This window comes from Leopardus geoffroyi, chromosome X (genome assembly GCF_018350155.1).
Source record: "Leopardus geoffroyi isolate Oge1 chromosome X, O.geoffroyi_Oge1_pat1.0, whole genome shotgun sequence".
NCBI lineage: Eukaryota > Metazoa > Chordata > Mammalia > Carnivora > Felidae > Leopardus > Leopardus geoffroyi.
Genome location: NC_059343.1, coordinates 37,827,755 through 38,116,112, shown reverse-complemented (window position 1 = coordinate 38,116,112; position 288,358 = coordinate 37,827,755). Strand labels below are relative to the sequence as shown.

The following is a 288,358-nucleotide window of genomic DNA, read 5'->3' as shown; positions in this document are numbered from 1 at the left end:
TCGCATTCTACTGAGCACATTGCAAATGTTTATGAATATTCAACAAAATTAGAGGTTATTGGAGCCTTAAGATTTGAATTAGCATGGAAATGTAGCTTTTTGTAGTCCCTGGATACTAAAAAAGCTACTGTTTTGGTGTCTGCTGAGATAAGGTCAGGACAATTTCTCCGCCAGGGGGTGTAAATTCTCGTTTCTATGGAAGTGGCCAAAAAAAAAAAAAAAAAAAAATCAAAAGGTCTGAAAATGCTGTCATATGGGGCAGGGGTGAGGACATTGGGCAGGTTTCCCTGCAAGGCCTGAGGTCAAGTTGATAGTGTTCTTCAAATGTTTCAAGGAGGGGTGTGGAAGAGGGAAGGTGCTTCCTCTGTGTGTGCTCAGAAAACAGAACCAGGACCAAGGGAGTAAAGATACCATATTTCAGTTCTAATTGTGTTAAACCAGAACTGTCTACAAAGAAGCTCTTCAGAAGTTAGGTGTTCTCCATGACAAGAAGTGTTCAGGTAGAAATGGGATGGCCATGTATATAATGGATGAAGTAGACAGAATCCCTTCGATAGTTGGGAGGTAGGGTTGGGTCACTTATAATCTCTTTCCTACTTTGTTCTTTGGTTCATTTACTGATTTCATTTTGTGTTTTAGTTCTAACGTCATAACCATCCCCATAGGAGGGTGAGAAATGGTAGCCGAAATTGTGATCCAATGTGGTAATGCTGCTTCACTGTTGTAAACAGAGTGGCTTGTAATAGCTGGTAATTATCTTTAGGATCCAATTTCTACAGACCATTTTAATACACTAAGCTATTAGTTTCTTGGAGTTCAGACTTCTCTTTAACAAAAAGATGGTTGCAAAATTAATTACAAAAAATAATATTCTTACCTACAAAAAAAAATAGAATATATAAGGGAAGATTCCATATATGAGAACAAAACAACAATTGTATTAACTAAGAATAAGCCAAACCAGAAAGAAAAAAAAAATGTATAAGACCTGTATAAAGAAAATTTGGAGGGCCTCCTGGCTGGCTCAGGCGGTGGAGGTCTTGATCTCAGGGTTGTGAGTTCGAGCCCCACGTTGGGTGTAGTGATTACTTAAAAATTAAATCTTCACAATAATTATTTTATTGTATTACTTATTTACTTATTTAGTTTTATTTTAGAGAGAGAGAGCATGCTAGCAGGGAAGAGGGCCAGAGTGAGAGAGAAGGAGAAAGAATCTTAAGCAGGATCCACAGTCAGCATGGAGCCCATTGTAGGGCTTGCTCCCACGACCCCTTAGATCATGACTGGAGCTTAAATCAAGAATCGGATGTTTACCCGACTGAGCCACACAGGCTCCCTTGTGTGCATAAAATTTTTAAAATTAAAGCACTAGAAGAAAATATAAATGATTTGGAGAATACTCTTTTGAGCATGACATCCCCCCTCTGCACACCACACACACACTAAAGACAAAGTAAAGACTACATAAAAATACTTTGCTTTGGAAATTAAAGTCAAACGAAATTAAAGCAAATAATTATTGAATCTTCAAGAATGTACCTTTTTTTAGTGCCTTCGTAGAATTATCTGTGTGGATATGCCAGAATTATGGCACTCATCTGCTTGTGGTTTTTTAATATGGTCTTATTTCAAAATTACTGTCTTTCTGCCTAAATAAATAAATATGACTGTCTTTCTGCATGAATCTTTATTAGCATTTCTGATTGTTTTGTTGCAATAAATTGGCTAATCAGTGTATGAAAAGATGCTTAATCTTACCCCGTATTAAAAAAAAACGAAACAGGGGCACCTGTGTGGCCCAGTTGGTTACATGCCAGACTTAAAAAAAAAAAATTTTTTTTTTAATGTTTATGTATTTGAGAGAGAGAGAGAGAGAGAGACAGAGCATGAGCGGGGGAGGGGGCAGAGAGAGAGTGAGACACAGAATCTGAACCAGGCTCCAGGCTCTGAGCTGTCAGCACAGAGCCCAGCGTGGGGCTTCAACCCGGGAGCTCTGGAGATCATGACCTGACCTGAAGTCTGGCGTTTAACCGCTTAACCGACTGAGTCACCCAGGCACCCCCTGTTTTGTTTTGTTTTTTTTCTAGAAGAGTTTATTGAAGACCAGTTGTGAGCTAAAAGTATTCTATGCTAAATGCTACAAGATACAGTGGTGAAGGAGTTGGCCAAGTCCCAGCCTTCAAGGCATGAGCAAGAGAAACACAAAACAGGACCACAATTAAGATCATTTGGGATAGTATGAAGTTCCTTAACAAGCTTAAAACAAAGTGATTGGATAGACAGTGATGGGTTAAGGCTTGAGGGAATATAAATTTCAATTTTTACTTTCAGAACATTGCGTATTATTTGAGTTGCTGTTGCTAACTGTCAAATTTTCCTTTTAATTATGAAAAAAAAAAAACCAGAATAAAAATCTGTTTTGAATGATGATAGAAGAGGTAATTTCCCCCCCCTCCCCGTAGCTGAGACAAAATATGAAGTAAAAACGTATCTAGGTGAAAATGTCTAACTCTAGAAATAAATATGATGTTTTTACTTTTGTTTCCTGTTTCTTTTTGTTTTATAAGAAATTTACCATTAACTCTGGCAGTTTTCATGTGCCTTGTGGGAATCCGGGGAAATGTAGTTGAGAGGATCCCTTAAGTGACTTAAATTATGAGAGTCAGTTTCTAGCTCTCCTGGTAGTGTTTAGAAAAGCTCCTTGAACCTTTATAGCACCCCTGTGACAAAAGAATCCCTTTCATCATTTAAAAATATTGTGCAATATAACAGAGAGAAAATTGCATAAAACCTAAATATATGGTTTAACAACGAGCTGTAAAACAAACATTGTGTAACACTCCACAGATCAAAAAGTAGAAACTTCCCAGAAGCTTCTAGTGTGCTGCTTCTAGAGCGTAATCCCATCGTACCTTCCCACGCCCCACTCCTACACACAGGTAGACTAATCTTCTGTCTCTGTTAGTGTTTTCCTCGTCCCTTCCCTCATAGTTTTTTTAATGTTTACTTACTTTTGAGAGAGAGAGAGAGAGAGAGAGAGTCAGAGACAGAGCACACATGGGGGAGGGGCAGAGAGAGAGGGAGACACAGAATCCAAAGCAGGCTCCAGGCTCCAGGCTGTCAGCACAGAGCCCAAGGATGTAGGGCTCGAACCCACGAACTGCGAGATCATGACCTGAGCTGAAGTTGGAAGCTTAACTGACTGCACCCCCCAGGCGCCCTGGTTTCTTCATGGTTTTATCCCCCATATATTGTTTTCCTTTGTTTAAAAAAGTAGATCTCTCCTTTAGTTTGCCTATGTTTTGAATTTTCTACTAGTAGAATTACATGTATTTTTTTCTTTTTTGAGTTTGATGTTCCGCATGACAATTTGTCAATGTCCTCCATATTGTTGCAGTTTGCCAGTCATGTGCTGGAGCTGACTGTACGTAGCTCTTCTCAGCCCCGTGTTCAGCGACATTACATTGGGAAACTTGAATTTGGCTGAGGTAGGAGCGTTTATACCATGACAATTAGCAAATAAATGCACCAAATCAGAGCTCTTTCTTGGAGAGAGCCAGCTGTTAAATATGAACTAACACACCAGTGTATTTAGCTTTCGTGAAATCATTTTAATTGCTGTACATTTTTTAATTGTAGGACTCTGCCGCAGTGTATTTATCCATTATTCTGTCAATGGAAAGTAGTTGCCAGTGTTCTGCCATCATAAACAGGTCACTTACTAACTTTCTGGGATGTGTGTTCTTGTGCACATAAGGACACATCTATGTAGGTATGCACCTATAGCGAAACCTTTGGGGCACAGTTCAAGTTCACCTCTGATTCTTACTCCTGTCCTAGTTCTTGGTTTAGTAACTCCTTGTTATCTTGCTAGTCATTTTATGCTTCTTCAGTGATATTTGTAGTCTGCTTGTATTGGGGACAAAAAGTTGCCCTCTTCCTTTCAAGTTTCTTCTGGCTGGTCTAAGAATTAAATTGACTTGAGACGGATTGACAAGAGAAAATCAAATGTGATTACAAACGTACAGGGAATCGACATAAATGAGAGATTCTAAACACAGGCAAGATGAGGTATATATGTCATTCTGGACTCAGGAGAAGTGAGCAGGGGTCTGTACCTTCAAAAAGAAGGAAGGCAATTCACAGGAAGAATGGAAAGAGTAAATGGTAAACAAATGTTTGCTGGGCCATCCAGGAACAGGGGGACATAGAGACAACTTTGATCAAACAGACCTTGCTAGGTTCCTCTGTGTCTACCACCCCTCATTCACATTATATTGTAGTTATCTATTGTGATATCATCTTGCCCGGAGCAGGTCCTATCTCTAATTATGTTTTTAAATGTTTATTTATTTTGAGAGAGAGAGAGCACCAGTGGAAAAGGGACAGACAGAGGGAGAAGGAGAGAGAGAATCTCAAGCAGGCTTTGCACTGGCCACGAGACCATGACCCGAGCTGAAATAAAAAATTGGGCACCTAACCGATTAAACCATCCAGGCGCCCCTAAATTCTGGTAGGTGGTTACACAGAAAACAAAAAGAAAAACCTTTTGAGTCTTCTGTTTCTTTTTTTTTTTTTTTAATGTGTATTTATTTTTGAGACAGAGAGAGACAGAGCATGAATGGGGGAGGGTCAGAGAAAGAGGGAGACACAGAATCCGAAGCAGGCTCCAGGCTCCGAGCTGTCAGCACAGAGCCCGACGCGGGGCTCGAACTCACGGACCGTGAAATCATGACCTGAGCTGAAGTCAGACGCTTAACTGACTGAGCCACCCAGGCGCCGAGAGTCTTCTGTTTCTTAATGCAATCAGCCAATCCACATGCTGGAGACACATTTTGGGGTGTCAAATTTTGCTTCCTTCAGTCCCACCTTTGAAATTTTTCCAAGATGTTTCATTGTCCAGAAGTTGAATTGGTAGAATTTTTCATATCACTGAATCCATGTCTTAGTGCTGACAATAGGTCAGTTTATGGAAACTCACTTCAGGAGACCCTGATGCATTTATGTTCACAACCTTAGGCCCATGTTATGCAAGCGATCAGATATTTAATAAGGCATTTTTATGGACACAAAAGAAAAACAATGGTTAATGATTGGAGCAAATTATAAAGCGTTTTCTGAGTCTAGGGGTAGCCAGTCAAGAGAAGAGAAAATGTCTAAATGCATCTTTTGTAGTTTGAATGCTTCTTATGATGTCATGAGGTGGTCTGAATGGCCCGTAGAGCAACAGGCACAAAGGTTGCCTCTACATGAGTTATTATTGCAATTTCTCTGAAATTGAAATCAAATCATTCATATTCAGTTTGCAGGACTTCAGGGAAAAGGTCAGTTTTAGTTCTTGATTCTAAATTGGAAGGTGGGAGAAAAACTGAAAATGTTCATTCGTAGAGCTGTAGCCAGGCATCTGGGGGAAACAGAAGAATTCAGGATCCAGTCCCGTTTACAGTAAATGGTATTCGAATCTAATATTCAAACAGGTGTGCCCTTCAAACATAATTTCTCCCTCTCCAATCACCCTCATTTCTACCAAAGATAGACAAATTAATACTAATTTTATTGAAAAAATAGTTTACTTTCAATAAACTTGACCTGATCATTTGCATAAGTGCAGCAAGAATAGTGATTGGTCATATAGACTCTTAACTCTTCCTTGCTGGACCTTTTCATGAAGAATCTCAGTTTGAACTTTTAAAAGCCTCTTGAGGCAAGAAGCCCAGCCAAATACTCACCATCATACTTTTCCTGCAATGCCTATAGATGTGGGTTAATTCCTCTCTTCTAGAGGTACCTGAAATATCCTAAAGTTCCTGTACCTTCCAGGATGGATGGAACCTTCCATACTGACCTGGCAATACTGATGGGAATCCTGTAAGCAAGATACCAGGCTTATATTTCCAAGGGGTTTTATTGGCTCCATTATGTCAACCTTAGTTCCTTAAAGCTATCTGGTCATATGTGAGTCTATGCATGTTTCTCTCAAACGTGACTTTCCAGTCAAAGCCTTGGTAATATGACCAATGTTTCCAATTGTGTCCTGTTGTGGGAGAACAGATACTTATTGATCTTATGCAAAAACTGACTTTCCATAAAATAAGAATACTTACTTCATTTTTGAATTTTGGAGGGATCAGATAAGGAGAAAAAAGATAAATGTTTCCATTCTACATACAAAGATATAATTTCCCAAATTGCTTCAGGTCAGAGTTAGCTTATTCTTCAGGTTTCCTGGGGCACGTACATGGCTTAGTCTGACTTCGGCTCAGGTTATGATCTCATGGTTTGTGAGTTCAAGCTCTACATCGGGATCTTTGCCGATAGCACAGAGCTTCCCTCGGATCCTCTGTCTCCCTCTCTCTGCCCCTCCACTGCTCATGCTCTCTCTCTCTCTCTCTCTCTTAAAAATAAATAAGCATTAAAAAAAGAAAGGTTTCCTTATATCTGGAACACAAAAGATGAAAGAACCAGCAGTATGTCAAAGAAAATGTCCTAAAAATTAGAAACATCTTTATGAGTTCTCTTAGTCCAATGTAATTAATTCTTGCTCTGCTTGATTCCAGTTTTTCCACTAGTTCTGGAACTTTTTACAGTCTACTATGTTAAAGTTGTCAGAACCTGTATTGTAGAGTGTTTTTCCTGTCCTTGAAGATGAAGCATTTTTGTAGGCATATTTTTGTAAAAGCAGTCTGAGTAAAAGTATAGCTGTAAATGATAGAAAACTTTAAAAATGGCCATGGTTAAAGGTCTGATTGGGTTCATTGCAATGCAGTTAACCAAGAAATTTGTGTAACAAACAACATTTTAAGATAGTAACTAAAATTATGGCTGATTACATTATACCCAGATGCAATCAGAATTTTAGGAATTTTATGCAATTTCTAGAACATTTCTATTAATAGTATTTACCCATGCAATCTAATATAAGAAGGTTCATTGTCACTTTTTTGACAATGCTTCACATGTAATTTAACATATCAAATAAGCCCAATTAGTTTAATATCTAAGGATAGAGAAAAAGTCTTTTGCAGTTTTCCAGGGACCTTCTGAAAAATCCCAGTTATTTTGACGTTAAAAAGACTTTATTTAAGATTTTATTTGGTGGAGATTTGTAAGAAGTATCAAAAAAGTTGAAAACACTTGATCAAACAGGGTCACTGTCACCGAAACGGCGCTTTTAGTGATTGATTTAAGCAACATGATAAAGACTTTGCAGGCAAATATAGAAAGTTAAATAATTGTGAAAAGCCTTATCTCTTTTAATATTGAGAAGACTGGATTTTTGTCTTCTAAGTAATCAAAGAAATCACAGATCTGATAACGACAAACAAAATGTTTGTTTCTTAGGCATATTACATTAAAGGGAAAGAAAAAACCATTTTTACAATTTATTATGAAGAGCAGACTAGTAATGTAAGAAAAGTTTGTCTTTTTTTTTTTTTTTTTTACATTTATTTATTTTTGAGACACAGAGACAGAGCATCAGTGGGGGAGGGACAGAGAGAGAATGAGACACAGAATCCGAAGCAGGCTCCAGGCTCTGAGCTGTCAGCACAGAGCCCAATGCGGGGCTCGAACTCACAAACCGTGAGATCATGACCTGAGCCGAAGTTGAACGCTTAACCGACTGAGCCACCCAGGCTCCCGAGAAACGTTTGTCTTGTTAACAGAGAAAAAAACTAAATTAAAATTTTGCACCAGTGTATTTCTGACATGAAGCCTCATATTTAAATAAATGTATTTATTCTTAGCCACCTTGACCACACATTGAGATTCCTTTTCAAAGATTCCTTTAGCACAAATTTTCTACAACTTTCTTTTTCAACATTCAGATGTTGTCCTTTCTTCTGTCTAAATAAACAGGCTCACTTTAGAACGAAAATTATCTTTTTTTTTTTAAAGTAGGGCCCACACCCAACATAGGGCTTGAACTCATGACCCCTAGACCAAGGGTAGTGTGTTCTACTTACTGAGCCAACCAGGTGTCTCCAAATTACGTTTTTTAAATAAAAATGTCTTGAATAAGTTTTTTTTAAATTTATTAAGTCCTTATTTTAATTCCAGTATACTTAACATACAGTGTATATATAGTTAACATGCAGGTGTGCAATATAGTGATTTAACACTTCCATACGTCACCCGGTGCGCCTGAGGACAAGTGCACTCCTTAATCCCCATCACCTGTTTCACCCATCCACCCACCCACCTCCTTTCTGGTAACCATCATTTTCTTCTCTCTAATCAAGAGTCTGTTTCTTGATTTGTCCCTCTTCTCTTTTTTTCCCTTTGCTCATTTGTTTTGTTTCCTAAATCCCACACATGCGTGAAATCATATGGTAGTTGTCTCTCTGTCTTATTTTGCTTACATTATACTCTCTAGATCCATCCATGTTGTTGGAAATGGCAAGATTTCATTCTTTTTATAGCTGAATAACATTCCATACGTATATACACACACACAAACGCAAACAGACACACACACACACACACGCACGCACGCACATCTTTTTTATCATTTCATCAACTGACAGACACTTGGGCTGAGTCCATAATTTGGCCATTTCAGGTAATGCTGCCTTAAACATTGGGGTGCATGTATCCCTTTGAATTAGTGTTTATGTATTCTTTGGATAAAGACCCAGCAGTGTGGTTGCTCGGCTGTAGGGTAGTTTTATTTTTAATATTTTGGACACTAATACTTTGTCAAATATGTCATTTGCAAATATCTTCTCCCATTCTGTAGGTTGCCTTTTAGTTTTGTTGATTGTTTCCTTCACTGTGCAGAAACTTTTTATTTTGATGTAGTCCCAATAGTTTATTTTTGCTTTTACTTCCCTTGCCTCAGGAGACATATCTAGAAAGATGTTGCTCTGGCCATTATCAGACAAATTACCGCCTGTACTCTCTTGTAGGATTTTTATGGTTTCAAGTCTCACATTTAGGGCCTTAATCCATTTGAAGTTTGTTTGTGTATATGGTGTGAGAAAGTGGTCCAATTTTATTCTTTTGCATGTAGCTGTCCAGTTTTCCCAGCACCATTTGTTTAAGAGACTTTTTTTCCCATTGCATATTCTTTCCTGCTTTGTCCAAGTTCAACTGACCATATAATTATGGGTTTATGTCAGGTTTTTTTTCTTTATCATTCCATTGATCTATGCATCTATTTTAGGACACCATTACTTTTAACAAAAATGCATTCCTGGGGCACCTGGGTGGCTCAGCTCAGTTGGTTAAGCATCTGATTCTGGAGTTTGGCTTAAGTCATGATCTCATGGTTCGTGAGATTAACTCATGGTTCGTGAGATTAAGCTTCGCATTGGGCTCTGTGCTGACAGTGTGGGTCCTGCCTGGGATTCTCTCTCCCTCTCTCTCTACCCCTCCCCTGCTCACTCTCTCTTTTTCAAGATAAATAAACATTTTTTAAAAACGCATTTCCATGCCTCATACCTTCTTTTACCAAAAGCACACATGCTACTTTTCTTGCATTTGGAGATGTTTCCCTTGTTATTTCTAGAAGCTTTAAGCACATATATTAAGTAGAATTCTTAACCCTTAAAAACCAGTTTCTAGTGTAAACTAAGCAGTAAGTAATTGTGAACTGTCCATTACACCTGTATTCTTTAAATCGGCAAATTTATGAATACAGTTAATAATTTCTAGAAACATGTGCTTCTTCTTCATACTCCGATTGTTTTTAATGTTTACTCATTTTTGAGAGAGACAGAGAGAGAAAGAGAGAGAGAGTAAATGGGGGAGGAGCAGAGAGAGAGGGAGACAGATTCCAGAGCAGGCTCCAGGTCTGAGCTGTCAGTACAGAGCCCCATGTGGGGCTGGAACTCATAAACGGTGAAATCATGACCTGAGCCTAAGTCGGGCGCTTAACTGACTGAGCCACCCAGGTGCCCCTTCATAGTACAATTTTTAAATGAAGCACAAAACATTTTTCCTAACAGACCCAAATTTATCTTTAGTTCCTCAGTAATAAGGAAGCCAAAAGTATTTAATTTTTCATTATTTTATCTTATTCGGAAGTGATCTAGTCAGTGAATTTCCATCATTTCAGATAACTTAGCAAAATTCTAAAATTTCAGGTTGCCAAAAACGTTTTGGAAACTATCTTTTTTGATGATTTATTTTTTTAAAAAAATTTTATTTAATTTAGTTTTTTAATTTACATCCAGCTTAATTAGCATATAGTGAGTGCAACAATGATTTCAGGAGTAGATTCCTTAATGCCGCTTACCCATTCAGTCCATCCCCCTTCCCATAACCTCTCCAGGAACCCTCTGTTTGTTCTCCATATTTAAGAGTCTTTTATGTTTTGTCCCCTTCCCTGTTTTTATATTATTTTTGCTTCTCTTCCCTTATGTTCATCTGTTTTGTCTCTTCAAGTTCTCATATGAGTGAAGTCATATGATATTTGTCTTTTTCTGACTAATTTTGCTTACCATGATAGCCTCCAGTTCCATCCACATAGTTGCAAATGGCAAGATTTCATTCTTTCTCATTGCCGAGTAATACTCCATTGGATTTATATATACCACATCTTTATCCACTCGTCTGTCGATGGGCATTGGGGCTCTTTCCATACTTCGGCTATTGTTGATCGTGCTGCTATAAACATTGGGGTGCATGTGCCCCTTTGAAACAGCACACCCGTATCCCTTGGATAAATACCTAGTAGTGCAATTGCTGGGTCGTAGGGTACTTCTGTTCTTAACTTTTTGAGGAACCTCCATACTGTTTTCCAGAGTGGCTGCACCAGTTTGCATCCCCTCCCCTCCCCGGCAGTGCAAAAGAGATCCTCTTTCTCTGCATCCTCACCAACCTCTGATGTTGCCTGAACTGTTAACGTTAGCCATTCTGACAGCTGTGAGGTGGTATCTCATTGTGGCTTTGATTTGTATCTCCCTGATGATGAGTGATGTTGAGCATTTTTTCATGTGTCGGTTGGCCATGTGGAAGTCTTCTTTCTAAAACTTCTGGTTACCAAAAACATTTTGGAAACTATTTTTAAGTACACATACCAAAACACATAACTTTTGCTGAAAAGATTACCTAAAAACTCTAATCTTACTTACATCTATCTAAATTTTTTGCTCCCAGCAAAAACAGTTTGATTAACCCGTGAAAACTACATGAGACATTAGCCATCATCAGCCATCAGCCATCATTCTTTATTTTTTTGCTGACCAATGCTGTAACAGATTTAAAATTGAAGTATGTGGCCAAGAAAAGCAGGTAAAATAGAGACTTGTGTGTCTGCGTTATATTCGGTGTTGATAAGTCTGAGACGTGTGTATTCATTCAACCAACAAACTTAAACCAGCTTTTATTTACCAAAAATTATCCTTGATCGTATGATTCATTTGGGCCCATTTTTATTATATTTCTCAGGTGTAGAAATTCTTAATTTATAAGATTTCTTTTTAATCCAATTAAGTAGAGCTCTCTACAAATTAATTTGGTAGTACTGTCCAGAAGTACAAAGTGCCACATTCTATCATATAAACATATAGAGGACTTACTGTTTTAAAATTATAATACATATTTGTAAATAACAGTTGGAATAATTTAAGTTTACTTGCTCAGATTGCTAAAGTCTTTTACCGTTGCTATTTTCTATTTTACTACTACTATTTACTATTTATTTAGAGGAAAACTTTTAAGATTTTTATTTATCCTTGAAAATAATTTCGAGGAGGCCATAGTCTAGGATTCAAGCTAGAGACCCCTTCTTTGCTTTTGGTATTTTGTTAAAGGTATCTTTTTTTTTTTTCTTCCTAGTCTCAGTTGAGTGTGGGCACTGTTTTATAAACCAACCCCCTGGGGTGTTTACATTTCAAAAACATAGTAAGATTTATATCTTCAAGGCATAAAGAAAGAATGCAAGTTCCTTCAGAAAAGACTTTGGTTTCCTAAAGCCAATAATTTACTAGCACTTTGTGATAAATAAGGAACATTTTAGGACTGGTAAAAAAGAACAGATGGCCTTTGGATTGCCTATACAGCCTCATTTTTTTCATTTTTCAAACACATGTAAGGTAAGGAGAGTTACTTTCAAATTTTTTTTAGGTGCAGAACATTTTGTTTTTCCAATGTTCTAATTCTTGTTCTTTTGCAATACCTGCAAATAATCTGAAGGTAAATAGTAAAGGATCTGAGCATACTTTGATTTTTGTTCAAAGTCTAATTTCTCTTTTTCCATTTTATTAAGGGAGCCTGTTTGGCTAATAAGACAATTAAGAGCTCTCTAAAAAGATTTACTTTTTCTTTCAAATATCGCCAGTTTAAACCATCCACTGTCTGGCTATTGATGAGTAGGCTGTATTAATCTCAACGGCTACTCAAACTAATAACATTTTTATGGCTTAACCATGGATGTTAAGAGGCATCCCAATGGAGAGTACACAAATGTAGGCCTCACAAGATCCAAGAAGTTCACCTCTCAAAGTTAACCTAAGAAAGTAAAAGCCTTTGTTGTGCAGATGGTAAGGATTTTCCAGTGAAAACAGTATTTCTGGCCTCCCACAAAAATGCAAGATACCTCCAATCACAGACCCACTTATCTGTGATACTTGACAGGAGCTACTGGAATGGGATTTTTCCAGCAACAAATGTTGAGGAGAAAGAGCCTCTTTTTTTTTTAATTTTGTATTTTTAATTTTTTAAATTTAAATTAATTAATTAATTCATTTATTATTTAAACCCATGTTAGTTAACATGTAGTATAATAATGATTTCAAGAATAGAGTTTAGTAATTCATCACTTACATGTAACACCCAGTGCTCATCCCAACAAGTGCCCTCCTTAATGCCCCTTGCCCATTTAGCCCATACCCCTACCCAATACCCACTCAGTTTGTTCTCTTTATTTAAGGGTCTCTTATGGTTTGTCTCCTTCTCTGTCTTTACACTATTTTTGTTTCCCTTCCTTTATGTTCATTTGTTTTGTTTCTTAAATTCCACATATGAGTAAAATATTTGTCTTTCTCTGACTTTTTTCACTTAGCATAATACACTTTAGTTCCATCCATGTTGTTGCAAATGGCAAGATTTCATTCTTTTACTGGCCAAGTAATATTCCATTGTACATTTGTAGCACATCTTCTTTGTCCATTCATCAGTCTATGGACATTTGGGCTCTTTCCATACTTTGGCTATTGTTGATAGTGCTGCTATAAGCCTTGGTGTACATGTGCCCCTTTCCTACTAATCTAAATTTAGAAAGAGAGAAAGGAGACCCTTACCACTAATATTTCCATTAGACCCTGCAGGCAGATATCTGGAAGACTGACATGGTAAGAACTGTTATGCTATGCCACTTTTTGTTTGGTGTCCCAGACTCCCTCAGTGCAATAGTCCCTGGGCAAGTAGTATTTAAGCCAGTTAAAGTTTATCCTGATGAGTATGCCTCCTGTTGGGGAGGAAACATTTATTCTGTCGTTCAAGGTTCTTCTGGCTGGTCTAAGAATTAAATTGATATGAGGCAGATTGACAGGAGATAATTAAATGGAATTACTTACATTCAGGGAATCCACATAAACAAGAGAGATTCCAGAAACAGACAAAATGACTAAGGAGAATGGGGTAGGGTTCTCGGGCTTCAAAGGTTAAGAAGGCAATTCACAGGAAGAATGGAAAGAGTAAATGTTGGGTAAACCAATGTTTTCTGGGCCATCCAGAGACAATGAGACAGAGAAATTTGATCAAACAGGTATTTCTAGGTTCTCACCTGTCTGTCATATGTAGTTTATAGTATACTACATTATCTATGATGATAGCTCCCTTGCCGGAGCAGGTCCTCTATTTAATTCTTTCAGGCAACTAAGGGGAGAGATAAGAAGAAAATCTTTTTGAGTCTTCTGTTTATTAAAAACAATCAGCTGAAAACAATTTACATGCCACACTTCATTTTAGCCAAATGAGTGAGAAACGATAACAATTTACATGCCAAAAGATACATTTTGTGGTGGCCAATATTGCCTTCTTCATATTTACATTTTGTCTAGGGTTTTTGTTTTGTTTTGTTTTTAGTATTTTTTAGTAAGTGGTTTGGTCTAATTTATCCAGACATCTATGATGAAAAGCTCTCCTTTCACTGTTCCCTCGTAGCCCGGTAACACCTTGCCACTCTTCCCATTTCCGCTGCCTCTCCAATTACACCATCATACAAATAGCTCAAATCCGAGACAGGGCTTTTTCACAGGCAACATTTAATGGATACAAGGAATCATCTGTTCTGTAAGGAGAACTGATATCAGAAAAGAATAAATGCCCTACAGCTTAGAATAGAGCAAGATCCCTACATCCTATACGTTCGTTGGCTTCGAGCATAACAGTCTGTTCACAGGGAACATCGATTCTACCACTGGTGTCTGCTTTACTCTGCTGTGGCCCTAAGAATGTTCAGGGGGCGAGATTTCAATGAGTATATTTGATTCTTTCCTTTGGCCTTTATTCAAGTCGCTTTTCTGCTTGACGGAATTACGGAAGTTAGAGAACAATAAGGAGCAGAGGTAGGATGAAAAATGCCATATCCTATCCCTCTACTTCGAGAAACATTCTATTCTCTTCTTGATAACTAGTGTAGTAAGTGCTACCCAGGGAGTTTCCACTTGATCTCCTTGTACCCTAGATTTCTTCCAACCCCTCCCCTGCCATATACCAATTTTAATACTCCCAAGGATCTGTTTGTTTGGCTTTCTGCTTAATAAAAACTACTTAATGTCATCAGTGTATTTCCCTTCCCAAGATATGAATATGTTAGTGATATTTTCGTCCCATGTTTTAACTTCAGTTATTACTCCTTATCCAAATAAGTTTTAGGGGTGTATCTGAGGGCAAATACTGTATATCATGGACCAACCTTGTCTTATCATTTTGTATCATCTTCAAAAGATGCCATGACAGTGCTAAGGATCTAGAAAGCCCTATATCAAGATCTCTCCCACTGGAATAGAACACGATAGTGTACAAAATCATAACTTCCTGATCTTACGATACAGGTGAACGTCTTAAGGCAGCAATGTAAAACGAATTCCAAAGGATAACAGGCCCCCAACAAGGAAAGAGATACAGCCTGTTTCCCCCCCCCCCCCACTGCAGAGCATATGAAGGGGTATCTTACCTAAAATCACGTGAGAAGAGAGCTAAAATATTAGAAATTCCTAAAGACCAAGGAGGGGATAGCATGACAGTGTGTTCTGCATCAGAGCCCCATTCCTTCCTGAGCTCTTTTCCTTGGTTCTCTGCCAGGTATTCATATGAAAGATTGGAAGGAAGGAAGGAGACCTGAGAGCAAGGGCATGAGTCACCACCCAATTCTTACACCTTTTTCTCATATGAAGCAAAAACCTTAAGCCAGTGGTGGAGGACCAGGAAATTCTCCTTTACTCAGGTCTAGGTAAGGACCCATTGCTTCTGACCACCTGACACCATGGAAATGGTAGATATTCTCCTGTGATCCAGGCATAGATTCATTGCTTTGGGAGTAAGAGTAGCAGCAAAAGCCATTTGTCCCCAGGAAAGAAGTGGGAAACCCTCCTTCCTCACCTCAAGTCACACGCAAAAGTAAACTGCCATTATGGGATGTACAGGACATCTGCTTATAACCACACCATGAGCCTTGCACTAAGTATCGAGAAATGGCTATTTACCAATTGTGGAATGTACTGGAAACCATGTCACCACTTTTCTCAAGAAAAAATATGCTGCTTTTGAGGGAAGAATAAAATCAAAAGCCTTCTACCCCTTGAAAGAGGGGCAGGACACCCTCTCCAATCCAGATCCTCTATAGATAGAAGAAAGAGTTTCGTTGGCATAATAGTAGGGAGGGCAGGAATGCTGAGAATTCCTCACTCCATATTTCCAGGTATACATAGCTCAAGACTGAGGCTGACTGTGGACAACCCAAGTGAGGGTAGCTGAAAAACATTTCAGACAAAAAGAAAGAAAATCTAATGCTAGCAGACCTGGTCTGCAATAAACAAAAGAGTAAATTTTGCAGGAAAAAAGGTACTAGATGCCAGAGGGAAATTTGGCTGTCCTTAAGAAATAGAGTGCTAGAAATAGTAAACAGGAAGGTAAGTGTAAAAGCCTCATTTTCATATTTTTAGTGTGTTTAAAGAAATCAGGAATGTTAGTGTTTTTTAGGGATTTCTAATATATGTGGATGTGACAGTCGTTTTAGAAATAAAAAGTATGGTGACAGTAGTACAAAGGATAGGTGGTAGAAATTGGAAGTGTACTGTTACAAGGGTCTTATACTACATACAATGCGTAATATTATTTCAAGGTATAATGTGAAAAATTCAATGTGTGTATTATAAACACTAAAGCTACCGCTAAGTAAAATTTGACTAATAAGTAATGTAGGTAGAATAAAAGCAAACGCATTCAATTAATGTAAAAGTAGGGATAAAAAGAGGGGAAAAAGGACTAAAAATATAGAAGTAATAGAAAAAGAGAAATATTATAGCAGCCATATAAGTAAGTATAAAAAATTGAAGTATCCTAAACATACTATTTAAGACAGAGGTTTTCAGGTTGGTTTAAAAACTGACAATCCAGCTCTATGCTAGCTACCAGAAACCTTCCTCAAATATGAAGACATTGGTAAGTAAGAAAACGGGAATAGAAAAACATATACCAGGAGAACAGTAATCAAAAGAAACCTGGGTTGGTTGTAATAATATCACAAAAAGTAGGTTTCATAATAAAACGTGTTGATAGAGATAAAGAGGTATACTATCTAATGATGAAGGGGTCGTGATTTAAGACATCATGGCAATCCCAAATGTGTATGCAGCAAACTACAAGGCATCACATATTGAAAGCAAAAACTAATACCACGGACATAAGATTCAGATACAGGACAATTTTAGTTTCAGTTTTCAACACTTATCTTTCATTAATGGGTAGAACAAACAGGTAAAAAAATCAGCAACAACAGTGCAGAAGACCTGAACAACACTATAAAATCCACTTGATCTAATTCATATTTATAGAACACTTCACCCAACAACATAATACACATTCTTTTCAAGAGTACATGGAGGGGGCTCCTGGGTGGCTCAGTCGGTTAAGTGTTCGACTTCGGCTCAGGTCATGATCTCATGGTCCGTGGGTTAGAGTCCCGCGTCGGGCTCTGTGCTGACAGCTCAGAGCCTGGAGCCTGCTTCAGATTCTGTCTCCCTCTCTGCCCTTTCCAACTCGTGCTATGTCTCTCTCTCTCTCTCAAAAATAAATAAACATTAAAAAAATTAAAAAAAAAAAGTACCTGGAACATTCCCCAAGTTAGATCATATTCTGGGCCATAAAATAGATTTCACCAATTTAAAATTATCTAAAGCATTAAAAAATGTTTTGTTTCCGCATGGAATTAAACTGAAAATCAAGAGCAAGCTAAGAGACAGGTACATGGAAAATTCCTAAAATATTTGGAACTTAAATAATTCATGCATGAAAGAAGACATCACAAGGAAAATTCAGTGACTATTTTTAATTCAAAGAATTAAAATAATGTATCAAAAATTTTGGTTTATAGCTAAAGGCATGTCTATTTCCAGTTTAAAAAATTGAAGAGGAAGAACACATTAAGCCCAAAACAGAGGGAAGGAAATAATAAGAGGAGACATTAATGAAATAGAAGGCAACAAAAAATCCCCCCAGAAATCAGTGAAACCAAAACTTTGTACTTCGAAAATGTCAACAGAATTGATAAATATTTAGACAGATTTATCAGGAAGAAAGTACACAAGTTACTAATACCAGGAAAAACAAGAGACATCACTATAGGTCATGTGGATATTAGATAAATATTCCCTTATTGGGAATATTATTGATAATTTTATGCCAATGAATTTGATGATGTAGAAGAAATGAGCAAATTCCTTGAAAGGCACATAATACCGAAGCTAATTTAGGAAGAAATAGGTAACCAGATTAACTCTGTCTGTATAAAGGAGATTTAATTTGTAGTGAAATACCTTCTCCAAAATGAAAGAAAGAAAAAGGTAGTAAGAAGTTTTTTTAAAAAGCCAGCCCTGTATGGACTCACTTTTGAATTCTGTCACATGTTCAAAGATGAAATAGTACCATTTTGTATATAAGCTTGTATTGAAAATAGAAGTGGAGGAAATATTTCTCAGATTATTGTATAATTTTGGCATTATTCTGATACCAAATGTGCACAAAGATATGACAAGAAAATCAAACTAGAGATGAATTTCCTTCATAAATACAGAAGAAAATTTTTTTACAGAAGTATTAGAAGATCAAATCAGTAAAATTTTAAAAAGACAATCATAACCAACTGGGTCATACCCTAGCAATACAAATTTGTTGACATTCAAAATGAATGCAATTCATCATATTAACAGTATAAAAAGAAAAATGCATGTGTTTATCTTAATAGATGCAAACGATTGTTTGGCAAAAATTTAACATCCATTCATGGTAAAAATCTTAGCAAACTGGGAATTTCCCCCAACCTGATAAAGAGCATCGTTAATACACAGCTAACATCATAATTATTGTTGAATGACTAAGTATAGCAAGTGAGGCAAGTATATCAGGTTTCCATTTATTCAATATTGTGCGAAGAGTCCAGCTAATACAATAAGGCAGAAAAAAGAAATGAAATGTGCACAGGTTGGAAAGGAAGAAACAAAATTCTTTTTGTTCTTATATGACCCATCTAACAAAGAAAATACTGAATTATCTACCAAAAAATGCACTAGAATTAATGAACAAGTTTAACGAGTTTAAGGCCGGTGTTCAAACTCAATTATATTTCCATGTACTAAGAAAGGATGATCATAAAATGACATTTTAAAATGAATTTGTAGGGGCGCTTGGGTGGCTCAGTCAGTGAAACGTTCAACTCTTGATTTCAGCTCAGGTCATGATCTCGTGGTTCATGGGATGCAGCCCTGTGTGAGGTTCTGCACCGACAGCACAGAACTTGCTTGGGACCCTCTCTGTCTCTTTCTCTCTCTCTCAAAATAAATAAATAAACTTTAAAATGAATCTATAATAGCATCAAAGATAAATACTTAGGAATAATTTCAACAAAGTATATTCAAGTAGTGTGTTCTGTCTAGAAAACATTACTGAGAGAAATTTAAAAAGACAAATAACTAGAGACATGTACTGTGTTCAGGGATTAGAAGAATCAATATAGGTAATATTTGAATTGTCCATGATATTTTCTTGTATACTAGATAGATGTCTTTCTCATGTTAGGGAATCACCTGTATTTAAAATTAATTTTTTAAAATTTTGTTTTATAATGTTTATTTTTTGTTGAAGGAGAGAGAGAGACAAAGCGTGAGCAGGGGAGGGGCAGAGAGAGAGGGAGACACAGAATCTGAAGCAGGCTCCAAGCTCTGAGCTGTCAGCACAGAGCCTGTCGAGGGGCTCGAACTCATCAGCCTGAGCTGAAGCCGGACGCTTAACCGACTGAGCCACCCAGGTGCCCCAGGAACCACTTGTATTTAAACCTTATATCACATGGGCACTTACATCACATGGGATTACGTGGGTCTGTTGCCCTTGGGCTCCTTCTCTACACTTCTTGAAGGCTAGTGGTTAGTAAATTATTGTTGAACAAAAAAATGGGTATGAGTTCTGTTTGTCCTGAGGTTTTCTTCTAACCATTTTTACAAGAAATATGTTAGCACTGTAAATGTAAAGATAAATTTGGCACATTCTACTCTAACAGTGAGTGAGAAATTCCCGATCTGTGGAAAATCAGGAAGAGAATTTAACCTGAAAAAACATTTTTATTCAGGGAAGGGAAAAATAACCTTTTTCTTTCTCCTGTACTGTCATCAAAATTGTATTTCTCTTGGTGGATTTCTACTGACTATTTTTTAATGATTTCTTGGTTAAATCCCCTAACTTTGAATGTTAGTTTTTGTTAGTTATTTTCTTTCCAAAATGAAAATCTTTATCTGCCTTTATCTTTGGAGTATCATAGTCATTGAATTCAAAAAATACTATGCAAGGAAATCCTTTTACTTTTGCAGATTTATGTAGAGAGTGTTTTAAAATATGTACGGCTGCTCTGCTCATGTATTATTTTAACTGCCTTCTCTGACATCTCTAATATTTCAACATTTCCATATGTTGCCAAAGACGGGTCCTCTAGGTTTAAAGGATATATATACATATATATACAGCAGAACGTACTCTGAGGCCCCATGAATTTCTTCCTGGGATCTCAATTTGCATAGAGATTAGTGTTTAATTCAATAAAGGAAGGACAAAAAAAGAGTAGATTAAAATCTTTAAAAAGCGATTACCCCTTTTAACACTTACTTGAAACACACAAGGGTTAAATTTACCTTATTTCTATTAGAGAGGTATTGGTTTCTTCTCAGGGGGTGAGGGTTTTAAGGACAAAGAGTATTTTCCTATTGTGCATGATGCATTTTCAAGTATAAAAATCCCAGCTATGCCATTATTGTTAGAAATCAATCTTGAGGCCTCTGGTGTTTCCACTGGGGACACGGAGCCATCCTCCCAGGATAAAGGTTATTAAAAAGTACCAGTGTGAATCACGTCCGTTTATGAGCAGTGTGTGCCTCATGGACAGTCTCCTTTAAAGCTTCCGTTACGAAAGGTTTGGGGCTGCAAAAGAACAATGTATCTGAACTTCACAGGACGTCAACAATAAAAAAGTCCCAAGGCCCTTCGTATATGTAAAGACAGTCTTTTGATCATAAATATATTCCAGCCAAGTTAGTAGAAGGGTATCATTATTGTTGTTAAGGGTTTGGAGAATTGAAAAAACTTGCAGGAGCTTGACAAGTCTAGGAGTCCCATGCCAAAATATTACATAATAATAAAAGATCATTCTTTCATTATCTCTTGTGTGACTCCAGATTACACAAGTTTCCATCATTTCCCGAATCCACACCATTTACATCTGTCCATTTCTTTCTTTTTAAAAATTTTGTTTAATGTTTATTATTTTTGAAAGAGAGAGAGAGAGGCAGAGCGTGAGCGGGAGAGGGGCAGAGAGAGAGGGAGACATAGCATCCGAAGCAGGCTCCAGTCTCTGAGCTGTTAGCACAGAGCCCGATGCAGGGCTCGAACTCATAAGCCACGAGATCATGACCTGAGCTGAAGTCAGAGGCTCAACTGACTGAGCTACCCAGGCGCCCCATACATCTGTCCATTTCTGCTCATGCAGTGCCCTTTGGAACCCTACCAGAAATAATATTCTCCCTCTCTTTCTGCTCACGTATGTCACCCATATTCCTTGACTCTTTGGCAGCATTAAGTTTTTGCTGACTGCTCATTTATAGTGATTTTTTTGCCCTTCTCTGATGTCTTGTGACACTAATCTACAATATTCATTTACCTTAAATCACATGTCTCTTGTAATGTGCATTGAAATTAAATATTAAATTAAATATTTATCTTTCCAATTAGATTATTCACTTCCCCATTTCAAGAATGAAATAACTATTCGGGTCCTCTAAGGCAGTGTTTTTCAATTAGTGGGATGTGCCCCATGAGTGGATTATAAAAAACCTTAATGGATCACGACGAGTAATTTTAAGAACCGTAATGACCCTACCCACTATGGCTATGATACAGAATTTGAGAAGAATGTAAGAAACAAAATTCACCCAACATCCCAGAGTCAAAAATTTTCATAATTAATGTTAAATAAGTGCTAGGAAGTCATCAAAACCTCACTATGTAAAGATGGAAAGTCAAATGGTGGGTGAGCAGGAATCATTTTATAAAAAAGGAGATTATTCTACAAAGTACTGTTTCTCACTAAAATTGTTTCAGGTAATTAACTGCCACCAAGTCTATAAACGAGGCTTAGTCAGTAGGGAATCTTGACCTTTGTGATCACTTTGGACCTCATTTGATTTAATATCGTTGGCAAGGAAACAATACGCCCAAAGTGGAGCCATCTGCCCCCCCATGACAGCAAATCAAGACTTACTTACAGTTTCACCCTCTCTCAGGACTGTGACTTGAAACAGTCAGTGGTGGGGGTGTCTGGGTGGCTCAGTAGGTGAAGCATATGACTCTTGATTTCAGCTCAGGTCGTTATCTTACAGTTGGTGAGTTCGAGCTCCAGGTCAGGCTCTGTGCCGACATTGCAGAGACTACTTGGAATGCTCACTCCTCTCTCTCTCTGTCCCTTCTCTCTCTCTCTCTCTCTCTCTCTCTCTCTCTCTCTCTCTCTGTCTCAAAATAAATAAACTTAAAAAAAAATAGTCAATGTGAAATTTCCTGATTTGCAGTGGTGAAGTAGTTTGTGTGATAAAAATCCTGTAGTTCCTTTCTCACCGAAAGATGACCTGGCCTGAAACAGTCTTTTCTCTTGAGTATTTAAAATAGATCTATACTGAGGGACACCTGGGTCGCTCAGTCGGTTTAAGCGTCCTACTCTTGGTTTCGGGTCAGGTCATGATCTCACCACGGTTCTTGAGTTCAAGCCCTGAGTCGGCCTCTGTGCTGACAGCTCGGAGCCTGCTTAGGAATCTCTCTCACTCTCTGCTTGCTCTTCCCCCACTCGCATGGTCTCTCTCTCTCTCTCAAAATGAATAAACATTGCAGAAAGAAGATCTCCAATAAAACATTTCACACCTACATAAGAGTAGATAGACTAACACAATAAGTCCCTGTACTCAGTTCACTTAGATTAAGCAGTTACCAAGATTTTGCCATACTTTATCTTACTGTTTCTTGTTTGCTTTTGCCTTTCCTGCAGTGGTTTAAAACAAACCTGAGACACACATCTCTAAAATTCGGGGACATTTCCTTAAATAACACAATACCATTATCATACCTACAACATGCGCTAACAGTATGCATTTTTCTGATAACTGCCTTAGCCAGGAATATGCTTGCCCCAACTACAACTACAGCATATCCATTGCCAAGGCTGGGTCTTGCTGTTATTTAAAACTTTGATATTTTGTTCATCATGGTTTTTTTTTTTTTTTTTCAATATTTCTGATGTTTAAAAAATACTGCATTAAAGGGCACCTGGGTAACTCAATCTGTTGAGCATCGGACTTCGGCTTCGGTCACGATCCCACGGTTCATGGGATTGAGCCCCACATCGGGCTCTGCACTGAGCATGGAGCCTGCTTGGGATTCTCTCTGTCTCTCCCCAACTTGGGCACAAGGGCATGCTCGCTCTCTCTCAAAAAATAAATAAACATTAAAAAAATTACAAAATAGACTGCATTAAAATGTTTGTCTTGATTAATGCATTTTAGGGGGCCTCTTTAGTTTTGTGCTTAAGGTGAGTGCCTCACTTTTCTTCTGCTAGTCTGAGCCCTGAGTTGGACCTCAGAGATCACTTCCCTTGATAGCACTGATGAGTATGAGCGTCACCCAGAACTCCAAGTTGAGTGAGTCCCCTTCAGCTGCAGCAGAGAAGCTGACAGAACTTCCGCACTCGCTGAGCTGGGGAAGGTACACAGTTGGGGCTGGGGGCTTTCCATGGGAGCAGCCACAGGGAAGAACCACGGACTCCCACAGGTCTTTCCTGAAGTTTAGCAGTTTTTCCAGCATATGTTGGGGAGGTTCAATTTTCCTTTACCCCTCAAGGTTATTTGGGGCATTGTAAATATTAAATTGACATGAGACAAATTAACAAAAGAAAATCAAATTTAATTATGTACATATGGAGGCTCCATAAGAATTTGACGCCTGAAGGGGCGCCTGGGTGGCTCCGTCGGTTAAGCGTCCGACTCTTGATTTCTGCTCAGGTCATGATCTCACAAGAGCCCCTTGTCGGGCTCTGCACTGACAGCAAGGAGCCTGCTTCTCTCTTTCCTCTCTCTCTCTCTCCCTCTGCCCCTCACTCTGCTCATTTGTGCTCCCAGACACATGATCGCTCTCTCAAAATAAATAAACGTTTAAGAAAAAAAAGAAATTGTTAGGCCTGAAGGCAGTTAGGCAGCTGAGGCTTATATGCCATCTAAAGCTAAGAAGACAGGAAGCAGGGGTTTGGGACTTGAAAGGGAAGGAAAACATCTTTTTTTTTTTTTTTTAATTTTTTTAATTTGTTTCTGAGACAGAGAGAGACAGAGCATGAGCAGGGGAGGGGCAGAGAGAGAGAGAGACACAGAATGTGAAGCAGGCTCCAGGCTCTGAGTTGTTGGCACCGAGGCTGACGCGGGGCTCGAACTCATGAGCTGTGAGATCATGACCTGAGCTGAAGTCGGACGCCCAACCGACTGAGCCACCCAGGCGCCCCAGGGAAGGAAAACATCTTATAGGAAGATGGAAAAGAGTATGTTTGGTAAACAACTGTTTCCTGGGATGCACATAGACAGTGGGACACAGAATAATTTTAACAGACTTTGCGACCTGTTTCTCCCTGTCTACCACACCGAGTTCATATTATATTGTAGTTATATATGGTGATAGCTAGCTAGCTAAATGGTAGATCCCTTCTTGGAGCAGGTCCCCTATCTAAATTCTTTTAGGCAGGTAGGGGAAAAGTCAAAGATTTTTCCTGGGCCTTATGTTTCTTAGAAAATAATCCACATGTCAAAGTGGATTATTTTGGGGAGAGGATTTGCTTATGCCATCACTTGGCCAAGTCAGAAGTCGGCCTCAGTTAGCATTTTTATTATTTTTAGGTCAATAATTAAAGGATTTTAAAGAGGTAAAGGAAATTCATAGCCAGTAAAAACAAGTCGGATCTGCAGGCTATTTGCAATATTTTCAAAAGGCCTAGCCAAAATAACATATTAATTTCAATAAAAATGTCCAGAATAATTAAAAAGATGCCTTATCTTGCTTCTGTTGTAATCACATCATTTCAAGGTAGGATCACAGTTACTTACTGCTGTTCAGAAGCTGTGTTTGGTAGTTATAGATGTTTCTGATTAATTAGAAACAGAAAAGCAAATTATAACTTAATAAATGGTTTGTTTTCTAGTCACTGTCTTTCAAATTTTTTTTAAGGTTTTCACTTATTTTTGAGAGAGAGCGAGAGAGACAGAGAACAAACGGGGTAGGGGCAGAGAGAGAGGGAGACATAGAATCTGAAGCTGGCTCCCAGCTCTGGGCTGTCCACACAGAGCCTAAAGCAGGGCTTGAACTCGTAAACCGCGAGATCATGACCTGAGCCAAAGTCAGAGGCTCAGCCCACTGAGCCACCCAGGCGCCCCTGGACACTGTCTTTCAGAACATGAACTCCACTGGGGAAGGAAGTAATAAATAAGTGGTGTTTGGTGGTTGAAAGGTTGAATCAGTACTTTCAAGAAAATTTAGAGCAGCCATTTCTCTTAAGCCCAGAGAATCTTTAAAGATGGAAGTGAGATAAACATTTGCTTCAAAAGCTTCCTAGGAGTGGTCTCAGGATTAGGAACATGACTCTCTTTTGGTAAAAGAAATAAATATACACATGAAAATACTTTCTGTACTTCTTCTTTGAAAATGGCAACAAAATCCACAATTCCAACTGTGACGTAATATTTTATATGTATGTTTAAAAACAAGGCACCCCTGTTCAAAAACGTCTACTCCAGTGCTGTCTTTTAACCCAAACCTACAGACTTCTAACATTAAGACTTCACCTCTGATGGTGGACAGTTTTTGAAATGCAAATACCACTGGCTGAAGTCTCAATCTCAGCTACAGATAGTTGTTACAGGTAGTTGTCAATTAGAGAATTCTCTGAGCAAATATGTGGAGCGAGCAAGAAAAAGAAGAATGAGGCATAGCAATGCTTGATAGGACATCCAAAGGGGATTGTTCTTTGTCCAAAATGTTCTCAGGTACAAGTCCTAAAAACCATGCTATCCTGTTATATGGAGAATGGGTCTTGTTAACTCGGCTCCTTTTGTTTCTCTGAGGTCTGTGAATGATAGGTCTGAATAGTTGAAATTTACAAATCAAGTTAACCAATTTTTTAACCTACAATAAACATTGACACGAGCTATCCTTTAATCATACACCTTCATAATAACACAATTTACAACTTTATGTTTAGGGTCATCTGGGTGGCTCAGTTGGTTAAGCATCCGACTTCAGTTCAGGTCGTGATCTCATGGTTTGTGAGTTCAAGCCCTGCTTCCGATCCAGTGATTCCCGCTCTCTCTGCCCCTCCCCGCTTGCACTCTGTCTGTTTGTCTCTCTCTCAAAAAGAAATAAACACTAAATTGTTTTTAAAAACTGTATATGTTTAAAAGCTAAACTACTAAAATTAATTATTATTTCGCATATCTGGTTCTTTTGATGGGTTAGTGATTTTTAGGTAAATAATAACATAAGGGAAATATAACATTAATGATTACATTTTTATGTCATGAAATTTTTTTATTTCTTCATTTTGGCAAAATCCCTGATTAGTATAGTCAATATTTTCATGTACTTTCTGAACATTAGTTACATTGCTTACACTAATCTGACCCAACATTATTAAGATTAAAAGCCAAATACAAAATTATAATTAATAAATATTTCTTAGTAAAACGTTTTTAAATTAAAGACGAAAAATTTTTAATTTGTGAAAAGGTAATAAAATCTTACTAAATATTTTCCTTGAAATTAAAACTAAGAAGAATTTTGGCATTCCATGTTATTTTCGTTGACAATGGAAAGAACTGGGGCCACACTGCAAACAGCATGTCTAGGCCTATATATAATCAAATGTAAGAGTTATATAAATGGTTTAGTTTTGCAGAATATCCTTCAGATGCCATGCTGCAAACACCATGCTTATTTGTAATGATTTCCAAAGAAAGGCAAGAAAATGGACCATCAGTATTATTGGGAAATATGCAGAAATCTACGGTGCTCCTGATTATCTGAGAAGGATTTGAAAAGTGAACCTTTTTCTCTTACTTTATGTACCTCTGCCATTCTTTTTGTCTTCAGTTTTCTTTGTTTTTTATTATTTTTTTTAAATATTTGACAGAGAGAGAGAGAGAGAGAGAGAGATACAGAGACAGATCATGAGCAGGGGAGGGGCAGAGAGATGGAGAAAGAATCTGAAACAGGCTCCAGGCTCCGAGCTGTCAGCACAGAGCCTGATGGGGGCTCAGACTCCCGGGCAGTGGGATCAAGATCTGAGCTGAAGTCGACGCTTAACCTCCTGAGCCACCCGGGCACCCCTGTACTTCTGCCATTCTAATTCTCTTAGAACTCAAAAGAAGATTCTGTTTCTAATAGCATGGCAATAGCATATATCGCAAGCCTTCTGAGCACTGAAATGTGATTGCTTTTAGCTTTGTGCACTTCCTTCCTCCGGGGGGCAAAGTGGCTTCGGGCTAGAAGCAGATGCTGAGGAGAGTGGGTTGTGTTGTGTTAGCACTGAGCACCAGGGCTTGAGTTCAAGAGGTGACCATCTGTTCTTCCGTGTGTTTTTATGTATGTATATTTGTGGTATTGGGGTCCTCTAAAACATGAGCCCTGGGGGCAGGTGTTTTTACCCAGGTCTGAGTATGGTAGTAACAAAAATAGGCACTAAGTGGGGGAAACACCAAAGAGAGAAACTCCAGGGAGAGACTTTGCAAAATCAAAATTTCTTTTGTGCGTGTGAAGTTTGCTGGGGGATAAGTGATGTAAACACCCAAATCTACCTTCTTTTAAAATTACCTAGTTAACTCCAGCGGTGCCCAGATGGCTCAGTCGGTTAAGCATCGGACTCTTGATGTCAGTTCAGGTCATGTTCCGAGGGTTTGTGATTTAAAACTCTTCGTCGGGCTCTGCGCTAACAATGCAGAGCTTCCTTGGGATTCTCTTTCTCTCCCTTTCTCTGCCCCTCCTCCACTCGCGCGTGCACTCTCTCTCTTTCTCAAAATAAGTAAATAAATAAAAACTTGGGAAAAGAAGGTGCTGCAGTTGAAATAAACCAGCACCATTTTATAAAAAAAAAAAAAAAAATCCAGGTAACTCCACATTGTTTTTTTTTTTTTTTTTTTTTTAAATTTTTTTTTTTCAACGTTTATTTATTTTTGGGACAGAGAGAGACAGAGCATGAACGGGGGAGGGGCAGAGAGAGAGGGAGACAAAGAATCTGAAACAGGCTCCAGGCTCTGAGCCATCAGCCCAGAGCCCGACGCGGGGCTCGAACTCACGGACCGCGAGATCGTGACCTGGCTGAAGTCGGACGCTTAACCGACTGCGCCACCCAGGCGCCCCTCCACATTGCTTTTGAATAATTCTGCAAATTGATTTTTTCCCCTCCAGTCAATATTGTCTTTTATAATTCATCCAGGTTGATTAGCCCAAGGTCATTCATTTTAATGATATATATAGTATTCTGTGGTGTGAGTATACTACCATTTATTTACCTATTCTTGTGTTGATGGTCATTTATGATATTTCCAGTGTTACAGGATTACAAGTGAATGCCGACAAATATTCATATATGCCTCTTTGTGCAAATGTGTGTTTCTCTAAGATATAGCCCAAAAGGAATGTTTAGGTTAAAGGGTATGCATGTCATCTACTTCCTAGGTATTGACAGATGGCACCAATTTACATTCTACCACCAGCGTGAGAGTCCTCATTTCTCTACGCTATAGCCAGATCTAGGTACTTTCAAACCAGTGATAGGTATCAAACTGTGTTTTATTATTATTTCATTTAGTACTTCCCTGATTACTCGGGAGAATTTATGTTTTTCAAATGTTTATTGACTTTTCTTTTTCTTTTTTAAAGTTTATTTATTTATTTTGAGAGAGACAGAGACAGCCCGAGTGGGGCAGGGGCAGAGAGAGAGGGAGAGAAAGAATCCCAAGCAGGGTCCGCGCTGTCCTAGGCATAGCCCCATGTGGGGCTCGAACTAAGGAACCTTGAGATCATGTCATGACCTGATCCAAGATGAAGAGTCAGATGCTTAACTGACTAAGCCACTCAGGAACCCCATGAAATCGTTAATCTTATTGAAGAATAAAATAAATAGACTACTCAGGTTAAGAAATGATCACTGCAACAACTTTAGAATTTTCCTCTTTGTTCTTCCTCGATTGACTGCATCTTTCTCCACATCCCTGGGGATAACCACTATCATGGCTTTGCTTTTCCTTATAGTTTCCCTCATTTATGTCTTTATTCTACCTTCACATTTTATTGATAGTTTGGTTGAGTATGGGATTCAAAATACCATTCTAGATTTCAGTGTTGCTAATGAAACAGTACTGCTAAGTCAATATCTGTTGTTAACATTGATACTTTTTCATGACTGTCCATTGTTATCTGCACTGCCGCCCCCCCTGCCCCTGGAAGCTTAAAGAATCTTTCCATCCCCACATTTCTTTTTTTAAAGTTTATTTATTTACTTTGAGAGAGGGAGAGAGAGAGAGTGGGGGAGGGGCAGGGAGAGAGAGAATTCCAAGTATACTCCACATTGTCAGCATGGAGCCTGATATGAGGCTCAAACTCACAAACTGTGAGCCGAAATCAAGAGAAAGACTCTTAACCAACTCAGCCACGCAGGTGCCCCCCCATCCCCAAAATTCTTAAATGTCACAATAATGAATCCATACTAAGGTATAGGTTCACCTATTGTGATGGACACTTGGTGGCCTTTTTCAATATGGAAATTTATTTTCGTCAGGTTGATCCAGTTTGTTGAATTATTTCATGGATGATTTCCTCCCTTCCATTTTTCTCTCTACTATCTTTTCTTGACTCCTATCGTTTAGCTTTTGTAATTTTGGATCGTTTGCCCAACTGTTTCTTTTTCACTTCAGTTTTCATTTTTATCCTTTTAATTTCTGGAAGATTACCTCAAGAGATTTGAGTTCTGGACCCAATATTCAAATTATTACCTTGGTCTCTTCCTAAATCCCAGTTTTGTCATATTTAGAAGGAACTAGCAAAATCATAAAATGTTTAATTGGCCTTCCAGCTCTAATTTGCTATGATTTTCACATTGAACCATCAGGTAAGCAGGCAGTTGTTTCTATTCCCTTTGTGGATAGATGGAGGAATTAAGTCTCAGAGAGTTTAAGATCAGAATTAGAACATATCCTTCTGCTTCCTGATCTAGTTTACCTCCCATTAGGCTATATCACATGACACAATAATCATAATGGTTATGAACAGAAAGTAGTTTGACTAAAATAATAAGTTGATTTTTAAGTAATCTTTGGGGTGCCTGGGCAGCTCAGTCAGTTGACTCTTGATTTTGGCTCAGGTCATGATCTCAGCATCATGGGATCAAGCCCCACGTAGGGCTCTATGCTGAGCATGGGGCTTTGTGCTCTGCGTGGAGCCTACTTAAGATTCTCTCTCTCTCTCTCTCTCTCTCTCTCTCGCTCTTTCTGTGTCCTTTGCCCTTGCTCATGCTCTTTCTCTCCCTACCATAAAAAAACTGAAGTAGTCTTTCTGTACTATACACACGTGTTGAAAATCTCTAATTGTATCTTTCTCTCTACCTCTATGTCTACCTCCATTCTAAATTTATCTATGATGATAATTCCTAGTCAATAAGATATTCACAGCAGTAGGTATAATAAACTGCTAACAAACGATAATTAGTTTTCACACTAACAAATTAAATTGACACTTTTAACACTCAACTTTCTCCTTGAATAAAATACATTTGAAGCTTTGGAGGAATTGGGCTCTTAAATTTAGCATTAATGCTGTGGTCCTGAATCTAAAGTATATCTTTCTCTTAGTTATATAATATAGATCTTTGTTCAGATGTCTATCATCATTATTATTTTCCATTACGTAAGTGCTGATCTTCACGTGTTTATTTTCCTCCATATTTAAATGATAAAACATGTCATACATACAAGACAAGAAATATATTTAGAGTTAAAACGATAATACTGAAATTCCCACGTGCCCATCATCCACATTAAAATATAGAACCTTATCATTACCTTAGAAGATGATGTATGGTCCTCCCTGATTGCACCCTTCTGCCCACCCTCAGATTCATCCATAATCCTGACCATACTGGTCACCTTGGGCTGCCATAACAGAATGCCAGAGACTGGGTGACTTAAACAAGAGAAATTCATTCTCTGCTAGTTCTGGAGGCCTAGAAGTGCAAGATCAAGGTGGCAGGTTTGATTTCATTCATAGACCTTGCTTCTTGGCTAGCAGACAGTCACTTTCTCACTATGCATTCACATAGTCATCTGTCTGTCTTTCTCTGTGTCCTAATCTTATACGGACACCAGTCAGCTTGGATTAAGTCCCACCCTAATGATCCCATTTCATTTAATTACCACTTTGATGTCCCTATCTCCAAATACAGTCACATTCTGAGTTACTGAGGGTTAGAGCTTCAACAGATGAATTTTGAGTGGACCCAATCCAGCCCTACCATAATGCTGACTTTTGTGTCAATTATACTTTTTCTGGTGTGAATATTTGTGTTCCTCCCTCAATTCATATGTTGAAACGTAATCTCTAAGGTGATGGTATGAGGAGGTCGGACCTCTGAGAGGTGATTAGCAAGTGGGGACTCGGCCGTTATAAACGTGGCTCGAGAAAGCTTCCTGGACCCCTTTTACCACGTGAGGACACATTGAAAAGCTGCTGCATGTAAACCAGGGGGGCAGGCCTTCACCAGTCGTGTGATTTGCCAGTGCCGTGATTGGGCCTTCCATCTTCTAAAACCGTGAGAAATTAATTTCTGTTGTTTATAAGCCTCCCAGTCGGGTATTTTGTTATAGCAGCTCAAACAGATGAGCCCCGTTGGGCTCCTCATTGCCTGTGAATCAACAGGCAAAGATTGGTCCTGACTATCAAGGGGAAAATTGGACTCCTGTTCCACAGAGATGGAAAGGAAGAGCATGTCTAAAATAAAGGCGGGCTTCTTTGGTGGCTCAGTCGGTGAAGCCTCCGACTTCAGATCAGATCATGATCTCTTGGTTCATGAGTTCCAGCCCCACGTCAGGCTCTGTACTGACAGCTCAGAGCCTGGAGCTTGCTTCAGATTCTGTGTGTGTGTGTCTCTCTCTCCCTCTCCTGCTCACACTCTGTCCCTCTCTCTCTCAAAAATAAATAAAAAACATTAAAAAATATATAAAAATATAAAATACAGGCAGTCCCCTAGGACATCTCTTAGCATTACCATGTCTTGTGATTAAGCCCATGGAAAGCTATCAACAGCCCAACCCAGGGAGGACCACCAATGGCCTAGTCCCTTCAGGAACAAAGGTTTAGGTCATCCCACCAAGTAAAGCAGCATGGACAGCTGAGGTTTGTGCTGAAGACAAAAGGAATGGGTAGTGGAAGAAAATAGTTATAAATACCAGCTAAGACCACATGGTCATGTACAGAAACAAGGATTATAATTGTTATGAGTATTTCCATTTTGTTATGGACACGTAGGTGTATATATATTCGTGTATTAAACGAGTATCTTTGTTTTCTTTACTCTCTTATTCCCTTATCATATAACATAAGATGTATTGACGCTATATCAGTATTTAACTATTGTTAATTTTACCTCATAGTATTTAAGTTATGGGATAGCAGGAGAAGAGTAAGCATCGTTCAAGAAGTTTACCTCCTGGGAGCGCCTGGGTGTCTCAGTCGGTTAAGTGTCACACTCTTGATTTCGGTTCAGGTCGTGATTCCATGGTTCCTGAGATTGAGCCCCACGTGGGCTTCTGTGCTCAGAGCGGGAGGCCTGCTTGGGATACTCTGTCTCTCTCTCTGCCCCTCCCCCTTTCTGTCTCTCTCTGTAAAAAATAAATAAACTTAAAAAAAAATAAGTTTACTTCCTGCAATGAGGAAAGGATTCGTGTATTTTTGGTTGTACCCAGGATAGTTGTATTGTGTTGGGGAGAATTTTAACCTGTTTGTTGTCTTTATTTTGAGATTAAGCATGGTTTAAGGAGATGTGTATAGATGTTAAATTGACAGGGGATGGAATTGTGATGGTTCATTTTCTGTGTCCATTTTACTGGGCTACGGGATGCTCGGATAACTGGTAAAACATATTTTCTAAGTGTATCTTTAAGGGCATTTCTTGAAACGTTTGCATTTGAATTGGTGACCTGTCTGAGCAAAGCAGATGAGCACCCCCACCCCGCCAATATGAATGGGCACCATGTATTCTGTTAAGGGCCTGAAGAGAACAAATAGGTGGAGAAAGGGCGAATTCACTCTCTTCGTCTGCTGGCATTGACGCCTCCTGTAGACTGCGGGACTTCTCAGCTTACATAACCTGTGAGCCAATTCTTGTAATACATTTCCCTTCGTATAGCTATGTAGATCCTATTGGTCCTATTTCTCCGGAGAACCCAGACTAATGCAATACCTTTGTTTTACTATATATATATTTATCACTTGTCTTCTTTTAGGCTGCTATAACAAAATCCCATCAACTGAGTGGCTTATAGCCAGCAGAAACTTATTTCTCACAAGTCCTGGAGGCTGGAAGTCTGAGATCAGCATCCTGACATGGCTGGGTTCTGCTAAGAGTTCTCTTCTGGCTTCTAGACTGCCGATTTCTTATGGCATCTTCACATGGTGGAGGGCGGAGCAAAGGAAATCCGAGTCGTGAGGGCTCCACCCTTATAGCTTCATCTAATCCTGCTTATCTCCCAAAGACTCCACTTCCTAATACCATCACATTGGGGGGTAGGGTATCAGCATATGAATTTTGCGGGGACAGAAACATTCAGTGTATAGAACCGTTTGTGTATATACACATAAAGAGTACTTGGTTTTGCCAAGTTTTGAACTTTATGTCAGTGGAACTATTACTATTCCACTAGGATTTGCTTTTATTATTCCTTTGAGATAACATGATTGATTTCTACTACAGTTTTGGATTTTACTACATGAATATACCATGATTTATTCATTCATTCTACTATTACTGACGTCGGGTTGTTTCTGGTGGTTTCTTTTTTTGATATTATGAACATCACTAGTATGAACGTTTTTGTACACGCTTTCTGATGTATATTTGCAAAACTTTTCTAAGCTTTTAGGGGCACCTGGGTGGCTTAGTTGGTTAAGCGTCAGACTCTTGGTTTCAGCTCAGGTCATGATCTTGCAGTTTTGCGAGTTCGAGCCCCACATCGGGCTTTGTGATGGCGGCACAGAGCCTGCTTGGGGTTCTCTTTCTGCCCCTCCCCAACTCACGTTGTCTCTGTCTCTCTCAAAATAAATAAATTTAATAAAGCAATTTAAAAAAAGAATTTTTTCTAAGCTTTTTTAGGGTAGTAGAACTTCCAGCTCATGGGATTTGTGTACAGTCAGTTTTACTCAAGGTGCCTTTTATTTCTAGGTCCCCTTCTAGTTTTATTTTTCACTCAATGACAGAAGTTTCCAGTTGCTCACCAATTGACATTTCCCCTTTCTTCCTTTAGCAGAACCCTCATTTTTAGCTGAGTATATTACCACTAAGTACAGATAATTTATTCTAACCCCCCTTGTTAAGAAAGCATAAATGTTGGCTGGGAATTTCTGGAAGGCTGCTTCAAGAAAGCTGATGGCTGGCAAGTTGCCCTTTGCACTTCCTGCTACTTGGAATGCAAGTTAGATAGTGGAAATCCAGCAGCCATCTTAACCTTTAAGAATGGAAACCATGTCATTGGATAATGGAGCAGAAATAAGGGATTCTGGTTTCCTGGAGACACCATGGATATCCATACCAGCTCTGGACTTCCACACTGCAGACTTCTTTAATTTGAGAAGATATATCTTGGTGCATTTAAATCACTGATTTTCATTCCGGGTACTTGCAGCTAAATACAATTCCTAATGAACACACTTTCCAATTTGATGCTCTGCTTCTGATATTTCAGCATACAAAAAAATGTTGAATTTTTAGTCTGTTATTTCTCAAGTTGGATGATTTTGTGATAACTCTTAGAGAAATGTCTTAATGTCAAAACATCAGTTATTCCCCCAAGGAATAGGAGATCTTTGATAGGAACACTTATTGGTCCCTAGGAAGCCATCCGAGTTTTCATTTTAACAGGGAGCCTCTGCCTTAAACAAGCGTTTCCATGCAAGGAAGAATTACAGAAGATGATATAATTATTACCTAAGAAGTTATGATTAATCTCACTGTACACTTTTTCTCATCTACCTCTATGTACCTCCCAGTTTTACACCCACCCCCTTTCATAATTAACCACTAGCATTAAAAAAATCATTTTATGGTTCTGAGATATGATTCATAAGCAATATATTACTAGATGTACTTGTTTTGAGTCTATAAAATGGTAGTTTACTATATTTTGTCTTCTGGGATCTGCTTTTTTTCTCTCAAAATGAGGTTTCCAAGATTCATCCATGATTTAATGATTCACTAAAAGCATGATTTAAGGTATAATTAGCTGTCATAATAGACATACCCTGAAATCTCAATATTACAACACAATAGAAGTTCATTTCTCTCCTGCATAATGTCTAAAAAACACATGCTTCAATAGGGATGGCTCTCATCCAGATTGTGAATCAGGGGCTTAGAATTTCTCCATCTTGTCCTGTGTTCTCCGCCACATATGGCTTCCTGGGTTGCCATCCTTATCTTCCCCCAAACTGTTGAGGGAGGAAAAACACGTAGGATGTTTTTATAGATTATGTCCGGAAATGACACACATCACTTCTCCTCATCTTACATTCGTGAAAGCTCCGTCATATGGTGTGGCAGCCGTGGAGATGTGCTTCTCGTATCTCCCTCTAACACAGAAGCTGCTGGAAGGAGTTCAATGAGCGGGTGTCCTCCAGCTGCAGCACCTTTATGATCTATCACAACACCTGAGCTAAGACTAGTCTTCTCAGGTAATGCCCAGCCAGTGACCCAACACGGCAAGTGTGCGAGGACCTGGACATTGCTGCCCAGTGGAGAATTTATCTATGGGCAGTCCTAGTGGCTGGAACATCACATTGAGCTGCTCAAAACTTTTTCAAAGCTGCACTGCAGTCTCATGTGCTTCTTACTCAAAATCCCTTCTTCCCCTCTCCTTTCTCATTGGTCCGATCTGCATCATGGTTTGAAGGCTGTCTCTGTCTACTCTTCGTCCCTCTATCACTTGTTCACAGGGCTCACCCTCAATAAAACTCTTGTAGGCTTAATTCCATCACTGGGTTGCCTTCCCTGAGGATTCCAAATGACATGTGTGATCACACATAAACACAAGAGTAGCTAGAAAATGTAGTTTAGCTGTAGGCCCAGATAGAAAAGCAAATAGGTGTAGTGATCAGCTAATCAGTATCTGCCATAACTTAGTTCACTCATTTTTTGACAGATGATATGCCTTTTGTACATATATCACAATCTATTATATTCATTTTCATATAAATGGACAATTGGGTTGTTCTGAGTTTTGGTGTCTTTATCTGTTTTTTACCATTACAAATATTGCTGCCATGAAGTATATTTCATGTATTTTAAGCATAATTTTGAGAGTTTCCTTTCCCCGTAGGTACTTACATGTGCGATTGTCAAACTAAGATGTACCCATGTTCAACTTTGTAAGATTATGCCCAATTATTTTCCAAGAAGTTGTATCAATTTATATGAATGGTAGCAACGTATAGGTGTTCCCTTTGATCCACCTTCCCTCCTTCAGTTGTTTGTTATGTTGTTAATTTGTGCCGTTATTGTAACAGATAAGGTAATATTGGAATTATATAATAGTTTTCCTCTGTCTTCCATAGATTCTAGGATCTGGTATCGAAGGGTTATAAACATTTGTCCTACTATAGCTAACCCCCCTCTCTATAGCTCATTCTTACCATTCAGCCCACTTAGGTCTGTCTGTGTTTCGTTTTTTCTCCGTTGCTACTATTCATTATATTTTGCTTCCACATCAAAAGTTCTTTGCTTCGTCTTTCTCTTTTAATACCTCTAATTCTTTCATTATTAAAAACAAGATTTTGTCTGATATTTTCTTTTGATTAAGATTAATCTCAGAACTCTCTTAAAGAAAATTAACATCACATTAAATAAATAGAGGGAGCTGGAAAAAAGGGAGCCACAAAATGCACATAAACCAGCAAAATTCCATAGTTCTCCCATTCTCATACTCAACTCACTGAATATACACATATATAAGTATACACACAGATGTGTGTATATGATGCATGTGTCTATATATGATTGGGTGAATATGTACATATGTGTGTATATACTTGCATATGCCATAAACACAATACTATGACATAGATAACATATATGCCTTAAATATTTGTGTATTATGTTTATGTATGTTACATTTTATATGTGAGATAGGTAGACAGATAGATTGATTGCTTCAAGGTACTTAACACAATGAAAAGTTACATACCAACATGTTGGACAACCTAGAAGAAATGGATTAATTCCCAGAAACCTAACAATCTTCTAGTACTGAATCATGAAGAAATAGAAAATCTGAACAAACCAATTACTTGTAAGCAGATTGAATCAGTAATCAAAAACTTCACAGGAAAGTAAAGTCCAGGATCTGATGACTTTGGTGGTGAATTCTACCAACTTTTTAGAGAAGAATTAATACCACTTCTTATCAAACATTTTCTAAAAATGAAAGAGAAGGGATCAATCCATAATGATTTTATGAGGCCACTATCAGTTTGATGCCAGAGAATGACAAAGATACTACTAGAAAAAGAAATTACAGGCTGATAACTGTTGTAGATGTTAAATCTAAAGTTCTCTTTTGTCCAGCAAAAGAGCAGGACACAGGATTAAAGTGAGAGATGGCTAATGTCTGGGAAAAGACAAGGGCCCTGAATAAGGGTCCCTGCCCTGTATTTATTAATATCAGAAGGCTTATAAACGTGATGGGCATGTAGAAAGAGATGAACTGTGAGCATTAGTTGGGCACGTGAGGGAAAAGGGGGATTTTGAAGGTATTCAGTGTTTGGGTTTTGGGTCAATATAAAACAAAATCCTGGAGCCAGGCAGATGGGCAGGTGGTTGTTAATGGCAGACAGGAGGCGCTCTGTCTTTTTATCTTAGCCAGCTTAGGGGATGAGACAGATTGGGGGAATAACCTCAGGGTTAACAAGGCACCTTTTCTTTTGTTAACCATCTCTGCTCTGGGCTGCTTCACCTGCAGCACAGAGGTCTATAGCTCAATTTACCTGTTTACCTAACTTGGCCCTTTCCTCCTGTGAAAGCAGCTTTCTGCTATAGTACTAAATTGGGGGGCATATTTGTCTTGCATGCCTGATCTTGTTTACTTCATATACCTTTGTATTGGGAGCCTTTGTGCCTCTTCTTATTTGGGGGCTTTTGCCCCTCCCTCTTTATTTTGCAGTGCTTTTGCACCCCCTCTATTTTGGAGCGCCTTTGCACCCCTTTCTATTTTTGGGCTGCCTTTGGACCTCCCTCTTCTTGGGGTGCCAATCTGGTATACCCAAACATGGGTGTGAGCATTCTATGGCTTTGTATTTCTTTATGCCTTGTTAACCTATCGGTGTAAGCCCGAGGGGATTCCTAAGCCTATCTTCCACAGTAACTGTGATGAACATAGATGCAAAAATCCTCTACAAAATATTAGCAACCTGAATTCAACACTACATGAAAAGGATCATACACCATGATCAAGTGGAATTTATTCCAGATTCCAGGGATGCAAGGTTCGTTCAATATACACAAATCTATAAGTCTGATGCATTACATTAACAAAAGGAAGGATAAAAATCATATAATTATTTCAGTTGATACAGAAAAGGCATTTGACAAAATTCAACATCCTTTCATGATGAAAACCCTGAACAAAGTGTCTGTAGAAGGAGTACACTTCCACAAAATAAAGGCCATATATGAAAAGGTAATGGCTAACTTCATACTCAATGGTGAAAATCTGTAAACTTTTCCTTTAATATCAGGATGCTGACAAGGATGCTCACTCTTGACACTTTTATTCAGCATAGCATTGGAAGTCCTAGCAAGAGCAGTATGCAAGAAGAAGAAATTAAATGCATCCAAATCAAAAAGGAAGATGTGAAATTGTCTCCATTTGCAGATGACATGATATTTTATACAAACAACTGTGAACATTATACCAAAAATCTGTTAGAGCTAATAAATTCAGTAAAGTTGTAGGATACAATATCAATCTACAAAAATCAGTTGCATTTCTATACACTAATAAGAAACTGTTGGAAAGAGAAATTAAGAAAACAATTCCATTTACAAAGCACCAAAAAGAATAAAATTCTTAGGGACAAATTTGACCAAGGAGGTGAAAGATCTGTACACTGGAAAGTAAAATAATGATGAAAGAAATTAAAAAAGACATAAATAAGTGGAAAGATATTCCGTGCTCATGGGTTGGAATAATTAATACTGTTAAAATGACTATCTGTACTACCCAAAGCAATCTATAGTCCAGTCCCTGTCAAATTCCAATGACAGGGAGCCCGGGTGGCTCAGTCGGTGAAGCATCTGACTCATGATATCAGCTCAGATCATGATCTTGTAGTTGTTGGATGGATCCTGCTTTGGATTCTCTGTCTCTCTTTGCCTCTCTTGTGCCCATTTTCTCTCTCTCTCTCTCTCTCTCTCTCTCTGTGAATAAAATAAGCTTTAAAAAATTCCAATTGCGTTTTTCACAGAAATAGAAAAAAAAATCATATATTCAGATGGAACTAGAAGAGTCCCCAGGGCGCCAGAGCAATGCTGAGAAAGAACAAATCAAAAGGAGGCATCACACTTCCTGACTTCAGTCTACATTACATAGTTTTAGTAATCAAAATAGTATCCTATTGGAATAGAAACTGCCACATAGTTAAAGAGAACAGAATAGTGCTGTGTATGTGTGGTTAATTAATTTTTGACAAAGTTGCTAAATATACAACTGAGAAAGTATAGTGTCTTCAACGAATGCTATTTGGAAAACTGAACACCTATATACAAAAGAATGAAACTGGACTCCTATCTTACACTATCCAGAGAAATCCACTTAAAGTGAATTAAAGACCTGAATGTAAGATGTGAAACCTTAAACCTTCTAGAAAAAAATATAAGAAGTAAGCTCCGTGATATTGGTCTTGTCAAGGACTTTTTCTCTTGCCTTTACACAAAAAACAAAGGTAACAAAAGCAGAAAAAATAAATAAATGGAACTATATCAAAGTAAGAAGCTTGTGCACAGCACAATAAACCAACTATCAACAAAATGAAAAAAACAGTGTATGGAATGGGAGAAAATATATGCAAACCACATATCTGAAAAAGTGTTAATATCCAAAAAAATACAAGGAACTCCTATAACTCAAAAGCAAAAAAGCCCCACACATATCCCAATGAAAAAATGGGCGAAGTATTGAAATCAATATTTTTCCAAGCAATAGCTACAAATGGCCAGCAGGTAAAGGTGCAGGGAAGGTGCACTCATCAGCAGGGAAATGCAAATCAAAATCACAATGTCTGTTAGAATGTCTATCAAAAAAGTAAGAGATAACAAGTATTGGTGAGGATGTGGAGAAAGGGGCCCTTATATACTGCTGGTGGGAATATAAACTGGTTCCGCCCCTCTGGAAAACAGTATGGATGTTCCTCAAGAAAATAAAAACAGAACTACCACAGGATCCAACAATCCCACTACTGGGTATATATCCAAAAGAAACAACTCATTATCTCAAAGAGATATCTGTATCCACATGATTATAGTAGCATTATTCACTATAGCCAAAAGGTGGAAGCAATCCAGTGATGGATGAATTGGACAAAGTAAATGTGCTGTATCTATGACAGAATGTGATTTAGCCTTAAAAAAGAAAGAAAACCTGCTGTTTGCAACAACATGGATGAACATGGAGGACAATACATGCTAAGTGAAATAAACCAGAGAAAGACAAACATTGCATGGAATCACTTAAACGCAGAATCTTAAAAAAATGTTTAATCTGTAGAACAGAGCAGAATGATGTTTGTCTGGTACGACTGCAAAGGGAGAGTGAGTGAAATCTGGTGAGGCTGATAATAGGGTATATATATACTTTCGCTTATAAGGTGAAGAAGGTCTGGGAATCTGGTATATACCATGGTGACTGTAGTTCAAAATATTGTAGTTTATAATTGAAATTTGCCAGGAGAGTAGAACTTAACTGTTCTTACCCCCCAAAAGAGTGAGGTGATAGGTATGTTAAGTAAGTCGATGGTGGGGATCCTTTCACAACACATCCACATAGCAAATCTTCACATTGGACATTTTCTGTTTGTTTTTTTTTTTTTAATTTTCATCTATATCTGAGTGAGAGAGACAGAGAGTGAGCAGGGGAGCGGCAGAGAGAGACAGAGACACAGAATATGAAGCAGGCTCCAGGCTCTGTGCTGCCAACACAGAGCCCGACGCGGGGCTCGAACTCACAAGCCAGGACATCATGACCTGAGCCGAAGTCGGACACTCAACCTAGTGAGCCACTCAGGCGCCACTGGATGTTTTCTTTTTTTAAACACATTGTACATTTTCAGTATTACAATTTTGTCTGTTACACACTGATAGATTTGAAGAAAATGAAACTGCAGGCAAAAAAGATACCTGTTTGGTGTTTCTCTCTCCATGATTTTAGACCCTTCACTAAATATTACAAATATGTGTGTGAGGTTAGTACACTGGTTCTTTGTTAACTTGCCAGATTAAGGCATTTAATATATCCGTGGATCCAAGTTTCTTCAACTATAAACCTCGTCAGTTCATTCATCCAATAAATATTAAAAAAAAATTACTTTAACGTTTAATTTTGCCAGAGGGACAGAGTGCGAGTGGGGAGGAGTCAGAGAGAGGGAGACACAGAATCTGAAGCAGGCTCCAGGCTCTGAGCTGTCAGCACAGGGCCCGACGTGGGGCTCAAACTCAGGAACTGTGAGATCATGACCTGAGCCAAAGTCAGACACTTAACTGACTGAGCCACCCCGGCACCCCTTATCCAATCAATATTTATTGAGTGCCTTTTTTATGCCAACCATTCTTTTAAGCAGTAGAAGCACATTATAGTTATTGTAAAAGAGATTTAAAAACAATTTATGTTTTTATTTTATTTTGAGAGACAGAGTGTGAGCGGGGAAGGCGGGCAGAGAGAGAGGGAGACACAGAATCCCAAGCAGGCTTCAGGCTCTGAGCTGTCAGCACAGAGCCTGACGTGGGCCTCGAACTCATGGACTACGATATCATGACCTGAGCCGAAGCCGGATGCCCAACCAACTGAGCCACTGAGGTGCCCCTAATAGAGATTTTTTCTAATATACGGTGACTCTCTTGACATTCATTCATCGCACCTTTCTAATGAAAAGACAAGCCATTCTGTGCAAGTCATTGTCAGGACTCATGAGTCATCCCTGCCTGCAGGGAGGACAGCTGAAGGTAAATATCAGGAGAAGTTTCAAAACTGGTTCTCACAACGGAGTCAAGTCCCTATTTGCTAGATTTAGAAGAGAGAAAGGGTGGGGGTTTCTTACTGATGTGGGACTATGATTCTGTGTATTGCGTGTGTTGGGGCAGAGACGGTTAATGGTGGGTACACAGGCCCCATTGGTAGGCTGCGACAAGGTTAGCTCAGTCAAGAAGATGATCATATTGGAGGCTATTGTGACAAAAGAACCATGGAAGGCACTAAGAAGCTAATATCCGGTTGAGAAGGAGAAATGGTCCTCCAAGGGCAATTGCAGCACCCAGTTCTAGAAGGTTCTGAGTTTGCCAAGATTCGGAGATAAAGCTATCCATGGAGGTCCTTCCTTTGGGTTGTCAGGACTCCCACTTTCCTTTGTCCATCCTTAAAGTGGCAGATGTCTGGGAATAGCACTGCCAGTTAATACAACGTCAGGAAACACAAACTATTCACTTTGCTGGACAAGCTCAGAAATAAACAGATTTTTTCTTTTTTCTTTTTTTTTGCCTTTCGGCGCAAAATACAATGGTTGAAACTCAGTCATTTGACATCATTTTGTGTTTAAAGGAAACGAGAGATGGACGTGGGAGGTAAAAATGACTTTCCTGGTCCCAGGGAAACCTTATAGGAAAACAGTGTTCTGCAGGCACCCAGCTGATCTGGGGAATTGGTGTGAAATCTGGCAAAATAGTGGGCTTGCCCTAGCTAATGGGCTGCCCCATTTCTGGAACCATGAAGGGAGGGCAGAGTCCATTCAGCTACTTGCAAGAGCATCCAATTTTGACAATTTAGGTTTACAGCGTAACCCTGATTACTATTTAATCAGCAACCTAGCCTCACTTCTCAGGAGGTAAAGCTATAGAACTCACCACTTGGGCCTGGAGACTCACTCACATGGACAAAATGAGATCTTTCTTTAAAAAAAATTTTTTTTAATGTTTGTTTATTTTTGAGAGAGAGAGAGAGAGAGAGAGAGAGAACACAAGCAGGGGAGGGGCAGAGAGAGGAGGACAGAATCCGAAGCAGGCTCCAGGCTCTGAGCTGTCGGGGCAGAGCAGAATGTGGGGCTCAAACTCACCAACCTTGAGGTCATGATCTGAGCCGAAGTTGGCAGCACAAACGACTGAACCACCCAGGTGTCCCACATTCTCCATCTTTGGCCCAATACCTGTAGATGTGACCTAGCCTGCTCAGGCTGCCGTAACAGAATACCATATACTGAGTGGCTTAAAACAACAGAAATTTCTTTTTTTTTTTTTTTTTTTTTTTTTACAGTTCTGAAGACTGCTAGTCCAAGATCAGGCTGCCAACATGGTCAGGTTCTAGTGAGAGTTCTCCTTCTGGCCTGTGGATAGCCATCATGTCCGTGTGCTCTCTTTACCTCTTTTTTGAGGGCCCTGTTCTTATGACCTTGTCTGACCTAAATCACCTCTCAAAGGCCCCATGTTCAAATACCATCACACTGGGGGTATAGGGCTTCAATATATGAATTTAGGGGGACACGATTCACTTCAGACTAGGGTGTACTTGCTTCTTGTCAACTTTACCTACAGATAAATTGACAGGGGTGTGGGATTTTTTTTTATCTGCCTTGGTCCTCTTTTTTAAACTTTTGTTTTTTTAAATAATCTCTACCTCCTATGTAGGGCTCGAAGTCACAACCTGGAAATCAAGAGTCACATGCTCCACTCACTGACCCAGCGAGGCACCCCTCCCTTGGTCTTTATTAAAGAATAGAGATTTCTAGAAAGTCCAGAAATACATAATGCTATGCATAACCTGCTTATGCTTAAGGCTTAGCGTCAGGAAGGCTTAGCGTCAGGAACCACCTTACTTTCATTCTTTTACATCTGAAATCAGTTACAATTACCGATTTGTTACCAACTTCAAGACCTAATATCCTAAGTCAGGAAGGAAAAAGCAGCCTGTTACCTCCAGAACTGATTTGATGTTCACAGCTAGACCTTAATACCATATAGGAGTTGTCTGATGCTGGGCTATTTTGTTCTTCTCTTGGACACAATCTTATAGAATACCAGATATTGACAAGATTACTCCAAGAGTTTGATGAGATGAAAGAAAACAACGTCATTTCATAATTTTGTCTAAACACAGAGAATCAGGGTTACTGTGCCTCCCACAAAACACCCAATCATAGAATTCCACCCACTGTCCTCAACATCCAATTTAAAGTGAATTCCTGCTGGGGCACCTGGGTGGTTCAGTCGGTTACACCTTCAACTCTTGATTTTGGCTCAGGTCATGATCTTACGGTTCGCGGGATTGAGCCCCGCGTCGGGGTCTGCACTGACAGCACAGAGCTTGCTTGGGATTCTCTCTCTCCCTCTCTCCCTCTCTCCCTCTCTCTCTCTCTCTCTCTCTCTGCCCTGCCCACGCTTGTGCTCTTTCTCTCTCAGTCTTTCAAAGATCAAAAAAAAAAAAGCGAATCCTTGCTTCTTCAGTCCCTCCCTCAAATAACTCAGGGGAAACCCCAATTGTGTAATAAGTTCTATCACCGTCTTACTGAGCCTATGATTCCCCATGATGTATATTCTCTTTCACCACAAGGAGTAATAAATCCAACTTGTTCAACCACCGATGTGTTCCTGGTGGGTGTTTGTCTGAAGGGCATTGACATGAAGGTACAGTTGCCTCTTGAACAACATGGGCTTGAACTGCATGGGTCCACTTATACGCAATACAGTATGGGGACTGTATCTTCTCCTTCTTATGATTTTCTTAATAAAATTTTCTTTTCTTTGGCTTACAGAATATGTGTTAGTTGACTATGTTATCGGTAAGGCTTTCAGTCCACAGTAAGCTAGTTAATATTAATAGTTAAATTTTGGGGGAGTCAAAAGTTAGACAGGGATCTTCTTATAGGTCTATTTTTGTTTTAGTAATAATCTCTATACCCCATGTGGGGCTCAAACTCACGACTCTGAGATCAAGAGTCACATGCTCTCCCGACCGAGCCCGCCAATTGCCCCCTCATCAGGTATTTTCAACTGTGTATGGATCATCCCTCCTAACTCTCACCTCGTTCAAGCGTCAGCTGTATTTCTGGCCTCAGATAGAACGTGGAATAGAAGTCCCACCTTCAACTGACAGCAGTTGTATGTACTAAGAAGTGCTATTCTTCCAGCCCTCCTCTGCAGATGCTCTTTCTGCTGGCTGGATCACTACTGGTGCGTTCAGGTGCTAAGTCCTGGCTTTATCTATTCATCCTGGTCTCCATTTCATGCTCCATGTGGGCCCTGTGCTGTCTTCTGCCAACTCTGTAGAGTTCCTTGCCTAATATGCATGCTCCAGGGGTGGTACTTGACAGGTAGGAACCTGGTCTAGTTCCTTGAAGTCTAGGCAATGTAGGTGCCCCATTGGGTTATTCACCACCATCCCTAAGAGTGAAAGCATTTTACTTGCAAAGAAGACTGCCTTTATCCCCTTCTGTTCTCCCTGATATGTGCTAGAGTCACATCAAAAGAAACGGAAATGTAGTTGCTCATTTAGTCAAGCAAATTTGAATTAAGTGCCTAGGGTGGGTAGAGCGTTGTGTAAGGTTTATTTAGAGCCACAGCCAACAATATGAAACAATTTTTCTGTCCAAGAAGCTATTAGGAAAGATATACACCATCCTATCAAGAAGTAGAATTAAATGCTATGATACAGGAAAAGGAAAAGTGCAGATAATTTCAGTATAATTTTAAGGAGAATTGGTCCAAACATTTCCTGACTTCGTTGGAATTTTATCCTCCCAGATAAGTGGAAAATTATATTTAGTTCTGCTTGTTTCTCTTACTGTTTCAATAAACAGAATATTATGGAAATATGGGGTAAAATTGATTTCCATAATGTGGAAGAAGCTTCAAAATGTGAGTGTATGATTTCTCAGGATCTGCAATTGTATCTTAATAAGTACTATAACCTAGTGATTCTTTGGGACACACTGATTTCTCAGTATTTTTCTTAATGTTTTAGAGTAGACTGTAAAAGAGATTTGAATTAAAAAAATTAAAACCCAGGTTTGGGTTAACAGTAGTTGTTTCTGAACTTTATTTTTCCAAGTGTGATAGCGTGGTGAGAGAAGATTCTGGAGCTACGTTGCCTGGATTTGAATTCAGATCCCACTCTTTAGTAGCAGTATGACCTTGAGAAATGATTTAATTTATCTCAGCTTCATCCATAAGATAGGGATAATAATAGTACCTACTTGATAAGATTGTTGTAAGGATTAAATGGATTCATTTTATAATGTATTTAGACCAGTGAAAGCCCTGTATCCATTTGACTGTAACTATTATTAAAAGCTTAAGGTAATAATACATGGTGGTTATCACCAACATTCTGTTCCAAATAAAATGAAGTTTGATGCACATAAAATGAGATCTAACAATAATGGTGGAGTCATTCCATTTCCCTTTTAATTTGATTTTTCATTTCTCTGGATCCTGATAAATGCCTTATCATGGACCAGCGTTTAGACACTTGAGAGACATTGACTTGCAAAAATAATGACCTGTAATAATAATGAAAAAATAAAAAGCCTAACTTCTATTTAAAGTGGGAAAACACAGAGATTTTGTCAAGCCAGTTATGAATAGGAAAGCCCAAAACAGAAACCGTACTTCCCAATTACTAGCCAGTACTGTTGGTATTAACTCTCTGTGTTTACCAGTGCAGTCCAAGTTCTGATCACCACTCGCCCTGTTACCAAATACTTCCAGTTCTCCTGGGCATATTGCAGAATCAAATTTCCCTGACCCTTTGGAGTTAGGGGGAGACGTACGATCTGCCCTGCCCAGCGAAATGTGAGCGGAAGGAATGCCTGTCGCTTCTGGGTAGAAGCTTCGAGAGACAGCGCGTGATCCACTGCCCTTTGGTTTGCCTCAGCAACTGTGTAGGTACAGAGCTGGCGTCCCCCTCAGCCTGGGTTACAGAGAACAACAGAGATCAGAAGCCGATGCTGATCTACACTGAACACCCCCTTGTGAAGAAGAGCCTTTGGTGTTTGTTGTTTGAAGCCATTGAGATTTGAGGGCTATTACCATGGCATAAGGTAGCCGCTTCTCTCTGATATGCGTGTGGTTGTGTTTCTAGCCGTATGCATATCCTCCCCCTGTGAGACAGACAGACAGACAGACACGACCGAGGAGAGTTGGCTTTCACATGAAATGCTAACTACTCAAATGAAGTCGCACTGTCTGGGTGGCCCTTCACGCTTCTATTGCTCCTTGCAGAGCAAAGTAACACGCCCCTCTAATTCAAGCACAGAATTTGCTTGCCCAGTGATGATCAGCTTGGCATCATTCCTAATATATTACCTCCTCATAAGTGTGTTCTTTGTATATGTATAGCTCCCTTGGTGCCCCCAAAAGCCCAGGAGAGAGGAAAATGGAAAGATCGTCTGCTGAAGAACAGCCTTTTCTTCCAGTTAGAAACTGGTCTTGGAAAAGCCAGGCTCTGCGTAATCGGCTAGAGTTAAATTAGCGGTGGATGTTCTGGCTTTGATGAGGCTGAGATTGGAAGTCACGTGGTCACCATATCAACATGACAGCCTCTCATGCACAGCATGCAAATTTACAGTGAGAGGCTTCTATAGTAGGACCTCAGTCCCCCATCCCTCTTACTGTGTTCTGAATAATTGTATTCTATTTATTTTGAGTTGGTCAAATGGTGACCCTTATTGTCCATCCTGACTGACTGTTGGAATCATCTTGTAAGTTTTAAAATTTTACATGCCTAGGCCGTGCCCTCAGATATCCTGGTTTAATTGGTCTGGTGGGTGTCATGGACCCAAGCATTTTGTCTGTGTCCGTTTAGAGGATTTTATTTATTTATTTTTTTAACTTTTTTTTTTTAACTGTTTTTATTTATTTTTGAGAGAGACAGAGAGAGAGAGAGAGAGAGAGCACTAGCGGGGGAGGGGCAGAGAAAGTGGGAGGCACAGAAGCAGGCTCCAGGCTCTGAGCTGTCTACAAAGAGCCCGACACGGGGCTCGAACTCCCAAACTGTGAGATCATGACCTGAGCTGAGCTGAAGTCACACGCTGAATCGACAGCCACCCAGGCACCCCTAGATGATTTTAATATATAGATGGTTTTGAGACGATTGTGTGGATTTTCCAGGAGACAGACTGTCTCTGTCTCTCTCTCTCTCTCACAAATAAATAAACATTAAAAAAAGACCTTTGTGACTCATTTCATAGAGTTTCCTCATCTATGAAATCAGAGTAACAGTAACTAATTTACAAAGTTGTCATAAGGACTAAATTAATTAATTTAGGTTGTTTTGGTGGTTTGAGAGTGCTTGGCACATAGTTCCCAGGAGGTGTTAGCAGAGCAGAGAGGTGGATGGTTAGGGAGGACCTTGTTGAGAAGGTGACATTTGATCACCTTCTCATTATTCAAACTGAATGATGAGATTGAGACAGCTCTGAAAATGTCACAGAATGTCACAACAACAGATAAACAGGAAAGTAACTAAGAGGCTCTGAGTGAGGAAAGACCTTGGCTTGTTACAGGAAAAGAAAGAAAGCCAGTGTGTTGAGAGTGTAAAATTTGAAGGAGGTAGGTTTAAAGGCTGGGAGGTAGGTGTGGCATAATCAATGTATATTTGGTTTTTGTTTCCAGTTCCTGACACAGAGCTCTACAATCTTGGGAATTTCCCGAGGTGTGATTCACATGTCTTCTGTTACTCCTAAAAGCCTCTTCTAACCATACTTGAGTTTATGCTAATGAGGTTACTCTTGGCAGGCCTCTAGAGAGCTTCAAGATGGGAGCTGGTTGCCAGAGGAACTAGCCATGTGATTAGAGGGTCACAACTTTCAGACCCACCCCTGGGTCAGACCAACATTGCCTGTCGCCCGACCTTGCTTCCTTCTTATCTTTCACAGGGGCTGATCCTCAAATTAGTCTATTAAAGTTACTGATGACAGTCCTCATCTCAGAGCCTCCGTTTTGGGGACCACAGCTTGCAGTAAGTACCTTGCTTTCCACATCTTCTTAGATCTACTGCTGTTCACATATCCCAGAATATCAACAAATATTTGTCAAATTAATAGATGCATGATGGCAAAGGGTAGTGGTGAATATCAGGACAGGTTGGGCAGCTGTGTTGGTGGTTGAGCTGAGTGATGGAAAGGAAAGATAATGGAGTATCATAAAAGGAGGCACAAACCCAGAAGAGAGAAGAAACCTTCCAGGCTTCCTTTAAAAATTTTTTTTTAACATTTATTTACTTTTGAGAGAGAGATAGAGACAGACAGACAGAATATGAGCAGGGGAGGGGCAGAGAGAGGGAGACACTGTATCCAAAGCAGACTCCAGGCTCTGAGCTGTCAGCACAGAGCCCGACACGGGGCTCGAACCCACAGACCACAAGATCATGGCCCGAGCCAAAGTCAGACAGCCAACGGACTGAGTTACCCAGGCGTCCAGAAACCTTCCAGTCTTCTTTCTGAGAAGTTCGGCACAGGACTTAAGACAGTGCGTATTTATTTGAGCTCCCAGTGTGGCAGAGCTTCAAGGGATGAATATAAACTTGTATCACCAGCAAAACCTCAACCATTAATGTTTTGGGGCTCTTTCACCTACCTTCCCCTAAACTAAGAAGCAGAATGTGCTTATTTTATTGATTATGTGACCTCCTTCTCCTCGGCTCATCTAGCAAACCCCAAATCCTGAGATACGTGAGTAAGAAGGCCAGCAGAGGAGTGGTAGTGAATTTCAACAAGCTTGAAGAGCACACGGTAATGCACAGTGCTTCCTGGTGCGTGTAAAGGTGACAGTGATAAAGAGAGGGGGCACAGCGTGACCACAAAAACCGTATCAATTCGCCCTGGTGGTCAGTCAACTTAGAGCCTTATCTGGTTAAAGGTGGAATGTGGGGGCTCCCTAACAGGTGTTGACGGTAGTGACAGCTCAAAGGGTAGCATCAGACGGTTAATCCACGCTCCCGTGACAGCCTTGGGTGACTGAGGGAAACAAAACGACATGCTTCCTATCATTACTTTGACAGTCACAGTGGACAAAGCCAGATAATACCTGGGATTATGTGTATTTCCCGGAGTGAGGTTCGGCACAAGTGGAGACTAGTTGGACAAGAGTGGACAAAACCGACTACTAGTGGTCTGCTCTGCCCTCCCAGATGCCTTCCCAGCTCTTCTGCCTTTCTTTCCCGTCAGGAACTGCTTCCATGTACTTCCACTCCCTATTGTGATTTCCTGCTAGGGAAGGTGTGTGTGTGTGTGTCTGTGTGTGTGTCTGTGTGTGTATTAAAACATAGTGGGGCACCTGCCTGGCTCAGTCGGTGGAGCGTGCGACTCTTGATCTTGGGGTTGTGAGCTCAAGCCCAACGTAGGGTGGAGAGGTTACTTAAAAATACAATCTTTTTTGGGGCGCCTGGGTGGCGCAGTCGGTTAAGCGTCCGACTTCAGCCAGGTCACGATCTCGCGGTCCGTGAGTTCGAGCCCCGCATCAGGCTCTGGGCTGATGGCTCAGAGCCTGGAGCCTGTTTCCGATTCTGTGTCTCCCTCTCTCTCTGCCCCTCCCCCGTTCATGCTCTGTCTCTCTCTGTCCCCAAAATAAATAAACGTTGAAAAAAAAAAATTAAAAAAAAAAAATACAATCTTTTTTTCACATTTGTTTATTTTTGAGACGGAGAGAGAGCATGAGCAGGGGAGGGGGCAGAGAAAGAGGGAGACACAGACTCCAAAGCAGACTCCAGGCTCTGAGCTGTCAGCACAGAGCCTGATGAAGGGCTCGAACTCAGGCACCACGAGATCATCACCTGAACTGATATCGGACGCTTAACCGACTGAGCCACTAAGGTGCCCCTGAAAAATACAGTCTTAAGAAAAGTAACCGCATAAAGTAATGTGCATAAATCTTAAATGTACGGCTCAATGAAATCTTACATGTGTGTGCACGTGTAGAACATTTCCAACTTCCCGGAGAGCTCTGTCATGTCCTTTCCCAACTATTATCCTGCAAAGGTGACCATTATTTTGACTTCTGGTATTGTTATTGTTGACTATCTTGCCGGCTTTTGAAGTTCTCATAAGTGGAATTATGCAGCATGTACTATTTTGCGACTAACTTCTGTTGTTTGATAATTCGACCGAGACATCTGTGTAGGTGCTGTTGGCCGAGGTTTTGAGCATTTTCATTGTTGTTGAGTAGTGAGTTTATGTATACATATCAATTTAGTTCTCAGTTCTACTCGATTGACATCTGAGTTTTTTCCTATTTATGTTTACGTCTTACAAATAACCCTGCATTGAACGTTCTTAAGCATGTCTTTTGGTGAACATAAACACTCATTTCTCTTGGGGATATAGTCAGTTGTAGAGAACTGTTCATGTAAAAGGTATAAGATGTTTTTAGCTCTACGAGAAACTACCAAACAGCTTGCAAAGTGGTTGTACAAATTTACACTCCCATCATCAATGTATGAGATTTCTCATCACTCTGTATTCTCACCAAGTTCGGTATTGCTAGTCCTTTTAAGTTTGAACATTCTGGTCAGGGCATCTGGGCAGTAGTTTATGATCTAGACTCTTATCTCCCTTTGCAAGTCCAAATTTTCCCACCTTGTTTTTTTCAAGTGTATTTTATTTATTTATTTTGAGGAGAGAGAGAGAGAGAGAGAACAGGGAGGGGCAGGAGAGACAGGGAGGGAGAGAATCCCAAGCAGATTCTGCATTGTCGGTGGAGAGCCCGAAGCAGGGCTCAGACTCACAAACCATGAGATCATGACCTGAGCCGAAATTAAGAGTCAGACGCTTAACCGACTGAGCCACTCAGGCACCCCTGCCCACCCCATTTTTTAGCAAAATACCAATTATAGAGAACAAACTGATGGTTACCAGAAGGGAGGTAGGTGGGGGGAATGGGTGAATAGGTGATAGGGATTAAGGAGTGCACTTGTGATGAGCACCAGGTGTTGTATGTAAGTGTTGAATGACTAAATTGTACACATGAAACTAATATTACACTGTATGTTAACTAACTGGAAGTTAAACAAAAGATTAAACAACGAACAACAACAACAACAAATAGACAAAAATAATAAATGAGTAAAGAAGCAAGATGCAGCCACTCTGGAAAACAGTGTGGAGGTTCCTCAAAAAATTAAAAATAGACCTACCCTATGACCCAGCAATAGCACTGCTAGGAATTTACCCAAGGGATATAGGAGTACTGATGCATAGGGGCACTTGTACCCCAATGTTTATAGCAGAGCTTTCAACAATAGCCAAATTATGGAAAGAGCCCAAATGTCCATCAACTGATGAATGGATAAAGAAGATGTGGTTTATATACACAATGGAATACTACTTGACAATGAGGAAGAATGAAATCTGGCCATTTGCAGCAACGTGGATGGAAGTGGAGCGTATTCTGCTAAGTGAAATAAGTCAGTCAGAGAAAAACAGATATCATATGTTTTCACTCATATGTGGATCTTGAGAAACTTAACAGAAGACCATGAGGGAGGGAAATGGGAAAAAAAAAGTTACAGAGAGGGAGGGAGGCAAACCATAAGAGACTTTTAGGTACCGAGATCAAACTGAGGGTTGATGGGGGCTGGGGGAGAGGGGAACGTGGCTGATGGGCATTGATGAGGGTACCTGTTGGGATGAGCACTGGGTGTTGTATAGAAACCAATTTGAGAATACATTGTATTTAAAAAAATTGAGGAAGAAAGAAATAGTATGTAGGATATGAACACTGACTACATATATGTAATAAACGTTAGTCAATAGATATCATTCAAACCTGATAAAATAAATCCTAGAAGCCTATGTAAAGTAAATTGGGACTAACAGCAATATCAAAGGAAATAATAGAATGAAAACCAATGGAACCAAAAAATACAAATTCCATATATATCAAAATAATTTTAAAAATAATACAAGGAAACAGACCATGCAGAGAAACATGGTAAATATAGGATAATACCACCAGAAAAATAAAATTACAGAGTTGAGATCACCTATATTAGTCTTGTCAATAAATGTAAATGAGCTTATGTCACCTTTTAAAAGAAAGGAATTTTCCAGTTGATTCTCAAATTTATTTTGCTTGGGGCACCTGGGTGGCTCAGTCGATTAAGCATCCAACTTCGGCTCAGGTCATGATCTCGCGGTTGGTGAGTTCAAGCTTCATGTTGGGCTCTGTGCTGACAGCTCAGAGCCTGGAGCCTGCTTCATATTCTGTGTCTTCCTCTCTCTTTGCCCCTCTCCTGCTCATACTGTGTCTCTCTCTTTCAAAAATTAATAAATATTAAACTAATAAAAATTATTTTGCTTGTGCTACATACATGTAATAAAGTGATTCATAAAGAGTCAAACACATAAAGGTATAGCAAATATGTACAAACAAAACAGAAAAACAGGTGTTTCAAATCTCATAGTAGACACAGTATGCAAGAAAAAATAGAAACACAATAATAATAGATAAATTTAACACACCAATTGCAGCCCAAGACAACTCATATGAACAAGCAAATTGTTAAAGATTTGGAATGTCCATAAAATATCATTAAGTTAGGTCATGTGGACTTACTTTGAATTTTTTGCTCAAATGTTAGAGAATGTGCATTTTTCAAGCACACATAAAAATTCATAAAAATAAGCCATATATTATGTCACAAAATCCTTCAATAGGCTTCATAAAGTAGAAAGAATATCACAAAATTTTCACAGTGCAATAACAAAATCAGATAACAAAAAGACCCTTTCACTTGAGAATTTTAAAACTATACATCACTCTATTGTAAAATAAGAAATATAAATCAAAACTGCAGAATTTCTTTAATGTAATAATAATAAAAACATATATTAGAATATATGAGCAACAAAATAGTGATCGGTTCAAAGAATATATTGTCTTAAATCTGAGCAATAAAAATACAAGTGCATATAAATGAACTCAACTCTCTGAAACCGACAGCATCATAATTCAGAAGAAATCAGACACAGAATCAATAGACATAATAAGTGGTATGCATGAGGCAAAAAAAAAACCCCAGAAAAACAGTAGGAATAATAAATAAAATGTCACCCTGAAAAAGTCAACAAAAATAGACAAACCACTACCCAACCCAATTAAGAACAAAAGGAAAAATCACAAATATGCAAGATAAAAATTGACAAGGAAGAAGTAAACATTGGGATAGAAGGAGTTTTTAACCATGAGACTGCTGCTTCTTTTCGATGTTTTATTTTTATTTCTGAAAAAGGGAGAGAGAGAGAAAGACAAAGCATGATCAGGGCAGGGGCAGAGAAAGAGGGAGACAGAGAATCCGAAGCAGGCTCCAGGCTCCAAGCTGTCAGCACAGAGCCTGATGCAGGGCTCGAATTCACGCATTGCGAGATGTTGAGGCGAGCTGACGTGGGACGCTCAACCAACTGAGCCACCGAGGCGCCCCAAGAGATTGCTGTTTCTGCTGCTGCCTAACCCTAGATGCTGCAGCCTGAATAGCTACTATGTCGGAGGCTTGACTGAAGTAGATACTGCTCACAGCACCAAGGATACTTCTGTAGCAGGAGCTCAGCTCTCCTGCTACTTTCTCCCTTGACACCCAGATGCTTCTGCGGCCACCCTACCCTGGAAAGTGGATTAAGCGTGGAAGCTGCTCACTACCAAATCAAGCTTCAGCACGGGTATATTGAAGTTGCAAGATTGTGCCCTAGCTGAAAGGAACCTGTGGAGGGGCATCGCCTGGGTTCTACCTTAGGGAGATGAGATCCGAACTCTCCAGACGTGTCAAAGGTGTTCGAAAAGTTCTGGGCCACCCTGTCAAATAGTAACTTCAAATGTTCTGCTTCTTGCCTGCTTCGTGCAGAATTCCCGAGTCGTTTATATTTGTAAATCATTAGAAGCAACCTAAATACCCATCCTTAGAGAGATGCTTAATTAAATTATTAAACATTCTTACTTCGGGGGCTCTTGGGGGACTCAGTTGGTTAAGTGTCCAACCCTTGATTTCGGGTTCGGTCATGATCCCAGGGTTGTGGGATGGAGACCCATGTTGGGCTCCATGCCGAGCTTGGAGCTTGCTTAAGATTCTCTCTCTCTCTTTCTCTCTCCCTCCGCCCCTCTCTCCAGCTTGCATGCATGCACTCTCTCTTTAAAAAAAAAAAGTCTTAATTTTGGGATGCAATTTAAAAATAAAAGGATTGAGAAAGTTCTGTGTGTGTTGTCAAGGAATAGTATCTTGTAAGGTTTAAGACGTTATGTAAACAAGTTCAAGATATGGAAGTATGTGTACCTATCTGCACACACGTGTTTTTTGAACATGAATAGGATTCTCCTATTCATACTCATAAATGTATGCTTCTAATTCTATGTAAACATATAGAAAAAAGACTGAACAGATATACATGCAGATGTTAAGTTTGATTACTTTTAGGTGGGAGAGACTATGTCGCGTGTTAGAGGCACAGTAAATGGAACATTCATATTTTAATTCTTTGGTTTTTTTTAAAGATTAAAAAAAATTTTTTTTAACGTTTATTTTTGAGACAGAGAGAGACAGAGTATGAACGGGGGAGGGTCAGAGAGAGAAGGAGACACAGAATCTGAAACAGGCTGCAGGCTCTGAGCGGTCAGCACCGAGCCTGACGTGTGACTTGAACTCACGAACTGCGAGATCATGACCTGAGCCGAAGTCGGACGCTCAACCGACTGAGACACCCAGGCGCCCCCATTCATATTTAATTCTGTACAAGTCTCGCTGTATGAAGTTATCATCATAAGACCATGTTGTGTTTGGCTAGTGAGTATCTAAAACATTAAATTGATGGGGAGGATAAAGATTTAGAATATAATATGTAGTCCAGGGGAGCCTGGGTGGCTCAGTCGGTTAAGCGTCCGACTTCAGCTCAGGTCATGATCTCACGGTTTGTGAGTTCGAGCCCCGCGTCGGGCTCTGTGCTGACAGCTCGGAGCCTGGAGCCTCCTTCCGATTCTGTGTCTCTTCTCTCTCTGTCCCTACCCTACTTGTGCTCTGTCATTTTCTTTCTCAAAAATAAATAAATAAATAATAATAAAAAAAGTAGTCCATATGATCTACACATTCGGCTCTAAGGTTCTTTTTTTTTTTTTTTTTTTTAATTTCTTTTCAGATTAGTTAACATATAGTGTAGTCTTGGTTTCAAGAGTAGAACCCAGTGATATATGTCTTACATATGACACCCAGTGCTCATCCTGAACAGTGCCCTCCTCAATGCCCATCACCAGTTTAACCCATTCCCCAAGTGCCCCTCCAACAAACTGAGCAGCCCTCAGTTTCTTCTCTATATTTAAGAGTCTCTTCTGGTTTGCCTCCCTTTTTGTTTGTATCTTAATGTTTCCTTCCCTTCCCCTATGTTCATCTGTTGAATTTCTGAAATTTCACATATGAGTGAAGTCATATGATATTTGTCTTTGACTGACTTATTTCACTTAGCATAGTACCCTTCAGTTCCTTCCATGTTGTTGCAATGGCAAGATTTCATTCTTTTTTATTAACCGAGTAATATTCCACTCCATTGTGTGTGTGTGCGTGCGTGCGTGCGTGTGTGTGCCTGTACATATATACCTACACCACATTTTCTTTATCCGCTCATCAGTCAATGAACATTTGGGCACTTTCCATACTTTGGCTATTGTTGATAGTGCTGCTATAAACATGGGGGTGCATGTGCCCCTTCGAATCAGCATTTTTGTATCCTTTGGATAAATTCCTAGCAGTAGTGCCATTGCTGGGTCCTAGGGTAGTTCTATATTTAATTTTTTGAGGGGCCTCCATACTGTTTCCCAGAGTGGCTGCACCAGTTTGCATTGCCACCAGCAGTGCAAAAGGGTCGGCTTTTCTCTGCATCCTCACCAACATCTATTGTTGCCTGAGTTGTTCATTTTTGACTCTAAGATTCTTAATGGCCAAGGCTCAAAATGGCAACATCCTCAGTTGCTGAAATTTCCTTGTTCACAGGAGGGGAGAAATTTCAGCTACCCTGGCACCTCAACATTTTACCTGATATGAAGGCATTGTGGCATAATACAAAATAAATATGTGGTCTTTGTCCCTGTTTCCTGGCACAGAGCTCCTTGGATTCGTCTGAGTGATAAGAGCATCTTATTCGTGCTAAGGGGGTGGCTGGGGGCCCCCTAGACTGCTTCAGAGGCCTGGTCACCAGAAAGACCAAGCCATGATGAGAGGGTTGGAACGTTCAGCCTCCTCACTTCCCACCTCCAGGTAAGGGAGAGGGCCAGGAGATTGAATTCAATCACTGATGGCCAATGATTCGGTCAACCATGTCTACATAATGAAACCTCCAGAAGAACTGTAAACAACAGGGTCCATGGAGTTCCCAGGTTGGTGAGCACATTGATGAGTCCTGGAGGTGGCTCACCCAGAGAGTGTATGGAAGCTGCACCACTCATGCCCCCCAATACCTTGCCGTATCCATTTGGCCATTCTGAGTATCCTTTATAACAAACCAGTAATAGTAAGTAAAGTACGTTCCTGAGTTTTGGGTCATTCTAGCATATTCTTGAACCTGAATTTGGCTATCAGATTTGTAGCCAGCCAGTGAGAGGTATGGGTGGCAATCTGGAACTTGAGATTGGCGACTGAATTCGGGGCAATCTTGTGAGACTGAGCCCTTAACCTACAGGGTCTGTGCTAACTCTGGGGAGTTTCTATCAGAATTAGGTTGAGTTGTTGGCTATCCAGCGGGTTTTAAGAGAATCGGAGAAATGGTGTTGGAAAAGACACTTGCATATTTGGTGTCAAGAAAAGCAAACTTCAGGCATGGGTAACTTTTTCACATGTGTGTCTAAGTAGGAGTATTGAGCAACGTAGGTGACAATTTTCTGCAGATCACATCTATATATATATTTAATTTTTTAATGTTTTTTAAATTATTTATTTTTGGGAGAGAGAGACAGAGTGTGAGTGGGGAAGGGGCAGGGAGAGAGGGAGACACAGAATCCAAAGCAGGTTCCAGGCTCCGAGTTGTCAGCACCGAGCCCCACACGGGGTTCGAACCCACAAACCGTGAGATCATGACCGGAGCCCAAGTCGGACGCTTATCCGACTAAGGCACCCAGGCTCCCCTCACACATACATTAAATGCAATAGTGGGAAGGTTCCATGCAAACTTTTCAGTCCTGCAAGGACCACAGTTCCTCTATTTAATACCTTCCTATTTCTAAATCGCATCATTGGCCACCAGGGAAAGGAGAAAGAAAGGAAGGACAGTCATCATTGGTAAGGATAAACCACTGGTCAGATAACCTCTAGCAGCTTCTTTAAACATTAATGCTTTGTAATAAGACCAGGGCTCACTTAGTAACCACGAGCTTCTTGCCGGTCAGGTTTAATGATTTGAAATCCATATTCATGTTCCTCCCTCTCGTTGCCCCATAACTTCTACTAAGCGCTCTTGAGATGGAGAACCGAGTATGGAGCTGACACTGTTGACATCCTGTCCCATATTTCTTTGGCCTGCCAGAGTTCACCTGCAGCTGCAAATAAAGACCGTTCTCAGTACCTCTTAGCTTCCCAATATAAGCACCTGTATCTGTCTTCTTTCCTGGCTGAGGGCTTTCTCTGGCCTGGAAGCCTTGTGCCACACACAGGCGTTGCATGGAAGTATGGGTGGGGGGGGGTGTTCATGCCCCCTGAGACAAACTTAACCAATGGGGGAGGCGACCTGTGAAGAAATACTCCGTCTTCTCTCCTCTCTCCAACCCTAGTCCATTCCATGTGGGTTTTCAGAGGATCCCAGCAAGTTTAAGGTCCAGTTACCCGCAGTGGTAACCTGCTTGTGAACACACACTGTATTAGCTTTCCTCTCCTTTATTACTTCTTCACGTCTGTTCCCCGCGCTCACCTCCGAGATGAAGCATTTGCATCCACATCCTCACCTCAGAGTCTGCTTTTCAAGGGGGCCAACGTTAAGGCCAAGCATATTTACGACATACGTGGATTTCCGCATTCTCATTTGAAATAAGTTAGAATAAGGTAAAAGAACTTAGGTCAAGTTTGTAGGCAGAAACTATGAGCCCTCTAAGGGTTGAGAAATATTTTTTAAAGGTTTCTTTAAAAGCTTATCAATCAATATCCAGAATGGTAAAGAACACACAAAAATCCCTTTTCTAGTGACTACTGTTATAACCTGACCATGAAGGATCAGTTTTCCCTGTTAACATTTCTCAAATCCAAGTTCAAGACTGAACCCTTTGGAGACCCTTCTATTGAATGAATAAAGAGTCTGTTTCCATCATTTCCTTCAATGTATCTTCCTGTCGAAGATGTGATAATCTTGCAAAAGCACAAAGCAATGCAAAATGATTTATTTAAACATGCCTACCAGGTGATTGCCTGCCTTAGTTGTCTTTTCAGACACAGTAGCAGCCCAGAGGGTTTTCTGTGCTCTAAGCCTGAAATAAGTTCCGGAGAATAAAGAGAAATTTGCTGTTTTTGGTTATGCGATCTCGAGTACTGTGTGGGCGCAGGGCCACTCTCCTAATCTGGGGAAACTTCTGAGAAAAATAGACACCGTTATTATAAAATCTGTGTTTACTGAGGTAAGGGAGGTTCAGAGAAGAAAATCAAATGAAAAAATAATGGCCCACATTTGCAAATGTTTTGCAGTCGATGTGATGAAATTATGAAAGCTCTTTGACCCTGTTCTGCAAGTCTACCATATGCAGAGCCTGATACTTGTTTCTAAACGAGGAGTTTATCTCCAAGGGTCAGAAATAGTTCGTTTCACATATGGGTATAAGGTTTTAAATTCTGACCGATTCGTTTGCATCCCCTAAGTTGCTTTTCGTTTTCAGAATGTCTTTCACATCGAATGCTTTCCAATCTGCTCTATTCAACACACGAGCTAGGTATTGCTGTTTGTGGACAGAATATGTGTTTTGAAGTAAATGCCAAGTTTGATCAAGATCTATTGCAATTGGTTTCTCAGAGCTGTTTTGAGATTTCTTTCTGGGAAGGGAAGATTGCATTCAGGAATCATGCAAACCTTACTTCAAAGACCGTTATCATATTCTGGGGCTCGCCCTTCCCTGAAACCAACTACTGTCCTGAAGCTACTGTTGCTTTATTCTATCAGAATCTTAAATGTCTTCAAGACTAGAAATTTGGATATTGTTATTAGATTCAGATCTGATAATGGTTCACTGTCTTATTAGAGGTAGAATTTCTTATTTGCTCTGAATCTTTTGTCACGGCCATAAAAGGGGGATAAAATGTTTTTACCTCTTCGGTTATATAAAGTCATCCTTATTATCATCCATCTAAAGAATTTATTAAGTATTGATTTATGAATGGAGCCACGCTTGGCAGGCATAGGCAGATCGTAACTTTCTCTGGAATATGGCTAATTTCCTTCAATGCACCACCATGATGGACCAAATATATTTATGACACACAGATAATTGAACAATAAACATCTGAATGAATAAGCATAACGTTCAGGTGTTTGCAATATGTAGAAGTAAAAGAGTTTCTGAATTTAGGTGGGAACTTGTGAGTGGAGAGTCGAGGTATATTTTATGTTGAACATGATAATGGGAAACTTGTTCACTCAGGCAATTAATCCGTGAGGGTTTTCTTAAGTAATTGGGGTTTTATTTTATTTTTTAAAAATTATTAATTTTTACTTATTTTTGAGAGAGAGAGAGAAACAGAGTGCAGGTAGGGGAGGGGCAGAGAGAGAAGGAGACGCAGAATCTGAAGCAGGCGGCAGGCTCCATGCCCTGAGCTTTCCGCACAGAGTCCAACACGGGGATTTGAACTCACGAACCGTGAGATCATGACCTGAGCCGAAGTGGGACGCTCAACCTACTGAGCCACTCAGGCGCCCCTTGTATTTGGGGTTTTAAAAACAGTAATGACATATGGTGCTGATAGGACGAGGTAAAATGGCACTTAAAAGAAGAGGGAGGGAGGGGCAGACAGAAGAGGAGGGAGAGAATCTTAAGCAGGCTCCACACTCAGTGTGGAGCCCAATGTGGGGCTTGATCTCAGGACCCTGCGTCCTGCCAAGAGTCAAGAGTCAGAAGTCTTGACTGCCAAGAGTCAAGAGTCTGCCAAGAGTCAGAAAAAAAAAATCAAGAGTCAGTTGGATGCTCAATAAAGTGTTCCTTAGGGTCCACTGCATGGCAGGTATGCAAGAAACGGAGCAAATTATTCCAGAGATACTCCTCTTGCAAGGTTGAAGTGGGTAGAAGACTGAGAAGAAGGAGAAGCTTTAATTCTGATGTTGTTTTGAACAAATTGTTCTGCTCCTGGTAATACTCCCAAATCCTTGACTATTCCTGCTGTGCAGATTTATTTCAAAATGAATACATAACATCCAACCACCTATAACAAGCAAATGGCTTGGAAATAAGGAGGAAACAATGACACTGCTGTTTTAATGAAATTAACTTAAATTGCAGGTAAAAAAAAGGTCTCATTTTGTTTATGGATTCAAACTCTTTAGGAAAAAGAGATGTGTGGGTTGGTTTTTTTTTTTTTTTCCGGCTGTCTTAAAATATGACTTTAAGTCACTACTTGTGACAATAAGATTTTTCTAATAGTAAAGCTTCTCTAGTTACAAACCTTCTGTGAAATTCGAGAGACATAAAATTTCATTTAAAGAAGGCAAACTGCTTACGTGAGAGGGAAACTAAGAAGCAGTCAATGGAAACGTACAATTTTCAGATAAGAAGAAAAAGTCATGAAAAATGGGGCTTGTGTTGTGTAAAAGGACTATCATATAATTTTGTTTGCATATCATGTGTAAAGAAAGGAACCAGAACCTGAGTCATCTGAAGGATTGAGTAAAGTTGCTGGAAAGGGCTATTGATTATCAGAAGTTTCCTGTCAGTTCCTTTTTGCTCCCCTCTACCCTTTTGGCATACATTTGTCATAGATTCGTGTATCTACCACCCCAATCAGGATATAGAACAGTTCTGTGAGCCCACCAAAATGACCTCATGTTATCCTTTAAAATTTTTTTTAATGTTTAATTATTTTTCAGAGATACAGAGCACGAGCGGGGTAGGGCAGAGAGAGAGGGAGACACAGAATCTGAAACAGGCTCCAGGTTCTGAGCTATTAGCACAGAGCCCAAAGCGGGGCTCGAACTCACAGACGGTGAGATCAAGATCTGAGCCAAAGTCGAATGCATAACCAGCTGAGCCAGCCAGGTGCCCCTGTGTTATCCTTTTATAGTCATACTCTCCTCCCCCTCCCAACCTCTGACATCCACTGAACTTTTTTGTCTTTCCAGAAAGTCTTTTTTTTTTTTTTATTGTTTATTTTTGAGAGAGAGAAAGAGAGAGTGAGCACAAGTTGGGGAGGGGCAGAGAAAGAGAGAGACAGACAGAATCCAAAGCAGGCTCCAGGTACTGAGCTGTCAGCGCAGAGCCCGATGTAGGGTCAAAGTCACAAACTGTGAGATCGTGACCTGAGCCGAAGTTGGACACTTAACCAACTGAGCCACCCAGGCACCCTAATTCCAGAATGTTTTAAACTTGGAATCGATGCAGTAGTAACCTTTACAGACTTGCTTTATTCAGTTGGCATAATGCCTTTGAGACTGATTAATCTTGCGTTTATCAATAGTTGTTCCTTTTCATGGCCGAGTAGTATTCCGTTGTATAGGTGTACTAGTTTTGTTTATGCATTCACCATTTGTTGTTGTTGGTTTAATGTTTCTTTGTCTATGTCTCTTGAGGGTGGGCAGGGGCAGAGAAAATCCCAAGCAGGCTCTGCACTGACAGCATGGAGCTCGATGCAGGGCTTCATCCCACGAAGTGAGAGATCACGACCTGAGCTGAAATCAAGAGTCCAACGCTTAACTGACCGAGCCACCCAGGAGCCCCTCCATTCACCATTTGAAGAACACATGCGTTGTTTACAAATAGAGCTGCCACATGCACTCATATACCGGCTTTGGTATAAACAAGTTTTCATTTCTCTAGGGTAAATATCGAGGAGTAAGAGAGCTGGGTTACTTGAGAAGTGTATGTTGAACTTTAAATGAAACTGCCAAACCATCTTCCAGAGTGGCTGTACAATTTTGTATCCCCACTAACAATGTATGAGAGTTCCTGTTGCTCCACACCTTTGCCAGCAACTGATAGCGTCGATATTTTTTAATGTAATGATATCTCCTCAGGGATTTAGTTAGCATTTCCCTAATGGTTAAAAATGTTATGCATCCTTCCACATATTTGACATCTTACTTGCTCTTTGGTGAAGTGTACGTTCCAGTACTTTGCAAAATGTTTTCGGAATTTTTATTGAAATAATTCACATGCAGCTGGTTGTGTTAGTTCACATGCAGCTGGTTGTGTAAAAAATTTTTTAATGTTTGTGTTTGAGAGAGAGAGACAGAGCATGAGCATGGGAGAGGCAGAGAGAGAGAGACAGGAGACCCAAAGCAGGCTCCAGGCTCTGAGTCGTCAGCACAGAGCCCAACTTGGGGTTTGAACTCATGAACTGCGAGATCATGAGCTGAGCCGAAGTTGGACCCTTAACTGACTGAGCCCCCCAGGCGCCCCAGTTCACATGCAGGTGTAAGAAATAATGTAGAGAGATCCTTTTCTCCTTTTTTTTTAATACCCTAAACGTTTTATAGTTTCACATTTAAGTCCATTATCTACTTTAAGTAAATAGTGCATGAAGTGTGAGGTCTAGGATAAGGTTCATTGTTGTTTATGGAGGGCTAATTGCTCCCACATTTCTTTTTCATTTTCTTTTTATTTATTCACTTATTTCTCATTTTTTAAAAAGTAAAGTCTAAGCCCAGGTGCCTGGGTGGCTCCGATGATTAAGCGTCTGACTCTTGGTTTCAGCTCAGCTAATGATCTCCCTGTTCGTGAGTTCAAGCCCCAGCTCTGCCACTGACCTGCTTCCTCTCTCTCTCTCTCTCTCTCTCTCTCTCTCTCTCTCTCTCTCAAAATAAATAAACTTAAAAGAATTGCATGCTTTCTACCCACTTATCCAGCCAGGTGCCTGCTCCCACATTTCCTGAAAAGACTCTTCTTCCTCTATTAAACTGCATCTGTATCTTTGTCAAAAATTAGTTGGTTGTACTTGTGTTGGAGCTGTGTCTGTGTTCTCTATTATGACCCAGTGATCTAAGTAGCTACCTCTCCACCAATACCAGACTATCTTGATGACTGGAACTATAGAGTAAGCCTTAATATTTGCTAGAGTGAATCTTCCCACTTTATTCTTTTTTATCAAGATTATTTCGACTATTCTTGGGACTGTGCTTTTCCCTATGAATTTTAGAATAAGCTTGTCTATTTCTATAAAAAACACTTCCACAGATTCTGGTAGGAATTTTCTTACCCCAGTATATCAATTAAGAGAGAATTAATGTTTTACAATTTTGAGCCTTCAAATTCATGAGCCTTCAAAAACATGGTATGTCTTTCTATGTATCAGGTCTTCTTTAATTACTTTCATCAGTGTTTAAAATTTTCCAACATATAGATCGAATACATGTTTTGTTAAATGTATACTTAACTCTTTCATTGCTCTTTAGCAATTTTATTATTTTTTGAAGATGTTTATTTATTTTGAGAAAGAGAGAGAGAGAGAGAGAGAGAGAGAGAGCATGCACAGACACTAGAGCAGGAGAGGGGCAGAAAGAGGAGGAGAGAGAATCCCAAGCAACCTCCAGCTGTCATGATCTCATGAACTGTGAGAGCTGAAATCAAAGACTCAGATGCTTAACCGGCTGAGCCAGTAAATTACTAAAATTTTTGCTATTTTAGTAATATGCCATTTTAACATTTGGTTTCTGCACATTCCTGTTACTGTATAGATATATAATTTAATTTTGTGTGTTCATCTTATTATCCTGTGACTTTAAAGAACTCACTTATTAGTTCTAGGAGGTTTTTTCTTTTCTTGTTTTTTTTCTTTCTTCTTAGACCTACATGATTTTTATTTCTTTATCTTGCCTTATTGAATTGGCTAAAACTTCCATCACTGTATTGGGTAATATCAGTAAGGCAGACATCCTTGTTTTATTTCTGATCACATGAAAAAAAATATTCATTCTTCCATCATTAAGGATAATAGTAACCATCAAATTTTTGTAGATGGTGTTTATCAAGTTAACAAAGTTGTTCTGTTTCTAGTTTCCTGTGAGTTTTATAATAAATAGGTTTTGAAATTCATCAAATACTTTTTCTGCATCAACTGGTAAGATCATGTGATTTTTTTTTCCCTTTAGACTTAATATGGCTGAACAATGTTGGGTTTTTTGGTTTTTTTAACTATCGAACCAAATTTGCATCCCTGGAATTGTCTTCCGTTGGTCATGTCTGTCATTCTTTTTACACATTGTTAGATTTAATTTTTAATATTTTGTTGAGGGTTTTTGAATCAAAGCTCATTGATTGATCGTTTTATTTTTTTCCTACATTCTTTGTCTAGTTTTGATATTAAAGTCCTAATAGCTTCATATAATGAATTGGGAAGTGCTCCCACCTCTTCTATTTTCTGTAACAGATTGTATAAAATTGGTGTTAATTCTTTTTAGACATAGGGGAGAATTTTCCAGTGAAACCATCTGGATCTAGATATTTTATTTTGAGAGTTTCAAAAATTCCAAATTCAATTTCCTTTAATAGTTATAGGGCAATTCAAATTAAGTGTTTAATATTAGAGGAGCTCAGATAGTTTGCACTTTTCTAAGAACTGGTCCATTTCATGTAAGTTGTCAAATTCATGTGTGTAGAGTTGTTTCAAGTATGTCATTATTATCATTTTGTTGTCTGCAGGGTCTGTAATGATATTCCCTCTTTCACTCCTAATCAGGTTATTTATGTCTTCTCTTATTTTTGCATGGCCAGGTCTTGCTTGTGGGTTGTCAATTGTATTGATCTTTTAAAAGTACCAGCTCTGTGATTCATTAATTTTTCTTTATTGTTATTCTGTTTTCAATTTCATTGATTTTTGCTGTGATCTTTCTTAGTTCCTTCCTTGTGTTCATTTTGGCTTTATTTTTCTCTACTTTTCTTAGGTTCTTGAGGTAGGATGTTAGATTATTGATTGGAGACTTTTCCTCTTTTCTGATGTACACATTTAAATTTAAATTTACCTCCTAGCACTGCTTTTGCTATGTCCTACAAATTTTAATATGTTGTATTTTCATTTTTATTCAGTATGAAGCATTTTTAATTTTTTTTTTACTGTTTAATTTATTTGAGAGAGAGAGAGAGAGAGAGAGAGACAGAGTGTGAGTGGGGGAGGGGCAGAGAGAGAGGGAGACACAGAATCCAAAGCAGGTTCCAGGCTCCGAGCTGTCAGCACAGAGCCCAATTCGGGGCTCAAACTCGGGAGCCGAGAGATCATGACCTGAGCCGAAATCAGACACCCAACTGAGTGAACCACCCAGGTGCTGCAGTTCAATGTATTTTTTAAATTTCCCTTGATGCTTATCATTGAGCAATAAATCATTTAGGAGTGCGGTTTTTAGCTTCGCAGTGTTTGGAAGTTTTCTGTTATCTTTCTGTTGTTGATTTGCAGTTATTTCCTTGTGGTCAGAGAACAGACTGTATGATTTGAAGATTTTAAAATTTGAACAGTGCCCTATCTTGTTTTGTGTGCCTCTGGTACTTGAAAAGTATGCGGATTCTGCTCTTGCTGGGTGGAGTTTTCAATAGTAATTAGATCTTTTAGTTGTTGGTGCTTTTGAGTTTTTCAATGCCCTTGCTGATTTTCTGTCTAATTGCTCTAATGGGTGTTGAGAGAAGGATGCTGAAGTCTCCAACCTTAATTGTGCCTATACTGCTTTCAGTTCTATCAATTTTTGTCTGCAGCTTTCTGTTTCTGGTAAGTTTCTTTGCTTTGAAGTGCGCTTTATCTGAAATTAATGTAGCCAATTCCACTTTCTTTTGGTGTATGTTACCATGATATATCCATCTGTTTCTATCATATTTGAAGAGTGTTTTGTAGAGAGCATGTAGGTAGGTCATGTTTTAAAATCTTTTCTGCTCATTTTTTTTCTTTAAGTATTACTTTTAGAGTATTTACATTTAATGCAATTATTGAGATATTAAGGTTCAAGTCTGCTGTTTTAGTTTTTTCTGTTTGTTCTCTTTGTCTTTTATTTCTGTGTTCATTCTCCTGCCTTCTTGTGGATTACTTGAACCTATCCATTTTGATTTGTTTATAGTGGTTTTGAATGCCTTTTTTTTGCACAGCATTGTTAATTTTTGCTCTGTGTATCGTATTATAAATACATAACTTATCACAGTCTACCGACGTTGACATTTTACTGATTTGACGGAAGTGAAGAAAGCTTACCTTCCTTAACCCTTTTAAATATGATTATCTTACATGTTTCCTACACAGACATTTAGAGTCACATCAGGCATTGTTATCATTTTTCTTTCAGTCATCAAACATAATCTAGAATGCTCAAGAGAAGTAGTAAATGCATTTACGTATATTTTCTGATCCTGTGTTCTTTCTTCCTTCGTGGTGACCCAAGATTCCTTCTTTAATCATTTCCTTTCTATTAATAAAACTTCCTTTAGCCATTTTTTTTTAGGGTAGGTGTGCTAGTGACAAATTCTTAGTTGTCCTTCACCTGAGAATGTCATTATTTCCCTTTTAATCCTGAAGGATATTTTCACTGGATGTAGGATTGTGGGTTTACAGTTTTCTTTTAGCACCAAAGAAATGTTGTACAACTTTGTTCTGGCCAACATATTTTTTGGTGAGAAATCCTTTGTCATTGGAATTATTCTCTCACTGTTGGGTAGTGGTTTCTCTATCAGTGATTTCAAGATTGTTTCTTTGTCTTTGGTTTTCAGAAGTTTGTCTTGTGCCTTTATGTGGATTTCTTTGTGGTTCACTCGGTGTCCTGAATCGGAAGGTTTTTACCTTTTGCCAAATTTGGGAAGTATTCAGCAGTTACCTCATCAAGTAGTTTTTTAGCCTCACCCTATTTCTCCTCTCTTTCTGAGACTTCCATGACATAAATGTTAGACCTTTTTTTCCTCTGAGAATCTGTTCATCGTGTTTCAGTCTGTTCTCGTTGAGTCTAAAGACTGTATACAACTTCTTTCGTTCTCTTGTCAAATTCAGTAATTCTTCTCTACTTGCCTTCCATTTCGCTCTCGATCCCATCCTTTGATTTTTTTGCATTTATAACTTCTAAAATTTACATTTGGTTCTTGGTTTTTTATTTTATTTTATTTATTTTGAGAGAAACAGAGACAGTGCAAGTGGGGGAGGTGCAGAGAGAGAGAGAGAGAGAGAGAGAGAGAGAGAGAATCCCACGCAGGCTCCAAACTGCCGGGGCAGAGCTGAAACTCAAGAAACCACAAGATCGTGACCTGAGCCGAAATCAAGAGTCGGATGCCACCCAGATGCCTCTGGTTTTTCTTTATAGCTTCTATTTCTTTGCTATGATTTTCAGTTCCTTTGCTGAGGCTTTAGTAGTGTTGATTTCAAGTGTGTTCATGAGTGTGTTTCAAGTGTATTTATAATTTCTTATTCAAGCAATTTTATGATGCCTGCTGTAAAATCTTTGGCAGATAATTCTAACACATCTGCCATCTAGGGAATCGTATTGCATATGTTTTTTCATTCAGTTTGAGATCTCCCTGGTTCTTGGTATAAGTGGCTTTTTTTTTTCTATCCTAACCTGGACGTTTTGCATATTGCCTGAGACTCTGGACTGTATATAGACCTTTTGTTTTAATGAGTTTCCTCGAACACTGCAGAGTGGAAAGGGTGACACTGCCTCATTACTGCTAGTTGCAAACAGCAGTCTGATTTCTCCACTTAGTTTCCCTTGACACTGAAATGGAGGGAACTCATTATTACTCCTGAGCAAGGATGGGAGTTTTGCCTTCCCACTACACCTCCACTGATATCTCCCTGGCTGTCATTGGTAGGAGTGCCTCATGAGTACTCCCAACATGATCTCCAGTGGCACCATGGTGTAGGCATCTTCCTTACCATTGGGCAGTATTGTAAATCTCAACTCTCCACTTGGGCCCCTGGGTACCTCCTCAGTGCATGAGAACGAGGGGTGTTTCATTACTACCGGGTGATGGAGGAAGTCCAGGCCCCCCGCATGTTTTCTACTGACTCTATGATTTGGGGTGGGGGCGTGGCGCTTTGTACTGCTTGGCGTGAATGAAAGTACCACCTTCTTTCTTGAACCTTCTCTGATACAACACTTGCACGCAGGTTGGAGTGCCTCAGAACCTGATGAAGTTGAGAGTCCAGGCTTCCTACTTAGCCATTCCTGGTATGGGTAGAGGTCAGGCCACAGGAGGTCAGGCCGCAGGTTTTTCCCAGTGATGTGTGGCTGTATTACAAAAGTTATTTTCTAAAAGTTTCATCTCTTGCTAGGCTGCCTCTTCCCTAACCCTTAGGCTAGAGAGAGTATGCTTTATTGTTTTCTCTTTTTTTCGTTTTAAAGTTTATTTATTTATTTTGAGAGAGACAGAGAAAGCGTGAGCAAGGGAGGGACAGAGGAGGGGGAGAGAGAATCCGAAGCAGGCTCCACATAGTTAGCACAGAGCCTGATGTGGAGCTTGAACTCGGAAAACGTGAGATCATGACCTGAGTTGAAACCAAGAGCCACTCAGGCACCCCTTGCTTTCTATTTTAACTGTGCCCATTGGCATTTCCAGGTTGCTTCTCCAGCACCCATTCTGAGACATATCGGGCAAAAACGACACTCCAGTAAATTATCAATGTGTCTCTCTTTGGATCCTAAGGTTTTTAGCTGATCTCCATTTTTCTCTCCACCTTTCAGAATCTTATGTTTGTGACATACATAGTATCCAGGGTTTTTAGGTGTACTTTGTGGGAAGAATAGGAAAAAGCATGTCAACTCCATGTTCCCCCACGTGCGTCTAATTTTGAACTCTATTCTGTAACATTGCTCTATGTGTCTGTCTGTATGACAATGCTACACCTTCTTAATTACTATAACTGTGTAATAAGCCTTAAAATCAGGTGGTGTAGGGGCACCTGGGTGGTTCAGTCAGTTAAGCATCAGGTCATGATCTTACAGTTCCTGAGTTTGAGTCCTGCATCGGGCTCTGTGCTGACAGCTCAGAGCTTGGAGCCTGCTTCGGATTCTGTGTCTCCCTCTCTCTCTGCCCCTCCCCTGCTCATTCTCTGTCTCTCAAAAATAAATAAATGTTAAATTTTTTTTTTAAAAAATCAGGTGGTGTAATTCATCTCATATTATTCATCTTTTTCCAAATTGTTTCTTATTCTAGTTGTTTTTTTCTTTCTTTGCCCTTCCATATGAATTTTAGAGCTAATGTCTGTATCTATAAAAACATTTTGGGATTTTGATTGGAATTGCATTAAATTAGTAGAACAGTTCAGGGAGAATTGATATCTTTACTATGTTGAGTCTTCCAACCCATGAATATAGACTATCATTCCTTTTATGTAGGTCTCCTTGAATGTCTTTCATTGGTATTTGGTAGTTTTCAACATATAGATGGCAGACTTTTTAGATTTATACCTAATTATTTCATTTTTTGCAATTATAAAAAGTTATATTGTTGAAAACTTTTCTATTTCCAATTGTACATTGCTACTATATGTAAATGTGATTGATTTTTGTGTGTTAACCTTGTATCTTGCAATCTGGTAAATAACTTATTAGTTCTAGTGGCATATTTTTGTAGATTCTTAGGTTATATAGGTAGACAATCATGTTGTTTGCGAGTAAGGGCCGTTTTATTTCTAACTACCCAATTTGTGGGCCTTTGCTATCTTTTTACTTTTGTACACTGGCTAACAACTCAGGTATGATTTTGAATAGTAACAGTTACAGGGCCATCATTGCCTTGTTCTGATCTTAAGTGAAAGTACTTTCATGAGTAAGTACGGTATTGTCCGTATGTTTTTTGTACGTACCATTAATCACGTTGCAGAAGTTCCCTTCTGTTACCAGTTTGTTGAGATTTTTTTGTCATGAATGGGTTTTACACTTTTTCCCAGTGCTCTTCTGTATCAGCTGATATGATTGTGTGATTTTCTTTTCTTTTTTTTTAAATTTTTTTTAATGTTTATATATGTTTGAGACAGAGAGAGAAAGAGCATGAGCAGGGTAGGGGCAGACAGAGAGGGAGACACAGAATCTGAAACAGGCTCCAGGCTCCGAGCTGCCAGCACAGAGCCCAAGGTGGGGCTCGAACCTACAAACTATGAGATCATGACCTGGGCCAAAGTCGGGCGCTTAGCCGACTGAGCCACCCAGGCAACCCCTGATTGTGTGATTTTCAACTTTAAACCGTACACATGGTGGATTTTATTCATTTATTTATTTATTTTTGAGAAAGAAAAAGAGAGCATGAGTGGGGGAGGGAGAAAGGGAGAGAAGGAGCGAGAGAATATTAAGCAGGCTCCATGCTCAACATGGAGCCTGACAGGGGACTCAATCTAATGACCATGAGATCCCGACCGGAGCCAAAATCAAGAGTCAGATGCTTAACCGACTGAGCCACCTAACAGTTGAGCCACCCAGGCATCCCTAATTCGTTATTTTTTAATTTTTTTTGAGAGAAAGTGTTTTATTTTTGAATATTGAACTAGGCATGCATTTTGAGGATGGATTTCACTTGATCATAGTATATTATACTTTGTATATATTGCTGAACTCAAATTTGCCAATTTTCTGAAGATTTTTATACCTATGTTCATTAGGTACATTGGAGTATAGTTTTCTTTTTACTATCCTTACCTGGTTTTGGTTTCAGAGTAATGCAGCTATCATAAAATTTATTATGAGATGTTTCCTTTGTTCCTGTTTCTTGAAATATGTTTTGTTGAATTGGTGTTACTTTTTTTTTTTTTTTTTTTAAGTTTTGGCAGAACGCACCAATGAAACCACATAGACCTGGAGTTTTCATGTTTGGGAGATTTCACCTAGTGATTAAATCTGTTTAATAGTTACACAACAGTTCAGGATATAGTTAATCTTTTTAAATTTTTTTTTTTTCAACGTTTATTTATTTTTGGGACAGAGAGAGACAGAGCATGAACGGGGGAGGGGCAGAGAGAGGGAGACACAGAATCGGAAACAGGCTCCAGGCTCTGAGCCATCAGCCCAGAGCCCGACGCGGGGCTCGAACTCACGGACCGCGAGATCGTGACCTGGCTGAAGTCGGACGCTTAACCGACTGCGCCACCCAGGCGCCCCTAGGATATAGTTAATCTTGAGTGAGTTTTAGTACTCTGGTTTTCAAGAAATTGATCCATTTAATTTAAATTTTCAAAATGATATGAATAGAGTTGATTGAAGTATTCCCTATTATCCTTTTAATACCTGTATTATCTTTAGCTATATATCTTCTTTCATTCTTGATATTGGCAATTTGTATTTTCTGTCTTTTTTTCTCTTAAGTTTTACTAGAAGTTTATCAATTTGTAATAAATCTTTTCAAGAGCCAACTCTGTGGTCCATTGTTTTCCCCTATTTTTTCTTCTGTTTCAATTTCGATTTCTTTGACTTCTCTTTATTATTCCTTTCCTTCTTCTTACTTTAGGTTTATTTTGCTTTTTTTCCCCTAGTTTCTTGAACTAGGAACTTGGATTATTGATTTCAGACTTTACTTAATTCTAATGTAAGCACATATTACTATAAAATCTCTTTTTTTTTAAATTTTTTTAACATTTATTTATTTTTGAGACAGAGAGAGACAGAGCATGAACGGGGGAGGGTCAGAGAGAGAGGGAGACACAGAATCCGAAACAGGCTCCAGGCTCTGAGCCGTCAGCACAGAGCCCAACGCGGGGCTTGAACTCACTGACCGCGAGATCATGACCTGAGCTGATGTCGGACGCTTAACCGACTGAGCCACCCAGGCACCCCATTACTATAAAATTTCTAAACTTTCTCTAGCTGTATTCCACAAATTTCTATATGTTGTATTATCATTCAGTTGAAAATATTTTTTGACCTTTCTCTTTGACCCATGAATTATTTTGAAGTGTTTTGCTTAATTTGTAGGTGTTTAATGTTTATTTATTTTTGAGAGAGAGAGAGAGACAGAATGCAGATGGGGGAGGAGCAGAGAGAGAGGGAGACACAGAATCCAAAGCAAGCTCCAGGTTCCAGCTGTTTGCACAGAACCTGATGTGGGGCTCGAACTCATGAACCTTGAGATCATGACCTGAACCTAAGTCAGATGCTTAGCTGACTGAGCCACCCAGGCACCCTAATTTGTAGGTGTTTAAAGATTTTACTATTATCTCTTCCTTACTGATTTCCACCTTAATTCCATTATATTCTTTGAATATGTCAATTCTTTTGAGCTTGTTAAGGTTTGTTTTAGGACCCACCATCTGGTCTATCTTAGGGAATATTCATCTATACTTTTTCCACATGAATTATTAAAGAAAAGGAGATAGTTAACAATTTGTGAGAAAGTAACCAGATCATACTCTAGATGTATACTAATAAAATTTATTTTAAAACATTTTCCAATGCTAATGATGTTTATATTCATTTGGCTACTTCGAAGAACTTCTGCTTAGAAACCAAAGACTAGAACATTTCTAGTTAAATGATAGGGGCAAGATAGTGAGGTCCAGGATCTCTCTACATAACATGCCTGTAGCCTATGCTTCTAACCGGGACCCCGGACCATAGAATATCACTTATCACCTGGGTACAAATACTGTTTAAAACCGTAAAGTGGAAAGAATATGGTTGTAAACATCACTATTCTACCTTTTTATTTTTACGTGTATTTATTTTGAGAGACGGAGAAAGAGCGAGTAGGAGCAGGGGGAACAGAGGGAGAGAGAGAATCCCAGGCAGGCTCCACACTTAGCATGGAGCCCAACGCAGGGCTCGAACTCATGAACTGTGAGATCGTGACCTGAGCAGAAACCAAGAGTCGAATGCTTAACTGACTGAGCCACCCAGGCGCCCCGCTATTCTACCATTCTTAAATATCCTTTTCTGAAAGGAACTCAATTTTATATACTATATTTATGTTGTATAATTAAAGAGGATACTTAAAACATTTTTATGGGCTCCAATATGTTTCACAAAATTGTATATTTGCCAGAGTAATTATTGTTATTATGTTATTATTGACAATTATGCCAATAAATTGTGAAATGATTTTTAGTAAATTGTTAGTAAGCAATTTATAAATAATTGTTACTAAACAATTTTTAGCAAATTGCAGCAAAACATTGTTTAATGGCCTTCATCTAAGTACAGTTAAGCATCCTTCTTGTTTGTTTTAGGAGTGACAAGACTTCATTGCCATTTTGGCATTGAATGGTGACTCACAACATTCAAGCTATCTTGGTTTCTATGTTTTAAAAACACACATGGGGGGCGCCTGGGTGGCTCAGTCGGTTAAGCGTCCGACTTCGGCTCAGGTCATGATCTCGTGGTTCGTGAGTTCAAGCCCCGCGTCGGGCTCTGTGCTGACGGCTCAGAGCCTGGAGCCTGTTTCGGATTCTGTGTCTCCCTCTCTCTCTGACCCTCCCCCATTCATGCTCTGTCTCTCTCTGTCTCAAAAATAAAGGTAAAAAAAAACCAAACAAAAACACACACACACACACACACACACGGGTCTCTAATTACATCACAGTTGTTTCCTATCCAGAAGGCTATCTGTTACGTCTCCCTCCTTATATAAGTGTCTTGTTATTTTGCCCATCAGAAGTGAATTCTTTCAGGGGGCCTGGGTGGCTCAGTCAGTTGAGCGTCTGTCTGACTTTGGCTCAGGTCATGATCTCACAGTTCCTGAGTTCAAGCCCCGCATCTGGCTCTGTGCTGTCAGTGTAGAGCCCGCTTTGGATACTCTGTCCCCCTCTCTCTGTGCCCCCTCCCTGGCTCGCACTCTCTGTTTCTCCAAAATAAATAAAAATTAAAAAAAAAAAAGAGAGATGAATTCTTTCATGACAGAAGGCAGCATCAGCCACAGCCTATCCTGAAGACAGCTACTGTCAAGAGGAAGAGGAATACAAAGAAAAAGATACTGTAGAGGCCTTGAGAAGCAGCCCGATTTTCAATATGTACCTTTTATGGGTTGAAATGTGTCTCCTCAAATTCAAATGTTGAAGTCTTAACCCCCAGTACCTCAGAATGTGACTTCACTTGGCAATAGAGTCTTTACAGAGCTAATCAATTTAAAATGATGTCATTAGTGTGGGCCCCAATCCATGATAACTAGTGTGCTTATCAAAAAAAGAGATTTGGACAGAGAGAGACACACATAGAAGGGATGTGGTGTGAAGGCCCAGGGAGAAGATGGCCATCTTACAAGCCAAGAGAGGAGCCTGGGACAGATTCTGCCTCACAGCCCTCAGAAAGAACCAACTCTGGCCAACACCTTGATTTGGTACTTTGAGCTTCCAGATCTGTGAGACAATACATTCCTGTGGTAGAAGCCACGTAACTTGTGGCTCTTTGTTCCAGCCGCCCTGGCAAGTTAATCCGGTGCCAAAAAGAACAAAAGTCACCACAAGAGGTTTCCAGCCAAATTGCCTTTATGGGAGTGTAGTTCAGCACATTTTGTTTTCCTGTGGTCGGTCACGTGAGGAAGCAAAAAACAAAAACAAACAAAAAAAAAACCACAGAGAAGCTGCTGGAAAGGTTTCTCTATAATTTTTCCCTTTCAGAGTTGGATGAGACTATGAACTGAATAACTACTGAATAACTACTTACCCATCTGCAGCCGGATACCCTGCAGCTCTCTTCCAATGGCAACTGAGAATCCCTTTGGTTTATGGCTCCCAGGTCTTTTCTTTTATTCTGACCTCTTCTACCTATTCAATAAATTGATCAGTTAAAGTTCAAAGAGTTTCTCAACTTGAAGACCCTCAACGCAAAGAAAGGCAATAAAGCTCAGGCAACTTTTGTGAGACTTGACATGTGTCCTTCAGGAAACCTTGCATGACACAAGAATATTTGTTGCCTTAAAGAATAGTGATAGAAGGAAGAAACCTATGCACTGAGGACCTGTATTTAGCTTCTTTCTCTGCGTGAGGATAGATTTAACTTGCACCTGGATTGGGCTAGCTCTATGCTCCTCTCCAGGGATGCCTGAAAGTCTGGTACTGACCCTTGGCTAAGATAAGGGTGAAAGGTGCTAGTTAATGGTTTATAATATGCTATTTAAAGCTCAAAATTCCCTCAGAGGCATCATACCCTGACTTTTCTACATTGGTTAGGGGTCTATAGATGATGATTTCCACCTGGTTTCACAGTTGACAGTGGTTTTAGTTGTGACCAGTGGAGTATTAAAGGCCCCTCGGCAAACTTGTGTCTCAGGTTCTTTCAAACCGAGGTGCCTTGAACATATCTTAGTAGCCCATAATCTGACTATAGAGCACACCCTCTGCAGTGGAAAAAGGACGCTGTTAGGGACTCCTGGATATGTCAAAACCCTCCATGATTGATTGCTTTTCTTCTTTTGCTGTACTTCCCTCGATTAAAGCCTTATGTGTGAAAGGTTGTAAGTCCTTTCAACTTTTTGATCTTGTATGATCGTTACACCCACAAACCCTAGATTCAAGGCTGAGACCTTGAGCTCTTCCTAAAATTTACCTTAAAGGGTAAAGCAAACACACGTTCTAGAGACCACAGATTGAAAAGAAAATGGGAAAGCAGTAGGGACCCCAATCTTTGTTGGGTTTTAAGGCAGACTCAAGGCCTGGATAAGAGGTCGTAAAGATGTCTGGGATGCCGGATCTCAGTTCTAAGTGTAAATGGAGGGAAACTCAGGAGCCCCATAGGCATAGAATAGACACTCCTGGGCCATCAGATCCCAGTTTCCCTACCTCTATCAAGAGTATAACTCTGGTTGGAGGGTGAAGGTAATTGAGACAGCAGGTAAAATTAAAATGGGTCTTGACAGTTATTTCTTCCAGTTCACATGACTTCTGTGCTTCTAGAGACTACTTCTGGGGCCAAAAACATTACAGAATATAAGAGAGCAAAAGCTACAGCATAATGAAAATTGGACAATTAAATCAAGGTCATCTGCCAAAGGCACACATTCTAAATAACTATTAAATTCACTGCTTTCCATAAACTATTTGTTTTGAGTGTTGGATTAAATTGGTCCAAGACAGTTTTATATTCTGGGCCCTCCAGAGGCTCTAAATGGGATATCTCTTGTAAAGCATGTGCGAATAAAGGAGTTATGAAGTACAAGAGAACAGCAGAAACATTTATGCACAGAAAATGCCTTGTAACCTTAATCAGGATAAAGAAAGGAGTAAGCACTAGAAGAACGTCTACCATTAGAGAGGTGGTTAAACAAAGTATAGCACATCGAAATGATGGAATATTATGCAGACATTAAAATGATAATTAAGATTATGGAGAAACATAAACAAGATGTCTGATATGATGTTATGTAAAACCAGAAGAACACAAAGTGGCATATAAAAATATGAGAGCATATAATTACATATGCAAGTTGAAGGCAATATATTAAAACATTGAATTATAAATTGGAGTGGGCCATTGATTTTTTATTTTAACTTGTTTAATGTTTTTATTTACTTTTGAGAGCGAGAGAGAGACAGACCCTGAGTAGGGGAGGGTTAGAGAGGGAGACAGAATCCGAAGCAGGCTCCAGTCTCCGAGCCATCAACACAGAGCCTGATGTGGGGCTTGAACTCAAGAGCTGTGAGATCATGACCTGAGCCAAAGTCAGACGCTTAACCGACTGAGCCACCCAGGCTCCCCAGGGCCATTGGTTTTTCATTGAAATGTATACTGTTCTATGGACTTTGTGTATGTATGTACATGTATGTATATCTTCTGTATGTGTATATTTCTATATAAACATAAGACATTTAGTGGTGGACGCATTAGTATGGATTTTTTGGAGATACCTCTTGCTGTTTAGAGCAGCACTTTCCAGTGGCACTTGCTGCAATGATACAAATGGTCTGGAAGTCTGTGCTGTCCAGTATGGTACATACTAGCCATATGTGTCTATCATGCACTTGAAATGTGGCTAGTGTCGCTGAGCAATCAAATTGTTTTTTCAACTTTAACTAGTTAAAATTTAAATTCAAGTAGCCACACATGGCTAGGGGATACCATATTGTTCTCTAAAGTGTACCAATGTGTAGCTAGAAGATAGATAATGTTCAGTAGCGCGTTCGTTAGTCTGGATTTTTGTCTGTTGCCCTTCATATTTTTTTCTATAATTGATTGGAACCTGTGTAAGTACTCTGCCATTTACTTCTCCCATTGGAGCAAGAGCTGAGGAAAAAGGTGCTCTGTGCTGAACCATAAAAGTTAAAAGAGCTCCGCTTACTCTCCACTTCAGTGGAATTTTAGTGCATCAATTTTGGCATATCAAAAAATCTTTACTGTAATCACAAGTATACCAGAGTCCCACAGTTCCCCTAACAGCTGCCTCTTTCTGGGACAAAAACATAAGACCAGAAAACCACCAGGTTGTATGCTTCCTGGCTTACCCTGGCCTAGAAGGTACATGAACAAAGGGCTCCTGCACAGTCAATAACCAAGTCAATATGAATGGGAGAGAAAAGAGCATTGGTTAGTTCTCCCATTTGAGAAAATGTGGAGGCTCCATCTGACTGTGTGTTTTTGGAATCCTGTTCTCATGTGTCCCTACTAAGCGATGCCCACCTGATTTAGATAGATCTCATCCTGACTTCTGTGTTACCACACTGGTCCCTTCTTCAACATCTTTGCATATCCACCGTCTCAATCACATCTTTACATTCTTATCCCACATCTACACCCTGGAATCCCATTTTCTTCTCCGGAGGAACTGTTGAGTTGGTTCTTGATGGATGGGAGAATCGGGATTAGAGAGGAGTAAGGGAGAACAACTGACTCAAACCTGGTGTGATGTAATTCCCAGACTCTTTTAGACAACTGATGATTATTACTGATATATGGTAACATGCTGGGGGACTGTTCTGATAGACCTAAATGAAATTTCTTAGACTGGAGGTGTTATTTACTAACCTCCTATCCATCTACCTATCCCATAGTAGTCTAAATATCTTTAAACAGTCTTTCATCTTGTATCTGGTCCAACAATGATTTCCTAATCAGTCTTTTTCCTGTGTCTTTACCAAGAGTAAAATCTTTTACTTGGCACATATAGAGGCTTAGTCTCTTGAATGAAACTTAAATAAAACTTTGACATAATGAATTTGTCAAATTTGTTTTTCTTAAGACTTTGGAGGTCCTGCCAAGATGACTCAACTCATGAAAACCTACCAGAATGAAGGGAGAACAGTCCTGAGTTGAGTAATACCTCACTAAGAATGATATTGAAAACTTGGAGAGGGAGTTTGGAGCCAGAGTGTTGGATGTCTCCGTGGTTTGGGCAGTTACAGTGAATGTCACCATCCTCGTTCCTCCTGTACGTTCCTGGAAAAGTCATTTGGTGCTGGAAAGAAGTCATAGGACTGGAGGAGAGGTGAGTTGAGTATTACATTATGCTACTAAGGGATGACAAAATCCTCTAGCAAAGATAGGGTGTGAAAGTACTCATTTATTAAATTAGTTGCAGAAAGTTATTTTGTATTTCACTGGCAAGGGCTTCATGTCTTATTTTCATTTTTCTTTTAGCTTAAGTTGTATAATTAGCCTGGCAACTTTTTACATGTTTGTGTATGTCTTTAAATAGTCATTTATAATTCTTTGTGTTCATGATCAGAGAGATTCTAGATAGAGAGCTGCCTGTTTCCTTAAAATACCTTTGAAAAGTTATAGGTAATTGATTAAAGGAAGTGGTCGTTTGTATGCACCATGAGAACATCTAGTCCAAACAGAGAGATTCATCTTGAGCTGGAGAAGGAACAGAAAATCCTTTCAGCTAATATCACAAAAATATACTATCTTATTCTGTGATGTTAAAGAAGAAGACAGTTTCTTGTGTTGGGCATAGTGACTTGAGGGATTGGCTGGAATGGACTAAGAGCTGGAACTTTCTCTGTAAATATAAATAGTATTATTAAATGCAAAGTATCTACCTACCTACTTACTGTCGCAAGTTGGGTTCTCCTGGAAGTAGATCCAGAGGTAGAGTTTAGCAGGGAGGTATGAGGAGATCAACACATATGTGCAGAAGGAGAAGTCCAAACTAATGCCGGCCCTACATATGCCCTGGCAACCCCGTGGGGGCACTCTGGAGTTAAAATTACCCTTCCGAGTTGTTTCCTGTTAGGTCAAGATGGCCACACATTAAATCACCACTTGGATCAGGATAGTGCTAACTTTGTGGCTCCCTGCAGCCAAGGTAGCAGTGACAACTGAAGGCTTTCTGTTTACATCACTCCTAGCAGCTGGGGCATGTCTTTCAATGAGAAGGGATCCCGGTGGAGCATAAAGGGGTCCACCTCCTTAGTCATGTAGTTTTTTGAAACCAAATTACCTAATCTAGAGGGAAATTAGCAAGCTTGTCAAATTTATCATATTTAATGGAGCACATATTTAATTAGTCTAGGGACTTAGCTTATGTACATTTAGAATAAATGGTCTCAAGAACTCATACACCCAAAAAGAGAAATAAAAACAAAAAAATGTGCTCAAAAGGGAACAATTAAATTTTAGGTAATGGCTGACCTTTAGGTAACTAAGAAACAAAGGAATGAGCATTGTTGTCAAAGCTAATTTTAAGAAAATGTTCTAAATGAAGACTTGAGCAAAATTAGAATAGTTTTAATATTACATAACAAATAGGGGCTCATGGGTGGCTCAGTAGGTTAAGTGTCCAGCTTCGGCTCAAGTCATGATCTCATGGTTCATGGGTTTGAGCCCTGCATCAGGCTCTGCACTGACTGCTCAGAACCTGGAGCCTACTTCATATTCTGTGTCTCTCTCTCTGCCCCTTCCAACTTGTGCGTGCACACACACACACACTCTCTCTCTCTCTCTCTCCCTCTCTCTCAAAAATAAACAAACATTATAAAAAATATTGTGTAACAAGTAAATATTAGAGAATTATAAACGTTAGTACTCTTAGTTATCGTAAATCATATACAAATTAAACTATTTTGTTAAATTGTTTTTAAAGATAGTGATAGCATCCTAAATTTTCTAGAGAATATCTACAAAAATAACTGCAACTAACATCATACTTAATGGTGAGACACTTGAATTTTTCCAACTAAGATCATGTTCCCTGTCACTACTCTTTTTCCAAATCATAGTGAAAGTTTTAGCTAATGCAATCAAACAAGAAAAGGAAATAAAATATATGCAGTTTGGGAAGTAAGAAATAAAGCTGTCTTTGTATATGATATGATTTTCTCTGTAGAAAATTCAGAAGAATTCACAGACAAAACTCCTGGAACTAATAAGTGACTTTGGCAAGGTTTCAGGAGACAATGTCATTATACAAAATTCAATCATTTTTCTATATACCAGCAATAAACAAGTGGAATTTGAAATGAAAAACACAATACCATTTAGATTGGCAATTACCAAAATGAAATACTTAAGTACAAATCTTACAATATATGCACAAGATCTATATGAGGAAAACTACAAAACTCTGGTGAATAAATAAAAAAACTAAATAAATGGAGAGATATTCCATGTTCATGGATAGGAAGACTCAATGTTTTTAAGCTGTCAGCTCTTCCCAACTTGATGTATAGATTCAATGTAATCTCAATCAAAATCTCAGCAATTTATTTTGTGGATATTGACAAACTGATTCTAATGTTTATATAGAGAGGCAAAAGACCCAAAATAGCCAACATAATATTGAAGAACAATGTTGGAGAACTGACACCACCTCACTTCAAGACTTACTATAAAGCTACAGGAATCAAGACATTGTGGTATTGGTGAATGACAAATAGATCAATGGAATAGAACAGAAAACTCATAAATAGACCCATATAAATATAGTCAACCCATCTTTGACATAAGAAGCAAAGGCAATACAATGGAGTAAAGATAGCTTGTCTATAAATGGTGCTGGAACAACTGGACATCTGCATGCAAAGAAATGAAATTTGATATACACCTTGCACCCTTCACAAAAATTAACTCAAAATGCATCACAGACCCAAATGTAAAACACAAAACTATAAAATTCATAGAAGATAACTTAGAAATTCTAGATTACCTTGGGTATGGCAGTGACTTTTTAGATACAATACCAAAGGCACAGTGCATGAAAGAAATAATTAATATGCTATACTTTATTCAGATTAAAATCTTCTGCTTTTTTAAAGACAATGTCAAGAGAATGAGAAGACAGACGAGAGACTGGGAGAAAGTATTTGCAAAAGACACATCTGATAAAAAAGACTGTTATCCAAAACAACATTATTAATCATTAGGGAAATGCAAATCAAAACCACAATGAGATATCACCTCACATCTGTTAGAATGGCTTCATTAAAAAAAAGCAAGAAATAAGTGTTGGCAAGGAAGTAGAGAAAAGGAAACCCTTGTGCACTGTTGATGGAAATGTAAATTGGTTCAACCACTATGGAGAACAGTATGGACATACTTCAGAAAAATTATAAATAGAACTACCTTGTGATTTAGCAATTCCACTTCTGGGTATTTATCTGAAGGAAACCTAAACATTAATTTGAAAAGATACATGCACCCCCTTGTTCATTGCAACATTATTTATAATAGCCAACACATGGCAACAGCCTAAGTGTCCATCAGTGGATGAATGGGGAAAGAAGATATGGTACACAACACACACACATGCACGCGTGCGCGCACACACACACACTGGAATGCTATTCAGCCATTAAAAAGAATGAAATCTTGCTGTTTTCAACAGCATGGATGAACCTTGAGAGCATTATTCTAAGTGAAATAAGCCAGACAGAGAGAGGAAAATACTGTATGATCTCTTATACGTGGAACCTTAACAGCAACAGAAACATGCTCACAGATGCAGAGAGCAGATTGGTGGTTGCAAGAGGCAGGGGGTGGAGGAAAGAGGAGTTGCTAAGCTTTTTAAAAAAAATTAAATAAATTGAGTAAGATTTTAACTATATATAAACTAGACACACACACAGAATTGTTAAAACTCAACAATAAGGAAACAACCTCATTAAACAAAGATCTGCACAGACACTTCATCAAAGCTATATAGATGGCAAATAACCATACGAAACTATGCTCTGCATCATGTGTCATCAGAGAAATGCCAATTAGAAGAATAATGGCATAGCACTACCCACCCGTTAGAAAGGCCAATTCCTGGACACTGAGAACACTGAATGCCAGGGGAGCAATAGGAATTCTCGTTTATTGCTGGTGGGAATCGAAATGGTACAGCCACATTGGAAGACAGGTTGGAGGTTTCCTAAAAAGCTAACCATACTCTAACATAGGATCCTACAGTTGTGCTCCTTGGTATTTACCCACAGGAATAAGAAACTTGTGTCCACACAAAACTTGTACATGGATGTTTATCGCAACTTTATTCATAATTGTCAAAACTAGGAAGCAGCCAAAATGCTCTTCAGTAGGTGAAGGGATAAACTGTGGCTCAGCCAGAGGATGGAATCTTATTTTGCACTAGAAAGGAATGAGCTATCAAGCCATGAAAAGACACGGAGATTACATAAATGGGTATTACCAAGTCGAGGAAGATGGTCTTAAAAGCTACATATTGTATGATTCCAACTGTATGACATTCTGGAATAGGCAAAACTATGGGCAGAATAAAAGGATCAGTGGTTGCCAGAGGTTGCAGAGAGGATAAATAGGCAAAGCACAGAAGACTTTTAGGGCAATGGAAATACTCTTGGGGATACGATAATGATGGATATACATCACACGTTTGTCCAAACCCATAGAATGTACAAGATTGAACTAGAATGTAAATTATGGACTTTGTGTGATTATGATGTGCCAATTTAGGTTCACTAGTTGTAATTAATATACCAATTTGGTGGGAGTGTTGATGATGGGGAGTGCTATACATTTGTGGGGGCAGGGAAATCTCAATATTTACCCCTCCATTTTGCTGTGAACCTTAAATTGCTCTAAAAAAGGTCCTAATGTAAAATAATTAATTAATTAGGAAAAGATAGATGTATTCGTCCTGTATAAAGTATATACAGTACTTGATTTTATTTTCTTACAAAATAATCTAAGTAATTGAGTCTCTCTAATACCTGCCTTATGTGTCAGGAAAGTGATGATTCCTGACACACAAATTTTAGGAAAATGTAAATTTAAACATAGATGCTCAACTAAATTGATCTATAATAACTAATACCTTTCTGAATTTTTTGTCCGTGTGAAAGCCAACGAATATTTCAAAATTCATAAACACTAGTTACTCCACTTATACCCTGTGAGTAAAATCTCACTATGTTATAATTTTTTGAGAACTTACGCTTTTAATATCCACTTAATTAGTTTACTTAATTAATTTACAACTTATTGTTACTTAATTAATTTACAACTTATTCAGAATCTTTCATTGTTACTTAATTAATTTACAACTTATTCAGAATCTTTCGATTATAATTTATGTTCTATAAGATATAAGTGTAATTGATTAATACTCTTAGGTTACCTGGAAAATTTTTAAAGAGATCAAAGTGAATAGAGAAGGAGAAAAGCAAAAGTAGTTGATCACTAGATAATAGCTTTAATTTATATATTCTTAGCTATATGTGAACATATCTGTCGATGTAGAAAAAGTACTTATATGTTTATAAGGTACTTATAAGTTAAAAGTACATATAAGTACTTATATGTTAAAAGCTGAAGTTTAAATTTTCAAATAATGTTGTAATCTTTCATTTTTTTTAGCGTGGTCATACATGTATATGTTTATTTTATTTACTTATTTATTAAGAAATTTTATGCTTTTTTGAATTTATTTAAATGTTTTTCTTTTTGAGACAGAGAGAGACAGAGCATGAGCGGGGAGAGGGGCAGACAGAGAGGGAGACACAAAATCCTTAGCAGACTCCAGGCTGAGTTGTCAGTACAGAACCCAATGTGGGCCTCAAACCCCCGGACTGTGAGAAGATCATGACCTGATCATGACCTGAGCCAAAGTCGGCCGCTTAACCACCTGAGCCACCTAGGCGCCCCAAGAAATTTTATGTTTAAGTGGGAGAAAATACTGGTAGCTCAGAAGACAAAATGTCTTCAGAGTATTGTCTGCTTTGAATGTGAGACAATAAAAAGTTATTCTTTGTTTTTCCAGTATATTCTACCTAGATGACAGATGATTTTTGCCTCATACATCCTGACTGTGCATTCTCAAGAAAGTCTGTTAATTTTTATGCTATTTTATGCTTTGGGGAATTCCATAACTATAGACAGCTATAAAACACTGACATAAAGAACTGAATTTTTAATGTTTATTATAGAATCATTCTGTTATAGTTGTTATGTGGTATTGCTCCTGTCTGGATCTTTCTTGTTCCCAAACAGTTGTATTCTTGTTGGAAAACTCTTATGATGTTGCTTTCCTCTGAGCTCAAACCTCAAAATCAGAGTAATACAAATGAAAAGAATTTATTGGCACCCTAACCATATTCATTGCTCCCAAGACAGCTGCTACATAGCACCAAAGGATTTTTCCTCATCTTCTAACTGATAAATTGGCACTCTTGAGCAAGAAAGAATGTTAGAAATAATTAGCTTTGCTTGGTATGCTCATTATCTTCTTAATTGGCTCAACAGAATGGTAAGGTTGTTCTTTATTAGGGTAAAAAATCTGAAGACAACTGTCAAATTAAAGAAGAAACTTAATCTCCCCCAGGTTAGTCTTGTGAAGGACCAGTGCTACAGTACAAAGGTATTTGTAATAGTGGTTAATCTTCATAATATGTGTAGATTCCTACTTTTATTTCTATGCGCGGGATGACACATTATCAATAGGCTGATTTCTCAAAAATGGCTATAAAAATGTCTTATGAGATATTACTGATCATGACATACATTTTATAGGAGAGACCCTAAGGTGCTTTCGATTCACCAATTCCTCTGCTGATCGTGGTATATTTTAACCCTTATAATAATCAATTAAGTTGGGACAAAATGTTATCGGGAGGTGTACATGCTTCGGAACCGTATCTCAATGAGAGATTTCATTCTTTTTCACTCTGATGTGATGGAGTGTTGCTGGAATAAAGGGATAGACTTCTCCTCAATCAGAGATTTCTGTTCTCATGTTACATTTATCTAATAGCAAAGCCATAAGTTACAGATTGGCAAATGTCTCTGAGGGAGCTATTAAAGATAACCTAAGAGATTTGGGAAAACAGCCTTTAGCAGAGACTCTGGACTATTTTAATGTAGTTGGGTTTGAGAGAATGAGCTTATGGATGTATGCTGATGTTACCACTGTAGTCTGACACTGGGGAGACTCAGCCTATGGGGAACTTAAGATGCATAATTTCCAGGACTGTTTTTTTCTAGAAGTAGATAACTCTATGAAGCTAGACTGTTGAACAATATCATTGGAACAAGATTTAATTATGTGGAATTGAGTAAAACCTTTGACAAAAATCTAATAGTGATTATTTTCTTGGAACATTGTGGTATTGTTTTTAATAATCTACTTTTATTAGGTATATAATGAAATTCTTTTCTGCCTTCCCCCCCCCCCCCCATCTCTAAATTTCAGTTTAACAGGCTTTCATTGTTGAAACCCTAGTTTAACCTGTAATTTAATATTCGGGATTAAATGCCTACTGAACTGGACCCGCCTGATAATATTTTTAATCATAGAGTGATTGGCACACTGTGTAAACCGACCTGGAAAAAATTATGAAAATAAGGTGTTCTTCTTCTAGCCAAATTGGAGTATTAAGGGCCAGATTCATCCTCCTGTAAGAAACAACCAAAAAATGGACCAAATATAGTGGAACTGCAGTTGCCAGACTATGATGAAGAATCTGAGCATCCCTGCTGGGCGGTATCAGAAAAGACTAAATTGAGAGTCAGTACTCTCCTCTCCACAGGGTAATAATGAGGTTCCCCAATACATCCTTCGTCCACCACATGACATGAGTAGAAACCACATAGAAAACTTAGATTTCTACTTCCACCTTGTGGTAACAAACCACCCTACTCCCTTGTTCTTGGGATGGTATGAGGGAGAATCAGAACTCTCACCACCCTCTGTGGTGTCATTGTAGGCCATGTGAAAAGGCCATGTGAAAAGCCTGCATCTCTCTCCACCTGGAAGTAACTAGACATCTCCTACCCCTCCTACTGGCATGGTGCCAGAGGAGGCCTAGTGGAGAGTCGTGATTTTTACCACCACTTAGTGGTAACAAGGTAAATCTCTCATGGTGTCAGTGAAGGAAAAGTGGTGAACAGTAATTAGGTGCGCCTCCCCTTACTAGCCATGGTGGTATCAGTGAAGCCAAGATGGGAAGCCTGAATTCCTATCTCTGCCCAGTAGTAAAAAGAGCCCTCTTCCCCAGGTGTGAGCAGAGTCTGAATAGAGAATCTGGCGTAACAAGATGGTACTTACCTCACTCACCTAAGCAGTGTCACAAGAAGCCTGGTAAAACACAAGATTTTAAAGAGATCCAGAATCATATAATACCCAAATATCCAGGCTTCAACTGAAAATCACTTGTCAAGCAAACAACCAAGATATCAAACCGAACAAGAAAAGATAATCAACATATACTAACATTGAGATGACATAGATCATAGAATTATCTGACAAGAATATTTAAGCAGCCATCATTAAAGTATTTGAATGAGCAATCACACACTCCAAACAGATGAAAACTAGAAGACCTTACCAAAAAATAGGAAATCTTCATAATGAAATAAAAGATATAAAGAGGAACCCACGAGAAATTTTGGAACTAAAATGTACAATAACCAAAATATAAAACTCAATGGATGCCCTCAACAGCAGAATGGAGAGGACATAGGAATTCCCCATAAGAAAGAAGCAGCAAACTTCAAGATAAAACAATGAAATTACAAAATTTTAACAACAGAGAGAAAGTTGAATAAAAAATATAAAGAAATCCTAAGAGACAGGTGGCACTGTAGAAAATGATGTAACATTCATGTTTCTGGAATCCCAGCAATAAAGGAGAAATAGAGTGAGATTGAAAAGATATTCAAAGGAATGGTGGCTGATAATTCCTTGATGCAAAAGATGTAAACAAATGGATTCAAGAAGCTGAATGAAACCCTGAGAAATCTGCATAAAGACACATAATAGTCAAACTTTTGAAAACTGAAGACAAAGAAAGACCTGTTGGAATCTGTGACAGAAACAATACCTTCCCAATTCAAATGAAAGCAGATTTTTCATCAAAGACCACGGAAGCCAGAAGAAGTGGAGCAACACTTTTCTAGTGTTGAAATAAAATAGTTGTCAGCCCAGAATCCTGTATCTATTGAAAATAACCTTCAGAATTAAGAGGAAATTAAGACATTCTCAGATGAAGGAAAATTAAGAAAATTTGTCAACAATGGACCTACCCCAAAAGAATGGATAAAGAATTTTTTCTAAACAGAAAGGAAAGAATCTTGGAATCTTACCAAGGAAGAAATAACTCAGAAAGAGTAAAAATGTGGGTGAATAACACATCACTTGAATATATATAATGTGATAATCTGCAGCAACCACTAAGTAAGCTATACAAAGAGATACACTAAAAAATATTGTAGATGAATCAAAATGAATTTTAAAAAACGTTCAAGTAACCCACACAAAGCCAGGAAAAAAAAAACAGGGAGAGAAGAAGGGCAGAGCAAACAAAAATTAAAATAATAAAATGTCAAATTCAAGCCTTAATTTATCCATAATTACATTAAATGCTAAGGTCTAATACACCAATTAAAAGAGACTGGCAGAACGAATTAAAAAATGTGACTCCTCCCAAAATCAATTAAATCAAAAGAAAGTTGGAAAAGGAAGAGAGACCAGATGGGGCCAATAGAAATGAAATAACCAGATGTTAGATTTAAACCTACATATCACTAATCACATTAAATGTTAATAATCTAAATATCTTAATTAAAAGGCAGAGATTGCCAAATTGTATAAAAATGCAAGATCTAGGTATATGCTGCCTATGAGAAATTGCCAGAATAAATAAAAATATAAGACCCAAGTACATGCTGTCTATAAGTAAGTTTAAAGTAAGAACATAGAAAAAAAAGGCGTAGTCAAAAAACAAAAGCCAATGAACCTGTATTAATATCAGATAAAGCAGATTTCACAGCAAATAATATTAACAGTAACAGATATCATATTATAATGATAAAGGGTTCAGCTCTTCATGAGGGCATAACAATCCTAAATAATTAGGCTACAAAGAATTTAATCCCAAAGGCTACGTGTGTGATTCCATTTATGACCCGCTGGAAAAGGCAGAACTATAGAGAAACAAAACAGATCAGTATTTGTCAGGGTTTGGGGGATTTGGGGAGTGGTTGACCATAAAGTTGCTGATTAATAGCTTCCATGGAATGGAGGATGAGAAAGGGTCTGACTTAACAGAACGGAAGAGAGATATTTTTAAGTAATGACACTGTTCTCCATGGTACCATGCTGGTGGATGCATCTCTATGCATTTGCCAAAACATATAGAAGTCTACACCACAAGATGTGATTTTTCATGTGTGCAATTAAAAAAAACAAACAAACACAAGATGCTACAGAATCCCGGGTTGAAATGCAGACCATGACAAATGAAAATAGCAACATTTCCAAGAATGACATCATCACACTGACGGGAACGGAGAACAAAGGTGGTGATGTAGAAGCTTGGGAAATAACAAATTGACTGCAAGGACAAAGACTGAAAAAATTCTATACAATCACTGCTCTCTAATTATAGACTTGTGACTTCTTTACCTTTCTACATCAGACCATCAGTCAGGACGGTAAAGATAATAACCAGAGGGTCTTTCTTATTTATTTGCTTAATCTTATGTTATATCCTGTTGAACAGGGATGACCTAGTTCCTCCTTGTTCCCCTACAAGTATCCGTAGGTAGAGAGAAATCTTTGAATTTGTTTCCTTAGAAACTTGTAGAAAGCAAAATATATAACTTTTATACATGCTTATAAACTACCTAATTTTCCGAACAGTGGACATATGTGAAAAAGGCAGTCAAGGAAGAGAAAATATGTGCAAAAGAATACAAAACCCAATATATCAACATGGCCATATATGTCACCTCTCCCTTTCCCCCATGAACTCACCTCCAGGCACAAAATTTTTGTCTTCTCTAAACTTCTCTACTTTGATTTTTTTCATGTACAGAAATCATCCCTCCCGTGAGTATGTGAGCCCCCCCCCCCCAGAAGGCAAATTAATTCTTGGACATATCTGCAGTGGCAAAATGCTGTTCATTTGCTGAATGAATGCCTTTTGCATAAATAGTAGAGATAGTATATGTCTGTATGGCTCATCACAGAAGGAACATTAAAATAAAACATTTCCTACTATAATGCTTCCCCTTCTTAATATATGCTTTTCACATATGTTTACCTATTCAATGGGAGGTGGAGACCTGGAACCCTGCTTTCAGAAGCCAAATCTCCTTGCAGGAGTTCCCTGGCTAATCAGAGTTTCAGAGAACACCTACAATGCTTCTACTCTTTGCTCTTTTCTCCTGAGGTGTTTTAATTGTTATGGTCATGCTCTACCCCATCCCACCCCCAACCAGTAACTCTTAGATTATATCAGAAGACTGTAGAATTGTTTAGACAGATTGTTTTTTTTTGGGGGGTGGGGGTGAAAAACCTTAATGGTAGCCAGTAGCAGCAAATGCATAATGGAATTCTTTCCCAAGTTTATTAATTTATTCATTCAATAAATAAAGATCTGTTGATTACTACCCTGTGGTAGCTGCTATGGGGAATCAAGTCACAAAAGAGACGTAGTCTCTGCTCTTAAAAGATTTATGACCTGTAGGGAGGAGTAAGTTTTCCTCAAGCATCTGTGGGGACCCTGACTATTGTCTGAAAACTAAACTGACAAAGATTGAAAAAAGAATAGCATACAGGTTTACTTCATATAACTTTTATGTGACAGACAAACCTTCCATAAGGTAATGAAGACCCAAAGAAACACGTATTTTTATGCTAGTTTTGATGAAGAGTGGACAATTATGGAGGAATATGTCAAGGAGTATGAGGTAATTGTAGCAAGAATGAGCAGGAAACTTAGCAAGTCCTGTTTGTTGGGATTTTTCTTGACATCCTTTTGTCTTCAGTGATGAGGATGCTTCTTTCCTCTAGGTATGAGGAGGGCACCTCTCACATGAGGATTTTATGGCCTGTTTCAGGGAAGACCTATAAGGCTGGAAGGAGTTCATTCCTGCTTCTGCTGTTTTCTCAGACTCCTTCAACTTAAAATATTCAGTATGCCAAGGTGCTATGTTCTGAAGTAGCACGCTGTGAATCTCATCGCCCGTTTCCCCAATCTTAAATTGAAAAGTACATATACTAATTTGAAATACTTCCTATCAATAAATTTTATCAGCATGACTACAGTCAAGAGAATTCTATTTGGGCCAAACGTTGTATAAATATATCATTATCATTAACAAACATATCATTAGCCGAATACCAACTCCCCCCACCCCGAATAGTAAGAAGAGGTAAAAAGCTTCAAAATTATACTTTATGTAGAAATATTGCCAGAAGTAACCATCATAATAAAACTGAGCATTCCCAAGCCAAACCATCCTTAGTATAAATAGGTGGTCAGGTAGTACAGCAGGTCAGGAATTCAGACTCACTCTGTCATTAAAAACAATTTCAAAATCTATATAAAGTTAAAAGTCCTTAAAAGTAATAAAGAACTGACATGTAAGAAGTTGTAAAGCCGGGGGCGCCTGGGTGGCTCGGTTAAACGTCCAGCTTCGGCTCAGGTCATGATCTTGTGGTTCATGGGTCTGAGTCCAGCGTCAGGCCCCATGCTGACAATTCAGAGCCTGCTTGGGACTCTCCCTTTCTCCCTCTCTCTTTGCCTCTCCCCGACTCGCACTTTCTCTTTCTGTCTCTCTCTCTCAGAATAAATGAATAAACTTTAAAAATATATAAAAAGGAAAAAGAAAAAGATATTGTGAAACCACATCTAAGTGAGACAAAATCAGAGGGGTAGGAGAGCACTGAACTTTCCATTGCTTTGAGGTCACTATATATTTTTGTGGGGCTTGGGGAAAGAAAAGAAATCCAATAATCTGCCCAAGTGTAGATTAAGGAAGAGACCTCTTCCTTAAACTAGTAACCTCAAAAGCTGTACCATCACATGTTAAATAAAAGCTGAACGGGAATATTTGTCCCAGTCCCTTGGCTCTAGAATACTGGTACTGAATAAAGAAGTATGTAGAACATTTCCAAAAAGTTGTAAGCACAGGTCAGGTTTATCATGCTTTACAACCTACATCATCTAGGTTGTCAAAAAAGCTTCAAGCCAAGCATTTAGAGTAACGTAGTTGAGGAGTGATAATGTCACCAAGTATTGAGCCAAAGTTGATGCAAATCCTTTTTGTATGAATCATACTCATGCTGGACATCAAAGAGCTCATGTGGCGGTGCCTGGATGGCTCAGTTGATTAAACATCAGACTCTTGATTTTGGCTCGGGTCATGATCTCATGATTTGTGAGATCAAGCACCACGTTGGACTCTGCGCTATCAGCCCAGAGCATGTTTGGGGTTCTCTGTCTCAAAATAAATAAATAAGCTTTTTTATTTATTTTTTACTTTTTTATTTTTTAAAATCTATGTCCGAGTTAGTTAGCATATGGTGCAATAATGATTTCAGGAGTAGAAACCAGTGATGCGTCCCCTATGTATAATAACCGGTGCTCATCCCAACAAGTGTCCTCCTTCATGCCCCTTGCTTATTTAGCCCATCCCCCCACCCACAGCCCCTCCCGCAACCCTCAGTTTGTTCTCTGTATTTAAGAGTCTCTTCTGTTTTGTCCCCCTCCTTGCTTTTATATTATTTTTGCTTCCCTTCCCTTATGTTCATCTGTTTTGTATCTTAAATTCCACATGAGTGAAGTTATATGATATTTATCTTTCTCTGACTGACTAATCTTGCTTAGCATAATACACTCTAGTTCCATCCATGTTGTTGCAAATGGCAAGATTTCATTCCTTTTGATTGCCAAGTAATACTCCATTGTGTGTGTGTGTGTGTGTGTGTGTGTGTGTGTGTGTGTGTATACACACCACATCTTCTTTATCCATTCATCCATCGATGGATATTTGAGCTCTTTCCATACTTTGGCTATTGTTGATAGTGCTGCTATAAACATGGGGGTGCACGTGCCCCTTGGAAACAGCACACCTGTATCCCTTGGATAAATACTTAGTAGTGCAATTGCTGGGTTGTAGGGTAGTTTTATTTTTAATTTTTTGAGGAACTTCCACACTGTTTTCCAGAGTGGCTGCACCAGTTTGCATTCCCACCAACAGTGCAAAAGAGATCCTCTTTCTCCGCATCCTCGCCGACATCTGTTGTTGCGTGAGTTGTTCGTGTTAGCCATTCTGACAGGTGTGAGGTGGTCTCTTATCGTGGTTTTGATTTGTATTTCCCTGATGATGAGTGATGTTGAGCATTTTGTCATGTGTCTGTTAGCCATCTGGATGTCTTTGAAAAACTGTCTATGCATGTCTTTTGCTTATTTCTTTACTAGATTATTTGTTTTTTGGGTGTTGAGCTTGATAAGTTCTTTATAGATTTTGGATACTAACCCTTTACGTAATATGTCATTTGCTGGTGTCTTCTTCCATTCCGTCAGTTGAGTTTTAGTTTTGCTGATTGTTTCCATTACCATGCAGAAGATTTTTATCTTGATGAGGTCCTAATAGTTCATTAAAATAGAAAAATACAAAGAGCTCATGTAAACAGTTTTCCAAAAAGTGTGCAGCTTGTAATAGGTACACAGATAGATAATAGCCAAGCGCACAAAGAACCAAATTACAGTGACTAAGTATCAGTAGAAAAAAATTGACCACAGGAACTTACATCCCCTGCCAACCAGTACTTCAGATATTGGAATTATGAAAAGCAAATTAAAAAAAAAACACTATATAGAAGATGTTTAATAAAAGACAACCTTGAAATAATTCTCAGGGTACAGAAGTCTATACAAAGTGGATAAGTATATTTAATAAAAATATAATAATTGAAATTTAAACCTAAATGGATGGATTTTTTGGCTAATGAAACGCAGGTGACCACAGAATTAGTGAAATGGTGGAGAAGTCAAAGGATATATTTCAGAATGAAGTGCAAAGACAAAAGAAATAGAGAGTAAAGAGTGAGATTAGTGACATAAAAGGGAAGATAAAGGATTTCTAATCAAAGTTCAAATAGTACAGGAGAGATAATGAATTAGGTAGAGTTTATGTTTGAAGAGCTAATGCTGTTAATTTTCCAGAATGATTTAAAGTCAATAATCTACAAAATAAAGAAGATAAGTAAATTCCAAATATAATATATAAAAAGAAATACCATTTAGAACACTGTGAATCTGTAAACTACCAAAATGAGTGTAAACTTGAAAAAAATCCAGGTCCAGGTGCCTTGCATGTGTAGTTGTGGCAAACAGTTAACAAAGAAATAATTTTCATCATAGATAAACTCTTCCCAATCAAATGAGGAAACATAATCCACATCATTTTATGAGGCTGGCATAGCCTTGATATTAATGGGTGGGGCAGTATGACACCCCAAAATATTCCTCTTGGCATAAGGATTGCTTTGAGTGGATTATTTTGGGAAACAGAAGACCCAGGAGAAGCGTTGAAAAGAGAGGAGGATTTACTCTTTTGTAAAGGAAACTTACATTAATAAGAGAAATTTCCATAGGTAAGGGTGACTCCCTCTGTGCCAGGAAGAGGATGACTAAATCACAAGGAACAGATACCTCTTTGGTCCTTAAGTGAAAATGGTATTTAAGTCTGGGTTGCAAGGCATCCCTGAGAGTTACTCATTTCTCCCTGGGTGTCTCCCATGTATACCTGAGGTATACATGTTAGTAAACTCCCGGTGGTTTTTCTCTTGTGCATCTGTCTTGTGTTACAGGGTTCCCAGTTGAGGAGTTAGAATGATAGAGAGAGAATTATTTTTTCCTCCCCTACAATATTCAAAGTCATTCAAAGACAATACAAGAAAGGATAATTAAAGGTAAATTTCATTCATGAGTATAGATACAAATTTGCTAAACAAGGTGTTAAACCCATTGCAGCAATAATTTAAAAGGATGATACATCCTGCCATATTAACAGTATCCCAGGAGTGCAAGGATGGTAAAACTTTAGAAAATTAATTTCTGTAATCTACCACGTTAACAGCTAGATTAAGAGTTTCTCTCTCACACACATTAAATATGTTTACATAAATTCTATTCATTTTTTAATGTTTATTTCTGAAAGAGAGACAGAGCACGAGTGGGTGGGGGAGGGGAAGAGAGAGAGGAACACACAGAATCTCAAGCAGGCTCCAGGCTCTGAGCTCTCAGCACAGAGCCCGATGCGGGGCTCAAACTCACAAACCATGAAATCATGACCTGAGCCGAAGTCGGATGCTTAACCGAGTGAGCCACCCAGGTGCCCCTACATAAATTCTATTCAGAAATGAAAATGAAGCATATCTAAATCCTCCAAAAAAAGGAGAAGCTGAAGACATAGCTTGGGCTCGTGTTGCCAAGTTATAGCACTTTTACCTGAACACTGCAGTGATCAGTTACAGCATTTGTAGCCCTTCTGGCTTGTTCTTCCCAATTGTAGCAGCCCATTGGAAGGCTGCTGTGGAAAAAGTATCCTGTTTCTTCTTCGGATTTTGCCATAATGGTCATGGCAGGGAGACATATATAAATCTGGTATTATGAACTGGAATTTCTGAATATATAATGAAAGCCTTAATAAATAGACTTAATATTTATCCTGTTGTTTAAAATATGATATTGTCTCAAATAATGATTTCAGCAACTTTAATTTTCCAGTCTTATGAAAGATAAGGTTTTGCCTTCAATGAAGCCTATGGCACAAGCCAACCAGATTCCAAATTAGAGAAGGCAACAATAGGTGTTGGTGAGGATGCGGAAAAAGGGGAACATTCTTAACACTGTTGGTGGGAATGCAAACTGGTGCAGCCACTCTGGAGAATAGTTTGGAGGTTCCTCAAATAGTTAAAAATAGAACTACCCTCCGACCCAGCAATTGCACTACTAGGTATTTACCCAAAGGATATAAAACTGTGGATCCAAAGGGATATATGCACCCTGATGTTTATAGCAGCACTGTGAGCAGTAGCCACATTATAGAAAGAGCCCAAATGTCCACCAACTGATGAATGGATAAAGAAGAAATAGTTCATATATACAATGGAATATTACTCAGCCATAAAAAACAATGAAATATTGCCATTTGCAATGACGTGGATGGAGCTAGAGAGTATTATGCTAAGTGAAATAAGTCGGAGAAAGATTAATGCCATATGATTTCATTCATATGTGGAATCAAGAAACAAAACAGAAGAACATGGGAGGAAAAAGAGAGAGGCTAACCACAAAACAGAGTCTTAACTCTAGAGAACAACCTGAGGGTTGGTGGAGGGGAGGTGGGCGGTGGGATGGGTTAAGTAGGTGGCGGGGATTAAGGAGGGCACTTACTATGATGAGCACTGGGTGTTGTACATACGTGATGAATCACTAAATTCTATACCTGAAACTGATATGACACTATGTTAACTAGCTGGAACTGAAATAAAAATTTGGAGAAAGAAAAAAAAAAGAGAGAAGGCAAAACAATGGGTCTATGTTGGACCCATCTTAGTTTAGTGGAGACTTAGGACACTGACATCCAGGCTGACATATTGTGACCCTGGAGTCCGGGTTAGGCATGAGGACCAAATAGAAGGCCAAAATCGCCCACCTATAGAAAGCTATGCTTTCTATCTTAATGCGATCAATTTAAATGAGATCATCAAGTATACTACTGATCCTTTTCTGTTAACTGTTCTTTTTTTAGCTGTATTGATGCATAATTGATACATAAAGCATTCACATATTTAACGTATACATTTTGGTGAGTTTGTGCATAAGCATACACCTGTGATAACATCACCACCATCATGATTGTAAACATACCCATCGCCTCCAAATTTTGTGTGTGTGTGTGTGTGTGTGTGTGTGTGTGTGTGTGTGTGTGTTTTCCTTTTGCAGTTTCTAAGCACTGTTCTTCCAGTTCCTGTGTGTTTTTGCTTCCAAGAGCACACACCTGGTCCTATCTTTGGAGGGCTGCCCTTGGGCTACTGGGTCTGTTTTGTCACAACAGCAGAGAGTTAGAATTGCCAGAGATTTCCCATGCCCTCCCCTCCGGTCCCAACCTCATCTTTGTCTCTTCAGTCTGCTATACCAAAATACCAAAATACCACCGACTGGGTGGCTAATAAACAACAGCAATTTATTTGTCACCGCTCTAGAGGCTAGAAGTCTGAGACCAGGGTGATGGCTCTCTTCTGGGTTGTAGACTTCTTGGGTTTTTACATGCTGAAAGGAGCAAGGTAGCTCTGTGGGGTCTGTTTAATCACGGCACTAATCCCATTCACGAGGGCCCTAGCATCATGACTTAATCACCATGCAAAGACCCCACTTCCTGATACTACCACCTTGGAGATTAGGTTTTCAATATAGGAATGTTTGGGGGACACATTCGGAGCTCTGGGTGACCTTTATGCAATGACTGACAGGTGCAGGGGTAAGAAAGCCCGGCTCTGGTCCTAGAAACAGCACAACGTCTGAGGTGTAACTTACTCAGGATCGGGTTGAGGTCAAGACCTGGCCTGAGTCACATGTTTGCTTACTCTCTTCCTCTGCCCTGTTCCTTCCTCCTTCACCAGGGACCCCTAGGAACCCATCCATCATAAAACACTTGTATCAGAATCTTTATTGCAGGGCGTGCTTTTGGGTAATTGATGGTGATAATCAATGGCTTAGCCGTTGTATTAGAAAGCCACTACTGGGGCGCCTGGGTGTCTCGTTAGGTTAACTGTCCGACTTCGGCTCGGGTCATGATCTCCCAGTTCGTGAGTTCATGCCCTGCGTCGGGCTCTGTGCTGACAGCTCAGAGCCTGGAGCCTGCTTCGGATTCTGTGTCTCCCTCTCTCTCTGTCTGCCCCTTCCTTGTTCATGTTCTGTCTGTCTCTCTCTCAAAAATAAATAAACATTAAAAAAAATGTAGAAAGCCACTACCTCTACTCAAGAAGGAACTTCAAGGAGCCAGGTTCGCTTCTCTGAAATTCCTCTGCCCTAAAGGAGAAAATAAATGTTATTTAAAAAGAAAAGTTGGGTGGATATTGAAATAAGCAAATTATATTTCGTTTCATTGCACATATGTTCAGAGTTACTGAAAATCACATTTCATAACTAGATTAGGAGGAAATAAAGGAAAAATGAGACTCGGTGCCTGTCCATTAATAAATACACGTATGCTAGTAACTGCTTGAAAACAATCAAATTTGAATCAGGTTCAAATTGGCTGCTGCTGAGATGGTGGAAATGAAATTCAACGTGTGAGCCAGTGTGCAAAACATTCTGCTTCCAGTTTGAGTCATAAGGAAAAAAAAAGCAACAAACTTTACCTAACTTTATTTCTTTTCTTATCCCTTGTAGAGTTGGCTTAAAATCCAAAATACTGTGCTGCTAAATAAATTGGTAGATTTACTGGTACCGTTTCTTTTTATTATGTTTCAAATTCTGTGAAACAACATTTGACATAAATTGACTTCGTGTTCCAATGTACAGCCGGATGTGTTGTTCATTTCTGGATTCATGTTCCTCTGTAGCATGCATTGTTGCCCTTCGGAAGCCAAATCAGGGAATCAAAATGGAACACTGATCAACTTTGAGGCTTTTTCAAATCTCCTGTTTTGGAATCCTTATAAATTGGGAACATCTTCTGAATTTGAAAAAGTAACCCAAGTCCTTCATCAGTTTTTGTTGGATGCACGCCAGTTTGGCATTAGGACCATCCAAAGGACCAGAAAATTCCATTCTGAGAAATCTCTTTCTAGTGGCTGTTTGGGCATATTTCTCCATCCGTGGGCTAAAGAGTGCCTTTACTTTGGGAACCGTTTCCTCATAATGTTTATACAATGCTACTCTACCCCCTAGATAGAGTTGAAGTCATTTTGTTATCCATTCAGAATCTGTACTTGGAATAGGAGCAAAGAGAATCTAGTGTCCATCTATGCTGATCTGTTAAAGTTTATTTATTTATTTTGAGAGAGACACAGCATGAGTGGTGAAGGGGCAGAGAAAGAGGGAGAGAGAGAGAGTCCCAAGCTGGCTCCTCTCTGTCAGCACAGAGCCTGACTCAGGGCTCAAACTCACAAACTGTGAGATCATGACCTGAGCTGAAACCAAGAATCGTCTGCTTAACCGACTGAGCCACCCAGATGCCCCCAATCTATGCTGATCTCTTAGAAGAGATGTCAAACTTCAGATCAGAATTGCTACTGATTAGTGTGTAGTTTCCTAGGGCCACCATAACAAAATATCTCAAACTGAGTAGCTTGAAACAACATAAATTTATTGGCTTGCATTCTGGAGCCAGAAGTCTGAAATCAAGGCCATGCTCTTTTTTGTGGCTCCAGGGGACAATTCTTCTTTGCCTCTTCTAGCTTCTTGTGTTTGCTGCAATCCTTAGCGTTTTTTGGCTGGTGTGTGTGTCACGCAAGTCACATGGCCATCTTCTCCCTGTGTGTCTTCACTCTGTGCATGTCTGTCTGTGTCCAAATGTCCCCTTTTCCTATGGACACTGGTCATATCAGATTAGGGTCCACCCTTATGACCTCATCTTAACTAATTACGTCTGCAGTGACCATATTTCCAACATACCTTTTTAGAGGGACACAATTTAATGCATAATAGTTGGGTTCCCCTGAAGCCGACCCTGAGATGATGTTCACGGCAAAAATCAGCCAGGGACCGATGGAAACAGGGTAGGAAAAGTAAAAAGCCAAAGTCCCACAGAGGGTAGGGGAACTTAACCATATTCCACAGCAGAACTTGCGAATGGAAAATATACCTTGGAGTTTTCCTGATTAGAGGCAAGGAAGCAGGGCATTCAAATGCCTTCAGACATTATCATTGTCTAAGGGTTACCCTAGGGGTGGGGGAATGTGAATTCCCAAACATTTCTGTTTCTGCTACGTCAAGCAAATGACTCCAGGACCCTCTCAGTTGTCCTCTAAATGGGTCACAGATGCTAACTGCTGGAAGGGAAAGTATATCAGAGCCAAGGGATCCACAAAAAGGAGAAAAGGGATTGGTGGAGGTCTGGGTGGACCACCGACATCATCAGCTACAGGTGGCATGGCCACTTCCCAGCCTATGACCTAAGTAGTAGAAAACGCTGGTCTTCAGAGAGAGAATAAGGAAGCCAACCCAAGAAAGAAGACCCTTTGTGTGTACCTGATGGCTCTCCTTACCAACTATAATCTCTTTCTGAGGCTCTGCTCTGTTCTTCCCAATTAATCCCATAGTATTCTCCTATATTGCAGCAATAAGTTCCTGCACCCTTCTGCTGCTGCTTCCTAGGATAGTTACGACCATTTCTGTGACTTGTAACCACACCACCAAGCCACCAAATATGTCACTCTTCTTGAAATACTTTGGATGCAATCCTGATTGGATTTGGGGTTTAATGGGATGTCTTTTTGAATAAATATACACTCTTATAAGATTGATTGGAAGATTTCTTATAAGATTAATTACCCAAATGTCCCAAACTCAGCTCATCATTTCTCCCTGGAATTTACTTCCTGTCTATGGATGACACTACTATTCATTCATTCAGTTACCCAAGCTAACAGCTATGAATTACCTCTACTGCCCACATCGTGTCAGATTCCAAGTCCTGTGGAACCATCTCTGCAACATTTCAGAAACCTACATCCTCTCCATTTTCACTACTGTTCTCCTGTTTCAAAAATATATTCAAAAAGTATATATATATATATATTTTGTTATTATTCCAGCAGGTTTCAACCAGTCTTTCTGCCTCCCATCTGTCCTAATTTATTCTGCACAGTACTACTGTTTATCTTTACTCACGCACACACCTGTTCATTTCTCAACTATTTACTGAGCACCCATATTTCAAGAAGAAGCGGAAAATACAAATATGAATGTGATATTGATAACAGTGACATATATTATTGTGCCTGGCACTGTTTTAAGTGCTTTACATGTCTTAGCTCATTAAATTCTCGTTAAGAAATATGAACAAGGTACAATTTGTACCCACACTTTGGAAGTTAAAATGAAAAAACAGGCATAGAAAGGGGAAGTGATTTTATTTAGCTTGCAGCCACGCTCCAAAGGGGTTTGGTATGAGAATTAAGCCCTAGGGAAAAAGATTTGAATGTGTTTCTTCATTTTTTCCAAAGAGCACACATCGCTTGCACCATCCTGGGTACATCCTGGGTACACAGGAGAGAAATTCATGTGTTGTATCCAATGATTGGTTTGGAGCATTAGGGCTTAATTCTCTGGTGGAACCCCACTAAAAAAGAGTCATATTGTGATGGTCATTTTGCGATATAGACAAATCTCCATCATTATGTTGTACATCTGAAACAAAATGAGAGAGAAGTCAGGTCACAGGGCTGGCAAATGTTGGGCCCAGTATTGGATCCCAGTTCGTTGACTCTAATGCCCATGTTCTCAGCCACTATAGATTGCTAAGACATGCTCCTGTGGATTGTTTTCATTGTCACAGCTGTCCAGAATTCAACCTCTTCCTGTTGTTGGTATAAGGGAAAGACAGAGAATTTTTCTTCTATTCCTCTGGGTTCTTGGCTGAGAATCTATCCCTGCCAATAAAAAATTAACAGGACAGTGGGGCACCTGGGTGGTTCAGTCAGTTAAGCGTCTGGCTCTTGATTTCAGCTCAGGTCATGATCTCACAGTCATGAGATCGAGCCCTGCCTTGGGCTCTGTGCTGACAGCATGGAGCCTGCTTTAGATTCTCTCTCTCCCCCTCTCTCTGCTCCTGCCCTGCTTGTGCTCTGTATCTCTTTCTCTCAAAATAAATATGAAAGAATTTATTTTGTAATTAACAGGAGAAACACAAAGAGAAGTTTAATAACATGTATACTTCCTGTATACATGGGAGAGACCCAGAACTTCATAACTCCCTGAAATGGCTCAAGCCACCACCTTCTATACTATCTTTGGCTAAAGAAAAAGATGTGTGTGTGTGTGTGTGTGTGTGTGTGTGTGTGTGTTTGCGTGTGTTGGGGTCCCTTATGGAAGGTTATCAGGCAAAGCAATTTAAACAAGGGTGAGATTGTTGTGCAGATTTAAATTGTTGCCTTTTCCATTGATAAGAGTTTCTAGAGATTTAGAGTCTTCTCTCAGTTCTTAGTACAAAGAAAAAGACACCCTTACAAAGGGAGTTCCCTTTACAAAAGGGTACCTTCTCAATTTTTATTTTATTTTAAAAATATTTTTAAAGTTTATTTATTTATTTTGAGAGAGAGAAAGAGAATCCCAAGCAGGCTCCATGCTGTCAGTGCAGAACCCAATGCAGGGCTCGAACTCATGAACTATGAGATCATGACCTGAGCCAAAACCATGAGTCGGACGCTTAACCGACTGAGCCACGCAGGCACCCCTCTACTCAGTTTTTAGAGCTTCCCCTGTGTCTCTTCTTCCTTAAAAAAGCTAGTTCAAGATAATCTTTATGCCAAAGAGGCATATTTTGGGGTGCTATATTCTGTTTCCCCTTCACTGGGAATCCCACATTTCACACAGAGCTCTGCCTGCCATCAGGGAATATGAAATTCTTCTTTCTGTTTCTGCCCCAGGGGAGCCAGGCATGGACCTGTAACCCAGATTCCATCATGGGGTTGTGCACCTGCACGTAGGACTTTAAGACTGAAGAGGGCAACTCAGCAAGACAGGGAGATTTAGGGTATCCTGTCAATTGCTGAGACCACGTTAGCAAGTGTCTAACATCAGTGGCTTCCACTGATTCAAAACATGGATTTATGCCTACAGTTGTCAATAGGGGTTTACCTCACCTTAAGATCATTAAAGAAAAAGCGAGTCACAACATTTGTGAAAGAGTGGGCGGGCAGACTTTATTCAGAACCATCCCGGTTGGTGCAGGAACCACTGCAATGGGGTTTCGAAGTGGGGAAGAGAGATAGGGCTTGACTCCAAATACAGAAATGAAAAATGAGAATTTTTGGCCAAGGAGCAGAGTTGGGTCCGTTGCTGGAAAATTACTGAAAGGAAATATCCAAAGTAAGGGGGGAATTCTGGCTAAAGTGACCTAACAATTCTTCCTCAAGGCAGGCCAGGGTGATTGGACATCACGTAAGAGATGGCAGAGGATGAAGAATGTGGTTAGATAATGAAAGTGATTAGATATCAAGGGCTGGTGATTCTGGCTACACTGGCTTAGCAGGATTCTTGCTAAAAGTGGACAGGGCAGAGATGAACATGGAAACCCAAAAAGACAAGACCTAGTTGAAAAGACAGTTCAGAGGATCCAGATTAGAGTTTGGTCAAGGACAGAATCTTTGTCAGAATGCATGTATATATTAACGGTAACAAAGTTCATGTTCATTTATATAACATGAAGGGAACCACTGTTTATAGTTTACCACTGTTATTACACATTGACTTTCTAAAGATAGGGCTGATTTCTGAACATGTGCCTCATGGAGTTGTTGCAAGGATTAAATTTATATCTATACATAGATGTATACAGAAATACATTTGGAGGCACCTGGGTGGCTCAGTCAGTTAAGCATCTGACTTCGGCTCAGGTCATGATCTCCCGGGTCACGGGTTTGAGCCCCATATTGGGCTCTGTGGGGACAGCTGGGAGCCTTGAACCTGCTTTGGATTTTTGTCTCCTCTCTCTCTGTCTCTCCCTTGCTTGTGCTCTCTCTCTCTCTCAAAAATAAATAAAAATTAAAAAAAAAAGAAATACATTTTATGGTGTGTTGAACCCCTATCTCCAATAGTAAGCATACATCCATGTTTCATATATGTAATATTTTAAATATATAATGTATAATATGAACACTAAAGATACAGAGATATTAGCAGGGATTATGTACTTTTTCTTTTTAACTGACATAGCAGTGCTCTTCAAACTTTTTTGATCAACACCCTAAATTTACTATTTAAAATCTCTCAGCCTTACTTTTTGGGTTTTATTTATTTTTATATATTTTTTAAACTTTACTTATTTAAGTAATCCCTATGCCCAACGTGGGGCTCAAACTCACTACCCTGAGATCAAGAGTCACATGCTTTTCCAACTGAGCCAGCCAGGCGCCCCTCTTCTTGGGTGTTAAATGTTTCATTTTGTTATGTGTCAACATTTCAAGTCTTTGGAGTTTATTTTGGCTAATGGAATGAAGGAGGGCTCCTTCCAATGCCTCCCTCAGCTTATTTCCCAGTGACCCAACACCATGTGCTATGAAGAATCTGCCTTGGGCCCAGTGATACAAAATTATCTTAAAAATGTGCCACAGGACATGTGTTACAGACTGGCGACGAACTGTGTGTGAAGGACACACAACGCTTCGGCCTGCTTGGATTTAAATCCAGAATCTCCTAACGGGTTTACGTGGATTGTGCAGCTCAGGCTGACAAGATTGGCCTGGCAGTCTTGCAGTAAAGCCCCCCACTGTGGCACGGGCTTCTTGAGTGATGATTAGGCGTGTGATCCTTCTGCTAAAGATTAGCTACAAGTTGACTGGCCTCCTGAAGGAGAGTAAAATATACCATCCTGAAATATGCCTCTTTGGCATATTGATTTTTTTAAGCTCGTTATTTTTAAGAAATAGCAGACACAGGTGAAACTCTGAAAACTGAGAAATGACTCTTTTGTAAGAAACATTTGTATGTGTAAGGGACCTCTCCATTTGTAAGTACATCTCCCTTGCCCTACTAGCAAGAGAAGGATGAGTGTCTTGAGAGTCAAAGGAAGGAGGAAGGAGAAGGAAGGCTAAGGCGTAAATCTGCCTGACCACCTTGTGCTTTGCCTGGTAACCTCTCATAAGGGACGCCTCACCCCCAACATCTGTCTGTTGCTGAAGATGATATTTAGCGTGGTGGCTCGGGCCATTTCAGGGAGTTACTCCATTTTCCTGCGTCTCTCCCATATATACCAGTGGCATACATGTTATTAAACATCTGTTTGTTTCTCTCCCGTATATCTGTCATATATCAATTTAATTATTAGAGCAGCCAAAGAACCTTGAAAGGAAGAGGGGAAAAAACTTTTCCACTCCTACACTCTCCCCCACCCTCTTGCTGCCACACTGGCTGCCTGTTTCTGGAAGATAGTTCGGTGGGGGCTGCCTGCCTTAACACACTGTGTGTCAGAGACTAGCCGTAAGGAGTTGTGAGAAATAAGGTCACGGACCCAATCAAAGAAGGGACGAGGAGACTCAGAGCACAGCGAAGTGAGGCTTTAATCAATGTTCTTGCAAGAGCAGGTGTCTGAGGGACAGGCACACCCGGGACAATCACAGCAGACAATTTATCTCCCAAGTGTGTAAGTCCCTCCTGATTCCTCATTGGCTGAGTACTACAGAGGTTACAGCCTTACCCGGAAGTCGCCTATGCCCACGTAAGACAAAAAGTAGCCTGATTGGATCAAATGTACATTCCCTGAGGTGACACAGAGACTTTCAGTCCGTCCTCCCTTTGTTCTATGGCGCATGCGAAAATAAGCCCGAGAAACCCAGAGGGGAAGAAAAAGAACCAGGAAGTGAAATGTCTAAGAGTCTGGGACTCCATTGTGGGGGAGGGGGTGGTCTGCACATATTTCCAGTAGGTTGTAAACGTAGCCGTTAACTGGACAGCGCAGCTTGTAGTTAGTTTTTCTGAAAGTGAATAATCTCCCTCACTTACAGAGTGTCCCCTACTTCAGCCCAGCCCTGCACTAGAACTTGCTCTGTTAAGCAAGGGTTTTTTGTGCCACTTATTTTTAGAAAGCTTTGTGCTCTCCTCAAATTCCAGAGTTCAAACTCTGATTCTGATAATTAGTAGCTGTGTGATAATTAGGGGCCAAGGGCAAGCTGCCCCAAGATGGGCCACTTTGGCCTGAAGATTATTTTGAGTTAAAAAGCAGTCACAACCCAGCAGATCCAGGAAAAGCTCTGTAGGGGCCAAGGGCAGGCTGCCTCAAAATGTGCCCCTTTGGCATATTGATTATTTTAAATAAAAGTTACTCAAGAGACAGCCTATGCAGCAAGGACACTCAGACTCCCCTCTGTCTCTCTGAAAGCAAGAAATAAATCTCCCAGGTGAAAGGTACCCTTCTTGTACCAGAATGTAAAGAAAAGTCCTTATCACTGGAGATAGGAAATTTAGAGCCAGGAAGGTTGTATAAACAGCCCTTGTGACATTTTACTAATTTACTACCCCAATCTAAATTCTGTTTAGAATTCATCACTAATTGAAGCTTCCCAAGTTCAGGTGTTTTGTCCTGTCAGTTCCTGACAGATTGATGATCTCTTTGTCTAAAAAGTATAAAAACTCCTGCCTTGGTCATTTCTTCAGGTTTCCATTCTATAATTGGGCGTCCGTGCACGTGTAATGAACCTTTGCTTGTTTCCTCTTGTTAATCTGTTTTATGGAAACTGAATCCTTAGACCAGTTGGAAGACCTTGAGGATAGAGAAGATTGTTTTCTTCCTTTCAGCCCTTCTCCTCCCCCACAACTGTGGGTAAGAATTTAGGTGGAGGGCCTGCCTCAGGAAGAGAGCCGCCACCATGATGAGGTTTTCGGGTGATGGGGGTTTCGGAGCTGACGGCCAAGAAAGAATTCTTGAAGACATCTGTGGTGCAAAAAAGGTAATTTTATTAAAGCACGGCGACAGGACCCGTGGGCAGTAAGAGCTGCCCTGGGACCATGAGGAGAGATTGGTTATATACTTGGGAGGTGGGGGAGGTAAAGTCAAGGGGAAATTTCCAGTGAGATTTTCATATGCTAAAGACCACTCACAGGGTACTGGAGGCCTATATTATCAAGCTAAGGTTTCCCTCTAGCAAAGCAGTAACGTTAAGACAATCGGAGTTCCTGGAGAAACGTTTTACTCCGCCTGCCTCAAGTATCTGCCAATGGGCTGCAGGGTATAAGGAAGTTTAATTTTATCTGCCATTTCCTTCTGCCTTTGTTTCTCATATCAACCATAGATAACTGCATTATGCTATAGACTAGGTATGGTGAACACGGAGGAACCTAGCAAGGCCTGTTTGATCAAAGTCCTCTCGGGGGTGCCTGGGTGGCTCAGTCCATTAAGTGTCTGTCTGATTTTGGCTCAGGTCATGATCTTGATGAGGGAGCCTGGGGCAAGCTGAGGGCAAAGTAGAGGCTAACAGACCCCCTCCACCACCACCTCGGCCCTGCCCAGGTGGAATATGCGTAATATTCCTTGGACACTCCTGGCTAACCAAGGACAAAGGAAAGGGGTTTAAGTGCTTGTCATGGTGATGTGGGAAACTAAGGCAAATGAAAAATTAAATTCCCTACTGCCTGTAGCCCTTTGACAAGTCCTTGAGACAGGAAGTGTTTTCCCTCTAGGAGCTCAGCTGCCTGCATGATGATACTTTGCTAGAGGCAAAAGGGAATTTTGCCTTAACATTATTCTGACTCCCCAGGGTCCTGTAAGTCTACTTTCACATATAAAACTTCCTTTGGAAACTTCCTGTATCTCAACTCCCCCAAGATATATGCTGGGAATCATACCCCAAGCTTATGGCCCCCTGATATGCATCTGAAGGGTCTCATGACTGAGGTTTTAGTAAACAGTAACAAACGGCATTTTCCTAACACCACCTAGCCCCCTCAAGGTCCTTCCAAAATATCTTGGAGACTTACTCTATCCCTAAACCCCTCCTAACCTGAAGGTATATCATCAGTTACCCATCACAACCGCAGTGCAGCTCTTTCTGCCCACGGGTCCTCTCTCTGCAGTTTAATAAAATCACCTTTTTTGCACCAAAGGCATCTTCAAGAATTCTTTCTTGGCCGTCAGCTCTGAACCCTACCATCACCCCAAAACCCCATCAATCTCATGGTTCATGGGGTTGAGCCCTGCATCAGGTTCTGCGCTGGCAGCTCAGAGCCTGCTTGGGATTCTCTCTCTCCCTCCCTCTCTGCCCCTCCTCTGCCCCCCCCCCCCCCCGCCAATAAATAAACTTTGGGCCCCTGGGTGGCTCAGTCAGTTAAGTGTCTGACTTTAGCTCAGGTCATGATCTCATGGTTCATGAGTTCAAGCCCTGCTTCAGGGTCTCTGCTGTCAGCGAAGAGCCTGCTTCGGATCCTCTGTTTCCTTTTCTCTCTGCCCTCCCCCCAGTTCATGCTCTCTCTCTCTCTCTCTTTCTCTCTCTCTCTCTCTCTTTCTCAAAATAAGCATTCAGAGTTCTCTCTGTGTCCATTGTTTGAGTGGCCCAGCAAGTATTTGTTGACCAAACATAGGCTCTTCATTCTTCCTGAGAATTCTACTTCTTTTTTTTGAAGTTTCAAACCCCTAACCCCTTCTCCTTACTTCAGGATGACTCATATACCTCATGTTGCCTGTCTTTGGAGCTTCCGTGTCTGTGTGGACTCCCCATATGTACACTATTAAATTTGATTTTCTTCTACTAATCTGCCTCATATCAATTTGATTCTTAGTCTGGCTAGAAAGACCTTGAAGGGGACAGAAATTCTTGCCTGCCAACCGTGATCTTGGACCTAATTACTTTCTCTGTGCCTCTGTTTCATTGTTTGTACGTGGGGATAGTAATAGTGCCTGCCTCGCAGGGTCATTAGGATTAAATTAGTTAATACTTAGAACATTTATTGGCATATAGTACATCCTTGGTAATTATAATCAATTACTCCTCAGTATCTGCAAAATATTAGGTCTATCCTGGTTCGAATTACACTGCATTTGGCTGATAGTCTTTTAGGTTGTGGTTTGTTATTTGTGGCTATTTCTTGATTTCATTTGAAATAGAATTTTCTTTCATTTTACATTTTCTTTGGGTGATGATGGGGTTAGAAATATCTCTTCACAGTTTTTCAATGTAAGATAAAGAGATCATTCTACACATATGTAATTTATCTCTGATCATTTCTATAGTTATAATAAGAAGATATATATTCTCTTTCTCTGTGCTTCAATTTTATTTGCTATTTACTTGGATATTGTAAAGAACACTTATCTACCCAGACATAATTCAGAGACTGTGAAGCATTTTATTGTTGTTGTTTTCACTTGTGTTTTGTTTTTTTTAATCTTAAAAATCCCTAACCCTTTATCTGATAGAAATGTTATCCAATTTGATGGGTGGAGGATGTGATACAGTTGCCTTTAATTTTTTTTTAATGTTTATTTTTTCTTGAGAGAGAGACAGAGGATCCAAAGCAGGCTCTGCGTCATGAGCACAAAGCCTAACATGGGGCTCAAACTCACAAACTGTGAGGCCATGACATGAGCCGAAGTTGGACGCTCAACCGACTGAGCCACCCAGGTGCCCCAATACAATTGCCTTTGAATAAATAACTGGAAAATAACAGGTACGGTTCAGTTTGGGTAAATTTCAAAATCCCTTTCCCCAGCAATGACACGGCTATAGAAATCTATAGGCACCAAACATTTATTTTTATTTTCTTAATTTTATTTTGTGTAAATACAGCAGTCATGCTCTATGTGAACTTCCCTTTAATTTTTTTTTTTAATGTTTATTTCTTTTTGAGAGGGAAAGAGACAGAGCACGAACAGGGGAGGGGCAGAGGAGAGAGACACACACACAGAATCCAAAGCAGGCTCTAGGCTCCAAGCTGTCAGCACAGAGCCCGATGCGGGGCTTGAACTCACCAACCGTGAGACCATGACCTGAGCCGAAGTTGGATGCTCAACCGACTGAGCCACCCAGGCGCCCCTGTGAACTTCCCTTTAAATTGTATTGTGTTTCTCCACTGATTCTCTAAAGTAGGATTGAGTTCTTCACTTGTGCCTCATCGAGGTGTTGTGTGGACCAAAGCAAAGAGAGCCCCAAAGGTGCTTGGCATGCCATAAGCACTCAATTAATGCTTGCTATTATTCTCAGCCTCTCTGGCCCTGTCGGGGGAAGTGTATCCCATTAGAATACCTTCCTAAGCATTGAGCTGGGGTCATTTCCACTGCACACAGAGCTCCCTTCCAGATCTCCGTCCCTACTTCCAGACACGAAACTCCACAGGAATGCAGAGGCTTCCTCTTGGGGCCCTTTTTCTAAATGAAATTCTGTGGCTCATTCCAGCGTCTTTTTCTTACTTGATTCAGGTTTCAAAACCCTTGGCCAAGTCACCTTCCAACAGGGTGCAGACTGCTTCTGAGGTCCCTGTGGTAATGGATGCTTTTGGAGGTTAAAATGTAGCCATGCAGCTGTGTATTTGAACTTACTGACGGCCGGTGATAGACGCCTCCATTTCGGATGACTTTATCCAGATCTCATGTGTAGAATCCCAGCACACCAGGCGTAATGGTTTGAAGTCCCAGCATTGAGCCTAGACAGGTCTCCATTTGAGGTTTTTGGTAGCTGTGTACCCAAGATGGGGTACCTAAAAGCTCAGTGCCTCAACTTCTTCCTCTGGGAAGTGGGGACAACAATAATTCCTCCCTCACTGGATGAAAGCAAGGGTTACATGAGATATTGATTATTTATTTATTTCAGTACACTGCAAGGATACAGTGGATTATCATTTGCATTGCATTATTTTATTATTGCTACTCTGATATATATTGCTATTGTTTTGTTTTGTCTTTAATTTGTTAAATGTTTATTTTTGGGAGAGAGATGAGAGACGGAGACAGAGCGTGAGCAGAGGAGGGGCAGAGAGAGAGGGAGACACAGAATCCGAAGCAGATCCAGGTTCTCAGTTGTCAGCACAGAGCCTGATGCGGGGCTTGAACCCACGAACTGGAAGATCATGACCTGAGCCGAAGTCGGAAGCTTTACCAACTGAGCTACCCCTGCACCCCTGGATTTTCTTTTTTTATTACTGTTATCTGATACTGCATTCTGATTGTCCTCTCCTTCTTTTGCCCAAGCTCCAGAGAAAACTAAATAGCCTGTGGGTTTTTTTTTTCCGCTGCCAGGCCCCACCCTTCTGTCTGTTACTTACAGAAACAAATAAGAGAGACTATTGGGGTGCCTGGGTGGCTCAATTGGTTAAGCGTCCAACTTTGGCTCAGGTCATGATCTCGCAGTCCACGAGTTCGAGCCCCACATTGGGCTCTGTGCTGACAACTTGGAGCCTGGAGCCTGTTTCAGATTCTGTGTCTCCCTCTCTCTTTGCCCCTCCCCTACTCGCAGTCTGTCTCTCTCTCAAAAATAAATAAACATCAAAAAAATTTAAAGAGAGACTATTTTCTCCCTTGATGTCTGTACATCGAGGTGTATTCTCTTTTGATGGTGTTTGGGACATGCTACCCCAAAATAGCGCACCTTGGCATGTTGAATATTTCAAGCTGGAGGGATTTGAGAAATAGCAGCTATAAGAAGGACTTTCCGACCTTCTCCTGAAGCAGGTGATCAAAACGACATGTGAAAGTTCCCCTCCCTTTCCCCGGGGGGAAAAGAGCCTCCTTATCTCCAAAGATGGGGGGACACAGAGAAGAATCCAAATGAACAGGCCTTGCCAAGTTTCCCCGTTTAGTACGCTTGCCTCATATCCTTTCTTCTATCATTTCTTTCCATGACTGTTCACTCTTCATCAAACCTAACTCAAGCTTAACTGCTTCTTGATTTCCTTAGGAAAGCTCCTGAATCACGTAAAATGTATATTAAGTAAATGTGTATGTTTTTCCCTTGTCTTCTGTTATTGGAGTCTGAGTGGAGAACTTAGAAAGGTAGGGGGAACTATTTTTCCTCCCTTCTACTTTATTTGTTTGTTTGTTTATTTATATATTATTAAATGTCTTATTTATTTTTGAGAGACCGTGAGCAGGGGAGGTGCAGAGAGAGAGGGAGACACAGAATCCCAAGCAGGCTTCAGGCTCTGAGCTGTCAGCACAGAGCCCAATGTGGGGCTTGAACCCACAAACTGGGAGATCATGACATGAGCCGAAGTCAGACGCTTAACTGACTGAGCCTCCCAGGCGCCCTGTGCAGTATGTTTTTAAACATGTGAGACATGTGCCCACCTATGTCAGCATGACGTGGCAAAGGGACTAAGAATTGAGATGGCCTGGGTCAACGTGACTTATTATTTGTTCGAGGAGAATCTCACCCAGGAACGATAAGTCTATAAAACGATAAGTAGTTTCACTCTTTGCTTCAGGAAATTCCCATAAGTCAGTTCACCTGAGATAAGAGATTGCTCTCTTGGGAAGCAATTCATCTACCAAACAACAGTGGACTTGCCAAGGTTTGCTCCAAGACCATGTATCTACCAATAAATACTAAGATATTACGTTATACGCTTTGCCCAAATAGGCCACCACTGGCAGTCATACTTTAAACTAGATCCCAAGCTTGACATACCCCTCTTTTGCCCTCCTTAATCTACTCTGACCCTTGGTAGCTGTCTGACCTCATCTTGTACTATGTTCCACTCATCTTCATTCAGTGCCAGCCATGTCAGTGCCCTTGCTGTTTCTCAAATGGTCTAGGTATATTCCCACTACTGGGTTTTAAATTTCTTCTTCCCTACATGTGTCTGTATGACTCATTCTCTTGTTTCCTTCAAGTCTCTGTTCAAATGTCCCGTTATCAGAGTGATTTTTCTGAACTACTTTATATAAAATTCACCTGCCCAGTGCTGGACGTCCCTGATACGCTTTTCTCCGGAGCACTTATCATAGCCTAATATATGGTACGTGTGTGTGTGTGTGTGTGTGTGTGTGTGCGTGTGCACACTCGCGTATGTCTTCCTCCAGCTAGAATGTATGCATGGTGAGGAACAAATTTATTTTTATTTGTTCCTATATCCCTCATGCTTGAATAATGCTTGAATCACTATGAGCAGTTTGAGCAGGATCAGTATCAGTATCAGCATGAGCAGACTGAGTCTCAGTTGCTGATACTTTGGAGAAGCAACGATTTCATCTAGATGGGAACAGGCTAAAGATGTTTCTGGCATGAACCAGAGACTTAGAGTCATGCTGTCCAAAACTGATTATGTCCTTTTCTTGCTTAAAACTCTTTAAAGGTTTCCTACTTATCAGGAGTTGGCAAACTACAACCCATCTGCCGAATGCATTCCAATGCCTGTTTTTTTTCTTTTTAAATAAAGTTTTATTGGAACAGAGCCACACTCATTTATTTGTGTATTGTGTATGGCTGCTTTCCTGCCACAACAGCAGAGCTGAGTAGTTGCAACAGAGACCATATGGCTCACAAAGCCTAAAATATTTATGATATAACCCTTTATTAAAAACAGTTTTGTGGGCACCTGGATGGCTCAGTCGGTTGAGCGTCCCAATTCTTGGTTTCTGCTCAGGTCATGATCTCATAGTTTCGTGGGTTCGAGCCCTGCATTGAGCTCTGCACTGGCAGCATGGAGCCTGCTTTGGATTCACTCTCCCTTTCTCTCTGTCCCTTACCCACTCGTGCTGTCTCTGTCTCTCTTGAAATAAATAGACTTAGAAAAACCCACAGTTTTTTGATCTTTGCTATGGACAAAGATGAAGTCCAGTGTTCTTCAGACCTGTCTCCTACCTAGCAAAGCAGTGTGAGATTTGGCTAAGAGTTTGGACTCACATAGGTTCAAATGTCCACTCTGTCAGTTATTAGCTGTGGCAACTTGGATGAGTTACCCAACCTCTCCGAGCCTCGGTGTTCTCATCCGAGAACATGGAGATAATATTGGTGCTTACCTCAGCTGTTGTTAGAATTCAATTGCTGTTGGTAAGTATGGCATATGGCAGGCACATATGCAATTTAAGCTATGATTTTTATAGCTGACTCTGACAACTTCATGTCTTATGCTTCATTTATTATTAACACTTAACTGCTGAGTGTTCCTGTATACTTCAAGTTGCTTCCTGCTTCCATAATTTGCCAACTGACTTCCTTTGCCTGGAACACTTTGTTGGAATTTTACTTGCCTCTGTAGACCTCTGCTAAAGTTCCTTCTCCTGTTAGAAGACTTCCCTGAAAGCCATGGGTCAGTTACTTGGTCCACTGTGGTCTTAGGGTACCCTTGCAGTCGGTATCCTCTCTTAAGACTCAGTACATCCAACTGAAATACTGTAAGTCCCTGTCTCCCAGACTAAACACCCCCCGGGGGCGGTAGTAGTAGCGTGTAGGGGGCTGTGGCGTGGGGGAAATGGTTCTTACTCATTTTTCTATTCCCAGTACCCAGCATAGTGCTTAGAACATAGCGCCTGCCTGGTTGTGACTAAATCAGTTACTTGAAGGAGGAGATACTCCCTTTTGTTCATTCCCGTTGGTTCGCATGTTGCTTGTAGCTATTTCTAATTGAAAGCAGAGCGTTGATTCTGGCTTAAGCTTCCTGCAAAGGAGGATGTGTGTGTCTGTGGGGGGGGGGGATGGGGGTGGGGGGGAACTGCCTCAGCTCGGAGTCTACTTTGAAAGGCTCTGTTGGCTCAGGGCCCACTGAAGGGACAGAACAATTTTCTATACAGTTCGCTGTGGCAGAGGGAGACAAGCAGTGCATTATCTTTCTGATGACATGTGGTGGCTTGAGTCCCACTTCTGCCGCTTACTAATGATATGATTTTAGTTTGTCCCTTTTCTCAGCCTCACATCCCTTGTTGTATACCTGGGGGACATTCTTCTCTCACTGACTTAGGACTATGAGAGATGAGGTTAGTAAAAGCTCTTGATAAATTGGTCTGTACTCATGAAGTGCAATTAAGCCATTTAGATGGGCCTGTGGTCTTGGCTCATTGAGTGAGGAGCAGAATTGGGACCTTCACGGGTTTGTTTATAAATGAGTTCATTCAGTAAAGACAAGGCCGGTCCTCTGTGGTTGGCTCATTCCATGTGATTAGTGTAGGCCACTAGGGCCTGTGTGACAAGTATTGACACAAAACAATTATTTGACCCAACGATGCAATACTTATGAAAATATGCCTTCACAGAAGATCTAACGTAATTATCCAAAAAAGACTTTGCGGTCTTTTATTTTGATGAGTCGTAGTTAGGTCTGTGATGTAAAAGCGAGATCGCAATTCTGTGTCAGTTTTCTCTGTCGTATAAAAAATTCTACAATGTTTATTGTCCCCCAGTCCCTTGTGGGTCACAAGTCGAGGCAAAACTGCAGTCAAGGTTGTTGGTCAGGACTGGGTTCCCATCAGAGGCTCAGCGGTGACCTAGAGAAGTAAGGTAAATTAAATAAGGTTTCTTATGCAGATTTAATTCTGTGCCTTCTCTATGGATGAGAGTCTCCTATGATTTACAGTCATCTTTCTCTTCCTGGTAGAGTGAAGGAGACACCTTTAGAAATGGAGATTTCCTTTATACCTGTAAACGTCCCTTACAAAAGGGTGACTTTTACTCTGCTTTCCGACCTTCTCCCTTGTCGTGTCTCCCGTTTCTCAAAATAATCCTGGTGGCAGGGATCCTGGGAGGCACAGTAGAGTCTTACTATCAAAGTGTACAACCCCTAAGGTACGTCAGTCCTTAATTTAACATTGGTGTGTGTGTGTGTGTGTGTGTGTGTGTTTCAAGTGGTGATAAGCACAAGGAGAAAAGAAACTTTTGTTTCTCATGTCCATAGTTGCACCTTCAACACCTAGGTCAGTACCCGAGAAAGGAGAGGCTCATTACTTATTTGCGGGAGGAATGAATTGATGAACAAGTGAATCCCCACTATATGCATGGCACTGACCATTATTTGGGGCCATGGTAGAGCATGGCATATTTCCTTTGTAGCATTTTGTACACCCAGATAGCATACACCGTTATCCTCTTAGTGACAATAAACTCTAAATTACTGAAAGTAAAGCATTCGCCAAGAATTACAGGGTTATTTTGAACTCAGTGAAGACGTGATTGTATGATGTAAAATTTACGACCAAGTCACCTTTCTAAAACTAATTATGAGAAAATAGAACTTTCAAGTTGGAGAATTCTAACGTGATGAAACAAGCACTTGACCCTGCCTCTTCTCTGTCAAATCTCTTTTCTCTTTTGTGTGGCGCAAATTTTTATCTTAGCCTCCAAAGAGTTATGGTCTACAGTAACTTGTAATGACTGCCATCTGTTAAGGAGAAATCCTTAACATTATAGAATTATCGAATTGTTACAGCTTTAGGACTTCTTGATCCAGAATCCAGAAAAATAGCGACTTGTGGCTCCAGCAGATGTTTTCCTTGTTTACACTGAAATTCCAGTGTCAAAAAGCCAACCCTTGCTCCATCCTCACAAGAAGACAATATTCCAAATTCCATAGTGGAGTATGAAGGGGGGGGGGGAAGGAAAAGAAAGAAGAATGGTTTAGATGCCAAACAGCACATGGAGAGTTTTGTGCGCCGGGACGTCTGGGAACATCAGTGACAGGATGCCTTCTCGCAGCTGCTGGAGTCCCTCTGATGAGAGGGCTTTATGGAAAAAAAATAGGCAATCAGCATTCTGCAAAGGATGACATTTTCTATTAAATCATCCCCACTTTTTATATAACACAGCTGCAACGGCTTTATGTGGCTTTTCCTAATGATACCTCGTGTTACAAGCACACACGGTAGCAAAATAGTTTGTCAGTGGCTCCTTCTAAATTCACAGTGTTTCAGAGTAATGACTTCCCACTTCACCTGAAAGTTCCCACCCCCTCCCCTGAGAGTCCCAGATGCCTGTATTTACCGCTGCCTGTGACAATACAGGGCTTTAAAGTGGGCCACTGCATGTGAAGGACAGACTATGTCCTAGTGGCTTCCCAGTAATAGCCTCCTAATGTAGACAGTGTCGTTCTTCCAAAAAGCTGCAATGTGGGTTGATGATTGATGACTTAGTACAGTGTCTTCTATACCCACTCCATAAATACTAACTGAGTGAATGGTCAATTAACTTCTCTAGGTTTCCTTTTAATTAAAAAGAAAGGTAGTTTTGTAGTTTTCATGTGTAGCAAGTTGCTGTTAAGTGCAAGGGTTGCAAATTAGCATGTCTTCTAAATGCTCTCAACTTGTGCTGATGCCCTTCCTCTACATTAAATCGCTACTGTTTTGCAGATTGTGTAATACACTGAATTAGACATACTTCTGACAAATAACATGATCTTCTGAAGAAATTGTCCAGATTAATCTCGATCGAGCACTTTTGGCAGTGAGAGTTGATGTCTCAAGTTAAAAGTGCTAGTTTTGAACATTAAAGGTATTCTTCAAGCCTCCTCGCTTTTATTGGGCTGTAATGTTCACAAGAAGTTCTGTACATCTTTAGCCATATTTTTGATAGACCCTAAAATCAATTTCATAAAACTTAAGGCTCAGTTTTGCAATATTTAAGCTAAAAAATAACAACCCATCTTCTCTAGTTTTCTGGTTCATGTATTATTATTTGTTTCCATGGAGCGTTTTAGACAACGTAGTGAAAAACAAAACAAAGCAAAAATGACTCCTATGAAGTACTTTGAAATTTACAAATGTGAAGACATTTTTAAAATGTTGTCATTAACATTATTATAACCTAAAATTTACTTTAGAAAACACTTTTCTGTCTCTGTTGATATCAGGTACCCCTGTCATCTTTTCTTAGATTATTTAGGATTTTCCTTTCATGATACTGATTTATCATATATTTTGATTTTATGATTTGCTGGCCAGTTAAGAAGAAGTTGCATACGAACAGGAACAGGGTACATTTTGCTTACCAGTGATTCTTAGCACAGATTTTTGGCATCAGATGGATCATCAGTGAATATTTCTTGAATAAATGAAAGAGTAGAACATGGCTACAGAAAGTTCAACTAACTTACTTATTTTTAATATCTGAGTAGAGTTTAGTTGCATTGGTAGATATGTTATAATGTGCTGATCTCATCCTGTTAGACATTTATTTTTTGCCAATCTTTTGCCATTTAAAATAATCTAATTATTAGTCATATTTGCTTATGAGATGTGTTGGAGCATTTCCAAGTAATAGCAGAAGACTTTATAATGCATAACAAAATAGCCCCAAAACATCCTGGAAAACAGCAGAAACCATGTTAATGTTAACGGATGCATTGGTCCTGTGGATATGAGACTAGATATCTAAATTCCGTGATTTAGCATTTTTTTTCAAATAACTTAATACTGAAGTGTCAAAATATCCTTGATGGTTTCATGCCCTTAATTTTTTCACATTACAACGTAAGTAAAGTGTTTAGGTCAAGCATACGTTTACTTTTTAAGTTTAAGTCAAGCATACCTTTCTAAGAGATACTGTTTCCACTAGAATCATAAAAAAATTAAAGCCTTTTCCTGCCCATTGGTTGAAATGTCACCTTTCTCTGGCTGCTGGGATGTACTAATAAGGCAAAGCTCCCTGGAGAAGTATCACTGTTTTTGATGTCTGGTAGAAACGAAAATGGTGCCACACGTGTAGCCTAGTTCAGAACCCAAACAGCCATGGCCCCTACTTTAAAAATGTTATATCATAAGCCCGTATCTAACTGACAAAATTATTTGTTACTGTGTTGGGGAGTAAATGATAGGGGAGAAAACTGACCACAAAACATATTCATGTGTTCAAAATCAAATAGTATTTCAGAAACAAGTGGTGTTTGCTTTGGTTTTTGGTACAGATTCGTTTTCCCTCAAATGGCAGAGTATAATGACAGTGAAGAAATAGGTCAATTTCACACCAACGACAGGGTAGAATGGAAAGTAAATGTCTAGTTCTTAACACAGAATGCATCACAGAAACAGAATAAAGCTTGTGTCCACATGGAAAAAAAAAACATCAAGAAAACCAGATCTGCGTTGTGAAGCATAAGGAAGGAGGAGTACAGGTGATAAGAGAGGTAGTCAGTAGGGTCACGTCTGGTTTGAACCCTGGAGGTGGTAGCCCTGGGGGACTTTCCAAGGAGTGGCCCAGGATATACCCAGAGCAGGATTAGTACATGATAAATAGAAAAGTAGTGATACGTAAGCACAGTTTACTTATTGATCGTTTAGCAAACATCGAACACAAACATTAATGTGGCAAATTTGAAAAACCTCAGTGGGGCACCTGGGTGGCTCAGTCGGTTGAGCGTCCGACTTCGGCTCAGGTCATGATCTCACGTTTTGTGGGTTCGAGCCCCGTGTCAGGCTCTGTGCTGACAGCTCGGAGCCTGGAGCCTGCTTTGGATTCTGTGTCTCCCTCTCTCTCTGCCCCTCCTCCACTTGCACATATGCTTTCTCTCTGTCTCTCTCTCTCTCTCTCGCTCGCTCTCTCTCAAAAATAAATAAACAGCAAAGAAAAGTTGAAAACCCTTAGTTATTCTAACACACACACGGACTCAGCTACATGCATTTGTATAGACTGTAGAAAGAGTAAGTAAAGGTTCAGAATTACTTGAGCTCATTTGATGTGCTGTTCACATCGCCCGTCCCTGAGGTACGCCACATTCTTGTATTTAAACAGTAGATTTGAAATAAGCAATGATGGTAAAGTGATCTTAAAGGCGTGCGCATACACACACACACAGACACACAGACACACAGGACTTGAATTATTTCACTTGGTTTTTCACATTGAAATTTCTTCTTTTTCAATTGTTTTTTGTTTTACAACTAAAGTGTGAATCCCGAAAATAATGATTATTATTGATTATTCTATAACTTCTGCTGAAATCAATTTGGTCTTAAGTAGAAGGGAGTAGAAAAATAAGGATCCACTGCAGATTTCAAATACACTAGGAGAGCCATTGATCTAAGCCTGTTTCTTAATTTGAAAAATAGGAATAGTATTACCCTACTCATGGGGCAGTTGTGGAAATCTTAATGAAGTAACACACACACAGGCCTCACCCCAGTGCCTGGGACCAAGTAAATAACAATTCTTCTTCTTTTTTTTAATGTTTATTTATTTATTTAGACAGAGAGAGAGCGTGGGGTAGGGGCAGTGAGAGAAGGAGAGAGAGAGGATCCCATGCTTAGCATGGAGCCCGACACGGAGCTTGATCCCATGACCACAAGATCATGACCTGAGCTGAAATCAAGAGTCAGACGCTTAACTGACTGAGCCACCCAGGAGCCCCCGCAGTTCTTATTTTGATGAGCATAATGATGTGGTATCTTAGAGTAGAAAACAAGGTAAATGAATAAAATATATGATTTATGCCAGGGAGAAAACATAAATCAGCATCAAATGGCAGCATAGCAAGTTGGAATTTCAGAGTCAGGATTATCGTTGAGTAACCCACAAGAAGTTAGGGGTTAGTGGAAGAGTTGTGGGGGGTGCGGGGAATGACATTCCAGAAAGGGGGAAAGGACGGACAAAGGCCCTGAGAAATGAGCGTGCTTAGAATATTTGAGTCACAGTAAGGGACCAGTATGGTTGCAGCAGCGTGTATAAGAGAGGGAATAGTAGGAGATAAGGGTTAGCAGGTAATAACAGGATAAGACAGATCTTGTCAAGTTTTATAAATTCTGGGGACGTCTTTACTTCTTCTCTGAGGGACATGGGAAGCATTTGAAAGGTTTGCGCACAGTAGTGATAGGAATTGACTACATTTTCACAGCTGTGGCCCCTGAGCTGAAAACAGAGCACACAGTTATGCCAAGTTGAAAGCTATTTCCATGGTCCAGGGGAGGCTCAATGACAGGTTGGACCAGGACAGTGGCAGTGGTGGTCGTGAGAACTGGCTTTATTCTGGATATATTTCAAACTCAGGGATGCATAAGTTGAAAGTGTTTTAGCCATTTTCTCTTCCGTTATTCTTCCTTAACATGTATTCTTATTCTTTTTTATTTAAGTTTATTTACTTATTTTGAGAGAGACAGAGACAGAGCAAATGGGGGAAGGGCAGAGAGAAGGGAGAGGGAGAGAATCCCAAGCTGAGTCCTTGCTATCAGCGCAGAGCTGGATGCGGGGCTCAAACTCATGCAACTGTGAGATCATGACCTGAGCCGAAACCAAGAGTTGGATGTTTAACTATTTGAGCCACCCAGATTCCCCAACACGTATTCTAATTCTTTGTAATACTAATCACCCCTGAGGATTTGGGTAATCAGTTGGTCCAATTGGTAGCCTCAGAGTCCAAGTGAAGCCCATCACTGGTCTGTTTGCTACAGAACAACAGTCAACAGTGAATTGATGGTTTTTTTCAAGTGAGAAAAGGATATCACGTGTCCTAGTGTCTTGGGATTCCATTTTCCTTCTACCTACACATTACGAACCCTTTAAATTGAATGAGACTAACCTTCATTTTTCCCTCTACAAAGGGCTTCTTCCTTTCTTGTTTTTGTGCCAAGTGTTGTCTAATCCAGGCCACTAATGGGTCCTTGACTTCTCTTAACTTTTGGCCTATCTGTATGAAGGGAAGAGATCCATTTTTCCAAACTTATTATCTCTAAATCTTTTTATTCACATAGAATACTCGGGTGCTAGCTGGTAAAGTCGAGGGTTCCTCTCTATTCATTTTAATTACATGAAATTAACGTCATCACAGAAGTCTGTTGAGACACTATCCCTGGCCTACTTATCCCTTAGATAGGCATGATGCCGGACACTATCTAAGGGATAAGTACGATGTGGTTCCTTTCCACTAGTAACTTATTATCTCCGGGGCCAGTTTAAACTGATCAAAAACTCTGTATTACAATGTAATAAGTTCTTCAGTAGAGAGGAAGCAAATGGTTTTGCCTGACAAGAATGGACTCTTTTAAGAAGGAAGGGCATCTGAGACGGATACTGGCGAGTTTCACCAGCAGAGAATAAGGGAAGGGGTCTTCCCAGAAATAGGAAGCAGAAAAAGACTTGGAGCTGTGATCATATGCATTCTCTCCAAGGGGAATAAAAACAAGTAGTCCACTACATCTATGTGTCATGTTCTTTGTGTGGATGGATGGAGATGAGGTTGGAAAGATAGACCGAGAAATGGTTCTGAAGGCCCTGATATTAAGTCATCATCTTCTTCTGCCAAATTGACTTGCTGATTTTGCACAGAAGCCAGAAGTGCTTAGTATAATGGAGAATCTTTTGATCATCCAATACCAGCTGGGATCTGAGCCTGCTCTTCAAGTTTTCTAAGGAGTGAATAACCCCAGGGCCTCAGAAGCATACCAGTTACGCATATTTGTGCAACAACAGTCCGTTTCATTACATTTACACAAAACATTTTCTGTTGAAATAATTATAGACTCATAGGAAATTGCAAAAAAGTTATAAAAGTTCTCACATATCCTTCACCCAGCTTTCTGCGATGATGGCATTTTATAGAGCTTATAGATAATACAATATCAGGCCAGAAAATTGACATTGGTACAGTACTATTAACAAGAATACAGACCTTTTTCAGTTTTCACCATTTTTAACCTACTTTTATGCATATGTGTGTACATGTACATTTCTATATAATTGTTTCCTATGTATAGATTGTAATAACCATCCCTACAGTCATGATGCAGAAGGATTCCATTGTCACAAAAGAACTCCCTCATACTACCTTGAAATTTATAGCCCCTCACTACCCTACTCTTGTCCCAGTCCCCTGGAGACACTAATTTGTTCATCATTTCTATAGCTTTGTCATTTCAAGGATGCTCTATAAATGGAGTCACACGTTTGTAACCTTTGAGACATTTTATTACGTACAATGCCCTTGAGATCCAGCCAGGTTGTTGCACATATCATTATATAGTTCCTTCATTTTTATTGTTGGTCCGTATTCCAATGTATGTATGTCCCAGAGTGTTTTCACTGATTCGCCTGTTGAAAACCATTTGGGCTCTTTCTAGTATTTTTGCTGTTGTGAACAAAGTCACTGTGAGTATTCAAATACAGGTATTTTTGTGAACATACATTTCCATTCCTCTGACATCATGCCCAACAGCGTGATTGCTGGGTCGTGTAAGTGCACGTTTAGTTTTGTGCGAAACAAACTATTTTTTAGCGTGGTTGAACCATTTGACATTCCCACCAGCAGTGTATGAGAGTTCCAGTGTCTTCATATCTTTGCCACGATTTGGCATTATCCCTAACATTTAGTTTAGCTTTTCAAAAGGTATGTGGTGGTACCTCATTGTGGTTTTAGTATCCATTTTCCTAAAGGCTAATGATTTTGAACATTTTCATGTGCTGCTCACCATCTGGATCTTCTCTTTGTAGAAGTATCTTTTCATGTCTTTTACCCACTTTATAATGGAGTTATTTGTGAAAGCGAAAACGGTTGCATTTTGAGGGTTATTTACAGACTCTAGATATAAGGCCTTTTTTAGATATATGGTTTGCAATTTTCTCCCAGTCTGTAGCTTGTCTTTTCATCTTCACAATAGGGTATTATTTGCAGCATAAAAGTTTTTAATTTTGACGAAGTCCAATTTATGAATTCCTTTTTAGAAGCGACCTGCTTTTCGGGTCACATTTAAACAATAGGTCATCACCTAGAACTAGGTCCCAAAGATCTTCTCCTATGTTTTCTTCTAAAATGTTATAATTTTTCGGGGCGCCTGGGTGGCGCAGTCGGTTGGGCGTCCGACTTCAGCCAGGTCACGATCTCGCGGTCCGTGAGTTCGAGCCCCGCGTCGGGCTCTGGGCTGATGGCTCAGAGCCTGGAGCCTGCTTCCGATTCTGTGTCTCCCTCTCTCTGCCCCTCCCCCGTTCATACTCTGTCTCTCTCTGTCCCAAAAATGAATAGACGTTGAAAAAAAAAAAAAATTAAAATGTTATAATTTTTCAATTTACATTTAAATTCATCTGCCATTTATTTATTTTCATTTTATTTATTTATTTCTTTGACAGGGAGTGTGCATGTGCATGCAAGAGCAGGGGAGGGACAGAGGGAAATGGAGAGGAGCTCCATGCTGAGTGTGGAGCTCAACACAGGGCTCAATCTCACAGCCATGAGATCATGACTTGAGTCAAAATCAAGAGTCCTACACTTAACTGGCTGAGCCACCCAGGTGCTCCTTCATGATCCATTTTGAATTAATTTTTGTATGGGGTGTGAGGATTAGATCAAAGTTATTATTATTTTTTTGCCTATGGGTGCCCAATTGTTCTAGCACAACTTGTTGAAAACAGCTGTCCTTCCTCCACTGAATTGTTTTTGTAGCTTTATCAAAAATCAATTGGATGTATTTGTGTTAATCTATTTTTGCATTCTGTGTTCTGTTACATTGGTCTATATGTCTCTTCCTTCTCTAATAGCACATTGTCTTGCTTGCTTTAGAAATCGAATGAGTCATAATCTTGGATTCCTCTCACTTTATTCTTCGTAAAAATTGTAACTATTCTGGTTCCTTTGCCTTTCCATATAAATTTTAGAATATGTTTATCTATTATCTGCAAAAAACCTTGCTGGGCCTTTGATAGGAATTACATCAAACCTGTAGATCAAGTTGAGGAGAAACTAACATCTTTGCTATAGTGAGTCTTCCAGTCCATTAATACGATATGTCTGTCTATTCATTTAGATCTTCTTTGTTTTCTTTTCTTGATGTTTTGTATACTTCAGTATGCAGATCCTGTTTGTGTTTTGTTAGATTTCCTTGTTTTTTTACTGAACTGTGAATAGTATTGTGTTCTAATTTTGGTTTCCATGTTTTTGTTGGTAATATATAGGATACAATTATTTTGTGGGTGTTGATCCCATATCTTGTGTCCTTGCTAAATTTGTTAGTTCTAGCAGCGTTTTGATAGGCTCCTTGGTGTTTTCTACATAGACAGCTATGTCATCTGAAAATAGGATAGTTCTATTTCTTTTTTTCCAATCTGTATTCCTTTGTTTCCTTTTCTTGCCCTATTGCAATGGCTAGATCTTTCTGTACTGGATTGGGTATGAGTGGTGAGAATGGACATCCTTGCCATCTTTTCAATCTTAGGGGGAAAGTACAATATTAGCTACAGATTTCTTTCTTTCTTTCTTTCTTTCTTTCTTTCTTTCTTTCTGGTAGATTTTCTTTATCGACCTGAAGAAGTTCCTGTCTATTTTTAATTTACTAAGAGTATTCAATAATGAGTGGGTTTTGTATTTTATCAAATATTTTTCTGCAGTGATTGAGAATGATCTTGTGCTTTTCTTACTCTGTTGAGATGGTAGATTATATTTATTAAGTTTCTTATAGCATTGCATTCCTGAAATAAACCTCACTTATCTGTGAAATACAATTCTTTTTATATATTGATAGGTTCAGTTTGTTAGTATATTGTTGAGGATTTTTGCCTGTAAATTTCTGAGAAACTTTTGCTTCTGAATTGATGAGAGATTTTTGTCTCAAGTTTTCTACTCTTAGAGCATCAAAACAACTCTCAGAGATGTGTGTCCACAGCCGTATCTTAAAAAAAAAAATCCTTCTGTTTTAAGAATGTAGATTCTGAAGAAGCTTACTTTGGTCAACTTCTTGGATTCTATCTCAACCTCTTATAACACCATGAAGGTACAAGGGAAGTTTGAACACTTAGTTTCCACTTGGAAATCTTAGCCGGGAGTCTATATTAGCCTTCTATAGCTAGTTCTTTACTTTTCCTGATGGTTTGAATGTTCTAAGGAAAAGAGTGTCAGCCATGAAAAGCCATCATCTCAACTCATCACCAATACTGCATTGGTATTTGTGGTCACAATTTAAACTTGCATGGTTACATCAAAAAATTAAGTGTATTTGCAATTTAACCAAACAATACAACATGATTACACGATGATAAAATTATTTTATGTCATCTTCGATTTATCATGTCTTCTTCACTGATATTGATAACATTACAACTGTCACATAGACCATGTAAAATTCATCAGTTTGTCCAGATATTGACTTAGTCTGGTCCACTTTTGCTGGTATTATAATCATTAAGATAAGACCAAATCCCTTATTTTACATTTATTCACACAGAATTCTGGAAGGCTTTGGATATGTGCTTATGCACGTCTGAAATGGTGCCTTCTAAAGTTTTCTTTTATATTTTTAGGGTTTTATGTTCATTATTTATAGCACTTTTTTTTTCCTGCTTTTTAAGGGTCCAGTAATAGTCTCTTAAATTATTTTGTGACCGTGTTCAGTAGAATACAATCATAGAGCTTCAAGGTTGTAAAACAAGAGATCAAATAAAATCTCAGACTCAGACTGGTTAAGTGACTTACTAAAGGTTAGCATCAGAATCCTAACTAGATGCCAGCTTTCCCACATAACAACATAAGACTTGTAGAACATAAGAACAACATAAGACTTGTAGCCCATAGTTTTACCTTAACGAATTACGGACTATAAACATACAGCTCCTGGGTCGCCCGGGTGGCTCAGTCAGTTAAGCATCTGACTCTTGATTTCAGCTCAGGTCATGAGCTCGCATTTCATGAATTTGAGCCCTGCACTGGGCTCTGTGCTGACAGTGTGGAGCTTGTTTGGGATTCTCTTTCTCTCCCTCTCTGTTTCTCCCCTACTTGTGTTCTCTCTCTCTGTCTCTCTCTGTCTCTGTCTCTCTCAAAATAAATAAATAAACCCATACAGGTCAGGGGTGCCTGGGTGGCTCAGTCGACTGAGCGTCCGACTTCAGCTCAACGTGAGTTCAAGCCCTGGGTCAGGCTCTGTGCTGATAGCTCAGGGCCTGGAGCCTGTTTCAAATTCTGTCTGTCTCTCTTTGCCCCTCCACCGCTTGTGCTTTGTCTCTCAAAAATGAATAAACATTTAAAAAGACATACAGCTCAATCTGAATGTTTTGTCCAAATATACTGAATCTAGCCTACTTCAATTGTAAGGAGTGTGAAACTCACATGGGGGGCAGATTCCACAAGAAGCAGATTTTGGCAGTGAGTAGTGGAGTCCCAGACTTCATTTCAAAAGACCTTGCGTGATTCCAGTTCTGGTAACCTGAGGAATCGATTCGCCTGTGCCTGGTGAGTCCTGTTTTTCTGGTCCTCCCTGGCCCTGCCAACGGAGGGCAGCAGAACACTAGTCCCCTACTTGCTGCTTCACCAATTATTTTGTTACGTTTTTATTTAAATTCTAGTTAGTTAACTGGATGTTAGTTTCAGGTGTCCAAAACAGTGATTCGCACTTTGATACAACACCCGGTGTGTTTAACCAACTTCCAATGGGCATCGATCCTTATACCGTCTTCAACTGGAAAGGGGAGGAAAGAGGGAATGGGAGATCCTGTCTCAGTTGTCCAAAGCTGCTCAAATGTAGGTAGGGCAAATTCAGTAAAAACTTCAACCTTACTATGAAAAAGCTAATTGAACGGACAAAGCTAAATCCCTAGGAGCTTCTCTGAAAAATACAGATATAAGAGAAAAGGTTCATTGGTAGACTGAGATCAGAATAGCAAAATATCTTGAAAATATGAAACTGTTGTGAAAAGGACTTTGTCTTTGTTTCAAAATTGTCAGTTTCAGAACAGTTTCTTATTCATCTTTGTATCCCTTGTCGCATTTTGCACACAGCAGATACTTCATAATAGTTGTTGAAAAAGTATCTCATAACGAATTCATCTACTTAACTCTCAAAAGGTCATTCTCTCTATATATACTGCAATAAAGGGAATGTGATTCTATTATTTTCCATCAAGTTCCCCACTTGTTATTTTGAAAATCTTCTGGGAGTTTGTATGTAGAGTGTAGTGGTTAATGGAATGGGCTTTGGCATCTCAGCTCCATGACTTTCTAGTCATGCCGTCTCTTGAAAGTGACTCCATGACTCCATGTCACAATCACAGTTTCCCAATATTTATAATGGAGACCACAATGTTAATTACCTCACAGGGCTATTGGAAGGATAAGTGACATCATGCTTATAAAATACTTAGTAGAGGGACAGCTGGGTGACCCAACGGTTGAGCCTCTGACTCTTTATTTCGGCTCAGGTCCTGATCCCAGCGTCATGAGATTGAGCCCTATATTGAATCTCAGCATGGAACCTACTTGAGATTCTCTCTCTGTCTCTCTGTCTTTTTCCCCCAGTCACACACACTCTCTCCCTCAAATAAAAAAACATTAAAAAAATAAAGATAAAATCTTGGGGCACCTGGGTGGCTCAGTCTGTTAAGCAGCTGACTTCGGCTTGGGTCGTGATCTTGCAGTTCATGGGTTCGAGCCCCGCCTTGGGCTCTGTGTGGATGGTTTGGAGCCTGGAGCCTGCTTCGGATTCTGTGTCTGAGGCACCTGGGTATATGATTTGGTAATCATGGACTCAGGGATAGAAAAATGAATAAAAATGCTTCCCTCACGAAAGGAGTTTTCAAGTTTAGCATTGTAAATGCATGCAAACAACTTACTAAAATATTATAAATGCTTTACCAAAGTATTGCCAACATCTGTGGGGGACAGAAAGGGAGCTGGGGTGTGGAAGATATCATAAAGTAAGAATTAGTTGACTAGCTATTCAAGAAAGAGTAGGTGATAACAAGGCACAGAAGGAAAGTAAAGGCAGAGGGAGGGAACAGTGTCAGTAAGGATCTGATGTATAAAAGTTTGTAGAAATTCTGAAGATAGGCAGTCCCTATCAAAATAACACCAGCATTCTTCACAGAGCTAAAACAAACAATTCTAAAATTTGTATGGAACCAGAAAAGACCCCGAATAGCCAAAGCAATCCTGAAAAAGAAAACTAATGCAGGAGGCATCACAATTCTGGACCTCAAGCTGTATTACAAAGCTGTAATCATCAAGACAGTATGGTACTGGCACAAAAATAGACACTCAGATCAATGGAACAGAATAGAGAACCCAGAAATGGACCTGCAAACATATGGCCAAATAATCTTTGACAAAGCATGAAAGAATATCCAATGGAAGAAAATCTTTTCAGCAAATGGTGTTGGTAAAACTGGACAGCCACATGCAGAAAAATGAACCTGGACCACTTTCTTACACCATACACAAAAATAAACTCAAAATGGATGAAAGACCTAAACATAAGACAGGAAGCCATCAAAATCCTAGAGGAGAAAACAGGCAACAACCTCTTTGACCTCAGCCACAGCAACTTCTTACTTGACAGGTCTCTGGAGGCAAGGGAAACCAAAGCAAAAATGAACTATTGGGACCTCATCAAGATTAAAAGCTTCTGCACAGCGAAGGAAACAATCAGCACAACTAAAAGGCAACCAATGGAATGGGAGAAGATATTTGCAAAGGACATATCAGATAAAGGGTTAGCATCCAAAATCTATAAAGCACTTGTTAACACCCAAAAGTCAAATAATCCAGTGAAGAAATGGACAAAAGACATGGACAGACACTTTTCCGAAGAAGTCCTCCAGATGGCCAACTGATGTGAACCAATGCTCAACATCACTCATCATCAGGGAAATACAAATCAAAACCACAATGAGATACCACCTCACACCTGTCAGAATGGCCAACATTAACACCTCAGGCAACATCAGATGTTGGCGAGGATGTGGAGAAAGAAGAATCCTTTTGCTCTGTTGGGAATGCAAAGTGGTGCAGCCACTCTAGAAAACAGTGTGGAAGTTCCTCAAAAAATTAAGAATAGAGCTACCCTATGACCCAGCAATTGCACTACTAGGTTTCTATTGAAAGGATACAGAAGTGCTGATTTGATGGGGTATCTGCACCCCAGCGTTTACAGCAGCGCTTTCAACAATATCCAAATTATGGAAAGAGCCCAAATATCCATCGACTGATGAATGGATAAAGAAGATGTGGTATATATATATATACAATGGAGTATTACTCAGCAATCAAAAAGAATGAAATCTTGCCATTGGCAACAACATGGATGGAACTAGAGTGTATCATGCCAAGTGAAATAAGTCAGTCAGAGAAAGACAAATATCATGTGATTTCACTCATATGTGGAATTTAAGGTACAAAACAGATGAACATAAGGGAAGAGAAGCGAAAATAAGATTAAAACCAAGAGGGAGACAAACCATATGAGACTCTTAGATACAGAGAACAAACTGAGGATTGCTGGCAGGGTGTTGGGTGGGGGGATGGGCTAAATGGGCAAGGGGCATTAAAGAGGGCACTTGTTGGGATGAGAACTGGGTGTTATATGTAAATGATGAATCACTAAATTCTATTCCTGAAATCATTAAAAAAATAAAAATAAATCAAAATAAAAATGACAAAGATGGTAAGGAGAAAAAAAAATAGTTGACATCAGACCAAAAAAGAAAAAAAAAGAAAAGAAATTCCAACGATGGTAACTTTGTCTGTTGGTAATGATTGCAAAAAGAGAGTATTAAGATTAGGAATAGAGATAATGAAGATGATTGTGGCCATGAAAGTGTGCACACAGATTGCCCCAGAAGAGAGAACTTTCTGGAATTAGTGCCATGAGGTGGCAGCCCCAAGCTGCCCTACCTTTGGGATCAGCTGCAACCTTCCTCCTGAGGCCACACTCCCTTCAGGATGTTCCCACCCAATAATGACTAATAATAATAATAATAATAATAATAATAATAGAGCTGGGGATTCCTGGCACGGACTTCTCTGGTGGGCAGTCTTTGTTCTGGCACAACCCATTGGCATGGCTCATGGTTTCTCAGATCTGGGCTGCAGCCTGAGGTTCTTCCCACCCAATTTTCCTACCTTTATCCTTCCTTTTCACAGTTGTCAGACCTACATTGCAGTCTGAAGACTCTCCTTGCCTCTCCCGTCTCCTGCCCGTCCTCCCTTTATCTGTTGCAGGCATTTCCTGCAATAAAGCTCATTCCATCTGCGTGCTTGTTTCCTGGATACACTGCTAAAACAGAATTAAAGAAAATATGTTATCTTAGTTGAAATAAATTGAGCCATAATTCCCCAGATCCACAGTTGAGATGTTGGCAATGGAGACTCAATTTTAGACGTTCTCTTAGTTGAGGCTGTGTTCGAGAACAGAGACATCTTGAAAGCCGTATTACCAGTGTGGAAAATCGGTTTGAGAGGCTCTCCTGGCACAAATGATGGGAAGTCTTCTCTTAGTTATTCCAAGTCAAGGATCTTGATAGGAATTGGCTAAAACTTTCCTTACTAAAAGCATCTCAGCTATTTTTGTTCTCTTTGGAGCCTAAATTACCTCCTGAGGTAGGTGTGTAACACAGTAAGGTAGGTCCAGGGTATAAGATGGATGGGCATAGATAGTGTGAGAAGGATGTACTAGAAGGGCTCCCCAGATTGGGCTCATGAATTTAAAACTTATCACTTAGGAGGGGCACCTGGGTGGCTCAGTCGGGTAAGCGTCTGACTCTTGGTTTTGGCTCAGGTCGTGATCTCACGGTTTCGTGAGTTCAAGCCTGCATCAGGCTTTGCACTGGTGGCATGGAGCCTGCTTGGTATTTTCTCTCTCCCTCTCTGTTTGCCCCTCCCCTGCTTATGCTGTCTCTGTCTCTCGCCAAATAAATAAACTTTAAAAAATAACTTATCATTTAGGAAATGAGGAGCCATCAAAGGTTTAGAAGCAAAATAATGATATTTTTTTTCATATGTAGATGAGTCTAATGAGATTCAGGATATTAAATAGGTAATCAGGCCATGAATTAGGAGGAGAACCTGACTTGGGTAGGGGAAAACCAGGGTGGGTTTAGAGATACCGGCTTTGAGGCCCTAGCGAAATGCTTTCTATTTCTAGCAGGCAGAGCTGTTTGTTTTATTCCTGGAGAATGAATAAGGAGGGTCTCTGACTTCACAATATTGGCAAGGTGCCTGAAGAATAATGCTAGGCTATTCTCTCCTTGCTTGCTTGTCACAATGGACAGCGTTCGTGATTGATGCAAAGATGCAAACAGTCCCTGCTAGAGGATGTCAACTTTCTTTAATGGCAAAGGTCATAGAAATTTATGAAGATGCTTACACGAAGCGAGAGATAACACAGCATGCCCTCAGATAGAGGTACAGCATCCTAGGACCTCCATCCTGCCTGCTGTTCCAGAGACGGCCTCCCAGCCAGCCAGCTCACCAGATGCAATCCGCATATTCACTGCCTTCAGGTGAGCCCTTGGAGCTGCTGGGAAATCCCACTGTTTCTTCCGGGCCAATTCATTCTCCCATTCTCTTAGTGGATCCTTTTCATGCCCTTTTCTCGTTCCACAAGCCACTAGCACCTCCTGCCCTTTCTCATTCTCAGCAGATAGTCTGGTTTCTTATTTCAATGAGAAGACAGAAGCATTATTTATTTATTTTTGAGAGAGACAGAGACAGCATGAGCAGGGGAGGGGCAGAGAGGGGGAGAGAGAGAATCCCAAGCAGGCTCCGTGATGTCAGCGCAGACCTTGATGCGGGGGCTCTAACTCTCAAAACCCAGAGATCGTGACCAGGGCCAAAACGCATTCAAACGTGCTCATGTTTCTCTCCCTTTATTGCACATTTCTTTCTGACAACTCTACCATTTCTCTGTTGCCAGTTGAGCAGTGCTCCCCAGTAGCTGTTTCTTCCTTACTATCTTCCCTGCTCTTATCAAACCCACTGTGGTCAGGCTTCTGTCTCTTATCAGCCCACCACAGCACCGTGTCAAGGCCAGTGACTTCCATGTTGCCAAATCCCACGATCATTTCTCAGTTTTCATCTTATTGGGTTTGTCTTCCACGTGCCACACAGCCGATCACTTTTTTTTTTTTCCCAAAATACTACAATTTCTTCACTCTATTGGTGGGACACCATTCTCATGGTTGTTCTCCTTCTCTGATGGTGGTAGATGAAATAACAACCCCCTGCTGTAACTTTTTATCCCTTTAAACAGCTTCACATTATGAAATTGACCATGATATATTGCATATACACATATATCTGTTGTCTGTCTCTTCTGATTCTAAGATGTAAACTCCCTGAGAGCAGCAATCTGTGCAGTATTCACTGTTGTGTCCCTAGTACCTAGAGCAGTTCTTGCCATGCATTCAATGCCAAATAAATATTTGTTGAAAAAAACTGATGAAAATACCTCCAATGTAATCCTGAAGGCTATCTTCAGGTCTGATTCAACCAGGGTGCCATTTCTTTAAGACCATCCCCTGAGCTTCAGGACCAACCCCCCGGGCTTGATTCCTCATTGAGGTTCACTCTTAATACTGTGTGAAAGAGAATTAGACATTACATTGACATGTTTAGGATTCGGATAGCCAAAAACTTTTAGCTTAAAATGTTCATAAAAGTCTTATTCTATGTAAGAATGAGTTTTGAAAGTCAACCTTTAAGATAAAAATCCCCTACAGTCTAAAATATCCTTGAAAGGCCCTTAAATCAACTAGAAGGTATGGTACCTTTGGTTTTGAATGTACAATCCGTCATATTAATTGTTATGCACATGAGAGCTTGAAAGCTACTGAGCTATACTAATGGAGCAAAATGAAAGTCAGTGTGAGGATTCTGACATTCAAGCCAACCTTTCTTTAAAATAAATATCAAATTACTCACTATGAATAAGAGGTGGGTGGATAATTCTCATGTCTTCATGCTTCCTGCCGACTTTACTCCATTCTATGATGGTATTAAGCTTCTATCGCCTTAATAAAGATTAGATTTGCTTACTGTCTTGGGGGTTGATAAAATACATTTGGATAAGCATCCAGCACAAGGCTTGACACATTTGTAGGTGCTCAGAAAATGTTGGCTGGGGGCTTCTGCGTAGCTCAGTCAATTAAGCATCTGACCCTTGATTTCCGCTCAGGTCATGATCTCACGGTTCCTGAGTTTGAGCCCCGCGTCAGGCTCTGTGCTGCCAGCATAGAGTCTGCTTGGGATTCTTTCTCTCCTTCTCTCTCTGCCCCACCCCTGCTTGTGTTTTCTCTCAAAAAAGAAAAAAAGAAAGAAAGAAAGAGAAGAAAGAAAATAATTGGCTAGATTGGAATCTAAGTCTTGTTTGATCACTTGCAGAAACATGTAGAAAATAACCTAAAACCCTTGCTAACGAATTCCTGCTTTTCTGAGTTACTCTTTTCTGATGTGGCCCCAGTAAACAGACATTATCCGTAACCTTGGGCGTAGGTTTCGTGGAATCACCTTTTAGGTGGATTTGAGGGAATGGAATCTTTAAATTGCCATGTAGCTAATGGCATGTATCAAATTATTTCACTTGTCTTGAATAAAAACTAGTATTTGTAATGACTGAAAAAAAAAACCTTACCTGGTAGAGTATTGTTATTTATGAGGCTTGTCTTTCTCAATGGGATAAAACAGTTGAGCTATTCATAATGAGACAATGGCCCACCTCCCCTTTATAAGCTTTGCTTTGTTAGGTTTGAAATTAAAGAAGGAAAAGTATGAGTTTAGGTAGAAATATTTTGATGCCACTGCACAAGCCTGGGGGCCTAGTCACAAATGCAATTGGTGGGGCGCCTGGGTGGCTCAGTCAGTTGAGCGTCTGACTTTGGCTCAGGTCATGATCTCGAGGTTCATGAGTTCAAGCCCCACATCGGGCTCTCAGCTGTCAGCCTGTCCGTGCGGACCCTGCTTTGGATCTTCTGACCCCCTCCCTCTGCCCCTCGTCCGCTTACACTCTCCCCAAAATAAATAAATATTTTTAAAATGATAGAAATGCAGTTGTTATTATGTTTATGCCATCCAGAAAGGAAGTGCCCCAGCTTGTCCTGTTTCAACAGTCTTGTGATACTTTTATGATTGGCCAGCTCCGTTTCAGTGTGGTCCATGGAATTCATTTGCAACCATCTTCTCCTTGGATATTATTGTCCGTCTCTACTTTCTTGGATTCCTAAAACTGTCTTAGGCACAGAGGTTCAGTTCGAAGATTTTGACTGGGAAAAGATAGCTTTTTTCAATAACAACAACAAAGACAACTAGGGTTTTTGAGCATGTACTGTGTCCCAAGCTCAGCACATTGCAAATAAAGGAGTCTCCCTGATCTGCGGTTCTGCTTTCCATGGTTTCAGTTACCCAAGGTCAACTGTGTGCTGGGAGCAGATGATCCTTATTCTTTTTTTTTTTTTAAATTTTTTAAAATTTTTATTTATTCTTGAGAGAGAAAGCGACAGACCGCGAGTGGGGGATAGGCAGAGAGAGAGGGAGACACAGAATTTGAAGCAGGCTCCAAGCTCTGTGCTGTCCGCACAGAGCCCAATGTGGGGCTTGAACTGACGAACCATGAGGTCATGACCTGAGCCAACGTTGGGCGCTTAACCAACTGAGCCACCCAGCCGCCCCTCTTTTTTTTTTTTTTTTAAATAAATGTTTATTCATTTTTGAGAGAGAGAGAGAGAGCTAGTGCGAGCGTGATCTGGGGAGGGGCAGAGAGAGAGGAGGACGGAGAATGCGAAGTGAGCTTCTAGCTGAGAGCAGCGAGCCCAAGGTGGGGCTCAAACTCATGAACGGTGAGATCATGACCTGAGTTGAAGTTGGACACTCAACCAACTCAGCCAGCCAGTTGCCCCGATCCTTATTGTTACCTATCATCTGGTCAGTAAGAGCCTACCACAGTGTCACGATGCCTACGTCATTCACCTCACTTCACCTCGTCACTAGGCATTTTATCATCTCACGTCATCACAAGAAGGGTGAATACAGTACCATAAAATATTATGAAAGAGAGAGAGAGAGAGAGACCACATTCATACAACTTTTATTTTGGTATCTTGTTACAATTGTTCTATTTTGTTATTCGTTATTACTGCTAATCTCTAACTGTGCCTAATTTATCAGTTAAACTTTATCACAGGTAGGTAGGTGTTGGAAAGAACATAGTATATATAAGGTTTGGTCCTATCTGTGGTTTCAGGCATCCGCTGAGCGTCTTGGAATGTATCTCCCACAGATAAAGGTGGGGACTACTGTATTCTCTCATTTTATCTTCACTAAACCCTGGGGGAATGGGTCTCGAAGTGTGGTAGCCGCCTCGTCAGCATCACCTAGGAACCTCTTAGAAATGCGAATTCTCAGGCCCCACTCCTGCTCTACTGACTCAGACGCACTGGAGGTGGAAACTCGCTGTTTGTGTTTTGTTTTGTTTTTTTTTTTAATTTTTTTTTCAACGTTTATTTATTTTTGGGACAGAGAGAGACAGAGCATGAATGGGGAAGGGGCAGAGAGAGAGGGAGACACAGAATCGGAAACAGGCTCCAGGCTCTGAGCCATCAGCTCAGAGCCTGACGCCGGGGCTCGAACTCACGGACCGCGAGATCGTGATGTGGCTGAAGTCGGACGCTTAACCGACTGCGCCACCCAGGCGCCCCTGTTTGTGTTTTAATAAGCCCTCTGCGATTTTTTTTTTTTAATTTTTTTTTTTCAACGTTTATTTATTTTTGGGACAGAGAGAGACAGAGCATGAACGGGGGAGGGGCAGAGAGAGAGGGAGACACAGAATCGGAAACAGGCTCCAGGCTCTGAGCCATCAGCCCAGAGCCCGACGCGGGGCTCGAACTCACGGACCTGGCTGAAGTCGGACGCTTAACCGACTGCGCCACCCAGGCGCCCCGCCCTCTGCGATTTTGATACAGGCTAAAGTTCGAGAAATCCTGCTCTGTGTTGCCACAGGCGATATTATCATTGCCCTTGCACACGTGAGGTGAGGAGACATTATTACACTGAACAGAGCGGGTGGGCCCCAAATCTAAGTTGCAAACCTGCACCGTCTGATCCCAGAGATAACTGTTTTAGCAGTGTTTTCTTTATTTATTTTTAAATGTTTATTTAGAGAGAGAGAGAGAGTGTGTGCGTGCATGTTCGTGTAGGGAAGGGGCAGACAGAGAGAGAATCCCAAACAGCCTCAGTGCTGTCAATGCAGAGCCCGACACGGGGTTCAAACTCACCACCATGAGACCGGGGCCTGAGCCCAAATCAAGAGTCCGATGCTTATCGACTGAGCCACCCACGCGTTCCTATTCTAGTAGTGTTTTAAACTGGCTCCATAATGCCCAGTCCTTAAAATACTCTTCCCTGGGAGGAGGAGATTTGTGATGGTGCCCCAACTACTTAAATTAGCAAGCATCTGTTTTGGTCAGTTCCTGAAAATAAGCTCTAAGATGGAGATTGGCCTGCGGAGAGTTTTCAGGGGAGGACCTTTGGGGTCAACACCTGCAGGGTGTGAAGGAAGTCACTGGATGCAGGTGGCCCCTAGAGATGGGGCCTGACCCTGGGCCAGGTGTCTCACCAGAGAGCCTTCAGCTGCCAAGGCCCGCAGCAGCTGGGGCAATGAGCGCCTCAGCCCTGAGTGAGGAAAGCTGGGGGGTTCAGAGAGCATCCCCTAATATCCACCATGGCATTGCCCCCCCCCCCCAACCTTTTTTATAAAGTACCTGATATAACTGTTTAATGTGATTAAAGCGTTTCGATAAGTCAGGGAGAATTAAAATTGGCCTTCACCAGCCTTTCTTTCTTTCTTTTTTTTTTTAATGTTTATTTTTGAGAGAGAGAGAGAGCTTATGCGTGCACGCTACTGGGGGAGGGGCAGAGAGAGGGACACAGAAGCGCTGACAGCAGAGAGCCCCATGCAGGGCTCGAACTCATGAGCCCGAGATCATGACCTGAGCCGAAATCAAGAGTCAGACGCTTCACAGAATGAGCCAACCCAGCACCCCTGGCCTTCACCAGCCTTTCTGTAGCATCCTCAGAAATTAGGAGTCCAAGCTTAGCAACAACAAGGGGGAAAAAATGAGCAGTAGGATTTTCAAAACCAATTACGGAGAGAGGGAGAACAGAAAGTAACCACAGGAAACCGAAACCATAGGGTTCTGGAAAGTAGGAGGTCTGGTGGAGTCCAATGTTTTGGAGAGCCCCCCCAAACAGGCCATTGTTATTAGCAGGTGAGAAGCCATCTGGGGCCCTTGGGGGGCAGTTCTAGCAGGATGGCGGCAGTTGAAGAGAGGACACGAAATAAAGAAATTAAAGATTGTCCTTCCGTCAGTGTAAGGGAGAATCCACTCTTTCCAGAGGATTCTGCTTTTCTGTTTTCTTACGTGACAAAAACATGTATTATTTTGGCTAGAAACCTCCTATCGGTAGGGTATGATAAGCCAGTTTAAAGAAATGGTCTTGATGAAACATTTTGTCTCTCCATTTAGTTCAGTTAGTAAGCCACTCCCCCAGCGTATTTCTCACTGTAATATGTCTGGGAATGGGTTTGTTTGTTTGTTTGCTTGTTATTATTATTGTTACTTTTGCCGTTTGGGGTTGTGTCCGCAAAGTTATGCAGGTGACTATGAAGTACCAATTATCCTTTACATTTAAAACTCCCAAATCTGAATCAGAGAGAACTTAGGTGACAAATTCGTTTGTAATAAGTTTAAGAAAAATAAACGTTATTTGTATGAGGAAGTCTGGTGATACCGGGTAAATCTAACAAATACGCTGATTGCCATTTTTTCTCCCAAGCCACTAAACTGACCATGAAAGGGATAAAAGACGAAGACAATAGGGGCGCCTGGGTGGCTCAGTCATTTTAAGCATCCGACTATATTTTTTTAAATTTTTTTATTTTTTTTAATTTAACTTTGTTTTGTATTTTAAAAAATTGCATCCAAATTAGTTAGAGTATATAGTGAAGCAATGATTTCAGTAGATTCCTTAATGCCCCTTACCCATTTAGCCCATTCCCCCTCCCACAACCCCTCCAGCAACCCTCAGTTTGTTCTCCATATTTAGGAGTCTCTTGTTTTGTCCCCCTCCCTGTTTTTATATTATTTTTGTTTACCTTCCCTTATGTTCATCTGTTTTGTCTCTTAAAGTCCTCATATGAGTGAAGTCATAGGATTTTTGTTTTTCTTTGACTGACTAATTTCACTTAACATAATACCCTCCAGTTCCATCCACATAGTTGCAAATGGCAAGATTTCATTCTTTTTGATTACCGAGTAATACTCCATTGTATATATATACCACATTTTCTTTATCCATTCGTCCATCGATGGACATTTGGGCTCTTTCCATATTTTGGCTATTGTTGCTGGTGCTGCTATAAACATGGGGGTGCACGTGTCCCTTCGAAACAGCACACCTGTATTCCTTGGATAAATGCCTAGTAGTGCAATTGCTGGGTTGTAGGGTAGTTCTATTTTTAGTTTTTTGAGGAACCTCCATACTGTTTTCCAGAGTGGCTGCACCAGCTTACATTCCCATTTTTTAATTTTTATAAAATTTCTTATTCGTTTTTTTTGAGAGAGAGACAGAGTGTGAGTACGGGAGACGCAGAGACAGAATCTGAAGCAGGCTCCAGGCTCTGCTTTCAGCACAGAGCCCGATGTGGGGTTCGAACTCACAAACCTTGAGATCATGACCTGAGCTGAAGTCAGACACTTAACCAACTCAGCCACCCAAGCGTCCCAAGTGTCTGACCGTTGATTTCTGTTCAGGTCACGATCATGTGGTTCATGAGTTTGAGCCCCGCATTGGCTCTGTGCTGACAGCTCGGAGCTTCCTTGGGATTCTCTCTCACGCTGTCTCTCTCTCAAAATAAATACATAAACTTTAAAAAAAAAAAAAAAGATGAAGACAATAGGAGAGGAAGTAGAAGTACAAACAAAGTGCAAGCTGGAGAGCACTTGCCCAAGTGGAAGCTGCCAGAAGCACAGAAGCAGATGAGTGCAACCAGAGAACCCCAGAAAGATTCAGGAAGCAGGAGTTGTCTCTGATGGGAACATACTTGGTTGATAGACTTGTATAAAAGCGGCACTAAAATGAATCTCACATCCGCTCCCTGGTGTGCGTGGAAGAACAGAGGTTTTACCCTACAGAGAATTTAAACCAGAGAAACTCTGACTTCAGGGACCCCAGGCATTGTAGAGGACTGGTCACAAGCGCAGATAGGGGGCAAAAGAAAAATCTGAACATCTGAACTACGAGAAACTCTCCTTAATCCTCTTTCCAGTTCAACTCTGAGAACACAGGCACCGAGAAACTAAGCGGGGAATATAAATTGCAGGAAAATAGGGGCGCCTGGGTGGCTCAGTCGGTTAAGTGGTTGACTTTTGATTTCTGCTCAGGTCATGATCTCAAGGTTCATGAGTTTGAGCCCTGCACCGGGCTCTGCGCTGACAGAGCGGAGCCTGCTTAGGATTCTCTGTCTCCCTCTCTTCCTCTGCCCCTCCCGTGCTCCCTCTGTCTCTTTGAAAATAAAGACATAAACTTAAAAAAAAAAAAAACAAAAAACATTTAATTGCAGGAAGATAAAAAAGTTTTACGGGAAGTGAAACACAAGCATGGAGACTACGAGACTCAATCTGGAATTATGTTGAGCTTGTAATAATGATGCAAAACAGAATGTTGGTCTTCCCAAAAGATAAGGGGAAGGGGGAGGTATTAATTGGGAGGTGTGTGTTTGAAAAATGTGGTCGAGGAGTACCTAAGAGGGCTGAGTACTCCTCTTCCATAGTAGGAAGCCAACAGATAATCTTGAAAACATGGCATGTGTAAGGTTGGATACAGATGTGTAAGATAATTTTATGTACACCCAAATACTTTGAAATGCCCACCTATGGCATTTTCTGTGAACAGGTTGTAGAAAAATAGATGGCCTCTTTTATAGTTTTTCTTTGTAATTAATGAAGTAATCTTTGCATGTACCAAGGGTATGATACATTACTTAACCCACTGGAGTGTATTGTTCCTGCTATAAAAGCCTTTATGGAAACGAGGGCAGAAAATTAGGCCTTTAAATTACAAAGACTTCAGGTTGATTATGCTGAGAAAATAAGCCCACTTATGGAGATGGTTTTTTTTTTTTTAATCATAATCGAATACAGACTGACATTATTGTCAGTGTGTGGCAGGCGACTGTGTTTGATTAACTTCATGGATATAACGGCAGAATTTCTTTTTATCCCCAATAAGTGACTCAGGTAAAACAGATCAATACGTAACGGTGAAATGTCTCCTTGACTATTGTGTACTCAATTACACTGAGTAGAATTTGACTCATATTTTACCCCAATCTCAATATTCATTCACTGCTGGTACTGAATTGTGAACCTTTTCAATATAGAGTACATGCTTTTAATAGACTGGACTTCGTGTTTTGACTGGGTTTCAGTTTATAAAGTCAAAGGTTTTATAAATCTTAGCAAAACATATGTACCACTTCATGTCATTCTTGGGCATAAGTTCACTTCTTCTCCACGAGTTAATTTTAGTGCCTTTAAAATTTTAGTGTCTTTAAAATTTTCATTATTAATAATATTTTATGTATGAGAAAAGTGCTTTTCCTTGACAAATTCTAAACCTGTGAATTCAGTAACTTGAAGGAAGATGATTTGAGTCATTGTGGGGATTACGTTTCAAGACACCTAATTTTCCCCCACTTTGCTCTTTCCTTGAGTGTCACAAATATGAATTAACCTCACTCTTGCCCTAATGGAGCATATACTCTGAATGGAGAGATTCTGTATGTATACACACACACACACACACACACACGTTTAAATATGGCAGACACTGTTGTGCGTCTCAAGAGAGGTACACACGAAGCACTTTGAGAGTCCAATCACTTCCAATGTGATACTTTGGTCACATCTTGAAGAAAATCTTCATTTCTTGACTTGTCAATCATTAATGCATGGATCTCAGAGATTCAGGCTGCTCCTCGTTCTTTAGAAAGCGTTCTCAGACCTCAAAAGCTGGGGCCAGGCTGGAGAAGCTGGGGCTTTGCCTTGAAAAATGAGATGCCCCCCCAATAGGAAGTGGGTCAGGTGCTCATAGACAAGTCCAGGTATACATGCGAAGGGAAACCCATCACACAGGGGAGCCTGAGGTTGGGTGGTAGGAGGTAGTGAAGCCAGTTGGTTGGGGCAGGGAGGTAGAACAGGATGCTCAGCCTACAGACAGCCAGTGGCATCAGAAGATCTGGGACAAAAGGTGGCCTGAGATTCAGGGGGCGCCTGGGTGGCTCAGGTGGTTGAGTGTCCAACTTCTGCTCAGGTGACGATCTAGTGGTTCGTGAGCTCAAGCCCCACATCAGGCTCTCTGTTGTCAGCACAGAGCTCACTTCAGATCCTCTGTCCCCCTCTCTTTTTGCCCCCCCCTTGTGCTCTCTCTCTCTCTGTCTCTCTCCCAAATAAATAAACATTTAAAAAAAAGTGGCCTGCAATTCAGTCTTTTTCATGAATCTCAAAAACTTTATTTGGAGCAAAGCCAGACACAAATGCACACGTATAATATGGAATTATATCAAACTCTAAGAAAGGCCAGTGTGACCTATCGTGACAGATGGCAGGTCAGTGGTTGCCTAGGGCTGCAGGTGGGGTGGCTTACTGATCGCAAAGGGGCATGAGGGAGCTTTTGGGGTGATGTCAATGTTCTACTTTGATTGTGGTGGTGGTTTCCGGGGCACATACATCTGCCAATCTCATCAAATGTATACTTAATATGGATTCATTTTACCGTATATAAGTTATACCTCAAAGTTGATTGTGAAAAAATCATTTCCTCAGAAAATTCTTTTCTGAGCACCCTTCCCAAACTAGGTCAGGCTCCCTAGTATGCACATACTTCATAATCTGTATTTTCTTCCACTGCATTTCCCCGAGTTTGTGATTATGTTCTTATTGGTTTCCTGTTAGTTAACCGCCTCTAGACGGGGAGCATCAGCAGGGCATGATCCCATCTCTCTGGCTTACCACAGGTTGGAACAGAGGCAGCGGGAGCTGGGAAGGAAGCCAGCCCACAGCCACATGGCTTGAGTCCCAAGGCAAGGCTACAATTACTAGGATGACTGGAGAAAGCAAGACTAAGCCTCATCCCTGAAGGGACAAGGGTCCACTCTGCAGTGGGAAGATCCCAGGCTCTGATACAGATTGCCTTGAGCTTCAATCCTGGCCCAGTCACTTAGTTAAACACATAGCATAAGGCGTAGTAGGGCCTCAGTAAAGTAAAATTAGAGACATCATCTTCATGGGAATTTTTATCAAGACAGAGACTTGGGTTTAGAATTAAAGCAAAAGATCAGGGGCACCTGGGTGGCTCAGTCAGTTAAACATCCGACTCTTGGTTTCAGCTCAGGTCATGATCTCACAGTTTGTGAGTTCGAGCTCTGAGTCGGGCTCTGCACTGACAGCACGCAGCCTGCTTGGGGTTCTGTCTCTTACCCTCTCTCGGCCTCTCCGTTTCTCTCTCTCTCTCTCAAAATAAATAAAGTTTAAAAAATTTTTAAAAAATTTTTTAAATAAAGCAAAAGATCAAAACCAGACTCATGGTAAGTCTGACTTAAATCATCATTTCTAAGAATTGAACTCGAATTTCCAAAAGTTTCTATGGTAAAAATTTATGTTTGTGACCACAGTTCCCTCAGCTATGAAATGGGCCTCATAGAATCTACCACATAGGCTGGTTGTCAAGGTCAGATGCTGTCACGTATGTAAATGTCTCAGTGCCGTGTCCGGCAAATCATGCTTGATGAAGAGTAGCTGAGGCTATTCGTGTTAGTAGCTCTGCTGGAACAATAAACATTGAACCACCATTCACATTGAGAACAGCCCAAGTTTCCCCTCTCATTGGACTTTGTGGCAGGGTGGATCTCCGTCCCATCTCCCCTGCTTCCATTTGAACAACACGCATGGGGTTAGGTCCCAAAGCCTGGAATCAGGTGAGCTTACAGGGAGGGCTGAAATGGATCTGTCTCCTGGGAAAAGGACGCTTGTGGGAGCAGGAAAGAGACAGGTGGGTCACACATGTGCAGGCAGTGCCTTGAAAGGTTTCTGGTTGCAACTGAAAGTCTACAAATTAAAAAAAAAAAATCAGTTTTAGCTATTCTTTTTTTTAATGTTTATTTTATTTTTGAGAGAGAGAGAGAGAATGAGCGGGGGGGGGGGGGGGGGGCGGGGGGAAGGCAGAGAGAGAGGGAGACACAGGATCCGAAGCAGGCTCCAGGCTCCGAGCTGTCAGCGCAGAGCTTGAACCCATGAACCTCAAGATCATGACCCGAGCCGAAGTCGGACGCTCAACTGGCTGAGCCGCCCAGGCGCCCCCATTATTCCTATTTAAAATGGAGAACTCCAGAGGACGGTTCGATGAACTAGCAACCACTTAGCATCTCTGCTTCCCTGGCAAGTTGCCGCCAGCAGACTCTGCCGGGTTCTTTCATAGATGAATGGCACTCTTACTCATGAAAGCTACTTTGCAAGTCTACAAATATAATTAACTTGTTGGGTATGCTTGGGAGTGCAGCCAGAAGGGTGATAGGGAATCTGGCAACGTGTGGAAAAGTTCCTTCCATTTATAAAATTGTTCCAAACAATGTATACCCAGAAGGAAAGGTTGACCCAAAAGCCCTGTACGGGGGATCACAGACACTCTGTGAAAATTCCGGCATTTAAAGGAGAGGCTTCTTAGATGGTGTGACACCGGGACTCTTCATTTTTTTTAGTTTATTTATTTATTTTGAAAGAGACAGAGCAGGGGAGAGGCAGAGAGAGAATCCCAAGCCGGCTCTGTACTGACAGCGCAGAGCCTGACTCGGGGCTCGAACCCACAAACCACAGGATCGTGACCAACCTAGCCACCCAAATGCCCCAACACAGGATTCTTAAAGTGCACGTAGCACCAGCCTCTGCCCCAGAGCTCCAGCCTGCCCTTCCCGAAGGCCTACCCTATAGATTTTGGACTGTGGGGCCCCACAATTTCATAGGCCAATTCCTTGCAATCAATCAATCTGTCTATCATATATATCTCATACAGGTTTTTTTCTTCTTTGGTGGAATCCTGACTGATACCATTATCAAGCCCATTTCTTCATTTTTTTTATTTTAATGATTATCGATTTTTGAGAGGGAGAGAGTGCGAGCAGGGGAGGAGCAGAGGGAGAGGGAGACAGAGGATCCGAAGCGGGCTCTGTGCTCTGTGCTGACAGCAGAGAGCCCAGTGTGGGTCTCAAACTCACAAACGGGGAGATTACGACCTGAGCCAAAGTGGGACGCTTAACCAACTGAGCCACTCAGGCAGCCCAAGCCCGTTTCCACCATGGACAACTGATCTTAATCCTCTGGGGACCTCTAAGAGCTAGTGTAGCCCATGTGCTGGGGGGTGACGGTGCCGGGGTATTTATACACCAATTCTTATCAATCACGGATTCGTTCCCTGACACTTTCACCCTACCGCGCATGTATATAGAGAGGGCTTTGGAGGCCAAAGAGAGTTTGCACTGGTGCTGGCAGTAAGGAAATGGATGGCATAGAAGGAAAATAATGGTCAATTCCTAGGAGATGTGGGTGGCCCAGTGACACTATCTGCTGCATCTCTGAACAGAGTAAAGTTTCAAGAGACAAAATACAAGATAGAAAAGTACAAAGGTGAGAAAGGAAATGCTTCAAAGTGTCCATCTGCCCCCATCCATGTTCCTGGGGGTTCCTGAGGTGCCCTACCCTCACCCTCACCCACCCACACTCAAATGATTACTTCTCTATATTGTCTCAGGGGATGCCTGAGTACATCTCAGTACATCTGCACTGAGTACATCTCAGTACATCTGCACAGAGTACCAAGGTCAAGAGTGGGAAAGAGACTGTTGATGGGGGCTTCTTCATGCCTTTACATGCAAGGAATGTTACAACATTCTTTTTTTTTTTTTTTTAATTTTTTAATGTTTTATTTATTGCTGAAAGAGATAGAGCACAAGCTGGTGAAGAGCTGAGAGAGAGGGGGACACAGAATCTGAAGCAGGGTCCAGGCTCCGAGCTGTTGGCACAGAGCCCGAAGACGAGCTCGAACTCACAAGCCATGAGGTCATGATCTGAGCCAAAGTCAGATGTTTAACCGATTGAACCACCGAGGGGCCCCACAACCTTCTTCATAAGAAAGACTAGGGGCATCTGGGTGGCTCAGTCGGTTAAGCATACGACTCTTGGTTTGGGCTCAAGTCATGATCTCACCGTTCGTGAGTTCGAACCCCGTGTAGGGCTCTTCGCTGCCAGTGTGGAATCTGTTTGGGATTCTCTTTCTCTCTCTTTCTCTCTCTGTGCCCCTCTCCTGCTCACACTCTCTCAAAAATAAACAAACTTTAATTTGTTTTTAATGTTTCTTTATTTTTGAGAGAGAAAGAGAGAGAAAGACAGGGTGAGCATGGGAGGGGCAGAGAGAGGGAAATACAGAGTCCGAAGCAGGCTCCAGGCCCTGAGCTGTCAGCACAGAGCCCGATGTGGGGCTCAAACTCACGAACTGTAAGATCGTGACCTGAGCCGAAGTCGGACTCTCAACCGACTGCGCCATCCAGGCACCCTTCAAAATAAATAAACTTTAACAAAATTTAAAAAAGGAAGACTATAGCAGACTATTCCATAATAAATCACAAAACGCAATTTACATTCTGTCTACATAGAGGTAACCTATCAAAATGACAAATTTTAGTTTTTACTGTATTTAAAAATCCTCCTTGAAAGGCTGCCAGGCATAGTATGTAAGATCGTGGATGGTGGAGCCAGGGTGCCTGGATTCAAAGTCCAGCTTGAGTCACTTTCCTGGCATTTTTGGCCAAGCCGCTTAACACTTAGGTCTCAGTTTCTTCATCTGTAAAATGGTCTTTGCTGTGAAGATTAAATGAATTAATATATTTGAAGGACTTAGACAAGTGAGTGACAATTTGATAACACTGTAGGTTTAGTAACTAGAACGAAAATAAAAACGTAAAACAAATCTTAGATGCTCCCCTATCTTTCCTCTTTATGCAGCCGACCATTTTCCCCCCTATTTCATCAAGCACTATTCTAGGCACCAGAGTTATAAGCTGAGACCAGAACAAAGCCTGTGGCTTCATAAAGCTTTTACTTTAGCAGGAGCGAGACGACCACATTCCCGAATAAATGATACAGCGTCCTACAGTGATGGCTAAGCAGCAAATGATCCCAGATAACACACGGAGAATTGACTCTGTGCCACCCAGTGTTCTCAGCTCCTTAACTATAAGATCATTTAAATCCTCTCAAAAGCCCTTCAATGGTTATTTTCATGCTCATGTTGTCCAGGAGGAACCTGCCAAGACAAGGTCAGGTGGCGTGACCGTGGGGCAAGGGGGCAGGGCTGGCGTCTGAATCTAGGCCATCCACTTACCTCCAGGGTTGTATGATCAAGAGGCTGGAGGCAGGGATCCCAGTGCAGAGAAGAAGCAGCGAACCCAGGTGATCCTGGGCTGGGACAGAATCCTGGGTTGAGACCTGAGCAGTGGCAAGGGTTGAAGCCATGAGTTTGGAAGCCATCTGGGGACATTCCTTTGAGGGACCCTAAAAAAATCAATCAATCAAAAGAAGAGTGAGTAGCTTAGAGTAGTACTATATAAATGTGTTGTTAATAGAATTATCATCATTATCATTATCATTATAACTGACTCATGCTTCCTTATGAAAGGTAGAGCTGGCTTGAGGGGCCATGTTGGAGAGGAAATTAATGAGTAGTAAGTGAGATCATATCATTAGAGCAATTAAGAAGTCATGAATACTGCAATTCTCTAATTAAGGGTTGTTAGATGGGGCTTACACTACCCTTTCCTGATATTTCAGAGCGAGAAAGGGACCTTTCATTTATTACTGGCTTTTTTCCCTTTAATGGATGATCAGTGTGCCAGTATACCCTGCTTTTCAAAAGTTCACGTTGGGCCACTTCACTTTTAGGAAGGACCTACACCTGTTTTCGCTAACAGGGAGCAATCCCAAGAGGATTTTCACTTCTATGAAAAAAGGCAAAAAGCGAAAATAACGTTCAGTGTTTGTTTTGCAGCGAGCCGTTATAGAGGCAGCACTTACCCCGAACGGTGAGAGTGACCCCATCGAGCTCCTTCCCCGGAAACTACGCTCAACACCTCAGCAACAAGCCGCCAGAGCTTTGGACCAGGTCTGTGAGCATCTGTGCTTTACCTTGATTTATTTTGTGCATTTGTGAACAAGATGTGTTCTAAGGTATCAGAAGAGCCTAAGAGAGTTGATTTTGGGGGTTTGGGGATACTCAGATTTTTCATATAAGCTGCTAGTAATTGTTTCTTCACTTTACAACATTTCGGCTTATCAAAGTTTTCATAGGAACGTTCTATTCTCAGCGGGGGAAACCTGTATACCAAGATCTGTGTTGGGGATGGTGGCTGAGGAGGGAGACCTTGAGCCCACATGCAATGCAGGTTCAAAGGCAGGTCCCGCCCTTCGGTCTCCCACCAAGGGTCGTCTGTAACTTACTTCCAAGTGCCTAAATGGCCCTGTTGTGCAAAAGAGTGTGATCTCTGGAATCAAATCCATTAGGTCCAAATCCATTTCCTTAGTATCTGAGATCTTGGGCCAATCGCTTAGCCTCTTTATGCGTCAGTCTCCTTGTCTGTTCAGTGAAGATGCAAAGAGTGCCAACCTCATGAATTCCATAGAGCAGGGGTCAGCAAATTATGGCTTGTGGGCCAAATTCAACCTGCAACTTACTTTTGTAAAGTTTTACTGGAACGTGGCCAAATCCATTTGTTTACACTTTGGCTTTCAGAGCTGAATACTATGACAGAGATATTACGGGTCACAAAGTTGGGAATAATTTACCATCTGGCCATTTACAGAAAAAGTTTGCCAGCGCCTGACCTAAAGGAGTAAATAAGACAATGCATATAAATGCGTATCCCGGTTCCTGGCACACCACAAGAACCCTTTGAATAATAATGATTAGCTTTCTCTATTGCCAAAAATGCAAGAACCATTCACTAAGGCCTAAAATATTCAGCTAATAATCATAAACACTGTGAATCTGAATGGATTTCTGAAATGTTTGGGAAGTCAGCCCAACATCGCTGTACTGCATTGTTCTTTTGGTATTTAGTTATGTCATTCATTCATTCATTCATTCGCGGATTTATTGGATTCCAGTTGTTTTCACATATCTGGTATATCTACAAGGTTAGTGGGCCAGTCATCCATGGGCACGAATCTATGCCTGATGAATATTCACGTGGAGAGGGGGCCAGAAAACATTTGGCACTGGGGGGAGACAGAGATATTAAAGCCAGTGTGGGGGTTTGTCCTGTGATCCTTGGGTCTGTGTCTGAGTCCTTGCAAGGGAAACTCTGCTTTTACGTGACAGCATGAGAGAGGGGAGCATGCTCACCTCTGCTTTGTTTGTTTGTTTATTTTAAATTCAAGTTAGTTAACATATAGTGTAATAATGGTTTCAGGACTAGAATTTAGTGATTCATCCCTTACGTACAACACCCAGTGCTCATCACAAGTTTCCTCCTTAATGCCCATCACCCCTTCAGCCCACCTCCCCACCGAGCACCCCACCAGCAACCCTCAGTTTGTTCTCTGTATTTAAGAGTCTCTTATGGTTTGTCTCCCTCTCTGTTTTTATATTATTTTTGCTTCCCTTCCCTTATGTTCTGCTGTTTCGTATCTTAAATTCCACATGAGTGAAATCACATGATACTTGTCTTTCTCTGACTTATTTCACTTAGCATAATACACTGTAGTTTCATCCACGTTATTGCGAATGGCAATATTTCATTCTTTTTGATCACCAAGTAATACTCCATTGTATATATATACCACATCTTCTTTATCCATTCATCCATCGATGGACATTTGGGCTCTTGCCATGCTTTGGCTATTGTTGATAATGCTGCTATAAACATTGGGATGCGTGTAGCCCTTTGAATCAGCACTCCTATATCCTTTGGATAAATACCTAGTAGTACCATTGCTGGGTCATAGGGTAGTTCTGTTTTTAACTTTTTGAAGAGCCTCCATGCTGTTTCCCAGACTGGCTGCCCCAGTCTGCATTCCCCCCAGCAGTGCAAGAGGGTTCCCCTTTCTCCGCATCTTCGCCAACATCTGTTGTTGCCTGAGTTGTTAATGTTAGCCAATTTGACAGGTGTGAGGTGGTATCTTATTGTTCACCTATGCTTTGTGTCCCATGGGCAAAGTGGGAAATAAAATGGAGAGAAGGGCAGAAGGGCATTCCCTCTCCATCAGTGTGGTGCATACCATGGCCACAGCTTGTTTTGCTGGACTATAGTCTTGGAGTCATCGGGGGATGGTGCCCTAGGACCACTCTTACTGCTGTCTGTCACTCGCATGGGATATGCGTGCAGTGTGGAGGGTTAAGAAGAAAGGCTTTCTCCAACAGACACTAGCATGGCGCCCTAGAATGGATTAAGAAACCTTAAAACTGCCCATAAATAGCTGGGTGAAATTTTGAGGAGGGCAGAGGCCCTTGCCCTAAACATGTGGGTAGAAACTCATGGAACTGACGTTATCAATGCTATCAAGTTCATTTTCATATGCACAAGTTGGTGAGACCTAGTGAGACTCCATTGCATGCTTAGGACAGAAACATGACTGAGGACCCATTCTGCTTGGACCCACAGAAGCCTTGTTTCAAAGTGATTTAAAGACCCTGATAAATGCCGAAACGTCAAAAATAGCTATCTCCTCTTTGCCACTCTTACAGGTCAAAGAGCTAGAAAGAAACTTTAGCTCATCTTGTCCCACCTCCTTGTTTTACAGACAGGAAAACTCAGAGGAAATCACATATATTTCATTAATGGGAGAGCCCGGACCACACACTAGTTGCAATCTCATCTGAGGTGGGAAAGGGACAGGCCTGGAGGTGGCCCAGGAATTGGTCAGGTAGAGTCTTCTGCTGCCCAGAAAGAGTAGTGCCACACAGGCCCATTTCTGCCATTTGCTGGAGAGCAGGTCAAGAGTACAAATGGAGGTCCGTGCGCTATTTATCTAAAAATACGTTATAAGTCAAGCTAGCAAACAGTGCAATAAAATGTTTCATCCTCCTATCTTGACAAATACACTTCCGTAAAAATACGCAAATCCTGGTTCAAGTGAGAAATCTCAGACCCTGAGGCCCCGTGGACTCCTCACCTTGTGTAGTAGGGTACCATCTGAGGAGGGCCAGAATGGTTAAAATTAGAGTTCCAGGTCAGGGTCTCTCTTGCTGTGTTGTAAGCACAGTACTGGTGTCCAATGTGGTGGCAAAAATTTATAATCAGGACAAGGAGAAACCACAAAAAAACAAACAAAAAACCCAAAAAACATTTCTTAAAGCACATGCCAATGAGCTATGGCCCTGTGTCCCCTAAATACACCCTAGCTGCCCGCCCCCTTTCCTTTCCTGAGTCCAGCTGTGCTAAAATGGAAGCAACAACCATTACAAAACATTTCAACTAATAGAAGTTCAGTCTGGTAGGCAGGAGGTAATCTTCGGGAACATCTACTTTGCAGGGAAGCAGAGAATTTTGAAACCATATTGGGATAAATAATATGGGGTCCTGTAGACAGAAACCAATTAAGTCGAACCCCAGGTCGAGACTTCCCTAGTTGTCATCTCTACATAATAATCTCTATTCCAAGGCTCTCAGGGCCACCTGAGCCTGTTTGGTCTCATTCAAACTCAGAAAAAGAAAAATGTTCATTTTATTTGAACCAGAAGAGGGGAACATAGATTCTTTCTGTTCATTTTCATAGGCCATTGACTTCCACAGACTGCTTCTTTAGGTGGTTTGGTAATCGTCCTTACTTAACATTCGGTGATATTCTATATGCTTTTAGCAATAGGAGTAGTGAACCAGTTAATCTTGAAAACACATCTTGTCCTAATTTCATCATTATTTTGACCACCCCTTCTTTTTGACTTCATTTAGAGTGTCCTCACTCCTTATTTCTGTATCCAAACAGAGGAAGGGTTCAATTTTCTTACATTCTCCCAAGTGGTTTTGCCTAAAATGGGAGCAAATTACATTCACAGCAGAAGAAAATTACGGGCTTACGTACTTTATATTTTCAACAGTACATCTTCAAGAGTGTTTCTGTTGATCAACTGAGGAACTAGGACACTCAAGACCTTAAGGCAAGTCAAGCATCTCTTAAGACAGTTTATCATGACGCTGTTCAAAAACCACTTCGCAAAGCCTTGGAAGTGACTTGGGAATCGGAAAGGTTTCCTTAACTAGTTGATATCAGTGACTAAGGAAGGAAAGATGCATAGAGTTACTTAAGAAATGTAAACAATGACAATTGCATAGACTAGTGTACCATGGTCTTATTTGATTTTGTCATTCATCAAAATCCACAAATATTTCTTGAGAACCCTTTAAGTACTTGATGCAGATCAATAGTGTTTTGAATTTCAAGGACAACAACTAATCGATACAAAATTGGCAACCAGCATGAGAAAAAAATCAATTTCTGGTGGCTAATGTAACCGTACTTCTTAGTTGCTAGTTACAAGTTTTTGCTTGGTTCACCCACTTACACTTACTAATTATGAATCGTGTTTAGAATGCCATCAGTGCTTTTAAGGAATATCTCCTGAAGCTGGGTTACACAATTTTCCTTATACAATTTGTCTTAAAAAGGAAAAAACCCACAAACTACCTGACATTCCTGCCTGCAAGGGGATTTTAGTATACATGAAAGGAAATAAAAATGTATAAATAATATACAAATATGTACAACTTTTTTTAAGTTTATTTATTTATTTTGGCGGGGGGGAGGGAGAGAAAATCCCAAGCAGGCTCCACACTCAGTGTGGGGCCTGACACAGGGCTCTATCTCATGAACTGTGAGATCATGACCTGAGCTGGAATCAAGAGTCAGACACTCAACCTACTGAGCCACCTAGATGCCCCATAAATATATACAAATTTAAATAAAAATTATATATGTAGATATATAGATATAGATATAGATACATAAAACTAACAACCCAGAAGGATTCTGGGAAGAGGGCAACCTGAGCACATGATTTTTACTATTTCCCTCAGCTTTCTGCTGTGGTGAATCAACTCATAAGTTAAAGGCTTGTGTGTGTGTGTGTGTGTGTGTGTGTGTGTGTGTGTGTGTGTGTTTGTGTGGGTGCATGGGTTGGGTATATGGTATAGAGATGCCCATGTTTCACTCTAGGAACCTGGAGGGGATCCTACACTTCTAGGATCTTCAGTCTTCCCACATGACCTCCCAGAAATCAGGTTAGGAGAAGGCACCTTCTCTGTGGCATGATTTCAATCGCCCAGGAGGTGGGAGACCATTCTCTCTGATCTGTCCTGGAGTCGGGAACTCTGATTCCAAGGCCTTGTAGTGTAGGAATTGACTAAACCTGTGGAGATAAACCTTTCTTTCCTGCTCACCGATGAATCTCTGAGACACGTTGCTGATTCCATGAATGTTGCCATTGCTGCGGGGAACCGGTGCTATGAACTGCTTCCCTTCCAATGGGCCAAAAACAGCAGCCACTCAAAGCCCAAACCTGGAGAAGACCAAGATAATAGAATCCTCAGCATCAATCAGTTCTGTTGTTTCACCTGTGGTTTAACATGAAAAATTTCTGACTTCATTGTTCTGCAAGGCCACCATGGCCTGACCGTCTTCACCAACCCTACACAAATGTTCTTGGAGTTCTTACTGCAGTGACTGGACATGTGATTCACGGATCAATTAAGGTGACATAGTTTCAAGGACAAGAGTTATAGTATTAGAAGAAAACTACAAAAATCTATGATGATAATCCCTATTAAAAAAAGGAAATGCAAAAAAAAAAAAAAAAAAAAGAAAAGAAATTGTGAGAAAGCAAAAGGTTTTAGAAATTTTATTTATTTTTTTAAGTAGGCTTTCACGCCCAGCATTGAGCCTAATGTCAGGCTTGAACTCACAACCCTGAGATCAAGAACTGAGCTGAGATAAAGAGTCGGACACTTAACTGACTGAGCCACCCAGGCACCCCTGGAAAATTTTAAAAGTGGGATTTCTGGGGATGCTTGGGTGGCTCAGTCGGTTAAGCGTCCGACTTTGGCTCAGGTCATGATCTCACAGTTTGTGAGTTCGAGCCCCACGTCGGGCTGTGTGGTGACAGCTCAAAGCCTGGAGCCTGCTTCGGATTCTGTCTCCTTCTCTCTCTGCCCCTCCCCACTTGTGCTCTGTCTCGCTGTCTCTCAAAAATAAGTAATGTAAAAAAAAATTTAAAAAAAGTCAGATTTCTGGGGGACCCTGGCTGGCTCAGTTGGTGAAGCATGAGACTCTTGATCTTAGAGTCGTGAGTTCAAGCCTCACGTTGGGTGTAGAGCTTACTTAAAAACAAAACAAAAATCTTAAAAAAGAAAAAGAAAAAAGTGGGATTTGTAAATTTAAAGGTTCCAAAGAAGTGAAAAAATGGAATCAATGCTACTGAAAACTGAATAAGCGACTTGGAAGTTCAAATACAAAAACGATCTCAAAAAGCAAAACAAAACATGAAGAAATAGAAATCATGAGTGAAAAAAGAAAACGTGTTATAGAGCAAGCCCTGAGATTTATGCCAAGAATAGAATTTCCAGGAGAGAAGGCAAATGATAGAAAGAAAGCAATAATTCAAGAAACGATAGAAAGAATGCTTATCTGAGCTTCCAACGTAATCAAGTTTTGAGATCGAAAGTGTTCATTGGGCACCCAACAGGATTAAATATACACTCCTAGCCATATCTGGTGAAATTCTAGGATAAAGTATCTTGGAAACTTTTAGACAGAAAAAAAAAAAAAACCAAAAAACAAAGTATGAGCAAAAAAGAAGATAATCAAAGGGAAACAGATTTCTTTTCTGCTATATAAATCTAGAGGATACAGTAGCTCATTTATAAAATTTTGAGAGAAAAATATAGCAGCCAATGCCCTCATTTACTCATGAAGGCAGCATTGACACAATTTCACACATGCAAGGGCCCAGAAAGTATGCTAACTATGTATCCTTTCTGGAGAGACTGAGGAAATTCTCCAGGCAAATGGAAATTAAATCAGAAGACTTTTCAAGATGAGGGAAATCAAATTTCTAATGAAATTTCTCACAATAGTGTATGATAATTCTAGGCTCCTCTGTCCAGTTACCTCCAGCTCTTCATTTTCATTGCTTTCCCACTGATCCAAGTTATTATAATCTCTCATTGGTTGTTTCTTTGGTCACCTTCTAAGGGCTCTCCATGTTTTCACTATATTCTCTTTCACTTTGACCAGACTCATCTTTTCCAAAGAGTACTTTGGGTTTGTTTGTTTGTTTGTTTGTTTTTAATGTAAGCTGTATGCCCGACATTGAACTCATGACCCCAGGATCAAGAGTCACATGCTTTACTGACAAAGCCAGTCAGGCGCTCCTTCCAAAGGGTACTTTGATAATGCCACCTCTCCCACACTCCTTAAACCTTTCAGCAGCTTTACATTGTTCTCAGGTTGGAAAGTTAAATCTTTAACATGCTGTGAAGGTTTTGCATGATATGACTCCGTCTTACCTACCCAGCTTTATCATGTACCTCTTCTGCCTTATTTCACATTATGTGCTCTCCCACCATGGGGAATTGTGCACTCTGAACCTGTTCCTTGAACATTTTCCTTCCCCTCCTCCACTTGGTTGAATTTTTATTCATCCACTTTGAGGGCAGACCCTTGAAAAAGATCGCTCTTTGGAAGAGAAATGATCAAGACTCAACTCAGAAGGGACAATTAATCAGCTATAGATATAATTCTCTTTGCTTTGTTTTGTCTTCTGGTTGGGGCAAAGGTGTAAATTCCTGGAAAGATGAGAAAATGGCCAACTGAAGGAAGAAGTAAAGATGACAAGAGATGACGTTGTCTACAAGTTAATGATAGTGGTCAGAGTGGCATGGGAGAGAAGTAAGTCATGGAATTAGTTCTTAGAATCTTACATAGATGAATTCACTCTCTAGCACTCGTTGGGACCATTACATAAACTGAAATATGGGACAGTTGATCATACGTAGAAGAGGTTTTCTGTGGAAACATCTATAAGGTCTAATGGGTGTGTCATGACTTGAGGAAACTCATACAACATTAAAAAGGAAAACATCTATTGGTGTATTAGTTTTCTAAGGCTGTGAAACAAATTACCATAAACTCAGTGGCTTAAAACAGCACACATTGATTTTTTTCACATTTTTTGTTGCTGACGAGTCCAGGAACAGCTTAGCTCGATTCTCTGCTCCGAGGTCTCATAAGGCTACAATGAAGATGTCGTGTAGGGTTGCAGTTTCACCTGAGGCTCAGGTGGGGAAGGATCTACTTCTAAGCTCTGATGGCTGATGGCAGCACTCAGTTTCTTGTTGGACTGGGGGCTTACGTTTCTTGATGCTATTGGCCAAAGCGTACTCTCAATTGCTTACCCCGTGGCCGTCTCCTTAGGCCAGCTCATACCAAGTCAGCTGGCAGCTTCAAAGTCAGCACAGGAAAGAGTGTCTCAGCAAGTGGGAGTTACAGTCTATGTACCATAATCGTTTGCACATAATCACACACATCTCATCGCACTTGCCGTGCTTCTTGGTTACAAACAGATCACAGGTCCTGGTCAACACTTAAGAGAATGGGACGACACAAAGACATACACACCAGGAGGCAGGGATCATGGGGATTACCCTTGACTCTGTTTACCACAGTTGGGTATGCATGGTTTTTATTCAGCTCTGAGAAATTGTTTTGCATTATGTTGCATGACCTTGACTATGATAACAAATATCTGATGATCCTTCCAAGTGTCTTGACTTCTCTGTTGCCAGCAAGGCTTCCCTAAAATGTTGAAAGAGATGTAGGGACTCCTAACACCGTCAAGGTTACTAGGGAGGTACACCATAAGATAATTTATGTTAAAGAAATCAGTATGATAATCTGTCAAGGAAAAGAAAAACTTAATAAATTCTTGAAACTGAGACACATAAGATAAAAATGTTGTCAAGCCAGGAGAAGAGGTTTCCTTGAACACCCCCAACAGGCGTCTGGCAACTTGGAAGCTGGTCTTATAGAGGAGATAAATGATATCAGTCATTATGGTAAGGAGATCAAAGTGGCTAGTGCGATGAGGCTGGGCCCATGCCAACTAAGAAATCCACCATTATCATTTGTCTTTCCACGTATGTTCCCTATGAAGAATATGATGTATTGGCCAAGCTAGATGTAGTCTTCTTGGCTGTTGCATCATATGCAGTGAATTTGCATCCTTGCTTATACATTGGATTTTATTCTATTGCATACTGAGAGTTAGTTTTCTTGAAACCGTTCGATTATCAAGGCACTAACAAAATATTACTCTTCATCTATCCTCCCATGTGACCTCAGTGCTCTGCCTCACTTGGTGTTTCATTTTACAGATGAAGAAATGGCGACCCAACTAGGTTAAATCAGTTTAGAAAGCTAGAAAATGGAAGAATCAGATTTCAACCCAAGTCTCTCTCTCTCTGTATATGTAGTGGTTCAATGTAATTTCATTTGAAAGGTTTTACTACTAAACACGATTATTGAAAACTCTCCCTGACTCCAGCCCTGGGGATGGATGGAGCCTTAAGCAAAGGGAAAAATGGTAAAGCTATAAGTCTTAAAAGTGGGGGGTGGGAGATGGTTGGACTTGGTCACAGTGTAAGAACTTTAAATGGGATTGGGCTGAAAGCTGGACTCCAGACAAATTCTCAAGTTACTGTATTCAGGCCTCTCATAATCTACCTGTTTAGATGTGGGATTGACCCTGCTGCCTGAAGGAGGGCTCAGCCTGCAAGTAGTTTATCAGTTAACTCTGTAACCTCAGGGAATGTGGAGTGGGTTGCAGTGTGATGGGCAGGGAATCAAGTCATTAGAGATTGGCTCCCAGCCTTTAATTTCAGTTGAAGTCACTGGGTTGGATGTTAGCATTGTATCAGTGTTAAGGTCCTATTTTGAGGGATTGAGACTGGTAATGTGGGAGAATGTCATTGTTTGGGGAAAATATAACCAAAGTGCTTTGAAGTGATGGGACACTACATTGGCAGATGGCTCTCCAAGAAGTTTTTGTTTTTGTTTTTGTATTAGTAGGCTCCACGCCTAGCGTGGAGCCCAGTGCAGGGCTTGAACTCACGACCCTGAGATCAAGACCTGAGTTGAGATCGAGAGTTGGATGCTTAACTCACTGAGCCACTCAGATGCTCCTGGCTGTCCAAGAGTTTAGGCAATACTAACAATGAAAGAGAGAGAAAGAGAGAGGGAGAGAAAGAGAGTGTAAAAGCAAATGGAGTAACATATTAATTTGAAACCTCGGTAAAGCAGATACAGGAGTTGTTTGAACTGTTCTGATGACTTTTCATTAATTTTAAATCCATTTAAAAATAGATTTTAAAAATAATTCAAAGGGATACATGCACCCTGATGTTTATGGCAGCATTATCTACAATAGCCAAGTTATGCAAAGAGTCCAAGTATCCATCAACAGATGAATGGATGAAGAAGTGTATATATACAGTGGAATATTATTCAGCCATAAAAAGAATGAAGTCTTGGGGCGCCTGGGTGGCTCAGCTGGTTAAGTGTCCGACTTCAGTTCAGGTCATGATCTCATGGCTCATGAGTTCGAGTCCCATGTTGGGCTCTGTGCCAACAGCTCGGAACCAAGAGCCTGCTTCAGATTCCGTGTCTCCCTCTCTCTCTGCCCCTCCCCTACTTGTGCTCTCTCTCTCTCTCTCTCTCTCTCTCTCTCACTTTCTCTCTCTCAAAGATAAACAAACATTACAAAAAAAAAAAAAAGAATGAAATCTTGCCATTAGCAACAACATGGATGGAAATAGAATTATGCTAAGCAAAAGAAGTCAGTCAAAAACAAAGACCTTATGATTTCATTCCTGTGTGGAATTTAAGAAACAAACCAGCAGAGAGGGAAAAAGAAGAGAGAGAGAGGTAAACTAAGAAACAGACTCTTGGGGCATCTGGCTGGCTCAGTCAGAAGAGCATGCGACTCTTGATCTTGGGGTTGTGACTTCAAGCCCCACAGTTGGTGTGGATTACAGAAAAGAAAAGAGGAAAAAGAACAGTCTATTAACTACACAGAACAAACTGATGGTTACCAGAGAGGATGTGGGTGGGGAGGATGGGTTAAATAGGTGATGGGGATTATGGAGTGAACTTGTGATGAACACCAGGTATTGTATCGAAGTGTTGAATCACTACATTGTCTGCCTGAAACTAATGTTATGTTCTATGCTAACTAGCTAGAATTTAAATAAAAACGTAAAAAAAAAAAACCTTTTTAATTAATAAAGCGAAAGGGGAGTGGGAGATACAGGCTTCCAGTCATGGAATGAATAAGTCACGGGGTGAAAGGTACAGCATGAGGAACATAGTGATATCATAATGGCGCTGTGGGATGAGACACGGTAGCTACCCTTGGGGGGACCACAGCATAACATATAAACTTGTCCAATCACTGTGTTGTGCACCTGAAAGAACGTAAACATTGTGGGTCAACCATATTCAAATTTTTAAAAATTAAGAAAAAGATAAAGCATATATTTAAAAAAAAAAAAACCTGAAAATAAATAAAAATAAAGACATCTGAGGAGGCAAGCTCTGTTGCCGGGCTTGTTTACAGGGGAGAAAAAGAAGGTGTAGAGTGGCACAGGCACTTGCCCCAAGTCACTAAGTCAGCAAGGGGTGGACTTGGCTGGATGCCCAAGTGGATGAGGAGAATGAGGCGGAAATTGGCCTGTTGAGGATGACAGAATTTCCACAGCCATCGTGCCTGTCTTGTTAGGTTCTTGTCCTTCAGATTGCACAATAGTGAGCTCAACTCAGAGAAGGTGTCCACACAGATAGAGGTATTTCTTTTTCTTTTTAATTTTTTTTAACGTTTATTGCTTTTTGAGAGAGAAAGCGCGGGCAAGGCAGGGGCAGAGAGAGAGGGAGACGCAGAATCCGAAGCGGGCTCCAGGCTCTGAGCTGGCAGCACAGAGCCCCCCCCCCCCGCCCCACCCCACCCAGGGCTGGAACTCATGAACCGTGAGATCATGGCCCGGGCTGAAGTCGGATGCTCAACCGACTGAGCCACCCAGGCACCCCTGAATAGAAATATTTCTATATGCCAGTGCTTTGTCATGTAATAGCCACTCTCAGCTGTCACCCAAGCCCAGACTAGGCTGGAATACAGAATGAGGTGTGCAGAAACCGATGTTGGGCTCTGTATGTCTGAAAAAAAGCAGGAGCCTGAAGGATGCAAAGGAGATGACAAAGAAGAGGTCTGCCTTGCTGCCTAAATCTCTTAATGACAATTAACAAACTCGTCTCTTACGGCCATTGACAAGGGGGCTGTGTGTATAAAAGCACTTCAAATGGCTGGGCTCGGGACCTATCTAATGAGGTCTTTGATTATTTCATGGGGAAAAGATATGAGTAGGACGAAGAAAAAGAGCCTATGATGGAGTGAAGGAGATAATGGACTTTAAAAATGGGGCAATTTACCATTTAGAAGGTGAAAGATTAGCATTTGGCGGGGGGCGGGGGGCACAATCATTAACAATCTCTTCCCTATCTTCTTTGTTACAATTACAAAATAAGCGGCAAAAGAGAATATAAAAAATAAAAAGAACTTAGTTTTCCTCTTAATGAGCACACTGAAATCATCAACTTTACTTTTCTCCCAAATGCCTTTCAGTTAAAATAAAAATGTTATGAAAAATCACTGGCTCATTAGGTAAATGATATATGCTGGACTTTCATGTTCTTAGACAGAAACTAATGTACTGGGAGCTTTTAAGGGATCTTAGAGTCACATTAAAATGTAAAAAAATCTTAGCATTGGCTCCTGGTTTATCAAGACCGAACTGTCCTTCCGGTCATCGGTTAGTGTTCTGTCACTGATACAGTGTACTGGCTTTGGGTTATTAACCACATTTTCAAAAGTGAATTACCAGACTCAACTATGTGTGTGGGAGTGGCAAGAAAAAAAAAACCAAGTTAAATATCAAAGGGATGAAATGGTTTCCAGTGCCTTTATGCTTTTAATGACTATTTTACCTGTTTTCTCTTAAATCTTATTGATGATCTCAGCAATGTGAGAGGTGGGCATTAGAATCCACGGACCAGGGATGCCTGGTTGGCTCAGTGGGTTAAGTGTCCGACTTCAGCTCAGGTCATGATCTCGAAGTTCGTGGGTTCGATCCCCTCGTCGGGCTCTATGCTGAGAGCTCAAGAGCCCGGAGCCTGTTTCAGATTCTGTGTCTCCCTCTCTCTCTGCTCCTCCCCTGCTCGTGCTCTGTCTCTCCCTCTCAAAAATTAGTAAACATTACAAAATTAAAAAAGAATCTGTGGACCAAATGCTTGGACTTAGGCCTGTATTGGTCCCAGTGCATAATTCATTTCAGTGGTAGGAGCAGTCTTATCTATAATGGCAAATGTGATGTCATGGTTAGAAATTCATTGATCGGCTAGTTTGAGAATTGTCTCTGATGTTCCTGACATGATTGCACCATGTGTAAACCTCTAATTATGCTAAACCTCTCCTTCCTCCTCCTGTGAAATCTAAAAGAACTGTTACTGGCTGCCATGCCAGGACTTAGTATATGCACTTGTTAAAGGATCACCGTTTTGTACCAATTGAGTATTTTATGATTACTCTCACGGGTGGGTTTTTGGTTTTTTGTTGTGTTTATTTGTTTGCAGGGAGAGGGAAGATTCTCGTTTTGATTCTTTATCTTTTTTTTAAAAGTTTATTTATTTATTTTGAGAGAGAGAGAGCAAGTGAGTGCATGAGTGGGGAAGGGGCAGACCGAGAGTGAGAGAGACAGAATCCCAAGCAGGCTCCACACTGTCAGCACAGAGCCCAACCCAGAGCCCTATGCAGGGCTCAGTCTCACAAGCCATGAGATCATGACCTGAGGCGAAACCGAGAGTCGGACTGAACTACTCAGGCACTCCGACCCTTTCTCTTTTAAAGAAACATTTTCTTGGGGCACCTGGGTGGCTCAGTTGGTTAAGCAACAGGAAATCAGGTCATGATCTCAGGGTTCGTGAGTTTGAGCCCCATGTTGGGCTCTCTGTTGTCAGCACAGAGCCTGCTTCAGATCCTCGGTCTCCCTCTCTTTCTCTCTTTCTCAAAAATAAATAAACTTTGAAAAAAAGAAAAGTTTTGTTTTGCAACAGTAACAAGACAATAACACATACCCTTCCTGTCTCTCTCACTGGCACAAGATAATCTGAGAGTAAGAGGAAGTAATTTAAGTTGAGCTGGCGGAGTCTGACTCACAAGCCAGAATATTTTCTTTCCTAAATGCATTTTTATTTTGTTATTTATTTCTATTGTTTTTATTTTTTATCTTTTCCTAAATGATTTTTATTTATTTTTTAAAGTTTATTTTTAAGAGAGAGAGAGAACACACACAAGCAGGGGACGGGCAGAGAGAGAGAGAGAGAGAGAGAGAGAATCCCAAGGAGGCTCCACACTGTCAGCACAGACCCTGATGCAGGCCAGAACCCATGAACCATGAGATCATGACCTGGGCTGAAGTCAGACGCTCAACCAACTGAGCCACCCAGGCACCCCCTAAATACATTTTTAAATTAAATTTGGCATAATTGATTCTCAAATTTTGCCAAAAGTGGCATACATGTTGAGTATTAATTATATTCGGGAAATACATTCAAGGTTTTAGGGATACTGTGCTGATTGACATATGATAGCTGTTTTTAGTCTGTGACCATTTCTTAGGAGCAAGGGTGTTTTTGTCCTGTTGGAGAAGAAGTAAAATACCTAGATGCTGAAATGTGTCTAACTTGATTTCCTTGCTCCTTGCAAATACCACCTCTCTAGAGAGGACCAATGGGTTCTGCTTCTATGGAGAAAAAGTCCAACCTGATCTTACAGGCAATTTGGTTTAAAGGTGTAGCTCACCTTTAGGTATGCCCTGGGTATATCATTTGTTTCTTTTTGTTTCTTTCCTTTCTACTCATTTTTTTTCCCTTTCTGTTTTCCTCTTGCTAGCAGAAAGCCAGCATTGAGAATTCTAATTCTCTAAAACAAGTCAAGCATATTAACTGAACTCTTCAAGAAGGAATTCATTAGTTCTAGTAACAATTTTTATTAAACGAGTAGGGACGATGTTGCTTATTTCAGGAGAAGAAAAATTTAATAAGAGAGTTTTTTTGTTTTTCAATAATGCTTTTTACACTACAGCCTTTAAAAAATGCCATCTGACATGGCCAAGATATTGAAGCTGAAGCACAAATCATAAACCTTGGGAAAATACAAAAATGTCATCAATCCTCTTTGAGAGTCAACTTTACCATCTAAACTGTGAAGACAGGAGCTTCCTTTCAGGATTGGTATGAAGCAGTCTTTGTGAGCAAATTACTTAATATAATTATGGTCCAATTTCCTTATTTTATTTCCTTTAAGTTTTTTAAAGTGTATTTATTTTGAGAAAGAGACAGAGCGAGCATCGGAGGGGCGGACAGGGAGAGAGAATCCAAAGCAGGTTCCACAGTGTCTGTGTGGAGCCTGATGTGGGGCTCGAACTCACAAACCGTGAGATCATGGCCTGAGCCAAAACCATGAGTTGGACATTTAACTGACTGAGCCACCCAGCTGCCCCAATTTCCTTATTTAAAAATGGGGATGGATGGATGGATGGATGGATGGATAGGTAGGTAGATGGATAGATACATAGATAACTAGATAATAGATGGATAGGTAGATAGATAGTCTATCTTTATAATATTTCTTACTGGGCTTGAATAGGTATCCACTGAGATTTCATTTTATTCAATAGACTTATACCACATCATGCAAATAAAGAAAATGTTACCATGCCGTAAGTGAGTTAGTACATTGACTGTCAAAGCCTCTTCGGATTTGGATGACATGTGCCCTGCTATTGGGAGTACACATAGCTAGTAAAAAGCATCAAAATGATGAACCGGAGCTTGGATCTGGAACCTGCCCGTGGAAATTAGGAAGTGGGTGACAGAATATAGGGACCTGGAAGGAGATGAAAGAAATACACTGTAAATCTCATAGACCCATTTAGTGCATAGGTTTCCTTTAAAATGTTTAAGAAGGTACCTTCACTCTTAAGGCTGTTACTTAATGTTATTTACTGCTTAGGATGCCTCTTCTTCATGTTAGATATTATGTATCGACAAGATTAGATATCATACATAAAAAGGCTCTTTCTTACCATGTAGTCTCAAAGATATCAATGAAATTGTATCAACTTTATCATCTTTTTTTTATTGTTTATTTATTTTTGAGAGAGACAGAGACAGAATGCAAGTGGGTTAGGGGCAGAGAGAGAGGGAGACACAGAATTGGAAGCAGGCTCCAGGCTCTGAGCTGTCAGCACAGAGCCCAACGCAGGGCTCGAACTCCTGAGCCGTGAGATCATGACCTGAGCCAAAGTTGAACGCTCAACTGACTGAGCCACCCAGGCGCCCCTCAACTTTATCTTTTAAAAATCCCTTAAAATTTCCCAATGTCTATGTAACTTAGGTTACAATAACTGCCCTTGCTGTGTAGGCTAAACAGGAAGTTAGAAAGTCAGTATTAGGTATTTTTCAGGCTTAAGATTGAACACACGGTACCTCTTTTTTTTTTTTTTTTTTTTTTTTTAAGCAAGCTATATGCCCAATGTGGGGCTTGAACTCACAACCCTGAGATCAAGAGTGGCGTGCCCTAACCACTGAGCCAGCCAGTCAGTCACCTCCAGAATACTTCTTTTCTGTAAGGCTTGGGAGAAGTGAGGTTTTCTGTGTCTGCTTGATTTGGCCAATCAGACCCATACATCTCCAATTTTTCGGACCAGTCATGACCTAAAACATTTGTTCCCATTATTCCAATGAGGAAAATCATCCTTGGCAGGCCATGTGCTCCATTTCTGATATTTGGAGTTTACTGATTCGACCCATAGTTTTGAGTACCTGCTCCATGCCATATCACAGGGTGTATAACCTAAATCAAAACCAGAATCATGGTTTTAATCTATTTAATTCCTAAGGAGCACCCACTGAACAAATAGGTGTGGTTAGTTTGCAGCGTTCCCGTGGTGAGCAGAACAGACCCATTTTTCCCCTAATAAAGCTTTCATTCAAGCGGGCCAGTATGCCCTCCCCATCTACCCCACTGACGTTCTGTTTCTGAATAATGACTGCCCGTGTTTGGCTTTTTCCATGGCTGTTTTCCTTTTGTGCAGTTAGGCTTTGCTGCCTGGGTCCACTATTTCCAAGGGTTAGAGCTCAAGTCCCCATTTAGCAGACTAAGTAAAATATATCATAGGATCTACTTCTTTTGGCTTCTTTCCAGTATTTGAAAGTTTTTATAAAGTGCCAGTTTACTTCCCTTCCTTGGTCTCCAGATTTACACCATATAAACACTGTGGGGAAAAAAATAAAGCTGCTTTGGGATGCCTGGGTGGCTCAGTCAGTTGAGCACCCAACTTCAGCTCAGGTCATGATCTCACGGTTCTTGGGTTCAAGCCACGCATCGGGCTCTGTGCTGACAGCTCGGAGCCTGGAGCCTGCTTCGGATTCTGTGTCCCCCTCTGTCTCTGCCCCTCCCCTGCTCATGCTCTGTCTCTCTCTGACCCTCAAAATAAAATCTAAAAATGTTTTAAAAAATTAAAAAAAAAAAAGATGCCTCTCCGAAAATGGAGTGGGGAAAAATGATGGAAAGTCTGGAGGGAATGAAAACAATTTTATGATCCTCAGCTTCCTTCTCGTATTTTTCTCTTGTTGCATTTTTTAAAAGAGCTATTAAAAAGGCCTTTCTGTAGATACTCACTTTCTTCTCACTTCTCCTTCTGCCCGTAACAAAACCTGGTATATTTTTCCATTGTCTGACGCCCACATATATTTATGTGCAGAAAGAGTGATACTATATCAAGACAAATCCTTCTCGATGGACATCACAACCCAAAGACTCCTTTCATCTCCCACAATTAGCTATTCAAGGAAATCGTAATTGCTTGTTTTTGCATGAGTTTTTAAAGAAACTTTGCCCGTGGGGTGCCTGAATGGCTTAGTTGGTTAAACATCTGACTTCAGCTCCAGTCATGATCTGATGGTTCCTGGGTTTGAGCACCACGTTGGCTCTGTGCTGACAGGTCAGAGTCTGGAGCCTGCTTCAGATTCTGTGTCTCCCTCTCTTTGTGCCCCTCCCCCGCTTGGACTCTGTCTCTGTCCCTCTCAAAAATAAATAAAAAACTTAAAAATTAACTATTATAGCTAATAATATCTATGCACAATCAGCTCTCATAAGCTGGTACACACCAGCTCCAACACACGACTGGCTATAACTGCAAGAATATGGGGGACATCGTCAAAAATTTTTTTTTAATGTTTATTTATTTTTGAGAGTGAGAGAGACAGAGCACGAGCTGGGGAGGAGCAGAGAGGGAGACACAGAATCCGAAGCAGGCTCCAGGCTCTGAGCTGTCAGCACAGAGCTCGACGCGGGGCTCAAACTCACAAACTGTGAGATCATGAACTGAGCCACCCAGACGCCCCTGACATCGTCAAATTTTCACGTTGAACATAAAAATCAAGAAAGAAAAAAATACATATAATTCTACTAATATAAAATTCAAAACATAGGCAAAACTGAAGGATAAATCTACTTTTTTAAGAAAAAAAAAACAATATATAGGTGATAAAACTCTGAAGGAACACAGGGCGCCTGGGTGACTTAGTCGGTTAAGCTTCCAACTTCACATGGTTAGTGAGTTCAAGCCCCATGTCAGGCTCTGTGCTGACAGCTCAGAGCCTAGAACCTGGTTCAGATTCTGTGTCTCCCTCTCTCTGCCGCTCCCCCGCTCATGCTCTGTCTTTCTCTCTCAAAAATAAAATAAAACATCAAAAAAAAAATATATATATGTATATATGTTAATTTTAAAGGAAATTTGCCCATTTCTAGAAAATTAGCGGGGCTTTGTACATTTTTCAGTTCTTAAATTTGGGATGGAGGTGGTATTTCAGGTTGAGTTCCTTGGTGGCTGGGGGTGGGGGGTGGGGGGGGTGGTGCGTGCAGATTAGGAGGTAAAGATTTACCTGCAAGTGATTAAGGATACGCTACCAGAAGGAACTGGTTAGGAACCGGGGAAGCCGGGCAGGGGACATGATTAGGGCAGTAAGGGCGCAATTGCAGACTTCAGGCAAAGTCCCAGGGAGAGTAAGTAGTGTATCACAAAGGGGAACTCTGAGAGATTGTCCTCAGAGGTTGTCCCTACGGGCACAAGGGGTCTGGGCTTTCATACTTTTTCACAAGCCACTTATTGGCCAAGGACCCCACCTGGGGAGGTGGGTAGGGCGGTAACGACTCAGGCAATAAACGATGTGGGACAAAGCAAGAGGATCTCTGAGCTCGGGGAGCGTTGCCCAGGATGATAAAAAGGATCACAGGAATCTGGGAGGAGTGTCAGTGTCAGGTCATCAACAAGCATCATAATGGGTTCCTGTAGAGATGGAAAAAATCCTCTGAAGCATGCTTTGATTTGTAGAAAGCTTGGTGACAGGTGTGATAACTAATTACGTGTACAAATCTTACATCTTTTTAAACGCCACCAGGAGGAATCATCTTCTCTCCCACTAACTCTTTTCGCTAAGTTATTGCTCAACAAACAGCAACAGGAGGGGCCCCAAATTGTGGAATTTGGACACATTTGCTCTGATTTGCCATATCTTAGATACAGCTCTCAAAAACCAATAGGCAGGGGCACCTGGGTGGCTTAGTGGGTTATGCGTCCAATTTGGGCTCAGGTCACGATCATGGTTCATGAGGTCCAGCCCCGTGTTGGGCTCTGTGCTGACATCTAGGAGCTTGGAGCCTGCTTCAGATTCCGTGTCTCCCTCTCCTTCCGCCCATCCCCTGTTTGTACTCTGTATCTCTCTCCCTCTCTCTCTAAAAAACAAAACAAAACAAAACCCCAATATACCGATTTCTATTACATCTCCTAAAGGAAGGACAATAAAGTCTCTAAGTTATCATCAATCGCTCAGGTAGGTAATTAACTTGATGTTTATTCAGAACATTGTTGGTTGACTGATTCTTTTAGATCCTAAGACTTAGATGATTCTTTCAAATAAGCAGTCCAAGGACTATACTGAATCAAGGTATATTTTTCTTCTAAGATTTTCCATAATAGCCCAATATTTATGATATAAGGTAAAACTCATAACCACATAGCGACTCAATTATTCTCAATCTTTCTTCTGCATGGGTCTCTTTAGAAAATTGCTCTGAAATGAATGGACTCAATTTTCTGAGAGTTACTAAAAGTGATGCCTTTTGAGAAATATCGCCGTTGCCTGATTTTAAAGACTCGCGTCTCAGGGCCATAGTCAGGGAATGATTTCATTTTAATTGTGAGCCATGCTGAGATTTGGAAGAAACTTCGAAGCTTTGAGTAGGCTCCAGTAACTAAACTTCAAGAAAAGAATAACTCCACGCAGACCACCCGAGAGCAAGCCAAGCTCCCTCGTTCTCTTCCATGACACGGCGTTTGTGAACACATTGCACAATACAGAATGAATATGAGAAAGTACAGTGCATTCCTGGCATAAACACCAGTTGGCCATGGTGTATCATTTTTTTTTTTAATTTTTTTTTTCAACGTTTATTTATTTTTGGGACAGAGAGAGACAGAGCATGAACGGGGGAGGGGCAGAGAGAGAGGGAGACACAGAATCGGAAACAGGCTCCAGGCTCTGAGCCATCAGCCCAGAGCCCGACGCGGGGCTCGAACTCCCGGACTGCGAGATCGTGACCTGGCTGAAGTCGGACGCTTAACCCACTGCGCCACCCAGGCGCCCCTCATTTTTTTTTTTTTTTAATATAGCGCGATTTTGGACTCTGTTTGCTAATGTTTTATTTAGAGTTTTTTTTTTTTGCATCAATATTCATAAGTGATATTGGCCCAATAATTTTTTATGGGGCCAATGTTATACTTGCTTCATAAAAATAATTTGGAAATTTTCCTTCACTTTAAATGCGTGTCTCATTAGGACTCTCTGGTCTCTAAAAGTTTGGTAAAATTGCTCTATGAACTCATCTGAGCGAGGTGCTTTTATGAGGAGCAGTTTCCTGGTAACTTTTTCTATTTCAATTATGGAAATTGGTTTGTTTAAGCTCTGTCTCCAGTGGGTCAGTGGTTTTTGTAAACTGTATATTCCTATGAAATTACCAGTTTAATCTCCATTCCCCAAATTTATTTGCAAAGATGAGTACAAAATAGATTCTTATGCTATATTTCTTGTGTCAATAGTCATTTCCTTCTTATTTCTTAGTTGTATGCTTTTTGCCCTTTTGATTAAATTAGCCAGCTATTTATTTGATTTTTAGATTTTTTTCAAAAAAAATAGAATTTAGATTTATTAATTTAACTTACTATTTTCTTTTTTTTTTTTTTTTTTTTTCAACGTTTATTTATTTTTGGGACAGAGAGAGACAGAGCATGAACGGGGGAGGGGCAGAGAGAGAGGGAGACACAGAATCGGAAACAGGCTCCAGGCTCTGAGCCATCAGCCCAGAGCCTGACGCGGGGCTCGAACTCACGGACCGCGAGATCGTGACCTGGCTGAAGTCGGACGCTTAACCGACTGCGCCACCCAGGCGCCCCTAACTTACTATTTTCTTATTCTCTGCCTCAGTAATCTCTAGTCTAACCTTTAATATTTCCTTATTCTGCTTTCTTTTGCTTTACTTTGGTTTTCTTTTCTTACCTTTTTGAATTGAGGATGTAATTCTTGTATTTTCATTTTTTAATTTTTATCGATGTGAATGTTTAGTATTATAAATTTTCTTCTGATCATTGCTTTAAATGTACCTCATAGATTCTGATAGGTACTGCTTTAATTACCATTAGCTTTCAAAGATCCTGTGGTTTTTTGGTATGTATTTACTTTTTCACCAAGATTTAATAAAATGCTATAAATTTCCAGGTGAAAGGGTCGTTTTGTTTTGGTTTGTGACTTGTGTTTTAATTTCTAGTTTTACTGTGCTGTGACTGTATAGTGTTGTTGATGATATTTTTACTTTATGAAACAAACTGATCTTTTGGAAAGATGTCCTAATATATCATCAATTCTTTATAAACTTCCGTGTCGGGGCGCCTGGGTGGCTCAGTTGGTTAAGCGACCAACCTCGGCTCAGGTCATGATCTCGCACAGTTCGTGAGTTTGAGCCTGAATTGGGCCCTGTGCTGACAGCTCAGAGCCTGGAGCCTGCTACGGATTCTGTGTGTGTCTCTCTCTGTGCCTCTCCCCTGCTCACGCTTTCTCTCTGTCTCTCAAAAATAAATAAATATTTTAAAAAATTAAAAAAAAAGAACTTGCATGTCTACTCAAGAAGAAATTATATTTTTCTATTAGTAGGGTGTGATGCTTAGTATATCTTATTGTGTTTTCTGTTTAGATCTTTTAGATTATTCATTGATTCATTCATTCATTTATGGTCCATTTTACCTGTTTTGTACCGAGAGTGGTGTTTTAATCTCCTATTAATTTCATTTATTGTTTTTGGACCTGAATTCTAATTTGGTAAAAGAATTGTAACTTTCGGTTTTCCTTTTTTTTTTTTTTTTTTTTTCATTTCTGCAATAAATTTCAATGGCAAATTCTTTTTCATCCTTTTGTATTTAGGCTTCCCGAATTCCTGCATTTTTGATATTTGTATACAAAACAGAGTTAGGTTTGCTTTACTGTGTCAATTTGAAGATCTGTTATTTTACCAGATAAATTCAGTGCATTTACTGATGTGACCAACATCTTTGAGCTCTATTAATTTATGCTATAACTTTTGCTTTTATTTTGGCATATTTGTTTTACTCTCTTTTTTGTCTTTTTGGCTTTAGAATACTTCTCTGTATTTAGGAAATTTGCACTTTTTCTTTAGTGTTTACATTTATATTCATATTTTTCATAGTGACCCCATTTTGTAATATGGGTTTTTTTTTCTGTTTTTTTTTCCCAGATCAGCCTAGTCAGAAGGATATCTATTTCACTAATCTTTTCCAAAAACAGCTTACTTTGATTATTCTATCTGTTTCTTTTTTTCATTTCACTAATTGTTACTCTTAGGTCTATTATTTGATTTCTTCTGCTCGTTGCATTTATTCTATTGTTTCCATTGTCATGAGTCAAAGAAAGCTGATATATTTCTGTACTTTATGGTTCTCCAATCAATGATTTTAAGGCTATGTAAACAAATTTAATCTCTGACAGCCACGAGTTACTGAAAAGAGGTGAAGCCAGGTTATATTTACCTAATTTTAGAATTTGAATCCTAAAATAACTAGGACTACACTTTAGAGATGACATAAAATAAGTTGACCAACGCTCTTGGTCAAAAAGAAATTCTTCCTAAATGAATTACTATCTTTACTTTTTGGAGATAATTGTTTTCACGCTAATTATATTTCTGTGTGACACAGGAGTCATTGTTGATATGAATATTCTCTTGCTGTGCCTCTACTAGAAAATCAAAGAGGAAAAAAATGAGGGAATTATCTAATTCAGGCAAAGGCAAATCCATAGCTCATCATTTTTAATGAAATGTTTGGCTGCATTTCTGTGATATGTTTTGGTTGCATGCATTTGCCCTCAAATCATTTTGACAGTTGCCTCAAATCTCCACTTGGCATGGCCAGTGGACATTTCAAACCTCAAATGCAAAATAAAAGAGACCGTGAAAAAGATAGCTGTTTCAAAATCCATTTTCATTTCCAGCTCCAGGCCTATGAATCCCTGATAGCAACGAGGTAGGATATTCCCTTCTAGACTCTTCTGTCTTTCATTTTGATAAGGTAGAACCCAAGTATTTTTGCTAAGGATTTCTTCCTTGATCACTTGGCCAAAATTCCTGAGGGGGGAAATAAGAATTGTGGTATTTTTGTTCAACGTGGACACTGACACGGATATAATAGATTATCTGGCTCTTAGTCAACATGGCGACAGGGACCTCTCTGTGAATAGAATGTTCTGCTCGTTCTTGTGGAGGAATAAAGAGAAATGCAAAATTACTAATAATTGCTTAAGAAGTCCCGGGTCTTGGGTCATGGTTTTATGTAAAACCTTTTAGAAAATATCAGTAACCCAAAATTTCTTGCTTCAGCCTGCTTTATGCAAGTGGTTTATAGATTACTCTGTATAACATCTGTGAGTCCAATATTGCTGTCCTAATACTGCTGATCAAAACTTGAGTTATAGGCTTAGTATTTAATTAGCCCATCAAAATTCTGGACAGCTCTGAAATTAAAATTCCTTGCATTTGTATTATGTGCCTATCTTAGTGTGCTTGGGCTGTTATAGCAAAATATCATAGGTAGGGTGGCTTAAACAGTAGCCATTTATTTCTCACGGTTCTGGAGGCCGGGAAGTCCAAGATCAAGGTGCTGGCAGAGTCAGTATCTGGTGAAAGCCCACTTCCTGTGCTGCAGACAAGCTGCGGTGTCCTCAACTAGCTTTTTCTGAACATGTGCTTGTGGAGGGAGAGGTCTGTCTTTTTCTTCCTCTTCTAAGGGCACTAAGCCTATCACGGGGATACCACTCTCATGACCTAATTAATCTAAACCTAATTGCCTCCTAAAATCCCTACCTACAAATACCATCACCCTGGGGGCTCGGGCTTCAACGTGTAAATTTTGGGGTTTGACAATCAGCCCCTAACAATGGATAGAGATACTGGTTTTGAGCAAAACATTTTCTATAGCTCTTGAGTTTCCATGAAGGGAGCAGAGGCTGTAGAACTGTGGTTATGTTTCTGGAAAAAAAAAAAAAAAAAAAAAAAAAGAGCTAGGGAAGGAGCTCTTTATCTTTTTTTTTTTTTTTTTTTTCTATGAAGGTATGGGCTATAAATTACACCACGACAGGGAGCTGAATAGAGCAGACAGATGCCAGTATCTCTAGTCAGGAAGATTTATCCTTGCTTGCCAGCAGAGACTAAATCTCAGCTAAATATAGACATATGATCTCATGCAACTCAGGCAAATGGTCCATCTGAATGAGTCATCTTATTCTATTAATCTGAATCTACAGAAGATGATGGAATCTTGGAAAGTACTATAAAAGAAGTTCTCAATATGATAGAAGAGGTGATTAGCAGTATGTTAAATCATTTGATTTTGTTTAGATTTTCTTCTTGATGTAAGACGTGCAGAAAACTGAACGGTAGACTCAAAACCAAGGTTTTACTTTTTTAAGGATTTTTTAAAAGTAATCTCTCCACCCAGTGTGGGGCTTGAACTCAAAACCCCGAGATCAGGAGTCGCCTGCTTTTCTGACTGAGCCAGCCAGGCTCCCCTAAAACCAAAGTTTTATACTGGAGAAGGAGGAACTTGCGCTTTCAGTCAAGATGCGCTTACAAGGACTATATTTATTCTTTTACCTGAAACAACCCAAGAGCCAGAAAAAAATAAAGGAAGCAATGATTTTTTTGTTTGTTTGTTTTGAGAGGGAAAGAGAGCACAGCAGGAGAGGAGCAGAAGGAGAGAGAGAATCTCAGGCAGGCTCCATGCCCAGCATGGAGCCCAGCATGGGGCTCAGTCTTGAGACCACGAGATCATGACCTGAGGTGAAATCATGAGTTCGATGCTTAACCAACTGAGCCACCCAGGTGCCCCAAGGAAGTAACGCTTTTGAAGACACTAGACAATAGGTGGTGAAGCATAGTGATCTTGAGAGATGGGAAACAAGGAAAGTAAGCTCTAAGATTCCTTCGGTTTACTGCCTTGAGAGAGTTTCCAGGCCATGGTAAAGAGAGGGGAAACTGAGATAGAGCCTGGCGGACTGAGTTTTAGAGATGAACCCAACTTTCTAGGGACGTGGAGACAGAGAAAGCTCACAAGACAAAATACCAAGGGAGAGATAAATTGGCAGAAAGAGAACTTCAGAGATCTGTAGAGGGCCAACCTCAGTCACTCAGCAGAGTACTTAGGAGCACATGTGCATGAGGTGCCTGGGTGGCTCAGCTGGTTAAGTGTCCAGCTTCAGCTCAGGTCATGATCTTGTGGTTCATGAGTTTGAGCCCCGCGTTGGGCTCTGTGCTGACAGCTCAGAGCCTGAAGCCTGCTTCGGATTCTGTGTCTCCCTCTGTTTCTGGCCCTCTCTTTCAAAAATAAATAGACATTGAAAAAAAATTTTTTTAAGAGCACTGTGTGTGAGGAAACTACCCAAGACTGGGGAAGGACCCCTTGAAGGAATTAGAGAAAACGGTGCTGGTTTTCACACGGGGCCAAGAATAGTACCTGTTAGCATCAGTCAGCCTGGAAAGCTTATAATTCATGGAACATTAAGTAAAGTATTCAGGAAGATCTTGACACAGTAGTGGGGAATAATTAGCCTTAGACTGATTACTGCTCTGGAGTTGCATTATAAATCACAAAAACAAGACCCAAAAGATCAAATTGTTTCCAAGCAATATTCTTTTCAAGTGCATCAAGAACATTTATCAAGATAAACCATTTTCTGGGCCATAAAACAAGTCTCAATGAATTTTAAAAGTTTTAATTCATATAAAGCAAACTTTCTGATCACAAGGGAATTAAATTAGAAGTCCATATCAGAAAGATCTCTGAAATAACCCTAAGTATTTGGAAACAAAATAACACACTTCTAAAGAACCTGTGGTTCAAAGAAGACATCAAAAGGTAAATTTAAAAATATATTGAATTGAATGAAAATAAAAACGAAACATATACAAATTTGTTGAATTTGTTGAAATTTATAGTACTATATGCTCATATGAAAAGAACAGAATAATTTCAAATCTCTGACTTCACTCTTCACGTTAAAATGCTAGAGAAGAGCAAAAAACTCAACATAAATGGAAGAAAAGAAACATTACAACAGAAATCAATAAACTAGAAAGCAGAGAAATAATAGAGAAAATCAATGTAACCAAAAGGTATTTTTTTGAGGTCAAAAAAATTGGTAAACTTCTAGCCAGCCTATTCAGGAAACAAAATATGAAAACACAAATTACAAATATCAGAAATGAGAAAGGTTAGATCACTGTATAATCTACAGATTTGAAAAGAATGAGAAGGGAATATTGTGAACAATTTTGTGCCTATAATTTTGATAATTTAGATGCGAAGTGGAAAAATTCTTTGAAAGACACAAATTACTAAAGCTCATTCAAGAAGAAAAATATGACCAGAATAGCTCTGTATCTATTAAAGAAATTGAATGTGTGGTTCAGAACCTTACCACAAAGAAAACTTAAGGGCCAGATGGCTTCACTGTTTAATCTATCAAATATATAATGAAGAAATAAAGCCAATCATATACAAACTCCTTCAGAATATTTAAGAAGAGAGCATGCTTCCAAATTCATTGTATGTTTTCGGTGTTACTGTGATACCCAAACCAATCAGACATTGCAGGGAAAACAAAAGCAAATCAACAAAAAACAACAGACCAATACTCTTCATTAATGTAGATGTAAAATTCTAAATAAAATTTAACAAACAGGGGCACCTGGGTGCCTCGGTCGGTTAAGCATTGGACTCTTGATCTCAGCTCAGGTCTTGATCTCAGGGTCATGAGTTCAAGCTTCACATTGGACTCCGTGCTGGGTATGAAGCTTACTTAAAAAAAAAAATTAGCAAACAGAGTTCAACAATATATAAAAATGATAGACATTTTGACCATGTTAGCTGTATCCTCAAAATGCAAGGTGGTTTAATATTTAATCTATAGAGTCCATATATTAATGAGCTGAAAAATTAAAAGGCATGTAGATAGTCACAGTAAAAGCATTTAACAAAATCTAATGTCCATTCCTGTTAAAATCTCAGAAAATTAAGAATAGAAAGGACCTTGACCTGATAAAGGACATCTATGAAATACCTATGGCTAACATCATACCTCTGGTGAAGTACTGAATTCTTTTCTCTTACCATCAGGCCAAAGACAGAGTGTTTTCATCATTTTACTTGATTTTTTTAAATGTTTATTTATTTATTTTGAGTGGGGGTAGGGGCAGAGAGGGAGAGAAAATCCCAAGCAGCCTCCATGCTGTCAATGTAGAGCCTGATGTGGGGCTCATCCTCATGCACTGTGAGATCATGACCTGAGCCGAAATCAAGAGTCAGACACTTAACTGACCGAGCCACCCAGGCGCTTCTAAACTACATTGGAGTACCTAGGCTGTTCAATTAGACAAGAAACAGAAATAAAATATCGAAAAAAAAAAAAAAAAGAGCTGAGACTATATTCACAGAAGACAGTCATCTATGTAGAAAATCCAGTGGAATCTACAAAAGAGCTACTAGAACTAATAAGTGAATTTTAGCAAGTTTGCAGATTATAAGATCAATATATACAAATCCATTGTATTTCTTTTTTTTTTTTTTCAACGTTTATTTATTTTTGGGACAGAGAGAGACAGAGCATGAACGGGGGAGGGGCAGAGAGAGAGGGAGACACAGAATCGGAAACAGGCTCCAGGCTCTGAGCCATCAGCCCAGAGCCTGACGCGGGGCTCGAACTCACGGATCGCGAGATCGTGACCTGGCTGAAGTCGGACGCTTAACCGACTGCGCCACCCAGGCGCCCCCAAATCCATTGTATTTCTATACTAGCGATGCATAACCGGAATTTGGAATTTCAAAAATAATGTCATTTCTAATAGCAGAAAAATTTAAATACATAGGAATAAACCTGCCAACTTTGTGCAAGACGCATACACTAAAACTACAAAAAGTTGCTGAAATTAAAGCCTAAATAAATGAAGAAATCTAGCATGTTTATATATTATTGAAAGATTTGATAGTAATATTTCAACCCTCTCCCAATTAATCTTTAGGCTCAGCGTGATCCCTGTCAAAATCCTCGTGGGCTGTTTTGTAGACATTTACAAGCTCATCCTAAAATTTATATGGAAATGCAAAAGGGTTTAGAAGAGACAAAAACACTTTTAAAATGGAGAAAACATGGGAGAACTAATACTACTTTATTTCAAGGTTTATTATAAAGCTGCAGTAGTCACGATGGTGTGGTCCTGGTGTTGAGAGACACAATTGGATCAGTAGAAGAGAGCAGTGAATCCATAAATAGACCCGCACCTGTTTGGACCATGAAGTTTTGAAAAAACTATAGAGGTAATTCAGTGGGGAAAAGGTAGTCTTTGAACAAATGGTGCTGAAGGAATGTGATACGCTCATAGTATACGCTCATAGTATATGCCATATTCAAAAATTAGTTTCAAATGGACTGTGTACCCAAATATAAAACCTAAAGCTGTAAAACTTCTAGAAGAAATGTGAGAGGAAAATCTTTGTGACCTTGGTTTGGGCCAAGAACTCTTAAATACGATATCAAAAGCATGACCTATAAAAGAAATAATTGTTAAGTTGAACTTCATCCAAATTAAAATCTTCTACTTTTAGAAAACACTGTTAAGCGAATGAAAAGGCAGATGACAGATTGGGAGAAAATGTATTCAAGGCATATATCATTAAGGGACTTGAATCCAAAATACATTCTCCAAGCACGGTAATAAGAAAACAAAACAAAACCAAAAGCAATTAAAAACCAGCAAGTGCAAGGGAATTTTTAGGGTGATGTAACTGCTCTCTGTGGTACTGTGGTAGTTGATGTGACTCTGTATTTGTCAGGTCCCAAAGAAATGTGCACACGAAGATTAAAATCTCAGCTGGGATTGTTCTGATTGGTTATTGTCAGGCTAAAAACCAAAAGAACTATATATGAATACTGTACTCTAGTGGTAAATGTGCTTCACACAGGAGTATGCTATTTTGAAGCTATAGTAGGATTAAACAAATACGTAAATAAATTGTAGATGACGGGAGCTAAATTTCTCCCTTTCAGAGAAACTTCAAATAGGCAAAAGTAGAAAGCAAAAATGAACCTTGTGGTTCTAGATTAGAGTTGGAGATAATAGTATGAACTCATAATATTACAGAAATAAAGATATGTGTGTGTGTATATATGTCTCTATAATCTCTCTCTATATATACATATAAAATGTACATATATATATATATATATATATATATATATATATATATATAATAAAACATTGGTTTGCGAACATAATTCGTTCCGGAAACATGCTTGTAATCCAAAGCACTTGTACATCAAACCAAATTTCCCCATTAGAAATAATGGAAACTTAGATGATTCCTTCCACAATCCAATAATATTCATATAAAAATGATTACAATACTGTAATATAATACAAAATCATAAAGAAAATGCAAAATATAAAGAAAAATAAGCTAACCTGTGCTTACCTTTGAAAACCTTTGTGGCTGGTGTGAGGGAGACAAGAGAGAGGAAGGTTATTGTCTAGGACGACCTTCACTATCACTAACAGAATCACTGCTATCTGTTGGCTCCATGGAATCTTTTTCTGCATGGGGGCCATTGTATATACTTGCACGGATGTTGACTATAGTACAGTATTTATAAACTCTTGTCATAGACTGCATTTAATGGACTGGCAATAAGGCAGCAGAGGAAAGGGTCTATATCTGCAGGCAGCCTGATGTAGAATGAAACAAAGCATTCCTAAGCTTACTCTTCTTGGAAAAGCAAAAGACTGTCTATGGGTGCTCTGAAGTGACAAAAAATACATTAGTGCCCGTTGTGGGCCCCTTCCAGCGTTCTGAAAAATCACTGATTTCTGCCAAACACCACGGTCTGAGACCGAGCATCCAAGCATGGGGGACGATCACCCACAATCCCATAGCCAGAGTGAGAGAGAGAGAGAGAGAGAGAGAGAGAGAGAGAGAGAAAAGAACCATTGGCTCACTTGTGATCATTCGGCATCAAGTACTACTTGTATTGCAAGACATCGCTTGTTTATCATGTTGAAATTTTTTAGAAAAGTTTGTTCGTCTTGCAGAACACTCGCAGAACAAGTTACTTGCAATTCAAGGTTTTACTGTGTATATCTATATATGTATCTATATATCTATATCTGTATCTGTATCTGTGTATCTATCTGTTTCTATGTCATCTATATCTGTAGATATACATGGGCTGGCATACGTACATACATTTTCTAGCTCTGTGTACTAAAAAGACCCAATCGCGATGACATTTCAGTAATAAAATGAGCATACCCAGTGCCCAGATCTTAGTTTCTAAGTAACATTCTCTCATTAAAAGAAACCAAGGCACCTTGGAGAAATTGATGACACCAAGGTTGGGGCAGGAAAAATGCGAGATAACTTTGCAGCTAATCTTGTGTCAGAATGTAAGGGAGTACTCACAAAACAAACAAACAAACAAAAGCATATCAAAGAGACACACGAGCCAACCTGAGAGATCCTCTAATGGCCAAATCTGAAACAATTTGATCACTCAAATAAATAACTTAGTATTGGATTATAACCCAAAGAATGAAATAAATGTACATCACTTCATGGATATAAATTAATGACAGAATAAGTAAATAAATGGAGATGAGACAAATCTCCATTACTGAAGAATTCCAGATAATAAATGTAGAAGGAATGAGGCAAATAGAAAATCCCCATTGGTAAAAATTGCTGCAAGAAGAACCCGTAATGAAGGTTAAAGTTAGTGGGTGAGTCTTTGAAGAGAAATAAGACATTCAAGTAGCTTCATATATCTCCCCCCAAATATTATTTATTAATCATATATATTATATAAAATTAATTATATTTGTTAATTATTGTGGTGGTTTTAACATATGGCCGCGCATATTCTTGGGTATGCCTCTCTTCATGAGATGGAGCTCAAGTCCCCTCAGCTTGAGTGTGAGCTGGACCTTGTAACTTGCCTCTAACAGAGCATGAAAGAGGAAAGAAAAAGAGTAGTGATTTGACAGAGGAGGAAGCCTGAAGACAACACCTTAGTCAAATGGTCTAGGTTACCAACGCCAGTGATGTGTATTGATGTGATATGATAGAAGGATGCTCGATATCTCTAGTATTCTTTCACCAAACCTGTAACCCTCATCTAATAATGAAAAAATATCAGGGGCACCGGGGGGGCTCAGTCGGTTGAGCCTCCGACTTCAGCTCAGGTCATGATCTCACGGCTCGTGGGTTCGAGCCCTGTATCTGTGTCTCCCTCTCTCTCTGCCCCTGCCCCTGCTTGTGCTCTCCTTCTCTCAAAAATAAATAACACTTTAAAACATTAGGAAAAAAAAGGAAAAATATCAGAAAACCCCCAAGCAAGGAACATTCTATAAAATACCTGACCCATCTTCTTCAAAAGTGCCGTGGTCATGAAAATCCAGGTAAGATTGAAAACAGCCACTGGTTGGAGGAGACTAAGGATATAATGCCAACTAGCTGCAGTGAGGTATCTTGGATTGGATTCTGGAAAAGCAACAGGGCGTTAGTGGAAGGACTAGTGAAACCTGAATAAAGTCAACCATTTGGTTAATAGTATATTAAATATGTAAGTTTTGATAAATGTGTTATGGTTATATAAGAGGCTAACGTTAGGGAAAGCTGAGTGAAAGCTATATAAGGACTCTGTACTATCTTTACAACTCTTTTGTAAATCTAAACTTCTTTCTTTTTCTTTCTTTTTTTTTAAATTTTTATCTATACAGTGTGCTCTTGGATTCGGGAGTAGATTCCCATGATTCATCACTTATATATGACACTCAGTACTCATCCCAACGAGTGCCCTCCTCAAGGCCCATCACCCATTTTTCCCTCTCCCCCGCTGCCTAACTTATTTCAAGACAAAAAGCTTTCTAAAAATGAGCACAATTTTGAACTGACATTTCACCAAAGAAAATATACCAGTGGCAAATAATCCAAGGATCATTATCATTATTCATTACGGAAGGGTGATATAATACTACAACGAGATACTGGGACAAACATATTAGAATGGCTAAATTTTTTTTAATGTTTATATTTGAGAGAGAGAGAGAGAGAGAGAGAGAGACAGCACGAGCTGGGGAGGGGCAGAGAGAGAGGGAAACACAAAATCTGAAGCAGGCTCCAGGCTCTGAGCTGTCAGCATAGAGCTCGATGTGGGGCTCAAACTCACAAACCTCGAGACCATGACCTGATTGAGTCCAAGTCAGACGGTTAACCAACTGAGCCACCCAGGTGCCCCTAGAATGGCTAAAATTAAAAAACAAAAATGAACCGTATTGAGTGTTGGTAAGAATGTAGAGCAACAGGAATTCTCCTAATTGCTGGTAAGAATGCGATATAGTACTACCGTTCCTGAAAGCAGTTTGGCAGTTTCTTGAAAAGTTAACCATACACCTACCATGCGATCCAGCCAAGAGGAAAGGAAAGCACACATTCATACATAGACTTGTACACAGATATTTATAGCAGCGTTACTGGCAGTAGCCAAAAAGTGGAGACGACCAAGATCTTCATCAATAGGTGAATAGAGAAACACATTGTGGAATAAAATACTACCTTCCAATAAAAGGAATAAAACATTTGCATTTGCATACTAATGCAAACTAACCTTTGAGGACAGAAAGCACGTTATTGGTTGCTTGGGAAGAGGGAGGTGGAGTATCCTGGAAGGTGAGAATACCAAGAAGCATGAGGAAACTTTGTGAATGATAGATAAATTCAGTCCGGATTGTGGTAGTATTTTTTCCAGTTTATTTATTTATTTTGAGAGAGACCATGAGCCGGGGAAGGGCAGAGAGAGAGGAAGAGAGGAGAATCCCAAGCGGACTCCACACTGTAAGTGCGGAGCCGGATGTGGGGCTTGAACTCATGAGCCCTGAGATCATGACCTGAGCCAAAATCAAGAGTTGGACACTTAACCAACTGAGCCACCCAGGTGCTCCAACTGTGGTGGTATTTTCATGGCTATTATATGCATGTCAAAACTTTTCAAATTATGCACGTTAAACATGCTAATATGCTCCTACGCTAATAACATTTCAATAGATCTGTTAAAATGTATTATACCTATTCTTATTTTATAGTCTAAACTTAATTTTAACGACATATGTTAATGTAGGTAATGAGCATAATTCAATATATAATTAAATGGTGGTTAAAAATATTGGTTCTCAAACCAATTGGAATCTCCTTGTGGGCTTTGAAAAACACGGATTTCTGGGCCTCACCCCCAAAGTTTCTAATTCAGTAGGTTCAGAGTTGTACCTTATAATTTGCATTACTAACATGTTCCCAGATGATGCTGACTTTGAGAACACGGTTTTTGGAACCAGAGACACCTCGGTTTGAATCCTGGACAGTTTTTACTAACGATATGGGCTCATAAAATTTTTGTAGGTCTCTAAGGAGCAGATCCTTTTAATGTAAAATAGGGATGGTAACACTTGCCTCACAGGGCCATTGTACGAATTAAATGATTACAGTGATTAACATAATAATTCTTGGCATATAATAAGCAACCATTAAATGATAAATATTATCATTATTATGAGATATTACAGACCACTCGTCTTTCAATGGTCGCTTTAGTTCACCCATATTTTGCAGAGTGGAGAAAATTAATGAATAAGCTAGGTTTTCAGTGTGTGAGGTTTGAATTTAAATACAAACCTTTATTATTAACCACTGTAGGTCTGGATTTTTCTTCCATCACTATTGATAGCAAGAAAACTCTCAGTGTGTTCTCGTGAACTAGCTGGCTTTTGTTTGCTCACATTCGCTCTGCTTCAAAGAGCATTGCAAAAGATATTGCATCCTTGGATGTACTCGGTTGGAAAATTGTAAGCTCACACTTAATGAAATTCATATAGAGTTAATCCTCCTGATTCACAGATTCCATATTTGCAAATTTGCCTACTCACTAAAATTTATTTGTAACCCCCAAACTGATACTTGCAGCACTTTCATGGTCATTCGTGGACATGTACATGGCGATGAACAATCTGAGCTGCCTGAAACTCAAGTTCTCAGCTGAGGCCAAAGTGACTCTCCGCCTTCTCGTTTCAGCTCTCAGACTGTAAACAAGTCTTCTTTTCACAGTTTGTTGAGGGTCATATTCTTCATATATATATATATATTTTTTTTTTCAGTAAACTCTACACCCACTCAGTGAAGTAGGGCTCAAACTCACAACCCTGAGATCAAGAGTTGCACCCTCTACTGACTGAGCCAGCCAAGTGTCCCGGTGGTTTTGCTTTTTAAAATGGCCCCCAAGCATAGTGCTTCAGTGCTGTTTCATGTTCCTAAGTGTAAGAAAGCTGTGATGTATCTTACAGAGAAGATATGCATGTTAGATAAGCTTTGCTTAGACATGAGTTATAAGTTATAGTGCTGCTGGCCATAAGCTCAATGCTAATGGATCCACAATATATATGAAATTAGGTGTCTTTAAACTAATCACACAGAAAACAGGGTTATGTATTCATCAATTGACAAAAATGTTGTGACCAGGGGCGCCTGGCTGGCTCAGTCAGTTAAGTGTCTGACTTCGGCTCAGGTCATGATCTCATGGTTCATGAGTTCGAGGGCCAAGTAGGGCTCTGTGCTGACAGCTCAGAGCCTGGTTTGGATTCTGTGTCTCCCTCTCTCTGCCTGTCTGTCTCTCTGTCTCTCAAAAGTAAATAAACATTAGGGGCACTTGAGTGGCTCAGTCGGTTAAGTGTCCGACTTCGGCACCGGTCGTATCTCATGGTTCGCGAGTTTGAGCCCCACGTTGGGCTCTGTGCTGATGGCTCAGAGCCTGGAGCCTACTTCAGATTCTGTGTCTCTCTCTCTCTCTGCCCTTCCGCTGCTCACATTCTTTCTTTCTCCCTCAAAAATAAGTAAACATTAAAAAAAATTTTTTTAAGTAAATAAACATTAAAGAAAATTAAAGAAAAAAAAGAAAACATTACACTCAGCATCTTGGGAAGGAGTGGGTTTGCTTTCCAGGAGCACTGTGGTGCCAGAGATGTCTGTCATGGTCATAAATACTTGCGTATAGTTGAAGGTCTAGTCCCCATATTAATTTCCCACCCTCTTCCTCTAGGGAAGTGGTTCAGCATGCCATTTGACAAGCCATTTGCTTTATCAGCCATCTCTTCCCTTCTTCATGCCTAGTGAGGCAGAAATAGAGACTGCTGTATTTGGTGTACAAAGCTATTGGTCAGGGTCAAGACCTATGCATTTGTGTGTCACTGAAAATAGAGGGAGAGGAATAGAATGAAGTTAGAAGACATTCCCAAAGTGTGCTTGTAAGACCATAGTGAGGCCAGTAATGGGACCTCTACTTAACTGACTAGTTTTTCATATCGGGCTTACTGAGGTTTTCCTCCAGCGTTAGCAGGAAGCCTTAATCGTGGTGACATGTTACATGTTCCCCATTCAGATTTCTTTGACTTCTCAGTGGTTTCTCTGACACTTGGAAGAAGGTCATTGAATCTCCAACTGAAACATGAAGGGACTTGGGGTGCCTGGGTGGCTCAGTCGGTTGGGCATCTTGATTTTGGCTTGGGTCATGATCTCCAGGGTCATGGTATTGATCCCCATGTTGGGCTCCACACTCAGTGTGGAGCCTCCTTATGATTCTCTCTCTACATCTCCTTCTGCCCCTGCCCCATCTTTCCTTCCTTCCTTCCTTCCTTCTTCCTTTCTCTCTCTCTCTCTCTCTCTCTCTCAAATAAATTTTAAAAAAAATGAAGGGACTGAGGTCAAGGACTGACGGTTAGAGGGTAGAAAGAGGAGAGGGATTTGCTTCAGAGAAAATGGCAGAAATAGCCTGTATATCTTTAACGTTACCCAGCACAGAGATTCTGATTTTAGAATTGAGATGAAAATTGTAAGTATTTTTTAAAAGCATGGAAGAAATGTTGGCAATTCAGGTTGCATCTAAATAGCTTAAACCTTTTAAAATATTCTCTGAAGAAAACGTAGCTGTGCAAATCTGAGCTTGAGTTTTGAAAATGTATATTGTGCGGTTCTTTTGTTAGGTGATTTAGGGAAGGTGAAAAACTCATGGAGAAGGTCTTGGAGAGTGTGAGGTTCAGGAACAAATATGTACCCCTAGCTCTAGAATTTGCTCATGCTTAAGGGCACCTGGGTGGCTCAGTCAGTTAAGTGTCCGAGTCTTGATTTTGGCTCACGTCATGATCTCACGGTTCATGGGTTCAAGCCCCACATGGGGCTCTGTGCTGACAGTCGGGAGCCTGCTTGGGAATCTCTCTCTCCCTCTCCCTCTGCCTCTCCACCACTTGCTCTCTCGTTTTCTCTCTTTCAAAATAAATAAATCAACATTAAAAACATTTTTAGAATTTGCTAGTGCTTAGGCAGAGCAACAGGAATCCTTTTCGGTAAGACCCTGACGAGCTGCAGGGAAAAAACTGCAACACTGACGGCCTCATCCTCAGACCTTGGATTCAAGCCTCAAACACGAATGGAGCAAACATTGCTTCCATCCCCTGGATACGTGATGGTGCTGAGGAAGGCAGTTAACACACTTTGAAGTAGGGAATAACGGATGTACCCAGGTTCCATGCTTGGTTACCGGCAAGGGATGCCAGTTTTGGGTGAAGTCTCAGGTGGCATCCACAGAGCTGCTGACTTGTCCTAAAAGAGCTGACCTATGTGTTTATAGGAAGTTGAAGTGTGCATAAAGTTGGGAAAGTAAGTTCTTTTTTTTTTTTAATTTTTAATGTTTATTTACTTTTTTTTTTTCTTTTTCTTTTTTTTTTTTTTTTAATTTTTTTTTTTCAACGTTTATTTATTGGGACAGAGAGAGACAGAGCATGAACAGGGGAGGGGCAGAGAGAGAGGGAGACACAGAATCGGAAACAGGCTCCAGGCTCCGAGCCATCAGCCCAGAGCCTGACGCGGGGCTCGAACTCACGGACCGCGAGATCGTGACCTGGCTGAAGTTGGACGCTTAACCGACTGCGCCACCCAGGCGCCCCAATGTTTATTTACTTTTGAGAGAGAGAGAACGCAGCAGGGGAGGGACAGAGAGAGAGGGAGACACAGAATCTGAAACAGGCTCCAGGCTCCAAGCTCTCAGCACAGAGCCCATCGTGGGGCTCGAACTCACAAACTGCGAGATCATGACCTGAGCCGAAGTCAGATGCTTAACCAACTGAGCCACCCAGGCGCCCCTGGGAAAGTAAGCTTTTAATGAAAAGAGCCATAATATTGGTGGTAGAGTGTCTTCCCAGTTGAGCACACCGTCAGGGTGTGTGTGTGTGTGTGTGTGTGTGTGTGTGTGTGTGTATCTCGGTGTGTTAAGATGGAGGGCACAGAGCAGCAAAGGGCCCAGTAACACTGGGTCCATACTGGCAGAGATGATGATGAGAAACCCTAGTGCAGTATCTGATCGTTAAAGCCCCATGAAGCCAGAAAGATATGATACCAACAGATACGTCTGGGAAATTATAAAGGCCAACAAGAAGTCATGAGCCTAGCCTGATTCAGTCAGGGGAATAGAGGGGGTTTGGAGAGAGGATGGCTTGAGATCCAAGCAGCCCTTCTAGGGAAGTACTGTAACCCAGTGAGTATTGTCATTATAATTGCTATTCTAATGCACATGACTACATGTCCTCCCCGAATTCCCAGGCCATGACCTGGAGAAACAAAGGTTACTCAAGTATTACGTTGCCCAAATGGTTGAGGATTAGCGATTGAGAGTCAAGCGTGGAAAGTGTGTACAGAGAACCACGATGCGTACTACATTCTTGCTGAGAGGAAACACAAATGTGAAAAAATTGAGAACCAAGTTAAAAGCATAAAGGCCATCAATCCAAGAAGCAAAAATTGCCCACTTACAATGTACTGTGCAAGGTGGTAGAAATATCAGGGCAAGTAAAGAAGGTCCTTGTCATATGTGAATAACTCTACTGTTTTGTGTGCATGACGAGAACTCTAACGGAGGGGGAAAAATGCAGCGTTTGGGGGGAAGAAGCAAGAAATTTAAATAGTTCCAAAATAGTGGCAGGGTTGTATGTTGAACACAGGTGTGGCTTGGGAGTTAGCGGTTACTCGTTTGGGGGTTCTAGTCCTGAGGATAGCCTTTTGAAATTAGAAAACCATCTCAAGAGAAGTAAATTCACCCAAACTGCAAAGTTAGGGTATCAGCAGAATATAGATTAGCTCTATTACTCCCAGACCATGTTCCCTCTGCTTCACCTTGTTTCTGGGCAGTGTCTTAAGAGGCTTATGATGGGGACACTTTTACAGAAATACTTTACAAATAAAAGGAGAGAAACTGACAGCCATGTGTTATTTGGTCTCCTGGGTTATAGTGCCTGCGTGTAGAGAGGATGACAGCGTGTGCTTAAAAGCTACAGTCTGCCTATTATTAAATATTAAAGACCTTGTTTCTTTGCCAGTCTTGTGGTTCTTAACTCAGTAAGACTTCTCAGCTAAGGTGGTTTTGAGGAGGGATGGGATTGTGTAAATGCTTTATTGTAAAATTCAAAGTAAAATTACCTTTGTCATAAAGAACATAATCGTCTTCTAAATGAACACACCCTCGGACCCTAACAGCAGTGCACCACGGTCATTTGGAATCAATCAGGCAGTTAGTGACAAAGAACCTCCTTCCTTCCTTCCACCCCTCCCCACCCCCACTGCAGTGCAGTAAATGGGTCTGCTTCCAGACTGTGAAAATGTGTCTCTAGGGATATTGTATTAGGCAAGTGAAAGCAATAAACTTATCTTGGGAATCTGTTCTACCTCTGAAGGGGAAGAAAAAAGGGCACTAAGTTAATACTCAGACCTTTAAGTCAGACTCCTGATTTTATAAATGCTTTGACCACACTATGGAATGTGATTTTTCTAAGATGCATTTCCCTTAGCCCCCCTCTCCTGCCATCTAAAAGGAACTGCATTAATGGATAAATATCAGGGAGGGGGAGGGTTCATCTCACCTATGCTGAAATGTACCAATGATGCTCAAGGACAGTAGTAGTTACTATGATGCTCTGGTATACTTGGAGGCCAGTGGGCCCAAAGGCCTTTCTTCTTTCATTTAAAGATAACAAAATGCTCCTGTTGGCATTTATTTTGTGCTATGGGTTTTGGTAAGATTTTGATGCATTTTATTTTGTCTTGTAATCCTCACAGAGGTAGATACTATTGTTCCTACATTTCGGCAGATGAGGACATGAGTCTAGAGCGACCAAGTAACTGTCGATGGTCATATAACCAGTAAAAGGGCTAAGCTGACTCATAAGTCCCCTGGTCACATATATGATAAACATAAGTGAATGTCTTATCAATCAAAGAAATGTCTCCTAGCTCTTTTGCATCCAGTTTCGGACTGTTCTGTCTAACTTATAAAAATCCTGTCCTGCCACTGAAACACGTGAATTTAGGAATTGAAACATCACTTCCTTACCCTACGGGAGGTTCAGGATTTACCTTTAACTGTAGCAATGTGTTTCCGGGCACCTGGCTGGCTTAGTAGGTGGAAAGTGCAACTCTTCATCTCGGGGTTGTGAGTTCAAGCCCCACGTTAGGTCTAGAGAAAAAAATCTTAAAGAAATGTATTTCAGGGGCGCTTGGGTGGTTCATTCAGTTAACTGTTCAATTCTTGATCTCAGCTCTGGTCTTGATCTCCGCGTTGTGAGTTTGGGCCCCGCCTTGGGCTCCATGCTGGGTATGGAGCCTACTTAAAAATAAAAAAGAAATGTGTTTCAATCTTTCAAATACTTCACAGACCAACAAAGCATTAGTAAAATCAATCAGTCGATCAATAATACACCTGCATGCTGTTTCTCAAATATCATTCCCCCCTCTTCTTCTCCCCAATACTTATTCCACTTCTCAAATTCTTATTTGGATATATTAAAATGAAATTAAGACTTTACTTAAAAATGTTCAACAACAGTTTACTTCTTAGCATCCAGAGAATTATTTTCCAACTTCCCCACTCATCCTAAAAATGTATTTCTTTAATAAATATAAAAGCATCCAGGCAATGTAGATGCTGCTAGTAACATGTCAACTTGAAAAGATGATTTAAAATTTTGTTCAAAACAAACTTGGGAATTCAGATCTTGGTTTCCAGTACTGTTTCCCAATAAAAGGAACTAGGGCTTCTTAGGGAAAAGATATTTTCTAGGACTGGGGCTGGAAATATACAAGATGAACTGGGAGAACTAATCACAGTGATGGGGTTTGTCAGAGGAGCACAGGAATGAGCTGAAACAGTTCCCAGTGGTCAAAGCTGAAACAATTGAGGCAACAAAATAAAGAAGTGTTACATTATAGCCCAGCATATAAAGTAAATATCCATGAGTCCATACTGAAGGAACACAAAAATAAATAAACGAGGGAAATGAGACAAATCTCCTCTGCAGAAGAATTCCAAATAATTTATGTAGCTCTTTCACCTGAAGGAGATGGAATATAACTCTGAACTTTTTAAGTACAGGCTACATCTAGTGCCTTGCTTCCAAAGACCATAGTGTGGAAAGGGAGGAGGAAAAACAGTAGCTTTACAGTGGAGACACCTGACAAACAGATATCAGCCAGATGATCAAGGTCAACATCAACAGTGATCCGTCATGTTGGTAGTATAAGCCCTTGATGTCATATAATGTGACAAGAATGGCACTTCACCTCTGTGGTCTTCCTCTCCAAGACCCATAACCGCAGTCCAATCAGGAGAAAAACATCAGACAAATCCCAATTGAGAGGCATTCTACAAAATACCTGACCAGTACCCCTCAAAACTGTCAAGGTCATCAGAAATAAGGAAAGTCTGAGGGATTGTTACAGCCAAGAGGAGTCACAGGGTGCCCTGGATGGGATCTTGGAACAGAAAAGGGATATTAGGTTAAAAAAAAAAAAAAAAGGAAATTTGAATACAGTATGGACTTTAGTAAATACTGTACAAATATTGGTTCTTTAATTGTGACAAATGTACCATAGTAATATGAGATATTAATAATAAGGGAAACAGGATGTGGGGTACATAGGAAGCCTCTGCACTGTTTTTTTGCAATTTTCTACAAATTTAAAAGTATTTCAAAATAAATTGTTTATTTAATGGAATAAAGCCAATTCAAACCACGCTGTACCAGTTCCCTGGAGGAAGAGGGTAGAAACACAATATGGACACCAGACCTTTGCCTATATGTAAATATCTATTGAATTACCCCATCTGAATCCAATTTGTTGAATTATAAACCAATCTGCATCATTTTTCCATAACTGAGGTTGGCATATGTGTGGTAATGGAACTGGTTAATGTAGCTTCTACAGTTAAGTTCCAGGACACTCTTCTCCTTCCCCCTCTTTCCCCCCACCTTCTCCCCTGACGCCTTCAGAACTGAGCAGCCATATTAACTCAAAGAAATACCACTTGAGAGGACCCCTTTAAGAAGTTGGTATCACTGCAGGTTAATTTACTAGATTTTCACCTCTGACCGTATGAATTTAATTATTTTCATTTGTATCATTTTTTTTAATGTTTCACCTTTTCTCGGTCTGTTCTATCCAGTGCAAGTAAACTATCAAATCCAATAAACTTCCGTTGCTTTTACCCTAGGTCTTTCATTTCAAGACTCTTTTGTCTGTCAGCACTGAACACAGGGCAGATAGGCCTTAATGTAGGAAAGATGATCTGGGATAGCTTGAGAAAAGTTCGCACCCTAAATGGAGTTTTCTCTCTGTACCTCTCAGATCCCTTTTTAGATTCTTTGATTGGAGTCGGAAACCTAGCCCTCTTGTGATTTCCCCAAAAGGGTACCCCACTGGTCAAGTCCCCTTAAAGTAGGATCCAGTGATGTTGTTCCACGTCTTTTCCTTCCCTTTTTAAAATTCTTCTCTGTTCAGTGCGTTGATTTTTCTCACTTGTCACAAAGGAAGAGATTCATATTCTTATTTACATTAAGGAGTGACTGATAAAAACAAGTGCTGTTCTCCTTGAAGATGCTGCACATTAAAAGGGGTTCCCGTGAACTGTGTGACGGTAGATTGTGGGGATGTTTTTTTAGTACAGATACCTTTCTTATATTCCCCAAATTCCAGGAGACTGGGATCCAGGTTTGCCCAGGATGATCTCATTTTATGCTTGTGATCCTGGAGTAATTATTAGAGGAAACTACTTTCACTCCCCAAATTATCCCAGTTTGTATGATAAATTATATGAACACCTTACCAAAACCATCCAAGGCAAAATCCTATTTCCTCAAGTCAGCGTTCATATATGAAGCACAAAGGTGGTAACGAAGGTAGCTAATGCTTGTTACAGGGTATGGTGGATCGTCAACATTAAACACACTCTATTGACAACCAATGGGATTTTGTTGCTGATGGGATGTAACCAATTTGTTCCTAAGTCTGTTATTTCGATTTGTCTATAAAGTTAACTCAGGATCTCAGATGCTCTTCACATTAAGTTCTACCTTTGAATGATTTAAGTTCCCTAGGAATAAGCAACGATAGTCAAATACCACCTAACAGTGCTCAGTAAAGTTTCGCTGTGGACATCTAAACTTCTTGCAGATTCTTGCGAATATGTAACCAGAGACGCTGCTGCTCTTGTTGAGTTGATATTGTCTGCGAGATAATAGTATTTTAACCTGTTGCTATCTTATAGAACCAGCTTTTCAGAAAAGAAAAATGAACGATCCAAAGCCATCTCAGGTCAAGGAGAGTAAGTCATAAACTGATGTCTGCGAGACGATATCCCTCTGTTCAGGTTGAACCCTTGTTCAAGGTGGGTCACCCCAGGACACATGGCACTGTGGGCAGCGCTCTGGGAAAGACTGATTTCCCTCCAAAATTTGCCTTTCTTTGTTCAGTTCTTTGGGGGCTTTGGGGAACCAAACTGTGGGATTGACGTCTTCAGACATTTTATTTGTAGAGGAATTCGCACCCATGAAGTAGAAGGACGTGTGAACTCTTCTGCCTTCCCATCCTCTTTCTTCCAAATCCACCCGGGATGTGACCCTGGGGGAACCTTTGACAGATTCTTCTAGGGTGAAGTGATGATCTAATGAAGTGATGAATGGCATTGTGAGCAGTAGTTCTGCCTGAAGCATTTGGTGTCATCAAGGCTGTAGCCTCACAGCCCACCACGGATGGGAGGAGAGAGATAAGGAGGGAGGCAGAAGAGGAAAGATCAGAAGGATCACTTGCCAAAGACCGCCAGTAACCCATGGCTGAGCATCCTTACGTTCTGGGAAGAGAAACCTGAAGAATATCCAGCAAATGGTAATTACTCACCTGTGTGCTAGCTAATGATTGTGGTAATGAGATGGAGTAGGGCCAATCTTCTTCCTGCTGTGCTCTTATTAGTGAGAGATAGCATCGACTTGTCATGTTTCCATTTTTGCACAACGTGTTGCCTAGGTGAGGAGGGGGTAGTTATGTGCAGAGGAGATAGTGGGGTAGAGATGTAGAAAATGCTCTGCGAGAGCAAGCAGAAATGGGACACTCAGTCTCTTGGGGGGGGGGGCGGGGGAAGCTTACTGGGATAAGCGGAGAGAGAGGGATGGGATGGAAACAGGTTCTTGCTAGAAAAGAAGCCTAGAGAAAATGCTAGGCACTTCACTCCATTTAATAAACAACCTCCAAACTTAATGACCAAAAGTTATGATGATTTCTGCTCAAGAGCTTAGCTGGATCTGGAACATCCAGGATGTCTCTCATCAGCCAGTAGTCTAGCATCTCTGCAGCATGGTTCTGGCTTCAAAAAAGGAAACATTCCAAGAGGAAAATCCTCAATATACAAGACTTATCAAGAACATACGATTAAGAAATTATTAGGACTGCTGGATTCTAATTCTGGCTTTGCCTTCAATGTCGTCAACTCGAGTGATGTGCTTTACTTCTGTGGACCTCAGATTCTTCTTCCATGAAAACCAGGAGTTGACTAAATGATCTTGAAGCTTCTTTAAAGCTTATTTACAAAGAATCTGCTATTATCGCCCATTTCTCAGGAACCTTGAGTGGAATCTGGAAAAAGAGCGTATTGATTATTATCACCTGTTGGTCTAAACCAACCCGTTCTCAACTCGTGTTGTCTCCTTTTACAAATTCTCTGTTTCCGTTTAGGGAACCACCTTTGGTGTTCCACCAAACTTTCCTTCTACTTTCTCAGCTCAGTTATTTCCATTCATGCCTATCATAGAAGGTCAGTTTAGCACTCAGATCTCTTAACTTCAAGTGTAGTGTACTTTTCAATGTAGCTGTTCCACTTTTAGACGTGCATCAATCACTCCCATTTCCCAAACTCAAACCCTGGAAACCTTCCTAATTATTTAAAGTCTAACTCAAAGCATAAGCTCCTGCATATAGTTTACTCCTGTTACTGCAATGGAAAGTGACTTCTCCCTCCTTTGAACTACTTTTTCTGATTATTAGCTCTACTCACACGATACTTACCTGTATGGTTTATGTTCCCAAATAGAGTATGATATAAAGAGCCACTTCACAAATTTTATCAAAAGCCCAGTTGAGAGAATTGATCTTTGTGGAGGACAATCAGGCCATCTCTTCTGCTAAAATAGCCTAAAACTTCTGCCTGGTTCAAGTTACACCATTAGGGCTACACAGTTGTACCGAACTCTCTTGCCTTCCGCTGTGAAGCTGCCTACAATGAGTTGTGTCTTGGTGTTACATCCTCAGATTTCAATGAGTGATGTGATAAGAGTCTATTCCTCATTGAGAGAGACGTCTTCCTGTCAAGATCTCCCAGTGTCTCCTGTCTCAGAAATACAAATATAAATTATAAATACAAATATAAATATAAATGTAATTTTTTTTCAAGAGAGAGAGAGTATGAGCAGGGGAGAGGGGCAGAGAGAGAAAGTGAAATTTTAAGAGGGCTCCAAGCTCAGCGCCAGGGCTCAATCCCAGGACTGTGAGATCATGACCTGAGCCAAAATCAAGAGTCGGTCGCTTAACCAACTGAGCCACCCAGGCACCCTTATCTCAGAAATATATTTTAGAGTAAATGTTTCACTTCTCCTGAGGTACTGTTGGCTTTTTTTTTTTACTCATCAGGAATGGGAACTCTAAAACCAATTCCATTGTTTTCTTGTTTTTGTTGCTGCTGTTATTCTGTTTTCCATTGCTTGTTTTGGCCGCTAGGGTGCCCAAAGCCAAAGTTGTGATGCAATTACAAAAGTTGTCTTGTTCTTAGTAATTGTAAGTGGACAGATAGGTTTGTTTCTCTTAAGATAGGCATTTATTTTGAAGGCTGGGGTTTTTTTTTTCCTGATTTTTTTCTTGCTAAATTCTACTCTGTCTCTCTCTTTTTTTTTTTTTATAGTTACACATATTTTTGTAATTTGTTTTAAAATTGTATTTTTTGGGGGCGCCTGGATGGCTCAGTCGGTTGGGCATCCGACTTCAGCTCAGGTCATGATCTCAGTCTGTGAGTTTGAGCCCCGCCTCGGACTCTGTGCTGACAGCTCGGAGCCTGGAGCCTGCTTCAGATTCTGTGTCTCCCTCTCTCTCTACCCCTCCCCTGCTCATGCTCTGTCTCTCTCTGTCTCAAAAATAAATAAAAACATTAAAATTTTTTTTAAATAATAAAATAAACTTGTATTTTTTCATGGTTGGATTACATTTGGAGTTAACTCTTTAATCCATCAAGAATGTATTTTACATTTTCTGTACATTATTCCACAGTATTTAGCCAATATTATTAACATTACTTATTGAATAATCAAGCCTTTTCTGATTATGAGGAGAATTTTGTTCATTTTATACATTTTGAAATATATAAGTAATACATGAATTGTGAATTGTGAAAAATTCCAAGGCTGTAAATAAAACAGATTGCCCCATTTAGTTTCACATGGCTTGTCAATTTCAATTTTTTCCCTCAGAGGAAATTTTATCAGTTCACTGCTTATCCTTCCAATTTGTTTCTATGCATTTAGGTACATATATGAACATGTCAAATATATAGTTTTGTTATATGAGGGGTTTATACATAAATGCATTCATACAGTATATATTGTACCGTAACTTTCTTTTTTAATTTTTTTTAACGTTTATTTATTTTTGAGACAGAGAGAGACAGAGCATGAACGGGGGAGGGGCAGAGAGAGAGGGAGACACAGAACTGGAAGCAGGCTCCAGGCTCTGAGCCATCAGCCCAGAGCCCGACGCGGGGCTGGAACTCACGGAGTGTGAGATCGTGACCTGAGCTGAAGTCGGACGCTTAACCGACTGAGCCACCCAGGCGCCCCCGTAACTTTTTTTTATTCACTGCTTATGGTGATCCATCTATAGTAGTGCCTTTATTTATTTATTTTTAGGGTTATTTATTTTGAGAGAGAGAGAGAGAAAAAGAGAGAGAGAGAGGGCTTGCATGAGTGGGTGGGGGGGGGTGGGGAAGAATCCCAAGCAGGCTTCACGTTGTCAGCACATCGCCCAACGCGGGGCTCAAACCCATGAACTGTGAGATTGTGACCTGAGCCAAAATCCAGAGTGGGACGCTTAACTGACTGAGCCGCCTAGGTGCCCCTTAATAGTGCATTTAAATAGAGCTGATTCTTTTTTAATAGCTTCATAGTATCTCATTGTAGAAATAATAATTCAGTTCACAACTTTCATACCAATAGGTTTTATGTTATTTCCAATTTTTCACTTGGATAAAATAATTTTACATGCGTCTTTATACTCCAGAGTAAGTATTTACATAGACAGATTTCCACATAACTGGAAGTGAAATGTATATATCTCCAAATAGTCTCTATCAATATGTATTTCTCTTGATAATATGTGCACGATAATAAATATGTTTCATCATCTTCAACAAAGCTAGATATTTTGATTTGTGTAACTTTTGTGCTTCTAAGTATGTCTGAATCATATGTAACTTTATAGTGGTCTTGTAGTTGTCTACTAATTCAGTTCAGGCAATATATAGTATATATTGTATCTTCTGAATATATAGTATCTTCTGACTCCTTCAACCTTATGTGTTTATGTGAAATAATAAATGTATGGGCGCCTGGGTGGCTCAGTCGGTTGAGCATCTGACTCTTGATTTTGAATCAGGTTGTAATCCCAGGGTCATGGGATTGAGCCTTATGTCAGACTTTATGCTTAGTGTGGAGCCTGCTTAGGATTTTCTCTCCTTCTGCTCTTTTCCCCCACTCACAGTCTCTCTCTCTAAAAAAAAAAAAAAAAAAAAAAAGAAATGTAGAACTCTTTTGTTTCCCTAGCCTTTCCTTCTGTACTTCCTAATCTTAGAACATGTAATCTGGAATGTTAGAGCCAGATGATTGTTACTAAATATATATTTAACTTATATCTCTTCTCTTTCAAAAATTATCTTTTATATTTTCATTCTCTTTTGTAAGCCTACTTCCAGCAGTAACTGTATGATTAACTAGTGCTGAAATTCAGAGTATTATATCACTATTTTTCTAACTTAAGCTATTTATTTTCATCCTTCAATTGGTACTCGAATAGGTCTTTCCATTTTGCTAAATGAATATTGGCTTAGGGCAGGTTCCCTAGAAATAGAGCCTGCGACAGAGAAATACATGCTGGAAATTGACTGGGGAGTGTGATCTTGGGAATAACAGTTGTAGGGGAATGAAGGAAGCAGGATGGGCAGGGGAAGAACTATCAGGTAGTTGCAACGTAAGGTTTCAGCCAAATCCACGGAAAGCTGTGGAGACGGGATGCTCCTTCACAGCTGCCCCCAAATTTTGGAACAAAGGGGCTGGACTTTTGTACTTCAAATGGAGCAGTGATTGTATGTGGTCTTCCTGATGGGCAGGTGTAATCTTGGGTTCCCATCTACTGAAGACAGTTTGTCGAGAGGGACTCAGCTATGAGCCCTCAGCAGCCAGCACTTCTAGCAGTTCGGAGAATGAGTATCTCTTTCCCAAAGTAGGGGATTTACAGCATCTACTACGAATAGCAACTTCACCTGAAATACAATTTTTAAAAATTTCTGAGTCCAAAAACTGTTAATTTTTTTAGGTTTATTTATTTTTGAGAGAGAGAGAGAGAGAGAGAGAGAGAGAGAGAGAGAGAACACACACACAAGCTGGGGAGGGGCAGAGAGAGAAAGAATCCCAAGCAGGCTCAATGCCGTCAGGGTGGACTCCATTGCGGGCTCAATCCCACGAACCATGAGATCATGACCAGAGCCAAAATCAAGAGTCAGATGCTTACCCGACTGAGCCACCCAGGCACCCCAAAGACTGCCTATTTTTTTTTTAACTTTTATTTCAGTGCAGTTGACACACAATGTTACGTTAGGTGCAGGTGTACCCCATAACGATTCAACTTCTTTATACATTATGTCATACTTGCCACCAGTGTAGCTACCATCTGTCACCGTACAACGCTTTTACATTATCATTGGCTATGTTCCCTATGCTGTGCCTTTTATTCCCACGATTTATTCATTCCCTGACTGGAAGCCTGTACCTCCCACTCCCTTCACCCATTTTGCCCATCCTCACCCCCCTCGAAATCGAATTTTTAATTCCCTAACTTTTTTCCCCTCAAATTGCATGGATGGTATTATTTGCTTTCTGGAATTTAATGGTGCAGGAAGAAATATGAGGCTGGTCAGATTCTCATTCTTTTCTAGATAACTTGTTTTGTCCATCCACCCATACTTTTCCTTTTTCCTCAACATTCAAAACGTGCACCGGAATATCTCAGACCTGAGTGTGTCTATTCATTAATCATGCTTTGTAGTCAGCAATTGAAAACCGTTTTCTTCTGTTGTACGACCAATTACTGCACTATGTCTTTTGTTTCTTCTTCAGGAACACCGATTTTCTTTGTGAAAGTAAGTTTCCGTACTCTTGTTCTTATATCTACCTTCTTTTTCTTTGATATCATCTTTCGTCTATTTTTTCTGTCTTCAGTGAATGCTTCACAAATCTGTTCTCCTCATCGCTGATTTACTTTCCTGCAGTGTTAAATCTGTTCTTTCCTCATTGGGCTGTGAATTTAAATTTTATTATTACATTTCTATATCTCCTGATGTCTTTGTCTTGCTCAGCTATGTCCCTCTTCATCGGAGCCTGTATCTCTTGCAGTTTTTTGTCATCTCTGCTGATTGTGCTTCCATTTCGCCGTTTTCCTTGTAGTTACAATCTTTACTTTTCTTGAGAACAACAATGCTTTCTTTATAAAAGTTGTCTTTATAATATGTTCAAGCACAGATTCAAGGTGGTATGATTATCTCCTGCACCTTCAAGCTAGTATTTCCTTTACCTGATATAATCAAAATTTTTTGTTAAGACCCACTTTTTAAACATTTAATTTTTTTGAGAGAGACCGCACACACACACACACACACACACACACACACACACACTCAAGGATACGTGAGGGAGGAGCAGAGGGAGAGGGAGAGAGAATCTTAAGCAGATTCCATGCTCAGTTTGGAACCCAGCTCGGAGCTCAATCTCACAGCTTTGAGGTCATGACTTGAGCTGCAGTCAGGAGTCAGACATTGGATCCACTGAACCATCCAGGCTCCCCAGGACCTACTTTTTAGTTTGGTTAATTTCTACTCATCACTAAATGGTAAGGTTCAATCCAGGCTCAATGTAGATTCCTCTTATTTGCTCTCCTGTCCAGCGGAGTGCTACAAGCATCCCCCTTCGTGATATCTGGCTGAATGACAATTGATATACACAGCTCCTAACCAAGAAGGGATTTTCTCCTGCTCCTTTGAATTTACATTATAAAGACAAATTGATTCCTGGATAAGTAGAAGCATTCTAGGATTTTGTGGTTCTTTTTTAAATGCGTGTATTTATTTACTTTATTTATTTATTTCACTAAAAAATCATGTAAAACCCCATTGATTCTAGCATCCATGACCGTGTTGCATCTCTTCCAGCTTAAGAGTTCAGAAGACAATTTACCATCTTGGGATTTGAGCGATGGTTCTGTTGCCTTTCTAGAGACTTAAACTCTTTGCAAGATTTTTTTTGTTTTAAAATTTTTTAACGTTTATTTATTCTTTTTTTTTTTTTAATTTTTTTTTTCAACGTTTATTTATTTTTGGGACAGAGAGAGACAGAGCATGAGCGGGGGAGGGGCAGAGAGAGAGAGGGAGACACAGAATCGGAAACAGGCTCCAGGCTCTGAGCCATCAGCCCAGAGCCTGACTGGGGGCTCGAACTCACGGACTGCGAGATCGTGACCTGGCTGAAGTCGGACGCTTAACCTACTGCGCCACCCAGGCGCCCCTAACGTTTATTTATTCTTGAGACAGAGAGAGAGAGACAGAGCGCGAGCAGGGGAGGGGCAGAGAGAGGAGACACAGAACCCGAAGCAGGCTCCAGGCTCTGAGCTGTCTGCACAGAGCCCGACGAGGGGCTCGAACCCATGAACTGTGAGATCATGACCTGAGCGGAAGTCAGCCGCTTAGTTGACCGAGTCACCCAGGTACCCCAGAAAGATTTTTTTTTTTAAAGAGGCACTGCATAGGGGTAGAAATACAGCAGTAGGCACCCTGTGTCCGTATCCATATTGCCTGCTACCTTATTTCCTGGTTGGGGTCGGTCCCATGTCTCTGAGATACGATGGGGAATACTTAGTCGCAGTTGGCAGACATTTTTTCTTTCTGCTTTACATTTTTAGTGTTTAGATCCACAAATCAGTGTGTTCCTGGGCCTCCAGTAGTATGTTCGTCATTTGACCCTTCTCTTTAAGCTCTGGTTCCTCATTTTCCCTTGTCCTGCTCTTTATTACAGGGGATGGACCCTTACAGGTTGTTTCCCACACTTCCACGTCAGCTGGCTTCTGGCTGGGTTTTGCCAAAGAGACGCACTAATGGCAGATTGAAATTATGGGAGGAAATGAGAAACCACACATTTCTTTTTCTGTCTGTCTGTCTCTCTGCCTCAGGCCTTGCCTCTGGCAGGGTCTGTGGCTCCTTCAGCACCGCGGCCCCTTCAAAGTCCCAGCCTTCAACAGACGGCTCCGTCCATTTTCACCTGGCGGATCCCGTTCCGATTCTAGCCCTCCCCCGATGGACCTTTCCAAAGAATGGAAGCAGCTTCTTGCTCTTGCCAGCTTCTAAGTTGCCTCACTCTTGTATTTTGTTTGGCTGTCTTTCCATCGACTCCATGACCAATTCCCTTGATTAAATCTCTCGTTTTGGAAAACCTTGAGAGGTTTCTCTTTTCTTGACTTACCCCTGGTGAACGCATTTAATTTCCCAAACTGCTACTTTCATTTCCTGAAAATCACTTCTAGAGTCCGGGAGTTCTGAATGTCCAGTGCTGTTGCAACCTTACATACCTCTCCATAGTGTTTCTTTATGAGTATTTCAATGGACAAAAAGCATAGGAGGACAAATACTATGCCATTAGCTAATAGCTGTCATACTGCATTTGTCCCTGGCTGCACCATTAAGGGCAATTTAATTCTATCCCATGGCCATTGTTCTTTGTAGGAATCCGGCTCGAATTCCAAGGTGAAGACCGTTGAGAAACAAAACTTTGAGCCATTATTTCTTCTGAAAGGTAGTTTCATGATGTTTCTGTGAGGCTGTGATCACGCTGAATTTGCCAGTAATTGTTAGATGCCAGTCATATTGTTAGATGATAAGGCCCACCAGGTAAATGAAGACGCCTTTATCAGGCAAGACATTGCAAGAGCTCAGACATCCCTTCCCAAGAGCTGGAGGCAAAGGCCAGACCTCCCTTCGAGTAAGCTTAATTTTTTACTACACAGTGTCCAAATCTCCAGATCGCAGCTAGAGTTGTGAACCTTCAGGTGGAATAGATAGGGAAGACTGCTTCTCTCTGGAAAGCCTGGAAAGAGCCTGCTGCCCTCTTCACATTTTTCATCAGTCGCAGAACTTGGTCATGTGGGTTCTACCTAACCTCAAAAGGACCTGGGAAATGTAGTTTATCTGTGTGTAGAAGGACATGTACATAGACGGGTAGCTCTGTCACAATGATCCTTTCTAGTTCCTCTTCTTGGAACCATATAGCACAGGTCTCACATGACCCCAAGTCTAGAATTTGAACGAACCGTTCAAAAATTTTATAGGAATAATGGAATTTAAGCTTACTGAGTTACAGGAGTCAGGTAATGGGAAGGGGACCGGTAGACTATATAGGATAAGCCAGTGGATGGTCTGTGATTTGTAGTTGACATAAGCAACTACATTGCTGCCAGGCCAAATTTCCTGTATGATTTTGTGCCTCATCAAATATAAATACTAAGTGCTTTCTGATTGCAGTCTTTTGTTGTGAATGTTTGTATTTTTTTCTTCTCCGAAGATTAAAATAAACATTGGAGGGGCACCTGGGTGGCTCAGATGGTTGAGCATCTGACTTCGGCTCAGGTCATGATCTCATGATTCATGGGTTCAAGCCCCGCGTTGGGCTCTGTGCTGACAGCTCGGAGCCTGGAGCCCGCTTCGGATTCTGTGTCTCCCTCTCTCTCTGCCCCTCCCCTGCTCGTGCTCTGTTTCTCTCTCAAAAATAAATAAACATTAAAAATTAAAAAAAATTTTTTTTAATGTTTATTTATTTTTGAGACAGAGAGAGAGAGAGAGAGAGTGTGTGTGAGTGGGGGAGGGGCAGAGAGAGAGGGAGACACAGAATCCCAAGCAGGCTCCAGGCTCTGAGCCGTCAGCACAGAGCCCGATGCAGGGCTCGAACCCACGAACTGCGAGATCATGACCTGAGCCAAAGTCAGACACTTAACTGACGGAGCCACCCAGGCGCCCCAAAAATTTTTAAATTAAATTAAATTAAACATTGGAAGGGGCAACTGGGTGGCTCCGTCAGTTGAGCATCTGACTTTGGCTCAGGTCATGATCTCATGGTTTGTGAGTTTGAACCCCACCCGCACCAGGCTCACTGCTGGCAGTGCAGAGCCTGCTTCAGATCCTCTGTCTCCCTCTCTCTCTGCCCCTACCCCGCTTGTGCCTGTTCTCTCTCAGAATCATGAAAAAAATATTAAAAAAAGATATTTATAAAATAAACATTGGAAATAAGGAAATAAATTAGATGACTGAACTATGGACTCTGGTCCATTAATCACATATTACATTACTCTAAGAATAAATTGTAGGCTAAGTGCTTGTTGAGTACTGGAATTCTATCCTGATCATCAGAAAGTAGTAGGAAGTACTCTTTCACTTGAAAACCAGAGAAGAACTGCAAAGCAACTTAATTTAGAATTTATCCATCTTACTAGGCCCTTTATCCTGTTGGGAAAGTGATGCTACTAGAAACTGGCAGAAACATTCTGCAAGGGATGCACTAGCACTTTCCAAGGTTGAACAGAGTAGCCATTCTTGCTTTTGATTAGGTGTTCAAGATCTGTATCTATTTCCTTCCTTCCTTCCTTCCTTCCTTCCTTCCTTCCTTCCTTCCTCTTTCCCTTCCCTTCCTTTCCCTTTCCTTCCCTTCCTTTCCCTTCCCTTCCCTTCCCTTCCCTCCCCTCCTCTCCCCTCCCCTCCCCTCCCTTCCCCTTCTTTCTTTCCTTCCTTTCCTTCTTTCCTTCCTTCCCTCCTTTCTTTCTTCTTTCTTTCTTTCTTTCTTTCTTTCTTTCTTTCTTTCTTTTTCTTTCTTCCTTTCTATCTCTATCTCTATTTCTCTTTATAATGTATGTTATAAAGATGTATATTATAATGCTGTAAATGTTCAACACATAAGAAATGCGTGTTCTCAGAAGAGCAGAATCTTTATGAAGAATTTGATTGGAGTTCACAACTCAAATGGACAGAACTACTTGGTCTGTGTTTGGTTTCTTGGTATCTCTTGGTATTCTCTTCCACAGGATGATAAAATGACAGAGTAGGGGCCCCCTGACATGGTATAATTTGGGAAGGGACAAAGGAAACTGACTTTTCTTCAATTTTTGATCTCTCGTGGAGCTCAGTTTTCTCCTCCATTTTTCACCTTTGAAATATACATGCATTTCACTCTACCGACAAGGAAGTCAAGGACATTTCCTGAGGTGGAGGCTGCAGGGGACTGTCTCTTTCTCCTTCCACTTTGGACATGTGGTGGTCTGGCAACAGATCCACAGAGCATCTTCCTCCTCTGTTCCCAGCAAACTGGCAGGGGAGTAGTTATAGAAACTCTGCTCTGGGTCTTAACAGGACACTTACAGCCTTTCTTTTCTCTCTCTTGCTTTTTTTTTCCTTTTTTAAAAATTTTTTTAAATGTTTATTTTTGAGTGCGAGAGAGAGAAGGGGGCGGAGGGGTAGGGAGACACAGAATCTGAAGCAAGCTCCAGGCTCCGAGGCATCAGCACAGAGTCTGACTCAGGGCTCGAACTCCCGAACCACGAGATCATGACCTGAGCCGAAGTCGGATGCTTAACCAACTCAGTCACCCAGGCGCCCCTCTCTTGCTTTTCTTCACCTTCAGAATGGTAATACACTTTCCTAAACAGTTTTATATTTCTTACTTAAAGATCATCACTAGAAGTGTTAGTGTTTATTTCTCTCCTCTTTACTTCATCCAGCTGGCTATTCCTGGGTTTTGGGAGAATACCTGTACCTCAACTCCACATGCACCAGATTCTACTGGACTCCTATTGTACCAAAGTAACTAGGAGAGATGGTAGTCAGTAAATGTGATGCGATCACAGATAATCTTTAAAATCTCAAAGGCTTAATTAAATCGTATCTCTCTGTGTCATAGTCTAATACAGTCAGTAAGGGGACAAGTTTTCTTGACATGACAATTCATGAATGTAGGTTTCCTCCATCTTTTAATGCTTCCTTGTGTTTCCATCATATTCAGTATTTGGCCTCCAAGAAGGGAAGGAGAGTGGGATAGAAAGGGAGTTTCATAGCCAAGCCCAGAAGTAGCCTGCTCCATTCTGTACATGTTCCATTGGTCTCAGAACTCAGTCCTGTGGACTCTACCTAACCTCTCAAGGGGCTGTAAAATGTGTTTTAATGTGTGTAGGAGGACATGAACATGGGCCAGTGGCTCTGTCACAGTGGTTTGTTCTAGTTCCTGTCCTTGGGAACAATATAGCGTAAGGTTCACATGACACGAAAGTCACCCTAACTCTGAACAATTGTAGTTTCCACTATAACATTTGAGAATTTGGCTGCTCTGGAGCTCATGAAACCCCAGGAAAAGTGAGGACTTATACTGACATTTTTATGGTAATTTTGTTGAATATTTTTACGATGTGCTTTTATAGTACGTTGCTCAACATTAAAAAATAAATGTGTAGGGGTGCCTGGGTGGCTCAGTCGGTGAAGCGGCTGTCTTCAGCTCAGGTCATGATCTCATGGTTGTGAGTTTGAACCCTGCATCGGTCTCTGTATTGTCTATGCAGAGCCTGCTTCAGATCCTCTGTCTCTCTCTCTCTCTGTCTCTCTGTCTCTCTGTCTCGTGTTCTCCCTCTCTCTCTCTCAAAAATAAAAATAAAACATTACTTTTTTTTAAAAAAAATAAGTGTGTAGGGGCACCTGGAGGGCTCAGTTGGGTAAGCATCTGACTCTTGATTTTGGCTCAGGTCATGATCCCAGGGTGGTGGGATCGAGCTTCCTGTTGAGCCCCACGCTGAGCATAGAACCTGCTTAGGATTTTCTCTCTCTCTCTCTCTCTCTCTCTCTCTCTCTCTCTCACTCTCTCCCTCCACCCCACTCTCCAGCTCTCGCTCTCTGTCTGTCCATGTCTAAAACAAATAAATAAAATAAAATAAAGTGTAACAATTATGAATAGCATCAAGAGGCAGTTAAGGCACAGAGGAAACACAATATCCTGCACATCAGATACCCTGAGCCCCATTAGATGAGCGTATGCATCCAAGGGCTAAACTTTGAATCACGCAAACCTTGTGTCCTGTTGAGTTCTAAGATCTCAGGGAGAAGGTAGGAGAGTGTGCCTTGCGCCATCTCCAGTGGATAGCCAGAGGCCACAGCTGCGTGTGACATGTCTACCAGGAAGGGACTTGTATGGCAATGGGAGAAAGGCGGGGGTTGAATAAAGGCTGCCCCCCAGGAAAGATGGCAACATTGGCCAGCTGATGGTTTTGGTAGCTGGGGTCATGGACAGAGGAGAAACAGTTGTTCTCACGCAAAGGGTAGGAGAACCATCTTGATTATCCAGTGAACTACCTTTGCATAGTTGAATGAAACAATCATTGCACAACAGACTTACGTTTGCTTTGTTGGTATATATTTTCTTTAATCCCTTAGAACCCTGTCGGTCAGATCACCACACGATTTCCTGTCTTCATGGGTGAGAGCAGAGTAGCGGTTTGGAATCTTACTTGCCAATTTTTTGATACTCTTTCCATTAAGAAGTGACTTGCTGCTAAGGGGTAGAATGTGACAAAAGTGTCGCTGTATGGGACTTCCCAGACTAAATCATAAAAGTCTTTCACTTGGCTGTCTGCTTCTCTTGAGAGCTTTGCTCTTGGAACCCAAGCGCCTCGCTTTGAGAAAGCTCAGGCCACACAGAGTTGCGCCATGTACACATGTGGCCGACAGCCCCAACTGAAGGTCTTGGCTGACAGTAAAAATCAACAAGCAGAAAGCTGAGTAAGGAAGCCTTCCAGATAACACCAGCTCCAGCCGCCATCTGATTGTAACCACAAGAAATACCCCAAGTGAGAGCCACCTGGTTGAGCCCAGTCAATCCCCAGGGCTGGGAAAGATAAGAATGATAATAATAATAAACACTGGTTAAAAAAATTTTTTTTTCAGTGTTTATTTATTTTTTAGAGACAGAGAGACAGAGCATGAGCAGGAGAGGGGCAGAGAGAGAGGGAGACACAGAATCCGAAGCAGGCTCCAGGCTCTGAGCTGTCAGCACAGAGCCTGATGTGGGGCTCAAACTCATGAACGGTGAGATCATGACCTGAGCTGAAGGCGGACACTTAACCAACTGAGCCACCCAGGCACCCCTAAGTGCTGTTGGTTTTTAATGCAGCTAAGTATAGGTGACTTATTTTGCAGCTATAGATAACTAAAACATAAGACAATGCTGTGGAAAATCAGTTCTCGTTTTCCTCGACTTCCTCTGTGCATCGCAGGTCCTTTAAGCTTACAGTATTTGGGATTTGTTGTTGTTGTTGTTGTCTTTATTTTTTTTTTTAGTTTGGAGAGAGAGCATGCCAGCTGGGGAGAGAGGCAAAGGGAGAGAGAGAGAGAGAGAGAGAGAGAGAGAGTCTCAAGCAGGCCCATGTGGGGCTCGATCCCATGACCCTGAGATCATGACCTGAGCTGAAATCAAGAGTCGGACTGCTCAACCCACTGAGCCACCCAGGTGCCCCTAAGCTATAGTATTTGAAAGACTAGATATTTGCAGGCCGGGGGACAGAAGGCATAGCGATGCAGACCGCCTGGTCCTTGAAGCCCAGTTCTGAAGCCAATAGCAGTGCCAAGGAGTAAAGGAAAGCTTTTCTCCCGCAATCCCAGAAAGTGACACCACAAAGCAAATAATATTGGAACTGCAAAATATATGTTCCCTGGGTCTTTTGTAAAATATGAATGAACAGAAGCATCTTTGGGGAACTTTGATATTTTCATTCATCTGTGATCAACAGTCTAAGTAACAACATGTGCTAACAGAGCAAATGCAGGTTCATGACATAGGTTGTCACCACTCCCACTTCCGTCCCAAAGTAAATGGCTGCCTTATACCCTCCGATTGTTTTTTCGTCGTCTGCATGATATTGACAGCTCACCTACCTTGTTGGATTCTTTTAAGGATCGGTTGAGATAGTGTATGTAATCCACTGAGCCCAAGGCTTGACAAAACCCAGTAAATATACAGTAAGTACTGGGCAATTAATTATATTACACGAGGTGTCCCCGCTTAAGAGCAGCATCTTACTGTGAGGAAATAGTACCATTTCACTGTTAGTTAATAATCCAAGTCTAACAGGCCCCCATCCGGTGATGACCCCGCAGTGTTTGCGACACCTGGTTACAGCTCAGCTAAGCGCTAGCTGGGTACACTTGAACAAGTCCCTCAACCTGCTGTGTTTCCCCATCTGTAAAATGGGGGTGATAACAGCCACTGCCCAGGATGACTGCAAATGTTTAATGGGACTCTACAGGACCAAGGCCACGCCAACGTCAGGAAGAGCGACAGCTGTGTCTTTTCCCAACAGTGTCATTTGCATTTTCTTAGTTTGTACCTTCTAAGGAAGTCCTAGGAAGCACAGCTATTAGGAGAACAAAATTCCCAGTCAGTCTTTTTCTTTAAGTGTGACGAGTGTCTTTTATTTTGCTTCCAGTCCTTACCAGTGGTGTGGATGGGACACGACGCACGCAGGCTCATCGCGGTGGCACAGAGCCATGTGCCGTCAAGTTCAGAGCCAGCATGGGGCAGAGTCGCCACATGGAAATGGCAAGGCCCCAGAGCTGGAGCCACCTACGGCCTGGGATTGAGCCTCCACGGAGGGTTATCAGCACTGGAGTCACGGGTAAGTCTAGTTATCATCTCCCTGAGGCTCATTCAGGGGTCTTGAATTCTGCCCTGAGTTTGAAAAACTAATTATTTTCTTCTCCTCCCTTTTCCTGTCGGGCAAAAGTGGGTGACTATAGAGCCACTCATTGACTGTTTCTGACAAGGGCCTGTCGCCGTAGCTGCACAACCCAACTAAATCTAGAATTGAATTTGTAGAGTCTCAATTTCCAGCGGATTCTTCTTCCGATGGAGCATTTCCCCCTATCTGCTACCAGTAAACACCACCCCCCCACCCCCCTCTCCATCCCTTGTGGAACTGGCATGTAAAAGAATAACAACTAAGCTTTGTTTTTATTTACGTTAACTCTTCTTTATTTTCCTGAGTATTCATAAACCTGATAAATACTTGAAATTGTCAATATTGATTCAGAATCTGAATAGAGTATATGTTATATTTCAATATGTACTTTAAGAATGTGTTAATATTTAAGAACCCAAACCTTCAGATTATACCTCAATTTGGCAGAAGTAGTACTATTCTGTCTCAATATTTGGAATGAATTTAACATAACATTTTTTTTCCCTCTCTACAGCCAGTTTTGGCAGCAAAGAATTGAATTTCATATCAAGACATAGTACAAAAATAGAGAAGGGGATTTGTAAATACTAATTATTCAAATCCAAATCCATACATTCCTATTTTTCTTACTGAGCTTAATACTGTCAACATTCAGGCAAATTGGTTCCTTTCTCAACATTTTTTTTTTCAGGAGCATATTGTGTTAGATTACAGGAAAAATGAGAAATCCAGTAACAATAAGAATAAACTACTGAAATGAGACAAAAGTGGCTGTTTGAGGAGGAGAACCATTTCAATAGTTCATACATTTTCAACCAAAAAAAAAAAAAAGCAAAAACAAACCATGCTGTTCCATTTTTAGACCTTCAGCACTTTCTTTTCCAAGGCTGTAGAACCTTAGTAACATACCAATTTCTAGTTACTGGCCACTGATCTATGATTCAAGAAACAAAAATTAGGGTTGAATGCATGCTGATTTTGACTTTGTGAGGAAGAGTCCAGAATTTACCTACCCTGTGGCCTTTTGCATTTTCTAAAGTAAACACAGAGAAAGTAATGCTTGAGTAAAGATATTATTCTTAAGTTTCAAATCTTGGCACAGCCCACTGAGAAGACCTTGCTGTAATTTACCCAAATCATACTGCACACTCCACCTATAAGGTTGACTGTAGCCATTTTCTCAGGTAAACAACAGAAATGCACACCCCTGCTCATGCCCTCTGTGTTGCAAAATCACTCTTATTAAATATTGAGCGGATGTGGAAGAATGTTTATAAAATATGTATAAGGTCGAACAGTAATACAAGGAATACCCATGTAGCCCCTTCAACCAGTTTCAGAACAAGGGTGATTGATATCTATGAGACCCTCTGTGACAAACGTCGTGATCTCAACTCCATCGCCTCCCTCTTCGAAGGCAACTTCTTCATTTTTCTTTAGTTTTTTAAAATTTTAATGTTTATTTATCGTAGAAAGAGAGAGAGACAGAGCACGAGCAGTGCAGGGGCAGAGAGAGAGGGACACACAGAATCCAAAGCAGGCTCCGGGCTCCGAGCTGTCCGCACAGAACTCCACCCAGGCGCCCCTCATCTTTGATTCTTATTTCTTCAAATATCTCCTTCCCTCTTTTTTTTCCTACTTTCTTGGAATTCCATTATCTGGATGGTAGTGCTTCTGTGGGCTCACAACTTAAGGACTGCGAGATCATGACCTGAGCCGAAGTGGGACGCTTAACCGACTGAGCCACCCAGGCGCCCCTCTTTTTAACTGAAATATAGTTGACACACACGTTACATTAGTTTCAGGTGTACAGCATAGCGATTCACAAGTCTATACATGACGTTATGCTGACCACAAGTGTAGCCACCATCTGTCACCATACATCACTATTACAGTATCATCGACTGTATTCCCTCTGCCGCACCCTTCCATCCCCTTGAGTTATTCATTCCATAACTGGAAGCCTGTACCTCCCTCTCCCCTTCAACCCGTTTTGCCCATCTCCTTGATTTTTCTTTTTTAAATCTTTCATCGCATACGTTTATAGTCCTGAAAGTACAACCGTAACATTTTCCGTACCTTTTTTAACGTTATGCTTTGAACGAAGTGGACACATCCTTTTCCGCTTTTTGGGGGGTGGGGGAGGACCATGATGTTCCAGAGATTCACACACACTGTTCTGTGCAACTGCATTGCATCCCTTTATCCTGCTGAGCCCTACTTCGCAGCACGGGTATACCTCAATGTTATTTTTCCACACTGCTGCTGATCTCTACGTGTGTGGGAGGGTTCCAGTTTTATCATGTTAGAAACCACGCTCAGTACAAACATGAGCGTTTTTGTAAATGCATCCTAAGATGTATGTGCCTGATTTCTCTAGGACGTACACTTAAAGCAATCAATTTCTGGCCCACGGGGTATGCTCATTTTACTTCTTCAATTACTGATAAATTTCTTTCTAAAGTAATTGTAAAAATGTATTACATTTCCCCTCCCCACGCCTTTGCACCAGCCAGTGCATGATATTGTCCACATTTTTGATTTTTGCCAGGTGGTCAGTATATAATAGTACCCATCTCTTTGTAGTTTGAATTAGTTTTTCCCTGGTTACTAATAAGATTAATTGCTGTTTCATGTAATTAATTGTCCCTTATATGTCCTCTTCTATGAAGTGTGTCTTTAGGATTTCTCTCTCCTCTCTCTTTTTAAAATTGGGAGATTTGGGGGCGCCTGGGTGGCTCAGTCGGTTAAGCAGCCGACTTCGGCTCAGGTCATGATCTCGCGGTCCGTGAGTTTGAGCCCCGCGTCGGGCTCTGTGCTGACAGCTCAGAGCCTGGACCCTGTTTCGGATTCTGTGTCTCCCTCTCTCTGACCCTCCCCTGTTCATGCTCTGTCTCTCCCTGTCTCAAAAATAAATAAAACATTAAAAAAAATTAAAAAAAAAATAAAATAAAATTGGGAGATTTGTTTTTTCATTATTGATTTGTAAGAGTTCTTTATATGGTCTGGGTATGAATTCTAGGTCACTCATATTTGTCTCAAGCCTCATCTCCCCATTTGTGACTTTAATTATTTTGAACTATCTCTATAAGGTCTCAAACATAACATAGTCAAATTTATCAATATTTACCTTTATTATTTATATTATTTATATATTTATATTTATATTTATATATTATATTAAGAAATTCCTTAACAGTGCTAAAATATACAGTCTCTTATATTTCCTTCTAAAAGTATTATTAGCCATTATTCCAAATTAAGTCCTATGGGGCACCTGGGTGGCTCAGGTTAAGCATTTGACTCTTGATTTCAGCTCAGGTCATGATCTCATAGTTTGTGAGTTTGAGCCCCAAGGCAGGCAGTGCGGGAGCCTGCTTGGGATTCTCTCCCTCTCTCTCTGCTCTTCCCCCACTGGGGCTTTCTCTTAAAACAATAAATAAATTTAAAAACAAAAAAAGCAGGGGCACCTAAGTGGCTCAGTCAGTTAAGTGTCCGACTTCAGATTAGGTCATGATCTCACAGTTCGTGAGCTCTAGCCCCCCATTGGGCTCTGTGCTGACAGCTCGGAGCCTGCAGCCTGCTTCAGATTCTGTGTCTTCCTCTCTCTCTGTCCCTCCTCTGCTGTGTTCTCTCTTCCTCCCTCCCTCTCTTTCTCTCTCTCTCTCAAAAACAAATAAACATTAAAAAAACAAAAGTAAAATCCTCAGTCTCACTTAATTGATTGTTGTGCTTTCTAGGAGACAGAGACCCTATATAATTTTTTTCCCATTTTGATAGGCAAATGCCACATCACTATTTATTGAACTATTTCTCTTTTCTGCACAGATTTTCCGTAAAACCTGTCATACATATATGTATACACACACACACACACACACACACACACACATATATATATGTGTGTGTGTGTGTGTGTGTGTGTGTGTGTATAATGCTTTCTGGGACCTCTATTTTAGTCCAGTGGTCAATTTGTCTATCTCTAGGCTAATACTTTGTTGTCTTATTAATATAGCCTTACAATAACTCTTGATTTCAGGTAAGGCAAGGCTTTCAGCTTCTTAAGTCTTGGGTATTCTTGGCAATATAAAATTCCATGTATATTTTAGGATAAGTTTGTCAAGTTTATAAAGAAATCATTTTGGCATTTATTGCAATTTAATTGTGTCTGTAGATCAATTTCAGTTTCTAAAGCTTAAAATCTCCCTGTATGTTCTGCAGTAGTTGCATTCCACATAATTTTATGTAAAGGTCTGTCATTATAATTCCGAGGTAAATATTTTCTCATTTCTATTAATATTTCTTCTTTGACCTGTGTGATATTTAGTATTTCCTAAGTCTGTAACACTTGGATTTTTAAAATTATCTTTATGACATTGATTTCTAACTTAATTGTTTTGTGGTCAGAGAAGATAGTCTATGAAATCTTTGGGAATTTATTGAGACTTGCTTTATATGTCAGTACATGGTTAAAAAAAAAATGGGTATATCACATATATATTTGAAATTGACCTTGTAAAGAATTAACCCTGACCAAAAAGTTGTGATAAAACTTTTTGCTACTTAATTAAAGTATTTAATGGGGCGCCTGGGTGGCTCAGTCAGTTGAGCGTCCAGCTTCAGCTCAGGTCATGATCTCACGGCTCGTGAGTTTGAGCCCCACGTCGGGCTCTGTGCTCACAGCTCAGAGCCTGGAGCCTGCTTCGGTTTCTGTGTCTCCCTCTCTCTCTGCCTCTCTCCTGCTTGCACTCTGTCACTCTCTCTCTCAAAAATAAACATTGAAGAAAATTTTTTAAAGTGTTAAATGAGTATAGGACCGTTAGTTTTTCAATTTTTCCCTGGGTTAGTGTTAATGAGATGTTAATAATTTCATCACATCTATATTCTGGTTCATATTTTTCTTCTCAGTTATTTCTCATCTGCTGTTAGGCCCATTCATTGAGTTGTAAATTTTCACTTCGACTTCTGACACTTAGAAATGCTTTAATTTTTAAAAAAATCTGCTTGTGTGTTTGCCGAGTGTGTTGTTCTTTATTCATATTTTATCATCTTCTTTTGTATCTTTAAACATATTGAGCTGATTTAGAAAACCGGTGGTGTTTCTAATAATTCAATATCTGCATCATTCTGGGTCTGATTCTGTGCTGTATTGTTTTTGCTGCTTTGTACTCACCATGTTTGCTGTTGTACTCCTTTTGACCATGATTCTTATTTTTAAGAACTTGATCTAAGAGAATTCTTTGATCTAAGGGTCGAAACTCAAGTTTGTTCAAAGGAGATTTTGCATTCTCTCAAATACATGGGGCATGTTTAGCCCAGGACCGCTTTAACTAAGTCTCCTTAGGTTTTAGTGGATCACCCCAAGTGTGCGAATTGCAGCTGCAATCTACATGAGAAATAACCTGTTACTACATATATTCTCAAGGGAGATTCATCCTCCCCCCCATTCATTACCAAATTTTAATATAAGCGCATTCTTTTAGTGTCTTTGTAGGAAGAAGTATTCAATTCACTTTTCTTTTGAAGGTTCGCCTACTGAGTTCCAGCATTATGCATGTATACAGGCATAAGAGTGATCTTCTGTCAGGGGCACCTGGGTGGTGCAGTCGGTTAAGGGTCCGACTCTCGATTTCGGCTCGGTCCTGATCTCATGGTTCGTGAGTTCAAGCCCCACATCAGGCTTTTTGTTGGCAGTGCAGAATCTGCTTGGGATTCTCCATCTTCCCCTCCCCACTCACGCTATCTCTGTCTCTTTCAAATTCATAAATAAAAACTTAAAATAAAAAAAGAGTGATCTTCTGTCAGACTCTTCCCCTCTGGGTAGGCTCAGAGCTTTGTATCCTATCCCCCATGCCCACGAGGCCAGGATATCTGAAGCTCAAGTTCACTTGGTTTGGCAAACATTCTCAAGATTAAAGCTAGATTAATGCTTCCTTCACCTCTCTGAGTTTCTCTTTAATTTAATTTTCAGCTCTGAGCGATGGTTACTAATTTGAAGGCTCGTTGATACATGAAAAATAATTAGATCTTTCTTGAAACAGGGTTTTTAGTTATATTTAGTGAGATAGTTTTTTTTTTTTTAAGGTATGTAACCTGCTATACTGCTGTGTTGGAAAGTGATTTTCACATGTTTTCATCCTCAAACTACCTCAATTATAACTATTTTGTTTTTAGTTTTTTTTTAAAGCTTTATTTCTTTCAAGCAACTTTGTAAAAATGGTTAGCAATTTCCGTTGTTTCAAACTGTAAAGCCTTAAAAGGTATCTAAGTCTTATATTTGATCTGTACAAGTAGAAAAGTACATTTTGTAAGAATAAAGAAATGTTCCCCTGATAATTGAAATTCAATGATTAAGATTAAGAAAAAGTGTAAGTAGTGGGAGTATTATATGCTGTATTATTTTTAAAAATTGTTTTTCCCCCTTCCCTGTTAAGTGTATTATCTAACTCTACTCATTGCCATATGACTTGCTAAATCTCCTGTGGGAACACTGTACATTTCTTTGTGTTTTTGAACATTCAACTCATCAAATTATTGAGTACCTGTCATATTGAAGAGACTCTGCTAGGTGTTGTGGGAGATGGAAGGATGAGTGAGGTTTCTTCTCTGCCCTAGAGTAGCAAACAATGACATGGGAAGATAGATGCATTCATTAAACACAAAAATGCAAGATAAACAGTAATGAGTGCCCCCAGAATGCCACGAGAGTGTAAGGGAAGGAAGGATAAATTCTATCAGGAAGCATTGGCAGTGGTATACTGGTAAATGTTTAACAACTGACCTTCTGGGGATAAAAGCCCTGATTTGTACCATTAGCCACTTTTCATGGTATAAGTATTTTCACCATGGCCAATTTCAAGCCACCAACATTATGTCAGTTGGCTCAAAAATTTCTGAAAATACAACAGGTGGCTTTTGCAAGCTGGTACAAGGTAGCTCCAGAACACCACTGTGTTGGGGACAGCTTTGTAGTTGGACTGAGGTATATCTTGAAGAAAAGATAATATTCTGGTATATGTATAGAGAGAGGCATTCTAGACAGAAGGAAAATCCTAGAAAAGGTAGAAATGTGGTAAAATCTAAGATATATTTGAATAATACCTGGAATGACAGTGTGGATGGCTGTAGTATACATGGTGGAAAGAAAGGGTAGGAGGGGGCCACAGTAAACGATGGCTGGGGGCTGCTTTGGTTGGTCCTTACATCATAGACAGATTCAATGAAATGACAAGACACATGTAAATTTCAAGCTCTATGCCTTTGCCACATTTTTTTACTGTATAAAGGGTAATGAAACCAATAACAGTGTACCCACCATTCAACCTAAGAAATTAAACATCATTGGGGTGCCTGGGTGGCTCAGTCGGCTAAGCATCTAACTCTTGGTTTCAGCTCAGGTTTCTAACCCCAATCAGGCTTGGGGCTGGGCATGGAGCTTGATTAAGTTTCTCTCTCTCCCTTTCCCTCTGCCCCTCCCCAGCTCATGCTCAGTCTCTCTCTCTCTCTCAAAAAAAAATTATACATTATTAATACAACTGAAGTGTATACACACACACACACGTACACATATATAAACTCTTTCTTCTTTATATACATATATAAGTAATTATAGCTCTATATTAATTGTTTATACATATATAAGTAATATATGATATTACTTACATATTTTTAAACTTGATGAAAATGATTTCATGGGATGGCTATATGTTGTATTTATAATTCTGAAATTTCCTTTTCTCATTTGTATTTTATTTGTTTTATTCTTCCATGTTCATATTTGTAGATCCAATTCATTATTCTCATTGTTGTATAATATTCTATTATATAAACAGAACATATTTTGTTTATTCAGTCAGCATTTAGGTTGTTTCCCACTTTTCAGTAATTATAAATATTTCTGCTAAGAACATTTTGTACACTTCTCCTTTTATAAATGAACTAGGCTCTCCCAGGGCAAATAACTAAGGGTGTATATGTTGCATCATCGTGTGTATTTGTTTTCAACCTTACTGGTTATTACCAAGTTATTTTCCACAGGTGGTGGTATCATGACACTTTCACCAGTCTCTGTTGTTTTCCATTAATATTAACCTTTGATATTATCGGACTTTTAATTTCTTTTCAGTCGTACTGGAGTGAATGGTATCTCATTATGATGTTAATATGCACATTCTATGACGTGAAGTTGAGCATCTCTTAATTTTTGTCATCTTTTTTACTCTTCAGTAAGTTTTCTGTTCATGTAATTCGCCCATTATTGTTTTCTCTATTGATGTGTTTGTTAATAAATGTAAAACGTGTCTTCCTCAACCCCTCTGTCACTCAACTTCCAGATCAAGCTTCTGTCTCCCACAATATTGAATCAACCCCATAAAACTATTTCTAGGGGCGCCTGGGTGGCGCAGTCGGTTAAGCGTCCGACTTCAGCCAGGTCATGATCTCGCGGTCCGTGAGTTCGAGCCCTGCGTCAGGCTCTGGGCTGATGGCTCAGAGCCTGGAGCCAGTTTCCGATTCTGTGTCTCCCTCTCTCTCTGCCCCTCCCCCGTTCATGCTCTGTCTCTCTCTGTCCCAAAAATAAATAAACGTTGGAAAAAAAAAAAAAAAACTATTTCTAAACTTCTTGCTTATCCACCACTCACCTGTGCATGAATAGATCTCATTACCTTTCATACACCAAAAACATGAGAAGTGAGCTAACAGACAGACTTCTGCCTGGGTCCCAGACCGACCACCGAGTGGTGCATACAGGACACTTCTAAATAGCACTACAAAGTCTTTGAAAACTGAACTGATCTGAAACGAGAGTCGATGGAAGATGGATTAGAAATTGCAGCTTAAATCTAAGCAGGACAAGTGCCTCCTAAAACAAATATATATAGTCTCCATAGACTATAAACAAAACCAGAGGCTCATGACCTAATATTCAAAATGGCCAGGGTGCATTCCAAACTTATGTGACATAAAAAGAATCACTAAAATCTCAACTCACATGAGAAAATATGGTCAACAGATGCCAATACCAAGGTGACATAGATATTGGTATGATCTGACAAAGACTTGAAAGAATCTATTCTAAAAATGTTTGAATGAGCAATCATGGATCCTCTTGAAACAAAAGTTAAAATGTGAAGTATCAGCCAAGAAAAAGAAGATATAAATAACAAAATGGAAATTTCGGATGGAAAAATAGAACTGAAGCAAAAAAACCTCACTGGGCAGACTCAATAGTAGAATGGAAATGACAGAGGGAAGACTCATGAACTTGAAGGTAGATCAGTAGAAATTACCTAATTTAGACAGTAGAGACAAAAAAGATAGAAAATAACTAAAAGAGCCACAGAGACTGTGGGGACAATAACAAAAGATCTAACCCCCTCTCTTGGTGCCTTTGCACCTCTCTATTCTTGGTGTCTTTGCACCTCCTTATTCTTGGGGTGCGAATCTTGTTTACCCAAACTCAGCTGTGAGCATCCTATGGCTTTGTACTTCTTTATGCCTTGTTAACCCATTGGTATAAGCCTGAGGAATTCCTAAGCTTATTCCCCACAAGTGAAAAGGTCAAGGTCTTCAAGTAATGCCCCTTCCACTACCTTATCTGAGAAATGAACTGATTCACTTCATTGAATTGGGAGGAATTTTGTTTTCATTGGTGAGTGTGCTAAGTAGAAAGGTAAGAGGAGGAAAAAAAAAAAAAAAAAGCTAAACAGGGGCACCTGGGTGGCTCAGTTGGTTAAGTGTCCTACTTTGGCTCAGGTCATGATCCCACAGTTCGTGGGTTCTAGCCCTGTGTCGGGCTTTGTGCTGACAGCCTGGAGCCTGCTTTGCATTCTGTGTCTCTTCTCTCTCTGCCCTTCCCCTGCTCCCTCTCTCTCTCAAAAATAAATAAACACTAAAAAATTTTTTAAAAAGAAGCTAAACAAAGGAATAAATGTGGCAATTACACTAATTTCCAAGAAAACACAAAGGTGTAAAAGAAAGGAAATGCAATTTTCATATACAAGTGGTTTAACTTTGAATCACACATATTTACTTGTGATAATATAAACTCTGATTATTCAATTTGTCAAAAATGGGATATTGCTCTGTTAGAATAGGGAGAGGCACAGAAGGGAAAGTTGGTGTGGGGTTGTGTAAGAATACAAAGTTCTAAGGTTTTATCACCTGAATTAATACACAGTGTTTGAAATGGAAAAATTAACAAATAGCAATGTTGTATGTTGTTTTGAAATATGAAAATATATCTAAAAAAATCACAGCTAGAAGAATTGAGTTGTTCCATCTAGGGAGGGAGAATCACATGTGGAAAGAAACGGTCGGGCTGTTTAATTATAAACTCTTGGTAATATTTTATGTTTGCAGATATGCACATTACTGTGATATAAATGAAAAAAAAGTGCTAGAATATAATTACAGTTCTTTCTAGCAAATAGTAGTGGTAGTAATTGTAGTAGCTAATCTTTATATAGGGCCTACAGTGTGGCAGGGTCTTTGCTAAGAGCTTTTTATCCATTATTTTGTGTACTCCTGATAGGCCCCATTTGAAGCAGGTACCACTTTTCAGAAAAGGACATTAAGGGTTAGAGAGGTTTTGTAAATTATCCAAAGTTGGTGTAGTTGGCAAGTGCCTTTGCTAAGATGAGAATCTTAGCTTCCTGTCTCCAGGGCCTTGGTTTCTAACTCCATTGGCATTTTATGGTTTTTCCAGCCTTATGTAGCGTCTGTCCCCAACTGAGCCTCGGTCCCAAAATATAGGTGGTGGCATCAAATTGCCATGCTTGGACCTATGAATATAATGTGAGAAGATGGTTTTTCTTTTTTTTTTTTTTTTTTTTAAATTTTTTTTTTTTCAACGTTTATTTATTTTTGGGACAGAGAGAGACAGAGCATGAACGGGGGAGGGGCAGAGAGAGAGGGAGACACAGAATCGGAAACAGGCTCCAGGCTCTGAGCCATCAGCCCAGAGCCTGACGCGGGGCTCGAACTCACGGACCGCGAGATCGTGACCTGGCTGAAATCGGACGCTTAACCGACTGCGCCACCCAGGCGCCCCAAGAAGATGGTTTTTCTATTTTGTTCTCAGCATTTCTGCTTTTCACTCCCCCTTTATCCTAAAAGCAAAGAATTGTAACCACAAATCAAAAGCTACTTTCTCAGCTTTAATATTCTGTCAGTTTTGGCATCTATCACTGTGCTACCTGTTATACATATTTGAACAACAAAAAGCGACGTAAAATTTCCCTGCTAGACCTTTTTATTTTTTTTTATTGTTAAACATTTTTTTTAACATTTATTTATTTGAGAGAGAGAGGGAGAGAGAGAGAGAGAGAGAAAGCAAGTGCGAGCTGGGGAGGGGCAGAGGAAGTGGGAGACACAGAATCTGAAGCAGGCTCCAGGCTTCAAGCTGTCAGGACAGAGCCTGACCTGACTCTCGAACTCACAAACCACAAGATCATGACCTGAGTTGAAGTCGGATGTTTAACTGACTGATCCACCCCAGGCACCCCCTTCTAGAACTCTTTAAAGTGACCGCATAGGTTAGACGGCACATAGTAAATTTCTTTTAGGATTTTAGTAGAACAGAAAAAGAAGTTTCTACATACATACTCTCGCCTTTGAAAAAAAGTAAGTTTGGCATTTGGGTATATTTAAAGGTCTAAAAATACCTCGCATGAAGCAAATTTTCTTTGCCCTATCACAGTTTTCCATCATTGGCCAGTGCATTCTGGAAAACATCCCAAATATTCAAGTCTGTTCTTCATCTCAATTCCCTGTCTGCTTATTCAAGATGAGAATCCAGGGACAGAAATAACTCAGGAAAATAGCAGAGGAAAAGCATTTATCAGCAGGAAACGAAGGAAAGTACATTCATGGATCAATCTCTTTTAAGTCAGCAGAAATGGAATTTCTCTCCCCACTGCCACAGACCAAGCATAGTTTAAACTTTTAAAGAGACGTCAGAATGATTTCTCTATATAAATAACAGCCTCTGTGTTAACTGTGCTGGTCACCATCCTCAGACACAATACTGATGTCAAAACGGACATTCCAGGTCTTCTCAAGAGACTATCTCAGTTAAAAAGCTGAGTGAAGACCGTCGTTATCTCTAGGGACTGAGATTATCATCATCAACACCACAAAAATATGGATTTTAGTAGCCTTTAGGATTTTCTGCCTCAGGGGCTTCCAAAGTGCTCCTCACAAGCAGGGAGAATGACAGACATAAGAGAGAGGTTTCCCACATCCCACGGTTGAGAGAATTCGACTGTCAAGTGTTTCTTTGTTATGCTCACCAGCCATTATTATTTAGTTAATAAACGTGGGTCTGTTATCATTGCAGCAAGGTTGGGGTGGGAGAGGTGCTGCACACTGTGGAGAAACATTGGAGATTCTCTGAAAGAAGAAATGGGCAAGGGGAAGGGGGTTGCTTACCACAGCATTGAGGCTTGTGTTACATTGTTTGTTTGTTTGTTTGTTTGTTTGTTTGTTTTCGTTTTGGGGGGGTTGGTGGGAAGGTTCAGGAAGCAAGGGTCTGTTTCTGAATTGACTGCTGTCCAGAATCTGGGGCAATTAGATGATTGGGTATCTTCTTTTTTGTCTAAGAGGTGGGAGGAAAGGAATGGGGCTAGAATATTCACTAAAGAAGCAGCTGTCACTCATGGTGACCGAGAATGTGGTGTGGTAGTGTTTGGTCATTCTGTGATTGCCTAATGTCTCTGTTAAAATGTCCGTTCAGGCATCATTATGAAGTATGAAGTGGTGTTTCAATTATTTTGTCCCATCACAGTTGTGGGGAGTCCTTGTCTGAGGTCGATATCCCGTGATATTGTTTTTTTCCAGCAAAAGAATACCTTGCCTTAACTGGAAGTAATGAAACCAGCTACCAGATGTCGACGGTCAGGATTTCCCTATATTTTTTTAGAGCAGCTTTATTGAGGGACACCTGGGTGGCTCAGTTGGTTAAGCGTCCGAGTTTGGCTCAGGTCATGATCTCACTGTTCATGAGTTTGAGCCCCAAGTTGGACTCTGTGCTGACAGTTCAGACCCTGGAGCCTGCTTCGAATTCTGTGTCTCCCTCTCCCTCTGCCCCACCCCCGCTCATGCTCTATCTCTCTCTTTCAAAAATAAATAAACATTAAAAAAATTGTTTTCATAAAAAAAGAACAGCTTTATTGAGATGTAATTAACAGACAAACTACATATATTGAAAGTGTAAAATTTGATATATTTTGACATAGATACATCCTTGAAACCATCACCACAATCAAGAGATTGAGTACATCTGTTATCCCCAAAAGTTTCTTGGTGCCCCTTTATAATTCTCCCTCCCTTATCTCTCCATCCATCCTAAAGCAACCACTGTTCTAATTTTGTCACTGTGGAAGATTTTGCATTTTCTGCAGTTTCCCAAATTATATAATATGTACTCTCTTGTGTTCACTAAGAATAGTTATTTTGTGATTCACTCATGTTGTTATGTGCATCGATAGAAAATTCCTATTTATTTATTTATTTATTTATTTACTTTTTAATATTTATTTATTTTGGGGAGAGCATAATCGGGGGAGGGGCAGAGAGAGAGGGACAGGATCCAAAGTGGGCTCTGCACTGACAGGCTGACAGCAGTGAGCCTGATGTGGGGCTTGAACTCATGAACTGTGAGATCGTGACCTGAGCCAAAGTCAGACGCTCAACCGACTGAGCCACTCAGGTGCCCCAGAAAATTCCTTTTTATTGCTGAATAGTATCCCATTGTATGGGCAGATCACAATTTATTAATCTATTCATTTGTTGGTGGACATTTTCATTTTCTCTAGTTTTTGGATCTTACAAACGAAACTGGTGTAAAATTCTTATACGAGTCTTTGTACTAACATCTGCTTTCATTTTTCTTGGACAAATACCTAACAGTGAAATGGCTGGATCATATGGTAGATGTATGTGGATGTTTTTATGAACTTCTGGGCTGCTTTTATCTTTCTTAAGTTTTTGAGTTTTATGTAAGATGCCAGGGATCTTAGAATAAAAGTTTTCAGCGGGGGTGGGGGAAGGGTGGTAAGTGGGATGGTATTTGAAATCCACCCTTCCAGCTAATCCATTTTGTTTATAGATAAGATAATTGAGGGGCTCCTGGGTGGCTCAGTCGGTTAAGTTTCTGACTTTGGCTCAGGTCATGATCTCACGGTTCATGAGTTTGAGCCCTGGGTCGGGCTCTGTGCTGACAGCTCAGAGCCTGGAGCCTGCTTCCAATTCTGTGTGTGTCTCTCTGTCTGCCCCTCCCCTGCTCACGCTCTTTCTCTCTCTCAAAAATAAGTAAACATTAAAAGAAAAGATAATTGAGATCACAAAGAGTATATGAATGCCTGTAAATAGGTATCAGACCCACCACCAAATCCCTGGGCTTTTACTACTACGGTCTTGCTTTGGCTCCAGGATGACTACCCATTACCCTTCGGAAAATAAAAAACCCAAAGATCCAGAGTAATTCTGTTTATATTCCAGGTAGCATCGTGGTGCAATCACTCTGTTATATTCTATTTTATTTCAAAATGTCTTTCTCTCTATTATTTTTGTCATTATCCTAGGTCAGATGTTTATCACCTTGTGTCCAAATTTCTGTAACATCGTTCTTCCCTGGTTCTGTGCTCTCTCCAATCACCCCTCTCTGTATAATGACGATGGATTAATTTTCTGTCACTGGTTTCTTATTTCTTACTCTGTGAAATTCAGTCTCCTCTATCTAGTCTTGAATGCTCTCTCTCACCTGAAATCACTGCTCATGCCAATCTTGCTCCTTAATTTCCCTGGGGTCCTAAAATATACTCATCCTCACATTACTGGAAATGCTTCTACAATTTGTGTAGCCATAAAGCTACATAGAAACCCTTTGGCTTGTTAATTGATAATGAATTACCAACGCAAACAAAACCACAAAGTAAAATAAATAAAACTCAAAATACTAACTTAGGATGATCAAGGACGTTTCCCTAAAACTAAATTGATCGTGTTGGTTTTGATCAAAGTAGGCAGATATATTTGCATGTTTCATTATTTTTGTTTAATTGATTCTTTCTATATGGAGAATGATGGACCATCGTGTGTCTCATTGCTATTTTTACTAATGCGATTTTTCAGTTTTAACGCTGATCTAATTTTAAATCACCCATCCTTTACTTTGAGGGTATAATCAATTTAATACTGCACTCCAAAATCCAATACTGAAAAATTAAAACCAGTTACTGCAGGTTTACTACTTACTATTTTTGTCTTTTTCTTCTATTAAAAAAAGAAGAAAGAAAGAAAGAAAGAAAGAAAGAAAGAAAGAAAGAAAGAAAGGATTGTACAATGAATTCACTGACATGGTGAAATAATCCTGCCTGCAATGGCTCTTATTTCTTTTGTTTGATGCGACTTCTACCCTGAGAGCTATTTGACGACTCCGTTCTCCATTGAACCCCTGTAAAAAGCCCTCCATGCAGCAGGTACTAATATAGTTGTCCCTGTGAACATAATGATAAACAATTTTGGTTCCTGGAACTCTTTGGCTATACTGGGTGATGAAGTAGTCATCCAGATGATCAAGATTAACTTTCTTTATATATTTTTTGACTGCAATTGGATTGAAATTTTCAATTGGTTGAAAAACAATTCTTACTCTCTGTCCCCCTAAGAATATGTCTAAGGAACAATAGACAGGAGTCTGGAAACCACTGTATGAAACATGCTTACCAGGTGTCGATGAGAAACAGAGGTGCTTTGTCAAAATCACCTCACTGCTTATTTCACAGAAGAAAAAAAAATAGAACAGAGATGATCACAGCAGACAATAAGCAAGTAGGAAAAGGTTTCATCTACTCCCTTTACCAGGCGGCTAACAAATAAATTTAAACATATGGCGAATCTATTTTTCCATTTTTCAGACAACCATTTGCATTCCTTGTAAGTGCCTGGAATGCAAAAAAAAAAAAAAAACCCCAACAAATATATATATATATATATATATATATATATATATATATATGACTGTGTGATTTCAAAGATTCTCTTTGCTTTCCCTGCAGATAATAACATCCGTTGTGCTCGGCAGTCCTCAATAATGTGATTCTGGATTCACAGCAACAAACGAGAGGCTGAAAAATCTTTGGTGATTATGCTATTTATATAATTCTAGAGGCAGTCACCCATATAATAAATAAAATGAGGTTACAAGGCAGAAGAGAGTGTCCAAGGGAGCAAACACAACAGGAAAAGGAGAAAACAAGAGGTATATGAAAAGAAAATAAGAAACACCCCCAGAGAGAGAGAAAATGAGAAATAGAGCTGAGATACCAATTTGAGAGCAAGGTGAATATTTTCCTTTGGAATCAGTGGAAATATTCCATTTAGTGCAAGCAATATAAATTGTAGTATTTTGGGTTAATAATTTTGATATATGAAGTCCTTTAAGAACACTAATTACGAAGTTTTCATTGGTAAATATTCGATAATAGAGTTCATAACATTAAATTAAAATCCACTGAGGCTAAGTTACTGGTACTTCTTATTGCTGATAAAGGGCATATTTTATGACTTAGTACTTTCATGATTTTTTTCTAGATTTTACTCAGATCTCATCAGTTTTTTCATGAATGTTCTATCTCTGTCATGGAATCCAATCCAGGATACTATGTTTTGTATAATTGTCATGTCTCCTTAGTTTCCTCTCATCTATGATGGTTTTAGTCTTTTCTCATTTGTTATGACCTTGAAAGTTAAAAAAAAATTTTTTTTAATGTTTATTCATTTTCGAGAGAGAGAGAGTGAACAGGGGAGGAGCAGAGAGAGAGGGAGACAGAGTCAGAAGTAGGCTCCGGGCTCTGACCTATCAGCACAGAGCCCGACACGGGGCTCGAACTCACAAGCTGTAAGATCATGACCTGAGCTGAAGTCGGACGCTTAACCGACTGAGCCACCCAGGCACCCCTATGACCTTGAGAGTTTTAAGGAGTAGTGGTCAGCTATTTTGCAGACTGTCTCTGAATTTGGGTTTTCCCCATGTTCTGCCCCTTGATTAGACTGGGGTTCTAGGTTTGGAGAAAAAAAAAATCTCAGACATGAAGTGCTGTTCCCATCATGTTAATATTATGTGCTCTCTGATATGACAATATGACTAATAACCAATCATGTTACTTTAGTTCACTTGTTTAAGGTAGTGTTGCTATAGAATTACTGTTTTTCCCTTTTCCATGCTCTGTTTTTTGGAAGTGAGTCAGTAAGACCAGGCCACACTCAGTGGTAAGGGGAGAGGGAGGTAATAAGCATTAATCACCTCCGAGAGTGGAGAGTATCTGCATAATAATATCTGGAGTTCTTCTGTAAGGAAGATTCGTTGTTTTGTTTTGTTTTGTTTTGCCACTTATGTGTTTATTCAATTGCTTATTTATATCAACACAGACCCATATATTTATTTTGTAGTTATACTAGGTTATTGATATTGTTGCTTAATTGTTCCAGCTGTGGCCATTGGAAGCTCTTTCAGATTGATTCCTGTATCCCGTTGGCATGCTTTCATTCTTCTGCTTTTTGAATGCTTCCTTACTTTCTGGTACTGTAAAATGCTCCAAGTTGATTTTGTACTTCCCTTCCATAGCTCTGGTAGTATCAGCTATTTTTACAAGTAGTCCTGGTTCCTTTTATTGGAAAATGGTCTTTAGAAACAAAAATAGGGGCTCTTGATTTGCTTGTTGCTACTGGGTAACCATTGCTTCTAGGCCCTCTCAGCAGACAGAGCTAGAAAAGATATGCATACATGCTCACCTATGTGTACACACAAAACTATAAATGTTTGTCTCTATCCACCTGTATCTGTATTAAGCTAAACAAGAATGCATATCTGTCTCCAACTTTATTCCACTACTCTAGGAATTATTCTGGCTTTCTGCTGTTGCCTATCAGTCACTTCTCCTACCAGCAGTGAAGAACTTGACTCCCACCATCCACTATCCATTTCTTTACTTGTTCAACTCCAATATGCATGTGAAGTGCTTTGAGAATTGTAAATCCATACCCTTGTGAGAAACAAATTAACCAACGACAGTACAGTGGTTCCATAAAGTTCCTTTTGTCTTTAACCTTACAGTTTCCAGCCAGAATATTGTTTTCCAAAGTTATTTAGGTCGGTTCCTTTTTTCCAAAGTTATTTAGGTCGGTTCCTTTTTTTCCTAGCCCCTTTAGTGAGATTATGCGTATGTTTGTAGTATTGTTATATTAATTTATCACCGCCTGCCTTCCAACATTGAAGCTCATTCTCTGTGTTGTTTTTGGTTCACAAACTGCCCCCTGTACACCTAGGGCAGGAAGAGACTGAAGGAAGCAGCAAGCCAGTTCAGATTGGTAGGTGGAAATTTTATTGAGCAGGGGAACTTACTTATGTGGCTTGTCTTAGGGAGCAAGTGGATCTCTGCACCTGTTGTCCAGAATCTTAAAGTTTATAGAGGCCTTAACTGAGCTTGGTCATGTACACCATCCAGGTGATCGGCCCAACACCTGATTCTCTCAAGGCTGTGTCCTTGGAATAACTCCCGTGGTGGGAATGGTAGACAAACTATATATTCCAAAGACAGGGGAGGAGGTAAGGAGCCTTTGATTGTCCAGGTCCAACTTGAGAGTCAACTGGCAGTCAAGTCTTCTCAATTACCTCCAACACTCCATCCCTCATGACCAGCTCTTAAATCTTATATTTTCCCCTCTTCTACATGTGTTCTGAGTGGTCAGCAAGGACTTTCACCAGCATAAAAGTGGCTTGTTTGGCAGCTATCTGGCCATCCCAGCAGGACATCCATTGCAAATTCCAGTAGATAACGCCTTTCCTAGGCATGGTGGGGCTTGCTGTTTTTAGCAACATAGCATATTGATCCATGTTGACTGGGCAATGGCTATTTCTGAGACTGTCATACCTTTACAGCACTGGATATCTTGGCAGGGTCCCCAGTCTGGCACATGTGACAATAGGCTTTACTTATTGATCATTCAAAGTTATTATTAAAGCCTGGGACAGTACTTTAGTCCACCAGGCCAAAGTGATTTTACTTATTAGTAGTTTAATCTGCCGCTGCTTTCTATTAACCTTGCTGCTTATAAGGGAGATGGAATCTCCGCTCATTGTCACGTTCTTTTGCCCAGTCTTGCATATTATGACCTTTAAAATATGACTCTTGGTCACTGTCTATTTGGTGGGAGTATCTGTACATGGTACTCAGCTTCTCTAATCCCCTGATGGTGGTGGCCTGGTTTGTGCAGCAATAGGGGAAATAATTGGGTTAGGCCAGACACGCAATGTCCACACAAACCAAGACATGTTGGGAACCCTCACGCAGAAGGAGAGGGCAAGTATAAATAATTTGCCAATCCCTGACTGGTTGGAAATTCCAGTGGATGGCCCCAGACCACTTTGGCAGTTGCGTTGGGCATTGTTTAGAACACAGAGCATGCTATTACTGCATTCACTAAGTCACTGTATTTCAAGGGCAATCTGGCATCCTTGGCAATATGTCTTCCCTCCCATTCCCTCCCATGCACTAGAATGGCCACTTTTTCTATGCACCCAATCTGGTATATCAACTGAAGAGTCATAACTAATGGTCACACCCAGGCTAGGGCACCAGCTTCCTGATTGCCAGTAGGCAGATGGGGCATAGGGGAAATAGATGAAGGGGATTAAGAGGTACAAGCTTCCAGTTATAAAATAAGTAAGTCACAGAGATGAAAAGTACAACATAGGGATACAGTCAACAATACTGTAATAACGTTGTATGGTGACAGATGGCTGCCAGGATTTAGGAATAAGGTAAAGAGTGGCAACAACAGAGAGGCTGCTGTGGTTATAGAAGGGCAACTTTTGTGGATTCTTTGGTGATTGAACTATATCTTTTTTTTAAGTATCTGTACACCTGATGGGGGCATGAACTCATGACCAAGAATCACATGCTGTACCAACTGAGCCAGTCAAGCATCCTTGAACTATTCTATATCTTGATTGATAGAGGATATATGAACGTACAGAAGTGATTAAATTGTGTAGAACTAAATACACATCACACACACACACACACACACACACACACACACATGAATACAAGTAAAACTGGGGAAATCTGAATAAGATTGATAGATCATATTAATATCAACAGTCTTGTGATATTTTGTTATAATTTTGTAAAATGTTCCCATTGGGAGAAACTGGGATCTCTTTGTATTATTTCCTATAACTGCATGTGGATCTACAATTACTTCCATAAAACTTTCAGTTGAACAATCAGTTGACTATATCTCTGTGGTCTTCTTCTGGGCTTCCCATTCTCTTCCACTGATCTATGTGTCTAACCTTTTGCCAATATCATATCGTCTCCATTATGGCAGCTTTAGGGTAAGTTTTGAAATTTTTAGATTTTCTTATATTTTTCATTTCTTCTTGCCTATGTATTCTTCCGGTCACATTTTAAAACAACTGTGTCAGGGCGCCTGGGTGGCTCAGTCAGTTAAGCATCCTACTCTTGATTTTGGCTTGGGTCATGATCTCATAGTGCGTGAGATCGAGCCCCGTGTTTGTGTTGTCAGCCAAGAGCCTGCTTGGGATTCTCTCTCTGTCGAAAATGAAAATAAAAATAAACATTTAAAACAACTGTATCAGTTTACGAATATGTGAAATTTGATTGAGACTAAGTTAAACCTTTAAGAGAATTTGGTAAGAAACGCAATCTCTAAAGCATTTTGTTTTCTCGTTCAGCAGTATGGTGTGTTGCTCTTTTTTATTCAAATATTTTCTCTTGTTCAGTCTTATTCATAGAGATTCTGCATTTTCATTTTAGAGCTGTGCCTTTTGGATTTTATGATATTTGATACTGTTATTGATTTAATTTTTTAACTTCAAAAGTATTTTTTGGCATATATGCAAGCGATTTCTTTCTGTGTATTTATCTTTATCCTGACATTTTCTGGAACTCTTTAATTCAAAAGGTTTTCAGTTGACTTTCTTAGCTAAGGCCTGTATCTGCAGATAATAGTTTTTCCCTTCCTTTCTGAAAGTTTTGCCTGTTATTTTGGTGGTATATCTTTTATTTTTAAGTTTTTATTTTATCATGAGAGAGAGAGAGAGTGCAGGAGAGGAGCAGACAGAGAGGGGGCCAGGGTATCCAAAGAAGGCTCTGTGCTGAGAGCACAGAGCCCAACGCGGGGCTCGAAGTCTCGAACTGTGAGATCATGACCTTAGCTGAAGTCAGGTGCTTGACTGAATGAACCACCCAGGCACCCCATTTTGGTGGTATAACTTATTGTGCTTATTGACCAACACTTTCATAAAACTGGAGCATAAGCCCACTAGGAAACTCCAGGAGACAGTGGAAACTAGATGGCCCAGAGGTATCCCATGTAGCATGTGATGATGATGGGCGGGGTACTCCAGGGCACTTCAAGCTTGTCCCAAAGGTGGACAAAGCAGGCCATGAAGACCCGAGAACTTTCTCAGGCAAAGGAATTCAGGGGCTGACGGTTGGAAATTCAGCACTAAATATAAGTGGGGGCATCAGCAGCATCTACTTGAGGAGCTTTGTTGCCTCACTCTTCTCCTCTCCTCTCCTCTCCCACATTCTAGCAGCCCACCTCCCATCTGTCCTGAGGTCTTTGTGGTTTCACACACGTGCGCGCACACACACACACACCCACACACGAAGAGGGGGATATGATTCTCAGGAATTCAGACCATCTACCTGAGTTTCCAAGGCAAGGACATCACTGCCATTCCCATGGATGATGAGTCCCGGGCAGTATGTCTTCCTGTGGAGGAAACCATTTTCTTTAAGCAAAAGAGAATGGTTCCACAGGAAAGAGGTGGGCACCGTCAGCAGGAGTGAGAGTGATCTGGAGCAAAACCTTCTGGTGAGGGTTTTAGTGATGCCCACCTCAGAGAGGTCGGCTGACCCGCAGGCCCGCTGGTTAACTGGTCTTGGGAACGGCAGATTCAAGAATGATGAACGTTGCCTCCTTCCGCCCCAGGCCTCAGCTACCACTGATTTCTCCTGCCCCTGAGAAGCAGTAGGATGAAGATTTCTTAGGTTTATTCTCTTCCAACTCTTTTAGATTCTTACCCTATAGGAATCACTAAAATCAAAACAAAACTTCCTGCTCTGTAAATGGATGACATTTATCCAGTACATTTTGTTAATTCTCCTCTCTCCCAAATTCTGATGTCCTTATCAATGTACTTTCTAATCATAACATTCATTTAAATAATCTCCTGTTTTTGTGAATGATTCCTCTCATCTGCAATCTTTATCAGGATGTCCTTTAAATCAGAATCCACTTAATAAAATGTGTAATGCCATGCTAACTTGGAAAGGTTTGAGAGAGTCCATACTGTAGCATATGGTACTGAAAAAAGAGATCTGAAGAAGGGAATATTAAAGACGTCACATGCTTACCATCAGATTGCCAGTCAATTGTCTTCATCGTTATTGTTGTTGTCATTTTAAACTGATATTTATTGAGCATAATGTGAACGAAATTATATTAAGCATATAAATACAGTTGGGATTTAGAGCGGCAGGAATTTGCTAATAAGTATAAATAACAGAAAGAGAGATAACAATAAGGTATGCGTCCTCAAATAATAAAGTACGCTTCAAATATTTTTGAATAAAGCCAAATGTACTTTGCTTTCTAATTTAAGAATCCAGTCCTTTAGAAAGCACACCTTTTGAATTGGTAACGGATGGATGGTCAGGATGTTAGCACCTAGTGATGAAATGTTAATTAGCAAGTGCAGATGTCCTTTGAAACTAGAACACTGAGTATGGCCAATTTTATTACCAAGTCCTCTGCAGAGAGGAAACGAAGTCTCTTGTACACTAACCTTCCCTGCCTGCTCTAAACTCTTTTTTAAAAAAAAATTTAATGTTTATTTATTTTTGAGAGAGAGAAAGATAGAGCGTGAGCAGGGGTGGGGCAGAAAGAGAGGGAGACACAGACTCCGAAGCAGGCTCCAGGCTCTGAGCTGTCAGCACAGAGCCCAACACGGGGCTCAAACCCACAAACTGTAAGATCATGACCTGAGCTAAGTCGGACATTTAACTGACTGAGCCACCCAGGGGCCCCAACATAAGATGATACTTTTTAAAAAATATAATGTATGCATAGCCAATGGAAAGGTATTATATAATATTTAGAAAATGTTTTTATACCCACTTTTCCTATAAGCAAGTATTTCTTTCAGGGGCTTCTGTTAAACTAGGCATAGAACAACTGTAATTACAGATTAAGTCAGTGACTGCTTTGCGGCACCTGGGTGGCTCAGTTGGTTAAACATCCGACTTTTGATTTCGGCTCAGGTCATGATCTCACGGTTCATGGATTTGAGCCCTGCCACGGGCTCCACACTGACAGCGTGACCCTGCTTGGAATTCTCTGTCTCCCTCTCTCTTTCCCTCTCTGCCCTTCCCCTGCGTGCACTCTTCTCCCCGCCCCCCAAATAAATAAACATTTAAAATATAAATAAATCAATGGCTGTTTCGCAAAACATTATTTCTGGAATTCAGCAGGTGGTACAGAGATCATACAAAGGAATGGGAATTGAATTATAAAATGATGCAACTGGTTTTTGTGTTAAGTTTCTTTATTTTCACTACCAGGGCAGTGTGGAATTTGTTATGAGTTAAAGGTCCAGTCAAGGATAAGAATTTGTGTACTTGGCTAGCACTGGGATGTTAAAAAAAAAAAAAAAAAAAAAAGACCCTGAATGACAGCTAGAGGAATGGATGATTGTGGGTAAGAATGAGGAAGAAAAAAAATTCACATGCTAGTTCCCAAAGAGTGAACCCAACATTTATACAAGGTAAAAATAAACATAAAACACAATAGCCCATTCAAAAATCCTTAGTCATGGAATGAAGAGGCTTTTATAGGGGAAATGGACAAGTATAGGGGTTTGTACATGTTGTACTAACATGCTCTTTATAAACAGGACCTTTATTTGAAAAACAGTAGAAGAGCCAGAAATGGTCCTGACAGACCTACGACTTTGGGGAGAGAAAGGCAAAATCATTTTTCGAAAGGTTTTCATCTAAAACAGATTAACTGCTTTATTAATGGAATACATTTCAGTTATCTAACAATTTTATTTTTTTAACGTTTATTTATTTATTTCTGAGAGAGGGAGAGGGAGAGAGAGCGAGCTCATGTGGGAGGGGGCAGAGAGAGAGAGGGCAAAAGACAATCCCAAGCAGGCTCCGCGCTGCCGTGGGGCTCTATCCCAAGAAGCTGTGAGATCGTGACTTGAGCCACAACCAAGAGTAGGACGCTTAACTGACTGAGCCATTCAGGCGCCCCTAGAAAAAAAAATTTTTTTAACATGAATCAACAAAACACCATGAGTTCTTCTTTGATATTTCCCCCCAAGTAATATGAAATGGCTTTAAAGCATCAAGAAGGACTAGTCATGGATGAGTCTAGCTCAAGGAATAACAGGACACAGACCGGACCAGAAAATAATTCAGGAAGCGTGAACTAAGAAGAGTCGTTGTATGTTATACCTCCCCTACCCTCCCCCCACCCAAGTAGTTTTCTAAGATTTAGTGATGAGTTAGTAATTTTCGATCTCGGTTGTTGGTGGTCCTATTACATGCTTTTTTAAAGATATCACCATCTGTATGCATGTCTTTCATTGCACAGTTAGCACACTGGACTTTTCACCTTGTTAGAATTTCCAACCTAAGCAAAAGAACAATAGAGCTTGCAAATTCAACTCCGGGAGCTAATGGAGACCATTAAAATCTACTTCTATAACCTAAAATTTTTGCAGTCCAGTTCTTACTCTCATTATGAGGACTTTTTTTTTTCTTTTAAAGATCAATAGCGTTCCACTTCTTAATCATTTTGAGATCAATATTAAATAACCAAAGCCGCTCTTAAAAAGGCGATTTAGCAATAAATTTTCACCTAAACTAGAATTGCAGTAAATTGATTATATTCAAGTCTCAGCAGTCTTCCTCACTGTGTTTTATGACATTAAACCACTGCTATTATATTTAACACTACATAGGGTGACAGGGCAAGGTAACGGATGTCTCCTACAGCTTTTATGAAAGCTGAAAGGGGAGGTTTTTGTAGTAAATACACACTGGTGAAACTTACTGCTGTAAATTGCAAAAGGGCTAAATTATTTGGGGGAAGATTAACCCTGTCAATAATTCATTCCGCCACCATAGGCAGCAGTAAAAGCTTCTGTGGAGCCAGTTAATAGCATTGACAGTCATTGTGCTGTTGAGAGTAACAAACCAGAAACACGCAGTGCTGTATTCTTCCGCTGTGACACAAAGTGGGAAATAAAACTATATAGGAAAAGGGTACGGTAACCACTTCAAGAAGGCTATGAATGTAGCAGTAATTCTGTATTTTGTTGGTTTGCTTAGTGTTTGGTGTCTAGAAGTTCAGAAGCCCAATCAAATGTATATATTCTCTTTCATGGCACTTATCGCGATTACAGTTACGAAGTAGATTATCTGATTGGTAGCTTATTGTCCATCTGCCCTAAGAGAATCTATGTTCCATGAGAGTATGAGAGCATGGTCCATGTGTGCTGTGCGTATCAGTGTATCATCAGTGCCTGGCGTTGTGTCTGATACTTAGGCAACCTTCTATAAGAATTGAATGCATGAGTCATTAATTAGCACAAATATAAAATTAGGACAATTTATGAATAATCTGCCAAAAAAAGCACATTTAAAACATATGGAATAAGGATCACCAGTAAATCTCATTCTTCAGTTGTGAATTTTTGCAGTTGGTCTCAAGACTTGTTTCAGGGGACACCTGGGTGGCTCAGTCGGTTGAGTGTCTGACTCTTGATTTCAGCCTTGGGTCGTGATCTCACCGTTTGTGAGTTGAAGCCCCACATCAGGCTCTAGGCAGACGGTGTGGAGCCAGTTTGGGATTCTCCCTCTCCCTTTCTCTCTCTGCCTCTCCCCTGCTTGTGTGCTCGCTCTCTCTCTCTCTCTCTCTCAAAATAAATGAACTTAAAAAAACTACTTTATAAAAAATAAATAAATTAAATTAATTAAAAAAAGACTTGCTGTGGCCAAAAGATGGATACTGTCATCACCTCCTGTGCCGAAGCAGAGCCTTGATCCCTCAAACTATACCCTTTGAGCCTTCAAAGTATCCCGAGCAGCAGCATACCCTTCACCCCCATAAGAGAAAAGCATGGGTCCATCGCAAGCACCTGAGGCTCCCTGGAAACGATATTCCTTTTGTCTGGGAGAGGTTGTGAGCGGGGGTATGGAGGAGTTAATTCACTCAGGCACACTCAAGAACCACCACCACTCTCTTAATTTGCCTTATCCCACACCAAAAACAGATCCTGAGCTAAAGGCCTGGTTTGTGTATTTAACTGGGAGGTGATCCAAGGTCACGTAAGTGAGAAAGTGGAAAACTTGAGACAAGGCAGGAGAAAGGCCAGTAGAAGGGGTTGTTCAAGAGCAGGTTACCGCAGTGGGCAACTGGGGCTCAATCCTATTTGGAACCCTCTGGGAAACCATACAAAACACGCTCTAGAATGTTCCCACAGAGGGAGGCAGAGTCTGGGGCATTTCTCTACTAACTCCTACTACCAGTAGGTTGGTTGAGGGTTGCCCTGAGCATCATTAATTTCCTGCAACTCCCAGTTGTATCCATATCTACCTGCACAGACTCCCATGGTGCTCTGAGGCACAGAAGCAGGGAGCCTCAGGTGCTTGAGATGGGGCCGTGCTCAGGAGCACTGTGAGGTGTGAGTTGAAGGGATCTATAGGGCAGGGAAACGAAAGCATCTACTCAACCACTTTATATCCTTAAAAAGAATGTTTATTTTTGAGAGAGAGAGAGAGACAGACAGCACGAATGGGGGAGGGGCAGAGAGGTGGGAGGGGGTATGGAGGATCCAAAGTGGGCTCTGCACTTGACAGCAGCAGTCCCGATGCTGGGCTCGAACTCACGATCCCCGAGATCATGACCTGAGCCGAAGTCCAACACTCAACTGACTGAGCCACCCAGGTGCCCCCACTCTATCTCTATCTTCTATTTCATATTTACCAAGTTCTCTGTACGGTTGTAACTGAATTCTTACACTCTTTCTGCTGTTGGTAGTTCTAACGTTCTTCAAACTCCATCCTCTGACTTCAAGTCCCACACATTCTGCCCCATGTTGCTTCACCTCACAAAAGATAAGTTGGCTGGCTTCTAAATAAACAATAGTCAGTACGTGATGTGCCAAACCCGTAATTGATTTTGATGGTGGCTTCTGCCTCTGTCAACAAAGGCAGAGAACAGTGGCCCACATTTAAGGTTGAGACTAAAAATGAGGCCCATCGGAAGAGTCAACTGCCAAAGGCACAGCTCCAGCTGGAAAGAATTGCGTTCGATAGATCCACCAGAGTGGTTTGTCCAGTGAGGCATACTGAAATCTCCCAACTTTTCTAAAAGGAAAGAAATGCTTTTTGGGGGGAAAGTCTTTTGAGGAGAAATACTGTGTCATTCAGCTAACCCATTCAATAAGACCAACGAAATCCTAGCAGCTGGCCATGTTCCCTGGAAGCAAACGTACATTTACCATCTTTCTTCCTTCAGTCATCTGGAAACCTTCACAAGATAAGGGTTAGGACGCTGTACCATGCTTAGTTGTGTCTACATTTTATCTCTAGGCAGCTGACTTTATTTTTGGTTTGGGTCAGGCTAATAAAGTAGTCTATTTTAGTCTGTGGGCTGTAAGTGCTGATATTTGCTTAAGACAAATAGAGTAATAATATATCATTGATTTTGGAAAGTTTGCAGGGATCTATATGCCACATAGGTAAAGTTTGCACAAAGATTTTGACATGGTATTTTATAGGTGGCACCTTCTCCTGAAAGCAGATTTCAGCACTGAAGAAAACTTTGGTTTCTTGTACAGTATAATGTGGCCACTGGACAGTTTCTTCTAAGGTCCTTTCAAGATTAAGTGTTTGCAGTTTTGTCAATACTGGGAGACTCTAAGAAAATCCTTTCAGCTGCATCAGCCATATCTTTGACTTCTTTGGGTTACACTTGGGTATTCTAATCTTCCATGCAGGGATCTTGGCAGAATTGACTTATCCTTCGTAAGATGGTATACTAAGCTTGAGCACACTGGAATCTTGAGCATTCTGGGGCTCATTAGTCCTTTCTACGTTAGCCGTGCCCCTTGCTTCCCCTTCCTCTTCTTATTAGGAAATTAATCAGGCAAAGCAGCAAAGTAAACACCAAGAAAGAAAATGTCATCCCACTTCATGTAGGATTTCCTCCCCTTATGAGAACACTGATGTCTTATCCATAGAGTGATTTAGCATTTCAATTCTTCCCTTCTAGAAAGGGGACAGATAGATGCTCAAGGAGGCTTGACAGTTGCCATTTCTTTTTCTATCGGAAAAAAAAAAAAACTCTAGTAATTAACACACAGGCAGTTACAGTAGAACCTTGATTTTGTCTATTTTCCTTTGCTTTGTGCTTTATGTGTATAAGTGAGTATTTGAAAACCAACCATTAGCATCTCTTGTTCAGAGCAATGTTGATGAAAATACATAAATTCTCATATGATTGATACAAAATGCCCACCCAATATAAATCGAGAGGAGGGAAAGAATAAGGAGGGGTGGGCGAGGTCTTTTGTCGTTTATCAATGTAGAAGATATTGCACCTCATATTTAAATATAAAAAGTTATGGCTGTCACTGTTTTCACTTCCATCCATTTCAGTGTTATTTATTGTTGACCCTATGGTGTAGCCACTGCCATATTTTCTCATTCATAATGAAATTTCCTTTTGGGGCGCCTGGGTGGCTCAGTCGGTTAAGCGTCCGACTTCGGCTCAGGTCATGATCTCGCATTTCTTGAGTTCGAGCCCCGCATCAGGTTCTGTGCCATGGAGACAAGCTCGGAGCCTGGAGCCTGCTTCCGATTCTGTGTCTCCGTCTCTCTCTGTTTCTCCCCCGCTCGCGCTCTGTCTCTCTCTGTCTAAAAAATAAACAAAAAAAAAATTTTTTTTAAGAATACATTTTATTTTTGTTTTGGCTTCCTTCTAACTTTTCAAACTTTTTGAAGTACATTATATACACAAGAAGTACATAAATTGTAATGTACATCCGAATATTTGTGCAAACTGAACACACCTGCATAAAAGTGCCTAGATGAAGACATAGAATTTACCAGAATTCCAAAAGCCTCCAAGGGACTGCAAGTATTGCCATCAGTCACTACCCTCCCCAGGAGGGTACCCACTATCCTAACTTCTAACCACATTGATTAGTTTTGTCTCTTTTTGATTTTTGTATAAGTGGAATAATACACTGTGTACCCTTTTTGTGTCTGGCTTTTGTCGCTCAACATTTTGTGAGAATCATCCCTATTTTTGTGCCTCGTTGTAAATTATTCCTTCTCATTGCTACATGGTATTCTGTCATTTGAACATACCACAGTTTAGTTTTCTATTTTACGGTTGAAGGACATTTGGGTAGTTTCCTCTTTGGAGAGATTACAAACAGCACTATAATATTCGCACATATGTCTTCTAATAAAAATGTATATGCATTTCTTTTCTGCATATACCTCTGAGTGGAATTGCTGGGTCATAGAGCATGCCAATGTTGCTCTTTTTTTTTTTAATGTTTTTTTTTTTAACGTTTATTTATTTTTGAGACAGAGAGAGACAGAGCATGAACGGGGGAGGGGCAGAGAGAGAGGGAGACACAGAACCTGAAGCAGGCTCCAGGCCCCGAGCTGTCAGCCCAGAGCCCCACGCGGGGCTCGAACTCACCGACCATGAGATCATGACCTGAGCTGAAGTCGGACGCTTAACCGACTGAGCCACCCAGGTGCCCTACCAATGTTGCTCTTTAAGAGACACCTGCCAGACAGTTTTCCAAAGCAGTTGTAATAATTTACAGTCCTGCCAACATTTTGGCGGGGGTGGAGGGGAGGGCCTGCAGTCTTTTGCTATCGATCACTAATCAAAAGCATGAACGAAGTTCCCAAATCATTGTTCTGAGTGAGGTGTTTGGGGGTGGGAGAGAGGAGAGGAAGGAGTAAAAGGAGAAGGCCTTTGCTATCTTCACTGCAAAAGATGTAGTCTTAAGAACTGAAGGAACAGGTGCCTGAAATCCATTTATATGAGAAAATTTGGAGACTCCTGGGAGAGAATTTTTTTCCAAAGAGAAGAGTCAGATCTCTGACAAGCTTTGTCTGTGCAGGGATTTTTGAGGACAGCATGGCATTTTTTAAAAAGCAAGTTTGTATCCTGATCCAGCCATGGCGTGTGTCCTGGGGAATGTGGAAAAGCGAATAAGCATTATCTCTGAATTTTTTATGTCATTGGGGTATATTCAGACGGCTTTGGTAGCTACGCAGAAAGGTTAGGATTCCAAAGAGAGACCAAGATGTTTTCTTTCCTTTGGCATGGAGCACTTTGGGTCTTTGGTGCACTTAGTCTCAGGACCTTCTTTATATTTATGACACCAGGTATCACTTCATCCCTTGGCCCACCGGGTCATGGCAGGACATGTCAGTCCTGGACAGAAATAGCCACCTCTGGGTACCAGGACAGCTACAAGTGATGCTCCCCAATCCAGCAGGTAGTGAAAAGGGAGCCAGAGCACAAGGAGAAAAAAAATATTAGACATCTCACTATGGAATAGCTTAATTTCTAAGTTAGTTTCTATGTTGGTTTGCTAAATAACATTTAAAAATAGGAAACCCAACCTTCCACCTCAGGTTTCATCTTTTTTGCTCATTAGATCATCTATTCATTCATTCATTCATTCATTCATTCATTCAACAAAGTGCCCTTTTAATACTATGTACCAAGCATGTGTGAGACACTGAGAATAAAATATTAATCCAACAGATATGATTCCTGTATCCATTGAACTTCTAGTTTACCAGGCATCTGTGTAGTAATGATCTGCCTACACTGAGCACTCAAACAGAAAATAATGTTCTAGATTGGACCTTTGTTTGGTAAATGTGGAATCGGAGCCAGAAAATGAATGTGTTAAAGGAAAACAGAGACAGCTGTGAGTTAGCTCCCTTTGTAATAAAGAAAATTATTTGTAAGGATGTGGTCCATTCAGGGTCCTGAAATGAGCACATATTATTTCGCTTCCCCTGATTATGTCCTTGTGTAAAATGGCATCAGTAACTTCTGCAGTTTACCTTACGTGGTTACTTTGAGCATCAGCAGATGTAATTAACTCAAAGCACCTTAACAGTACAGTTTGGTTCGAGGTAGGATATCATTGCCGTCATTGTCATCAGTGTAAGATAACAAATATTACTCAACAAAACGATAAATGTAACACTCTCAACACACACAACCTGTTCACCAATATGGTAAACAGAAGCTAACTTTTTTTTAAGTTTGTTGATTTATTTTGAGAGAGAGAGAGAGACAGAGAGCAAGCAGGGGAGGAGCAGAGAGAAGGAGAGAGAGTCCCAAGCAGGCTCCGCGCTGTCCGCGCAGAGCCCGCTGCGGGGCTTGAACTCATACTGTGAGATCATGACCTGAGCTTAGGTGAAGAGTTGGACAGTTAACCGACTGAGCCGCCAGGTGCCTCCAGCCGCTTACTTTTTAAGTTGTTTCGTTTTTATACATTCTAGACTATTAAACCTCCTGAGAATCACACAAGGTGGATGGTTGACAGAAGTTTGAATCTCCGGGATCTCCTTCTTCCATTTCGTTTTATAGATGTGTCAGATTAAGTCTAGATGGGTTCAGTCGTCCACTAGGCGTCCACAGTACAACATATAAGAGAGCTGAAATTGATTAGAAGTGTCAAGCATGAATTTTTTTAACTATTGTTATTCAAGTATAATTAACATACATTATTATATTATATTAATAGCCTTTCTCTATCTTACCCCTCCCCCAACCCACCTCCCTTCTGGCAACACCGGTTTGTTCCCTGTATTTAAGACTCCAGTTTTTTGGTCTCCTTTTTCTTTGTTCATTTGTTTTGTTTCTTAAATTTCACATATGAGTGAAATATGGTATTTGTCTTTCTCTGAGTGACTTATTTCAGTTAGCCTTATACTCTCTACATAGATCTGTGCTGTTGCAATGGCAAGATTTCATTTTTTTTTATGGCTGAGGAATATTCCATTGTATATATACACCACATCTTCTTTTTCCACTCATCTTTCGATGGACATGGGGGTTGCTTCCATATCTTGCCTGTTTAAACAATGATGCAATACACATAGGGATGCATATGTCTTTTCAAATTTGTGGTTCTGTATTCTTTGGTAAATACCCTGTAGTGGAATTACTGCATCGTACGGTAATTCTTTTAAAAGTGTTTTGAGGAACCTCCATACTATTTTCCGCAGTAGCTGCACCAATGTGCATTTCCACCAACAGTGCACAAGGGTTTCTTTTTCTCCACATCCTCGCCAACACTTGTTTCTTGTGGTTCTGATTTTAGCCATTCTGACATGTGTCAAGTGATATCTCATTGTGGTTTTAATTTGCATTTTCCTCATGATTACTTTGTTCAAATAAAGCTAGCAGCTTCAAGATGGTAGCAAAACTCATGGCTATGCTTATGGTTACGTACAGATAATGAAAAAGTAAATAGCTTGAAAGAATTCTGAAGATGTGTTAAATATATAGTAATTTAGTAACCAGTAATATATGTTAAAGATAGAATAAATGCAGTGTATGATGGAAAACATTAAGAGTCTACTGAGAGATGGGGTGCCTGGTGGCTCGGTCGGTTGAGCGTCCACCTCTTGATTTTGGCTCAGCTCATGATCCCAGGGTTGTGGGACTGAGCCCCGTGTCAGGCTCCGCACTGACCATGGAGCCTGCTTAAGATTCTCTCACTCTCTCCTTCTCCCCCTCTCCCCCGCTGGTGTGCTCTCTCTCTTAAAAAATAAAAGTCTACCGTGAGATAGAAAGGGATGGAAAGACCAAGTCATAATCATTACAAATAGCTGACAGCTATGTCATTTTCCTCAGTCAACCATCCATTAGTGAGTATAGTTCCATTCTGGCCCTGCCAGAAAATGGAGATAATCCAGCAAATGCAGGTAAAACTCATGACTCTTCAGCAGACTTACTGGATGACTACAGCTGCGGCCAGGCAGACTTTACCCCATGTCTCTTTGACAGAATAAGTATATGCCTTTAACCTGGGCTGTCCCCTTCTGTCTATGGTCTTCCTTGCTTGGACTTCGACTCTGGGCTCATAACCACACTATCGGTGGGGAACACAGGTACAGTAGAGAGAAAGAGACAGAGACAGAGACAGGACCATTGCCTACCCCAAGATTCAGGCAGTGTGATCCTTCTGCCACAGATCCCCTGTTCTAAGTATGTGACCCTACCCCACCTCTTTCCCCTTGCTTCTCATTGTGCTCTTTCAGATTTTGGTCCATGAGCCCTTCTGTTCTGTGGCCTCTGGGAGAGCCTACATGGAGGATGCTGTTGAATCAAGGTCATATCCCACAAGACAGTATCCAAATGACCTCCTTTTAAATTACATGGACCAAATGGTACCAATGTCACAAAGTGAGCAATTCAGTCAAACTACCATCAGGTGAACAAAGCCCCTGACCTGAAATCCAGGACCATAACAGGATATAAAAACCTTGAACTCAAGTGTCAGGAAACTTCTTGCCTCATTAATTCAACCAGAACTTCTCTCAAAAATGCTCACTTGTTTCCAGATTGTAAAACCACCCATGGCATGCTCAGATGTTTCGGTAAACAGAAGAATAACATTTTTATGTTTACAGCACATTAACTTTTGCAAAGAATTTTAGGCTATCTGTCATGTTTCACCTTCCATTTTTGTGAGGTTGAAGGTAATGGAAATGGAAGCCAACAGAATGTTTTCCCTCTTGAGTAAGAAGGTAACAAAAGTTGATGAAGAAAGAATACAATCCCAGAGCTACACGTTATGTTCTTTTGAGCTTGCTCAACAATGTGGAAGCTTATGGGTTTGTTGTCAGAGAGAGTCAAAATGCAGCCTGAATCTCCATTTTTTCTTGTTTATCTGATCCTGATTTTCTCACTAGGATTTAATAGCTGATGAAATTCTGGATTTTTTTTTAAAAAGTCGTTTATTATGAAAACTTTCCAACTTCGAGAAAATGGTATAATGAACACATATATCCAAAATCTAGTTAATAATGAATACTTTGCCATATTTCTTCACCTCCTTTTGACTGAAACATTTAAAAACAAATTAGAGACTTCATGATATTTCATTCCAAAAGGCTTGTTTACATCTCTAAAGATGACATACTCCTCCATAACCACAATATCATTATCACGCTTAACCAAATTAACTATTATTTCCTAATTATCAACTAATACCTGGTCTCTGGTCACATTTTTTTTCCAGTTGTCCCCAAAATGTCTCCTACGGCTGGTTTGTTTCAACAAGGATTACACATTCTATTTATTTGTGAGATCGCTGAAGTCTTTTAATCTACAACAGCTGTCACACTCTTTTTTTTCCGTGACAATGTAAAAAAAAAATACCAAGCCACTTATCGTTAGAATGTCCCACCTTCTGGAAGTGTCTGTTTTGTCATCGTGATTTGATTAATTTGTTTTCCTATCCTCTATATTTCATGCAAACTGGAAATAAGATCTATAGGTCTGATTATTTTCAAGTTGAATATTTTGTTGCAAGAATTCACCATATGTGTGCTATAAACTTTTTATTTTATAACATCAGGAGGTGCATAGGTCTGTTTCTAACCTTCATGTTTCCTGTTTTCCCAAAGTTAATTGTTGGTTGTTGAGATATTCATTTCATGTGCTTTGGTCCCAGGCTGAAGAAAATGGCCATCGGTGAAATAGATCATTGTTTTGATTGGGCTCAAATTGTTCTTGTCATTAACTGAACTAACCAGTTAGTGGATATTAACCATATCATATAACCATAGTGCTACATATCGGCCTCCGTTTTGGAACAAATGCGCCTTTCACATGGTCTTATACAAGGAAGCATTTCTCAATTCAAATAAAATGTAATTGTTGGGGGAATAATTAAAGGTGAAGCTTTCATAGAAGGAAATTCCTTCTATAACACGATCAGCATATTCATTAAAGGACATGGCTTCCCCCTGCCCCCACCAGCTGCCTCGCTCTGCTTTTATATACTGACCTTATATAAAGCAAGGGGTTTTGTTTTTTTGAGGTTTAGGTCTCATGAGAAATATTCCTTAAATTGCCTGCCCTTGACTGCTAAAGTTACTTAATAGATTCACTGGGAAGAGTTTTCCATTTATTACTTTTGGCATTTTATTGAAAAATGTCTTTTACCAACAAATGTGTTTGCTGTGCCAGCAAGCCAAAACTCAGAAGAAATATTGTTCTTCCTTCTGCTCATACTCCCCAGTTTATTCTGGCCCTCTAAATTAGTTTCTGGTGTCCCTGGATTACACACAAACTCTGGAGTTGGATTTCAGTTGGAGGTCAGATTTTTTTAAAATTTTATTTATTTTGAGAAAGAGAGAGAGAGTGTGCAAGCAGAGGAGGTGGGGAGAGAGAGAGAGAGAGAGAGAGAGAGAGAGAATCCTAGGTAGGCTTTGCACCGACGAACCATGAGATTGTGACCTGAGCTGAAATCAAGAGTTGGATGCTCAACCGACTGAGCCACCCACGCATCCCTGGGAGTCAGAATTTTAAACATATATAATTTTGGAATGGTGAGGCATCATTGGAAAGTTCTGGAGCACGTGCCAGCTTCTCTAGAAGCCACACCTCCACTCCCACTCCCCTCTCCCTCCCCCACTTATTTGATCCACCTAGAGTGAACCAGCTTGCTAGAACCCCAGGTAAAGCCAAAGCCCTGAAGGAAGGAGAAACCTGAAGCAGAAACTTCTGGTTTCAGAAAGGAGAGAACTGCAGATTCACCAAGGGGCCCTAAGAGACAGAACCAATTCAGTTTTTCAGGGACAAAACAATCTTGTTTCCCAATGACAGGGAAAAGAGTCATTCTCTCAGATTCTCAGTTCCTTGCAGCGGTTCCCCTGAGATGTGGCAGTCTTTTCCCTCCTTAGTATTTCTATATAGTTATAATGTTCCATCCCCTCAGGTTTAACTTTACCAACGGCAAATTGTTTTCTTTTGCTTCCAACCAAAGAGGCTTGCAACGTAGTATAGGTAGATATCACCTCTTGGTTTTCTTTTTATTTATTTATTTATTCATTTATTTATTTTTGTTTGTTTTCATTTTAGAGAGAGAGTGTGAGTGGGGGACGGGCAGAGGGAGAAAGAGAGAATCTTAAGCAGGCTCGACACTCAGCATAGAGCCTGATGAGGGCTCAATATCATGACTCTGGGATCATGACTAGAACCGAAACTGGGAGTTCAACACTCAGCAGACTGAGCCACCAAGGTGCCCTTCGCCTCTTGGTTTTCTAATCTAGAATATGACGACAAATGAAAATACCACCTTCTTACTCTTTGCAGACCTCTTTTGATAAGCCTGAAAATTTTTAGCTTTGCATAAGAAGAATTGTATCTTCAGAATCTTTTTTTTAAGTTTATTTGTTTATTTTGAGAGAGAGAGAGAGAGAGAGAACAAGCAGTGAAGTGGCAGAGGCGGGGTGGGGGTGGGTGGGGAGAGAGAGAATCCCAAGTAGGCTCTGTGCTGATAGCTTGGAGCCTGAGGTGGAGCTCGAACCTATGAACCATGAGATCATGACCTGAGCCAAAATCAAGAGTCAGACACTCAGCCAACTGAGCCACCGAGGCACCCCAGAATCTTTTTTAATGCCAGAAATTGCTGTACTTCTCTATGGAATTTGGCTTAGCTTTATTTTGTGGTCGACCTTGAGCTGTGAAACTGATCAAGCTTGACTTTTTCATTTTCATGACTAGAAAGCTTAAAAATAAATTTGAAACCCACATAGAGAAGTTGAATCATTATGTTGTGCACCTGAAACAAATGTAACATTATGGGTCGACTGTATTCAAATAAAAAGTTGTGTTTTTTTAATATGAAATTTATTGTCAAATTGGTTTCCATACAACACCCAGTGCTCATCCCAACAAGTGCCCTCCTCAATGCCCATCAGCCACTTTCCCCTCCCTCCCACCCCCCATCAACCCTCAGTTTGTTCTCAGTTTTTAAGAGTCTCTTATGGTTTGGCTCCCTCCCTTTCTAACTTTTTTTTTTCTTTCCCTCACCCATGGTCTTCTATTAAGTTTCTCAGGATCCACATAAAAGTGAAAACATATGGTATCTGTCTTTCTCTGTATGACTTATTTCACTTAGCATCACACTCTCCAGTTCCATCCACGTTGCTACAAAAGGCCAGATTTCATTCTTTCTCATTGCCACGTAGTATTCCATTGTGTATACAAATCACAATTTCTTTATCCATTCATCAGTTGATGGACATTTAGGCTCTTTCCATAATTTGGCTATTGTTGAAATTGCTGCTGTAAACATTGGGGTCCAAGTGTCCCTATGCATCAGCACTCCTGTACCCCTTGGGTAAATTCCTAGCAGTGCTACTGCTGGGTCATAGGGTAGATCTATTTTTAATTTTTTGAGGAACCTCCATACTGTTTTCCAGAGTGGCTGCACCAGTTTGCATTCCCACCAACAGTGCAAGAGGGTTCCCGTTTCTCCACATCCTCGCCAGCATCTATAGTCTCCTGATTTGTTCATTTTAGCCACTCTGACCGGCGTGAGGTGGTATCCGAGTGTGGTTTTGATTTGTATTTCCCTGATGAGAAGCAACGTTGAGCATCTTTTCATGTGCCTGTTGGCCATCCGGATGTCTTCTTTAGAGAAGTGTCTATTCATGTTTTCTGCCCATTTCTTCACTGGATTATTTGTTTCTCTGGTGTGGAGTTTGGTGAGTTCTTTATAGATTTTGCATACTAGCCCTTTGTCCCGATATGTCATTGTTTTTTTTTTTTTTAACGTTTTTTTTTTTTATTTATTTTTGAGACAGGGAGAGACAGAGCATGAACAGGGGAGGGTCAGAGAGAGGGAGACACAGAATCTGAAACAGGCTCCAGGCTCTGAGCTGTCAGCACAGAGCCCAACGCGGGGCTCGAACTCACGGACCGTGAGATCATGACCTGAGCCGAAGTCGGCCGCTTAACCGACTGAGCCACCCAGCCGCCCCTGTCATTGTTTTTTAATTGAAAGCCACATAGAGCAGCAGCTTAGGAATTTGTAATATGTAATTTTCCATTAGGCTTGTCCTGGATCCATTTTCCAAAATTATTTTTGCCCTTTTTTCTCCCTTCTCCTTCTCACCTCTGTCCATCTTATGTAATCTTACCTGATTTTATAAACCTTTTAAATAAATATAAATCAATGAATTAATATCGCGTCCAATGAGCTCAGCACACAGTTGTATGCCTCAAAACTGCTCCATAAATACCTGTTGAATCTTGTTTCACTTAAAGTCACAAATAGTCTTCTGAATGCCGTAAGCAGTGACTACCTAATAGAAGACTTTGGGAGCCTTACGTAAAAGGTTCTGCTTAAAAGATTTGTGGTCATTATATGTATGTATGTATGTATGTATCTATCTATCTATCTTTGTATCTATCTATCATGTAGAGGTAATTTTCAAAATTCTATAATATTCAATGTATTAATTTTGATACATATGCACATATTAACTAACATTATGTATAAATATAACGCTTTCTTTACAATTTTGTCCTCCCATTTCATGACACACTTTTATTCAAACCCTTTCTTTTTTTTTTTTTTTTAATTTTTTTTTTCAACGTTTATTTATTTTTGGGACAGAGAGAGACAGAGCATGAACGGGGGAGGGTCAGAGAGAGAGGGAAACACAGAATCGGAAACAGGCTCCAGGCTTTGAGCCATCAGCCCAGAGCCTGACGCGGGGCTCGAACTCACGGACCACGAGATCATGACCTGGCTGAAGTCGGACGCTTAACCGACTGCGCCACCCAGGCGCCCCTATTCAAACCCTTTCTATGCATCTTCAACATCACTAACATTACTCTTCTTATCATTAAATCTTCTTTGAAACTGCATTATGGAGCACTGGGTATTGTATGGAAACCTATTTACCATAAATTATATTATAAAAAAAATAAAATAAAAACAGAAAGAAAATACACACACACACACACACACACACACACACACACACACAGAAACCACATTATGGAAGTTTTCCAACATATTCAAAAAAAAAAGCTTGTAACCTTTCATGTACCTATTGCCTGGCTCCAACAATTATCAATATATGGACAACCTTATTTCATCTATATTTCTATCTGTTTCCCTTCCCTGAAATAAAAGCCCGATAAAATCCAATTTGAATGCGATGAACTTAAAATCCATTTTATCTTTAAAATGTTAGGTCGACCTACATGAGACTGCTGATATTCTATCATTTTGGATTTATAGAAAATGCACTTTCTTAGGGTTCAAAACCACATGGTTCATATGGTTCCCCCTCCTTTGTCCAAAAAGGACAGAAAGAATGTCCAATATAATAGCAGTGAGTGTTTCTGCTACTGGAATTGTGGCCTCTAAATATCATTTCTCAGTCAAAGGAATAAGGGTTCTTTGGGAAAGTGTCTAATTTTAGCTCTGGGGCAAAAAAAATGTGAGATTAAGCTTGAAATATCTTGCCATACCATAAAGCGAGGATGTTGACCAAGGCTATTAGGTTAAAGGAGTCATGATTATTTTTGCATATTTTGATGACTTTTGCACGCACATGAAGTCAAGAGCGTTTCTTCTTCACATTCTTAGGACTATGGCAGTTGGGGGATTTGACTTGACCTAGCTAATCAATAATAGCCTTTGTTGGTGATTTTCTCTTTCTCATTTTCTAGGAGAGCTTACCTTTCTCTAGAGGATTGGTGAATGACATTTCATTGATGAACTTTCTTTCAGAACATTTAACACTTCACTCCAGAGAAGGTCAATGGGTTAGAGAAGGTTGTAATTTACCTTTCTTTTCAAAGTAGGAACATGTCTATATGACTATGGATGTGTTTAACTTTGGAGTTATCCATATAAAGAGACAAAGGTCCTTTAGTTTGGGGAAAAACTAAAATAAAACTGGATGCGGATCATTATCACAAATGACTGCCAAATGCCTCAGGACACCAGGAAGCTATTTGTGATTCTAGTAATTACTGTAAGAGGAATTTAACAGATCCTTCTAAGATACTATCGAGTCCTTCAAAGGGAACTGAATAATTGTTTGCCTCTGGTAAGTCTGGCTTCAATTGAAAATACAGATACAAATATTAGAAACGTGTGTGGATGTTGCTACCATACTGGATTCCTAGCCTTTGTGATCTGACAACCAAGTGAAACAAAAAACATAGGGATTAATCCTGAATTTCTCCTAGGCCGCTCCAGTCAGCAGACAGATACAGAAAAAATGGGTAAGGTTATCTGAAGCCTTTATCCATTCTTGCCAGCTGATGTTTTCTACACTGGGAGTGGGACACATTCTCTGGACATGAGAATGAATAAGCAGAAGAGGCTTTTGTGATAACAAAATGCTTTCTACTAGGGAACACAGAAAATACCCTGCTGAGGGGTGTGGAGAGAACTAGACTAAACTGGGAATAAACCTCTTTCTTTGGTAGAACTATAAACTGGCAATGTTCCCCCCATCCTAATAAATCTTTGATTACTTTAAACTTTACCCTATATTTTACTCCCCATATAATCAACCTTCTATTAATTCTACCTTATAAGTATTTCTACTGTATCGTTTTCCCCATTGCTGATCCTACTCTCCAGAAAATCCTTATCATTCACCAGGCTTTTTCCTATAGCTTCCGGATCCCAGCCTCTTAAATTCCTTCCATTTTAACCCCTCTCCACAGTCTTCCCTTTGTCTTCTTGAAAAAAAAATCTGCTCATGTCTTTCTCTTACTCCGATGCCAAATTAGTATGGTTCAAATGCTGAAATCTAGGATTAAAATGCCTCCCCACAATTTAAATTCCTAACTTTCCCAGCTCTATTTCCTGCCATACCCTCCCCCTCCCAACCCCACACCCCGTCTTTCATCTCCAACCAGGATTTCCCTGGAAATATTTCTTACCACTGATGACTATTACTGCCTAAATAAGTATAAGAAAAGACCAGAGCATTTCACATTTCACTCTAACTGTGCACCCTCAGGGCAAAATTAAAACTTCAGTCTCTTAGAGGGGCGCCTGGGTGGCTCAGTCGGTTGAGCATCCAACTTCAGCTCCGATCATGATCTCACTGTGAGTGCGAGTCCTGTGTCGGGCTCTGTACTGTCAGCTCAGAGCCTGGAGCCTGCCTCGGATTCTGTGTCTCCCTCTCTCTATGCCCCTCCCTTGCTTGCTCGCTCTCTCTCTCTCTCTCTCTCTCTCAAAAATAAACAAACACTTAAAAAAAAAGAAAAATAAAAAGCTTCAACCTCCTGAGCAGAGTTAAGGTCAAAAGAATATCCCAAACCTCGTTCTTTCTGGATCCTTCTAGAAGACTAAGATTTATAAAGAACTTTAATAAAATGAGGACATCAGGTTATTCCAGGTAAATGGCATAAGCATTCAAGATACACCAGGTTTTTTTTTCCCTTTCACACTCTGAACTTGCTTGCCTCAAAAGAATTGCTCCAGCTGTTCTCTCCCGCCAAGTTTTCCTCCCCACACTTAATAACTTTCTGTCAAAGCCTCATTCTTCAAGACCAAGTTCCAATTCCACCTATTCCAAGATCATCAGCAAAATTAGTATTGTCAGTCTTAACAGTCCCTTGGCATTTCATTGGCACCGATGTGCCACTCTGCTTTGTTTTACATTTCTGCCTTTCGTAATTCGCCTGCCTATTATGTGGAGAATGTTTAGAAAACACTTTTTTAATGTTTATTTGTGAGAGAGAGAGAAAGACAGCGCGTGTAGAAAACACTTCTTATCTTGTATTCCCCACAGTACCCATCATAGCGTTTTATACGCTGTAGGTAATGATAAATGTGTTAAATTGGGTCGATTGCATTGCATAGAAAAGAGGAGAAAACCAAGGCATATTTTGCTTACCTCCCTAATTTTTCCAGGCCCACTTCCCATGTTGATCCTATGTGAGTGACTCCTGGTAGGAAATTGTATTTTGTCTTTTTCTGTCTTTGTACAGATATCTTATTACTGCCTCAATGTTAATAATTTGTTGGGTGCAGGGCACAGTAGATTAGTCTTTTGGAGTTAGCCACCCTGAATGGTTCCTGTTCTTAAAATTGCTGTGTAGAACCAGAAGTAGTTGGAAAGTAGAAAGTGATTGCTATCCAGGAATTTCTTATTGACATCTAGAAACAGGCTGCCTGATCATTAAGAACAGGAACTTTAGGATTAGGCAGATGATTGAGTTCTGGTTCTGTCCCTTACTATCTAAGTGACCTTGATTAAGTTATTTGACCTCTCTGGAAGATTAGATTCCCTGGAAAGAGATGGAATTTAGGGTATAGGATGTTTATTTAGGAGGAGCTTGAGATCGACATCTGTAGAAGGAACGCAACAGAAGCAGGAATGAGCAAAAAGAGGTCTACTTGCAATGCAAACCCAGCAGCAGGTTCCACCACTCTCTTGAGGGGCTCTAGCAGTAGGATGGTCCCACAGAGTTGACTCAAGTTGGGTCAAATATCAGGCCTTTCCACATAGTCTTCGGAAGTGGGTAAATATTTAATAGCTAGCTCTCTCAGGGGAACAAATGACTGATCTGTAGTGTTGGCTGATTTACATAATGTAAATGTTCCCATCCATGCCTATTTCAAGCTCTCAACCTGATGTCACTGTACATGGTATGGGGAGTAGATGTATACGATGGTCCCTAACAGTCTGTGCAGGCTCTAGCATCCACTGAAAGGTATGACCTTGGATAAGAGATTTAGTTATGAACTTCAGAAGATGTGGGTAAGGGACTACTTACCACTTCCTGTCTGAGCTTCAGCCTCTCTACATCTCCTCCCCTACAGCAAAGCTCAAGTTGAATTCCTCCACAGGAATGAACATTCCCTACACGGGCCTGGCCAAAAGTGTCTCTCAGGGCCATCTAAAGCACAGGCTAGCTGTTTCCTGCCCCAGAGGTGGGGCTTGGAAGATCCTGGGTCTTCAAACAGTTTTGGCTGTTGTTCCCATAAGGGGACATAGAGCTAAAACGTACTTTACTATCATTCCTGTCTCCCACTGCAGCAAGAGCAAGGCAGACATTGAAATCTCATAGACCGTCCTGCCACACTAGTTTTTAGTAATTTTCAGTTCTCTGTACTATCTTCTGAAATCTGCTTATTTTCTGCCTCTGACTGTAACAGTGAATCCCAACATCTTTAGCTGAGTTACTACATGTAGTAAAAAAGAAAGAAAAAGTGGACCTCAGATCCTACACCTTCTTCTCCAGAACTCTAATTACATTCTTTGTTTCTCTCTCTTTTTAAAAAAATGTTTTAATGTTTATTTATTTTTGAGAGAGAGACAGGGACAGAGTGTGAGCAGGGAAGGGGCAGAGAGAGAGGGAGACACAGAATCCAAAGCAGGCTCCAGGGTCTGAGATGTCAGCACAGAGCCCGATGCGGGGCTCGAACTCACGAACAGTGAGATCATGACTTGAGCTGAAGTCAGATGCTTAACCAGCTGAACCTCCAGGCGCCCCCCCCCACCCCCGCATTCTTTCTTTCTGGATAGGTACTCTGTCACAAGCATTTCCCTTGAGGGCCAATGTCAAGCACAGAAAGCAATTCAGGAGTGGTAGCGGAGTCATACTTTCTGTCCTTACTGAAGTAGAGGCAGAAGTACATGCTATTGGGAACTTTCAGTGACTGGGTTCCCTTGGGAAGTCCTTAGTGACTGAGGGTCAACCTTTATAGTCCCAGGGACAAGTAGCGTCTGGACCCAGTGGAGGTGAAAACCTCCATTAACTCCATATAACTGCTCTCCCCCAGGGCAAAATCAAAGGCTAAGTTAGAATATTTGACAATGGTTAGGTTTAACAGTTTCCAGAGTTCTTTTAACAAAGAATTCTCGATGGACATGCTCAGAAAAGTAAAATCGTATAAAGAATCCTCATCTCGAATCTATAAAACTAAAGTAAAAGTAAATATTCTTGAACTGTAAGCCAAGAACCATGGAAGAAGACCAAATACATCTGAGAGACATAATTTGGTCATGAAATAACCAAATATATATTCCTTATAAATCATAATATCCCAGTCACCTTTGCAAAAATTAAATAAACAGCCTCTGGTAAAACGAGCAAACAACAACAACAAACAAAATAAGTAATTATTCTTGGGTAGTAAACTTGAATGGAAACATCATACCATACCCATGTGTGGTCTATGACATCCAAAGCCAATACCAACATAACAAACCCCTGTCCCAAAACATCCCAGTTACTGTTTGAAATAAAAGTAATGGAATAGGATGTTAAAATTAAAAAGATCCTTAAAGATGTTTTACAAATGAGAAACTGAGGCTTAGAGAAGTTGAATTACTTTTCTAAATATATTTCGCTTCCAGCAACTCATGGCAATCCTTGTGTATCTTGGAACTCATTACTGTTCCCTACCTCAAAAATTACTGTTTCAGAAAAGTTTGTAAAGACTGGAAAAGTTTTTACTTTATTGCTGCCCTCATGCTATTAGCAAGACAAAAGGGACATTTATTTTTAGTCCTCAAGATTCAGGTTTTACACCACTAGCTGAGAAAAAATATTATTAGTAGCCAGCAACTGGAAGCAACCCAAAATCCATCAACAGAAGAATGGACAAGCACACTGGTGTATTCATCTGATGAAATACTACTCAGCAGTGAAAATGAAGAAACTGCTAATAAACACAACAACATGAATGGATCTTATGTATATGGCGAGCAAAAGAATCTAGACCACAAAGAGTGCACATTATATTATTCCTCTTCTGTGAAGTTCTAGAACAGTTAAAACTAATCTATGGTGATATAAACCAGATTAATGGTTGTCTATTGGGAGAACTTTCACAGGTGATAAAAATGTTCTGTATCTAGTTTGGAGTTTTAATTATACAGATATATACAATTGTCAAAACTCATTAAACACCAGAGATCTGTGCAGTGTGTGCAAATGTGTGTGTGTGTTTTAAATATATATATTACAAACGATTGAATAGAGCCATGCAAATATTCAGAAGAAGCTTTCAGTCATTTCACAGCATTAAATCCACCTTGATGAAAAAAACAGGAAAATCAATGTATCATTGAATAATTAAAAAAATTTTTTTTGACATTTATTTTTTTTTGAAAGACAGAAAGAGGCAGAGCATGAGTTGGGGAGGGACAGAGAGAGAGAGAGAGAGAGGGAGACACAGAATCCAAAGCAGGCTCCAGGCTCTGAGCTGTCAGCACAGAGCCCGATGGGCGGCTTGAACCATGAACCATGAGATCATGACCTGAGCCGAAGTCAGACACTTAAACAACTGAGCCACCCAGGTGCCCCTCGTTGAGTAATTTTCTGCTTCTAATTCCTGTTTTCAACCTCTTGGCTCTCTCCATTTTATCTCCACATGTGCATTTGGAATTTCAGTGGTTTTTCAATAAAGACATTGTTTACTTCATGTGGACCAACAGATTTTTGTATATTTGCTTATTCACTCATAAGTAAAGAGTATTTTAGAATGCTTATTTTTATCCCCACCCCCAAATGTTTTTAGCTGCAGATAATAGATAACTTGACTAAAACGGCTTAAAACACTTACAAAGTTTTGTTTATTTAATTAAAAGTCTTGAGGTGAGTAGACTCGGAGGATGTTCTGGGGACCCAAGTTCTTTCCACCTTTCTGTTGTTAACAGGATGGTGGCTTTCATCCTCAAGCTTGCTGTTTCTTCTGGAGTGGGCCATATTGTTACCTGAAGCAGGGCTTCCTTAGCGAGAAAGGTGAAATCGCTTTGTGGGTGAGCAGCCATTGGCATATGCCTTAGTTGTAATGCCGTATTTGAAGAAAATATAAGCCATCCCCTTCTACCATATGCAAAAGGAAAATGTTGTCAACCATGACCTCATTGTAGCTAATCCAGTGAACACTGCTATAGTTATAATTACAGCGAGCATAGTTGCCGGTATGCTTCTAACCCATGAAGGCTCCCTCATGAAATTTCAGTCCAAATCACAACTCATATGCTACTTCCTGTTTGTTTTTTCTCCTCGCCAATCTTTTTCCAAAAACCGCTTGGCTGAACTTATGCATTTGTCTTCTAGATAACTTGAGAATTAGCTTGCCTCATTCTGTTTTCTTAAATTCCTCTAAGTACCTTGATAGGAATGGCATTGCACTTACAAATTAATGCTGGAAGAATTGGAAATTGCATATAGTTTTGGAAGTACTAGGTAAAAGCATTTCCCCTGCAGATTGATGAATCTACCTGTAAAGCAAGAACCTGTGGGGGGGGGGGGCGGGGTGAGGGGGAATGACAAGGATCAAGTGGTTGTAGCGTTTAAAATCAGTGGGAATGTCAAGAAGAATGGAATTATAATACATATATATCAGCAAAAGTATAGAGCCAGGAGATGACGTGGCATTAAATTTCCCACTATTTGTAGTGACTCCTTAATTGGGAGTTTCCAAAATAAAAATGGGAGTAATGAGCTAGAGCCCTGAAGGAACATTATTTGGCACTACGGGAACATTATTATGCTACTAGCACTGATCTGCTTCAATAAACTCTGTATTCAGACATCACAGGGAAGTGCATGGTAACAAAAGTGAAGTCTTGCATTATCCATAAGAGACGTGTTCTTCTTTGCAGTTGATGAGCAATTCTCCGGCAGTGAGTCCCGGAGTAACTCAGCTTTGCTTGGCAGCTAAGATTTATTGGGAAAATTCAATTAGGTATTGTGGAAAATGCTTGATACATTGCCAGAAATACAGTGTGGGCTTAGCAAATGGTGACTATTACTATAAATAGTGGCATATAATGGTAGATAGTATTAGCTTCACTTTATAAATGTGGATAACGAGGCTCAGGCCCCTTGTATAGCTTTTTCGAGGTGTTCCAGACAATATACACCTCCTTGATTCCTAAATTATACTATTTCCCACTATACTTTGCTGCCTGCATTATCTACCAGTATCTTATGCTGGGGAAGCCATTTCTCAAGCTGTTTTTGTTGAAGATGATCATATCAAGGTAATAGTTTCCCCCCAAATATGGATAGTGTGACCATATTCTCTTGGAAAAAAATGGGGCAAACCACTTGAATTTGAAATGTTCCTAAAAATGTGGAATCTCTGGGCATGAAACTCATAACAGATGCCTCCAACCACATTCGTTCAATTTCCAGATTGTTACAGAATGATAGGTTGTTAGGCCTTCAGATGACCTAGTCCATCCCCTTTAAATGATAGAATGATGACATCTGAGCGGGTGAGTAGACATCTTGCCAGAGTTAAGCACACTGGTGGATGTAGACTAGAATCCAGGCCTCTTGATTCCTAGGCCAGTCTAGTACTTTGAATGAATATTACGGATAGAACATGTGAATTGTGCCAAGCTATGTATAAAAAACATAAATCTTAAGTAAAATTAGGAATAATTACGCACTTTATTGCATTTAAAAATTATTTAGATTTTTGAATTATTTTCTGTTTGTTATTTCTTTTCATGTGTCTTTTTTAACATTTATTTATTTTTGAAAGAGAGCGTGAGTGGGGGAGGGACAGAGAGAGAGGGGGCGACAGAGGATCTGAAGTGGGCTCTACGCTGGCAGCAGTGAGCCCACGGGGCTCGAACTCACAAACTGTGAGATCATGGCCTGAGCTGAAGCCAGAAGCTCAACCGACTGAGCCACCCGGGTGCCCTCATATGTCTTTGATATAGACATGATTTAACTTGCAAAGTCACTATCGATGCAAATAAATGAGACAATAAAGAATATTGAGAATATAGTTTTTCAAGGTTACTTAGATTGTAGTTTGTATTTTTAATATATACGAGTATTTAGTAAGTATCATTGCAAAAAAAATTAAAACAATGCAGAAGGAAACAGAGCAAGGCCTTCCTGAATTCCTACTCTACTCCTCAACAATAACCACTTAGAACAGTTGGGTGGATATTTTTCCATTTTTGTAGTCCATTAATTCACACACATGAGATTTCGATATTTAACTTGGGAGGTTAGCTATCTGAATCATTTCTACTTGTTTTGGCCAAAGCAGTCTGTCATGGTGAAAGCTCTGTGCCAATACAAACAGATGTATTTCATTCTTTTTAACTGCTACATGTAGACAATGGCATGACTATTCCAAAATCTAATTGATCATTCCCTTATTGCTGATCATTTAGGTTGTTTCTAATTTTTCACAATTATTGTTCACCAAAACTGCTGCGATTAATCTCTGCCTAAATGCTTCTTTGAAGCATCTAAATGTGTTTATGTACTGCTGAATTATCCCCCAAGATTGTTTCGCCAATCCACACAACTGTCAGTAGTATATGAGAAAGTCTGACTTCCCAAATGTGTGCTAACTCTTGACATGACTCATCCTTAGCTTTTACCTGATGGCTAAATCATATTTCTAGCTTCTATCCATTTGAGTGTATGGAATTCCTAGTATGCTAGTACAATATTTCTATTTCTTTATCTTTTACTTTTGCGTATTGTGCTTTTCATGTTATTTTATACAGTATCTTTATTTTTCTTGATATTAATCCATTATATGTAACAGCTATTTTCTTCCAAGTATTTGTTTTGGAGGGGAATATGGAACTTTAATTTTGCTGTGATAAAAACAGTATTCTTTTGGTTTTTTACATCTATACCTTTCCCACTTAAAAATTGTAAAAATACACATTTACCTTTAGACCTTGGTTTCTTAGGTTTAGCTTTCTTTATCCATCTCAAATTTATTGTTTTCCAATCTTTTTAAATTTAAGGATAATTAGCATGCAGTGTTATGTTAGTTTCAGGCGTACAGTGATCTGACAATTCTGTCCATTTCTTAGTGCTATCGTGATGTTTTTACCCATCCCCCCACCCACCTCCCCTCTGGCAACCACCAGTTTGTTCTCTGTGTTTAAGAGCCCGCTTTCTTGTTGGTTTCTTTTATCTTTGTTCATTTGTTTTGTTTCTTAAAGTCCACATATGAGTGAACTCATATGGTATTTGTCTTTCTCTGACTGACTTCCCTTCACGTAATACCCTATACCTCCATCCATGGCGTTGCAAATGGCAAGATTTCATTCTTTTTAATGGCTGAGTAATATTCCATTGTATATATACACCACCTCTTCCTTGTCCATTCATCAGTTGATGGACACTGAGGTTGCTTCCATATCCTGGCTATTGTAAATTATGCTGCAGTTTAAACACAGAGGACTGAGTTGTATGGAAACCAATTTGACAATAAATTTCATATTTAAAAATAATTAATTAAAAAAATAAAATGTTAAAAGTTAAAAAAATTAAATGAACATAATTAAACAAAGAATAAAAGTTTCAAATCAGAAAAATACCCAGACAGTCCAATCTGAAATTTCCAAAATAAAACACATTTCTAGTTCTAAAAAAATTTAAAAAAATAAAAATAAAAATAAATAAACACAGAGGACCTAAATATGAGACCTGAAACTATAAAATTCCTGGAAGAAATCAGAGGCAGTAATTTCTCTGACATTGGCCATAGAAACATTTTTGTGGATATGTCTCCTCAGGCAAGGGAAACAGAAGCTAAATTAAACTATTAGGGCTACACCAAAATAAAAAGCGTTTGCACAGGAAAGGAAATCATCAACAAAACAAAAAGGCAACCTACTGAATGACAGAAGATATCTGCAATTGTTATATCCAATATGGGGTTGATATCCAAGGCACAGAAAGAACCTATACAACTATACAACCTATACAACCTATACAACACCAAAAAACGCAAATAATCCAATTAACAATGGGCAGAGGATGTGAATAGACTTTTTTCCAAAGAAGACATGCAGATGGACAACAGACACATGATATGATGCTCAACATCACGAATCATCAGGGAAATGCAAATTAAAACCACAATGAAATATCACTTTACACCTGTCAGAATGGCCAAAATCAAAAACACAAGTATCAAGTGTTGGTGAGGATAGTGTGGAAAAAAAGAAACCTTCATACACTGTTGGTCGTAATGCAAACCGGCGCAGCCACTGTGGAAAACAGTATGCAGGTTCCTCAGAAAATTAAACATAGAATTACCCTGTGACCCAAAAATTCTGCTACCGGGTATTTTAACCCCCCCCCCAAAAAAAAATGAAAACAGGAATTCAAAAAGATATATGTACCCCTATGTTTATTGAATTTATTCTTGGCATATATAAATGTGGAGGATTATGTGGTTTAGTTAATAAAGTTGTAGAATTGTGTTACAAAGTAATAAGCATTCAGAAAACAAGAACTCAATTGCCAAAACATAAAAATAAAAAAAACTTTTTCATTTTCCACAGTCAGAGAGTCTCTGTTCATTTATTGGGGAAATAAGTCTGTCCACATTGGGTATGAGGATTTATATGTTTGCACGTGTTTTTGCAATCTGTTTATATTCTCCATTTCCCAATTTTTGTGTTAATTTGTATTTAGCATATTTTGGCTTTTAATTGATTGTCTTTCCTGCATTTTGTTGAATTGTTAACTTCTCTGTTCATTGTTCCCCCACCAATGCATCCAGTTTCTATAGATCAAGTGAAATGTTAATGAACATAAATATATATAAATTTAATTTTACATATATTACTGTATAGTTAAATGTAAAAATTCAGAGTTAATCATTAACTATGACATCTATCTATGTATGGAAAAATCTTAGCATGCTTTCACTTTTTCCACTCCATATACCCCTCCAACACACACACACACACACACACACACACACACACACTTCTCATATTCATTTGAGATTCTTTGGACTTTTCAATCTAGACTAATATTAAATTTTGTGACATAATGCATCAGCAAATATTTAAGCAGGAATAAAAGTTTTGCTACTGTGCTTGGCAAAATGAAAAGTAAATCTCAGCCAAGGAACATATTGATCTCAAGAAAAGGTAGAGATAGAGTATATCTCTTTAACAAAGTTTCTGTGAACTGCAAACTTTCTAACTCCTTAAATGTCTAAAGCATTCTTTATCTTCACACTTGAAAAAATATTTGTGCATGCATATACACATGTGAGTATGTAGTCATATATGTATACACACATGTGTGTATAGGTATATAAACACACATGTACAAGAATGTTCATAGCAGTAATATTCATAAAAGCCAAGGTCAGGTCACAATCTCATGGTTCGTGGGTTCAAGCCCCATGTTGGGCTCTGTGCTCACAGCTCAGAGCCTGGAGCCTGCTTCGGATTCTGTGTCTCCCTCTCTCTTTGTCCCTCCCCCACTCACACTCTGTTTCTCTCTTTCTCTCAAGAAAATAAGCATTAAAAAAAATTGTTTTAAGCCAAAAAGAGAAAACAACCAAAGTGCCCATCAGCTGATGACTACATGAACAAAATCTGGTAACTCCATACAATGGAATATTACTTGGCCATAAGTAAAAATGATGCACTGAAACATGTTCCGATGTGGATAGACCTTGAAACATTAGGCTAAGTGAAAAAAGCCAGGCACAAAAGGCCAAATATTGTAGTCCATTCACATTAAATGTCTGGAATAAGCAAATCCACTGAGAGAAAGTAGATCAGTGGTTTCCAGGGGATGGGGGTGGGGTGTGGAATTGGCAGGCATCCTATTTTATTTTGTGGTGCTATAAATGTTTTGGAATTAGATACTGGTGATAGTTGCACAAAATTGTGAATATGCTAAAAATCACCGAATTGTACATTTTCATACATGTTTTTAAACGTTTATTCATTTTTGAGAGACAGAGACAGAGCATGAGCGGGGAAGGGGCAGAGAGATGGAGACACAGAATCTGAAACAGGCTCCAGGCTCTGAACTGTCAGCACAGAGCCCGACGCGGGGCTCGAACTCACGGACTGTGAGATCATGACCTGAGCTGAAGTCGGATGCTCAACTGACTGAGCCACCCAGGTGCCCCTATACATTATTTTTTTTAATGTTTAGTTTTTTTTAGAGAGAGTGTGAGCTTGGGAGGGGCAGGGAGAGAGGGGGACAGAGGATCCGAAGTGGGCTCCGTGCTGACAGCAGTGAGCCCGATGTGGGGCTCAAACTCACAAACTGACATCATGATCTGAGCTGAAGTCAGACGCTTAACCAACTGAGCCACCCAGGTGCCCCTGAACTGTACATTTTTAAATAGTTAAAATGGTGAGTTTTATGTTAAGTGAGTTTTATCTCCAAAAAATTTTTAAAAATGGCAAAATTAGCATAACATACCACATCAGTGAAATACTACAAATATTCAAGTAAAAATTTAATAATCTGGCCACTCCACCTCATCCTCCAGATTCTTTTTTTTTTTTAATTTTTTTAATGTTTGTTTATTTTTGAGAGAGAGAGCGAGAGTGCATGAGCAGGGGAGGGACAGAGAGAGAGGGAGACACAGAATCCAAAGCAGGCTCCAGGCTCTGAGCTGTCAGCACAGAGCCTGATGTGGGGCTCGAACTCACAAACCGTGAGATCGTGACCTGGGCCAAAGTCAGACGCCTAACCGACTGAGCCACCCAGGCGCCCCTCATCCTCCGGATTCTTGAGCCTGGAAACTAATGCACACAGCCTGTTGTGAGTCCACTCACACTTTTTCATCCTGTTCGCGCAAACATAAGCATGCACAAGTGTACATGTATATGCACAAACACATAGTTTTAATCATACTATTTGTTGTAAAACTGGTGGGATCATACCATGTCATTATATTGTAGCTCATGGACATCCTTCAAGTCGATCAGTATGGATCCATCTCATTCTTTTTTGACAGATACATGATATTCCCTAGTGTGTGCATTAATCGGGGTTCTCCAGAGAAACAGACCCAGTAGGATGTGTGTGTGTGTATGTGTGTGTGTGTGTGTCAAGACATTTTATTATAAGGAATTGACTCAAATACTTATGGATGTGGTTCTGGTCTATGTCCTGAGGCCTGAGCTCCAGGAGAGCTCCAGGTTCCAGTCTGAGTGGTGAGTGGTGGCAGGCTTGAGACACAGGAAGAGCCAATGTTTCAGGATGGCTCAAAGACAGGAAAGAATCTATGTCCCAGCTCAAAGCCAGTCAGGCAGGAAGAGTTCCCTCTTCCTCAGCCTTTTTCTTCTATTCAGGCCTTCAACAATTGGATGAGGTTCATCCACATTAGGAAGGGCAGTCTGCTTTAGTCAGTTTATTGACTTTAATGTTCATCTCATTCAGAAACATCCTCACAGACATACCCAGGATATTTGAGCAAATATCTGAGGACTGTATGACCCAATCAAGTTGACAGAAAATTAACCATCACAGCATGGATATACGACTACAATTCATTTAACTGTTCACATATTATGAGCGTTCCAATCCTTCCTAGGTTTTTCACTACCACAAGTTTAGTGCAGGAAACCATAAACATATGTGTGTGTGTATTAATGTGTGTGTGTGTGTGTGTGTGTGTGTGTGTGTGTGTGTAAAGCAAACTTTTGCTTTACTTCCATAGAAAAATTTCTAAAACTTTAGGATTGCTAAGTCAGGGATACGAACATTACAAAAAACTGAAATAGATATTGACAGATTGTTTCCAAAACTGTTGTAGTAATTCACACATCCATAAGACACTATTTTATATTTAAAGACCTAAATCGTTGTTGTTTGGCATTCTGATGAGTGAAATTAGATTTAATTTTGGGTTTCATTTGCATTTTTTAGGTTGCATTTATAGTGTCTTTTGCCATACTTTTTGCTTTTTGTTTTATGTTTTTAAATTCCTGGGGTTTTTTTCCATTATGATTTCTAAAGTCCTGTCTTCCTTAGCATGATAATTCTCTTCCACTATAAGTTTATACAAATATTCTTCCCATTTTAACATTTTTATTCTTTAAATTTAAATTCTGAATTCATCTGGAATTAATTTCTATATATGGTGTGAGGTAAAGATCCAGGCTTTTCACTCCAGATGGAAAGTCAGTTGTGCAAGCACCTTTACTAAAATAAATCCTCCATATTCTACTAAGTTGGAATAAAACCTTGAACACATATAAAGCCTTAATATTCATTTGGTTCCATCCCTAAACTTTTCTATTTCACTCATCTGTTTGTTTATTCCTGTGTCATTTCAACATGACTTTGAGTATAGTAGTTTATAGATATCTGATAAGGTGACTTCCTTATCCACTATTTTTTAAAAATTTATTTTTAAACAGTCTCTACACCCAACATGGGGCTCAAACTCACAACCCTGAGATCAAGAGTCGCATGCTCTACCAGCTGAACCAGCCATATACCATCCCCCCAGCCACTATTTGTACTTCTCATAATTTGCTTGAGCAATCTTTGTCTATATTCTTCCGTATAACTTGTAAAATATTTTTTTAAACAATTATTTACTTTTGAGAGACAGAGAGGCAGAGCACAAGCAGGGGAGGGGCAGAGAGAGAGGAAGACACAGAATCTGAAGCAGGCTCCAGGCTCTGAGTTGTCAGCACAGAGCCCGACGCGGGGCTCGAACCCACGAACTGTGAGATCATGACCTGAGCTGAAGTCGACACTTTAACCGACTCTGCCACCCAGGCGCCCCGTAAAATATTTTTTTATCCTGTTCACATAAAAAGGACGCTAATTAGAATTTCAATAATACTCATCATTAAGAGATTATTTACATTTTCATATCATATGAATACATTTTGTCTTCCCTCTCTATGTTGTTTTACATTCTTTAGTATGATTTTATAGATTTCTTCATGTAGTTTCTATATCTTTCTAATTAAATGTATTACTAAACTAATTCCATATGAAAATGGTTACTGCCAACACGTAAAAGGTATTGATTATTTTTTATCTAGGCTTTTGCCAATTATTTTAAATTCATTTTGGCAATTTTATTTATTTATTTATTCATTCCTTCCTTCATTTATTTATTTATTTTAACATTTATTTATTATTGAGAGACAGAACATGAGCAGGGAAGGGACAGAGACACAGAATCCGAAGCAGGCTCCAGGCTCTGAGTTGTCAGCACAGAGCCCGACGCGGGGCTCGAACCCACGAACTGTGAGATCATGACCTGAGCTGAAGTCGACACTTTAACCGACTCTGCCACCCAGGCGCCCCGTAAAATATTTTTTTATCCTGTTCACATAAAAAGGACGCTAATTAGAATTTCAATAATACTCATCATTAAGAGATTATTTACATTTTCATATCATATGAATACATTTTGTCTTCCCTCTCTATGTTGTTTTACATTCTTTAGTATGATTTTATAGATTTCTTCATGTAGTTTCTATATCTTTCTAATTAAATGTATTACTAAACTAATTCCATATGAAAATGGTTACTGCCAACACGTAAAAGGTATTGATTATTTTTTATCTAGGCTTTTGCCAATTATTTTAAATTCATTTTGGCAATTTTATTTATTTATTTATTCATTCCTTCCTTCATTTATTTATTTATTTTAACATTTATTTATTATTGAGAGACAGAACATGAGCAGGGAAGGGACAGAGACACAGAATCCGAAGCAGGCTCCAGGCTCTGAGCTGTCAACACAGAGCCCGACACCGGGCTAAAACTCACAAACCTCGAGATCATGACTTGAACTGAAGTCGGACGCTTAACTGACTGTGCCATCCAGGCGCCCCTCATTTTGGCAATTTTAACGTCTCTTGAGATTTCTGGGTATAGGAACTAACCAACTACAACTCTATATGGTTGTTGCATAAGTAGTTTCACTTTCTTAATCATAGATTTTTTTTCATGTTTTAATATTTTACCGTAGGACTGTATTACTTTTTAGTCGGAAATAAAAAGTATTTCACAAGAAAGCTAGTTTTAAAGTTGATTCATGCTTAAAATAAAAATCATTTGCTTTTTCAGAAAAAAAAAAAATGACTCCAAGGGTTAACACAAGACTTGAACTTCCAAATAAATAGGATCTCTGGCACCAACCCGTGCCATTATTGAGTTAACGTACTGATTCTGCTTATATTATGTAGAGTCAGTGTTCCGGATTTCAGGAATGGTGCTTTTGGTCAAATAAAAATGAAGTAGATAAAAGGAACAGAACAAAGGGAAACAGATGATACAAATTCATGAAATCTAGGTCATATGACATAGATGTAATGATCACACCTACAGGAGAACACCCTAAGTTTATATTGCCATTTGTTGCCTGATTCTTCATGATTAATAGCGTGCCATAATAGTATGACAGTAGGCATGGGGTTAGAAGTCCAGTCTGTTACTATCAAGTAGAGTCAAGTCAGCAGGTTTACTGGAGGAATGAAAAGGAGATTCAGAATTATTTTATCTCTGCATAAATGACTGAGCAGTTGGGATAAACAAGCCCTTTCCCACCCCACCCCCCATTATCTAAAATCACTGGTCGCCATCATGATCATCATGCTTTATCACACTGTTATTAAAGAAGGAAAGAAGTATTCAGTTTATATTTGAGAATATTATGAAGAAAAGCCTTTGTAGCTTTGAATTTAATGGGTTTACTTTAAATATATAGTCTCGGGGCACCTGGGAGGCTCGGTGGGTTGGGCATCCACCTCTTATTTTCGGCTCAGGTCATGATCCCAGGGTCGTGGGATTGAGCCCCAAGTTGGGCTCTGCACTGACCATGGAGCTTGCTTGAGATTCTTTCTCTCTCCCTCCCTCTGCCCCTCTTCCCCACTCACGTGGGCTCTCTAGCTTTCTCTCTGTAAAATAAAATATATACATATTTATGTTATTTAAGTAATTCTGGGGAAACCAGACATACAAAACAAAAAATGCTAACAAAAGAATAACTCCAGCTCACCTATAAGCAAATGTTGGCTATTATTTTTTTTATTTTTAAAGTATAATTGACATGCAATGTTATATTAGTTTCAGGTGTACAACATAGAGATTTGGCAATTCTGTGTATCACTCAGTGCTCATCACAATAAGTATAGTATCTATTACCAGTGTAACTTTATTACAATATTATTAACTATATTTCCTTTGCTGTGCTTTTCATCTCCATGACTTACTTATTTTATAACTGAAATTTGCATCTCTTAATCCCCTTCATCCACTTTGCCCATCCCCCCACTTGCCTCTCCTCTGGTAACCACCAATTTGTTCTCTGTAGTTGAGAGTCTGTTTTGTTGTCTGTTTATTCATGTGTTTTGTTTTTTTAGATTCCAGCCACACAGAAAAAGACAGTGCCTACTCTTTTTATGAACTGAAAGACATCTGAGACAATAATTCCTAATATACAGAATCTTATCTCCGTCACCTTTGCCCTACTCAATTCCCTGAGAATAGACAGTCACAACTTTCAAAATGCCTTCTACCACAATGAGTTCGTGGTTTGAATATTACAGATCTTCAGCGGTAGATTTATAGCAGTCTGATGTTATTCAGTATTATGACTGATTGTGACAAGCCCCTCAAGAAGACATCCACACACTAATAACCAGAAATATTAGTTTGGCCTTCATATCTATCCACGAGGCAAGGACTATCACAACCATCGGCTGAAACAGATAACAGATATACCACAGGATCATCAGGCCACAGCTCCCACTTGGATCTTGGTCCTGCTTACACTTGGGAATTCCTGGATACATGAATCATTATGAATTCTACCAGGATAGTTCCTAAGTATCGTCAGGACAACAGTCTATACCTTTGGCAACCAAAGTTGGGACAATTATGGGACAACTATTTTTATGGTATTGACATCTTTCTCGGCTGTGACATAGTTTTTGCCACCTGCACATTCTATTTTCATTGCTGCCGTCCACTACATGACACTTCTGTGAGTTGAAATTCCAATGGTCTTCATTCCCCAAGCATCCTACACTAACTTGGCATCCTGGGCAGAGCAACTCCAAACATCCTTGAGACCCTTCACAAGAGCTGCAATTAATTTTAAGAACTTTTTTGCATCTTAACATCTCTTATGACTATTTAAAAGCTGGTAATTGCCCAGAAAGTCAAATGTAACCTAGCAGAAGAATCTATAAGCAAGGCCACCATAATCTCACACACAGGAAACTGAGATGTAGAGATGTCCAAAGAGAGATCATACAAGATTTCACAGGGTGGCACCATCTTGGCAGAATCCCAAAGTCTGGAGTCTGCTCCTCGTATTTACAGATCTAAGCAAATTAATTTGTCAGTCTGCTCTGTGCTGATCAGGGTCTCAGGGACAGACTACAATACAACTAAGCAGACTTATAAGAAGCTGGTGTATAAATTGAATTCAAATAACTTCATTGCTAAAGGATTACCCATAAACTAGAGTGACCACATAATTTATTGTCTAAACTGTGACACTTTTAAGATCGAAAAGGAGAACTATTCAACAATTAGGCTGGGACAAGAGGTATAAACTGTGGCTGTTCAGGACAAAACAGGACATATGGTCACTTTATCCATAACTCAAACACTCATCTCCGTGGTCCATTGCATCTCCTACTTTGTGTCAAGGTCTCTGGGAAACCAAAATAATAATTTAAAAGTTGTGTGATCAGCATGAACTTAGAGCCAAGGGGGTTAGATAGTTCCAGCCATGGATAAATCTATTGTAGTGAGGCAGGCAGACATGCATAGTGCATCAGAATCTATTTGTTGGTTATAATATAAATATATTTTACTTTTTTCATGTTTATTTATTTTTGAGAGAGAGACAGAGAGAGAGGGAGAGTGCAAGCAGGGGAGGGACAGAGAGAGAGGGAGACAGAATCCAAAGAGGTTCTTATTTGTCAGCGTGGCATGAACCCACGAACCATGAGATTGTGACCTGAGCTGAAGTCAAATGCTCAATGGACTGAGCCACCCAGGCACCCCAATTTGTTGACTGTAATATAAACATGTCCCTCCAGTCCAGAGTGTCTCTCCCTTTGGACATCTCTCTTTCTCTCTCTCTCTCTCTCTCTCTCTCTCTCTCTTTTTAATGCCTCCTGTCTAGGTCCACTTTCCCCCATCTATTCAGATAGGACACAATGTAGTTGGTTAGAATTCAACTTTCTGAGTTGCAAAAAACACTCTAGTCTTGCCCCCCATGAAGAGATGCCCCAGTCATCTGGACTTGAGTGTTTTTCCAAATCTTCCCAGCCACGTCCACATCAACCATATCTTAATTAATGTCAACAGGTGTTTAATCTCATTAATTATTAGAAATAAAATTACCTTCTGAGAATGAGAGCAGGGAGAAGCAAATCCAAAACAATATTTCTCTGCACTGATTTGTACAAGATTATATTAAAGCCATATGTAATTTATAGCTAAAATAAAAGGTATTAAATGAGATCAAAGGGTTTGTTATGGCAATGCAAGCTACAGTAATTACCAACAAATTTAGTACAAGCCTGGTTGGTGATAAGTAAAGAAGATGTATGACAAATGGTTAAACAACTGAACCTATAATTGGAAGAAGGAAAGCTTGGCATCTGTAAGATGTAGATGGGAACAGCAGGCTTAATCAGAACTTAGCTTAGATACCAACAGCGAGCAACCTGTAAGCATGTGCTTATAAATGCATTAGCCAAGTAGTCAAGGCCAAATCAAATGCTTTTTAGAAAATAACACATGGAAGACATTTGGGGAGAGCATCATAATAACAGAGGAACAAATCTTGTCCAAGAAACATGGGGAATATTAAGAATGCAAGGGGCGCCTGGGTGGCTCAGTCGATTGAGTGTCCGACTTCAGTTCAGGTCATGATCTCATGGTTTGTGAGTTTGAGCCCCGTGTTGAGATCTGTGCTGACAGCTCAGAGCCTGGAGCCTGTTTCAGGTTCTGTGTCTCCCTGTCTCTCTGCCCCTCCCCCCACTCATGCTCTGTCTCTCAGAAATAAATAAAAATGAAAAAAAAACAATGCAATGGGATGTGCTGGTTAGTAGAAAATTTTGCAAATGCATTCAGATGCAAGAAAATTAGAAATTGTTTTCTTGGTCAGAGACACTGAAGCTCACAAAGAAAGTAGAATGACTGATGTCAGTAATCAGAGAGTTTGGACATACACTGACTGTGCTTTATCCAAATAAATCATCTTTTGAAGCCCATTTGGGAAGGCAGTGTTTCTATGCCACTGAATCCTGAGTCTAAAATGAATACCAATGAGTGTTTGCAACCATAAAGACTGCAAGGGGGATTAAACAGGACTGTAAGGGCAACAGTTAAAACTCCAGAGCCAGGGAGAAGTAAACTCAAATCAATGAATGATCAAATTTTACACATATGATGAGAAATAAGAAGTGAAATTGACAAAGAGGGCTTTGGAAGAATCTAAACATTCATACTCCTACTCTGAAACCACTGACACCAAGAGATGATGAAGCAAAAGCCTTCATCCGTGCCTGCATTTCTTGATCTTTGTCCCCTTTTTTGTCTTATAATCCGTCCATTCAGAAGAGATGGCTCAGTGCCTTTCCCTCCTTTTGTTCTGGAGCAGTGAAACTCCTAGCCTGGCCTTCATGCAGCACAAGAAGCATTTTCTCAACCTCGTGGAAGAAAATACAATCATCCTAGCCTGTTGTAATAAAAAATAGGATTGAGTTATGATGCAGTAATAAGCAATCCTTGAGTTTCAATAGATTAACACATGAAGTTTATTTCTTCAACACATAAAGTCTGTTGTAGGTCAGGTGACCCGCCAGTGCAACTGTCTTTCATGAGATGACCCAGCAATGCAGGGTGCTTCAATCTTCCAGCTCTGCCATTTCCATGTACCACTCCAGGCTGATCATTGAAAGGGAGGGTTGAACAGAGGTATTTCACTGCAGTCCAGAAGAGACAACTTATTACTTCTTTTTTCCTCCAAGTTTTCATTTACATTCCAGTTAGTTAAGGGGTGCCTCGGTGGCCCTGTCAGTTTAAGCATCTGACTCTTGATTTCAGCTCAGGTCATGATATCCCAGTCAAGCCCCTAGTCAGGCTCTGCACCGGGCATGGAGCCTGCTCAAGATTATCTCTCTCTTCCTCTACACTCACACTTTCTCTATCTCTAAAATAATAAAAATTAAAGGGGCACCTGGGTGGCTCAGTCAGTTAAGTGTCTGACTCTTGATTTTGGCTCAGGTAGTAATCTCAAGGTTCGTGAATTCAAGCCCCACATAAGGCTGCATGCTGACAGTGTGGATTCTGCTTGGGATTCTCTCTCTCTCTCTCTCTCTCTCTCTCTCTCTCTCTCTGCCCTTCTCCCCCTCTGAAAGTAAATAGACTTAAGATTAAAGTAATAAATTCCAGTTAGTTAACATACAGTGTAATGTTAGTTTCAGGTGTATAATATAGTGATTCCACACTTATATATGACATCTGGTGCTCATCACCGCAAGGGCACTCCTTAATCCCCATCACCTATTTAACCCCTCTTCTCACCCACCTCCCCTCTGATAACCATCAGTTTGTTCTCTGTAGTCAAGAGTCTGTTTCTTGGGTTTCCTCTTTTTTTCTTCCCCCTATATTTGTTTGTTTTGTTTCTTAAATTCCACACATGAGTGAAACCATATGGTATTTTTCTTTCTTTGACTTACTTTCCGTAGCATAATACTCTTTAGCTCCATTCATGTTGTTGCAAATGGCAAGATTTCATTCTTTTTTATAGCTGAGTAATATTCCATTGTACATATATGTATACATATGTATATATTCCATTGTATGTATTGTGGTATCATACAGAATAGTTTCACTGCCCTAAAAAAATTCTGTGTTCTATTTATCTACCTCACTACCTCACCTCCTCGCCACCCGCCCCAACCTCTCCTGTCCCCAGGCAACCCGCTGATCTTTTTACTGTCTCCATACTAATATTCCATTGTATATATATGTATACATATGTATATATTCCATTGTATGTATATGTGTGTATAGTTTTGTGTCCATGGATATTTGCACTCTTTCCATAATTTGGCTGTTGTTGATAGTGCTTTCATAAACATTGGAGTACATGTGCTTCTTCGAATCAGTATTTTTGTATCTTTTGAATAAATACCTAGTAGTGCATTTACTAGGTCGTAGGATAGTTCTATTTTTAACTTTTTGAGGAATCTCCATACTGTTTTCCAGTTGTGGCCGCACCAGTTTGCATTCCCACCAGCAGTGTAAGAGGGTTCCCCTTTCTCTGCATCCTTGCCAACACCTGTTGTTTCTTGTGTTGTTAATTTTAGCCATACTGACAGGTGCGAGGTCATCTCTCATTATGGTTTTGATTTATATGTCCCTGACGATGAGTGATGTTGAGCATCTTCTCATGTGTCTGCTGGCCATCTGGATGTCTTTTTTGGAAAATTGTCTATTCATGTCTTCTGCCCATTTTTTAACTGGATTATTTGTTTTTTGGGTGTTGAGTTTTATTTTGTTTTAATATATCAAAGATTTTACTCATCTTGGGTTCCTTCTGTTTAGATAAAATGACCTTTGTAGGATTTGATGAGAGATAAAGCATACTTGTATATATTTCTCTGCATCTTTTGCTTTATCCAGGTTTACTTTTGAATGTAACAGGGAATTATTTTTCTCTTTCTTGCAACCCAGTGTTTGGATATCAGCATAGTGTTAACTGCATTTATTTTCTTTCTTTTTAACATGTGTGGCTTCATTCTCTTTAGGTTTGGCCTTTCAGTCTTTTTCCTACATCTGACTATTCCAAGGTAAATGCTGGAGTGTATATGCATATTTGATAGAGGAGTATTACAATTTCAGGCTGACTTTCATCTCTATGTCTCCTGTAAGAATTTATGAGTTCTATCAAGTAACAATAGTACTCTACTTTGTTTCGTCTTTTAGCTTGCAATGCCTGCCCTTAACTGTCCTTTGTTTTCCAATCATACATCAGATCCTACTATACTAATCTTTTTTTTTTTACATCCGAGTTAGTTAGCATATCGGGCAACAATGATTTCAGGAGTAGATTCCTTAATGCCCTTTCCCCATTTAGCCCATCCCCCCTCCCACAACCCCTCTAGTAACCCTGTTTGTTCTCCATATTTAAGAGTCTCTTATGTTTTGTCTCCTTCCCTGTTTTTATATTATTTTTGCTTCCCTTCCCTATGTTGTCCATTTGGTATCTTAAATTCCTCATATGAGTGAAGTCATATGGTATTTGTATTTCTCTAGCTCACAAATTTCGCTTAGCATAATACCCTCTAGTTCCATCCACACAGTTGCAAATGCAAGATTTCATTCTTTTTGATTGCCAAGTAATACTCCATTATATATATATATATATATATATATATATATATATATATATACCACATCTTCTTTATCCATGCATCCATTGATGGACATGTGAGCTCTTTCCATAATTTGGCTTTTGTCAATAGCGCTGCTATAAACATTGGGGTGCATGTGCCCCTTTGGAACGGCACACCTGTATCCCTTGGATAAATACCTAGTAGTGCAATTGCTGGGTCATAAGGTAGTTCTATTTTTAATTTTTTGGGGGAACCTCCATACTGTTTTCCAGAGTGGCTGCACCAGTTTGCATTCCCAGTGCACATGCACCAGCAGGGCAAAAGAGATCCTCTTTCTCTGCATCCTCCCCAACATCTGTTGTTGCCTGGGTTGTTCATGTTAGCCATTCTGACAGGTGGGAGGTGGTATCTTGATGTGGTCTTGATTTGTATTTCCCTGATGATGAGTGATGTTGAGCATTTTTTCATATGTTGGTTGGCCATCTGAATGTCTTCTTTGGAGAAGTGTCTATTCATGTCTTTTGCCCGTTTCTTCACTGGATTATTTGTTTTTTGGGTGTTGCATTTGATAAGTTCTTTATAGATTTTGGATACTAACTCTTTATCTGATATGTCCTTTGCAATATCTTCTCTCACTCTGTCGGGTGCCTTTTAGTTTTACTGATTGTTTCCTTTGCTGTGAAGAAGCTTTTTATTTTGATGAGGTCCCAATAGTTTATTTTTGCTTTGGTTTCCCTTGCCTCCAGAGACGTGTTGAGTAAGAAGTTGTTGCAGCCAAGGTCAAAGAGGTATTTGCCTGCTTTCTCCTCGAGGATTTTGATGGCTTCCTGTCTTACATTTAGGTCTTTATCCATTTTGAGTTTATTTTTGGGTATGGTATAAGAAAGTGGCCCAGGTTCATTTTTCTGCATGTTGCTGTCCAGTTTTCCCAGCACCACTTTATTTACTGGTTATGGGTTTGAAGAGACTGTCTTTCCGTTGGAATAAAGTGTGTCTGGCCATTTCTGGGTTCTGTATTCTATTCCATTGATCTGAGTGTCTGTTCTTGTGCCAGTACCATACTGTCTTGATGATTACAGCTTTGCAATACAACTTGAAGTGTGGGATTGTGATGCCTCCAGCTTTGGCTTTCTTTTTCAGGATTGCTTTGGCTATTTGGGGTCTTTTCTGGTTCCATAAAAATTTTAGGATTGTTTTTTCTAGCTATGTGAAGAATGCTGGTGTTATTTTGATAGGGATTGCATTGAATATCTAGATGCTTTGGGTAGTATTGACATTTTAACCATATTTGTTCTTCTAATCCAAGAGCATGGAATGTTTTTCCTTTTTGTGTGTCTTTAATTTCTTTCATAAGCTGTCTATAGTTTTCAGTGTATAGATTTTTTTTACCTCTTTGGTTGGATTTATTCCTAGGTATTTTATGGTTTTTGGTGCAATTGTAAATGGGATCAATTCCTTGATTTCTCTTTCTGTTGCTTCATTGTTGGTGTATAGGAATGCAACCGATTTCTGTGCATTGATTTTATATCCTGCGACTTTGCTGAATTCATGGATCAGTTCTGGCAGTTTTTTGGTGGAATCTTTTGGGTTTTCCACAGAGTATCATGTCATCTGCAAAGAGTGAAAGCTTGACTTCCTTCTGGCCGATTTGGATGTCTTTTATTCCTTTGTGTTGTCTGATTGCTGAGGCTAAGACTTCCAATGCTATGTTGAATAACAATGGTGAGAGTGGACATCCCTGTCTTGTTCCTGACCTTAGGGGAAGCTCTCAGTTTTTCCCCACAGAGGATGATATTAGCGTTGGGTCTTTCATATAAGGCTTTTATGATCTCGAGGTATGATCCTTCTATCCCTGCTTTCTTTCCCTACTTTCTTGTGGGTTTTACCAAGAAAGGAAGCTATATTTTGTCAAATGGCTTTCTCTGCATCTATTGAGAGGATCATGTGGTTCTTGTACTTTCTTTTATTTATGTGATGAATCACATTTATTGTTTTCCAGATATTGAACCAGCCCTGCATCCCAAGTATAAATCCCACTTGGTCATAGTGAATAACTAAAATGGGTCTATAATTCCCATTTTAGTAGGGTCTGTGTCTGGTTTTGGAATCAAGGTAATGCTGGCTTCATAGAAAGAGTTTGGAAGTTTTCCTTCCATTTCTAGTTTTTGGAGCAGCTTCAAGAAAATAGGTGTTAACTCTTCCTTACACGTTTGGTAGAATTTCCCTGGAAAGCTGTCCGGCCCTGGTCTCTTGTTTTTTGGGAGATTTTTGATTACTAATTCGATTTCTTTACTGGCTATGGGTCAAATTTCCTATGTCTTCATTTTTCAGTTTTGGTAGTTTATATGTTTCTAGGAATTTGTCCATTTCTTCCAGATTGCCCATTTTATTGACATATAATTGCTCATAATATACTCTTATTATTGTTTGTATTTCTGCTGTGTTGGTGGTGATCTCTCCTCTTTCATTTTTGATTTTATTTATTTGGGTCCTTTCCTTTTTCTTTCTGATTAAACTGGCTAGGGGGTTATCAATTTTGTTAATTCTTTCAAAGAACCAGGTTCTGGTTTCGTTGATCTGTTCTACTGTTTTTTGTTTTGTTTTGTTTTGATAGCGTTGACTTCTGCTCTAATCTCTATTATTTCCTGTCTTCTGCTGGTTTGGGGTTTTATTTGCTGTTCTTTTCCCAGCTTTTTAGGGTGTAAGGTTAGGTTGTATATCTGAGCCCTTTCTTCCTTCTTTTGGAAGGCCTGGATTGCTATATACTTTCCTCTTATGACCACCTTTGCTGTGTCCCAGAGGTTTGGGGCTGTGTTGTTATCATTTTCATTGGCTTCCATGTACTTTTTAATTTTCTCTTTAACTTCTGGGTTAGCCCATTCATTCTTTAGTAGGATGTGCTTTAGTCTCCGAGTATTTGTTATCTTTCCATGTTTTTTCTTATGGTTGATTTCGAGTTTCATAGTGTTGTGGTCTAACAATATGCACATTATGATTTTGATCTTTTTGTACTTGTTGAGGGCTGATTTGTGTCCCAGTATGTGATCTATTCTGGGGAATGTTCCTTGTGCACTGGAGAAGAATGTGTATTCCGCTGCTTTAGGATGAAATGTTCTGAATATAACTGTTAAGTCCATCTGGTCCAGTGCGTCATTCAAAGCCATTGTTTCCTTATTGATTTTTTGATTAGATGATCTGTCCATTGCTGTGAGTGTGGTGTTGAAATCCCCTACTATTATGGTCTTATTATCAATGAGTTTCTTTATGTTTTTGCTAAATTCATTTATGTATTTGGGTGTTTTCAAGTTTGGAGCATAAATGTTTATAATTGTTAGGTCTTCTTGGTGGATAGACTCCTTAATTATGATATAATGCCCTTCTTCATCTCTTGTTACGGTCTTTATTTTAAAGTCTAGATTGTCTGATAGAAGTATGGTTACTCTGGCTTTCTTTTGGTGACCATTAGCATGATAGATGGTTCTGCATCCCCTTACTTTCAATCTGAAGGTATCTTTAGGTCTAAAATGGGTCTCTTGTAAACAGTGTATGGATGGATCTTTTCTATCCGTTCTGTTACCCTATGTCTTTTGATTGGAGCATTTAGTCCATTGATGTTTAGAGTGAGGACTGAGAGATATGAATTTATTGCCATTATGTTGCCTGCGGAGTCGGAGTTTCTGGTGGTGCTCTCTGGTGCTTTCTAGTCTTTGTTGCTTTTGGTCTTTTTTTTTTTTTTTTTTGTCTTTTTTTCCCTCAGAGAGTCCCCCTTAAAATTTCTTGCAGGCCTGGTTTAGTGATCTCAAACTCCTTTAATCTTTGTCTGAGAAAATTTTTATCTCTCCTTCTGTTTTGAATGTCAGCCTTGCCAGATAAAGAATTCTTGGCTGCATATTTTTCCAATTCAGCATCTTGAATATATTCTGCCACTGCTTTCTGGCCTGCAACTTTCTGTGGATAGGTGTGCTGCTAACCTGATCTGTCAACCCTTGTAGGTTAAGGACTTTTTTTCCCCTTGCTTCTTTCATGATTCTTTCCTTGCTTGACTGTTTTGTGAATTTGACTATGATATGCCTTGTTGATGGTCGGTTTTTATTGAATCTAATCGGAGTCATCTGTGCTTCCTCGATTTTGATGTCTGTGTTTTTCCCCAAGTTAGGAAAATTTTCTGCTATGATTTGCTCACATAAACCTTCTACCCCTTTTTTCTCTCTCTTCATCTCCTGGGACTCTTATGATTCTGATGTTATTCCTTTTTAATGAGTCACTGATTTCTCTAATTCTTAAATCGCGCTCTTTTGCTTTAGTCTCCCTTTTTTATGCTTCATTGTTCCCCATAAGTTTGTCCTCTGTATTGTTGATTCGCTGCTCTGCTTTATGCAGCCTTTTCCCCGTGCCATCCACTCAAGATTGCAGCTTAGCTATAGCATTTTTTTTTCATCCTGACTAGTTTTTACTTCATTTATCTCTGCAGAAAAGGATTCTAATCTATTTTCAACCCCAGCTGGTATTCTTATTACCGTGATTCTAAATTCTGGTTCAGACATCTTACTTGTCTCTGTGTAGATTAAGTCCCCGGCTTTCTTTTCTTCCTGTTCTTTCTTTTGGCGTGAATTCCTTCATTTCATCATTTTGAAGGAAGAAAAGGAATTAATGGGGAAAAAAATGTTTAAATTTAAAACAACATAAAAAATCAAATAAAGGATGCTAGATTCTAGCTGTATTGTTGAACGGAGCTTGATAGATTAGAGAAAAAAGGGAAAGATACGAAAAGAAAAAAAAAGGAAAAAGTTTCAACATTTGAAAAAATGAATACAATAAAACATAATAAAATGAAATGATGGAAGTAAAATAGAACTTAAAAAATTTACAAAAAATTAAAGAATATAGTAGTAAAAATGAAAGAAAAATTTTTTAATAAAAATAGAAAATAAAAACTTTTTTCTTTCTATATTCAGGAAAAGAAAAAGAAAAAATTGAATAGATGGACCAGTAAACAGACTGAAATACGATTGAAATTACATTGGTTTCCCCTAGAAGTCAAACTATGAAGTACTTTATAGTACATAAACTAAGCAGGTGGAGAGACTTCTGATGTTTGTCAAGAGCGCAGTTGACCCAGTTGGGCGGGGTTTAGTGTAGTGGCTCTGTTCTCCATTAGATGGCACTGCTTAGCTTACTGGGGTGGATTGTTGTGGCTCTTGTAGGAGTGTATGCACATGCGTGAGAGGGATGAAAATGACATCACCCAGCTACCCAGTCTCTAGTATCCGAACTCTGTGCTCTTCCCGACAGGCAATCAAGCACCCCTCCTTTGTCTCAGCTTGCATCCACTCCCGGCGTTTACACTGTCCGTGATCAAGCCATCAGACTGCCAGGCAACACCTCCCTCCTGAGTTTTATCTCAGATGCGGCTGTGTTTCCCAATTCCTCACTTCTGAGGGACTGCGGCTTTGGCCTGTTCTGACCCTCTGGGGGTGCATCTCACCGAGCAATGGCTGGGTGCCAGCCCACCCCAAGAAACGTTCACAGGACTTCCTGCTGCCAATGCCCAGAGACTGTGGCCAGGCAACAGACTGCCTTCGAAAAAGTTCACGCAATCTTGTAGCAGCAGTGTTTTAGGGATTATGGAAAATCACAATACACATCTGGCACCAGACTTCCCACTTAATGTCCTTGTTCCAGTACCAACGAATGTGGTTGTTCTCCAGGTTCCGCTGGGGCCTTTGCCTGTGGGGAGGTTGCACAGCCTTTACCAAGTGTCCTCCCGGCAGGGGAACAGCCTCTCCCCATGTGGCTTGAGGACCCCACGGACCTCGCTTTCTGCTCCCAGGGATTTGCCCTTCCCACCAGAGCACCACCAGTTATTGATCTGCAGAGTTTCAGACCCTGTGCTCCCCCTGTTTATAGAGTCTCAGTGGAATTTAAACCTTCTCTTTTTTCTTTCCTTTCTTTTTTGTTCAGTCCCTTGTGTACTCTTCCTTTTCTCTCCAGCTGCTTTTGGATGGCAGGTGCTTTCCTGTATTCTCCCCCATGTCCATCCCCTCCCTATAAGCAAAGACAGCTCATGCCCTCCACGGCTTCTCTCTCCCCCCATTCACCTCTCCGCACTACATACCTGCTGAGTTCTATGGTTCAGGTTGTGCAGATAGTCGTGTTAAACCTCAAATCAGTTTTCTAGGTGTGCAAGATGGTTTAGTGTTGATCTGGCTGCATTTCAGGGATGAGAGACACAAAAAAATTTCCGTGTTCTTCTTCCATCTTGTCCCCTCCCCCTGGGTGTTGAGTTTTATGAGACAACTTATTACTTCTGCTCATGGTCCATTTGCCAATTGTAAATGCATGGCCTCACTAACTTCAAGGAGCTCAGTAGGATATTGGTGAACACTGGAAATATCGACCAGGGGTTTTTCATGTTTGATCTTTGATATGCTAAGGAAATTTATGAAAATGTCTTCCTCTCCCCAAAGCCTGATTTTCAAGCTTATTGTTGTCCTAGGAATGCAAATACAGATTTAATTTGGGGACATCTGGGTGGCTCAGTCATTTAAGTGTTCGACTCTTGCTTTCAGTTCAGGTCATGATTGCAGGGTCATGGGATCAAGCCCCACATCCAGATCCACGCTGAGCACAGAGCCTGCTTAAGACTCTCTCTCTCTCTCTCTCTCTCTCTCCCTTTCTCTTTGCCCCCCTCCCCTGCTTGCATGTGTGTGCTCTCTAGAATGAAAAAAAATTTCTTTAACTGACCATCCTGAGAAATGATACCTTTCCTGGTGGGTATATCTACCCTTCCCCCGAAACACTGCATGTCCGGTGCTCCAAATGGCAGGGAATTTCAAGAGCCTCATTGTAGAATGTGCAACCACATGGCAATGTTTCAAAAATATCCCATTTCATGATATTCAAATATAATATTAGGCCTTTGTAATACCTGATAAATAACGCTCATTTTATGAGCAGAAAAAAAGGTAAAATCAGCTGAGTGTAGTTAAAAAAAAATCTCATCATCATTAAAAGGAATTAATCTAACTTTCTCATTGCAAAGTACGAGAAAGCCTAGTATACCGATCATATATAAGTGAACAAAATCCTCTTCCATCTCCTGTTGCAAAAACCTATTCAGTGAGTAACTCTGAATTAGAAATCAAAACAAACATCTAGTATCTAAGTATAGTCTTCTGAATACGGGGCTTTTTGGTTGACTGTATCTAAATATGTGATAGTCTTTGAGGAAGTCAACACAGTTATCTTCTTGTGTTAAACGTATTATTTAGAAACCATCAGGCAGCAAACTTCCAAACAAAGATGCTACAAGTCTTGATACAAGGAGTGTCATCGAACCCATTTGCTGAAGGTTCAAGGAAGCATTTTGAGTGCTGTTAATGTGAAAAGCAGTTTGTACACAGTGAAGCTCAGTAAGAAGCAGTGTTCACAGATTTACCTATAAAACCACACACCTCTCCCTCTCAAATATTTATCCTGCCAAAGTTAATTGGGCCAAAGCAGATAAAACCGTTCAAGCATGGAAACCAGTAATTGTTTGTAATTCATAAAGAGGATTACGCACATGCAGTAGTTCTAGAGAAACTACCTATCTGTAAAGGAACACAGTTACAGCAAAGTGTCCTACAAATTCACGCTCTTTAGTATATGCACTGCCAAAGTGAGCTCTTTAGCATGTGCACGGAAAATATGCACTTTTTAATAGTCTCCTTACGTATAGGAACGAGGCAAAGTATCAGGGTCCTGGGGGAAGCGATGATGACAGCTCTTGCCTACGTTCATCAGTACAGTACGGAATTTCAGGGGTCACATCTCAGCTGTGAGCTCACACAGCAAGTATCAGATTTAGTTTCTACAGCTCCATCTGCATGCCCAGTGACTAAATCAAGCAAGTCATCTATGCCCTGGTAAAGTTGGAACAAGACAAGTTTCCCAAAGGTATTCGTTGGAACAATTGTGGAAATTGCCCTGCCGCTGCATGTAGACGCAAGACTGAGATCCAAGCAATAAGACAAGCTGTGTATACATGACATGAATCCATTCATGAATTTCTTCTAGTACATTTGACCTGGGCATCTGCTCTGTAGCAGGTACTGCTCATGGGCACCCAATGGGATCAAGACTAAAGGCCCCACCAGCGCAGGCCGCGAAACAACAATGTATGCTTTATACAGTAAGCAAATGAGAGTAAATAAGTTATTGTCCAATCCTAGTTGTTTAGCTGGAAGACTTCTCCAGAATGGTAAGCGTAGAAATGCTGTAAATAAAATAAAGTCGCTTTTCCATTCAGGGTGATGGACAGTGGGGATGTTTGCATGTGGCTGCTGTGATATCACTGCAACACGATGCCAAGAAATTTCTTCACAAATGTACAATGAGGCTTTCAGTAAATAAACCATGAAAAGACCGCATTTAAGAATAATAGAAAATGCCACCAACTTGAAACGCTTTGGGAGACTTTGCGGATTTAGGAGGAGGCTTTAGGAGAATTTACAAGAGCAGTAAACACTGATGCATTCACTACGCATCTGCAGGGACTTCATTCTTCTGGACAGAAAAATATGCTTCCCACACATTGTGACTCTATTATTTCACCATTAACTCTAGAATTTATACGAGTGCAGGATCATTGCCCAGATCCGGCATACAGCTGGCACCGTTCCAAACCTTGCAAGTAATTCTCAGGCCACTGAGGGGACCTTAACTCTGAAAGCCTGGAAATTATGCTTAATTGGTTTCCTTTTGTCATCAGTGGACAATAGATGATAAAAGGTAACATTTATACCTGTCAGGGACAAGCCACCCGGGAGCAGGCTTCCTTGGAGTCAGCACTTGGAGATGCAGTCCTTCCGAGGGGAGTGATAAACTATTATTTGGTTGAAAGAAAGATATGCCTTCCTCTCGTGGTCAGCCTTCATGCTTTCCAGATTCACATATTCGGTTCCCTAAAGGGAATTAAAAGATGTACCTGTAGGGGCGCCTGGGTGGCTCAGTCAGTTAAGCATCCGACTTCGGCTCAGGTCATGATCTCGCAGTTCATGAGTTCGAGCCCTGCATCAGGATGAGGCTCTGTGCTGACAGCTCAGAGCCTGGAACCTGCTTCGGATTCTGTGTCTCCCTCTATCTCTGCCCTTCCCCTGCTCATTCTCTCTCTCTCTCTCAAAAATAAATAAACATTAAAAAAAATTTTTTAAAATGTACCTATAGGGCCACTTGGGTGGCTCAGTCAGTTGAGCAGCTGACTTCATGATCTTGCAGTTGGTGGGTTCGTGCTCCACATTGGGCTCTGTGCTGACAGCTTGGAACCTGGAGCCTTCTTTGGATTCTGTGTCTCCTCCCCCTGCTCCTCCACCACTCACATTCTGGCTCCTCTGTCTCTCAAAAATAAATAAACATGAAAAAATATTTAACTTGGCTCCCTAATACAGGGCTTCATTTCCCCCCATCATCATCATAGAGTGACCTTCACTGAACTCTGAGTATGGATGGACTTTCTCATCACTTCTTTTTTGTAATATCCATCCCTCGGTGTATGCTTATTTTATGACAGGGGGATTTAAGTTTTCCACGCAGAGATGTTGCACAGAAATGGGTCTTGTGTCTGTACTGTGTTATGTTCTTTTGAGTTTGGCTCTAAACAAATCTCCTAAAAATCAGAACAAAAGGACAGAAGTAGTAAGTCAGATATCCAGTTGTCCCAGAACTCCTGAAAAAGAATCATTCCAAACAGGACTACAATATGGCATCTGTAAAATGATCACTGTTTTCCAATCTTGTTCTTGTTCATTTTGGGGGATTTTAACCCCCTAAATCAAATTAATCTTGTTTACCAGATTAAAGATGTATCTTACGAGCTATTCAAACCTTTTCTTCCTTCTTGCCTTTTCCAGATTCGGGGCACCTGGAGGGCATGCTGGGTTAGCAAGACCTTCATAAATCTGATGACTACTGAAGCTTTAACAAATTACCATACTTTTGATGATAAAGTGGGAGTAGGAGGTGTTTACTATGGCTCCCTGTTGCCATCACGAAGGTGTGTTATTTACAGGTAGTTTTAAGTGTGCATAGGAAGTGAGATGTGACTGATCTGTAGTTAATGAAAGGCTTTAACTCCAAAATTACAGAATTTGATTAATGTTACGGGGTGGAGAGGCACCTGGGTGGCTTAGTTGGTTGAGCATCTGACTTCGGCTCAGTTTGTGATCTCCACGTTCATCAGTTCAAGCCCCGCGTTGGGCTCTATGCTGACAACATGGAGCCTGGAGCCTGCTTCAGATTCTGTGTCATCCTCTCTTTCTGCCCCCCGCAGTCTCTCTCTCTCAAAACTAAATAACCATTAAAAAAATGTTATGGAATGGAAATGACAAAAGGAAAAACAAGTGCCTTCCCTTTCACCATTCTGAGACATGTCAAAAGATGGTCATGTCTCCCCTCTCTATTTGCCTCTTCTGGAATAATTTCCACAAACCCTTTCCCTCCCTCTTTTCCCTGACCACCTCTGAAATGTGTTCAGCATACCTAGGAAAAGGCATCTATTTTCCAAGTTCTTGTTCTAATGCATAAAACGTGTTTCATGTTCTGTTCATTTTTCTAAGATTTTGATGATACTCAGTTTAACTTCTTAATAACATATCTTTATGATTTTTCAATGGCTGAGATGATTCTAGTATAGCCAACGCATTTCACAGTCAGGACAGTACCTTTAGCTGAGGTCAAAGGATACATTTTACATGTCTTGATTAACCTTTAGTTGACCAAGGCAGTGCATATCCTACTTTCTTCCTCGGAATCAAAGATTTCAAGCCTCTTGTGTGTATTTTGAAGTGACTTAATCTGCTTGAGTTTTATTTTTCCTTCGTAACCATGTTCTCAGCTCAGTCTGGGATGTTGGACCTAAGTGATGATTTTTGAGAAAATCATCAGGCGAACCTCTTGGGTAAGAACAGAGGAAAAGCCAAGGATTTGACTGCTAACTGTACCCAATAACACAAAAGTTGGGTATGGCTGGGGTTCTAATGGATGCCCAACACTCTCATAGTTTTTTTTTTTTCCTTAATACAATAATAAGGATGGAACACTGATTTCCTAATATCAGTATTGTGCTTGCTGCTGTGCACGCTCACATCTGGCCTCTAAGGAGGGCAGTGTGAGATGGAGGTTGGCATTTAAATGGTTATATTACCTCCCAGCACCAGCCCCTTCATTCTCTGTGGCCGCAGCCAGCAACTTGGTACCATCTTTAGATTCCACTTGACTGAGGTTCTTATTCCTTCCTTCTTCCATCACTGTGTCCCAGAGCAATGGATTTTTCTACTGGGGTATGTTTCACTGATACAATGGATATAATTTGGGAGTCTGATGGAAGGACTTGAAAGAGTCATTAACTTCATTTTGCTTCATTTGTTTGCCAAGGCAAAGAATCCCAAAAAGAATGGCGGTGAAAAATACCGAGATCTAAATTGACTGCCTTGAAGCTATGCATTTCAGACATCACAGACTGGGGCTGAGCTCTCTCTGGAGGATAGATGGATATGAAATTTCAACTATTATCTAAGGTTGGTGTTCCCCCAGTCTGTGCTCAGGTCTACCCTATTCTTCTCTCCTCCAGTCTTCTGCCTTTGGTCATTGCATCTTTGCAGTTCAGAATCCTACTTTTTCCTGGGAGTTGAAGGTTTCAGGCTTCTCTTCTGCGTATTTTATTTTATTTTATTTTATTTTTAAGTCTATTTGTTTATTCTGAGAAAGAAAGAGCACAAGCAGGGAGGAACAGAGAGAGAGGGACAGAGAGAGAATCCCAAGTAGGCTTAGCGCAGTCATCTCAGAACCCAGTGCAGGGCTCAAACCCACGAACTGTGAGATCATGACCTGAGCCAAAATCGAGAGTTGGACACTTAACCGACTGAGCCACCCAGGTGCCCCTCTCTTGTGAGTGCTTTAAAATAGTCTTATCTGCTTGGGATTTACTTTTTCTTAGACATTTTTAGCCTGAAGAAGAAGAGCCAAAGTCAAGAAGAATAGCCCACGAAAACAAGTAGTATTTTACCATTTGCTTACTTAACTCATGGCATCTTTTTCATTGGGTTCAAATGCTGGTAACACTATTTGCCAGCTGGGTGACCTTCAGCAAGTTACTTAACTTACTGTGCTTATTTATATCATGAGGATAATAATCATACCTGCCTCATAGAGTTTTAATGAGTTGATAGGCTTAAAAGTATTTAAAATGGTAATGGGCAGGGCGTCTGGGTGCCTCAATTTGGTTAAGCGTCGAACTCTTGGTTTCGGCTCAGGTCACCATCTCACAGTTTGGTGAGTTCAGGCCCCGCGTCAGGGTCTGTGCTGACAGCGTGGAGCCCTCTTGCAATTCTGTCTCTCTCCCTCTATCTCTACCCTTCCCCTGCTCATGCTGTCACTTTCCCTCTTAAAAATAAATAAACTTAAAAAATTTTTAAATAAAAATAAAAACAAAATGGTCATGGGCATATAGTAAACTCTCAGTATGTGTTGTTACTGTCATTATGACTATCACTAATAGGATTATAATTTCTAAAGTTCAAGACAAAAGTAGGTTTTCAGTATACTAGCTTTTTTGACATTAACAAAAGCTATGAACATAGGCTCCCTACCTGTATGAAAAATAAGATAAGTACTACCACTTTAATTTGTGTTCTACATTTTTTATAAAAGGAATAAGACACAAATGGAGTTTTCTAAAGCTAGATCTTAGAAAATGGACACAAGACACTTCTATTTATAAGAAAGGATAATAGATTAAGTAGAAAAAATTATACATAAAAACATTTAGTGTAATTACCAAATGCTTAGGATTGTATGAGATGAGAAAGAAAGTTAGGTAGGTTATTAATGCAGAGTTTCATGTGTTTGTGTGTGTGTGTGTGTGTATGTGTGTGTGTGTGTTAGACTTTAGCTAAGCATGGACAAGATAATAAGTATTGCCAGGCACTTTCATACTTGATCTTGTTCCACAACACTGTGAGATTGTTGGTTATGGATTAAAAATCCAAGGCCTACATAGGCTAAGTCTTCAAACACAAATCTTCTTAGTCTAGCATTCATTACTTTAGACTCAAGTCCAGTGCTATTTAGACTCTACAGCAATTGTATGCATACTAGGCACAAGGGAGACACAGAACAAGATAGATATGGTCCCTGCCTTCTTGAAGCTTCCAATTTAACAAAGAAGGCACACTCCAAAAAAGTAATTGGAAGTGTTAAAAAAAAAAATAAAAGAACTTTTAGGCAGCTGAAGGCAATGGTGGCCACAAAGCTATCAGTCTCCCATGATATCTTCCCTAAACAAGAGGGGAAATACAAACTTACACAAAAACCAAGTCTTCGGTGTAACTTGAAGACATAGAAGGCCAAAACTTCAAAGTAAATGTAGGTTAAAAGAAATAAGTCACCGAATCCCCATGTGGCAGCCACTAAAGCAGGAGAAAAACTGTGGGAAAGACAGAAAAAGGCTAAGGCAGTGGCACTGATTTAACATCAGCCTCGGAAAGATTCAGTCCACTTCAGTCAGAATGCTCTAAGAAAGCAATAGTTCAGAGCATGGATTACAAAGAAAGGGATCCAAAAGTGCTTATGGTTTAAGGGGGGCAGTCTTTGAAACACAGAGCTTCTAGAAGTGAAAAAAAGGTCAATAAAGGAAAGAGAAACTCCACTTGGCAATTAGGTGGTGAAAAGGAAAAGAGCTAAAAGGGGATATGTAGGGTCTTACAGAATAGAAGAGAAACATAAAACCAGAGGACATGTCTCACCCCTACACAAACAAACAAACAAACAAACAAATCTGCTTAAAGTGCTGGACTTTGTTATGGTGGAAGAAAAGATTTCACTAAGCTGGCAGTCTTGTGAAATACTCCAATACCATAAAAAGTGAACAAAGAGAAAATCAACAAATCCACAAAGGGCTGTTTTAAAAAATCAGAAAACAAAATTTCACACACATTTCGTTAAGTTCCCATAAGAAAAATAACCATACAGCAGAAGAGAATAGTAAGAATTAAATATAATCAAGCATACATTAAGGATGTGAAAAACCACCTTGTAAGAAATGTAAAAACTAGGGGTGCCTGGGCAGCTCAGTTGGTTAAACGTCCGACTTCAGCTCAGGTCAGGATCTCACGATTTGTGGGTTCAAGCCCCGCATTGGGCTGTTTGCTGACAGCTCAGAGCCTGGAGCTTACTTTGGATTCTGTGTCTCCCTCTCTCTCTCTGCTCCTCCCCTGCTCATGCTCTGTCTCTCTCTCTCTCAAAAATAAAAAAGTAAACATAAAAAATTAAAAAAAGAAATTTAAAAACTAAGAAAGGAAATAGTCAAAAAACCAGGAGATAATAAAAAAGAGTAGAGTTGACTTAATTCAGGAAAGAATTAAAGAAAAGACAAAATTATCTCAGAAATAATCAGGTGTAATGCCCAAGCAAGAAGAGATTCAAGTGAAATACAATAAGGAGCAGTGAAGAAAGACAAGAAAACAACTGAGATGAGGAACAGGAGATAAAGAAAGAAGTAAAACTGATCAGAGAGAAAGTGGGGAAAATGAATGACAGAAAAAGTGAGAATAATTTCATATTATCAGAAGCTACCTACCAGAGTGAGTTAAACCCATCCACAGCCAGATTAGAGCCTTGTGAGAGATTTTGAGCTAGAGGCACCTAGCTTGTTCATGCCAGGATTTCTGTCTCACAGAGACTGTCAGCTTAAAAAAAAAAAAATGTCTGTGGTTTTAAGCCATTTTTTTATGGCTTAAAAAAAATCTGCCTTTCTCTCAATGTACTCCTCCTCTCACATTTTATTATAAACAGCAAGAAGCACCCAGGTGGCACTAAGTTTGGGGGTAATTTGCTACATAGCAGTAGATAGTGAGTACAGATTTTTGTACTTGGATGTCTGGTACTGCCATAACCAATAACTAAAATATGCACGTGGCATTGAAACTGGACAGCACATTTTAAGGAGGGTGCTGGTGAATGTTTAAGATGCCTTGAACACGCTGTGAAATTTTGGACTTTGAGGAAGATGCTGGCGAGGGCTCAAGAGAAAGTGAGGCAGATGTTACTGGCAACTTGAAAAAAAGGATATTCTTGTGATTTGGTGTCAGATTGTAGCTGTTGCTTGCAGTTCCGTGGAAAGTAGAAATTGTGCCTAATGATCAGGGTCATCTACCTAAGGCTGTTCCTATGCAAAATATTGAAGGTGCCACCTGGGTGCTTCTTGCTGTTTATAATAAAATGTGAGAGGAGGAGTACATTGAGAGAAAGACGGCTTTTGAAAAGCAGCCAGGATTTAGGATTTGGAAAATCCTCAGCCCCTACAATTGCAAATAATGCTACAATTAGGAAATGGCTTCTGAGCAAAGATCAAATCCAGAGCACAGGAAAACATTGTCTAAAAATGAAGCCAAGGGTATGGCTGTAAAATCCCTTGTTAATACTTAAGAAATATCAAAGGTTCCATTTAGATCCTTAGAGTTATTTCAATCATACATAAGACCCTTTAAAGAGATTAAGGGTATACCTCACAGATCCTTTAAATCAAAGCCTTAAGGGTGCTGTCCCACAGCCCAGTCTGCCATAGCACAAGGTAGGAAAGGATTTATCTCAAACAGATCTGTACGTGTGGCTTTTCTCTAATGGAGTGAATTCCACTGAAATTTACAGAAGACCCATAGAGTTAATGAGAAAACTATATCAGCAAAAACATTGCCAGTTTGGACTATAAGGGACAGAGAGAAAAGAAAATGAAAAGAGGCTCTTGGATTCCTAAAATTCTACTTGAAGCTAGCAGGCTGAGAAAATCACTCAGCTGCACATGCTGACTCGGAGGGTGAACCCAAAAGCTGGCAAATGGGGTCAAGTGCCTAAGCCTAATCAAGAAACATCAAACACTTGCTGGCTGGATTCCAGAATTCTACAGACCAATATGACTCCTTTGTGTTTCCAGTCCCTCCCTTTTAAATAGGAATATGAACAGTGTTTATTCTATGCCTGTCCCACAATTATACATTGGGTGTGTTGGGGGGAAGGCACCTGTCTCTTTTAGATTTACGAATCTATAGAACAAGAGGAACGGCACCCAAGGAGCTACACCTGCACTGGATTTAGATGATGAGCTTCTCAAACTTGAGCTGACACAGTAAAGGTTTATAAATTTTGAGGACCTTGAGAGGGGGTGAGTGTATTTTGCCTATGAAAGGGAAATGAATCATAGAGGGCCAGAGAGCAGACCGTGGTAGGCAGCCTCTAAGATGTTCCCAAAGATCCCTGTTTCCTCCTGGTATTCAAGCCCCTGTGTAATTCCCTCCCCTTGAGTGTAGGCTAAACTTATAACCAGCTTCTAATGAATAGTATATGACAAAAATAAAGGGATGTCACTTCCAAGATTGACTTACAAAAAGATCGTGGCCTCTGTCTCACTCACTCTCTATCCCTTGTTCTGAGAGAAGACAACCGCTGTGCTGTGAACTGCCCTATAATGAGGCTCCCATGGTAAGGAACTGGAACCTCTAACCAACAAGGAGCTGAGACCTGACAACAACTACCAGAACTCGGAAGTAAATTTTCCCACAGTGGAACCTTGAGGTGACTGTAGTCCTGGCCAGCAACTTGATTGCAGCCTTGGGAGAAACCATGAGACACAGGATCCCAGCTAAGCAACCCTCTGATTCCAGACTTCTAGAAACTGTGCATAATAAGTGTTGGTTGTTTTAAGCTCCTGAGTTGTGAAGTTATTTGTTGAGCAACAGGTAACTAACACACTCATGTATTAAAAGAAAAATATTTTGGGGCACCTGGGTGGCGCAGTCGGTTAAGCGTCCGACTTCAGCCAGGTCACGATCTCACAGTCCGGGAGTTCGAGCCCCGCGTCAGGCTCTGGGCTGATGGCTCAGAGCCTGGAGCCTGTTTCCGATTCTGTGTCTCCCTCTCTCTCTGTCCCTCCCCCGTTCATGCTCTGTCTCTCTCTGTCCCAAAAATAAATAAACGTTGAAAAAAAAAAAATTAAAAAAAAAAAAAATAAAAAAAAAATATTTTAAAGTTTATTTATTCTTTAAAAAAATTTTTTTAATGTGTATCTTTATTTTTGAGACAGAGAGAGACAGAGCATGAGCAGGGGAGAGGCAGAGAGAGGGAGACACAGAATCAGAAGCAGGCTCCGAGCTGTCAGAACAGAGCCCGACTCGGGGCTTGAACTCGTCAACTGCGAGATCATGACCTGAGCTGAAGTTGGACGCTCAACCAGCTAAACCACCCAGGTGCCCCTGTTTATTTATTCTTGAGAGAGAGAGAAAGTATGAGCCAGGGAGCCACGGAGCGAGGGAGAAAGAGAATCCCAAGCAAGCTCGGCACTGTCAGTGCAGAGCCTGACGTGGGGCTTGAATTCACGAACAGCAAGATCATGCATGACCTGAGTCGAAACCAAGAGTCAGATGCGTAACCGACTGAGCCACCCAGGTGCCTCAAAAGGAAAATACTTTAAAATTTCTCACAAAACAGCCCAACTATATGCCATGGACATGAGACATACCTATAACTACGTGATTCAGAAAGCCCCAAGCTGAAGGAATAAGAAAGGTATACTAAGCAAATGGAAACAAAAAGAGAGCAAGTATAGAGATTCTGATATCAGGCAAAGTTTAACTCAAGCCCCAAAACATCAGATGTGACTGAGGACATTTTTGTGTGTGTGCTAAAAGCCATCATACAAAATGAAGATACAAAGAAATGAACATTTGTGCACTAAATTACACAGAAACCACATTTAGGAAACAAAAACCACCATATATGCAAGAAAACATATGTAGACACACTGATAGTAAAAGACACTACTA

General features: G+C 40.1%; 1 long non-coding RNA gene across 1 annotated transcript; it reads left to right on the top strand.

The window, feature by feature from the left end:
• Positions 1-49,168: 49,168 nt before the first annotated feature.
• On the top strand, positions 49,169-208,694 carry LOC123595366. The gene is made up of 4 exons (XR_006711148.1): positions 49,169-49,253; positions 79,487-79,732; positions 147,900-148,013; positions 206,962-208,694. It is a non-coding gene; the product is annotated as an uncharacterized LOC123595366 (long non-coding RNA).
• Positions 208,695-288,358: the final 79,664 nt, after the last annotated feature.